The sequence below is a fragment of the Mustela erminea genome, chromosome 18 (assembly GCF_009829155.1).
Source record: "Mustela erminea isolate mMusErm1 chromosome 18, mMusErm1.Pri, whole genome shotgun sequence".
Taxonomy (NCBI): domain Eukaryota; kingdom Metazoa; phylum Chordata; class Mammalia; order Carnivora; family Mustelidae; genus Mustela; species Mustela erminea.
Genome location: NC_045631.1, coordinates 44,371,738 through 44,623,164, shown reverse-complemented (window position 1 = coordinate 44,623,164; position 251,427 = coordinate 44,371,738). Strand labels below are relative to the sequence as shown.

Below are 251,427 nucleotides of genomic sequence, written 5' to 3'. Positions count from 1 at the left end.
ACCAGGGTCCTCCAAGGGACCTGCCCGAGTGTGAAGGAAAGACCCCGCCCAGCAATGACGAAGCGGCTAGGACATCTTTCCACAGCATCTGGGAGGAACAGGCAGGGCCGGATGTGGGCCGCTGACCTTCTCCCTTCCTCCTGGAGAGGAAGCTCCTCCTGCACCACCTTTGTGCTGACCACTGGGCGGTTACAAATGCATTCCCTGCCTGTCGGATCTCTTCCTGAAAGTGAGGGGCAGCTCGCCCAGCCCAGCCCCCCACCCTGGAGAAAGCCAGCCCAGGAAAGGAGCAGCAAGGCCTGGATTCTGACCTGTGTTGCTGGTGGGGGGAGGACAGGGTGTAAAGACCCGAGGCCAAGCCAAGGCCTTCCCCAGGCCTCTTCTAGAGCTTGGCTCTCTCCCCTCTCCCATAAGAAAATAGACACAGGGTCAGAAAGGACTTCCCTGAACTAATAGGACAGAGCCTGCCAAAGGCCCCAACTGGGGCCAGCAGAGGGATGGGTGCATCTCTGGGCAGGGAAGGTGGTCCATAAATTTGATTTAACAAAACACTCCTGCGGCATGTAGTGTGTGTCCTTTATAATTACCACCTTCTGTAACTCCCTTCCCCACAACTGTATGAGGATGGGGCCATCATTCTGTTCATTTCACAGATGAGCAAGTTGAGGCACAGAGAGGTTAAGCAACGGGCCTCAGACGCCCCATCCAGTAAGCGGCAGAACCAGGTCTTGAACCTGGGCTGTAGAGTGGATGCTCTTAACTCGTAGGCGACCCTGGCTCCCAAAGGTGCACAAAGATGACCACTGCTGGAGCGCACACCTTGTGTGTGCCAGGTGCTATCACGGGGTCCCACTGGGAACCCCCTGCCTGAGAGACCAGAATTGAACTTGCCACAGCTACTCGACACTGAGGATGATTAGGGTGACCAGACCTCCACTGCGAAGGCACCAAGGGCAGCTCTATTATGAGGTGGGAGGGCAGGACACAAGAGTATGAATTTCATCCAATGGCGGCCCCTGCCACGTGCTGTGCCGGGTACTTTCAAATATGTGATTTCATCTGATCCTTCGTAAGGAAAATGAAAGTCAGAGGAGTCAAGTAACCTACCCAAGGATGCACAGCCAGCCACGGACCACACCCCAACCCTGGTCTCTCAGAGAGCAAGGCCAGATAACTTTCCTCTATGCCAGGTGTCTACTAGTAGCACTTGCTCATTGAGGAAATGGGGCTCAGAGAATTCAAGAAGCCTGCCAAGGTCAACAGGGGGTACGGGGCTGTGTCAGGATTCGAACGCAGGCCTTTCTGATGCCTTGATGAGCAACGATGAAGGTTTGAGGTTCTTTTGGCCCTGCTGTTCTCAGGACTAGGGGGCCCCAGTTGGGGTTCCCTTGGGAGGGAAAGAGAGAATGGATGACCATCCATACTCTTGTCCTTCCTGGCAGAGAGACCTAACCATGGCCTTGAGCACTCAGGGCACTGGAGGCTGGCTGGTCCCCAGTGTTTGAGGAGGGTGGGCGAGGTGCCCGTTGGCTTCAGTGGGAGGGATGACCACTGATCCTCTGCTCCTACCTAAGGGGTCCTTCCTGCTCTCCAGCCCTAGCTCCTGGCTTACACAAGGATTTGGAGACCCCTACTGCAACCCAGCTCTCCTGATTAAAAAAAAAAAAAAAAAAAAAAAAGATAGTAAATATTGCCTCCCAAATTGTGTGCTATTTTCTTAAAAGCAGTGGCAGACAAAGAGGCCCCAACAATTTCTGCCTTGCCCTGGGCCCTGTAACCACAGCTCCGGTTGTGGGGGGGAGGCGTAGGGGGGTTCAGTCCCAGCACTGTGGGTGAGCAGGTGGGGGCCGGCCCAGCCTGGGTTGCCAACCCCCTAATCCCTCTCCGGTGGAATGTGCTTGATTTCAGGAGGCTAAGGTTTTGGGGTGGGGAGCTACAGAAGTCCCCTTTAAAAAGCCAAGCGTTCAGGCAGGCCTGTGGCCCTGCTGTTTGACGGTTCTTGATGGATAAGCCCCAGACCCTCTTGTCGAGGCTCCTTGTCCCCCCTCCTCACACGCCCCCTCACTCTGTGAGGTCTGGCTTGTGCAAGGAAGCCTGTCAATGTTGGGACACGTTGGCCCCATGGCCTGCAGCGGGACGGAGGCCTCTGAGGGATGCCTGCTGTCTGGCCCTCTCCTCAGAGAGCTCCCGGAGCCCCAGGCCTCGGGGTCTTGGGCGCTTCCCTTTCAAAGCTGCAAAATTATCGCCATTAATGCAGCTTGTCTCCTGGAGGCCCTCAAAGCACAGCGAAGGGGCCTTTGCTGTGGTGGATTCAGGGCTAGATCGGGCTTATTTGGGGGTGGACTTGGTGGCTGTGGAGTGGGGTTTTTGCCCTGGGAGGGGGCTGTTAAGATCACTCTGGGACAGCTGTGAGTTCAGCTGTGGACCTCTGTGGAGCTGTGGCTCCTGCCTGGGTCCCTCTGAAGCAACTGTAGTGGAGGCCGACCGAGCCGGGAACAGGGAGGGCATGCGGCAGGTGAAGTTTCGAGTCCCATCCTGACTATGAGCGCCTCCTTAAATTTTGTGCCCCTGCACCTGGCTTGCCTTATCCTGGACCTGAACCTGAAGCCCCATTCATCTTGGATGGAAAGCTACCTCGATTGCTCTCAGATGCCATTCTGAGACTCTGGGGATTCAAGGGACCCCAGAGGAGCCTATATGGCCAGGCTCTGCATTCCGGAGAACTGAGAATCCAATTTGTGTGTCAGCGTGGGCCAGTCCTGGGCAGCCAGGTTGGGAGGGACAGCTCGAGGGAAGAAGTACTAGTGAAGTCACCTCTCCATTCTCAAGAGCCTACAGGCTCAGAGGGAGGCCGAGGGCAGATACTCCAGACCAGGACTGCCTACATAGAAACAGAGCAGAAGTGACAAATGTGAGCCTTGTATTCAATTAAGTTTCTGGAAGTCAAAGTAACAAAGGAAAAAGAAACAGGTGAAATTCATTTTAAGAATATTATCATTTCAGTGTGAATCAATGTCAAAAGGGCGCTTATATATTTTATGTATTTTTGTACTAAGCTGGGGAAAGCTAGTGTGTATTTTATCCTGAGAGCACACATCGATTTGCACTAATCTCAAGTGTTCAATTGCCACATGTGGCTAGCGGCTAGTAACAGGACACGGAGCTAGGATTGTGGGGACAGCACCTGCTTTTATTTATTTATTTATTTATTTATTTATTTATTTCGACTTTATTTACTTGAGAGAGAAAGAGAGACAGAGAGCACGAGTGGGGAGGAGAGGGAGAAGCAGGCTTCCCACGGAGCAGGGAACCCAATGTGGGACTCAATTCCAGGACCCTGGGATCGTGACCTAAGCTGAAGGCAGACACCCAACTGACTGAGCCCCGCAGGTGTCCCGACAGCACCTTCATTTCAAGGGGAGAAAATAAGCAGATAGGATGCACCAATGTATGGCGGGTTAGAGGTCTTAAAGAGGGGCCTAGAGAATCTTTCTTAAAGATTTTTCAGTCTGGATCAGTCTGCTTCACTTCTTGGCATGTTGAAGACAATCTGGCTTTAGGGATGTTTCCTGAGCTCTGGTTCCCTGCTCCTCTAGAAGCCCTGTCTACGGGGCCTTGTCATACATGTCTCACCCAGAGGTGGGGAGGTAAGCCCTGGACCGGAGGAATCAAGACATGCAGGTTCCAACCCCAGCTAGCTTTTGTGTGATATGGGTAGGTCACATCCCTTCTTAAGGACTTAACTCCTCTGATGGTAAATGAGCAGCTTGATTGGTTCTCCATACACTGGTTACCGAGGGCAAGGAAAGAAATTTCTCCACGCCTTCTGTGTCCCCCTCTACACCTAAAACCCAGAAGACTCACTGAAAGGCAGAGGGGATGACACAGGGGCTCCTACATGCTTGGGGCAGGTCCAGGGGCTGTAGAAAGGAGGACTTCTAGCTTGGCACCCTTGTCCATGTCCCACTAAGTTGCCACCTGCTAAACAGAGCCCCCTCCCGACACAAACACACTGGCCTTTCACAGCTAATTCATGGATGTGTGTTGAGCCCTCCAGTAAGCCAGATCCTTTAGGGGGCTCACGTGTTAGGGTAAGGCACTGTCCTCCAAAACACAGATGGAATGATTCTTGAGAGACATCCTCTTAAGCCCACTGCCTCTCTAGCTTAGATTAGTTGAGCAGACTCACTGAAAGACACCAGCAGGTCTTTGTCCTCAAGAAGCTTATGATCTAACACAAAGACTTACTATCCATGGAAAGCCAAAACTCCCAGGAGGTGAATGCTAAGGCACAGAGAAAGATGAAACAAGAGGGTAGGGGGCTGCTATCGGATGGATGGTTAGGAAGCCAACTGGAGGAGGGGTTGAGATCTGAGCCAGTTTGGAAGAAGGGATAGACCACTTTAAGGAGCCACAGGCCCACAGGTATGAGAAGTTGGGAACACACAGTGTGTTTGGACATGCCAAGTGGGATCTGTGACTTGAGCCCATGGTCAGGCAAGGAAGCAGAGGCTCTGGGTTTGGGAACTGGAGGTGGGCCAGACCAGGAAAGGTGAGTTCCAGGCCAAGGACATAGTAGCAGGGAGATATTGATGGTTCCTAAGCAGAAGACTTGCATAAGGTGGTATTTTAGGCAGGTGGATTGAAAGGGATGTGCCTGGAGAGGCAGGTAGATGGTGGAGAGAAAACCGGAGGCAAGAAATTTACTCAGGAGGTCTTGCAACAGTTACTGTGAAAATAATGAACCCTTGAATCTCGTGCAAAGCCCTTTGTTCGCCGTCTCATTAATTCTCCTTCAACTCAGTAAAATATCCAGAGTGGGTATTATCATCACCATCTAACTGAGAAGGAAGCTGAAGCTCAGAGGAATGAATTGATTTGTCCAAAGGATCAAGTCGGAAAAATCAAACTCAGGCTCTCTGTATCCATTCCAGAAGTCTTCCTACTACCCTACGCCTCCACAGTACAGAAAAATGGGAACCCAAAAGGAGGAGGCAGAGATGACCAAGGAAGGCTCTTGGGTTGGGTGAAGTATGTTCAGAGGAAGGCGGAACTCACTTGAGCCATGCATCCCTCCAAAGCTGCCACATTTCCCTCCTGACCCCGTGCACCTGCTCCCACTGCTGCTGCTACCCCTGGATGCTGGCTAGTGAGGCCTGAGCGCAGACCCCCCACCCCGTAACTTTGGCACTTGACCTCCCTGAGCTTCAGTTTTCTCACCTGTAATTTAATGTACCTGCACACAAGGAAAGAATGAGATAATTAGAGTCCTGAGAGCAATCTCTCAGTCAGTTCCTCAAGTCTAAATTAAGCCAATCTGTTGCTCCATGCGCTGTCCCCTCCTTGTCCCCCACAATGAACCAGGAGACCCCACCCGCCCCCGTTATGCTGCCTCTGCCTTCCTCAGACCTCCTCTCCTCCCTCGGATACTCATGCATACACCCTGCTCCATGTGACCCCGAAGAGCCGAGGACTCAGAGGCTTTTCTCTAGTCTGGCAGAGGGCCTCCTAAAAACTGTGCTGATCCCCACGAATGCCTAATGACCCTGGGAATCACTTAGCAAGAGGAAAAGCCAGACCTTTGCCCTGGCCCTGCTCACAGGTGATGGGGTTAATCGGGAATTCTCTTTCCCTTGCTCAGGGCTGTCGGTGGGGGTCTAGGTCCCCGATGACCTGGGGACACATTAGTCAGTGATAAGTGGGGCTTTCCAGCCCCTTTTATCCTGTTTACAATACATTGGCTCTCCTTGGACAAAACCCTGTTTCCCTCCATCTTGCTCCTGGCTGTTATGGCTACATGAGACAATTTGCTGATGGACTGTCCACGGAGGGCAGCTTGCTTGGGCGCCCCTCCCCACCTCCCACAGCACCCGGGGCAACATCCCCTCCACCTGGTGGGTCTTGGAAGGAGTCACAGATGCTTGTTTTTCTTGGCTCATTGCAACCTCTGAATTCAGAAATGTCATCCTTTCTGTGTGCTCAGCTCTAATAGAACGGGCTGGGGAGCAAACCCAGAGGCAGTGAGATTATGTTTCTCTGGCTTGGGAGAGTGACTAGAGTTTTGCTGCTGGCCAAAGCAGAAGCCATCAGAGGTGTCTTATCTTCTCTGTGGCAAGGCCGTCTTTGGGTTGAACAGCGGGCTGAACCAACAGCTCCCTGGATTGACTGGAGCCCGGTGAATGACTGGAGCCTGGACTTAGCTCCCCTCTCCCACTGGTAGCTTGGGCAAGCAAGTTAGTTTCTTGGAAGCTCGGCATGCTTGTCGAGAAAACCAGGGTGGGGATGCTGGTCCTGCCTCTGCCCCCAGCCAGGTAGTTACAGCACAGAATGAGAACTTGTTGAGAAAGTGCGTAAGGAGGAAGCATTTTGGGGAGCACTCTGCCCTGGCTTCAAGTGATGACCCTGTTGAGAAAGTGCGTAAGGATGAAGCATTTTGGGGAGCACTCTGCCCTGGCTTCAAGTGATGACTCTTTCAGCAAGAATGACTCCTCTGATGGAGGCAGTTTCTAATTGCCTGTAAGTCTACCCTCAAATAATTCCGGCCTTCCGAAATGGCAGGCGGGTAGAATACTTGGGAGAATAAGTTGATTAAAACCAAGTCCATGGCAAGGCAAAGGATAATCAGCAAGCACATACCTTATGCCAGCCACAGAGCTGGGGAGGCACAGCAGAGAAAGCCGAGTCTCCTGCCCTCAGGCTGGTGGACGCAGAACGGGGACACCCGTGCCAAGTGCCAAGTACGAGCACGAGGTGCATATGCAGCACGGGCAAGGAGTTGCTGCCCAGCCTGGATGTCAGGGGTGCTCCCCAAGGGAGGTGAAACCAGAGCCAAGACCTGAAGGAGTGTGAGTTAATTGGGCCTGAGGCAGAGGGAAGGGTGTCTGAAGCACAGGGAATAGTGGATACAAAGGCAAGAGGACACAAAAACCACCGTGAGAACAGCTGCCATCATTTTAGTGAGGCTGGGGGTTGGAGAATGGCCAGGGATGTGGGAAGGAAGGAAGGCTCTGTCTGCCAAGATAAGAAATTTTTACCAGATTCTATAGGCACCAGGGAGCTCTCCCAGCATACGAATGACCACAAATCTCTGTGTTAGAAGGATCGCTTGGGCATCATTCAAGAAGATGATTGAGGGCGCCTGGGTGGCTCAGTGGGTTAAGTCGCTGCCTTCGGCTGAGGTCATGATCTCAAGGTCCTGGGATCGAGGCCCGCATCGGGCTCTCTGCTCAGCAGGGAGCCTGCTTCCTCCTCTCTCTCTGCCTGCCTCTCTGCCTGCTTGTGATCTCTCTCTGTCAAATAAATAAATAAAATCTTTAAAAAAAAAAAAAAAAGAAGATGATTGAAAAGGTGAGGGAGTGGTTGAGGAATGATGGGGCCTCTTACCGGGGTCTCACGGTCCGGTAGGGAAAGTGAGGCTTATTCACAGCTGGCTTGGTGGTGTGTGGTGCAGGTGGGATGGACAGTAGGGGCACAGGGACTCAGAAGGAAACAGGAGATGCGCAGGGAGTGGGGGAAAGGGACCAGGGTTGGGGAGTGTCGGGAGCACTGACAGTTTACGAGGGGAACTGAATGAGGCAACCAGAGACACATGACGGATTAATTTGGTTGCAGAGACAAAAATTAAGTTCCATCAAATTCAAAAGGTCAAAAATACTCTTCAGAGGCTTCAAGTTTATCATACCACAAAGGGAACCACAAAGGGAACACACGGGCTGACCCTGGGTTGGTATGCCAAATCCCAGAATGGTGAGGCACCTCTTGAAGCCAGGTAAGAGGAGAGAGCATGAAGGCATCATATCAATTTTCCTGAAATAGTACTTAACTCCATTAGCCAAGGCTCAAAGCCCTGCAGATGTTCCCCAAGCATCTTTCCTGTCTGCATTCCAGCTTCTTCTTCCATTCTGCAGAGACCCTCTGCTTTGGCCCAGGGAAACGACACAGATTGCCTGGGACTGCCTCTACCCTGCCAAGTTTACATCCCAGCTTGCCAGGAATGCCTAGCGCCTGCCTCTCCATACATCTTCATCTTTCCTGTACTTCAAGGTCCAGCTGAAATCTCACCTCTTCTGGAAAGCCTTCTTTCACCATCCACATTCAAAGGGATCTCCTCCTTCCCTGCATTCTGACAGAACCTAATTGTCTTTATGACACTGTTACCTTTTCATAAGTCCTGTACCCTGTCTCTCCATCTAGATGATAAACTTTCGGAGGTCAGGTGTTAATTGATGTGTAACAAACTACCCCCCCCCCCCAATTCAATGGCTTAAAATGTCATCCAGTTTGCTGTTATCTCTTGATTTCCTGGGACAGGAATTCAGGCATAGCCTGAGCCTTCAGTTCCATTCTTCTTCCTGCAGAGGTCACTGGGTGGGATTCAGCTGGTGGACAGACCAGTATAGAGGGTGCAAGATGGCTTCTCCTACACGTCTGGGGCCTTGGCTGGGAGATCTGGCTCAGCTGGGTGTGTTGAGTGGGGCAGCTACACATACGAGCTTTCCAGAATGATGGTATCAGGGTACTTGGACTTCTTCCAAGGTGACTTGGGTTTACCAGTGTGAGTGCTCCCAAAATCTGGGTGGACACCACAAGGCTTCTTATGACCTGGCCTTTGAAAACCCAGGATTTCTCCTCTGCCACATTATATTGATTACACAAGTCATGAAGTCCAGCTCAGACTGAAAAGGAAATGGAATTAAACTCCCCCTTTTAATGGGAGCAAAGAATATGATTATTCTAAGAATAATAAGAATTCAAAGAATATGGTTATTCTACATTACTTGCTGTAATGAGCAGTGGGTGTTGGCTGCGGCTGATGAATCACTAAACTCTACCTCTGAAAATAATCAGACGCTATATGCTATTTAATTGATTTTAAATAAGAAATAAAGAACTTCTATGGCAAGCTCATGGATGTTTCACTCATCTTTGTGCCCCAATCCTTGCATTGTGCCTGATAAATAGTATGAGTTTAATGAATATATGTATGAAGACTCATGGAAAGTGACCACTGGACTAAGTCAGGCTTACTCTGGTGAGCTAGAAAACAGTTCTCTAAGAACAGTTCTCTGTTCTAGAACAGAGGAGAGGTTGGAAGGCAAGCCACCCACAGAGATGTTGGCAGTGTAAATCAGTTGTCCAGATGGCTTAGTCATAAAAGAAAAAGAAAGAAGATAGAAGTTAAAAGTGCAGCAAGATGGAGGGATGGAATTTTCCTCTCTTTAGAGAAAGCCCTATGCCCATATAAAGACCTAAGAGCCTGAGAAACAGAGAGGAGGTCCTCTGGACTTCAGTTTCCTTATCTGCCTTACCCACCTCACTGGGTCACTGCAAGGTCCATAAAAATTCTTTGAGAAAATTTAAAATTTCTATCCAGCCTCTAAAATCTCCTACCTATAGAATTTTTAAAAGTCTGTAAACAAAAATCTACACATGACATTTAAGATTCCCCATGACCTAGCCCCAACTTGCCTTCTAACACTATTATTACCCCAAGCTCCATAAATCCAGCCACCGTGGGGGACTGTCTATGCTCTTTCTCCCTTTTTTCCTTTTCTCAAGCAATATGCTCAGCTTCAAACGTCCTTCCCTTCATCTCCATTGGCCAACAAAATAAACATTTACAGGAGCACCTGGGTGGCTCAGTCGGATGAGTGACTGACTCTTGGTTTCTGCTGAGATCATCATCTCATGGGTGGTGGGATACAGCCCAGCCTTGGGCTCTGCTGGGTGGGGATTCGGATGAAATTCTCTTTTCCACTCCTTCTGCCCCTCCCCCCCGGGGGGGTCTCTCTAAAATCAATCAAGCAATCAAACAAACAATCTTTAGGAAAAAAAAAATTTACAGAGTGGTTAGCTTGTGCAAGACACTGTTAAAACTCTATTGATTCTTAAAAACAGAAACAAAAAACTATTGATTTTTGAAGGCTCCATTCATAGGCTATTTAGTCCATGAACCCTTCTTGATTTTCTCAGAAAAATGGTACTCTTGTCATTTGTAGCACTTACTCCACCCCATCATGTAGCTTGAGGGCATGATTAGCCTTCTGAACAGACTACGAAAGATGAGACATTTGAGGGCTATCTTACTTGTATTCTTCGCGCCAGGATCTGTGCCTGGTAATAGTAGGTGCTCATTAATAAATAAATATTAGAATAAACGGAAAAATGTTAGGGAAAGAACGTACATGGGTGGACAGTCTCTGGGGACACAAAGCTGGGTGGGCTCCAGGATACAGGAAAATAAAATCATCAACTTGTCAAAGGAAGAGGAACATCTCCTCCCTTGGGAGGAACTGCAGATAAGCCTGGGAGGGTGGACACGGGTTAGGTCTATGCGGAGAGACCGAAGCGTCCAAATCCTTCAAGTCTTGACTCAAATGCCTCTTACATTAAGTCTTTCCTGAATCTCCGACGGGGCTGACCCCAGCTCAGCTGTCTCTTTGGACTTTCTCCCTTGCAGATGTTTATTTGTACACTTATCTTACTTCCTTTCCTAGACCGCGACCTCTTTTGAGGGCTAGAGGAACCCGGTTTCTCCCACAGCACAAATGACACACGGTGACCAGTCATTCATTGAGTTTATTGAAAGGATACATGGGGAGGGGGGTGCTGTAAGCGGACAGATTTGACATAGGAGAAGCTTGGGTCACAAACGCCAACGAAGAACGAAATCCGTAGACGCACCGTTGCGCAGTTTACAGCGAAACCCACCGCCAGGGTAGGGTAGGTAACCGCCGGCTTTCCCACAGCCTGGCTCTGAGGACCTCACGTCCGTCCTCTCTGACTGCCCTTGTCAATGCCTGACTCGATGCTGGAGACCGCCCTCGGGCCAAACCTATGCTTCCTTGTCCCCGATCTGCGGCAGCCCCTCTGACTATACTTGGCCTTCTCGTCCGGGGCTCTCCTCCCGTTGTCCTCCTCTCTCTCGCCACCACCACCAGCAAGGCGCGCGTGGGGGCAGCCCTGGCCGGCAGGAGGGGCGGGTCCTGGGACCGGAAGCCGGAAGCCGGAAGCGGGGCTGTGAGGACGTGTTCCGAGGAAGCCAGGGCCGGACCCGGCGGGGCCGGCGACATGGAACCGCTTTACCAGCAAACGCACAAGTGAGGGCCGCGTTGGGGCACGGGCGGGGGCGCAGTCAGGCTGGGCGAGGCCGGCTCCCCTGGGTGGGGCCTCGGGGCGTCCGCCATTGTAGAGGCCGAGTCCTTCCGCCTGGGCGCTGCCAGGGGAAGCGCTGAGTCTCTGGCGGGATGCCCAGCTCAGCGGCGGATGGAGGGTCTCCCGCCTGATGCGTGGGGACAAGGGGCCGGACGGCTCCTGGGATCTCCGAGGCGGTGACTACCTGTCAGGTAGACTAGGAGAAGGGAGAGTCACACCTACAGGTTATACTACTTTGTCTACCACCTACCAACTCGGTGCTCTTGGTTGGTAGAGCTGGTGGGGAGTCAGAGCCCCTTCACATAGTTTACTAATTTATTTAGAACAGTTAAGAGACGTCCGAAGAAAGATCTAAGATGTGACAAGATGGGATGGAGGGTAAATGAGCAGGACAAATGGAATCTTCTTTAGCAATTTAGAAAGATCCATCATTGGACTAAGGTCGTCAGAAAAAGCTTCGTTGTAGCTCACAGCTTCTAAATGCTGTCGGCCCCTACTCTTCATTCACACTAATAGTGTTGCTGCTACACTTTTCTCCCTTTTATTCTGATATGGTTTATACTAGAGACCATAATGATGAAGTGTTGGATTGGTCGAGTGAAAATAGAGAAACTATTTGTAATGGTGTTAAAATGACAGAATTTGCTCTCACCCTGGAAGCACTAGTCTCATATAAAAATTATAGGAAGGGACTTTAAAATTTCCACCTGTGAGTCAGTTGGAAAAAGAATGACAGTTCTCATGATGCTAAGAAAGGTCTGTCTTTTACAGTCTGTCTTTTACAGACTGTCTCTTCTACAGTCTGTCTTTCCCCTTGAATGCTGAACCTGGGAGTTCTGATTCTAGACTTCTTCGCCTTGTTTTTCTGATCTATAAAATGTTAGTTTGGGGCCGGTTAAACTTCGAGGCTCCTTTCAGCTTCATTACTGGTGACTGAGTGTCTTAAAGAGGAAACACAATTCTGTGAGCATCAGCAATTAACTTTTGCAGTTGCAGAAATTAATGATTGTAGCGGAATTGACACAGCAGTAACTGAGCATATGAATTGTACTGGAACTTTGACCCCAGTTTGTGGTTATCTCTTGTGTGTCCCTGAAAGTACATTGAGTTTAATATTTTAAAGTTATGTATCTTGAAAACTCCTGAACCACCTGAGCACCAAGAGAAAAAAAAAAGATGAAAATCAGAATAAACACTTAAATAGTACTGCATTCGGATGAAATTTATAGAGGAATAAGTAGCCAGGCTTCTATTTTTGATATTCCAGTGATTGTAAAGGTGCGCCTACTTGTCCCCTATATCGTCCAGCCTCATACAATGCCCTGCATCTTATCATCCCTAGAGATTCTGATTCTTTAAGTCTGGAGCACAAGAAATTCTATTTTTAACAAGCTCTCTGAGTGATTTTGGTGAGCAGTATAAAAACTATTACTTTATCTCAAGACCAGTTCTTCCTTTTTTTGATTTTACCTTCTGGTGAGAGGCTAATTGTAGGAGAGGCAAGGCCAGGGAGATGAGAATGACCAGATGGTTCCCACTACTTTTAAGTAAAGGTTTATGTGATGCTATGTAGGTTACACAGCAGTTTCATACTTCATTTGGATCTCTGAGCCTTTAAATAATTGTGATTATTAGTACGCTGTTTTACCTAAAACTGAAGTGCCAAGGATTTAAGTAGCTTGTTTGTGGTCCCTCAGCCACTACCTAGTGGATCCAGAACTTGGAACCAGTATTTTGATTCTAGAACTGTTTCCTACTCACAGTGACCAGATGCAGTGTGGATACAAAGTGGGTGTATATGAAGGAGGATGACGGTAATTAATGGACTTTTAAAAAGCAATTACATTCTAAAATTCTTCTAAATTTTCTACAGACCTTTTTTTTTTTTTTAAAGCTTTTATTTATTTATTTGTTAGAGAGAGAGAGAGCGCGAGCTCGCGAACACAGGCAGACAGAGAGGCAGGCAGAGGCAGAGGGAGAAGCAGGCTCCCCACCGAGCAAGGAGCCCGATGTGGGACTCCATCCCAGGATGCTGGGATCATAACCTGAGCCGAAGGCAGCCGCTTAACCAACTGAGCCACCCAGGTGTCCCATGACTTTTTTTTTAAGTCGGCAACAGTGACTTGCTATCAGATCTCTCTGCTTGTTTATGTTATTACCCAAGCCCCCCACGGCCCCTGTGCTAGGACAGGGCTAGCACTTCCGGTTTCTAGTGTCCACACCCCCAAGTCATACCTGTGTATCACTTGTTCCTTACTGGCTTCAAGTATGTTGTCTGAGTTCCCAGTTCAGTTTAGAACACATTTCCCACCTGGCTTATAGCAATTCCCACCGTCCCATTCATACTTGCTTTGTTATTTTGCATTTATTTCATCTCAGGCTTGAAATGTAGGGATTGGAATCATTTTCTCGCCTCTTTCTCTTCTAGTTCATTCAAACCATATGCTAGAGTTTGATGGGAATGGTCAGTAATGTTTGCCTACAAATAAAGTTTATCCGTTTTAGCTTAGAAAATATTAACAGCCACCCAAAGGGTGTCTACAGGGTGGGTGTTGCCATCTTCTCTCCCTCTGTCTTCATAGAATTTAGGAACTGAAGGTGGGGGTGGTGGTGCCTGGGGGGCTCAGTTGGTTAGGCGTCCCACTCTTGATTGCAGCTCAGGTTGTGAGATTGAGCCTGCTGTTGGGCTCCACGCCCGCTTGGAGTTCCCTCTCCCTGTCTGCTGCACCCACCCCTCACTTGTGCACGTGCCCGCTTGCTCACTCACTCACTCTCCAGAAATTAAGAAAAATAAAAGGGACTGGCAGGATCTTCCATTGCAACACATTGGTCAGGAAGACCCTTTTTAAAACCCAAGGCAGTTCGTGTACCCTATGTTGAAAGTTGCAGGAGGTCTTGTCTTTTTTTTTTTTTTTTTTTTTTTACTTTTCTTGAAGAGAGAGAGTTCATAATTATTCTCGGGGTTTTTTTGTTGGCGGGAGGAGTGGGTAGGAGCACACCGAGCTGAAATCTGTCACCTTGAAATTTGGACCTTTTGGCTCGGGATCTTTCTTAAGGAGTAGCAGTGGTGGACAAACCCATTCCTCTTCGTGTATGTTAACTCTAGATATTTGAAGAGCACCAGCTGCCCCATTTAATTTAGGGTTTTTTCCCCGCCCTTTCTTTCTTCAGAGCCTTACTGTCACTAGTTCTTTTGACCATTCCTCTTCGTGACTTGACTTCTAGACTCTTTCCCAGTCATCTTGTTCATTCATCTTCCATTAGAAGAAACCTTTGATAGACAGGGTCCTTTAACAGAAGGTTCCCAGAATGAAGTGCCGTTTGATAGCATACATCAGATTTTTTTAAAAAGTCTCAAGTCAAAATACTTTTCATCCCTGACCAATTGACTATTTTGGCCGAAATGAGAAATGTTAATCTTGTTTTGTGGTACAGTTTCCTAACCCACTCATTATAGCACAGAGTCATGTGCAAATTTCATAAGCATAACTTGGTTTTTTAAATAATTTTTTATTTTTTTATTAACATATAATGTATTATTAGCCCCAGGGGTACAGGTCTGTGAATCGTCAGGCTTACACACTTCACAGCACTCACCATAGCACATACCCTCCCCAATGTCCAACCACCAATGTCCCTCCCCAATGTCCAACCACCCTATCCCTATCCCCCCCCCCCCCCCCCCGGCAACCCTCAGTTTGTTTTGTGAGATTAAGTCTCTTATGGTTTGTCTCCCTCCCGGCATAACTTGGTTCTTTAAAACAATATGAACAAAACATAGAGCCAGAGACAGTCCTGTGGTAGAGTGCTGGGAACCTTCCCTAGCATCCCTTGGGTACCATCACGTAGCCTGCCATGAAACCCTCATCCTTACAGTATAGAGTACTTGTCAATCCAGTGGGAGAAATGCAGTATCTCATTATTTTTAATTTGTGTTCTCCTGATGACTAGTCAAGTGGAGTATCTTTTTATATATCTAGTGACCATTTGGGTTTTCTTTTCTGTCAGTCGTCTGTCGTCCAATTTACACAAGTGCTTTGTTTGACTTTTCCTATTGACAGCATTTTTCTTACATGTTCTAGACATTAGTCCTTTCTCATCTAGTCAGTGTACTTTCCAGTCTCCACCTGTCTTTTTTTTTTTTTTTTTTTTTTAAATAGTGCTTTTGCTGTAGAGAAGTTTCTTAATGTAGTCAGATTTACTAGCCTTGTGGTTTGTGAGGTTTGGGGGATAGTTTTGTTGTTTGTCTTGTTTAAGAAATTCTTTAACCCAAATCATAATACATAACACATATTATGTATTATACATTATGTACATTTTGTACATAATACATAACCCGAATCATAATACATAATACACACATGTGTTTTCTTCAGAAAGTTTTTTTTTTAATTTAAATTCAATTAATTACCATCTAGTGTATTATCAGCTTCAGAGGCAGAATTCATCAGTTTCTTCAGAAAGTTTTTGAAGCCTCGCTTTTTCCATTTGGGCTTTGAACCATCTTGAGTTTATTTTTGTGTGTTATGTGAGATACCGTCTTCTACATGCATAACCAACCAAGCCTTTGGCATTGATCGTAGTCATTTTTTTTCCCACTCATTCATGTCACTGAGTCCCCAAACACGGAAGACTCTTTCTAGCCTTCGTTCTTTGCTCTTGGGTCAGCGTTGGGGTCAGGGTTTGTCTGTCTGTCTCTGCACTGTTACTGTATTGGTTTTATTATTACGACTTTTTATTGAGTGTAGCAGGTGGGACAGGTCATCTCTCTCATACTTACTTCAGAGTCGTCTTGGGTATTCTTTGCCCCCCCCTTTTATTATGTTAATTTTCAGATTTGCTCTGTGAAGGTACCCTTGAAAATCTACCTCACTGTCTGCACGCAGGCCTTCTGTGAAATCCAAATTCTCCTTTCCATCAGCATTGCCGTGCGGTCCTCGACTGCTGCTTGTGTGGGAACCCTGATCCAGATGTTGGTTAAGTCCAGTCAAATCCCTACATCTGCCTCCAGGTCTCCACGCACCCTCATTCTAAACTGTCACCCTTTCCTTACTGGAGTCGCCGTCTGGTCCCTCCATCTCTGGTCATGATTTCTAATTTCCTCTCTGAGCCATGGATCTCACCCAGCACACTCAGAGTCATTAGAGAGTTGGCCTTGCTTCTGGCACCATGGGTCATGTTTAGAGGCTGCAGGAAAGCCCTGGAAAAGACAAGAGGAAGTCGAAACCAAACTTGGGCTCCTTTGCTTGCATTGGTCAGTTTTGGTTCACTGTGGTGCCCATGGTGGAGGATGTCTGCTGACCCTTCACACAAGGGTTGACGATGATATGAGAGCGCAGCAGACTCCTTCACTGTGCCTCTAAGGTGGTGAGACCAGAAGCCCCAGCAGGTCGTTGTCGGAGACAGCATAAGCAGTATTCCAGGCCTGATCACAGAGGCCACTGGGAAGGGCTCTGAGGGTGACCTTGGCCAAGTCCAGGGGAGCCTCTGGAGAGCGCCCTAGGGCCAGAAGTCTGGGGCCATGCTAGAAAGCCAGAGCCTAGGGTTGCATTTCCAAACGAGATAGCAATCACCTGATACTGCCAGGGAAAGATGTTTACCAAACAGGAGATCCCTATCTTTCAGGACCTTCTCTGATCATTTTCTCCAGCTAATCGCCTCATCCCTTCTTCCCTGGCTCCCCTTAGCCCCCGACCTCAACTCTCAGGCCAGACCGCCTGCTTGTAATCTACATGACATGCCATTTTACGTATCGTTTTCTTCATTTCTTCTCTCACCAGATCATGTCTCCCATCTTCAGAATGATCTTTGGAACTTGCTTCACCACCGCCCCCTTCCAGTACCCCCAGATTGCTCTTGTATGTCCGTCGCCTTTGCTTGGCACCACTGTTCCTCAGCTTCCTTTTTGTTTATACTTTTGTGTATGAGTGCTCTCTCAAATCTTCTTGGGACTTTTCATGTCTCTCTGGCCTGTCATTCCTAATTACATCGTTTCTCAAGGACAAGGATTATATCTGTCCTGCCCTTTGACTCTCCCTAGTACAGGCCAGTGCTCAGTACATTGGGTCAAAGAACAGAGAGTGGGATTGGCTGGGTCCAGATTGAGGTTTATCACTCGCTGTGTGACCTTGAACAAGCTACATAACCTTTCTGGGCTTCAGTTGTCTTATTTACAAAATGAGGATGATAATGGTTCTTTCCTCGTGGGGTTATTGACTTTGCAGAATATCTTAGATGCGCCAAGTGCTGGATAAATGCTGCTGGTCGGTTTTATTATTTAATATTCATGTTAAAATATTAGAAACCCTGCCAAAACGTGTGGCCTAAAGTGCCACTTACAAATTTTACAGTTCAGCGATGCTGTCAATTTAAATCAGTTACATGTTGGCATCAGAAAATGTGTCTTTCCTGACCGAAGCGCTGTTGATTACTCCCGTCTCACTCATTTCCTCTCTTCCTTTGATAGGCAGGTCCACGAGATCCAGTCTCACATGGGACGCCTGGAGACGGCAGACAAGCAGTCTCTGCACTGTGAGTAATTAACTATGGAGACCAGAGTCCTTTCTCTGATGACACGGTGCTAATGGGCTGGGTTTCCTGACCGCTTTTCTGCCTCAGGAGCTTAATGATTCAACGCAGAATGAGTTCTGCTGTTAGGGTGGACAGAAAAACCCTCTGGCAAAGTCCCTGACTTCCCTGATTGCACCCTGCGGAATCCCACAAGTCTTATCCCCCATTACCCCTCCACTCAACCTGACATGCCCCTATGGGAATGGACGTTCTCTCCTCCATCTGTCTTAATCTAATTACCGAGCCCTTAGAGGAATGTACTCCATACCAATTCAGAGATGTTTAACTGGAATTGGTCATTTCTGCTAAGCTGAGGGCTGTGGCTTTTTTAGGAGGATTACTCAGAAACAAATAGCAATATTAATTAGTTCAGTTCCCACACCACGGTTTCTGCGGAGACAAGTGCTGTTTTTTGTTTTGTAGTTTCTTTGCTGTCAAAAGAAAAGGTTGTCTCTCGAAGCTGGTCGGACAGGCACCACTGGTTCCCACACGCCACAGAGGCCACCCCCTCACCTCCCTGCCTGGCTGTCAGCATGCCCGATTCTGTCCGCTCGTGCCTCTTTTCCACAGCTTCCAACGCATCTCTGGGTTCTATGCCCACCTTGTTCTCATCAAAACTGTGTATGTTAGCTGTAGGTTGGACAGTTCTGGGGCAGGAAGTGGTCTGGGTGCTCTCCTGTACCCAGACTAGTGTCCACGGGCTCTGTTTGCCTTCCCAGTATTTCCAGTCATACGATTAAAAATGGAAAAGCAGGCATTTTGACTGTTTATCAAAAGGAATAAGGAAAATGAGTGTATTTATCATATCTTTACCTCTGTAGAATCTTTCCTGGGCCTTTCCTAGTGGTATTTGGTCTATCTGGGGATGTCAGCATCAGGCTTCCTTGTCTTATGGAAAGCCTTCCGGGAGCGGGTGTCTGTCTTTCACACACTAATCTTCCCCTTTGCTTTTTTTTTTCTTTTAACCTCATTACTATAGGGAATTCAGTTGGCAGCCTTTTGACTAGATATTTATAACTCATATCTGAGAATAATCTCAAGGGAAAAGAGACCTCGTTCTGTTTCAGACGATATTGCATTTTGCTTAAAATATTTCATTTCTAAAGGCAAGAAATTTATTTCTGTAGTTTTATCTAGCTTTTTAAAAAATTGGCATTGTTACAGCTCTAACAGCTATGTGTGTGTGTGTGTGTCTGTGTGTTTAGAACAACATTTACAGAGTCACTTAGTATAACTTGAAGTTTTTCCAGTTATTCACTGGTATGTGCATTTTTCTCCCTTTCAGAGGTGTTTCTTTGAATTTATTGGATATGGAAAAAAGATGTGTTAAATGTATCCCTCTCATTTCAGTTCACTGTCTCTTTTCTGGCAATTATTCTTTTTTTCTCTTCGGTGCAGTAGTAGAGAATGAAATCCAAGCAAGCATAGACCAGATATTCAGCCATCTAGAACGTCTGGAGATTTTGTCCAGCAAGGAGCCCCCTAACAAAAGACAGAATGCCAAACTGTGAGTGCTCTCTTTGGTACCCTCAGCCCATCAGGGGAGGCTGGCGAATATTCTTGAAAATCCATTACAGATTGAAAAACTGAGACTCTGTAAAGATGCAGTTTCCCTAAAGGGCATGATTCCATTTCAGTGATGCTTCCTCAGAATTAAAAACCCTGTGAGGTTCGTGGCTCAGAAGCTTCGTGTCTCCTCACAGTGGGTCGTTTGGAAATTTTACATCTGGTGTTGTTTTTCTGACCAGACCCAGGCCTCTTGAAGCCTACTGCCATCAGAGAGGTTGGCTCTGGCCTTTGGTTCCCGCTGCCTTCTTGGGTTGAAATGAAATCTTGCCCTTAATCACTTAAATCAGTCTGTTTATAATGAAATGCCGGTCTCATGTTTGATACTCCCCCCATGAAATTGAATTGAAACCCCTGTCACCACCTCCACCCCAGCCCCTGCTCCCAGAAGTTTTATGAAACTTTGTTGATGCTTTACTCGAAAGATGCCCTTGGGCTGCTTCTTGGAAAGCGATACAGTCCATAGAAGGTCAGGGAGAGGTCCTTGAGCCTGCTTCCTGTCACCTGTTGCCTGTCAGGCATCCAGACACAGAGACCAGCAGATGCTTAAGGAAAGCTGCTGGAGTCTCGTGGGCTACACCCAACTGGAACCACAGGCTGCTGCTCTTATTCTCACCATCCTCCCTCAAAATCAGATGATTTTGGCGGGGGTAACATGCAGCAGGTGTAGGGAGAAGCAAGGGGACATCTTGAATACAACGCCTGGCCACAGCAAGTGTGCGGCCCCAGGCTCCTGCAATGTAATCTCTCTCTCCATCAATTCCAGTCGTGTTGACCAGTTAAAGTATGACGTACAGCACCTGCAGACCGCTCTCCGAAACTTCCAGCATCGGCGATACGCAAGGGAACAGCAGGAGAGACAGCGAGAGGAGCTTCTGTCTCGCACATTCACCACCAACGTAAGCCAGGCTCTGGGGTGGGGATCCGCGGGTCCGTGGCAGTTCCCTGGCACTGCGGCGGGGGCCTTGGAGCTTCATCCATTCCAGGGGGTGTCTGAAGCCCACCGAGGAGGAGGAGGAGGAGCCTAAACGGAAATGACAGCGGCTTTCATGCGTTGCCACTCACACGAGACCTAGACAGGGAATCTCCTTTGCTAATACAAAAGCCCGAAAAGGAAGCAGTTATGTCGAGGGAATGGGCAGAGGAGAAAATGACCGAGGTCAAAATGGTTCGACCGAGAGGTGGAAGTTCACACGGTGGAAGCGATTTTTTTTCTGGTCAGATAGAGCCAGTGATGAGAATGGAGATGGTCTGTCAGGAGGGCAACATTCCAAAGCTGCCTTCTGGAAGTGCTTGTCGCTATGCCGTGTCTGTGCGTGACTCCAGGGTCGGACACATGGAAATGTTTTTGCCCCAAGTCTCAGCAGCAATTTGGAGGAATTCGTTAACAGATACATACTTTGTTTTGGACGGATTGCTTAACTTTGAGCCTGTTCGAAAGTGGCCTGTTGGTGTGCATGTTTGATTTTGGGGACACCCTTGGCCCTGCCCTTGACTCTCTATAGGATCATTTCCTGCACATGGCTGTAGAGCACACTGGCCTTTTTCATGTCCTGTAGCCCATGTTTCCACCCGGCGAGGTGGGCTTGGTGGTCATTTTGTCTTCATTTTCTAATGAGGTCTTAGCTTTCTTTACCTGTCAGAGTTCAGATCAATCCATGTTTCACAGACATCTGTCTCTTTGCCGTGTCCCCACTGGCAGTAAAGTTTGCAGAGTGTTCCAGAATGTGCCTGCATAGTTTTTGCTCCTCTAGGGTAAGCAGTCACATATCGGTGATTAATAATGTGACAACGTAATGAGGACATGTTGGTGGTAAAGCTGTAAGCATAGTGACCTTTCCTTTTTTTTTTGTATTTTCACGTTTTCATAGCTGCCTTTCAGAAGTATAATGAACTATACAGCACACTGAAAGGTGTGTGGACCTTTGGTAGTCATGGCATTGGGTGTTCAGGCCTGTTTAAGGCCAGGGACAATGGCTCAGAATTACTCTTGTTTCCTACCAGCTTGGTGAGCTGCGGTGCACACAATGTCCTTAGTACAAACTGACTTGCCAGATGAACTACTTACTGGTCAATGCTCATTAGCTGTTAGAGGGTAAGAAAGATTTGCATATAAAAGGCATTCTGCTGATGCTTGTCAAATGAGAAAGGGACATTCATTGATTCATTCAAACCCTGGAGTCCTATGTCTTCCCCCCAGCCCCCGCTGAGCGTTGGCTGTGTGCAGAACGCTGCGGAAGATGCTGAGAGTAAAGCTCATAAAAAAAACCAGGGCCGGGGCTCCTCCGTGTGAGTGCTCCTGTGCGAGCTGCAGAGACAGAGTGCAGGTGCGTGAGAAATGGTTCCGAACCTGTGCAGCAGAGGAGAGGGGGTGTAGCCTCTTGGTGGTGATTGAAAGAGGTGAGAAGGGCACAGCTTGCCAGACCGAAGAGTGTGCTGTGGTCGGGAGGCAGGAAAGAACAGAAGCATGGCCAGTCCCGAATGACTTCTGTATACAGTCCCCTGTGCTGTAAACTTAGAGCCCCAGGACTGATCTCGGGGTTGGTCTCTACAGGATGGTTAAGAGGGAGCCAGGCTCCGCATTCAGTAGTGGACTGCAGGCCCCGCCGGACTTAGCAGCTCACCATGGCCTCAGGCAAGCTACTCCACTTCTTGGCTTCTGTTTCTTCACTTCTAAAATGGGGACACCGTAGTAACCATGTCGGGGTGTTAGAATGAGGATTAAGTGAATTTAGGGTAGTGCACATGCAGAGTGGAAAATGCTTGATCATTGTGTCCGTTTTCCCTCCCTCCCTTTCTTTGCAGCCCTTTCTTGCCTGCTTAGGAGAATTGTCCCATTCAGGCCACCGTTAGGCCATCGACGGGAAGCATGGGCTTCTCTATCCTAAGTCTCCATCTAGCAAACATTTAGCAAACATTTAGTGCTGAGTTCATTCAGAGAAAGCCAAGGAGAGGAAGTGGGGAACAAGCTAAATTCATAGAGAAGTAGTCAGAGAAAGCCTTTAGGAGAAGGCCAGCGAGGCCTTGAAGGACTGATGCTTTTCCCTAAGCAGTGGTCACGGTAGAGCCGGTGGAGAGGCGGGAATGGACGGACCTTGGGTACGACATTCTTCCGCAGAGTGCCAAGTCGGAGGAAAGCTGTTCTTCCTCGGGGCGAACAGAGGCCATCGCTGGTCTTGGGTTTTTCTTCTCTCTGAGGCACCTTGATTCTTGCACCAGTCCCTCTGGCTGTTCCTCCGAGTTGGCCTTGGCCGAAAGGCAGAGCGGCCAGGTGTTGCGGGAGCCCAGGAGCTGAGCAGCCTGCAGAGCTAACCCAATGCCTGCGTCTCTCCACAGGACTCTGACACCACCATCCCAATGGATGAGTCGCTGCAGTTCAACTCCTCCCTCCAGAAAATTCACCACGGCATGGATGACCTCATTGGAGGAGGGCACAGTATTCTGGAGGGACTGAGGGCCCAGAGACTGACCTTGAAGGTGGGGGCGCTTCTGGGGGACAGAGAAAAGGCCCCTGGTTTTGGCCTCATCCAACAGTTTGGTACCTGTGTTTACACTGTGATTCCATATCCTCACATTTTGAGATTTTGACAGAATCTGGGATCCTTCCTGTTGGAGCTGAATCATTTCGAGGCCACAGGTCACCACGCTCCCTTCGCCAGTAGCTATTTCTTGCGCTCGCAGCAAAACCTAATTTGGCCTCTGTTGGTAACTAAGTCCTTTTCCATTTTCCGAACCCATCATGAAAGTGCCTGCCACGAAAGGAACCAATAAGACCAAGAAATTCCGGTTTTAGAAATGACAGAATCCATGAGTCTTAAGACGGTAGATGTGGCTGTACATGGTGCCTCCCCCTTCTGCGGCTTCCCTGAGAGCCCCCGCTGTGGACCACCTTGGAACCGAGACCTTTTGTGCTCCTATAACTGATCCCCCGCTGGTGGGGTCTTAGGGCCGCCCTGGTTGACTGGCAGCAGGTCACCAGTTCTAGAGCACTGAGTGCTGACCCACAGCAATCTCCTTAGTCACAGGTGTTTCTAGAAGCCCTGCCTCATTGGCTGAGACTCAAACTGCCCCCCCCCAACCAGCGCCGCCCCCCGGGAGTGGTTTACAGAAACATTACACAGATTCTGATGTCAGTCCTGGTGTTTCTGCCTCAGCCCTTTTCCTGTATCAGCCCTGATGGATAATGGGGTGTGGGCCGTGCCTGTTATCAGGGTGTGGTCCCCTGTGAACACAGCGCTCCCAGCCACTGAGCTGTGAGAAACAGTCACTCGGAAGTGTGAGCTTTATCTTAGTTTTTGTTGGACCACGTTGAGCCTGTCAGCTCTGCAGGACTTTTGGAGGGAGCCGAACAGCCCCGGCCATCTTTACCGGGGACATCAGGCGGGCTGTTGAGGGACACTTGTCTTTTTGTCGGTGGCCGCCAGGCTTCTGATAGTCTGGAAGTGTGGTCTCCAATAGCGGTAATCACAACTGATACATGATGATTCATCAGCCCTTTCTTTAGAAAACTGCCCATATCCCAGAAAAATAGTAAAACCCTTTTGTCTATTTAAAGTTAAGAGAGTATGCGCGAGAGCAGGGGGTGGGGGCGGGGGGCTTGGAGACGGAGAGGGAGAATCTTCAGCAGGCCCCATGCCTCTCAGGGGCTCGATCTCACGACCCTGAGATCATGACATGAGCCAAAATCAAGAGTGGGACACTAACCGACTCAGCCCCCAGGCGCCCCTGGAAAACCCTATCAGGACAAGACTCACCAAGTCGTGCTAACATTGACCTGGTGGGGGTTAGTTGAGGCTTCTGGTTGAAGCCAGCATTTATTTCCCAGCGAAGTCCGTTGTCACAGGGGAATCCAAGCTGTCCCCAGAAAGAAGTGCTGGGAAGCCTGCAAGGAGGGTGGAGTTGGAATGTGAAGTTTCTAATTTGGTTTCCTCTGTGCACCTACTACTGCCTACCTGTCTCTTGTGTCTTGATTTCCACCACCCACCTCCAGCCCCGCTCCTATCAGGGGTTTTTCTGTCTAAACCATTGGGAAGGAACATAGTGGAGAGCATGAAGGAACTGAGCTGTGATCTGGAGAAATTTGTGGTTGGAAAGGAATACTTTTTTTTTTCTCTTTTAAATTTATTTTCATTTTCAGGTGATTTTAGCTTGATACTGGCACTTCATACAGTGATGAAATCACCTGCTCTCAGCTAAGCAGAGCCTAATGAGACCTAAATTTTACCATCACTGTCGTGGAAAAAACCCTCCTCTGCCAACAGTAAAGTTGGACTTGAGAGGTCTGACTTGAGAGATCCCTCTCTGTGAGGCTCGTTCATCATTGTCTGGGCTGAACCTGGGTGTTGAATTCCTGTCTGTGATGCCTCATGTTGTTTTCACTTCTGCCTCTTCTCTCCTCATTAATGCATTGTTCGTTTAAAAGACCCATGGAGGGCATCAGGGCAGATGCCATCGTAAGGTTACAGTGGGTGGGGTGCGTGGAAGGAGGTTAGGGTCTGCCCCAGGAGTCGTTTATACTCGTTACTTCATAAGAAAATTGAGTGTGCTTATGAACAAAACTTAGAAAGCAGAGAGGAGGGGCAGGCTGGGTGGTGTGGGCTATTGATTTAGGAGTAAAATACCCTTTTGGTTTTGGTGGCGTTTATGTAAGGGGTCGCTGTGTTGGTGTCTGTCATTCCATGTCACCCACGTCAGACCGTTTGGTAAACATGGATGTTGGCCCACATGTTACATGCCAAAGAATCCTAGAGGTTTCTATTCTACAAGGTGAACAGGCTGACAGCCAGGATTTTGGAGTTAGGGAGCAGAGGAAGAGTTTTTTGATGTTGCCCTTTAAAAAAAAAACACATGTAAAAAATGTAAAATGTAAAAAATTTTTCTTGAGGTATAATGTACCTGCACGTGTACAGATCTAATTTGTGCAGGTCGTTGCATTTTGGCAAACACACACCCTTTGTAACTCACACTTCTGTCCTGACAGAGACCATTTCCATCAGCCCTGGACAGTCCCTCCTGCTTTTCCCAGCCAGGCGACCCCTCCTTCCAGGCAGCCATCGTTCTGCTTTATCTCCCCATAAAGTAGTTTTGCTTATTACTGAACTTCATATAGATGTATTTGGAAGTGTGGCTTCTTCCTCTCGGGAGTGTTTTCCAGGCTCTTCCTCATTGTTCCATGTCAATCTTTAGGTACTCTTTATTGTCAGGTAGTATCCCCATTATGCTGATTCACTGAACATTGTCTACCCATTCTCTGGTTGATGTACTCCTGGATTGTTCCCAGTGTTTGGCTCTTCTGTTTTCTTTTAGAAGCTTTATGGTTAATTCTGTGATCCATCTCAAATTCATTTTTGTGCATAATTTGAGTTGAGACTCTTCTCACATAAGCCATGTATCAGATACATAGGGGATGTGGGTCTATGTGTCCGTGATACATATGTGTGCTAGAGTCCAGTGTCCCAGCACATTCGTGGAAAAGACTTTTCTTGCCTCCTTGCTTTGCTCTGGTACCTCCATCCAAAGTCATCAGAGCGTAAGCGTGGATCTGTTTCTGATTAATGCTGCTTTTCATATACTTCAGGCGTGACCAGGAGACTGCATATTGGTAAAGTCCCACTCCTTGGCAAAAACAAGTTGATCGTTTTTTTTTCTCTGTCTTTCTGCTCCAGGGGACTCAGAAGAAGATCCTCGACATTGCCAACATGCTGGGCTTGTCCAACACAGTGATGCGGCTCATTGAGAAGCGGGCTTTCCAGGACAAGTACTTCATGATCGGTGGGATGCTGCTCACGTGTGTGGTCATGTTCCTCGTGGTGCAGTACCTGACGTGAACCAGTTACACCCCGTGGCTGCGCATCGCTCCCACCGTGTGAGGGTCCGTGTGAGAGTGTGTGCGAGAGCGAGACGGGGGGCCCGGAGGCTGCCTTCCGCAATGTATGCCCTTCTTCACTGTGAAGACCACTTGCAAGTCATTGTGATCTGTAACCTCGTGGAGGTTTCAAACCTGCTCTGTTTTCTGTGATACCTCGGAGGGGGAAGTGAGTGCCACCAAGACGCACGGTCCTTAGGAAATGAAAGAAGTACCCATTCTCTCTCTCTCTTTCTTGCCCTCACTGGGGGGAGGAAGTGACATAAGGGGAAGGGGTGAAGAAGGAAGGAGGAGGGAAAGGATGGCTTTGTTGGTTTTGTCCGTGTAGCTGACGTGCACCCTGGGAAGGCTTTCGTCATGAGCCCTGCAGATAGGACTGTCTACTTTGGCTTCACCTGGCCGTTCTGGCTCTTAATGGGTAGGTTAGAGCAGAAGCAAAACAAAGGAGGGGAAAGAGGTCTTCTTTCCCTGCGTCATTATAGCACATGAATTTCCCTGCCCTTGCTACTAGCTCCCCTCACCCCTCGGCGACATGCAGATGACTAACTGCCAATATTTGTCACCCTTTCCTTGGAAGCAGCCACCTAGAGGAGACAGAGGCACTGATGTTATTGAAGACAGCAAGTAAGATTTTCCACATTACAGTGGTTCTGTGTCGGTCCTTTATAAAGTGAGGCCAGTGTTATTCCCTGAGAATGTTCGGTGTTGAGACCGAAGACCCTAATCACTGATTTTTTTTTTTTTTTCCCTCTTTCCCCAGAGGTTAATAGAATGGGTGGCTTTGTAGTTCCCAGGACTGTAGCCTGGCGTCCCGCCCAGGCTCTGAGGGGCGTCTGCCCCCAAGAAAGTCACTTTGCGCCAAGGTTAGTGTTGGGTCCATTAGGGCATCTTTTCTAGTTTTAACGTCTCTGATTCTCTGGCTCTCTTCCCTTCCCTGAAATCTAGCAGCTGCCAGCCAGGCCCCCATTCTTCCCAGCTGGTGTGGGCAGGAGCCACCGTGGAGACGTCCCTCGTGTCCTGTAGAGTCTCTTTTGTCAGGGACTGGGACCCTTTTCCTTCTCTGACCAAGCCCGGATCAGGGCTATACCAGTACCTGGTGCAGTGTGGAACTGTTGGTAAAGGCAGCCTCTGTGTCGTGGCCAGGTGCTGTAGGCGCTGGAAGGACCCGGTCAGCATGTGTTTTCACCTGTCACAGGCCCTACCCCACCCTGGGCTCAGTAGCCTTATGGCAGGACATCAAATAACACTCGGCATTTCCCAGAACTGGAACCTTGGTCAGTATTAACTGTGCCTGGGCTTGTCCTGCCCCACCTGCGTCCCGTGTTTGTTTTTTGTCACCGGGATGGTCATCTGTCTTGTCTTCCTTTTCTGTGTGTGTTCCAGTCCGCCTCTCTTCTTTACCTCCCCCTGTTTCTGCAGCAGTGTTGGTCCTCCAGGCATACCTTCTGGCGAGTGTGTCTTCGTTATCATAGATTTTTAACATGAGTTTTCCCTGATTTCACACTTGGGCTCTTTATTGCTCTTACCCCTCTTCGCTAAGCAGGGGCCCTGGATGTCGGAAGAAGGGGGAACCTGTGGGTTGCGAGCCCTGCCAGAGTGAGAGTGGTGGCCTGGAGGGTAGACAGAAGAGTCTGAGCGTCTTTAGACCTAGGTCTGACTTCGGGGAGGTGAAATTTCCAGCACGCCCAGCACCCCGGCCCACGCAGGGATCTTTAGCAATCCATAAAAAGGGTTCCATAAAGTGGATATTTAAACTGCACAGACCTGGTCGTCCTGTTCCCTGGGCATCTGAGGATCCTGCCAAAGAGCAGCCTTGAGAGGAGGGTGCATGAGGAACAACGAAGTCCCGCGGACCCGCACTCAGGACAGGGGTGGGGCGCGGAAACTCCCCCGGCACCCCACCCTGCAGTGCTGATGTGACCGATCTGTTTGTAGTGTGCACCAGCGGGTTTCCACACCTGCCTCTCCAGTGAGTATAGGTCTGGGTGAACCAGAAGTAAGGCTTTCTGTCCTGCTGTACTTTGAGAGCCGCTCTCCCTACTTTGTAATAAAAGTTAGGAAGGCAGTTCATGGGTCTTTACCGCCTGGGGCTAAGGAACAGCAATCACAGCGTTTCTGGAGACCCAGGGGCCCTGAGATGGCACAAGCTGGCTTTCAGAGTCCTGCGAGAAACACACCTTGGCCTAACTGGATGCTCCTGTCTCCGCAGCACCAAACCGCCCCCTCCCCCCCAAACCCAGGGAAGGGTTCCAGGCCAGGGAAGGAGCACCCTCTAGTGGAGCTGGGGTGAAGTCTGAAGTCAGGCAGGTGCGAGAATGTCCAGGGGACAGCGTCTTTGACCTTGTACAGGATTTGGATGTGCCCGTGGCACTTGAAGACAGGTGGGTTGTCAAAGAACTTGGGATTATCTTCATTCCGTGGAGCGACCACCTTAAGAAAAACCAAACTCAAAGACCCAAGTAAGTAGGAGAGTCTTGATTTTTAGATGAGACTTCCCTGCTGGGATTTCCCGAAAAGTCTTTTGCACTCATGGGATTTAGGTCGGTTTGATTTGCACATTTGGATTCACACCTGTTGTTTTTGAAACACGTCAGTTAAATAAAGTTGAGATTGTTAGTTTACTTAGAAAATTACCTTTTGTAACTAATGACCCTTTTTTAATAGTTTCCAGGCTAGAGATTCTCAAACACTGCTCCATGGCTGGGGCCTAGGCTGGCTGCCTTAGAAGCAGCTAGAAAACTTTTCTGAAATGATAGATTCCTGGGGCCTATCCCAAACCTTTTCAAGTAGAGTGTTTTTTAAGCCTCGAAGTTAGTTCTGATGTGTGTATTTTGGAACCACTGTCTTTTAGACACAAAGCATTTGTCTTAATCAAAGATGATCTCATTTGAAAATAAATGCTGAACTAGGTGGGCATATATGTGTAAAGAGCAAAACCTATCAAGTCCAAAATAAAGTCTCATTTGTTTATGTCCTGTCTTATTCCAGAAAAGATTTGAGGAGATTTGCAGGAACAAACCAGAACAATGCAATAGGAAGAAATGAGGACCGAGAGCAAATCAGAGTAGAGTGTCATTACTAAGGAGAAAAACCCAAATGTGGGTCACGAGCCCTTCCAGAACTTTTCTGGGTCTGTTCAGAGGCCCAGCAGCCAGAGCAAAAAGAGAAGCAGGATCTGTTACTGTCTTAGTGCAGGTGGGGTTGTCGTTTGCTCAGAGGAAAACCCAGACCCTTAATACTGCTAGCTTGTGTGCGGCCCTTACTGGAAGTCAGGTGTGGTTATTCTCCTGGATCGCTCCTCCGTTCTTCACAAACCCTCCAGATCACGTCCTGTATTATTCCCATTGTGCAAGAGGCTGAGATGTAGTGACTTTCTCCAGGCCACACATCTGTCTGGCTTCATAGCCCAAGTTCATAACCATGGCACCGAGGTGCTTCCCGTGTCCGAGATGGGGGGAAGGAGATGTAGGCAGTATGCCAGGATTGAGAATAGGCTGTAAATCACTTGTGCCTCACAAGGGCAGGTTTTTTGTCCTAAAGTATCTTCCTTAATGAAAGGGGGAGAGAGAATTTGTGGGGTAAGTTTCTCTAAGTGGTGAATGGACGCTGTACTCAGCCTTTGCCACAAGGGGGCAGCTTAACCCTATCTGTGGCTGGGCTGCCCAGTACCAGCCTCTGGCCCTGAGGCCTGGTGTATTTGGAAGGGGAGAAAACAGCCATACACTTGGTTTGGTTCCTTTTAGATACAAAATTCTCAGCCCGGTAGTAGCTCTGGGCTGTTCCTTGGGCTCTCAGGATACGGCCAAAAAAGACCTGAAATCCATTAGTTCTGATCTTCAGACTCCCCTTCCGCTCAGTCTTTCCCTCAGCACGTGGACATTATTGCAAACAAGCATGGAAAGCATTTCTCAAAATGTGTGTTGGTTCCTACCTCCCTTTTTATGTCCTTTCATTTCATGTGGCACATGGGACTGGAAGGAGATGGGACGGGGGAAGGGAACCTGGTAGGTCCTTGGTGCCCTCTAGTGCAGTTGGTGAGTTCCCTGCCGCAGGAAGCCCTCTGTGGCCACACTCTCCCCCTCTCCCCACCCCCGACTTCCCATGTCCTTCTGGCACAGGGTTTTCAAGCTTGGCTCTATGGGAATTCCTTCTGGAGCTTTTAAAAATGCCGCGTGGGTCCTACCCTGATCTGATGTAACTGCCCTGGGGTGCACCCTGGGCATGAGGAATTTTAAGGGTTGTCTAAGGTCATAACATGTAGACAAGAGTGAGAAGGACAGCTTTAGTTCTAGAGCATTCAACCCGAGGTGAGGCTGTCCCCACTGTCAACTTCCCCATGGCCACACCAAGGCACTACTGCCCTGACCAGTGGGGGTGGGCTTCGGGAGGGGAGAAGGGGCCAAATCCTTCCTGGCCAGTGGGCCCCCCTCATTGACTGATGCATCTGCGTCCGCTGAGTAAAGCACCTCAGTGTCACAGGCCAGCCTCTCGCTGTTCTCTCTGGAGCTCCTCTCACCCTCCCCCACCCTCCCTCTCCCCAGTTCTGCATCCTCCCGGGACCCCTTGGTCTTAGAATCTCCCATACTCTTGCACCTTTGCACGAGGTATTTGCTCTGGGGTGTGCCCAGATACCCCCATGATGCTGTGTCCCCTCCAAGAAGGCTGCCCCCTAACCCCAACATACCCCTGGCACTCCCCATCCAGGGAATGGCACGGGTTATCTGTGTCTTCACTGCAGGGATGTGTGTACATCCTGTGTATGGAGTAGGGGTTCAGTAGCAGTTGGGGTCACTGGCCTGCAGGAGGGCCTTGATGAGCCCAGCCCTCTCAGGTAACCAATTTCTGAAAAATGGGTACAATGGCTCAGCAAAGCTTTTGTGACCAGGCCAGGAGGAAGCCAGAAGGTTCACGGCCCCTGATGTCACTGGCCATGTGTTCTGGTTGAAGTAAAAGGGAGAGAGGTATGGGACTTGGTGAGCAAGATTTCGTGAAGGACTGTTAGGGGAGAGACAAGTTGGGGGACCAAGTCATTCTGGTCCTGACTCCTGGTAACCTTCCCAGACAGGAGTGAATCGGGATGGTTGGCCAGCTTGGCTACACTAGAGGCGGAGACCACCCTGACAGATGCAGAGCACCCAGGAGTTGGGGACTGTGACCTTGGAGGCTGACCTCTGACCTAGAGATTCCGCTAGTGGGGGCTCATCGGCCCCTCCTGGGCGCCTGTGGTGCCTCCTGACGAGCGGATGTAGCCTTGACCGGGCCCTGCAGCCAAGCCCGCCTGGCGCCCCAGTCCTTCAGGTCCCAGCCAGGCGTGCGCCAGGCACCCTGTTCACTGTTTCAGGGCCCACGTGGGTTGGAAGCAGCCCCGCCCTCTGCAGCTGCAGGGAGGAGACAGGAGGCTGCCATGAAGGCCCAGAACCCAGAGTGCAGGCAGCAGCCTCAGCTCTCCTCCTAGAATGGGGGTAACCTCTGACCCCCCCACCGTCCCTTCCCACAGCAGATGTGGGGCCCAGGTGACCTGGTGTTTGTAGAGACCAAGAGGGCTGGGGTCACAGCTGCTTGCTGGAGAGCTTATCAAGTCCAAATTCGGGATCTTGCCCCCAGAGCTGCAAACTGCTTGATCCTGGGGGCGGCCTGGGTCTCAGGGTATCTGAATTTCCAAGAGCATCTTCTGCCCCGAGGTTGAGACCTCTGCTCTACATGCCTTGCAGGTGTGGCTGGTGGTTATGCCCGTCTAACTGGGAGGACAGGAAGGGCTCACGTGAAGCAATCGGAGGACAGAGGGACCTGTAGATGTGCCCAGGGTGAGGGACAAGTGCCTAGAGTGGCTAACTGGGAGAAGCTTTCTGGGAGGGCGAGGTGGAGCCCATGCAGGGCCCAGTTACCGAGCTCCAACCAGCCTGAAGCTGCTGAAGGTGACAAGGAGCATTGCCGGGAGGCTCGATGCGCGGCATCCACTTGGCTCCCAGCTTCTTGGCAGAAGCGTTGCCGCTCAGAAGCCCGAGAAGCTCGCAACGGAGCCAGATTGCTGGTGGGCAGTAACTCCTCTGAGGCAAGCAAGTGTGCCCTGTGCAGACAGAAGGCCATGCCATCCTTTCCCTCCCCCGTTCAGCCAGGGCCATGGGCTCCCTGCTCCTGCCCCTGGGAAGCCATGGGCAGAGCCCACCCTCTGGGCTCTACTCACCTCTAGGCCCCTCTCAGCAGGGGCTGCTAAAAGTTTTTCGTGCCCAGGTTACGCGCAGGGACAGAGGCAAGGGATACGGAGTTAGACCTCTATAGGAGGGGGGCAGGCTCTCCGCTGCCCCTCTGACCTCTCCATGTCAGCATGAACATCAGCAGATAAAACCCTGAACTCTCCTGCGTGTTGTCCAAATTCTGGGTGCTATAGGCACAGGGCAGGTGTGAATTCAGGGTCCATGAATTTCTTCCAGGAACCTTCTTTCTCCCTCCGTTACTCCTTTGGCACAGGGCAGCCTCTCGCCATAGTCCAAGGGCCTCTTGGAAGAAGAGCAGAATTCCAGAATGGAAGTCGTGGCCGTCTCCTTCCGTGAGAAAACACTTTGGAATCAATTTTTGGAGGTCACCCCTTGGGAGGGAACAGCGCTTAATGAAAGATGTAGAGGCCTGAGATACTCGCTTCCGGCGGAGGGGAGAAGAAAGCTCAATCCTAGTGTTGTACCCTCTTGTGACAAAAAGTCAATTTAATAATAAGGCGGCGCTGGAGTGGCTCAGCCTGTTAAGGGTTGGCTCAGGTCCTGATCTCGGGGTTGTGAGAGCAAGCGCCTCATTGGGCTCCACACTCAGTGGGGACTCTGCATGTCCCTCTCCCTCCTCTGCCCCTCCCCCCGTTCATGCTCTCCTCTTCTCTAAAATAAATAAATAAATCTTTTTTTTTTTAAAGATTTTATTTATTTATTTGACAGACAGAGATCACAAGTAGGCAGAGAGGCAGGCAGAGAAAGAGACAGAGAGGGAAGCAGGCTCCCTGCTGAGCAGAGAGCCCGATGTGGGGCTCGATCCCAGGACCCTGAGATCATGACCTGAGCTGAAGGCAGCGGCTTAACCCACTGAGCCACCCAGGTGCCCCATAAATAAATAAATCTTAAAAAAAAAAAAAAAAAGGTTGTAACAGGAGATATCACAGGGTGGTGATAAGGGCCAGTCTAGTGGGTTGAACACCAGACACTATTTGTCCAGACGGGTAGGAGTGGTGATGGAGCACTTCCTTGAGGAGGGAGGACTCCGGCTGTATAGAGAATGGATTAGTGGCCAGACTGGTACTGACATATTCCTGGGGAATCAGGGAGGAAAGCTTAAGTCTCAGCTGGCTGGGTTTGGGGTGTCCTGTGGAAAGTGGGTAAGTATTGGGTAGGAAGCAGGAAGAGGGTGACAGAAGGTGCTGGTGTGGATGGTGGCATAGGGATCCCTAGCTGTCCTCTTTCCGGGAACCAGAATTATGGGAAGGAGCCCTGCTCATGCCCTGGACTCTGGACCCAGAAGCTCAGTAAAGAGGGATGCGTGCTCAGAAGGCAGCCTCCTCTGGCGCGTGGACAGGAGAGCGGGTGTGCTGGAGCTCTGGGTGGCCAGTCTCAGGAACACCCAGCAAGCAGGACTCCCCCAACCTGGTGAAGCCATAAATGGGCTCGGCTATGAGGGGCCTGGCCCAGCTGCCCAGCCTGGGAACCCCCAATGGCTCATTTTCTTGATGGTGACATGCGGATGAGACCTAGTGGAGAAGTCAGCCTGGTGCGGTGTGCGGACAGGCTCAGCTCCCCTGGGAGGACCTGATGCCCAAGGACCTTATTGCATTTTCTGAGATGTGACATACAGTACTGGGGGTGGTGCCGTGCTCTTTGGGGTGCAGGTGGGAAATGTGGCTTAGAATCCTGACTTTTCCGCCCTTGGCAGGGGACCCTTGGGCCTCATCACCCTAACCTGTTTCTCTGGGTGTATCATGGGAATAATAATGCTACTGAATGGTGGTTCCTATGGCCGCACTCCAGAACGTGCCAGGAAGTGGCAGTGATTTTGTAAGGTGGCGGGAGAGTTTACATGATGGGAATCAAGCAGGCGTGGGTGTGCAGTCCAGCCCCATCCCTTATCAGTGGTGTCACCTTGAGCAAGTCACATCCCCCAAGCCCCTGTTCTCTTCCCTTCTAGGGATGAATCGTGCCCATCTCCCAGGCCGGCAGAGGCCAGTGAGCACTGCATGGTAGGTAAGGTGCTTACTGCAGCGACCGGACAGCGAAGACCGGTGGCTGAGGCTGTGTTGTTGTTCATCTGCATTGCAGAAGACCTGAGTCTGGTCCCTTCCTCTTCAGCTTGCTGTGGTGGGTAGCCCAGGGTCTGCTGTCCCCACAGAAAGTACGACCGGTCTCCTCCAGTTGGACCGTGTTTGTGGATAGGTACCGTGTGGCTGTCATACCGAGCTTGGTGACAGAAGCCCTGCGTTCAGATCTCCACTTGATCACCCCCTGTCTCTTTCTCGACCGCAGTGCCCTCCTGTGTGAAACGGCGATGGTAGGAATGGCCTTCATCAGCAATGTAGTGAGGACAAAATGATCAGGCGTGTGGGGACCAGCGAGGAGGCTCCGGACTGCGAAAAGCAGCCCCCGCCCCCAACTTCAGATAGCTAAGCACTGAGAGCTGCGGCGCCGGGGCGGGCTGCAGGGCAGGGTGAATCAGGGCTCAGGGCTGCGCATGCCTCAAGGCCAGGCCAGGGACGGCCTCGGTGCCCCGAGGGTGGTGGAATTCTGGGGAAGGGAGGGAAGAGAGCTGAGAGTGATGCTTGAAAGGGCGGACGGACATTGTTGCCCGCTCACGTTCCTTAGTTTACTCGATAGCTAGTACGCAAGCACCCACCGCGTGCCAGTCATGGGGCTGGGCCTTGGAGTACCCACAAGGTCCCACCTGGGTGAGGGGTCTGCTGTTGTGTAACAAGTCACCACAAATACAGGGGCTTAAAACAACACTCCGTTGTTCGACCTCACAGTTTCCAAAGACCTGGGATGAGGACAGGCCCTGGCTCCCTCTGCTCCGCGGTGCTGGGGCCTCAGCTGGAAGATGCCGAGGCTGGGGAGGAGAATCCTCTGTAGGTTCGGTCACACGTCGCTGCTTGATGGCCACTGAGCCCTGCAGTGGGGGCTATGCCTGGACCGCCAGTGCGGGCTGCTCCTTGGGGGCCGCCTTCCTCCCAGCCTGGCGGCTCCCAGAGTGAGCAGCGCAGGGAGACAGCCAGGTGGGAGCTGTATGCCTTTATGACTGAGTCTCAGAAGCCGCGTGGCTTCAGTTCTGCCCTACTACGTGGGCTGTGCTAGTCTCAAGTCCCCCACTGCGTCTAGGGGGAAGAGTGGGGGTCCCAGTGTTAAGAAGAGCGGGTGGTCTGGGATAAACCCATGGGCCTGGCCATCTCTGGAAGGCAGTCTGCCACACTCCCTTGAATAATACGCATATCTAGGTCACAACAGAAAAATGGCACAAACTCTATTACCATCAGTACCACAGAGCATCCGGCCACCAGAGACACTGGGGGAGGCTTTGGGCTGAATCCCCAGACGAGTCAGATTTGACCTCGTGCAGCTTGGGAGGAAGGGCTCGGAGGAAAGGGTGTGAACAAAGAGGTGTGCCTGGGAGGGGCGGAGCTCAGGCTTGGGGCTGAAGGCCAGACACAGGGTTCCTGAAAGTTCCTTACCCTCTGTCCTCCTCCATTCCCCACCCCTCTGCATGCAGTAGGCACTTAATAAGTATTGTTTGAAGTCAGAGTGAACAGTGTGAATCCAAGTGGGCCTCCTGGAAGAGGTGGGGGATGATCACAGGCAAGAAGTCGGTTTTTCATTGTAGGAACCTGGGGTCCTTCTTCTTAGTTGCTGGCTTTTCCGTAATTTTTAGTGTCTCTGAAAGGGTTCATGGGAGCTGGTAGCAGCAGTACCCAAATCACTTCACTTTCCTGTCCCTCACCCCGGGCGGGATTCTTGGGTCCTCTTCCCCTGACTCCTGGACCCCAACCCACATTCTGCTGCCCCCGTTAGGGTGGGGAGGAGGCCACGGGCTGAGGAGCCTGGGATGGAGATGGCAGAGGGGGAGTGAAAGGGTCAAGAGGAAGGGGGGAGGGAGGGAGGCGAGAGAAGATTAAATGGGTGAGTGTGTACAGTACTAGAGCCCAAACCCCCCGTTACAGGTTGCTTTTTTCCTTGACACTTGTCCCAGAGAAAGGCCCAATTAAAATAGCGCTTATTGGAAATGGCAGAGTAATTGCAACAGGCAGCGGATTGAGTCCATCTCCCGGAGCGAGCAGGGCAAGTCATAAGCTTCAGGAATGTCCGTCTGTGTGCTCAGACACCGCTGAGCTCAAGGGCAGGAGGGCAGGGGGCAGCAAAGGCCGGCAGTATGGGAGCTGTCCCAGCATCGTGCCTGTCTTGGACTCCATGCAGCAGAAGAGAAGCAGAGTAGAGCCTGCATGTGTCTCTGGGGACCGAGCGGCAGTGGGGGTGGGGGTGCCACTCTGTGCCTTGGCAGCGTAGTTCCGTGGGCTGACATGTGGGGCTGAGATGAAAACTGTGGGGTTCCAAACCCCGGGGGAGAGGAAAAGTGGAGCTGGAAGGGGTCTCAGGGACCACCAGGGCTGAGGAGAGGGAGCACTGCCCACAAGGAGGACTTGGGGAGAGGAACTTGCCAGGGCTCATTCGGCCAGCTGGTACTGGTCGGTCTGGAATCGGAGGAGAGGTCACCCACTCCTGATCCAGGGCTCTTGCCATTTCATCCTGCTGCCCACGGACATTCTCACCATGCCCGGACCTGGCCCTAGTTGGTGGCCCTCAGCCCAGCTACAATCCCTGTGGCCTGGTGCTGTGCTCTATTCTTATCAGGCACAGCTAACTTGGGGTGGCAGCCCCAAAGACTTTTCTGATCTGGGGGCATCTCCCAAGGCTCCTCAGATATTGATATGAACTGGTGGACACATTGCCAGATCGTGATGACCCTGAGAGGACCCAGACAGAGGTGGACAGAGCCCGTGCCCACAGCCGGAATGGTGGGTTCCAGCACTGTCCGCTTGCCACCACTGGGGAGCCTGGTGGTAGATGGCATTCTCCCCATTATCCGTTAGACTAGATCGCATCCACCCAGAGTCCGTTTCCATGGTAACAGCAAACTCCTTACCCATCATTTTCATCCTTAAAGATTCCTACCCCAGCTGCCTGCGCCTGGGCTCCTTGCCCAGCCGCCATACCAGGCACAGCTCCAGACCCCAGGTTTAACGGTAAATTGTCAGGCTGCCAGTTAGGGCCTCCTGGGAGGGGGTTGGTAACTGGCATAGCCCTTGAAAATGACCATATAATCACTTCTTAATTGGGTTAGGAACTTGCTCCCAGTGGCCCCCTCTTGCTCCTGCATCAGGGCCACCTCCCTCCTCTCCGCTGGAGCTTAGCAGTGGAGATCTTCCCCACTCCCCTCTGCCCAACCTCCCAGACCAAGAGAATGCTAATCAAGGCTGCTCCGAAACCAGCTGCAGCTGCTAAGGCGGGTGGGAGGGGGGGTGGTGAGATGGGTGAGGGAAGCCTCAAGTCTGTGGGGCCCAGGAAGCAGCCTCCATGGCCACAGGGCAAGAGAACACTCAAGGGGGGTCTGTACACCCGGCCCTCCCTCGCTCTCCCAGCCAGCCCTGTTCGTGGCCTCTGTGTGGTGCCTCCTCCTCTAACCATCACCACCTTGACTCCCCAGCTCCAAGTTCACTCCCACCAGGAAGTTGTCCTTTCTGAACCATTTTTCTCTGCATCCTCTCCGCGTGGCTATATTTGGTTTCTGCACATAACTTTGTATATATTGCGTCAGGGAGAGGGGGAGATTCCTGGCTTTTTTTTTTTTTTCCTTTATGAAGCTATTTTTTGGTGTATTTTCTGTACTGCAAAATTCTTGTAGTGGGTGTCTGATGTTTATCTGCTCAGCATCCCATCTCGGGACTACAAGCCCACGTGCCCTTCTGCTGGCAGCATAATCTGTCTTTCCTGTGTAAGACTTGGACCATGGGATTGAGGTAGGGCTACCTCCTCCAGTAGGGGGGACGCATCTGAAACAGGCCCGGTCAATTCAGGACTCAATCAGGAGGCCATAGAGCTTGGTTCATGGATGACTACATGACCATGCAGAGGCAATCAGAATCTTTCCTGGTATTCCCATGGACACTGCTGGTTCCCTGACCAATGTCCATTCTCCCCTTGGTTCTCACTAACAAAAGTGTGGTTTTGTTAATCCAGCAGGAAGCCCGGTTGAATATATTCACCTCTCCAGGTTTTCTTTCCACTAGGAATAGTTATGTTGCTCGGTTCTGGTCAATAGGGTATGGGAGGAAATTACTGGGAGGAACTTCTGGGAAAAGATTTCCAAAGGAACCAGCTCTGCAGGCATGGCTCTTTATAGCAGTAATCCTAAGTGATCACTGCCTCTGTAGATGAAGACATCCTCACGTGGAGGCTTTTGCTCCTGCTGTGTGGAAGGGCTGCTGAGAATGAAAATGAGGTCCTCTAAGAGAGGGCGGGGGAGAGAAGGAGAAGACAGTATCAGTTAAGCCCCTGGACTGAGCTGTGCCTAAAGCCTCAGACTTTCCTAATTTGGGGAGCCAGAGCCAATAACCCCACTTGGATTTGGAGCCTCCCAAGAGTCAAATAAGAGCGTGAAAGAACTTGAGATCTGAGCTAGACTCATCGATACCAGGAACAGAATTTCCGATCTTTAATGGACGGCTCAGGCCAAATACACATTGGTAACAGTACACGGTATGGCATTCCTTATCTTCACCAAACCATTCCTTCAGCACTCACCTCCTCCAGGAAGCCTTCCAAGGTCTTAACTCCATCATCCTTCCTACCTTTGTGATTCCTTCCTTGCATTGGCACTTGGGTCCAGCTGTACTTGGTTACACGTATCATTGAAGCAGAACTTAGGTGTGTCATCCCTCTCACCCCAGCTCCTGCCAAAGGACTGAAGAGCTTTTTAGAACAGGGGCTGTGCCTCCACCATCAGACTAGGCACATTCTGGGGCCAGAGGCTCTAACTCCTCTCTTAGATGGGGGTTCCAGTGCTACTTCGCCTCACATCACAACAGGGTCTGCACAATAAAGAATCATCTTCATGCCTCCTGAAAGCTCATCAGCAGGACAAGAAGACATGGTCTGGACTACATTTCTGCAGAGATGGAGAGTGGATGGAGAAAGAGGAAGAGTAGTTAGCAGAAGGTCCATCTTAACCTTCAGGGAAAAACTGATGAAGAGCCCCTAAGATCAGTCCTGGATCAGATACGTTATTCAGCAGCTCATACGACATTCTAATTCAGGTCCTGTCTCCTCCTGTGCAGCCATGTAAACAGAAATCTTGTCCCCACGTAAGGCCAGAATTCTGCCTTACAAGCTTTCCTAGTTCCCTTGTTCCACTGCTGTTGTGTAATGATGAATCCTTTATTGGGAAGCTTGTCAAATCCGAGTAGACGCTGAGGGGGCGGGTGTGTGTATACTGTCTCATGGCTCCCGTGGGATGGGCAGGCCTGGAGTAACCTGCAGAGCTGAGAGTACCAGAGGGACGAGGTCCCACCGTCCTGTTCTATGCAACGTGTTGCAATGCCACTGCAACCCCTTGCCCTCATCCCAACACTGAAGCCTTTCAAACAGCAGCTGTGCAGTGAGCAGATACAGAGGAAGGATGCTGCCATAGGTAGGGTCTTGAAGGTGATGCATTCCCAAAAGTCATTCATTCGGGAAGGACAGATAACCCGAGTAAAGGCAGTGTGAGCGAGGTGGGTGAGGCTGCTCTTGGAGAGCTGTTGCAAGGAACTACTGAGAGCAGAGAGCAAAGGGGAGGAGGCGAAAGGCCGAGAGGACATTAAGGGCTGGTTGGTTTGGTGGGGGAGGAGGTATAAGACGGAAGCCCTTGAACGCAGGTTGAGTCTGTGTTTGGTAGAAAAAGCCATGGGGAGACAAGGGCAGATCTTGGATAGGAAAGAGACGTGCTAAAAATAGTGCTAATGATCCCATCATCTGCATGTGGGAGGATGAACACTCAGGGGAAACAGAGGAGAGGCGTGAAGCCAGGGTTCTGCACTGGGGATCGGTGGGCATGGTGACGGTTATGGAAACTGGTTGGGGTTGGGGTCTGTATGAGCAGCTCCTCGACTTGTAGACAGGCTTTGTCTCTTGGAGGAAGGTGCTGGGAGCTCTGACTCCAGTCCCCATCCAAGGACTGGTGGCCTCGGGAATCTGGGCTGCTGCTTTGGAGATCAGTTGCCACCAAATGTCACTGGATCTGGGCCACCCCATTCAACCCACAGAGTGCAGGTCTCCTTGTCCTCAGCTGTCAGGACTTTCTTTCCATTGGCAGCGACTGGCCAGGAAGCCATAGGGAAGACAGAAATGGGAAGCAGGCTGCCAAGAAGCTTTGGTCCAGGTGAACCAACTTGGAGGCGAGGGAGAGAGGTGGAGAGCCTTCAATCTCACCGCTTTGCAAGCATCCATATACACACCAAATAAGGAAGAAGATGGGACACATTTGCACAATAACTCAAGGCAGAGTCTCCATGGCAACAATTACCCAAAAATCCACTCCTGACAGTTGCAACAGCAGGAGCTAGCAAAGAAGATTCTGGGGGTGGGAGACATGCGTGGGGACACAGAGGATGGCTTCCTTTTATTCTTAAACTGAAGGAAGTGCTGACGGCAGGAACCAAGGCGTCTCAGAGCCTGACTAAGCTGAGAACCATTGGAAGGTGAAGCTGGAAGGAGCCTTAAAGATGAGCTAGTCTGAGGCTTTGTTGTGAAACTCTCCAGGAGAATGTGCTAGCTGGGGTGTGAGACAGGGCCCGCAGGGCATTATCCTTCCCCTCCCCCCATCTTCTTGTGGACAGGAGTTCTCCCTGCCTCCAGAGGTCTTGGGATGGGGACAACGGATGGACCCAACTTCCTGGGAAATCAGAGACTCTGGGGAGGTTGAGTTTGCCTGAAGACTGAGTCCAGTCCTTAAAAATCTCACACATGACCTGGATTGGGAGAACTGAGCTCTAGTCACTCTGCCCTCTGACTTGCTGAATGGTTCTTCAACTTCCCCCGCAGTGAAATGTGCAGCCTACATTGAAGAGCTATTACAGGGCTGAGTGAGTAGCATGAGATGGGAAATGCTTTACCAAAGTCAAGTCCAACCCAGCGATAAGGGACGTCTGTAGGGTCATGCAGGGCAATCTGACAGAATTAGCTGCACCCAAGACTCTCCTCCTCAGGCAGAAATGTGGTCCAGGACAAGTGAGTCAGTGTCAGGAATGCAAGGAGGAACCAAGAGTGCGACCAGAGAGGGGTACGAGGAAGATGGTGGGAACGTGGGGGTAGAGACGGCTTAGCAGAAGCATCATCTGCTTCCTACTGGCAGACAGACAGACAGATTGAGGGAACTCAGAGGCAGGTAGCAAAGCATGCAGCCTCCAGTTTTTCATTTTTCATTTTTTCCCAGTTTTTGATTTTTAAAGAAGTTTACCTCAGAGGAAAAAGTATAATGCTTTTTCTTCAGAAAAACCTAAATCCACCACCCCCATCCCCACCCCTATTCTACCTTTATTTCTCTTTGTCTGACGGTGCTCCCAGCCACTGATATTTCTCAGCCTCTGCGGTTCAGGCTGCATTAAGAACTCTAGAGAAAGAAGAGGTTTGTCGTCTTTCTTTTGGAAACTAAGAGAAGAGGCAATTTGACTATCTTCAGAGCAAGGAAAAAAGCTCCACTGGGTCTCACCCGCATTTGGAAGTGAAACTTTTTTACCAACTCCCATGGGTGGCAAACCCCTTCTGCTGAGTTTTGGTAAGAACGGATTCAGCTAGACCATTTCTTTCTTTTTTTTTTTAAGATTTTATTTATTCATTTGATAGAGATCACAAGTAGGCAGAGAGGCAGGCAGAGAGAGGAGGAGGAAGCAGGTTCCCCATGGAGCAGAGAGCCTGATGCGGGGCTCAATTCCAGGACCCTGAGATCATGACCTTAGCCTAAGGCAGAGGCTTTAAACCACTGAGCCACCCAGGTGCCCCTAGACCACTTCTTGAGCACTTTTCCTGTTCTGGGCTCTCTCCTGTGCCATGCTACTCTCCACCCCAAAAGTTGTCCCTTCATTTTTACTCTCCCTAATGATGGAAAGTCCTCCCATCCCTGAAGGTCCTCAGAAGCCATTCTCAGTTCTGAACTGAGCAGGGAAGAGAGAGATACAAGAGAGAAGCGCAGGTGGAGTGTTGGCTGTGTCCTCCGTCCTCCGGCTGCAGTCCTGCACTTCCCGGGCTGGATTTCAGAGCAATCACCGTGGTCCAGGCTTCAGGAGAGTCCAGAAGCTCAGCTACGTCAAGACACTCAGAAAGAGGCCAGCCTCTCCAGACTGACCAAACTCAATGATGAGCCACTAGAACACTGCTTCCTCAACTCAGAACGGGAGGGATGAAGGCTGCCTGTTCAGTCACTAGGCTACTCAAGCTTATTATTCTGGGACCACTTTTCTGGGAGTCAGGAGACCAAGGAAGGTAAGCTAGAGCTCAGAAGATCGCTTGAAGAACAGAAACCATAGCAAGGAGGCATTGTTCTGGGGAATGCCATATACAGTCACCTCCTCAGGGACCAGCTCAGCTCTCCCATTCATTCATTACTTCATTCATTTAATAGACATTTGTGGGCTACCTATTAAGCAGGCACTCTCTAGGTACTATAGACACAAGAGCAGGAGGGAAAAAGCCAGTGGATGGGGCAGGTGCAGAGTTCTTTGAGCGACACTGTTCAGAAAATGGAAAGACAAGCCACAGAAGGGAAGAAGATATTTGCCAACCACCTATCTGTTAAAGGACTGTACCTAAAATACATAATGAACTCTCAAAACTCCACAATGAGAAAGCAACCCCACTTAAAAAATGAACTAAAGACACATCTCCAAAGAAGATACACCGATGGCAAATAAACACCTGAGAAGAGGGTCAATGCCATCATTCATTAGAAAATACAAATTTAATCCACAATGGAATACCATTACACACACAGAAAGGAACACGTACAAACAAAGGAAACACACACACCCACAACTGACCAAACCAAGTGCTCACGAGGATGTGGAGCAGCTAGAACACTTGTACGTTGCTAATGGGAATGAAAACTGTAATAACCACTGTGTGAAACAGTTTGGCAGGTTTTTTTTTTTTTTTTTAATAGAGTTAAGCATATACTCTCTGCATGACTCAGCAGTGCTCCTCCTAGGTATTTTCCGAAGAGAATGAAAACTTTTGTTCACACCTACACACAAAAACTGTACATGAATATTTATGTTGGCTTTATTCATAATCACCAAAACATGATTCAGCCCAAATGTCCTTCAACTGAAGATGGATAAAAATAAAAATTTAACTTAAAAACAAACAAACAAACAAACCCGTGATCCATCCATATGATGGAATACTGCTCAGCAATAAAAAGGAATAGACTATTGACCCTTGGAGCAAGTGACTATGGGAGGGGAAGCGGAAGAAGCCACACTGGAAAGGCTACTTATCCTATGATTCCATTTATTGGATGTTCTGAAAAGAAAAACCATAGGGACAAAGAACAAACCAGAGCTCATCAGGGGCTAAGGGCAGGAAGGGGGGTGTGACTCCAAAGAGGCAGCATGAGGAAACTTGTTTGTCTAGTAGAAGTGTATCTTAATTATGTTGGCGATTATACAAGCATTTGTTGAGGTTCTTAGTATACACACACACACACAAAGTAAATTGTACTGAACGTAAATTTAAAAATAAAAATACATATTTATGATGACTACTTTGGAGAGAGTTTAAAGGCGGGAATAAAATACTAGACAAGAAAACTTGGTAGATAGGAGAGGTAATCAGAGTTTAAACATTGGAAGTCTTTGTTTTGTCTAGGATGAAGGCAGAGATACCGATTAATTTCAATTAATTTCTTTGGTCAAGAATGCTATTAAAAACTGAAGGTGACCACTAAGAACAGAAATGCTATTAAAAACTGAAGGTGACCACTAAGAACAGAAATAAAATGTGTTACTTCTGAATCAGTAGAAGACAAGAAAGAAGAGGGGAAAAGAAGCAATTAAGCAAGTGATAAGGGGCGCCTGGGTGGCTCAGTGGGTTAAGCATCTGCCTTCGGCTCAGGTCATGATCTCAGGGTCCTGGGATTGAGTCCTAAATCGGGCTCTCTGCTCAGTGGGGAGCCTGCTTCCCTCTCTCTCTCTGCCTGCCTCTCTGTCTACTTGTGATCTCTGTCTGTCAAATAAATAAATTAAATCTTTTTTTTAAAAAGTGATAAAAAACAAAACATCAAATAAGATGGTAGAAGTAGATGCAACTATATTAGTTATCACAAGAAATGGAAACAGATGAAATGCACCAGAAAAAAGATTATGTTTTTAAAATCCAGCTACATTTTATGTGCCTAACATATATTGACAGGGAAAATGTGCAAGGAAAAGGTTAAAGAAAAGATACATGAAGAAAATATTAACCAAAAAAAGCTGGTATAGAAATATTAATATCCAACAAAATTTTCAGCTTTTATTGAATACCTACTGTATGCAGAGCCCTGTCCTAGGCCTGTGGGGTGATATGGGAGAAAAAACATGACATCCATCCCAAGGGACTGCGGTTTGGGTGGCGTCCACATGACTCTAAATTACTCTATAGCATCAACAAATACTTTCCAGTGACTCTGTGCCAGCTCAGCAAGAAGTGATACTTCTGAAAAAACGGACAAGGGAGGGAAGCATACTTGGAATTCCAGTTATAAAACTCATGTATTGATCAATGTTGTGGTCAGTTTCCAAAGACACCTGCCAGTGAACTGTGCCTCCCAGTCTTCATGGCCTTATGTAGCTTCCCCTCCCACAATGCATCTGGACTGCCTCTGTGACTCACTTTAATATATAGGATGTGTCAGAGAAGAAAATATGCCAATTCTGAGCCTAAGCCTTATGAAGGCCTGGCAACTGTGCCTCCACACTTTGGGGACAAAAGCTGCCATGTAGTAAGTACAGCTGTCCTGCTGTAGAAGCCAGGTGGAGAAGGAGAGGCCTTGAGACTGAGGAAAGGAGAGGTCCAGGCATCCGGGCTGAACCCTGCCTTCCAGATGTTCCCGCCAAGGCTCCAGAAGACCCCCTGTGGTTGTGGTTCCCACTGACAGGAGGTCTGCCCAGCTGGCTCATAGTTGCCCAGTCAACCCACAGAACCAGGAGAGACAGGGTGCCTGGGTGGCTCAGTGGGTTAAAGCCTCTGCCTTCAGCTCAGGTCATGATCCCAGGGTCCTGGGATCAAACCCTGAATTGGGCTCTCTGCTCAATGGGGAGCCTGCTTCCTCCTGCCTCTCTCTCTCTCTCTGCCTGCCTCTCTGACTACTTGTGATCTCTGTCTGTCAAATAAATAAATAAAATCTTTTAAAAAAGAGCCAGAAGAGATAATAGAGTTATTTCAAACCATAAATAATTTTGAAGGTAGTTTGTTAAGCAACTACAGATAAACCAAACAATCACTTCTGAACTGTTCCAGACCCTGTGTTTGCTAAGCCTTTTCATAAATCACGTTATTTAATCCTTTCCATGAACACTTAGAGATATGTATCAATAACCCCCATTTTACAAATGAAGAAACTGAGGCTTGGAAAGAATGTCTTACCACTAAGAAGGAGCAGAAGCCAGGCTTGAATCAAGAGCCCTTCTTGGTAGGGACTTCACACTCCCAACCCTCACATTACTTGGCCAAGTGAGGAAGTCGAAGGCTGAAAAACACAAATCATTTTGGAGTGAATCACAATGTCTGTGACTCCTCTAGTGTGAGCTCCCTTTAAGCTTTCCTCTCATTGTCTTTTTTATCCTGGACTACCGAGGAGTGAAGGGGATTCTGGAAAGATGATCAATAAGCAGATGGTATAAATCAGAGATTTTATTATAGTTTTGACACATTTCATAAAAAGCACTAATCATCCTCAGTGTTCAGTTGTCATTTGATAAAATGCAAATGCTGCATCTGCTCACTGCCTGTCTTTTCTTCCAGACAAAAGAACACATGTTCCTGACCAAGGAATGTGCTTTGTTCCTCACCCTTTGTCACCACTAGAGAAGCCTGAGCTTTCGGACAGGTGGGGAATGGCTGCCTTTATAGGCTCTGCCCTCCCCTATAGCCCAGGAAGGCATCCAGGACCATTCTGAGCCTATACAGTGTTCGAGATCATCTTGGTCCCCATGTCAGGTTCATAGATGGGAAAACAAAGTTCCCCAGGGGAGGAACTTTTGCCTGCATCAAAATCGTATTGAGAGCTGTCAGAGTCTGGCTAGGACCACTTCTCGATATTCCTTCTCCAGTGCCCTCTGACCTCCAAGACCTCTGGAGTCTCCTCTCCAGCTGCAAGCAGGCCCTGGACTCCTGGTAGGGGAGTGTCTAGAAGTCTGTAAGGTGCTGCAAACAACCAGGTCTTTTGAGAACGGGACGTGGCCCAAGAGCGCCACAGCTGGATTTCAGCACCACGGACAGCTCAACTTGCCTACCCCTGGGGAACTGCTTTGCCCAGCAAGGGAAAGAGAAAAGTATTGGAATGATCTTAGAGCCAATCCATTCCACCCCCCTCACTTGGCACAGGAGGAAAGCCAGGAACAGATCAAATGACTGGTCCAAGGTCACACGGCAAGTCAGGACAGATCTAGAGAGGAGGGCCTGTAGCCCATCTCCTCACACCTCATTGGGGCCCACAGATACCTGCAACTTATTAGTGGCATAGCCAGTGCTCGAATCTAGGTCTCCAAAAATCTAGATCTCTTGCCTTTGGGGATGGCAAAGAAAGGCAAGGATTTAAAAGAGAGAGAGAGAAGTAAAAAGAGACTGAAAGAGCACCTGGCCCTGATGGGAAGGTCTGTGATTTGGCCTCTTACTTCAAGTCCTTGACTGGAGCTTTCTACCTCCCCAAGGTGGTGTGGCCTTTTAGAAACAATTTAGTTACCATGGCAACCTCATCCCAGGTTTCATCTCCATGGCAATTCATTGGGGTTTTTCACCCGCCTGGTAAGTGCACATGCGACTGCCCATATGTACATTGCAGAAAAATTAATACACGATCCCATTTTTAGAAGTGGCGCATCTCCTTATCCAAGTATGCTGTTGGGAATGTAACAAGGCAGGACTCAGGGTGGACAAGGGCTATGGCATCAAGGACCCAGAAACAGTCTTTGCGACCTCGGCCTTCTCATCATCATTGCAAACCTTTCCTAATCTTTACGGATCAGTGCATCTTAAGCTCACCATGGGCCTAAAGAATTTCTCCTCTCCCATTTTCTCCCTGGTGTCCTGCCCCTGACAAAACCTCAGAGCTACCCCTGATGGCAAGAAGGGCTGGGATAGGGAGGAAGCCAATCCTTCTGACTACAGCCTCTGCAGGACCCAGGAATTCCCCCTCTTCTTTCCTTTGTCCCTGCATCCCAGTCAGGGGCACCCCTGGCACCGTTCCCAATTTTTGTGGCAGATCTTGCATGCCTGACCTGTGGGCTGTGGGCACCCTCTTGAACATGACCTTATCTGCCATCTATTTTCTAGGAAATCTTCATCCCTTCTAGTCCACTGAGGACACCCTTTCTGTCTTCCACCAATGCCATGGATTTTCTTTACTGTCAGTCCTGTTGTTTAGAACGATGCAGAGTCGACTGAAGTAGTCTGTCCACCATTCTAACCTAACCCTTCTCTTTCTCTCTCTACTCTTATAAGAGCTTTCACCTTATAGTCTGTCCAGCGATGGCGCCTGTTGTTTCTCTCTCCCTGGCATCTTCATCATCGGTGCTAATACATTTCATGAAGGACGAGTCACCGTCACATCTGCAACAGAGAGAAGTGGGAAGGGCTCACAAAAATATTCTTCCCACATCACGAACAATGAAACAGAAAAATCAAGGCCTGGTTTCATTTCACGATTTCGATTGAAATTGTGAAATGTACCGGGTAATCATCTTCCAGATGAACTCAGACAGACTTGAATTTGAACTCTCATCCTATGCCAATGATTCGTTGCAGTCTTAGATGAGTGACTGAAGCAATTTGAGCCTTGTCTTCTTACGCAAAGATGACAACAATATCTGCCTTGCAGGGATGAGAGATAAGGGTTATAGAAAAATCAGAAAGGATTATGAGATAAAATAGGAAAACTGCTTCACACCATTCCTGGTATGTGAAAGATCTTCTCTAAAAATGGCAAGGATGCTTATTAGCACCTAAAAGGGGAATCATTCCCACAAAATTTTATTTGTATCTGATTGAAAGAGTGCCCACCCTCCTCCTCATGTTTGATTTGATTAGACATCTTTGGTCCCTGTGATGAGTGGAGCCCCTTGGAAACAGGGGTTGTGTCCTCAATTCCACAAAGGTTTGTGATATCTCTAAATTGAATAAAGCATGATTTTGGGTGCTGTAAAAATACACTCACAGGTAAGACAGTTCTCAGGGATAATGCAGTGAAGGAGACAGACATGAACATCAGGAACCATAATTCAAAGCAGAACAAGGCACATGCCACACAATTTGGCCGTGTGCCTGGTGGTTTGGAGTATGAGCTCAGAAACCAGTCTGCCTGGGTTTGGATCCCAGCTTCACTTACTTGCTGTACAACATCAGACTCGTCTCTTACTCTGGTTGGACCTCAGTTTCCTCAAATGTAAGTATGTTAGTAGAAGCACCTCTTAGGAGAGTTAATACACGAATGGAGCCGAACTTATAGAAGGGCTTGATATACATTAGCTGTTATGTTATGTAGATGTACAAAGATATGTGACAGAAGTGATCATAATTCTGTTTCATGGATGAGGTTGCACTTGAGCTTGACCTTAGAGGATGAGTAGTTATCAAGAGACAAAGGAGGGGAAGAAAACCATTTGAGGCTAGCAGAGCAGCAGGAGCCAAGGCATGGAGTGTGAAGTCTGCGGCATTTTTAGAGTGGCCCTTGGGGGCCAGACCATGGGAGCAGAGAGAGAAGTGTTGGGAAAGGGGCCGGCACAGAGGTTTAAGACAGATCCTCCAAGATCAACCAGCATCCTCATGGCACTCGCAACCAATTAACCAACACCTGCCGTGGCAGAGCCCTGTGCCAAGCTCAGCCATCATTATCCCATGGACTCTTCTCAACAAACACAGGAAGCGGGTTTTATGATCCCCATTTGACAGATGAGCAGAGTGTGACTCAGAGCACGTAATTAACTTGCGGCTGAACACACAGCTGGTTCTGCAAAGTCTGAACTCATTCCATCCCCTTCGCCTGCTCCCCGACACCAGCGCCCCTGCACAGATGGTCACAGGGGGCTTGAGGACACAGGTGGCAAGCAGGGACTACATACGCCTGAAATGCCAGGGGCATCTCTCTTGTGATCAGCACTACCTGACGGTCATGGAACAGAGAAGGGTCTTCTAGTTCCGAAGCCCAGTTCCACCCACAGAGATTCTGCTGTAATTCGTCTGGACTGCAGGACTTGTCAAGCTCAGTCAGGTCATTTTCATGAGCCACCAGGTTTGGAAATCATGGGTCCAAGGGGAGGCCTTGCACTGACAGCGTGGCTGCTGACGCCTGGTCCTTGCTGTGGCTACCCCAGACCTGTTCGAGGACCTCAGGCCTGGGGCCGCTCCTGCAGCAGGGAGCTGGGCCATCGCGGGGGGGGGGGGTGTGCTCCTCTGCTGGGGCCCCCTCCAGCCCTCCACTGCTCTGGGTCCCTTGTCCTGTCCCCAAGTCCTTCCTTTCCTCCTCCTCTCCCTGCCCAGGTCTCCAGAGCCTTCATTGGGCCCAAAGTTTCCCAGCCCCAGGAGGGGCCAATCTGGCTACATTCCTGGAAAGGACTCAAGACCCCAGATTGATTCCATTTGCCCCCTTGATGCCAGGCCAGAGCACCACTCTCATTTTCCCCACACAGAGCAAAGCAGGGAGACAGGCTGGTTTCAGCAGGAGGGGCTGAAAGCACCATGTTCCCTCCCTCTTCCTGCCAGAACTGAGGGTGAAGCTTTGGGAAGCAGAGAGAGGGGCAGAGCCCAGGGCCCGGCTTTAAGGGAAGGTCACCCTTCCCATGAGGCCTGGGCCTGGTACACTGGGCAGAGGGCAGAGTCTGCATGGGGAGTTGGGGGAAGCCCTCTGAAGGCAGGTAACTCTTTTTTCTTGGAAGCCCAGACATAATCCCCCTCAATGTTGCTACGGGAGCAGGACCCGGACCAGGAACCACACCCCAGCAAGAAGGTGAGTATTGCGTGGGAGGTCCCTAGAGCCCCAGCTGAACTTCACCTTTGGAGCACAGGTTTGTCAGCCTGGGCCAGCTCAGTGGGGAAGCAGCAGTTCGCCCAGCATGACCATTGGTGATGGAGGCTGGCCTCTGCCTGTCTGGCTGTGTCATCTTCAACGTTCAGGTCCCCTGTCCTGGGCTTTCTGCCCACACATCCCTCTGCCAAATGGGCCCCATGAGAAACGTAGGTTCACAGCCAGCCTGCAGGCTCCCACCAGAACCCCGCACCCTACTGGCTGGTTACCCACCCCCCTAATACTGGAGGCACAGAGGCTGGCCCCACTGAGCCCCACCTCCATGGATGGTTGTTCCATGGTCGTGTTACTAGTGTCCCGAGGGCAGAGCTGCCTTCAACTTAGCTTCCTTAGCGGCAGCCCCAGGAAAGCCATCTGGGACACACCCGGTCATCCTGGAACCAGTGGGCAGGCTCATAAGACCCGGGTCTGCATGTCACCCACACCCCCTGTGCTGCTGTGACCTTGAGCCCACTACCTAACCTCTTTAGGCCTCAGATTCATCATCAGTAAAAGATAAAGTGGGAAAAATGCTAATATCTACCTTAAAGAATTGTTATGAGAATGAATTTAGATAATGCCCTTCAAGTGAGTAGCAGAGTGACCATACAAAAGGGAAAAAAGATAGTTTGCCTCTTTTGTATTCTGGCTTGTGGAACAGAGCACAAGCAAGGGTGCAAAGAAAAACTCGCGGCCCCTGGTGTCCAAAGGGGTATCTTTGTCAGGAGGTGGCCACTGGCCTGCCTGCCTGGGTCAGCCCACGAGTGGGGAGGCTACCGGGAGCCACCAATGTGAGCTTTGGCTCATCCGAGATGACAGAACACACAGAAAGCCAGATGATAATCTTACAAGAGCTAGTTTTCTGACTGGTGCTTTATTTTTTTTCTCCCGAAAATTCTAGAGTGTTTTCTATGGATGAAACTCTTTCTATCTATGGACTAGAACTGCAGATTCCTGGGTCTAAAGGCGTAAGGCTTCAAGGGTAATTAAGTGCTGCCTCAGGACCCTCCCCCAGCCGCCATCTCAGAGGCTAGTGGCCCTGAGAAGGGATGTGAGTATCTCAGGCTTCGTGGGCTGCAGGCCGCTAGGTTACCGCCTTGCTCACCCTGGTGCCCGACACAGTACTGGTCCCCAGCAGATCCACAATAGACACTGGGCGAATGAATGAACTTGGGCAAGCCTGTTCAACTGAACTTTACTTGCCTCTCCTACGAACACACACAGGAGAATGTCTGCTCTTCCTAAGCTACTGTGGAGAGCAACAGGACCATGTAGAGTCGAGTCGGGGTCACACAGGCAGGGTGGAACCCTAGTTCGGCCTGTTTTTAGCTATGTGACGTCAGGCAACCTTTTTGAGCCTTAGTTTCTTCATCTGTAAAATGGGAGTGTAATGAAACCCTCCTCACAGCGGGGAGGGAGCTCCATGCTTGACCCATTGTCAAATACATTATTAACATGATACATTGTTTGTGTCCTGCTTACAAAGTAGGTTGGAAACTGCAAAATGCATTGCAAATAAGAATGACTATTTTTCTGTCCCGAGATCTCATTTCGGAGAACCAGATATATTTGACTAGGGAAAAGTTCATGCGTTAAACCAAAAGAACAATAATAATAATAATCGTAACCATGTTATTACTTATTACACGTAGGGCTGCTTTACACACATCACTTCCTGGGAGCTCTGGAGTCGATTACTTCCCATTTTATAGATGAGGAAACTGAGGCATAGAGAGGTTGAGTTAATTCCCCAGCATCACAGAGCTAGGAAGCATGGCAGCTAAGATTTCAAAGACCAGGGTCCCAGGTAATCTTTTGTGAACCTGGGACCTTTGGAGATTTGGACCCAGCATCCTGGGCAGGCCTTGTCAGAGGAGCTCTCCCTGTCCCATAGTGGCGGTAGGACTTTGGAGAAGCAGATCCTTCCTCCATCCTCCAAGCTCCAGACTCAGAATTCTGATCTGGCCCCATCTTTCCCCTGGAGCACTAGACCTCATATGCTCTTATGTAAGTCCCCGTTTCCACTCTCCCATCCCCATGCTTTATATGAGACAGCTCTGGGGGACAGCAGACACTGGGGGACCAGTTGTTTTCCTCCCTGAGGCTTGAGCCTGTCTTTGAATGTGTCTGCATGCATGAACATACCCTTATACACATGTGCCCATGTATGTGTATTTACACTCTCAAGTGCACTAGTCATGGGATGGGGGACACAGACGTGTCTTCATTGGCCTTTTTTTCTTTACGATAAGATAAAGGCTTTTCCTGCTAAGGCTTTCCCTTTTCAGCAAATTCAGGCACCTTAGCTATTGAAAGCCCTCCTCTTGCCGCGGTCACAGTTAGCAGCTAGCTGATCCATGTTATTAGAGGAAAGTTCTCGAAGTGTTGGCTCTAACTTGGTCAGCCTGGAAAGTGTCTAAGCCTCTGTTCCTCCTGAAACTCTCGCTTGTCAATTGCTTTGGGGCTTTAAGGGAACCCCTGCGGCTGGTGGAGTTGTGTCCTGCGGGCATTTTGATAGCCTGTGGGCATTGGGTCGGCCCAGGCTCCTGACCCCTGGGCTACAAAAAGGCCAGATACCTGGGCTGCCCAGATCATTAACGGCTGATCTCCCCAGAAGGTGCCAGGCCACCTGCCTGTCCAAGCCATCAGAAGAATGTTCTCCACATGATGGGTTTTGCCTCATGGACACTTCACAGGTAGTCTCTGGCCCCTTTACTGGCCTGATCTGTCAAACTGGAGGAACTCTCCCAGGTCTGAGATTGAGCTGGGCGGGGGGGGGGGGGCGGGGGGGGTAGGTAGGGGACATGTCTCAGTGATGAGGATTCTGATGGCCCAGGAGGGCTCAGGAGCCAGCAAGACTCTGGATTCTTCATGGTCAGAGACCATCGATGCTTTTGTTGAGCTACTGCTCCCTCTCCCCGGGGTGGAACACAGAGCTACAAAGAGGGGACAGTGCTCCCTTTGCTTCTCCTCTCAAAGCCAAGAAAGGCTTCAGCATCTTCCTTCCCATTCACCTTCACTTCGGCCAGTGGCAAAAAAGAGGTTAGGGAGAAATCCATTACAGCCCCCTCCCCCACCCCCTCAATCTTCCAAACACCAAGGTGCCTGCCTGGGTGGGGTTAGGACCACCACATCTATCCATAGGCTACAAAGCCCAGCTTTTTTCCTCCTCTGTGCCTCCCCTCCACCAACCTGTCTTAGCCCTCCCCCAACCAGACAGCAGAGCAGCCCACTCCCCCTTGGCCAGTGAGTGCTAAGGTTCTTAGCCATTAACACTGCTCTAAGTTAATTTGGCATCTGCAAGAGGGGGCAGGGTTCTGGGCGTCAGGGGGCATCTCATACTGTGAGATTCAAAATTCCCTCAACACAGCTGCATTTGGAGGCCATTTTCTGCATTTCAGACATACTGGGTTCTTTGCACCACAAAGCCCTCTCCCAAACTTGCTTTCCCCGCTCCCCATGCAGCAAGGACATATTTTCAGCGCGTACTACTACTCATCCACACTCTACTAGGGTGGGGTCCGAACCAGCCCTTAATAGAGGCTTTTGGCTCTGCAATCTAACTAGATCTAGCCAACCCCCTCCATTAAATTTTACTTGTTCACGGTTCTGATGTATTAATTTTGCTCTTCGTCCCTTTTGGACTTAAACTGACTTTTTTCTAATCTCGCGGAATAGATTGACATTTCCCAAAGATTTTAATACTCTCACCGGCGGTCTGGCCTCCCTGAAGGACCAACCCTTTCCCCTCCGGAGCTGCAGCCTTCCTGGCCTCCTCGGAGTGGGGTCTCAGGAGCCCTGGACCTGCCCCCCACGGCTCGGCTCCGCAGTCAGGCGGCCAGGCGGCCCAAGAAGCGCACACCGCCCTCCGCGCTCTGCCCCAGGCAACACACATCCCCGACACACAGGCACACACGCCCCGCGGAGGTGCGGGTGGGAAGCCGCGGGAAGCCCGACGGCTGCAGTTTTATTACAAGGTTTCTTTTCGAAAGCAGAATCAGGCCGACAAGCGCAGCGACTCGGATTCTCCCACAACTTCCCCCACCCCGCCCACCCACAAACACACAAAACTCCCACGCCGGTGACCTCGGCCCCGGGTGGCCTCGCATGACCCCTCCCGCCCCGCCACGCCGAGGTGCCCACAGGACCAGCCGGGTGTGGAAGTCCCTTCCCGCGCCGCCGCCTCGAGTCCCGCGGTGTCCCGGTCCCGGGGCGCTCCGGGGGCCCGTCACTGTCCCTCGCGCGGCCAGCCCGGCGGCGGCGGCGGCGGCGGCGGCAGAGCCCGAGCGGGGCACGAGGGTCGCGGTCTCTCTTCTCTTCTGCTGGCGGGCCGGGCTGGCTATCGCGGGCCGGGGCGGCCTCAGTACAGCCCCAGGATGGCGGCTCCCACGTCCTTGGAGGGCCGGCGCTCCTGCATCAGAAAGTTGATCATGCTCTCCGACTTGATGAGCAGGTTGCAGCCCAGGAAGAACACGCCGAAGACCACGGTGAGCGACAGCACGCAGAGCACAGCGATCTGCGCCACGCGCGACACCCACAGGCTGCGCTCGTCCGGCGCCAGCCCCGCGGGGACCCCGTCGCTGGCGGCCAGCGGCGCGCCTCCGGCGCAGCAGCCCAGCCACGTGCCCAGCCCGTGGCTGCGGTTCCCCAGGGCGGCCCCGCCGCCGCCGCCCAAGCCGCCCTCTGCCTCCAGGCCGCTGTGGTTCAGGAAGGTCGCGTTCATCGCCGCTCAGCGCCCGAGGTCTCCGCGCGCGGGCCGGGGCGCACGGGGAGGCCGGCCGGCGCCCGCCCTCCGGGAGACGCTGGGGTCTGGCTGCGAGCGGGGAGAGGGGAAGGCGGGAGGGCGCCCGCGCGCCGGCACCCCTCGGGCCGCCTGCCCGGGGCACCGGGCAGGAACCGGCGGCCCGGAGGAGCAAGCAACAGGCGGCGCGGGAGCTGGAGCCGGAGAACCGATCGCTCGTCTCGGTCGCCGGCTGAGCTGCGCGCCCGCCCCGCAGCCCCTCCCCTAGCAACGGCCCCGCCCCCGCCATCCCCCTCCCCTGCTGAGCCCCGGGGGCGGCAGGCGCAGCGCCCCCCGAGTCCCGAGGCTGGAAGGGACTGGAGATGCAGAAGCCCCGCCCCCGGGCCGGCGGAGGTCGAGCCCCCGGGGGCCGCGGCTGGCTGTTTCCGGGTGGAAGATCTCCCCGAGGCGCCCATTCCGGGATTCGGGGCTCCTGGCAGTTAAGTTCTTCCTGAAGTCTGCCCTAAATCTCTTCTCCGCTCTCCGGCTCCTAGTAATTCTTCCTGGACATCCGAGGAGTAGCTGTGACCACCCCTCCCCCCCGCCCCCCGACATCAGCTTCCCTCGCCTCTCTCTTCTCCACCGTGGCGGTGGCGCCGGGTGCCCAGCGGTCCCGCACGCCGCTCCCCGCTCCTCCCCGCTGTCCCCACGCTGCAGGCTGTGGCGGCGGGTAGTGCAGCCTCCTTCCCACCCTGCCCCCACCCTGCCTCACTTGATCCTTTTATTTTAATTTAAGAAGTTTATTGCGGGTTTTTTCCATTCCTTTTTACAAAAAAACTCGCATCGTTGTAAACTAGTTAGAAAGTACGGATTAGCATAATGAAAAAAATCTAAAATCTCATAATCCTACCACCCAGAGTGTCGACATTACCACCTTGGTACAAAGTCTTCTGGCCTCTTTCCTTTGTGGGTCCCAATACATACGTATATTCAGATAAAAATGCACTGTTCATGCCTGTGGTTTTGTATCTACGGTTTTGCAACCTTTTGTCATTTGTGTATCTTTTCCTAGTGATAAATATTCTACAGCAGGGGTTCTGAATATCCTGGAGGACTTGTTAAGACCCAGATAGCTGGGCCCAGACCAGAGTTTCTGAAGCGGTAGGCTGGGAATACATATTCCCAGGATATGTATTGCTAACAAATTCCCAGATGATGCTCCTTCCTCCTGGTTGTGCTTTGGGAACTACTGATCTGTAATACCAGCTGAAGGGAAGGGATGGTGTTTCAAGGTGGAGACTGCTACAATTTATTTAACCAAGCTGTTTGTTTTTGGATATTGTAGGTGTCCCCCTTTTTTGCGTGGGAAGCAATATTACCACAAAGAGCCTGTAAGAAGTCTGTGCAGACTTTTCCATGGTCTCATTTTTTCCTTTATTTTTATTTTGAAAAATGGATCTGCAGAATCAAAAGATTACCTCCTACCAAATGGCTCTGCAGAAATACACCAGTTTAGGGGGTATCTGGGGGGCTCAGTCGGTTAAGCATGAGACTCTCAATTTTGGCTCATGTCAGGATCTGCGGGGGGGGGGGGGGCGGTACATGGGGACAGGGGTGTCCTGGGACCCAACCCTGCACTGGGCTCCCTGCTCAGCTGGGGTTCCCCTTGAGGATTAATCTCCCTCTGCCTCCCCATCTCCCCCCAGGAGGGTACGTGTTCTCTCTCCTAAAATATATATAACTAAATCTTTTAAAAATTAATTAGAAATACACCAGTTTACACTCCAGCCCTGTGGCATTGCTCCCAATCCTGGTTATTGTCATTATTTTAAAAATCTGCCTGAGTTTATGGGACACGGGATGGTTTCTCACCCTGATGTAATTTGCATTGTTTGAGCTGTGGAGAAGGAGGGAAAGCAGTTAGGACTCTTTTCCATAGTCCAGGCAGAAGATGCTGCAGGAGGCTTGGACACTGCTGGTGGTGGGACCCGGGGATGGAGAGGGCTCGGCAAGTGGGAGTAAGGGGACTCAGGACACCCTCGACATGAAACATCTCAGAGCCACCACCCCACCATTAGAACTAATCCACGTGTGTGTGCCTCCTGGGAAGCTGTTACATGTCTCGTTTTAGAGAGGAAGAAACGCACACACACACAGAGAGAGAGAGAGGCAGGAGAGATTGGAAGAAGACCCAGCTCAGCCTCCCAGGTCCTGGGAGGGCCGCCTGGCACAAGGGTCTCCCTGCCCTGACCACGACTGAGAGCCTGGAAAGAACAGGGAGACAGCAGGTTTCCGGCCAGATATTTTGTCCTCTGCTTTTTTTTTTTTTTTTTTTAACGATTTTATTTATTTCTTTGACAGAGAGATAGCACAAGTAGGCAGAGCAGCAGACAGAGGGAGAGGGAGAAGCAGGCTCCCCACTGAGCAGGGAGCCCAATGTGGGGCTCGATCCCAGGACCTTGGGATCATGACCTGAGCCAAAGGCAGCCGCTTAACCAACTGAGCCACCCAGGCGCCCATTGTCCTCTGCTTTTGACCAGTGGACTTCTTTAGAGAAATGCTTGGTTCTGTCCTTTGTGCGTCGTCCTTTCCTGAGACCAGCCCCTGAGCTTTGATACGGCCTGGACATGGCTCTTGACTCCATGCAGCTGAGGTTAGACTGCGGGTGCACAGAAAGCGGTGGGGACCAGAGAAGCCTGCCTACACCAGCAAGAGGCTGTGAGGAGACTGATGGCTGGCCCTTCCTTTATTAAGCACTTACTGTATGCTCAGGACATTAAATATATTTGTCCCTCACTGAGTTCTTACACCAGCCCTTGGGTTTCACTGGATTGTCCTCTTGACATGAAATAGAGGCTCAGAGTGGCTAATTGTCTTACTCAAGATCACACAGCTAGCTAAGCATCAGAGGCAGAATCCGAGCCCAGATCTGTCTTGATTCAAAGCTACGTTCTTAATTATTCCTCCCCTCCCCCTTCCATCATCCTTGAGCTGGTTTCTGTGGCTACCCCGGGGGAAGAGGAAGATGTTGTCTTTGACCTTGGGTCGGGAAGGCAGAGAGAGAACATGGGCTTGTGGAAATAAACAAAGACCACCCAGTTGAGAAGATGCAAAGGCTGTTTTCGGAGCCTGCGACCCCAAGGGAGTCAGCCACCATCACTTGAGTTCATCAGAGAATTGAAGGCCCGGCAGAGGAATAGGAGAGCTTTATGGTGGGACAAAGGAAAGGCTTCTGGTTCTGATCAGAGGCCTCGGCGTGAGGAAGCTGTAGGGGTGCTAACTAGAAGGGGAGTGCCCTGTGAGATTGGTTAGGGAAGCATACTGGACTTCTCCAGTTTGTCCTACATTGGACATGGGGGCAAAATTAGGGCAGCTGCAGCTAGGGGCCCAGTCTTGGCTGTGTTTGGGTCGAGAGCTAGAGGGGTTGTTGAGTGGCTTTGAGACATGGGTTCACCTCCTTGGCTGTTGCTGCAGGGAGCGGGTCAGGGTCCTGTTTTTATAGATGGCGCAGCTGTTGTCTGTGGGTATAGTGGGTCTCTGAGACCGCTCGCCAGAGTTCTGGAGCAGGGCCCTTCCTGGCTCGGACCTGCACCGAGGCTTCCTATCTCATGCTTCTTCCCTCTACTTCTCCCTTCTGCCCTTTCTGGAGCCACTGTCCCAGTAAGTCTAGTGGCTATTTCATGTGCATCAACTCTTAAATATTTTTTTAAGATTTTATTTATTTATTTGAGACAGAGAGAAAGAGCACGAGTTGGGGGGAGGGGGAGAGGGAGAAGCAGACTCCCTGCTGAGCAGGGAGCCCAACGCAGGGCTCCATCTCCTGAGAGCTTTCCTGGGGGCAGAGGACTGGCTCCTGAGACGGGTCCCTGACACCACTCTTACTCAAGGCCTCAGTTCCCGTCCGTGTGGACCTTTCCACAGGGCTGACCTGGCAGCTGGCTTGCCTCAGAGCCACTCTCAAAGAAGAGCTACTGGTGGGAGGGAGAGGGGCAGAAGAGTGAGGCTGAAGCCTACAAGGTGTTGGCTCTCTTAATTAGTTAAGTTTCACAGCCACCTTAGAGAGAGAAGCAATTAGCCCCATTTGACAGATGGGAAAATAGAGGTTCAGGAAGGCGATTTTGCCGGAGGACACAGAGCTGGTGACTGACACAGCCAGGATGCAAGCCCTTTGCTACCTTAAAACTGGACCCCGGCTCTTTCCAGCACTTGGTGTGTGGACGGGTTGGGGGGGTTCTTCATTGTTAGAGAAAGACACCCCCCTCCCCAACCCCTGGAGCTTGGGGGAGGCCTCAAGAGCCTAAGAGACTGTCTGTCAATTGGGACTGCCTTCTCTGCTCTGGAGACAGGGAAGCCAGTGCCTCTGGGCCCAGCTGCCGCCCACACAGGACTATTTTTACCCTCTACCTCAGTGACAAGTCTGCATCTCCCAGCTCTGGAAAGGCCATCTGGGCAGTCTGGCTGTCCCAGGAAGAGCTTCTACCCTGAGGCCACCGTGTATGCCCTGCTGCCACCTGCAGCTGTTTCCAGATGAACCTTTAGCCTTCTGGCGGGTCGTGGCCACCCAGGGTCAGTAAGATGCCTTCCTTTCCTAGACTCGGGGATCAGTAAAACCTCCTTAACGAGTACCACTTACTGGACGGACCTTTCTGGACTAAAACGTTTAAGTCTGCAGATATTTTAAATTGCTCACATTTCAAACAACATTAAAAAGTGCTCTATGCCTGAGCCATTTTTTAAAAGACTTCATTTATTTGAGAGAGAGAGAGAGAGAGAGACTATGAGCTAGAGCAGGGTGAGGGGAGGAGAGGGAGAAGCAGACTCCCTGCTGAGCAGGAAGCCTGTCCTGGGGCTTATCTCAGGACCCCTGAGATCATGACCTGAGGGCGGATGCCCAACCGACTGAGCCACCCAGGCGCCCCCTGCATGAGTCATTTTAATGATGAGATAAGAATGATTTTATTTGCATCTTCAAACCACACACACGCAGGGACGAAAAATGTAAATAAATGACCCTTGTGTAATGTACTTCAGGGAAAGTCTAAGAACCTTCGGAGGTAATTCATTTTCTGAAGTGGTCTTGGACAACCCCCTAGGATTCTGTTTACACTATTCATTCATTTGGCAAACTCTCCCAGGAGCAGGCAAAGGTTGCCTTCTGCCAGTTTCCTGTCCAGATGATCTCGTGTTTCATGCTGGCAGAGGGCAAGTTCGTAATGTTTTACTGCATCTCTCACAGAATTAAAATAAACACAGTTGCCTGGTTCAGCCTTTGTGTCCCACACCAGGTGGGGAGCAGTGGAGGGCCCCCAGGCAGCTCAGGCCCTGGGAGATTTACCCAAAGCAGCTGGAGGGAGAGATGCTCAGAGGTGTCTGTGCAGAGGTAGAAGGGGACAGTGCACCTGTGTAGGTGGCTTGCAGCAGATAACCAAGACCGATATCACAGGGTTCGTGGAGCTTTCCATCCCGCCTCCCGCAGCTCACCTCCCACTGCCTATTGGATTTCTGTTCTGGAGAATACCTGGGTTTTGGAGATCTAGGATCTGTTTCTGCCTCTGCTGCTAATTGACTATAGGACCGTGAGCAAGTCAGCCATCCTCCCTGGGTCTTGACTGGCTCGCTCATCTATAAATCAAGGGACCTGGATCAGATAATCTTCAATAAAATGGCATTTGCTGAAACAGGTGGTGGACTAGATGGACCATAGTCTGCTTTGCTTTATGTTTCCTGTAGGATTCAGAGAGCATAGGGCCCAAGATCTGTGTCTTGTCTGCACCTAAAGGCCTGGCTGGCCCTCCATGACCCCATCCCCAAGAGGAGCACGCTAATACTTGCATTCTGCATTCTACAAACGGCTCAACAGAGGTGACACAGACTAATAAAGAGGTCTGATCAATACAGGATTTCTCAGGGCCTTTAATAATCTGTTGGTGTGCATTATGAATTTCCCAGGGAAGATGCAGGATTCAGGGTTTAACTAACTCAAAGTAATATATATATATATATATATATATTTGCACAGTGTACCACTCAGCATGGCTTGGGAAATGCCTGTGATTTCCCCGAAGTCTCATTTCCTTCCCTGTAAAACAGGGATGATGATAGCACCTGCCTCCTGAATTGTCGGGAAGGCTGAATGGGGTAATGCCTGGAAACGGGCCTGGCACAGAGTAAATGTTCAATAAATGCTGGTAGCTATTATTTATAATAAGGTTCTTCCTTTCCAGCTCTGACATTCTGGGCTTCCAACTGCAGCATGTAATTAAACTCTAAAGCATCTGGCTTCCCGAGTTGAAAGAGCAAGCCCAGAGAAAGGAAAAAAGGAAGAGAAAGATCCTTCTGGATTGTCCGTTTGTGCACCAGCCTCACTGCCAGTTGTCACAACAGGGGAACATGGAGAGATGCCAACCCCTAATGACAAGGCTGGGGAGAGTCTGGGACTCCCTGCTGAGTTCAGATGCCATGTGGGGCATATTTCAGAGGCAGTCCGGAGAGAGCTGGAATCAGTGCTGCTTTAGAGTCAAGCAGGAGAACGCAACAGCCTCTCCCCCATGGATCAGTTTCCCTGTCCCACTGTCCTGGGCACAGTGATCCCAGCCGCTTTCCGGTATGTGACATGCTGGGGGAGCGGTGACAGGGAGAGGTGAGTCGGAAGAAGTAAGTAGGAGAATTCAGGCAAGGAAAGGCAATCTACAGAGAAACAGCATCTGCTGTGGGTCAGGAGCCCGCAGGAGCGACTTGGGATGGGGCAGGGATTCAGAGGTGAGGTGGTGATACAGAGGGCAATCAGGAAAGGAGGCTAAAAAGGGGCGGGAGGGGGTGGGCACCAGGATCCCAGAGACTTTATGAAAAGCCATAATATGTGTCAATTACATTCTCCTGTATTACACACACCGACACTCACTGTTTTCTGTAGTTGTCAACATTTTGACCATGAACATGTGTACCTTTTATACAAAGCAGGTTCATGTATGTGAAGGAAAACAATGTTTTTGAAAAAAAAAAAAGATCACCCTACAACCACATGGAGGCCAGTTGGGAAGACTGCAGGTAAATGGCAACGATGAGCCACTCCACTCACAGGCGTCTCCCCCAAAGGACGGAAAACTGATGCAAATACATGTACGCTCATGTTCAGGCAGCACCATCTGCTAGAGCCACAAGGAGGAAACAGCCCAGAGATCCATCAACAGATGGATGGGGGAAAGCAAAATGTGGTCTTTCTGTACAGTAGGCTCTTCCCAATCAAAGGACTAGGTTCTGGTTCCTGCTGGGACATGGATGAAACTCAAAAATGTTATGCTAAGTGCAAGAAGCCAGACACAGAAGTCACACCTTATACGATTCCATTTGCATGAGATACCCGGAATAAGTAAGTCCACGGAGACAAAACGCAAGACAGATGGTTGCCAGGGGCTGGCAGAAGAGAAATGGGGAGTAACAGCTTGGCAGGTATGATTGAAAGTCCCAGTAGGTAGGACCCTGAGGTCTCCCACGGTTTGGTAATAGAAGCTATTAAATCCCTCATTATGAGTTAACCTCCCTCGAAGCTGACTTTTGGTTGCTTGCGCCAGGAATTTATCTTATTGCAGTGGTTTTCAGACTGTGTCCATTGTGGAACACCTGGGTTCCCCAGAGATGTTACGTTGGCTCTGTAAAACTTTGATTTGAACGCCACAGGTGCTGAGGCTGATTAGGAAAGAAAAAATTGTAACCATCATCTACAACCCCAAATTGACTTTCTAGATATGCAACTTACATTTCCATTTGTAAAATACATGTAGCTGATGAAATACTTCTCTGACCTATTGTGTGTATGAGTTCCAGTTAAAATTTTATTGAAAAAGGGTCCAACTTCTAAAACAGTACAGAATCACTGTCCCAAGAAAATAAACATTTCATTCTGGAAGGTTTAGCTTCAAGGAGATTCCCTGCAGCTCTGTTTGTAACAAGGGTCAGCCAACTACAGCCCGTGGGCTACATTTGGCCACCCCTGTTTTTGTAGTAAAGTTTTATTTAAACAAAGAAACAAACAAATAACTTCCTTTATGTATCCTGGCTGCTTTCGCACAACAATGGAAGAGTTCAACTGTTGTAACAGAGACCTCAGGCCCCACAAAAACTAGTACATGCATTATCTGCCCTTAAAAGGAAACGCTTGCTAACTCCTGGTTCTTAATGATGAAAAATTGGAACCAACCTAAATGTCTAAGAAGAGGGAATTGGTCAATTACTAGAGTACATCCCTTCAGCAAATAGAATGCCGGGACCCTATTGAAGAATGATGCTCTCAAAACTTGCCCCATAGTGGGACCCCCAGGGAGTCTCAAAGTCCCCTCCCTAGTACAGCCCCTTCCCTAAGGGGGGGAAAAATTCTGTGTCTGGGCACAGACATTAATATCTGTTCAGCTTTTCCAGGGGGTTCTAATGCAGAGCTGCTGTTAGAGGGGAATATTCACTAACATAGAAATATGACCAGTCTGTATTGTTGAGGGAAGAAAAGCACATAATCTAACAGTCTACCCTATGACCCCGTTATGGTCATTTCTGCACGCACTCACACCCACACTTACCTGTGGGAACAAGAGATGTCGAAACGTCAGCAGTGCTTGTCTCAGGACAGTGTGGCTATGTAACATCTTAATTTTTTGGTTATCTCTATTTGGTTATCTCTATTTTCTGTGTGTGTGTGTGTGTGTGTGTGTGTGTGTGTGTGTTTTAAAGATTTTATTTATTTAACAGGGAGAGACACAGTGAGAGAGGGAATATGAGCAGGAGAAGTGGGAGAGGGAGAAGCAGGCTTCCCACAGAGCAGAGAGCCTGATGCAGGGCTCCATCCCAGGACCCTGGGATCATGACCTGAGCCAAAGGCAGATGCTTAACTGACTGAGCCACCAGGCGCCCCTATTTTCTATGTGTTTTACAATGAACACAGTATCTTGTACCAAGTATGAAACAAGATAGCTTAAGAAGTATGCATCTTGTTTTGAAAACAAAAAACTACGGAGATGAGCCCCTCATCAGGCAAGGCGTTCCTGAGTCAAGTGTGTCTACAGCACACCCTTTGTGGGGGGTTGTGGGGGCTGCCACCGCAGGTCCCAGGCTCCTGGAGACCCCAGGGCTCTGTAAGTCGGGCAGCCCGAGTTAAGCCCCCTCAAGTGTGAAATGGGGCAAGGGTGCCCACCTCACGAGATCGAAGGCACGGGTGTGCAATTTCTGACACAAAGTCGGTGCTCAACCAAGTCTGCTTCTTTCTCCATAAGCAGCTCCCAGAGTCACAGCCTGCAGCCAGGCAACCTTCTCATTGCTGCTGAAGGAAAAGGATTGGCTTCGCCCAAACTGGGTCCATCCACGTTCATCCGCAGCTGCTGGTCCCTGGTGCTCTGGCTTGGAATCCTTGCTCCCCCTAGAATTTTCCCGAGCTCCCCCGAAAGACCCTGGTTCTCATCAACACTACCTGTTGACCCTCTTCTCCATATAACCTGCATCCCCTCTCCCCAGATCACGTCCCTTCTGTATAATGAAGGACTTTCAGTCTTCCTGGGGGTACTCAATTTTAATTAAAATTGACAGTAACGAGTGCCATGTGTTGGCCTGGGCTTACCTCCTCTACTCTCAGCCTCACCCCTGCAGGGCGTGTGATAGTATTCCCATTCCACAGGTGAGGCTCAGAGAGGCGAAGGAACCCATTCAAGGTCACCCGGTTGGTGAGGGGCAGCCCTGTCTGGCTTCCAAGTTTCTCTCCTGTACCACACCGCCTGCTTTGCTAGCTCTGTCCCGCGTTCTACTTCAAAAGGCAGATGTTCTAATGTGCAGCCAAGTTTGATAACCACTGGTTGTTTTTTTTTTTTAAGATTTTTAAATATTTTAAAGATATTTGAAGGGTCCCTGGATGGCTCAGTCAGTTAAGCATCTGCCTTCGGGCTCCCTACTCAGTGGGGAGCCTGTTTCTCCCTCTCCCTCTGTTCCTCCCCGCTGTTCATGCTCTCTCCCTTTCTCTCTCTCTCTCTTGCTCTCACTCTCACTCTCAAATACATAAATGCAATCTTAAAAAAAAAAAAAAGAGATTCTATTTATTTGGGAGAGAGAGGGACAGAGCACAACCAGGGGAGGGGCAGAGGGAGAAGGAGACTCCCCAAGTCTGTTGTTATATACTGTTATGGACGGTGGTTCTCAGCCCTGACTATGAAATCACCTGGAAAGATTTTCTAAATGCCAGCAGTGGGGTGGGGAGGGTGGGGAGGGTGGAGTAGGGAGCAGGAGGCCGCGGTGGGGGCAGGTCATGACTGGAAGGGGATACTCAGGGCCTTCCGGGGTGGGGGTAATGTTCAACTTTCTGATCTGGGTGCTGGAGACTTGAGTGTGTTTGCTTCTGCGAAAATGGCTGCGTTGTACATTTATGATTTGTGTCCTTTTCTATGTGTATGTTATTCTATAGTTTAAAAAAATTTGTGGCGCCTGGGTGGCTCGGTGGGTTAAAGCCTCTGCCTTCAGCTCAGGTCATGATCTCAGGGTCCTGGGATTGAGTCCCGCGTCGGGCTCTCTGCTCAGTGGGGAGCCTGCTTCCCCCTCTCTCTCTACTTGTGATCTCTGTCAAATAAATAAATAAAATCTTTTAAAAAACATTAAATAAAGGAAATTTTAAAAGGCAGTTGTCATCACCTCCTTCCCTGTCCCCTGGGAAAAGGCACAGTTTGTGGCTCTGGACTCCTTCTCTTGAGGATGCTTTTCATAGCTTCAAGCCACCATTGGCCTTTGAGTGTGCGCCGGTCCTTGGCAACAAGCTCACCTGCTTTCTTACTGCTGCTGCATCTCGCTGGGCTGATGCCAGGCTGAGTTCTGGAATGCCCACTGTTGGCTGCAGTGGCGGCCCTCATCAGTAGGCAGACCCCATGGATGGAGACTACAGCCCCACTCCCCACCACAGTTGGATTCATACAACCCCAGGAGGCCCAAGTCCCAGGACCTAGGGTAGCAGGGAGGTCAGCAGTGGTACCCCAGTGGCTCCTGGGCCCCAGCTATGAGTCCTCTGCTCACTTCTGCCTTGTAGCATAATCCAAGTCACTGGACACAGGTTCTCTGGTCTTCACTTACAGACTCCCCAGTTTTTAGCTGAGCCCATGGGTTTGTGAGATGAAAGTTGTTATTTCCCATTGTCCTTTGCAAAGAAGTGTCATCACGTGACTCTGTTCCGGCCAATAGGATATAGGTGAAGCAGTCTGCACAATTCTTGGAATTGCCCTAAGAAGAAAAGCACTCTTCTTTTCCCTCTAGTCTTTCCCGTTACTTGGAATGTGGCATGGAAAGGATGAGTTCCAGCAGCCATATTGTGCCATGGAGTAAAAGTCATGCTTGAGGTTAAGAGAGAAAAATGATGGGAGCCTGGGTCTTCTCTCTCTCTGTCCTCTTCTTCGCCCCATGGAGCATCCTGTTGGCTGTGAACGGACCACCTCGGGGCCTATAACATGAGGGAGAAAAGAGCTTCTAAGAGCTTCTTATAAGAATTAGTGGTAGTGGAGGTTCTCCATTCCTGTCAACCCAACTGAATCCTAACACTCAGGGTTTCAGACTTGATCTTTGGCCCGAGTTCCCACCCAGTGTGGCTTGCTGTTCCTACAGACTGGGGTTCCGCGGCCCACCCTGGCTCAGGGACTGAACCCTGCCACCGGCTGGTGCACCCCATCCATGTTGCTGGCAGGATTTTGTGTTGCTAGGCTTGCCTCTTGCTGGGATGGAGGAGAACCTACCCAGCTGCTTTCCCAGAATGAGCCTTGTTTCCCTCCCATCCCCCTGACCCTTGGCTCCTCCCCAGTGCCTGACGAGCTGGGCGCTCTCTGGGCATCTACCACAGGGCCTGTGCCTATAATACCTGTGGACAGGCCAAGGAGCAGCCATTTCCTAAGATATAAAGACAAAGCTACCCTCATGTATTCATTCAACAGATACTGGGGACACAATAGTAAGTAAGATGAGGGGGAGAGGCAGGCCTGGTGCACTGGGTACAGACACAGGCTATAGAAAGAGAATAACAGATGTAGCCATCGAAGACACTGGAACTCATCACAAGAATTTTCAATGGTTTCCTTTAAGAATATGCCCATGACCTTTGCTTCCTACGCAAGCCTGCATGGGTCCCTAAACCTCTTTGGTCCTCAGCTTCCCATCTAAACATGACAATGCTGAACTGAATGATGTTTAAGATTCTGTGCAGGTCAGGGGCACCTGGATGGCTCAGTCATTAAGCGTCTGTCTTCGGCTCAGGTCATGATCCCAGGGTCCTTGGATGGAGCCCTGCATCGGGCTCCCTGCTCTACGGGAAGCCTGCTTCTCCCTCTCCCACTCCCCCACTTGTGTTCCTCCTCTTGTTCTGTCTCTCTCTGTCAAATAAATAAATAAAATCTTAAAAAAAAAAAAGATTCTGTACAGGCTTATCCTCCTATAAAAGGAGCAAAGGGCCCCGGAGCTCTTCAGCCTGGCTTTGCTACTCATGGGCTGCTGCCCGAGTTGGGGCCATAAAGCGACTCCCGTTTACTTACTATGATTCCGAGAGTTGACTGGGGCTCAGCTGGACAGTTCCGGTGACAGTACCCTTACCCCTCTGACTTCAGTGTGCTCACATCAAAGTGGGGATAATCACAAGTACCCAGAATCCTCGAAGAACCCATGAGATAATCCCCTGGGTCACTGAGAATGAATGAGGGGAGTTTCTCTTTACAGAAATAATCAAGCTAATAAATGAAGAAGAGATGACAGAATGTCACCATGTTTAACCCCCAGGGAATTACTGGGGCTCGTCATTGAGCATCAAGGGCTGCAAAGTCATAGGAAGGAGCCAAGTAAACATTCTGTCCTGTCTGTGGGAGAACGCAAAGACGTACTAAGAAGAAAACAAAAAACAAACAAACAAACAAACAAAAAAACGAACCCCAAATCCTAATTTGATCAAATCTCTAGACTCAAATACGGGAAATATAGAAAACAGAACAAAACACTAAACGACATCATAGCTTTGTAATTGTCAAAACCGAGACTCGGGACAATCTACGGGATACACGATGCCTTCTTCAATGTCAAGTCACGAGGGAAGACAGAAAGAGGAAAGAGGAGCCTGTGGACTAAAAAATATTCAAGAGACATCAACCAGTTACCACTGGGTGCATCTTATTTCCATCTTGATTGAATCAGACTGTTGAAAATGCTTTTTGACATGACATCATTGGAAATTTGAACACTGAATGTGTTATGACATTAAAGGATTCTTGTTTTAAGAAAGACACAGGGAGATAATGTGTAAATAACAATTGACAAAGTACAGAGGAGCACCCAGCAGCAGGGACCTATTATGAAATACAGCTGGGGAGTGGGGAGAAGAGATTGCTGGGAGTCTTACCCCCAGCTCAGCCATTCGGCTCACTCGAGTCCTTTCATTTCCCCAGGCCTCAGTTTCCCCATCTAGGGGAAGAGGCTTTGGCCTCTTTTTGCTTTGGCCTCTTTTCGCTTCATCTACACATGTGCAGCCCCAGAGCCTTGACTTGGTACCCGGATCAACCCCATCATGTGGCCACAGGAGCATCAAAGTGGTGGGCTGGGCAGAAGCCCAGAGCCATTGGCCCCTGCAGAACCTAGAACAGAAGAGGCCACCTCCTTGATGCACCTTGCTGGGAGGTGGGATGTTTTTTCTAGGAGAGAAACCTCTGGAGGACTTCAATTACCCATGAACCATGGGCATGAGTTATCTGCTCACTGGGCTACTTTGAACTGGGCGTTCTGATGAGTTCTCTTGACCTGTAACCTGATCTGGTCATCTGCTAGGAACTCCAGCGAAGGTGGGATACTGCTGCCTCTGACACACTCTTGTGGGCACAGATGACATGGCCACTGCATGGCCACAGGTCACCCGCCCCTCGATTCCTTGGTGCTGGCCTCTGCCCACCTGCCCTTCAAGTACCATCACTATGAAAGCATCGGTCTTAACACAGAGCCTCACACTGTGTAAATGTTCGGCAAAGAAAGCGGGAAGACTTCCTTCCTGGACAATCAGCGATGCTCAAAATTCTCTTGAAACATCAGGAGCTTTATCTTCAGAAGGTTCAACTGAAATGCCCACCACCTGCTACCAACACCAACCAGCCTGACACATGAACCAAACAATGCCCCAGCCCCAAAGAGAAAGAAAGACAATGATGTTAAGATGAGCAATAGAGAGTGACAACGGAACCCACCATGTTGGTGTCAAATCTGGGTTCAAATCCTTGCTCTATCTCCCACTAGTTCTGTGACCTTGGGTGAGTTGCTTAACCTCTCGGCAGCTGATTTCACAAGAACAGTGTGAAGACAAAATGGCTCCCACGAGAACAGTATGAAGACAAAATGGCTCCCAGCAGGCAGTGTTGGCGTCATGCCTCACACACTGGGAGGGCTCAGCGTGTGTTAGTGACAGATCTTACTGGGAAGCCTCCATCGTAGCATGCGCTGGGTGCCCCACCATGACCTCCCCTCCCCCAATTGCACCTTCCCTACTTTCCCTTATGAAAATTATTCCAGTGCATTCTTTAGCTTGGTTGGCTAATGAAATCTTGTCTTGTTTTATAAGGGTGGGATTTCAGGAAAGGTGGAGAATCAATACAGAGGCTACTCCAGGCCTGAGAGGTCTTCCAAAGGTACCTTGAGAATCACAAGTCATTGGTGTCATCTGCAACTACTCCCCACCAGCCCTGTAGAAAACTGGCCTGAAGCCATGGCCAGCTGCCTCCCCGCACTGCCCCCCCAAGGAAATGGGGCCCCCTTTTACAAGAAATGGTAGCACAGGAAGTTGTCTTGGCTTGAGGGACCAACAAAGTGATATCAGGACCCAAAGTGACCACAGCCCAAATTCCAGCTCTATTTCTGTGTAAAGTGGGGATATTAATGCCCACCTCCCTGTCTAGGGAGCACAGAGGAGGAAATTAAAAATGTTGGTGCCTGGGGGCACCTGGGTGGCTCAGTGGGTTAAAGCCTCTGCCTTCAGCTCAGGTCATGATCCCAGGGTCCTGGGATCAAGCCCTGCATTGGGCTCTCTGCTCCTCCTCTCTCTCTCTGCCTGCCTCTCTGCCTACTTGTAATCTCTGTCTGTCAAATAAATAAATAAAATCTTAAAATAAAAATAAAAATGTTGGTGCCCAGCAATGCACACTTCCTGTGTATGGGCCACTGCTGGCCTCTAGTGGCCACAGGGTAGATTGCACAGTGAGTTGGCCTGGAGACAATGATGCAGTTTTCTGAATCAGATGGAGGCTGGGCTTCTCAACCACAGCGGACCTACAACCCCCTTTTTATAAAACTATATTGTGTGTAACTGTAATTTACCTGATTAAGGTATTGGCATATAATAAGCTACTTTATGGTGTATGATTTGATAATTTTTGTCATACGTATATACTCCTGAATCCACCATCATAATCAAGATAGTGAACATTTCCTCGCTCCTAAAAGTTTCCTTATAATTCCTCCTTCTTCCCCTTTCTGCTTCACCATCCCCAAGCAACTACTGATCTGCTCTCTATCATTCTAGATTAGCTTACATTTTTCTGGAGTTTCTTGTAAATGGAACCGTGCAGTCTATACGTCTTTCTTCTTGGTCTGGCTTCTTTTGGCATTTTTAAAAATTATTAACTAATTTATTTTTTAAAATAAACATATAATGTATTTTTATCCCCAGGGGTACAGGTCTGTGAATCGCCAGGTTTGCACATTTCACAGCACTCATCATAGCACATATCCTCCCCAGTGTCCATATCCCCACCACCCTCTCCCGTCCCCCCTCCCCCCAGAAACCCTCAGTCTGTTTTTTGAGATTGAGTCTTTTATGGTTTGTCTCCCTCCCAATCCCACCTTCTTTCATTTTTTTCTTTTTGTACCCCCCAGCCCCCCACATTGCATCTCCACTTCCTCATATCAGGGAGATCATATGATAGTTGTCTTTCTCTGATTGACTTATTTCGCTAAGCATAATACCCTCTAGTTCCATCCATGTCGTTGCAAATGGCAAGATTTCATTTCTTTTGATGGCTGCATAGTATTCCATTGTGTATATATACCACATCTTCTTTATCCATTCATCTGTTGATGGACATCTAGGTTCTTTCCATAGTTTGGCTATTGTGGACATTGCTGCTATAAACATTTGGGTGCATGTGCCCCTTGGGAGCACCACATTTGTATCTTTAGGATATATACCCAGCAGTGCTGGGTCATAGGGTAGCTCTATTTTCAGTTTTTTGAGGAACCTCCACACTGTTTTCCAAAGTGGTTGCACCAGCTTGCATTCCCACCAACAGTGTAGGAGGGTTCCCTTCTCTCCGCATCCTCACCAGCATCTGTCATTTCTTGACTTGTTAATTTTAGCCATTCTGACTGGTGTGAGGTGGTATCTCATTGTGGTTTTGATTTGTATTTCCCTGATGCCAAGTGATATGGAGCATTTTTTCATGTGTCTGTTGGCCATCTGGATGTCTTCTTTGCAGAAAGTTTGTTCATGTCCTCTGCCCATTTCTTGATTGGATTATTTGTTCTTTGGGTGTTGAGTTTGCTAAGCTCTTTATAGATTTTGGATACTAGCCCTTTATTTGATGTGTCATTTGCAAATATCTTCTCCCATTCTGTCAGTTGTCTTTTGGTTTTGTTAACTGTTTCCTTTGCTGTGCAAAAGCTTTTGATCTTGATGAAATCCCAATAGTTCATTTTTGTCCTTCCTTCTGTTGTCTTTGGCGATGTTCTTAGGAAGAAGTTGCTGCGGTTGAGGTCAAAGAGGTTGCTGCCTGTGTTCTCCTCAAGGATTTTGATGGATTCCTTTCTCACATTGAGGTCCTTCATCCATTTTGAGTCTATTTTCATGTGTGGTGTAAGGAAATAGTCCAATTTCATTTTTCTGCATGTGGCTGTCCAATTTTCCCAGCACCATTTGTTGAAGAGGCTGTCTTTTTTCCATTGGACATTCCTCCCTGCTTTGTTGAAGATTAGTTGACCATAGAGTTGAGGGTCTATTTCTGGGCTCTCTATTCTGTTCCATTGATCTATGTGTCTGTTTTTGTGCCAGTACCATACTGTCTTGATGATGACAGCTTTGTAATAGAGCTTGAAGTCTGGAATTGTGATGCCACCAGCTTTGGCTTTCTTTTTCAACATTCCTCTAGCTATTCGAGGTCTTTTCTGGTTCCATATAAATTTTAGGATTGTTTGTTCTATTTCTTTGAAAAAAATGGATGGGATTTTGATAGGGATTGCATTAAATGTGTAGATTGCTTTAGGTGGAATCGACATTTTCACAATATTTGTTCTTCCAATCCATGAGCATGGAACATTTTTCCATTTCTTTGTGTCTTCCTCAATTTCTTTCATGAGTACTTTATAGTTTTCTAAGTATAGATTCTTAGCCTCTTTGGTTAGGTTTATTCCTAGGTATCTTATGGTTTTGGGTGCAATTGTAAATGGGACTGACTCCTTAATTTCTCTTTCTTCTGTCTTGTTGTTAGTGTAAAGAAATGCAACTGGTTTCTGTGCATTGACTTTATATCCTGACACTTTACTGAATTCCTGTACAAGTACTAGCAGTTTTGGAGTGGAGTCTTTTGGGTTTTCCACATATAGTATCATATCATCTGCAAAGAGTGATAGTTTGACTTTTTTGCTGATTTGGATGCTTTAATTTCTTTTTGTTGTCTGATTGCTGAGGCTAGGACTTCTAGTACTATGTTGAACAGCAGCGGTGATAAAGGACATCCTTGCCATGTTCCTGACCTTAGCGGAAAAGCTTTCAGTTTTTCTCCATTGAGAATGATATTTGCAGTGGGTTTTTCATAGATGGCTTTGATAATGTTGAGGTATGTGCCCTTTATCCCTACACTTTGAAGAGTTTTAATCAAGAAGGGATGCTGCACTTTGTCAAATGCTTTTTCAGCATCTATTGAGGGTATCATATGGTTCTTATTCTTTCTTTTATTAATGTATTGTATCACATTGATTGATTTGCGGATGTTGAACCAAACTTGCAGCCCTGGAATAAATCCCACTTGATTGTGGTGAATAATCCTTCTAATGTACTGTTGGGTCCTATTGGCCAGTATTTTCGTGAGAATTTTCGCATCTGTGTTCATCAAGGATATTGGTCTGTAATTCTCTTTTTTGATGGGATCCTTGTCTGGTTTTGGGATCAAGGTGATGCTGGCCTCATAAAATGAGTTTGGAAGTTTTTCTTCCATTTCTATTTTTTGGAACAGTTTCAGGAGAATAGGAATTAATTCTTCTTTAAATGTTTGGTAGAATTCCCCTGGGAAGCTGTCTGGCCCTGGACTTTTGTTTGTTTGGAGATTTTTGATGACTGTTTCAATCTCCTTACTGGTTATGGGACTGATCAGGTTTTCTATTTCTTCCTTGTTCAGTTGTGGTAGTTTATATGTCTCTAGAAATGTATCCATTTCTTCCATATTGTTGAATTTGTTGGCATAGAGTTGCTCATAGTATGTTCTTATAATAGTTTGTATTTCTTTGGTGTTAGTTGTGATCTCTCCTCTTTCATTCATGATTTTATTTATTTGGGTCCTTTCTCTTTTCTTTTTGATCAGTCTGGCCAGGGGTTTATCAATTTTATTAATTCTTTCAAAGAATCAGCTCCTAGTTTCGTTGATTTGTTCTATTGTTTTTTTAGTTTCTATTTCATTGATTTCTGCTCTGATCTTTATTATTTCTCTTCTCCTGCTGGGTTTAGGCTTTCTTTGTTGTTCTTTCTCCAGCTCCTTTAGGTGTAGGGTTAGGTTGTGTATTTGAGACCTTTCTTGTTTCTTGAGAAAGGCCTGTACCGCTGTATATTTTCCTCTCAGGACTGCCTTTGTTGTGTCCCACAGATTTTGAACCATTGTGTTTTCATTATCATTTGTTTCCATGATTTTTTTCAATTCTTCTTTAATTTCCTGGTTGACCCATTCATTTTTTAGAAGGATGCTGTTTAGTCTCCATGTATTTGGGTTCTTTCCAAATTTCCTCTTGTGATTGAGTTCTAGCTTCAGAGAATTGTGGTCTGAAAATATGCAGGGAATGACCCCAATCTTTTGATACCAGTTGAGACCTGATTTATGACCCAGGATGTGGTCTATTCTGGAGAAAGTTCCATGTACACTAAAGAAGAATGTATATTCTGTTGCTTTGAGATGGAATGTTCTGAATATATCTGTCATGTCCATCTGGTCCAGTGTGTCATTTAAGGCCTTTATTTCCTTGTTGATCTTTTGCTTAGATGATCTGTCCATTTCAGTGAGGGGACTGTTAAAGTCCCCTACTATTATTGTATTATTGTCGATGTATTTCTTTGATTTTGTTTGATTTGGTTTATATAGTTGGCTGCTCCCAATATTTATTTAGATATTTAAAATTGTTAGGTCTTCTTTTTAAAATTGTTAGGTCATAGATATTTAAAATTGTTAGGTCTTCTTGTTGGACAGACCCTTTGAGTGTGATATAGTGTCCTTTCTCATCTCTTATTAGAGTCTTTGGCTTAAAATCTAATTGATCTGATATAAGGATTGCCACCCCAGCTTTCTTCTGATGTCCATTAACATGGTACATTGTTTTCCTCCCCGTCACTTTAAATCTGGAGGTGTCTTCGGTTCTAAAATGAGCTTCTTGTAGGCAGCATATTGATGGGTTTTGGTTTTTTATCCATTCTGATGCCCTGTGTCTTTTGATTGGGGCATTTAGCCCATTAACATTCAGGGTAACTATTGAGAGATATGAACTTAGTGCCATTATATTGCCTGTAAGGTGACTGTTACTGTATATTGTCTTCGTTCCTTTCTGATCTACTACTTTTAGTCTCTCTCTTTGTTTAGAGGACCCCTTTTAATATTTCCTGTACAGCTGGTTTGGTGTTTGCAAATTCTTTCAGTTTTTGTTTGTCCTGGAAGCTTTTTATCTCTCCTTCTATTTTCAATAATAGCCTATCTGGACATAGTATTCTTGGCTGCATGTTTTTCTCATTTAGTGCTCTGAATATATCATGCCAGTTCTTTCTGGCCTGCCAGGTCTCTGTGGATAGGTCCGCTGCCATTCTAATGTTTTTACCCTTGTATTTTACAGACTTCTTTTCCCAAGCTGCTTTCAGGATTTTCTCTTTGTCGCTAAGACCTGTAAATTTTACTATCAGGTGACGAGATGTGGACCTATTTTTATTGATTTTGAGGGGCGTTCTTAGCATCTCCTGGATTTTGATGTTTGTTCCCTTTGCCATATTAGGGAAATTCTTTACAATAATTCTCTCCAATATACCTTCTGCTCCCCTCTCTCTTTCTTCTTCTTCTGGAATCCCAATTATTCTAATGTTGTGTCGTCTTATGGTGTCATTTATCTCTCGAATTCTTTCCTCACGGTCCAGTATTTGTTCGCCTCTCTTTTGCTCAGCTTCTTTATTCTCTATCATTTGGTCTTCTATGTCACTAATTCTTTCTTCTGCCTCATTTATCCTAGCAGTAAGAGCTTCCATTTTTGATTGAACCTCATTAATAGCTTTTTAAAATTTCAACTTGATTAGATTTTAGTTCTTTTATTTCTCCAGAAAGGGCTTTTATCTCTCTGGAGAGGGTTTCTCTAATATCTTCTATGCCTTTTTCGAGCCAGGCTAGAACCTTGAGAATCATCATTCTGAACTCTAGATCTGTCATATTACCAATGTCGGTATTGATTAGGTCCCCAGCCTTTGGTACTGCCTCTTCTTCTTTTTTTTTTTTTGTAGTGAGTTTTTCCTCCTTGTCATTTTGTCCAAATAAGATTTGCTTTCTCCTCCTCTGGAATTCCACTGTTCTCCTTGGTGAGTGAAGTTGGTCTTGGCTGGGTTTCTTGTTCATCTTCTGGTGGAGGGGCCTGTTGTAGTGATTCTCAAGTGTCTTTGTCCCAGGCGGAATTGCACTGCCCTTACCAGGGGCCAGGCTGAGTAATCCACTCGGATTTGCTTTCAGGAGCTTTTGTTCCCTGAGCACTTTCCGTAGAGTTCCAGAGGACGGGAATGAAGATAGCGGCCTCCCAGTCTCCAGCCTGGAGGAGCCGAGAGCTTGGGGCCCCACTCCTCAGTGCACCCTCAGAGAAAAGTGCCCGGTCGCTTCTGTCTCTGTGGCCTCTGGCCACGCTCCAAGCTCACCCAGCCTGTGCCCAGTTCAAGGTAACCCCGAGCTGAGAGCTCACTCCTCAGCTTTGTCGCTGTAGCTGGCTTCCCCGCTCTAATACCTGCAAGCTCTGCGACACTCAGACACCCCCTGTCCTTCTGTGACCCCACAGGACCTGGGGTTACGCTGACCCCGCGTGGGCTTCCCCCCGGTTTAGCCTCTGGAGCCATGTCCCTCCGTGGAGCAGACTTTTAAAAGTCCTGATTTTGTGCTCCGTTGCTCTGCCGCTTGCCAGGAGCCGGCCCCCTTCCCCCGCGGTCTATCTTCCCGTCACTTTGGATTCACTTCTCCGCAGGTCCTACCTTTCAGAAAGTGATTGATTTTCTGTTTCTAGAATTGTTGCTCTTCTTCTCTTCGATTTCCCATTGGATTTGTAGGTGTTCACAATGGTTAGATAAGCTATCTAGCTGATCTCCTGCTGCCTAATGCTGTCTCAGCCTGCTACTTCTTCACCATCTTGACTCTCACTGGCATTATTTTATAAATTTATCCATGTTGTTGGGTGTACCGGTAGCTCATTCCTTTTCGTTATTGAGTAGTATTCCATTATCTGAGTGTACCAGAATGTGTTTACCCATTCAGCAAGGTGGTAATTTTAAACATCGATAATAATGTCCTAAATAGAAGACAAACTGCAGGAAAGCAATAAAATAATAGGTCAGTTTCGTGTAAATGCTCAGGCGTGATCACACTGGAACATATAAGATGTAGTCAGACACTTCACCTACTTGGACAGTTACAACAGGAACCCACTTTGCCAGAAGCTTTGGTTTGGTTCCAAAGCCCCGAGGTCAACCACTCTGAGGGTACAGGGTTGAGCTGATGCATGGGGGCTGAAAGTGGACAGAGCGGGTGGACACTGGCAGACTATAGCTCAGTGGAAAGATTTATTTCTCACAGGGTTGGCCATCAGGAAGCCATGTTGTCTTTTAATTTAATAGCACCGCCCCAGCTAGATCTAACCCTAAACACCCATGAGCTTGACTAACAATGCTCAGTGCCCAGGGAGATGCTTCCTGTCTTACTCTATATCGATGGGGGAGAAAGTGCATCTACATTGAAAGGTTTAATGAAAGCTAAACAGGACCCCTGCTGGGTAATATCTCAGCGTGCAGGGAGACTTTGAGCAGAGAAGTACTTAGGTAAGAGAAAAGACAAATGAATGAACTTGTCAGATCTTTCCTCTGAGCCTGAATGCAATAGATTTGAACACAAAGAATGTCATTTTTTAGTAGTACCAAGTGTACCATTTCTTTTTGTTTTATATGCCTCTTTGTGGTTCTGGGGGTACAGATGAATTTGTACAGTATTTGCATCTGTTGTAAATGGAAGCTGAGAAAATGTTTGCAATACTACATAAATCCCATCACATCACTCAAATGTGTATATTTATCTAGACTTTAAACATAACGATACTAATTCTTCACATTGGCAATGACACCGAATGCTGGAATTACAAATTTTAACAGTTTCGCTTAAAAGTTAGTTATTGTAGGGGGGGGGCTTGATCTCAGAGTCATGAGTTTGATCCCTACATCAGGGTTAGAGATTACAAATAAATACATAAATAAAAAGTTAATTTAAAAAAAAAGATTTATTTATTTATTTGAGAGACAGTGAAAGAAAGTGTGTGCATGAGCAGGGGAAGAGGCGGGGGAGAGGGAGAAAAAACCTCCAGCAGATTCCCCACTGAGCGGATCCTGAAACGGGGCTCAGTCCCAAGACCCTGAGATCACGACCTGAGCTGAAATCACGAGTCTGGCGCTCAACCCACTGAGCCACTCAGGAACCCAAAACTTACTTATTTTTAAATAAAAATTTAAATGAAATGTTTAGTTTAAAAACAATTTAAGTTAAATTGTAAAAATTAAGTTCTTTAATAACATTTAATTCAGCTTTTAAAGAGTAAAATCATATATTTGAATTTGTGTATATTCGATATAAAAATTTGATATTTATTAATTCTCATGTGTGCTTTGCCTTTTAAATTTTTACTACTGCTTTTTTAATTTTCCAGTATGTAAAAAAAAAACCTAACTTTGGAGGAAAACACTGGAAAAAACTAGTAAAATATTTTTATGCAAATTTCTATTTTTGATGAAAATATGTTTACGTTTTGTTCTTTGAATATAATTGTGTTTTTAGTCCTTAAATATATTTTAAAATCTTGATAATAATAATGTAATTAGTGATTTTGCTGAAAGGAAAAGAAGGAAAATAAATTTCACAAACTAATCATCATCATTGATGAATTAGGTATATGTTTTTTTTTTTTTAAAGATTTTATTTATTTTTCAGAGACAGAGGGAGAGAGCGCGAGCGAGGACAGGCAGACAGAGAGGCAGGCAGAGGCAGAGGGAGAAGCAGGCTCCCTGCCGAGCAAGGAGCCCGATGTGGGACTCGATCCCAGGACCCTGGGACCATGACCGAGCCGAAGGCAGCTGCTTAACCAACTGAGCCACTGTTTATTACTCCTTTGAACATTGTTTTTTGTTTTTATCTGAGAGAGACAGCACGTGCATGGGGGGGGGAGGGTGGGGCAGAGGGAGAGAGAGAGAAGCAGGGTCCCCGCTGAGCAGGGAGCCCCATGCTGAGCTGGATCCCAGGACACCAGGACCATGACTTGAGCCTGAGCCAAAGGGAAATGCTTAACCAGGTAGACGTTTAACCCACTGAGCCACCCAGGTGCCGTTCCTTCCAACACTGTTAGCCTACACCCCAATGTCTCTCGGCCCTCTGGAAAGAGAAGTGTGGAAGCAGAAGTACAGGACAGCACTGTCCACCTAGAAGCTCTTCCTACCTTTTTTTTTTTTTTAAGATTTTATTTATTTATTTGACAGATGGAGATTACAAGTAAGCAGAAAGGCAGGCAGAGAGAGAGGACAGGGGAGCAGACTCTCTGCTGAGCAGAGAGCACGATGGCGGGGCTCGATCCCAGGACCCTGAGATCATGACCTGAGCCGAAGGCAGAGGCTTAACCCACTGAGCCACCCAGGCGCCCCTCTTCCCATCTTCTCTCCCTCAGCCCCTGCCATCCTGTTTCAAGGTGTAGAGAGTCACAGAACTTTCCTTTGCCTCCTTTCTGCTACAGTTGGTGGGAGTATCTCTCAGACTTTGCCCGTAACTAATGACACTGAGATGCGCCCCCTACATGGGGAGGTGACAGGTTGTCTGGTCACCACTTCCCAGAGGGTTAACCCTATGCTCTCTACCAGGCAGGTCTCTCTTGACTGCAAGGGACAGAAACCCAAGCCAAACTCATTTCTGCAGGAAGGGACGTTTAACGAATCACAGAGCAAGAGTGTGTTTAGGTCTCAGAAAGGGTGGACTCTAAGATTGGAATCCTGTCTGGACCCTACTCCCTCTTCGGGGAGGTTTATCCTCTCAGATGGGCCGTATCCACATGATTCCACACTGTCAGTTTCTGGCCGCACACCTGAAGGCTTCCCGTGGGAAGCTGAGCTGCTCCACTCAGTTTCAATTCAAAATATAATGGTGGGGCCCTAGGCACACCCTGTCCCTGGAAGATGGGGCCCTGTGATTGGCAGTCTCCAATGCTCCATCGGAAGGAGCTCCCCACAAAGGCAATACTGTTCATGGAAGGGAAGGGAGGTGGACACTCAGAAAACCAGAATTCTCTGCCCTGCCCCACCAGTGGTCTTCATCAGTTATCACGGTCTTTCCAGACCCATCTGTACTTTCTGCTGGAAGCTTGAATGGGCTTCAGTTTGCATGGTTCAGACCAGAGTATTTCCAGGAGAATGATGACATCACAGAACAGGGGTTCCAGAAGGCAGGCTGGCCTAGCACTCTCACCTTCTTTAGAACATGGGGACCTGTGAACTAGGAGGGGTTAGGGTATAGCTCATGTGGAAGAGACTCTGTGCTACTGACTCCGGAGGAAAGCCCTGGCCTGTCTGGGACCTGGGGTCGGAGAAGACTAGGAGACAGGTAAGCTTTGGAAGGGGAGGTGGGAATGCACCTGCCAGAAGTACTTCATTCCCCTACAGAAACCCCAAGAGGGGGCTTCATGGGCAGAGATAGAGCTCCCTGCTTCCCAAGGCTCCGTGACTCCTGTCTCTGAAGGAACCTTCAGAGTCAGGGTAGAGAAGGGTTGCATGCGACATACTTATACCAAACAATTCTTTGTGGTTTTTCTGAAATTCTAATGTAACTGGACATCCTGTCATTTTATTTGCCAAATCTGGCAACTCTAGGGTGCGAGAGAGAAGCAAAAGAGTGTTCACAAGCTCAGACTAGTATGGAGGGGTTTCAGAAGACACCTGTGAGGTGACAAGGCCGTCAGAGTCGCCATGTTGTCCATGAAGAAGTTGCCTGACTCTGAAGCCCATGGATGGAGGGATGCAGGCCTTTGCCCTTTAGAACATATACTTAGTTTAAGGGGAAAGATACACACACACGCACACTTAGTGAGAGAAATAGCCCCATTCTTTGCTTTCACTGCATTGACAGTTTTGAAGACTAGAGGCCAGTTATTTTATAGATTTTCTGTCAGTTTGGCTTTATCCAATGTTTCCTTGGGATTAAATGCAACTTATGCATCCCTGGCCAGTATACTACCAAAGCCCCATATGTCATTCTTAGGGCATCACTTCTGGAAGCACATCATCTTTCTCTGTCTTTTATTGGTGCTATTAATTTTGATTGCAAGTTCCAAAAACTGTCTGGTTTCTTTGCTGCATAGTTGCTGTTTTTTTCCCATGCAACTAATAGAAGACCTGGGGGAAGACCCTCTAAGAGCTTGTGTATATCATTTCTTCATCAAGCTTCCCACCATGTCAGATTTCACATCTGTTGATGATTCCTGCTCAGACCAATCTCTGATGGTTGAAGAATGGTGATTTTCCAACTTCATGACTGCCTCCTCATTGATCATTCACCCTTTTATTGTCAGCTCTCCCCATCCCCATTATGTGTCTATTCATTACTATTAAGGACTCTTGGGTTCCTATCTCATTCAATAGATTATAATCTGTTACCGTCATTTATTTTGATGGTCAAATTGTCCCAGACTACCATAGAAACCATTGTGCATTATTCTGGACACACGACACCAAAAGCACAAGCAACAAAAGAAAAGAAATAGATAAATCAGTCTTCATTAAAATGTAACTCTTTTGTTTCAAAGAACCCCATCAAGAAAGTGAAAGGGAGCCCACAGAATGTGAGAAAATATTTGCAAATACATATCTGGCAAAGAATTTTTACAACTCAATAATAAAAGGCAAATAACTAAAAAATGGGCAAAGGGTCTGAATACTAGATATTTTCCCAAAGATCAACAAATAGCCAAAGATTGCATGAAAGATCATTAACCACCAGGGAAATGCAAATCAAAACCAGGATGTGATACCACTTCACACCAATTAGGTTATCTTTGGTGAGAAAATATTGGTGAGAATGTGGAAAAATTTGAACCTTCCTACACTGACACTGCTGAGGGCACAGCCAAAATTTCTGGCAGTTCCTCCAAAGTTTAAGATTTATTTATTTATTGGGGTAGGGGAGGGAGAGAGAGAATCTCAAGGAGATTCCTGACTGAGCCCCGAGCCCAACCCTGGACTCTATCCCATGACCCTGAGATCATGACCTGAGCCAAAATCAAGAGTCAGATGCTCAACTGACTGACCCACCCAGGCCCTCCAGTTCCTCCAAAGTTTAAACTTTAAGTTATTTGTATGACTCAGCTATTCTGCTCCTAAGTATATGCCTAAAGAAATGAAAACTTTTGTCCAGGGGCACCTGGGTGGCTCAGTGGGTTAAGCCTCCGTCTTTGGCACAGGTCATGGTCTCAGGGTCCTGGGATCGAGCCCTGCATCCAGCTCTCTGCTCAGCAGGGATCCTGCTTCCCCTCTCCCTCTGCCTACTTGTGATTTCTGTCTGTCAAATAAATAAATAAAATCTTAAAAAAAAAAGAGAGAAAACATTTGCCCACACAAAAACTTGTATGTCAATGTTCATAGCACCATCGTTCATAATAGCCCCAAACTAAAAACAACCCAAATGTTTATAAAATGATAAGTATAGAAATAGATTGTGGTCTATCCATACAATGGAATATTATTCAACCATAATGAGATCCTGATACCTGCTGCTTCGTGAATAAATCTTGAAAACATTGTTAAGTGAAAGAAGCCAGACACAAGGCCATATAGTGTATGACTCTACTTATGTGCAATGTCCTGAAGAGGCTAATCTAGAGAGATAGAAAGTAGATTTAAGGTAGCCAGAGGCAGGAGGGAAGTGGACGAGGAAGTGACTGCTAACAAGTATGGGATTTCTTCTTGGGTTGATGAAAATGTTTTAAAACTGGCTGAGTTGATAGTTATACAGCTCTGCAAACACTAGAGAACTACTGGACTGTACCCTTGAAATGAAGTGATGGTATGACACAGTGAATTATATATCATGAATTTTATCTCAATAAAGCTGTTACCAAAAATAATGTTCCAGATTTGGCCAGTGGGTGCCCCTTGGAGCTGACTCTCCTGTCCATTTGACATGCTCCAGTCCATATTTTGAGCACTTCCTTACTTTCTAGCACTAGAGAATCTGGACTTACCTCATACCCTTTCCTACTCCAGCCTAGGAAGCAACTCTTTCCCCAGAAGTCCTGCTTCCTGTTTGGGGGAAATGCAAAACCAAGATCATATTTCCTTTAATCATCGTGACAAGTCTATTGAGTAGGTATTAGTGTATCCTCATTTTACAAAGGAGGCCCAGAGAGGCCCAAGTAAATTGTTCAGGGTCACACAGCAGCCCTGTGTTTGAAAGCAGGCAATGCGAATCCAGAGCCCTTGCTCCTTACTCCTCCCCCAGCACACAGTGTGAAAGTGAAGGTTATTTCTGCAGCGAGGTCACTTTTACTTGCTTTATGATATGCACCTTTGAGTGGAAATGAAAGTGCAGAACCCATAAACAGCTTCCTAGGAATTGCACAAGGCAGGGTATGCCCTTGGGCAAAGTCATGTGTCGTGTATGTGGGGGTGTAGGGCTGGCGGGAGTTCAGCACCCACTGTCCTAGACCTTCCTCTGCAAACATGTTCTCAAATCCACACACACAGAATTAATCTCCTTTGCCACCCTCACTCCCCACTCCGTACCAAAATACTGCCCACAGCTGGGTTTCCATTATGAGTGAGAATAGCTAAAAGGGGTGAAGGTCTATAGATGAAAGGCGATCAGCCTTGGTTTTTCGATGTTGACACCAGGCAACGGGGATGTGAAGATTCATGATACTATTCTCTCTTATTTTGTAAATATTTAAAGGTTTCTATAGTAAACAAGTATACAATAATAAAGAAGAGGAAAGAGAAATAGCCAGGTGGGGAGCCGTGTGTGAGCGAGGACATATGGCTGCCCTCTGCAGATTCCTCAGCGGCTCAGAGAAGACCAGCAGCACATCGGTGAGATCCTCAGAACAGTGGGCCCTCAACTGTACCTTCTCCCCTCCGAAGATGACAGGGACACTACTCATGTCCTTGGTCAGCTGCCTCATTGCTATCAGTCAGGCCAGCCTCATCAATCGCTGTGACTTGGCTAGAGTGCTGCGCAAGGAGGACTTGGATGGGTTTGAGGGCTACTCCCTGAATGACTGTGAGTGCCCCCCCACCAACTTCCATTTCTCCTCTCCTGGTCACACCCTAGGTGGCCACCTTTCTCTCTGTCATTCATCTTTCAAAGCCAAGTTCCATCCCTGAGGAGCCCTTGCCAACATTCCATATTTGTTCCATAATTATTAACCGAGCACTTGTTATGTACCAGGAACTATATTGGGTGCTGGGGATGTCCCTCACTGGGCTTTGCCCAGTTCCTGGCACACAGTAGGTAATCAATAAGTGCAGGAAGCATGGGTGGACAGATAGGTGATGAGTGGTTATACTGAGGGGCAGGTGGGTCGGACGAAGGGTGAGGGGAGAAGCTAATGGGTATTTCTAGCCTACTTGCCCTATCCAGCCTCTTAGGCCTTGCTCCTTTCTTCTGCTTCCTGATCTCCCTCTCTCCTCTATCTCCCTCCTGCCTCAGCTCGGCACCCTCTAAGAACCCTCTTCTCCCTGTTCAAAGGGCTGTGTCTGGCTTTTGTGGAAAGCAACTTCAACATATCAAAGGTAAATGAAAACGCAGATGGCAGCTTTGACTATGGAATCTTCCAGATCAACAGCCATTACTGGTGCAACGATTACCGGAGTCATTCGGAAAACATTTGCCACGAGGACTGTCAAGGTCTGGCCAGGGCCCCAGGGTGGGAGAGGTGAGAGAGACGACCAGGCTCTACTCACAGGACTTCTCCTTCCATTCAAAGCCTGGCCATGTCCCCAGAGGGATGGTCCAAAGAGTCTAGTCCAGGAATGCCTTTGCTGAGCAGAGGATTTCACTAGTGGCTGTAGTGCTCACCCCGTTAGGGATTCCTCCATGTGCAGGATCCAGAGAAGCTCTGCATCACCAACATTTCTCTTGGGTGTGTTATATGCTCTGCACTTTACCTGCAGAGCCCATTTCACCCAGATTTTCATGCAATGGAAATTATCTTTTTTTTTAATTTTTTATTTTTTATTAACATATAATGTATTATTAGCTGCAGGAGTACAGGTCTGTGAATCGCCAGGTTTACACACTTCACAACACTCACCATAGCACATACCTTCTCCAATGTCCATAACCCAACCACCCTCTCTCTACCCACCTCCCCCCAGCAACCCTCAGTTTGTTTTGTGAGATTAAGAGTCTGTTATGGTTTGTCTCCCTCCTGCTCCCATCTTGTTTCATTTATTCCTTTCCTACACCCCAAACCCCACATGTTGCCTCTCAACTTCCTCATATCAGGGAGATCACACGATAATTTTCTTTCTGATTGACTTATTTCGCTCAACATAATACCCTCTAGTTCCATCCACATCGTCACAAATAGCAAGATTTCATTTCTTTTGATGGCTGCATAGTATTCCATTGTATATATACCACATCTTCTCTATCCATTCATCTGTTGATGGAAATCTAGGTTCTTTCCATAGTTTGGCTACTGTGGACATTGCTGCTATAAACATTCAGGTGCATGTGTCCCTTTGGATCACTACATTTGTATCTTTAGGGTAAATACTCAGTAGTGCAATTACTGGGTCATAGGGTAGCTCTATTTTCAACTTTTTGAGGAATCTCCATGCTGTTTCAGTGGAAATTATCTTGATGCCCACCTTACAGATGAGCCAACTGAGGCTCACAGAACCAGTGCTGAATGCCAGGTTACTGGCCCTGAAGGCTCAGCTCTAACCATCAAGTACTAACTTTGGCTAACGGTCTGATTAAAGACCAAGTACAAACTCCCCTCATCAGAGCCACTCCAGGAGGGGCCATACATGACTTGGACCTTCTCTCTCTCTTTCACAGTCTGATTAAGATTCCTAGACTCTCTACCTGAAGAGCCTCCCTCATCAGGCAAATTTACCTTGGTCTCTGTGCTGCCTGTTTTGACATTTCCTTTCCCCTGAAACCCTCAAACATGGGTGAACCGTCATCTACCTTGGTTGGGAAGTATGGTGGTAAACAGTCATCCTGCCCCTCCTGCCCCCACCTCTGACACCCCGACTGCTATTATAGGGATGTCTGAATGGGGCTCTCGGAGGGATGCCTTGCCTAATCTGGAAATACTCAGCTCCTGGGTGCCCCATGCCAGCACAAGGACAGCCCATGTCTGCCTCAGTCTTTGGGACTGTACTTTGTGTTCTCACGGGTAATCTCTCTCTCTCTCTCTCTCTTTCAGACCTACTGAGCCCCAATCTTCTCTCAACCATCAGCTGTGCGAAAAAGATTGTGTCTGGAGCAGGGGGGATGAAGAACTGGTGAGGAGGACACTGTGGGACTAAGTTAGTGGGCAGAGCCCCCAGGAAGGATGTGGTGACAGAGAAAGGCATAGTAGGCAAGGACTAGACCCTTTCATAGTCTAGAAAGATGTAGAAGAGCGGCAGGGCTTGCGACTCTGACTTACGAGACCTGGGATTTGGGTCTTTCTCAGATGTTATATTTAAACTGAGGGGGAGCCTGGGTGGCTCAGTTGGTTAAGCGTCTGACTCTTGATTTCGGCTCAGGTCATGATCTCAGTGTCATGGGATCGAGCCCTATGACAGGCTACCCACTCAGTGGGGAGTCTGCTTGGGATTCTCCTTCCCTATAATTCTGCCCCTCTCCCCACTTGTTCTTTCTCTCTCTCAAAAATAAATAAATCTTCTAAATAAAACAAAAATAATCCTCTTTTGGATGCAGTAACAAAGCAGCTTGAATTAGCTGAGAGAGAGGTATCCTGAGGGGACAAGTTGTGTCACTGAGCTTACACAGGTGCAACCTGTGGAGAGGACCTCAGGAAGAGAGTGGAAGCAGAGCTGGAAACTGTCAGCCAGCTTTTCCTGCAAGTTTCTACTTCCTGGTGCATTTGCCTCCCTTCTTTCTTTGTAGAGCCGCATTCTCTGCTTCACCTTCCACAAGACAGATCAAGGCTGCCCCAAGTTGATGGGCTAATGTCCTAAGCAGCCACAGAGACAGCGTAATAAGCTCAGTCCCAGTTCAAGGGCTCAAGATAAAGAATCTGATTGGTTCAGCTTGGACCAATGCCCCTGCTTAGTTCAATCAGCTGGAGGCCTGGGAGCAATTAAGTCATACCATCATTAGGGAGAAAGGCCCTTCTCCCTAACTGGCAGCAACATTTTCTTTTTAAAAAAAGATTTTATTTATTTATTTGAGAGAGAGAGAGCGCGCAAATGCACGGGGAGGGAGGGAGGGAGAAGCAGACTCCCGGCCAAGCAAGGTGTCCAATGTGGGACTCTGCAGGACTCGATCCCAGGACCCCAACATCATGACCTGAGCCAAAGGCAGATGCTGAACCAGTGGAGCCACTCAAGTGCCTGTGGCAGCAACATTTTCTGTAAAAGTTGTGTAGCTCCTCAGCTGAGCAGATACCCCCAAAACTGTCAGCTTACCAGTGGTGGACATTGGGATGGTTACTTCACTCGTCTGAGCTTCAAACTGGATATGTACAGGATAAAAATGGTTGCCTCTCCGGGCCTCTGTGAGGATGGAGGGAGTCCCATGCCTTGCCTACTCTAGAAATACCATGCAGAAAGGACACGGATGACTATTAAGGCTGACCCTTTCTGGAGGGAGAGTCAATGGTTGTGCCTGAGATTAATTGATTGATTGATTGATTATTTACCTGTTCATTTATTTAGTAACTTTCAGCCCCATAAAATGATGCTCTCCCACTTCAGAGGGAGGTAAGGATTTGAAAATTTGGAAGCATACTGAATGGGAGTAGAGGACAAACACCAGGGATAAGGGAAACTTAAAAGAAGAACCAGAGGGGCCACAGCGGGACAGACCAGAAAGCTAGGAATGAAGGGGGGTTGGGTTCTGAGCACTGCTCTGCCTGAGAGACTTACTAAAAGTTGGGCCATGTATGTGGAGAGGGAGCTTACTAAGTAGTAAGCAAGAACCAATCTTTCTTCTCTCCACAGGGTAGCATGGAGGTTGCACTGTGCAGGCCGTCCACTCTCCTACTGGATGACAGGATGTTTCTTGGGATGAGACGGGGGGCAAGGCTACTATGGAGTCATTCCAGAGCCCCTCTTCTCACTCGGGAATTCTTCACTTCTTCCTCTTGTCTCCACCTCACGTTGTTTTCTTTCATTCCCATTTACAAATAAAAATGACCAGAGCCCCAGGAATAAATAGTTTTTTTCCGGGTTCCTCCTTGTACCCATCTGGGCCCAGGCATCTTGTTCCTGACTGTCATTTGCAAACCCAGAGGACCACAATGAAGAAATTGTTATATTTTGGGGATTATTAAAGCATTCCTTGTGCAAAGAATGTGTTAATTTATTCATTTTTAATTCCAGATATTTTTGAGTACATAATCTAGTAGGAGAGGGGTAGGTACTAGGAGAAGGAAAATAAATCATAACTATTGTTCCTGAGGTGTTCATAATCTACCCACAGATGTACACAAATAATGGGTACAATGAGTGAGTGGATATATACAACGAATACAGTGGATAATAAAATGGGTAATAAAATCTACAATTTTTGGTTTTAAAGAGTATCAGGATCCCAGGTATTCCTCCAAAGCCAACTATTTTAAAAGTAAAAGAGAAAGTTCAGAAGTAGGTCATGGGTGGAGCTAAGGGTCTTATAGATTGAGGTGGAGAAAGTGGTGTGGGGCCTGAGAGATGGCGCCAGCAGTCAATGATTTGGGGGTGCTCTCAGAGAATGGGCTAAAATCTAGATTTTTTTTTTAAAAAAGGCATCTCTGTTTGGAATCTGAAGGTGCTGATGTGGAGTAAAACCTGGACAAGGGAGGACAATGCAAAGACAGAAAAGGGGCCGTTGGAGGAATGTCCTGCACACAGCTACCATCAGTACTGTTTGACTAAACTGTCCCACTTGGGCCACTGATGTCCCTACTTCTGAGTCTTAACTTTTGGATTTCCCAGACCAGTAAAACGTCAGAAAAGTTAAGACCATGTTACGATTCCCAACTTTTTATTTTAATGCCCAAGTAATTAAGCGTATTAATCAAAACAACTATTGTCTATCAGCATTTCCTCATAAAATAACTTTTAGCATGAAAAATGAAGGTCATGGGGCATCTGAGTGGCTGTTGGTTAAGTGTCTGCCTTTGGCTCAGGGGGCTCCGAGTCGGCTTCTCCCTCTCCTTCTACCCATCCCCCCTGCTCGTGCCCTCCCTCTCTTGCTCTCTCAAATGTATAGAATATTTTAAAAACTAAGAAAATGAAAAAGAAAGAAAAATGAAGTTCATATTTGTAGAATAATAAAATGGAATAGATTTTGTTTTATGAAAAAAAAAAATTAAACCCTGATTATCCTTTTCTTGTTTTGCCAAGGACCAGTGAAAACTTCTTCACAGACCAGAACCAGTCTGGAGACCATTGTTTAGAAACCTCAGGAGATGTTTTGTAAGGTCCGTTCCAGCTCGGGCATTCTAGGATTAAAATACGGATCTTTAGGGCCTAATTTCCCTTTCAGTGTGTTAGTCCTCAAAATAGCTGACTGGGGGCTTAGAAGAGCCTTTTTGCAAGAGCACTATGAACTCCAGTGTTGACGCCCTACTTGGACTCACTCTTTGATTTTTCCGAATTTATCTCTCCTTCTCACACTGCCTGCCAAACATTCCACATCCTCTCATCCCAACTAACACACTTACCCCAAAATTATGTAGGAAAATCAGGGAACACCTTTTAAGGATTTCGAAGCCGGCTGCTCTAAAGATATTCGCACCCTAAGATACTGTAAGCTCACCCTTTGCGCTCTCCCCTAAAAATACACTTGAGTAGAAGCACTACACCCCACCACTTTTAAGTGGCGGAGCTGCAGGAGGGAAAAGAGACTCAGAGACCCGTCCAGAGTGGGAGGGGCCAGAGAGAGGTCCGGGAACCGCCCTCGCTCCTTCTCCGCCGAGCTGGCCCCGCCCCTCGTACGAGTCCTTTTTTTTTTTTTAATTTAAAAAGCGCGGGCGCGCCTTGCGCAGGCGCAGTGCCGCTTGAACTTACCCGCGCATGCGCAGTGGTGGTAGGATGGCGGAGTTGGTGTTTTTTGCCGTTCCCACCGAAAGTGACAAAACCTTGCTGGTGTGGGAACTGAGTTCTGGACCCACGGCCGAGGACTTGCATGTGAGCCGAGCCAGGATGGAGGGAGGGATGGAGAAGGCTGTGTGTCTCCTCACCCCCTACCCCCCCACCCGGTGACTGGGAGCCCTGGAGTCTGGTCTTAGCACCTCACGCGCCTTGTAGTCTCTGCCGAGAGGAATCTTAGTTCTAAAGGGGACCTCGCAGTCTGTCAGCCCCAACAGATTTCTGAGAGGTAACTCTCAACAGACAGCATATGTTGCCTTCTAATGCTTCTCGAATCTTAGGATTTTAGAGGAAGACCTATTCATGAAGTGAAAAGTGCTTGGGATTGCCTGTGCCCAAGGGTTTAGGGATTGGGCAGTTTTTGTTTCTGGGCGTGAAATTTCATGCACTTACTTGCCGTGGGACCACCCCACAGCATTCTCTGTTCACAGTATTCTCCCAATTTGGCCTTCTGTATTCGGTCCGAGTCTTCCCAAATGCTGCAGTGGCCCGTCCTGGTTTCTATGCCATCATCAAGTTTTATTCAGCAAGGGATGCTCACAGAGCTCAAAAGGCATGCCACGGGAAGCATCTTTTCCAGAATTCTCCAGTGAAGGTGGGTCCAAATAAGGAATTCCTAACTCCACTAGTACAAAGTGCTGAATCCCGTTGTAATAGACTGGCATTTGTGCAACACTCCGATTTGCAAAATGCTTTCAGTTGCATTGCTACAGCGATCCCCCGGTTTCTCTGAGTTTTTGTTTTCTTTTTTTCGGCGAAGAAACTCGAACTCGGTATAGTTAAGTGACTTACTTAAGGTTCATGATAACCGGAAGTTGGAAATCAAACCCCAACTTACTGATATTAAATCCCGGGTCATTTTATGCTGCCCCTTAATTTAAGAAATCTTCACAAGTAGAGTCCTGCTTATATGTACTATTATGTGGATTTAAAATGACAGACTCTAGGGGCCCCTGGATGGTCCATTCGGTTAAGCTGTCTGCCCTCAGCTCAGGTCATGATCCTGGGTCTTGGGATCGAGCCCCACCTCCCGCTCTGTGCTCAACGGGGAATCTGCTTCTCCCTCCCCCTCTTTGCTCTCTCCCTCTCTCCCTCTCTCTCTCTCAAATAAATAAAATCTTTAAAAAATTTAAAAATAAAATGACAAACTCTGTCATCCGTTGTATTATAAAGGATGCTTCTTCGTCATCACTCTCAAACTGCCTGTTCGGGATTCCCTTCAGTTCCCAGAAAATGATTAAAACATTCTTTAATGCACTACAGGAACTTCATTCCATACTAACCATGAGGTCCTTTTTACTTTCCCAGAGCCCCAGAATTATATTTCAGTATGTGCCTCAATTCAGTCACCATTTCTTTATCAAGGACCATGTCATTTCCTCTGAATAAGTGAGTGAGACTTAGATTTCCAAACCTTTTCCTTTATAATTGTATGTCTTCATCAGCCTTCTCTGACTGGCTTCTTAATCTGGCTACCCCATACTGACTTGGCTGTCTATTCTTAGCATATGCCTTTCCTTATTGACTTAACCTCCATCCAATCTGAGAACTCTCCTCAAATGTGACTCTAGGTATACCACCTACTTGTTTAACGCCCTCTTCAATCCTGGCTTCACTCCCTGTGATTGAAAAGAAGACCTGTCAGACATTCTTCAGTTTGCAAACTGTGGCCCGGCCTGCTTCTAGCCTGTGAAAAGTTCACAGAGCCATTTAGGTATTACAGATTATGAAACAGCTATTTTGTATCAGTTGTGAGTAATGGGGTTTTTGTCTCTCATTGGACATTAAGATCATTTCATAAATTTTAGGTTTTGAGGTTTAACAGCATAAAGCCCATCACTGAGAGTGATGAAGGAAGTGTTCTACAAGTCAATATACAGTTGACAAGAGAGAACATTCGTATTAGATTTCGTTATTTAACACAGAACCTTGGGTTACCATCCCTGCTTTCCCAAATTGTTATCCAGTTTACTTAGGGACTCTTTTTGACTTTGGCAACTGCGCATAGTTCCTGGGTGGTTTTTTGTTGCTGTTGTTGATGTCATTTGCCTTTTATAAATACAGAAAAAAGAATAATGTCTTAAATAAATTAAATCAAGGAAAGACCTAAGGGCATCTGAGAGTTTTTTTCAGTAGCATGAAGGAAAATGGTTGCCAGCAAGAACTGGCAAGCTTATCCAAGGTAACAACAGTCTCTCTGACTCAGAGGCTTGGGGCCCTTCTGAAGCTTCCTTGTTATACAGAACAGCTCCACTGTACCTCACCATTAGCCGCCCATGCAGCACTCAACATTTAAAAGTTCGTCTTCATTTCTCCTTCCCAGCATGCAGCTTTATCTGGAGAAAGTAAATTCAATTTCTTATCACTTTTTCTTTTATTCATTCACTCAGTCAACAACAGAATGTGCTCGGTTTTAGGAATGAGAAAAGAATAAGATATGGTTCCTTTAAGCACTTAAGGAGCTTACAAACCAGTGATAGAGGAAGATGTATGAACAAATCAATAAAGACTTAACAGTGCTGTGACTTCATTGGCATCATTTGAGTCTTTATGAATATATTAACTATACTACGCCCTGCTTAAAGTTGAAATAGACATTTAAGACAGAATCAGTGGATGTAAGAAATTCACCATAGAGCGTTAAGTTATTCAGAATTAACACTGGAGGTGTTTGCATTCTCAAAGAAGCTTATTAATGCAAATGAACCTCTAATTGTTTAGTTGCTTATAAAGTTTATAGAGGTCTGTATATTCCTTGTTCTAACAGGTTAGTGACTTGGGGAGGAGGGTGCTGCAGATTAGGGTCCTACCTCTGTGTCAAGCCTACCTTGTCTGGTGTTTAGATCATATACTCCAGAATGGAACAACAAAACCAATGTCTTTCCTTTGCTCACCTACATAATTTGCTTCTGGAGGGCTTCCTTAGTCACTTTCATTGTCACTCGCACCACCAGAGGTCAGGAAAATCTTCCAATTCAATCAGGAGCCCTGGAAATGATGCAGAAAAGTACTGTAGCTTAAAAAGAGTAAATACCATTCATTTAGGGCTTCCTATGAGCTCACTGCTTACAGTTTTGTTCCCTTTTTAATCTTCACAGCCAGTCTCTGAAATAGGTGTTGGTCAATCTCAGGTGTATCCAAAATAAGCCTCTGTGGCAAGTTGTGATATTTTTCGGTCTCTCTCTTATGTCTTTAGGTTCGTCTTGGCACGAGACATAAAGCGGTTCAATATCAGGCCCTTGCCCTAAACAGCTCCCAGTGCCAAGAATTGGCAAATTATTATTTTGGTTTCAATGGATGGTCAAAAAGGATTATCAAGGTACACTTTATAGCTTTGCTTTGGCTAATCAGACTCATTTCAACATTGAAACCCTAGACTTCGGAGAGGAGAGGCCTGGGTGTGGGTAGGAGACATGAGGGGGGACTAAGTAGAAGGACCTGAGCATGGACCTGCCACCTAGAATTAATAATACTCTCAGTGACTTGGGTAGTGGCGTCCGCAATTTTCACCAGTATTTGTAGGGTATAGATTTCAAAAACAAAAACAAAAAGCAGTTGTCCGTATCTAATAATTCATTTGCAAGTCTTACTTGATTTTGAAGCTATAGGACCTCAACTGTTAGCTGGGTTTGCTGGAGTTTAGTTTTTATTTATATTAACAAAACATCTTGAAGTCTACGTTGAGATCCTAGGAAGGACCTTGAATGTAAAATCCTAACAGCTTCAGGATCTTTCTGACCTCGAAGAAAGAGAAAATGAAGATACTGCAGTACCACTTCAGAAGCAGAGCCTGAAATTCTTCTGTGCCTTAGAAGTGGTGTTGCCATTCTTTGAGTGCAGGAGTCCTGGAGTCGGCATGGCCGAGGAGCCTTTGGAGAAGTTGGAGGAAGGTCTGTTTATAGAGGGGGTGGAGGTGGAGGTGGATGGGGTGGAGGTAGAACCTCTCTTTCTTTCTAAAACTCATCTTTCTAGATATATCATCAAGCCCTCCTCTTGCTAAGCTACTAAAGCCCTGGGAAGAGCTTTTCTACCCTGCAATACAGGTTTTTATCATAGGCAATCCCTAAAAGAACCTTTAGCTTTAAAATTCTAAAGCTGATTTTCTGCTAGCTGACTTTCCTGTTTAGGAAGAGGGAAATAATGTTTTTTTTCCATTTTTGGTTAAGAGTCTGACTTGTGCTTAAAAAAAAAAAAAAAAAAAAAGAATTTGCCTTGTGCTAAAATAGTCCTACAAATACAGATCTCTTGTAGCTTTCAATGATCCCAGCAAAATCATCTAAAGATTTAAATAAATTCTTGCAAAAATGTTCAGTCCTTTGCCTCCTATAAAAGGGCTGGTGTGTAAAGAGTCAAATGTAGATTCCTAGAAAAGGTATTCCAGTTGGTACTGATTTTTCCCAGAGTCCATAGCGCTTAGGCTTAGGGTTTTAAGGCAGAGGCAGGGCTGTTAGCAAATGAAGTGGAACAGGTTTCCGTGGGTGATGCTCAGGAAGAGAGCAGGTCATGTGCACAACCACCAAATCTTTCTCTGTGATTCCTGCGCTTGATGCACAAGAGAGTAAGTAGGGCCTCTAGGAAGATAGCTTCAGCTTGTCCATTTGAAATCTGTGAGTAATGTGAGATTTGTGCTACCTTCTTTTTTGTTTGTTTGTTTGTAAAGATTTTATTTATTTATTTGTCAGAGAGAGAGCAAGCGAGCACAAGAGCGCAAGCAGGGGGAGCAGCAGGCAGAGGGGGAAGCCAGTTTCCTGCTGAGCAAGGAGCCCAATGTGGGATTCATCCCAGAACCCTGGGATCGTTATCTGAACCGAAGGCAGACGCTTAACTGACTGAGCCACCCAGGTGTCTCTTGTGCCACCTTCTTGGCTTGCATCTCCTTTCTGGTACTTCAGGAACTTCTGCGATAGATCAGGACAGTAAAAATGTGCCCAGCCAGGATATTCCTACAGCAGAGCCATTCCACCAAATGCCTGTGTTGTGTCTGCCTTTGTTGCTAAGATAATGATCTAAGAATCATGGATCCACTTTGATTTATTAAACCTATAACATAAAAATCAGTTATTCAGGGACGCATGGGTGGATCAGTTGGTTGAGCCACTGCCTTCAGCTCAGGTCATGATCCCAGGGTCCTGGGATAGAGTCCCACATCAGGCTCTTTGTCCAGCGGGGAGCCTGCTTCTCTCTGTGTCTCTGCCTGCCTCTCTGCCTGCTTGTGCTCTCTCTCTCTGACAAATAAATAAATAAAAATCTTTTTAAAAAATTAGTTATTCAGCCATATATATTAAATCCATTTGTTTTGGTTGGATTTAGGGCCATTATCATTTCTGATGAAAAGGAAAACCACCCAGAAGCTTGCTATTCAGAAGGCTGTGTCAGATGCATTCCAGAAACTGGTGATTGTGGTTTTAGGTAAGACTTTCTCGATTGTCCTCAAGGTACTTCAGTTTCCATACACAAATAAACTCATTTTGAAAAGCTAGTTGGGATGAAAACACTTTGTATTCTTTTATTCACCAAATGCTTTCAAAGCAGCAGTCTCAAATTTGTTCTTTGTAGTATTTGTGAGAAAAATGACATTGAGACAGAGAAATATTATTGTCTATAGTGTATAGATATACAGCGACTTGCCTGCACACAGAAAATGTTTGATCCAGTCTTCTTTTTTTACTGTTTGCCCGTAACACAAAGTAGTATAGTGATTATAAGCTTTGGACATCTGTTGTTGAGTCCTAACTCTGTCTCTTAAGATTTCTGATGCAGTTTTAGGTTTTATAGTCAAATTTAAATGTATTTAGTCTAATTATTAGTATTTAGTATAATATTTAGTCTAGTTTAGTTAATAATTCAGCTTACCTCATGGGGGACATTGTTAGAGTAAATGAGATGATGAATATAAAAAGCTCAGGACTATCCCGGTAATGTGGTAAGCAGACAAAATATGTTTAGTTCTTCTTCTTATTATTATTTTTTAAAGATTTTATTTATTTATTTATTTGTCAGAGAGAGAGAGAGAGAGAGAGAGCGCGCACACAAACAGGCAGAGTGGCAGACAGAGGCAGAGAGAGAAGCAGGCTCCCCTGCTGAGCAAGGAGCCGGATGCAGGACCCGATCCCAGGACCCTGGGATCATGACCTGAGCCGAAGGTAGCGGCTTAACTGACTGAGCCACCCAGGCCTCCCAACTTCTTACCATTATTGTTTTCCTGTTGGAGAATTTATTAGAATCAATTCTGGAATCAGTTCAGCTTTACTTTTTGATTCTGGCACTGACATTGGGTAAACATGATTCTTATGTAATGATCATCTACATTTTTGTGAACCTTGTAAGTGGTCATCCTATTGAACAGTGTTGATTGTATTCCCTACTAAGTTCTACAATAGTGTGAATGCTACAGGCTATGCTCAAAGGAAATTTTATTTTTAAAATATTACTGTATTTTATTTTATTTTAAATAAAATGAAAGAGGGCGGCAGAGGAGGCAGGGGAGGAGTCGAGGGAGAGAATCAACCCAGGCTGTGCTCAGAGGAAATTTATTTTATTTTACTTATTTTATTTTAAATAAAATAAAAGAGGGAGGCAGAGGAGGAATAGAGGGAGAGGTAGAGAGAGAGAATCTTAAGGAGGCTGCTTGCCTAGTATGGAACCTGGTGCAGGGCTTGATCTCACAACCCTGAGATCATGACCTGAGCTGAAATCAAAAGCGAAACACTCAACCAACTGAGCTACCCAGGTGCCTTTTTTTCTGGAAATTTTATAATTAGTGGAGAGTTCCCAACAGTTGCTCCCCTGCTTCAGAGCCTTGAGTCTTAAAGACTAAGAAATCCTAGCTAAGTTTCAGAGGCCTTATTTGCTTCTAAGAGTTGACCCTGGATTGGTTTTAAGTTTCCAGCCTGGGTAAGTCTTCCAGGGAAGGTTGATTTCCGTGGTCATTAGGTAGAATCGTTATTAGCTATCAATTCTGAGTGACAACATTTTAAGAACCAAACTGAGTGTTTGGGTTGTTGACCTCTCCCTAATATGCTTGGTATCCCTTCTACACATTCAAAATTCCTTAGACTAAAAAGTCTTGTAGCTGTAGTTTGCCTTAAGGGAAATTGTATTGTCTATAAGGTACAAGGGCCTGTTTCTGCCAATAAAGTGTTCCAGTGCATGCCCTGCCTCCTTCTCCAAAGCATTGCTCATTGTATCTGGTGGGATTTTGGTTCCCAGGGAGTAGACACTTGCCTTGTTTCTAATATGAGGTATTAGCCATAGTCTGGAGGTCTCTGTTCTGGGTTTGAGCTCACCTTGACCCCCACCTAAATAAAGTCTTATTGCTTAATCATATTATGATTGAATGTTTTTGTTCCTACAGTTTTAACTCCCTGTGTCATTATTCCTTAGTTCCTATCTCTGAGATCATTAAGTTTTTTTAACCACACAGTTGATAACTTTTTTTTTTTCCCGCAAATTGTTATGATAGGGGTGCCTGCGTGGCTTATTAGTAGGTTAAGCGTCTGCCTTCAGCTCGGGTCCTGATCCCAAAGTCTTAGGATTGAGCCCCATGTCAGACTCCCTTGCTCAGTGGAGAGTCTGCTGCTCCCTCCCCCGTTCCCCACCCCCATCTCCCAAATAAATAAAATCTGGAAAAAAAGTTATGATAAAAACTGAAGTGTGAGGTGAAAAAACTTCTAGGGAAATGCTTTTATTTTCTGCTTTTAGAAATTAAAAGAATGTCTACAGGGCACCTGAGTGGCTCAGCCCATTAAGGTCTGCCTCGATCTCCAGGTCCTGGGATTGAGCCCCACATCGGGCTCCCTGCTCAGCATGTTCCCTGCTTCTCCCTCACCCTCTGCTGTTCCCCTGCTTGTGCACTCTCTCTTAAATAAATATAATAAATAATATAAATAAAATAAAGTACTTTTAAAAAATCAAAAGACTATCTAATTTTTGGATGCTATCATATACAACAAGTTTTAGAACAAGAAAAATTTTGATCTGATCCTTGTTAACTTTATTTCAGAAAGTGGTAAAATAGCTGTGGAATATAGACCCTGTGAAGAGATTACAGATGCCAGAACCGAAGAGGAGCTACAGGATTTAATTCAAGTATGTGGAGTTTACAGCTTGGGGATTCCATAGCCAGGGTAGCCATAATTTAAAGCAACTGGCAGGAATTGGAAGACTTTGACAAGTACACTTAGCTTTTTCATCCTTTGGGAAATGTAAAACTCTGAAACTGCTTTTGAGTGCATGGGAATTTCTGAGGCTTTCCTTGAAGTCCTCACTCTTGGCTCTGACCCTTTCTTTGAAATTTGGCGAGCAAATTGCATCAGAATACTTCTGCCCTTGTAGACATGGGAGAGGACACAGCCTTTTAGAGTTCCCCTCAAACAGAATCCCAGGAATTTGAGAACAGGGTAACTCTGGCATTAAGTGAGATTATGCTACAGTGTTTGAAAACCATTAAGCCTTTCAAATAAGGTGTATTACCCAAATGTCAGCATCTTACACGTATCTTTATGAAATATTTTGCTGAAGAATTTTTCTGTCAATCACTTATATCATGCCCTGAATTAGGGATTAAGTTGCCAAGGTAATTTCTAAAAGAAGCTATAAATGTGCTGCATATAGAATGTCAAAAAAAAAAAAAAAAAAAAAGGAGCAAAGGATGGGTTTCATGTCATTGAAAACTTAATTGGGGGCCAGATTTCTGATTATTTAACTCACTCCAAAGTTGCAAAGTTTGTTTGTTTTGAAGGGAAGAGAGTGGAGAAAGAAAAGATGGTTACTTTCTGAAAAAAGTATTTGAAGGCTTTTTTTTTTTTTTTTTTTGGTGCAAAATAATTATTTTAATTCAGTTTAAATCAAGCTCATCAAGGAAACTTCAGACTTATCCAAGTTTACACTTTAAGAACTCTAGCTTCTTGTGAAATGTGAGAGAGATTCCGTATTGATACTGAAGATTTCAGAAATCTGATTGTAACAATAGATCCATTCCTAAATAAGGCCTTGGAATCAGTTCCACTTAAAAACCATTATTATGTGTTAGATGGTAGGAATAAGATAAAAAGCCTTCTCTCTTATAGTTTGCGTGCTAGGCTTGTGCCGGACGATAAACAAGGACTCAAATAAAACAGATTATAAAAAGGACTGTGAAGGATGTAAACTGGATGTTACACTATTTCAAGAAAATTGTTTGACCTGCTAACTTGAACATGTGCACATACAGGGTCAGACCTCTGAAAAGTGGTGGTGGTACTTTTTCTAGACTGACGGCTGTGTTGAGTCAAGTGGGATGAGGGAAGTTTTCCCTTGCCAGTGTAAATAGAGGGCTATTCTCTTGGTTTCAGACCCTCATTCCCAGAATAAAATCCTTACCTGCCCCCCTACCCCTGCCTTAAAACCCCTCCTATAGAAATTTTGGAGCCCTCACTGATTCAATGGTAGGTAGCCTCCTTCTAACAGTGGCGACTTAATACTCAGACATGCGTATTGAGAATTTAGAGGAAATGGCAACATTTTAGAACAACAACCTGTAAAATGTAACCCTTCCCTACTGCCCTAACTGGTGTTTATTCTGCAGATCAGCTACTTTTCTTGGAAGCAGGATGGCCAAGGGGAGGAAGAATGTCTCTCGGACTTAAGCTTTGAAGAGGATGAGTTCAAACCGCCAGAACTGGACTAGCATTTTTAATTTCCCAGGATGCCAGGTCCTGTGGCTTCCTTGGGAAACTGTCCACCCCTCCCCCCACTCCCCTGTCTCCCCTGCCTCCCGCCCAGAGCTGCTGGAGTCCGTGGCCATCCTGCCTCGCTGTGAGCATCAGGAGGTAGCTTTGCCCTTTGTAGAGGGAAGGGAGGCTTGAGCCCCGGTGATTCTGGAAAAGGGCCTCGCTCGGACCGGCGCGGTGCCCACCTGCGCCCAGCTAATAAAGGTGGCGTAAATAAAGGTGTCGTAAACAAAGGGTGGGACGTAGGCGGGGGAGGGGCGCGCAGTTGCTAACTGTGTGCTCATCACGGGGCTGCCATAACGGTTCGGCTCCGCTCCGGCGCGGCGCCTGCGCCCCACTGGCCTGGGTCGCTGCGTCCCAGAGCCTCCGCATGTCATGTCCCGGCTGCGCCTCTGGGCCCCACTGCTCCTCCTCACGTGGCAACCACTGTGGCTGCTGGTCCAGGCAGCTCAGCCTCCGGAGTGGGCCCTGGACCCTGCCCAGTTGACCTCCGACTTCCTAGGGCCAGCCGAGCCCTGGTCTTCGCACTCCTCTGAACTCCCGCCCGAATCGCCCCGGGCACTTACACCCCCCGCGGAGCCGGGGGGCTTTAAATACTTGGGGTCCTCTGCTCCAGTCCAGATGTTGGCCCCGCCTAAGGAATTGACTGAGACTTTGGTTCCGTTCCCGGACACGGATTCAGTTGGCGAGCTGCCCCCAGAGGCAGATCAGGATCTGAATGACAAGCTAACCCAGCATGAAAGGCTCCCGGAGGTGGCTCCAAGGCCAGGTTGGGATCAGAATCAGACCATAGCTCTGCCTCTTGGACTCAAAAGTAAGATTAAAGTTGTAGGTTTGGATCAGGCTGAAGATCACCAATCATTTGAAATACTTGTTCCACCTCTGGATGTTCAGAGTTCAAAGCCAACACAGTTTATTGTTTCACCCCCAAACCTGGAGGAAGATCTTGTTCAGCATCGAAGGCTTGCCAAAGTCATTGTTGGAACTCCCAACCAACTTGCAAATAAAGAGCTCTTAGAACAGCTGCAGGATGATTCAGATTCCAGTATGGATATCCTATATCCTGGGGAGAACCTACCAGTGGATTTCCCGGGGCGACCAGAACAACCTCCAAATCTCCCTGAGGAGGCTGAAATTCCCCCGCTCCTGCAGGAGACCCAAAATCATCTACAGTTCCCTGAGGAGGCTGAATCTATTTTGCCTCAGGTGGAGGCCCAGGCCCAGCATCCAGAGCCCCCTGAAGAGACAGAAACCTCTCCAGATCAGCGGCAGCCTCTATCTTCGCCTCCGGAGTTCCTTAAGGAAGGTGGAAGTTCTGTAAACCCACAGGAGGCCCCAGCTGAGCCTTCAAGCACAAATGAAGAGGTCGAACCTTCTTCAGTCCATCAGGAAGCCTCAGCTCAACCTACAGAGGCCCCTGAGGAAGTAGAACCTTTGACCCCTCAGGAGGCCCCAGGTCAACCTCTAGAGATATCTAAGGAGGTGGTACCGCAACCGATAGCACATGAGGTAGATGTGCCGTCTCTCAGTCAGGATGAAGCCCAGCGGCCAAACCTCCACAACGTGACTGTTAAGCCTGTGGATCTGGCACTTACCATAACTGTAACTCAGCCTCCAGAACACACGGAGGAGGCTGAGCCATCTCCAATCCAACCAGAGGCCCCTGCTCAGCCAGCAGAGCGCCCTGAAGAGGCTGAGCCCACCCCAGTCCAGCCAGAGATCCCTGCTCAGCCTGTAGAGCTTCCCGAGGAGGCTGTGCCCACCCCAGTCCAGCAGGAGGGCCCGGTTCAGCCAACAGAGAGCCCTGAGGAGGCTGTGCCCACCCCAGTTCAGCCTGCAGAGAGCCCTGAGGAGGCTGGGCCCACCGCAGCCCAGCCAGAAGCCGTGGCTCAGCCTGTAGAGCTCCCCGAGGAGGCTGTGCCCACCCCAGTCCAGCCAGAAGCCGTGGCTCAGCCTGTAGAGCTCCCCGAGGAGGCTGTGCCCACCCCAGTCCAGCCAGAAGCCGTGGCTCAGCCTGTAGAGCTCCCCGAGGAGGCTGTGCCCACCCCAGTCCAGCCAGAAGCCCTGGCTCAGCCTGTAGAGCGCCCTGAGGAGGCTGGACCCACCCCAGTCCAGCCTCAGAATCCTGCTCAGCCTATAGAGCTCCCCGAGGAGGCTGGGCCCACCCCAGTCCAGCCAGAGACCCCGGCTCATACTGTAGAGCTCCCTGAGGAGGCTGGGCCCACCCCAGTGCAGTCAGAGGACTTAGCTCAGCCAGCAGAGCTCCCTGAGGAGTCTGGGCCCACCCCAGCCCAGCTGGAGACCCCAGTTCAGCCCACGGAGCACCCTGAGGAGGCTGGGTCCACCCCAGTCCAGCCAGAGACCCCGGCTCAGCCTGTAGAGGCCCCCGAGGAGGCTGGGTCCACCCCAGTCCAGCCAGAGGCCTCAGCTCAGCCAGCAGAGCACCCTGAGGAGACTGGGCCCACCCCAGTCCAGCTGGAGATCCCAGTTCAGTCTGTAGAGCGCCTGAAGGAGGCTGGGCCCACCCCAGTGCAGCCAGAGGCCCCAACTCTAGTTCCAGAGTTTCCTATGGAGTACCTACCTCAAACTCCTGTAAATGATGAGATGCTACGTCAACCTATAAGCCACCATCCAAGCTATTTCAAGTTTGCCAGTGTTACATATAAACCTGTGGATCTGGCACTTACTATAACTCCAGAGCCGGCTAAGGAGGTTGATTCTTCTACAGCCCAGCAGGAGATCCCACCTCAGTCTCTTGAGCATACTGAGGAAGCAGAACCTCCTTCAATCCAGCAAGAGACCTCAGCTAAGCCTCCAGAGGAAGGTGAGCCTTCAGGTGAGCAGGAGCAACCAGCTCAGCCTTCTGAGTCTCCTGGGGGGACTGAACCTTTTCTAACTCAGCAGGAGACCCCAGCTCAGCCTTCAGAGCCTCCCGAGGAAGCTAAGCCTTCAAGTGTACAGGAACAACCAGCTCCCCTTTCTGAGCCTAGTGGGGAATTTGAACATTCTCTGACTCAGCAGGAGACTCCAGCTCATTCCTCAGAAAATCCTGAAGAGGCAGAACATTTCCCAGCTCAGCAGGAGATCCCAACTCATTCCTCAGAGAATCCTGAAGAGGCAGAACACTCCCCAGCTCAGCAGGAGATCCCAACTCATTCCTCAGAGAATCCTGAAGAGGCAGAACATTCCCCAGCTCAGCAGGAGATCCCAACTCATTCCTCAGAGAATCCTGAAGAGGCAGAACATTCCCCAGCTCAGCAGGAGATCCCAACTCATTCCTCAGAGAATCCTGAAGAGACTGAACACTCCCCAGCTCAGCAGGAGACCCCAACTCATTCCTCAGAGAATCCTGAAGAGGCAGAACATTCCCCAGCTCAGCAGGAGATCCCAACTCATTCCTCAGAGAATCCTGAAGAGGCAGAACACTTTCCAACTCATTCCTCAGAGAATCCTGAAGAGGCAGAACATTTCCCAGCTCAGCAGGAGATCCCAACTCATTCCTCAGAGAATCCTGAAGAGGCAGAGCATTCCCCAGCTCTGCAGGAGATCCCAACTCATTCCTCAGAGAATCCTGAAGAGGCAGAACACTTCCCAGCTCATCAGGAGATCCCAACTCATTCCTCAGAGAATCCTGAAGAGGCAGAACACTCCCCAGCTCAGCAGGAGATCCCAACTCATTCCTCAGAGAATCCTGAAGAGGCAGAACATTCCCCAGCTCAGCAGGAGACCCCAGCTCAGCCTACAGAGCATCCTGAGGAGGTAAAACCTGCAACTCAGCAGGAGCCCCCAGTTCCGCTTCCAGAGACTTTTGGAGAAGCTGAACCTTCTTCTTCTTCAGCCCAGGAGGAGGCCTCAGCTCAGCCTGCAGAACTTCCTGATAAGGCAGAATCTTCAATCCAGCAGGAGACCCCAGCTCAGTCTCCAGGAGAGATAGAACCTTCAGCAACCCTACAAGAACAACCAGCTCAGCCTCCAGAGCTGCCTTCTGGGGAGGTGGAACCTGCTCCAACCCAGCAGGAGCACCTAGCTCAACCTCTAGGGCATCAGTGGGTGACAGTTTCGCCTCTAGGTCACCATCATGTTCAACATTTAAACATTCCCAGTGTTAAACCTGCAGATGTGCAGGTCACCATAACACCAGAACCCACTCCAGAGGTGGAAACTCTGCCAGTTCAGCATGAGGCTGCAGCTCAGCCCTCTGTGCCCCTTGATGTGGAACCTTTTGCAACCCAGCATGAAGCCCCAACTCTGCCTCCACAGTCCCCTGAGGAAGCTGGACATTTGCCAGTTGAGCAGGAGACTCCAACTGATTCCCCAGAACCTACAATACAGGAGAAACTTCCAGCACAGCAGGAGACCCCAGTTCAGCATCTGGAGTATCCTGGAGAAGTTAAACCTCCCACAACCCAGCAGGAGGCCCCAGCTCAGCAATCACAGGCCCCTGAAGGAGGCAAACCATCTTCAACCCAGGAGGAGGTCCCAGCCCAACCTCCAGAGACTCAGGGAGAGAGAGAACCATCTTCATCCCAGGAGGAGGCTCCAGCTCAGTTTCCACAGACCCCTGAGAAGGGTGAATCTTCAGCCCAGGGGGAGAGCCAAGGTCAGCATCCACAGACCCCTGAGGAGGTTGCACCTTCTCCAACCCAGCAGGAGGCTGAAGCTCAGCACCCTCAGGTCCCAGAGGAGAGAGAGCCTTCTTCAACCCAACAAGAGACCCCAAATCAGTACCCAGAGTCTCTTGAAGGGATTCAATCTTCTCTGGCCCAGTCAGAGGCCACAGTTCAGCATCCAAATCCCCTTGGGGAGGTTAAACCTTATGCAACATATCAGGAGGTCCCAAGTCAGCATCTACAGACTTCGGAGGAGGTTTACCCTTCTGCCACCCAGCAGGAAGCTGCAGCTCAGCATCCAGAGCCTTCTGGTGAGGTTGAACCTTCCCCAACCCAGCAGGAGGTCCCAGCTCACTCTCCAGAGCATCATGTGGTAACAGTTTCTCCTCTAGGTCAGAGTCAAGCTCAGGTTCTGCTGTTGCCCCATGTCACTGTTAAACCTGTGGATCTGGCACTTACCATAACTCCAGAGTCCACCAATGAGGTTGAAACTTCTTTACCCCAACAAGAGGCCCCAGCTCAGTCTGCAGTGTTCCCTGGGCAGTTGGAACCTTCTTCAGTCCAGTCAGAGGCCCAAGATCAGCATCCAGCCCCTCCTGGAAATGTTGAACCTTCTCCAATCCAACAGGGAGCCCCAACTCAGCCTGAAGATCTTCCTGAGGAAAATGAACTATCCCCAATTCAGCAGGAAGCTGCAGCTCAGTATCCAGAGCCTTCTGGTGAGGTTGAACCTTCTCCGGTCCAGCAGCGAGGTCCAACCCAGCCTGAAGGTCTTCCTGAGGAAATTGGAGCTCCTCCAATCCAGCAGTGGAGCTCACCTCTGTCTCACATGCGTGTTGTGGGTGTAGAACCTTCTCCAGTCCAGCATGCTGTCCCAGGTCATCATCCAAACCCCAATGAGGGGATTGGGCCTTCTCCAGTTCAGCATGAGAACCTAGCTCCGCCTCCAGAGTCCTCTACAGATGTTGTATCTCAGCCTCCAGTACATCATGAGGTGACATTCTCACCTTTAGGTCCCGGTAAAGCTCAGTATCCACTGTTGACCAATATCACAGTTAAACCTACAGATCTGGAGATTTCCATAACTCCAGTGCCAACTAAGGCTGAGCATTCTCTAGTGCAGCAGGAGTTCCCTGCTCAGGCTCCAGTTCCCCCTGAGCAGGTTGAATTTTCTCCAACCCAGTCCAAGCCTCTTTTCCAGTCTCCGGTGATCCCCAAAGATGAATCTCCTCCAGGCCAACAAGAGGTCATAGCTCAGACTCCAGACCCTCCTAAGGAGGTGGAACCTGCTTCAAGCCAATGGGAGGTCCCAGCTGAGCCATCACAGACCCTTAAGGAGATTGAACCATCTGCAAATGAACATGCAGTCTCAGCTCATCCTCCAAAGCCCCCCAAGGAAGTCAAACCTGCAACCCAACTGGAGGCCCCAGCTCAGTCTCCTGTCCCCCAGCAGGCCCAAACTATACCCCCTGAGCCCCCTAATGAGGTAGAACCTCCTCCCACGCAACTGGAGGCCCCAGCTCAGCCTCCCGAACTCCCTGAGAAGGTAGAAACATCTCCAGCCCAGCAGGAAGTCTCAGCTCAGCCTTTGGAGCCCCCTAATGAAGCAGAATCTTCAACCCAGCAGGAGGCCCTAGCTCAGTCTCCAGTTCACCAACAGGCCCCAGCTATATCTCAGCCCCCTAAGGAGGTAGAATATTCTCCAACCCAGCAGGAGGCCCCAGCTCAGTCCCCTGTCCCCCTGCAGGCCCCAGCTATATCTCCTGAGCCCCCTAAGGAGATAGAAACTTCTCCCACACAGCTGGAGCCCCCAGTTCAGCCTTCAGAGCCCCCTAATGAGGCAGAATCTTCTCCAACCCAGCAGGGGGCTCCAGCTCAGGCCCCTGTCCCCCCGCAGGCCCCAGCTATATCTCCTGAGCCCCCTAAGGAGATAGAACCTTCTCCCACACAGCCGGAAGCCCCAGCTCAATCCCTTGTCCCCCCACAGGCCCCTGCTATATCTCCTGAACCCCCTAACGAGGTAGAACCTTCTCCCACACAGCCGGAGGCCGCAGCTCAGCCTTCAGAGCCCCCTAATGAGGCAGAATCTTCTCCAACTCAGCAGGAGGCCCCAGCTCAGTCCCCTGTCACCCCACAGGCCCCAGCTATAACTCCTGAGCCCCCTAAGGAAGTGGAACCTTCTCCCACACGGCCAGAGGCCCCAGCTCAGCCTCCAGAGCCCCCTGAGAAGGTAGAAGTATCTCCAGTCCAGCAGGAAACCCCAGCTCAGCCTTCAGAGACCCCTAATGAGGCAGAATCTTCTTCAACCCAGCAGGAGGCCCCAGCTCAGGCCCCTGTCCCCCTGCAAGCCCCAGCTATATCTCCTGAGCCCCCTAAGGAAGTGGAACCTTCTCCCACACGGCCGGAGGCCCTAGCTCAGCCTCCAGAGCCCCCTAATGAGGCAGAGTCTTCTTCAACCCAGCAGGAGGCCTCAGCTCAGGCCCCTGTCCCCCTGCAAGCCCCAGCTATATCTCCTGAGCCCCCTAAGGAAGTGGAACCTTCTCCCACACAGCCGGAGGCCCTAGCTCAGCCTTCAGAGCCCCCTAATGAGGCAGAGTCTTCTTCAACCCAGCAGGAGGCCTCAGCTCAGGCCCCTGTCCCCCTGCAAGCCCCAGCTATATCTCCTGAGCCCCCTAAGGAAGTGGAACCTTCTCCCACACGGCCAGAGGCCCCAGCTCAGCCTCCAGAGCCCCCTGAGAAGGTAGAACCATCTCCAGTCCAGCAGGAAACCCCAGCTCAGCCTTCAGAGCCCCCTAATGAGGCAGAGTCTTCTTCAACCCAGCAGGAGGCCTCAGCTGAGGCCCCTGTCCCCCTGCAAGTCCCAGCTATATCTCCTGAGCCCCCTAAGGAAGTGGAACCTTCTCCCACACGGCCAGAGGCCCCAGCTCAGCCTCCAGAGCCCCCTGAGAAGGTAGAACCATCTCCAGTCCAGCAGGAAACCCCAGCTCAGCCTTCAGAGCCCCCTAATGAGGCAGAGTCTTCTTCAACCCAGCAGGAGGCCCCAGCTGAGGCCCCTGTCCCCCTGCAAGTCCCAGCTATATCTCCTGAGCCCCCTAAGGAAGTGGAACCTTCTCCCACACGGCCAGAGGCCCCAGCTCAGCCTCCAGAGCCCCCTGAGAAGGTAGAACCATCTCCAGTCCAGCAGGAAACCCCAGCTCAGCCTTCAGAGCCCCCTAATGAGGCAGAATCTTCTTCAACCCAGCAGGAAGCCCCAGCTCAGGCCCCTGTCCCCCCGCCGGCTCCAGCTATATCTCCTAAACCCCCTAAGGAGGTGGAACATTCTCCCACACAGCCAGAGGCTCCAGCTCAGCCTCCGGAGCCTCCTGAGAACGTAGAACCATCTCCAGTCCAGCAGGAAGCCCCAGCTCAGCCTTTAGAACTTCCTGACAAAGTGGAACCTTTTCCAGTCTCTCAAGAGACCCATTCTCAGCTTCCACAGTCTCCTGAGAAGGTGGAATCCTCTCCAGTCCTGCAAGAAGCCCCATCTCTACCTCTAGAGCCCCTTAAGGAGATAGAACCTTCTCCAAACCAGCAGGAGGCTCCAGCTCAGCCTCCAGAACCACCTAAGGAGGTTGTAGCACAACCTCCAGTCCATAAGGAGGTGATAGTTCCACCTCCAGGACAAGATCAAGCTCAGTATTCACACTTGCCCAGTGCCACTGTTAAACCTGTGGACCTGGAGCTTACTATAACTCCAGAGCCTACTACGGAGGCTGAGCATTCTACGGCCCTGCAGCAGACTCTAACTCTTCCAGAGGACCCTGCGGTGACAATTCCACATCCAGAGCATGTTCAGGCTCAGCAACCAAATTTGACTGAAGTCACTGTTCAACCTTTAGACCTGGAGCTTACTGTAACTCCAGAACCCACTACAGAGGTTGAACCTCCAACCATGCAGGAGACCCCAGATCAGCCTTCAGAGCTGCCTAAGGAGGTTGTACGTCAGCCTCCAGCATATCAGGAGGTGACAGTTCCAACTCAAGGCCAAGATCAAACTCAACATCTATTATTACCCAACGTAACATTTCGACCTTTGGACCTGGAGCTTACCGTAACTGCAGAACCCACTACAAAGGTTGAGCATTCTCCAACCACGAAGAAAACTACAGCTCCCCCAAAGGACCTCGAAGTGACATTCGCACACCTAGAGCAGATTCAGGCTCAGCATCCAACTTTGACTGAAGTCACAGTTCAACCTTTGGACCTGGGGCTTACCATAACTCCAGAATTCACTAAGGAGACTGAACTTTCTGTACCTATGCAGGAGATCCCAGTTCAGCCTCCAGAGAAACCTAAGGAGGTTGTCGTAGCTCAATCTCCAGTATATCAGGAGGAGACTGTTCCAACACCAGGTCAGGATCAAGCTCAGCATCCATCATCACCCAATGTAACAGTTCAACCTTTGGACCTGGAACTTACTGTAAGTCCAGAACCCACTACAGAGGTTCAACATTCTACAACCTTGAAAAAAACTACAGCTCCTCCAAAAGACCTTGAGGTGACATTTGCACATTCAGAGCAGGTTCAGTCTCACCGTCCAACCTTAAATAAAGTCACAGTTAAACCTTTGGACCTGGAACTCACTGCAACTCCAGAATCTACTACAGAGGTTGAACTTTCTTCAGCCATTCGTGAGACCCCAGATCAGCCTCCAGAGCCACCTAAAGAACTTGTATCTCAACCTCCCATGTATCAAGAGGCAGTGGTTCCAACACCACGTCAGGATCAAGCTAAGCATCTGTGGTCATCAAATGTGACAGTTCAACCTTTGGACCTGGAGATTACCATAACTCCAGAATCTACTACAGAGGTTAAACAGTCTACAACAATGCAGCAGCAGCAAACTACAACTCCTCCAAAGGACCTTGAGGTGACATATCCACAGTCAGAGCAGGTTCAGGTTCAGCATCCAACCTTAAATAAAGTCACAGTTAAACCTTTGGACCTGGGTCTTACCATAACTACAGAACGTACAACAGAGACAGAAACTTCTCCGACCATGCAAGAGACCCCAACTCAGCCTCCAGAGCTGCCTAAGGAGATTGTAGTTCAGTATCCATTCCATCAGGAAGCAACAGCTCCAACTCCAAGTAAGGATCAAGCTCAGCATCCAGTTTCAGCCAGCATCACATTTCATCATGAGGACTTGGTGCTTACCATTACTCCAGAACCTATTACAGAGACTGAACATTCTACAAACATGAAGAAGACTACACCTTCTCCAAAGGACCTTGAGGTGACACTTGCACATCCAGAACAGGTTCAGAGTCAACATCCAAACCTGACTGAGGTCACAGTTCCACCAATGGACCTGGAAATTACTGTAACCGCAGGATCCAATATGGAGGTTGAACCTTCTCCAACCATGCAAGAGACCCCAACTCAGCCTCCAGAGCTACCTAAGGAGATTGTAATACAATATCCATTCCATGAGGAGGTGACAACTCCAACTCCAAGTAAGGATCAAGGTCAGCATCCAGTGTCACCCAGGGTTACATTTCATCGTGAGGACTTGGGGCCTACCATTACTCCAGAACCTACTACAGAGGCTGAATATTCTACAACCACAAAGAAGACTACAACACCTCCTCCAAAGGACCATGAGGTGACACTTGCACATCCAGAACATGTTCAGAGTCAACACCCAAACCTGACTGAAACCACGGTTCTACCTATGGACCTGGAAATTACTGTAAGTCCACAACCAGAGTCATCTGAGACAGTTTTTCCGCCAACGACCCAGCATTCACTGGTGCATTTTGTAAAATACATCCCAGAAAAGGCACGCACAGCTTTAACTGAGCCACCAGAAGAGAATGCTACCATGAACATCAACATATGTGAGCTCTGTACCTGCAAAGATGAGACGCTGTCATGTACTGGTTTCAGCCCAAAGCAGAGGCTCCGCAGAGTGCCTGTGCCAGAGCCCAACACCTACAATGGCACCTTCACCATCTTGTAAGAATTGCCTTTTCTCATTTGTTCTCTGCCTTATGCTTGATATGGCAGCCTTTTCTTCGAGGTCTTCCTGGGCCTTCCTCATCTTCCCTATTCATGCTGACTTTCTGTTTTTACCTTTTCTTTGTCAACTATCCCTTGTCTTCATTTTGCTGTTTGCTATCATTCCCCATTCTCCAATCTTTTACTTGCAGTTGTCCTTATTCTTTATTCTTATCCAGTTTTTTATCCCCATCATTTCATTCCTTAACCTCTACTCTCCCGTTTTGGCTCCATCCTCTTTACAGCAACATGCCCTTCTCTCCATCTCCTTGGTGGTGATACAACAAAATGGTTAAGAGTAAAATTCTGGAACTAGACTGCTTGAGGCGAGGTCTGTCATTTCAGAGCTTTTGACTCAGTTTCCTTTCCTGTAAAATGGGTATTATTAGCATTAACACCTTGTGGGCTTATTTTGAGATTTAGATGAATATATATATATATAAAACACTTATATTGGTGCCTAGCATATATATGAGTGTTAGCTATTATTATTTGACTCCTCAGTTATGTTCAAAACTCATCTTGTCCCTGGCCTTCTATATACAGAACTTATTTTGAGCCCAGCCCAGGACTCAGTACTGTGGGAGCCATTCAAGTATGACATTGTCTTTAGAACATGAAATGATAGGTGGGAAGAAAGGAAATGGGCATAGAAAGGAGGTGACCTATGATTAAGTACAGATCATAGGTGCTGTATTTCACCAGAATCTGTAATCAATGGAGTATGGAAGTGAGGGAAAGCTGCATGGATAAACTAAAACTTTAGCTGAGACTTAAAGAGTGGCTATGATTTGTTAAATAGAGCAAAAATAGGAAGTATAGTCTAGATAAAGTCATGGCTGCAAGAATGATCAGGAATTAAAAATTAGGAAGCAGTGAAAGATAGATTATGAAAACCCTTGACCATCAGTTACAGGGGTTTGAAAGTTACTCTGAGATATACAGAGCCAGGAAAATGTTCTAGTAAGAGATACATAATATAAAAAGAAGGTTGTTTTTGATTCCCTATGTAGAATGATCTAGAGAGGAAATCTTGATCTAGGGAGACCAGATAGAATGCTCTAGCAAAAGCCCAGAGGAAAGTGACAAGGAGCTGGATGAGAGTGGCTGTGATAGGAGTAGAAAGAAAACCCTGAGAGCACCGCAAAGGAAAAAGCGAGAAGACTGAGTAACTGATGAGAATAGCGGGTAGGGTGTGTCCAGGAAAGAGAAAAATGAACTATGACTCTCGAAGTTTCGGTCCTGGATGAGCAGACTGATGTCAGTAGAACAGGTGGAAACAGCAGTTGGGAAGGAGAGCCAGTTTGAGGGAGATAAGTTCAGCTTTAAACATTTTTATCAGGGAACATAAAGCAACCAGAAGGCTTCTAGTAGGCTGGAAATGGCCACCAGGCAGATGGGCAGATGGGTATCATCAAAACATTTGCCTTATTTCTGACTTCCCTGAAAAAAAAATGTGTATATAAACTGAATAGCTAAGTTGTTGCTGAGGAAAGAAGACAAAGCTAAAGGTAAAGATTCAAAGTCATACATAGAGTTAGTGGTTGAAACTGAGTCTCAGGCATTTCATAGCTTCTTTTTAACACATGCAATTCTTGGATACACTCTCACTGTTGTTTTTATTTTAGTTTTTAATGATACAAGCGGATAGGATAAAATGTGAAAATCCCACCCCAGCCTCCCTAGCACCCGTAAGATAACTCCTGTTATCTTATTTTGGTGTGTGTCCTTCCTCTCTATTCCGTTCCTTTGCAGTTTCCCCTAACAAGGTAATACTTTTTATTCCTTGCTCAGTGGTTTGTTGCCTTTCCCTATGCAGTATCTCTAAGAAACCTCTCTGTATTAGTTCCTCTAATTTCTAACTTCCCTTATCCTTCTAACAGCTGGAGAGGTTTCAACAGACTACACTGAGCCAAAGCTTTGGTGTTGCCTGACTTAGGATTTCTTTACCTCTGTTTGCTGATAATGATACACTTTTGCCATGTTTCTGTTGAATTATTATTTTCTCACTGATTTACAGAAGGAGCTATTTTAGACACATAAGTGATTTTGGGAAAAAATACTTATATTCAAAGTCATTAACTGGCATTATCCGTCCAAGAAATTGGACACATAGGAAGTTCAGGTTCTAGGGAAATGCCTTGTTTGTGCCAGCGGCCTCACATCATCTCTATTAATTGTGCGAAGTGGGATGCTGATAGCTGTGGAAATTACAAAGCTGGTGTTTTCTGCATGTGAATATTCCCCACAAGGTTGCCAGTGCTTCTTTTATTTATTCTGTTCATTCTTTTCCTACCTATTCAAGGATCTGAACTGTGTTTCTTCACAGAAATTTCCAAGGAAATTCTATTTCTTACATTGATGAAAATATATGGAAGGCATATCGATGGGCTGAGAAACTGTGAGTATATTCTCTCTAAATACAATACAAAAAAACTTAACTGCGTTCTAAGATCCTTCTTGGTCCAGAATTTTGAAATCAGTAGCTCTGAGGAAAGGTATTTCCCCCTCCTTATCCCAAATCAACCTCTCTTGATTCCAATTCTATATTTATCTTAAAAATTAAATTTGGCAGGCTCTCTTTAAAATTAGAGCCAATCTAAACTTATTTTTCATTATACAAGAAATACATGATTACATTCTCAATAGATAAAAATGAAAGAATAGATATAGTGAACATCCTCCTTGTGTTTTGATCTCCCACCGCCAAAATAGCCACTAGTCTGGATTTAGTATATATCCTTCCAGACATTTCCATGTATTTGTCTACATACATATTTATAGACAGCAAAACAGGTTTGTTGTGTGCCTTCTTTTCCTTTTCCTTTCCTTTTCCTTCCTTCCTTCCTTCTCTCTCTCCTTTCCTTCAACCCTCCCTTCCTTCCTCCAGTCACTCCTTCCTTCCTTCCTTTTACATAAACAGTAACATCCTATAACTCGATTCTTTTTCTTCATGGTAGGTCTTAGATTTCTTTTCTTCTAGTACATAGGGGGTTACCCCATTCGTGTGAATTCCTGCATAATATTCCATACTACGAATGTATTACAATTTAATAATTTCCCCTACTGATGGATGTTTAGACCGTGTCCAGTTTTCTTGTCACTTGCATTGCTGCCATGAACTGCCTCATCCATGCGTCTCTGTGTACAGAGCGGGGATTTCTGTAGAATACATATCTAGAAATGGAATCATTGGTATGAAGACAATGTAGATGTACAATTTTAATGGCCCTCAAAAAAATTGTGCCGACTTACACTCCAACCCATAGACCATGACAGGGTTCACATCCTCACGCTCCTCCACCACTGGATATTCTCCACTTCTTGGCTGATCTGATGAGTGAATAAAAGGGGTCTCAGCTCAATTTGAAGTTTTCTGATGACTTGTAAATTTACTATATCTCTTTGTTTACTGAACATTTGTATTTCGTGTCTGAATTTTCTGTCCTTTTCCAATTTCTTGTTATCTTTTTTTAATCGATTTGTAGAAAAAGTCAATGTGGATACAAATGATTTTGGAAAAAATATTACAAGCAAAGCAATTAACTGAAATTCTTCATTACAGCTTGTGTGTCGTATCAGTAGTTCAACTTGAGTAGATAAGTTAAAAATGACTACTGAATTAGTGATAAAAGACATAGTAGTCATAGTAATTTAAAAATAGGGATTATGATTCCCCTAAAGTAAATCCCCCACCCTTAGTCTGCTATCTTATTAGTAAGAGAGATGTGCTAGAACCAAGCAATTTTTTTTTATTTTATGAATTTCTTAAATACTATGTATAGTTTATGTTTTCCTATGATAGTGTCTGGCTTGGAGATTTTATTTCCCAAACTTGTAAGAAAACTGAAAATAATTCGGCACCATAAACAAATAACGTTAGTTTTCTGTAGGGAGTGGAGCAAGAGGATGGGTAGGCTAAGAGACAGGAATAGCAGAAAAACTTTGAATTGTGGACTATATACCTCTGGAATTTTGAGCCATGTGAAAAAAAAAAAAAATATATATATATATAATGTATTTTTTAAAAATAAGTAGAAATTTAAAAATTAATTTTTAAAAAGCATGTATTTGGTAATTAATTACTAGAACATGAATCTAGTAAGATTTGCAGATTTCTAATTCAGCTTGAGGGTTGTACCTTGTAAGGCGGAGGTTCCTAACTGTGGATCACTAATCTGTTAACACATTAAATAACAAGATATAGTGGTAGGTCTAATAACTATTATAACGTCAAGGTAGTGGTGAGAATAAATGACATTTTGAGATATTTATGACAAATATACGATATATCATTTTATCAACCATCCAAGTTTGGCCCTCCAAATTCAACCCATTCTCCTCACAGATCTGTACCCTAAAGGGATGATCCACAAATTGAAATCATGTGCACACCTTTGGACATATTCCAGAAAGTGCAGTTTTTTAGGGAAAAGGTTCATAGCTTTTAAGAAATTCTCAAAAGGTTCTTGTTTCGAAAGATTGAGATTGAGTCACAAATTAAGGAGTGGGGTTGGAGAAAGACATTTATTATGCTGTAAAGTTGTACTTATCCTCATAAGTGATAACAAATGGATAATTTGTTTTAAATAAAGGTATAGTATGTTTGCAGATTGATACCTGTCATTTTCTGAGTTCATTCAACAAATATTTATGAGCATCTACTATGTGCTAAGAACTGTTTTATATGCCTGGGATAGAGGCTTGAGAACAAAATCGACCAAATATCCCAGTTCTTGAGGTGTTTACAAATACATAATATAAAAACAAATATGTAAATATAATAAATAGATAAAATTTCAAGTGCTGATAAAAAATCATTAGCCATCCAGAAATCTCTGTTTTCTAATTTTATTATTCAACTGCTATTTCTGCTGCTCATAGACTGAGTTTTTTATTAATGATAACCCTTTTCATTCATATAATCTTGAGTTGGTTCTTTTTTAATAGATGTGCTGTTTACATCTGTCTGAGGATATTAATTATGCCATTCTAAAATTCTCCTGGGCTTTCCCTGTTAACTTGGATTCATTGGCTTTGAACTCTTGTTTGTTTTTATTTTCTGTCCTTAATGGATGGCTTTCTCACACTGTGTGGTCATTCCTGTGTGCCATTTATTTTGTAGTTGAGATTCTACCGCTTCTGTTTTCTGGCACTAGGGAAGAGCTGAAAACGAGCTGCGGGGGCTTGTTTTTCTGTGAAGGATTCCCCTAAGAATTAAGGAAGAGGAGGTGGGAGGTCATTCTAGTGGTGAGTCAGAGAGGGCATTCCCTTCCTCCAGGGTTCTGGGACCCTGACCTCTTCCTGACACCAATTGCTCCTAGCTGGAAGAAGATACCCTTTGTCGCCTGGTCCAGGGAGGAAGGATGAGGGGTTGATGTGCTGCCCCTGCTCTTCCCACCTGATCCCAACTAACCACCCTGTGGGTCGCTCCAGGGCATTTCTAGTAAGGGACTGTTTGTGGAACTATTCCTGTGTCCTTGAGCTAAGGTTGTGGATTTTTAAATTTATGCTTTCTGTCATTCTTAGGGACTTTGGTGGAGGTTGCAAGGGAAGAAATCTGGCATGTTTCAATCTGCCAACTTGAAATAGCACAACCTCTTAGGAAACCCCTGTTAAATCCTAGAGAAACTTATGCACAAGTACAAGAATGTTCAAAGCAGCATTGTTTGTAATAACGAAAAACTAGAAAAATCTAGTATCCACCAACAGTAGAATGAATATATAAAGTGTGGTATAGTCATAAAATAGAATACTATTCATTTGAAATATAATGTAAGCCACATAAGTCATCTCAGATTTTCTGGTGGCTGCTTAAAAATTAAAAGTAAAAAGACAGAGATGACATAAATGTTAATATATTTTGTTTAGCTCATATAGCCAAAGTATTATCATTTCAACATGTAATCTTTATATATGTTATTAATAAGATAGTCTACATTTAAGCTGCCTTCACAATATCCAAAGTATCATCATTCTTGCATGTAGTCAGTGTAAAAATTATTAATGAAGGGGTTTATGTTCTTTTCCCCATACTAGCTCTTTGGAATCTCAATTTGGTTGCAATTTTTTTTTTATCAGAAATACTTGATCTGTATTTATTTTTTTTTAAGATTTTATTTATTTATTTGACAGAGAGAGATCACAAGTAGACGGAGAGGCAGGCAGAGAGAGAGATAGAGGGAAGCAGGCTCTCTGCTGAGCAGAGAGCCCGATGCAGCACTCGATCCCAGGACCCTGAGATCATGACCTGAGCCGAAGGCAGCGGCTTAACCCACTGAGCCACCCAGGCACCCCTTGATCTGTATTTAGATTTCATAAAACTTACAGTTTAAAAAGTAACATCACATACCCACATTGTTGCAAACATATTTAAACATTTTCTAATAACTGTTGCGTATCAGGTCTTTTTTAATTTAAATTTTAAAATAATTGAAGTTAATTAAATTAAAAATTGAGCTCCTCAGTCACACTAGTCACTCCCAAGTATACAGTAGCCACATGTAGCAAGACATGAAATACTAGGCATTGAAATGAACCATCCTCAGCTACGTGCAACAATATAATGAATCTCACCCAATATTACAGACGCAACATAGAAAATAATACATATATGATTCCATTTACATAGAGTTCAAGAAGAAGCAAAATTAAGTTATGTTGTTCACAGCTGCATATGATAGGTAAACCTACATTGAAAAAGCAAGGAAATTAGGGGTTCCAGGGTGGCTCAGTTAGCTAAGCATTCCAACCCTTGACTTGGGCTCAGATCGTGATCTCAGGGTCATGGGACAGGGCTCCACGCTCAGTGGGGAGTCTGATGGAGATTCTCTCTCTCCCTATTCCTCTGCCCCTCCCTCTCTCTCTCTTTCAAATTAATAAATAAATCTTTAAAAATAAATAAATAAACACACCAAAAAGCCAGGAAATTCTTATTAGAATCAATGGTGATTTCTGGAGAATCCGAGAGAAGGTTGGCATTATCAGGGGCACACTGGGGTCTCCTGGGATGCTGGTAGCACTTTCTTGATAAGAATGGTGTTATGTGGGTATTTGTTGATAATTATTAAACTGAACATTTTTAATGCACATTTTTGTAGTTCTGAAAAACATTTTTTAGTTGGGGTAAAAAAATCAAATGGCTTTCCCTACCACACTGCTATAGCTGTGTATAGGGCTTCCGAACAGAATTTGGGAAAAGAGAAGAGGAAATGGCAGTTCTGCCAGTGTGTCGTTGAGACCCAGAGCTGGGTTCTAGCAGAAACTTTGTGATCCAGAGAGTAGGCATTAAATGTGCATTTTGGTACAAAGAGTGGATAGGGGTGTGTGTGTGGGGGGGGGGAAAGAGAGAGAGAGAGATGGAGAGAGATGGACACAAAGCAGTACATGAAAAGAAGGATTAGAATGGAAACAGAGCAGAGATCAGTACTCCTAAATTAAACAAGAATTAAGATATTTAGGGGGCACCATTTCCCAGGTTTCCCTCCCATATGGAAGTTAGTCCTAGGCAGTAAATAGTTGTAGTTATTTTGCATTTTGATGCAGAAATAACTTTTTCATTTTTCAGGATTCTCAGTGAAAATTCTTTGACCGAATTACATAAGGACTCTTTTGAAGGCCTGCTATCCCTCCAGTATTTGTAAGTTAATCATTTATTATGACTTTTTAATTATCTCAAAATAAATATGGGTTCAAATTAGATAATCGCAACCATTTCTTCTAACAATAAAATTCTACAGTTCTGTAAGTCTGTAGGGCCCCAGGCCATCTCTAGCATTAAATATCTTCTATGCGTTTTCCATTTTCTAATTTTATAGACAAGATATAGATAGAAAAAGACCCTACAGTTATAGAGCAAAAGGGGTAATGAGGTCTGAGCAATTATGGACACCCATATGAACCTTCTGTAAGTGTTCATAAACCATCTGCTTACATTTGTATTTAGTTTATGGCTCATGGATCAAATCCTGCCCATGGTCTGTCTTTATACAGCCTATGAGTTAAGAATGATTTTTACACTGTTAGAGGGCTATAAAAGAGAAAAGAAGAGAAAGAGAGGACTATGCAACAGAGACAGCATGTGGCCTGCAAACCCCAAAATATTTACTATCTGGCCTTTACAGAAAAGGTTTTAAAAGTTGGTTTAGTAAAATGAGAGGAATTAAAGTTAACCTCAAATTGTCACCCCCAATTCACTTCTCCCCTCCAACTCCCAATGTTCTCTGTGTTATTCCTTATACTCTACAAGTAGTGAAACCATATGATAATTGACCCTCTCTGCTTGACTTATTTCACTCAGCATAATCTCCTCCAGTCCTGTCCAAGTTGATACAAAAGTTGGGTATTCATCCTTTCTGATGGAGGCATAATACTCCATAGTGTGTATGGACCACATCTTCCTTATCCATTCATCTGTTGAAGGGCATCTTGGCTCTTTCCATGGTTTGGCAACTGTGGCCATTGCTGCTATGAACATTGGGGTACAGATGGCCCTTCTTTTCACTACATCTGTGTCTTTTAAAAATAGAGCTACCCTGAGACCCTGCAATTGCGCTCTTTTTAAAATTTTTTTTAAAATACATTATTTATTTACTTGACATTATTTATTTACTTGAGAGCATGAGCAGGGGGAAGGAGCAAGAGGAGAGGACTCCCTGCTGAGCAGGGAGCCTGATGCTAGATGAAATCCCAGGACCCTGGGATCATGACTTCAGCAAGCAGAAGGCAGACACTTAACTGACTGAGCCACCTGGTGCCCGGTTCAATTTTTATTCTTTGTCCATGGCATCCAGAGCTCTGTATGTCATTAATCCTTATTAATGATGCTCTTTAGCATATAGATTCTTCTTGTAAATGTAAAAGGTCTAAGGGTAGTGGGTAAAAAGAGCTTGATATGTCACTAAGAATAGTCCTTTAAGTGATCAAACCTTCCACGTCTTAGGAGACAACCGCCCTTGTGTTGGTCTTCTTGGATACCTCTGCTGTCTGGACTCCAAACCTTACAAACACAGTTTGGAGAAGGACAAATGAGAAGAACTGCTCAATGTATTAGGCCCTTCATTACTTCTACTAGGAAATATTTTGTAAACCAATTATTTTATGTTAGCTGAAGTATTCTCATTCATTTAAAAAACTGTCAATCAAAAGCTCATATGACAGGCACTGTGCCCAGTCTCATAGGCACACAGATGGTTAAGACAGGCTTCCTACCCTTGTAGGAACTCATGATCTCACAAGGAAAATAAACAGAAGTTCAAACCATAATGTGTGAAGCTCTAAGTGGACACAGCACTGGCGAGGAGCAGAAGAGAGAGCCATAAAGTCATAAAACTACATTTCTTTTTTTTTTTTAAGATTTTATTTATTTATTTGACAGCTAGAGATCACAAGTAGGCAGAGAGACGGGGGGGTGGGGGGAAGCAGGCTCCCCTGCTAAGCAGAGAGCCCCATGTGGGGCTCGATCCCAGGACCCCGGGATCATGTCCCAAGCCAAAGGCAGAGGCTTTAACCCACTGAGCCACCCAGGTGCCCCATAAAACTACATTTTCCCTCTGCTACTCACTACAGTCATTTTCCCTCTGCTACTCACTACCCAGATATTCATTTATTTTATAAATATTTTATAAAATGTTATTTTATGTCCCTGTGTCAGTTTTAAACATGGTAGGCAATGCAGATGAACACGAGTAGTCCACACTTTCAAGGAGTTTATGCTCAGAGGAAATGGGATGCAAAAATAACTATATTAAAAAGAAATTGGGGCGCCTGCTTGGCTGAGTTGGTAGAGCGTGTGACTCTCGATCTTGGTATCGTGAGTTCAAGCCCCAGGTGGGGCATGGAGTGTACTTAAAACTTTTTTTAGGAAGAAGGAGAAGGAGAAATGGATACGGGCAATGGGAACACAGATAAGGGGGAAAAAAAAGACTTCATTTGGATCAGGAAAGCCACCAGAGCAATGCTGTTTGAACAGGACCCTGAAGAGCTATTGGGTGTCATCAGACAGACATCTTGGGAAGAATAAGCTTGCAAAGGAGAATGGGAGGATGGCAAAATGCAGGGAAAATATCTTGGATACCTGTAGAGTAGGAGATTAAAGCCAGATCTTCTAGGATTTTGAAGGCCATGGACGACATGCCAAGCTACTGGGTAATCACAGCAGTGCTCCAGGACAGATTTTAGCCTTCAGCAGAGTCACCTGGACGGCTTGTCAGAACACAGTTACTGACTCAGTCAGTCCCAAGTAGGGCTGAGAATTTGCATCTTGAGTAATTTCTCAAGGGATGCTGGTCTTCGAGATCCACTCCGGGAGAATTAATCTGGTCACTATGTGCAGGATGGATTAGAAAGGGAGAGACTGGAGATAGCAATGTCTATTAGAAGATGAGGTGGAGGGACGCCTGGGTAGCTCAGATGGTTAAGCGACTGCCTTCGGCTCAGGTCATGATCCTAGTGTTCCGGGATCAAGTCCCACATTGGGCTCCCTGCTCGGCAGGGAGTCTGCTTCTCCCTCTGATCCTCGCACTTCTCATGCTCATCCTCTCTCTCACGCGCTCTCTCTCAAATAAATAAATAAAATATTTTTTAAAAAAGAAGAAGAAGACGACGAGGTGGAAAGTGAGGGACTAAGCTGGGATCAATGGAAGTAAGAGAGGCAACTAGAATCAAGAATGGGTGTTTTCAAATAAAAACCCAGTACCCTGTAGTTTTTTGTTGTTGTTGTTGTTGTCTCACCACCTGAGACAACAGTTAATAAATTCATGGAATATTAAGGCAGTGTACAACCAAAAATGAATTTCTGTTAACATGACAATGTAATTCTGAGTTAGTTGTGTACAAAGTGATGTACTGATTAGAGGAGTAACTTCCTTTCAAGTTAAATGAAAGGTTATCTTTATTTCTTCTGTTATTGAATTGGGCTAGAAAAATAGAACTCAACCAAGAAGGTGTGCTAATGTGAGAATATCCCTTTTAATATTAGAAATTATAATTATAGGGGCACCTGGGTGGTACAGTCAGTTGAGCATATGACTCTTGGTTTCAGCTCAGGTCATGATCTCAGGGTCCCGAAATGGAGCCCCACATTGGGCTCTGTGCTCAGTGCAGAGTCTGCTTTGGGATTCTCTCTCCCTCTCCCTCTGCCCTTCCTCCTTGTGCACTCTCTTTCTCCCTCTCTAAAATAAATAAATCTTTTTTTTAAAGATTTCTTATTTATTCATTGTCAGAGAGAGAGCACAAGCAGGCAGAGTCGCAGACAGAGGCAGAGAGAGAAGCAGTCTCCCTGCTGGACAAGGAGCCGGATGTGGGACTCGATCCCAGGACCCCGGGATCATGACCTGAGCCGAAGACAGCGGCTTAACCGACTGAGCCACCCAGGCGTCCCTAAATAAATCTTTTTAAAAAAAGAAATTATAATTATATATGGAGATAAAAACTTTGAGCTTGTAATCTAGAAGTTGATGAGGTCACAAAAGATCTTCTAATCAATTCTTCTGCTCTCAGGAAAGATTACTTCCAAGATCTATCAAGATCTATGTTGTAGATTTTATTTATGAAGATCATGAAGGTCAGACTCTTTTAAGAGAGGTGAGGACAGAGTTAAGGGCTCCAGAAGGTTTTCAAATAACAATTCCTGAGATTCAGAGTTTAGTCAAAAGCTGCTTATTCAATACTATCATCCTACTAATTAGATATCTAATAGCTAATTGAGGCAATATTTTCCTTTTACTTTTCCTAGAGATTTATCCTGCAATAAAATACAATCTATTGAAAGACGTACATTTGAACCACTACCCTTTTTGCAGTTTATGTAAGTTAAAAATATAATTTCATTATATTTGGAATTTTTAAAAAACTTAATTTTAAGCCTCTTTGTTATAATCACTCTGAAATATGACTGAGATTTTATTAGTAGAAAGCTACTAAAATTATGTAGCAAATCTTTTTTTGTCTGTAGCAAAGATTAATGTGAGAATTATTATACTGATCAGACCGAATCATTCTAGAGCAGTGGTTCTCAATCAGGGTGATTTTGCACCCAGGTGACATTTGGCAGTGTCTGGAGACATTTTGGGTTGTCAGACTGGAGATGAGCTACTGGCGTCTAGTGGGCGGAGGCCAGAGATGCTGCTAAATGCCCCACAGTGCATAGGGCTGCCTCTCTTAACAAAGATGATCCAACCACAGATGTCAGTAGCGCTGACACTGCGAAACATTTTTCTAGATAAAGATTACTTAACACAAGTATTTAATAAACATTTACTGATCTGTATCTAATGCACCACATGTATAAACATGAAAGTATAAATCTTTCATGCAATTTTTTTAAAAAAGTAAGTATCTTCCATAGTGAGTATTTTTGTGTGTACTGAGAGAGGATTGAGATTATGTTTTATCATATATAAATTGGAATCGCTAGCAAAGATTAAATGATCTGAAAGAATATCTTTTGTTTTCTTCTTTTGCTTTTGTCTTTTTTTTTTTTTTTTTAGAAATCTTGGTTGCAATTTACTCACGGAACTGAGCTTTGGAACATTTCAGGCTTGGCACGGAATGCAGTTTTTACACAAGTTGTAAGTGAAATAGAAAATGAATACATGTTAAAAAAAAAATACCATGTGTAAAAACATACAGTTATTGGTTCGGTGGGTGTAATAAGTCCAGTATGAACTCTGAAAAGTATGTCTTAAAATCTACTCATTCTTTCAAATGAGGAAACTCAGGTACAAAGAGGCCAAGAGACTTGTCTGTCTCAAAAATGGCAGTCTCCGCTTTCCCTAGGACTCAGCTTTGGTGTGGGCAGTAAAAGACCCCAAGCAAATAACAAATAACAAATCAGCATAGCATTATCCTGGGAATCCACAACAGCGATGCTTCTCCAACAGGAGCAGGGTCCTTGAAATGCTACTTTTGAATTTAACTTTGATTCCTGCTCATGTGCAAAGTTCCTAACTGCTTCAAGGCATGAAAAATAAAGTTTGAAAGAACAAAGTTTAGCACAGAGTTCTACAGGAAGCAAAAGTGTGGGTGCTTGCTTAGCCATCAATTTCTTTTAAATGCTAAAGTGGAAAGAACTCCTGAAAACACTCCTGGGCACTTCTCTCCCCATTCACCCAGAGCAGAAAATATATACCTCTGAAGTAAATTATCTGGGGGCAATAGGAACCTTTGAGGTATGGAAAAAGATGCCATTTATGTTAAGTTGTAGTGTGAAAAACGTTCATAAAGAAAATACATTGCTGTAGCCTAATTCCACATGCTTTCCTTCCTGACTCCTCTTCGATAAGAGGTGGGTGATTTCCTTTCAGCTGGAAAATTCTGTGGTTTCTCTGTGACATAAGCAGATCTTAGTGGGTGTGTTCAATGGCCTGACGGGGATTTTAGACACAAGGGGAAGATCCTCCTCTGAGGAAAAGATGGTCTTACCTGTCTTATCATTCAGAAATACACTTTGACACGGTTTATTTCAGATGAAGGTCTTGAGGTTGTGTCTGGAGCTGGAGGAACAGTTGCTGCAGGTGTCCATCTGTGGTGGCCTCCTCTCTCCTCATATTAATGTGCTGATGCCTGACTTGGGGAAGGAGTCCCGAGGGTCAGTTTTTTGTTTTGCCAGCAACCAGAGAACAGGCTCAGTGAGTTTTTCCACCAAGAAGAATCATGTCTTAAATTCGCCACCTTTACTAAGCACGCTATAACATACTGGGAGTCTCTTAAAAGAATCTGCATTTCATTGTAGTTAGCTAGGCAAACACGGGAAAAACTAGGATGAAATCAGTTGACAAAAATTAATGGATTCACCAAAAAACATTCACGGAGCGCCATACCCAGTATGTGTCAACACTGTACTAAGTCCTGGGGGGTACAAAGAAGAGTAAGACAGGGACCATCCCCAAGAAACTTACATATGGGAAGGAGGAAGATGGGTGTTGATGGGAAAGCACACGGGATCCATGACAGCACCTGTGTAGAGCGGGGCCTCAAGGTAGGGAGGTAACACAAAACAAACGGAGGGTGGCTGGGGGCAGGGGAGAGGGTGGTGGGTTATGGACATTGGGGAGGGTGTGTGCTATGGTGAGTGCTGTGAAGTGTGTAAACCTAGCGATTCAGAGACCTGTACCCCTGGGGATAAAAATACATTATATGTTTATAAAAATTTTTTTTAAATTTTTTTTAAAAAGGTAGGGAGTTGACAAAGTAGGGAACAGGTTGTGGGATAGAAAAGATTCATAACGGACAAGACGACAACTTGTTTGTTCTGAGTTTCTGCGTGTCTTTTAAATGACAGGAAAAGGTAATCAAAGAGCCAGAGCAAGCTGGGTTTGAAGATAAATTAATACACATGTCACGTGATTTGAATAGAGCTGTACTGCTGAAACTAATGCACGGTTCCTTCCGAAAGATTATCACAATATATGAAGTGTGTATTGGGAGCGAGTTTCCTTCTTTGTTTAGGGCCAAATTTTTCTAATAGACAAAGTAGTCAGCTTCAGGAAATGTTTGCCATCGTCAGATATAAACTTTATTGCATTCCTTCCAAAGGCAAGTTGCCAAGAGAAGATGCCACCTCTCGAATTACATCATGTTATTACCTATCTGATACATTACCAGGGTGTTTATAAAAGTTGAAACAATATTTTCTCTGGCATTAACTTAGTTTGTAAAGCTTAGAGACCCCAGCTGAGGTGGATTGATCTCAATTTATCTCAGATTCTTGGCTCCTCACTTATATAGGCCCCTTCCAAGGGGTCCTAGCAATATTTTGTATTCATAATTTTGTATGTTTTTATTAGACAGAATTTCCCAAAGTAGGTAAGGTTCAGGCCCCACAAGATCCTTGATTTAGCCCTGGGTTTCAGGTAATTATAACTCAATAAGTTTCTTGAATGGAACCTCTAAGTTATTGATAAGTACCGAGTAAACTAGTAAGCAGTGTGGTAAAGTCTATTTTGGAATCTGAAATCCACCTCAAAGACATGCCAAGAGCTTATTAATTAGGTACCATTTTGGGGGGTTTTATTTCATTTGGTTTTAATAAGGTACCACTTTTTGAATGGTAGTAATAATCCTATCTCTTTCAGATGAAATCAGGAATGAAATTTATTATGGAAAACCAGCAGTGGTTGATAATCCTAAATGTTAAGTACACCTTTTTTTTTTTTTTTCTGACTTTAAAGTGCTTCTCCTTCATTCACCTACACAGGTCCAGACTGATGGCTTATTTTTTTAAATTCTTTTAGTCACTTCATTGGTTCTAACAATACAAGCTCCATGATTTTAGAAACTGAAGGACTGTACAATGTAGAAGGGCTCTACCTAATCCACATAGAGCAAAAGCACACTCTGGCTTATCTGTGGTGCCTCAGTGTTGTGCCAAGAACATGAACACTGAGAGAGAAAGAGGGAAATCTCAGCCTTATCCCTACTGAATTATGTACCCCTCTGTTGAGAATACCGCTGAGGTAGTTGTGGCCACACTGTGAAGGCAACTCGAGCTGCGGTCCCAGAGACAGCCTAATGCTCCCCCGTCATCCAGCATCAGTTTCCTTTAGGTGGCTGTGTGCACACACAAGTTTATACACCTCAGGGTATTGTCATCACTTTTTGCTATGTACTGGAAATCCTGGCAGCTTCTTCTCGGATTCAGAAAGGCATAAACATTAAGGATGAAAATAACAACTCGGGTCTGTCCTCTGAGGGTACTTCAAGTGGCTGTTTCATTCTTTTCTATTTGTAATAGTTCGAAAGGTTTGAGATAGTCTGACCCAGCAACTACCATACTTTCCTTCCTCCAGCCACATCTTATCCTTCCCATGTATATAGCAACGTATCTTCTTTCTCTCGGGAGCATAGTAGCTCCTCTGCTATCCCCATAACATTTCTTTATTACCTACCTCTGGTAGGCACTCACCGGGTTCCTGGCACTCTGCTAGGGGCTTTTACGTATCGTACAAGCCAGACAGTTGTGCCCATCGCTCTCAGTGCCTGGCACATAGAAAATGCTCAACACAGGCATGTGCTCAACACATGTATCTCATTTTCAGTTTTCCAACAGCTCTTGCAATGTAGGTATTGTTATCCCCGCTTTGGGGAAGAGGAAATTGGAACTCAGAGATGTTGGGCAATTTGCCTAGGCTCACCGTGAAGAGGTGGCAGGACCACTTAGGAGCTCTGCGAGTCACGCAGCTCCACATTCCCTTGGACTAAGTGCTGAATGATGACTATTTGTCGTTTTGTGAGTTGTCGCTTGGAGTTGGTCTCTAGCTGGAATAGGACCTGTGGAGCAAAGAACTCCTTTTCCCTATGACAGTACCACATTTCTGGAGCTACTGGCCATGCCACCTCTGGGCAGCACCAGGCTTTCTGCTCACTGCCCAGGACAGACATCATTAGCACTAAGCACCGACTCTGTGCCCCGCCTTATGCGAGCTGCTTCGCACAGGCTCTTTTCATTTAATCCTTGGATGGCCTCATGAGGTAAATGATACTGAGACTCCGAGCTGTCACTCAAGTCACTTTACCAGGAAGTGACAGCCAGAATTCAAACCTAGCCTGATTCCAAGGGCCCTTGCTGCTTCCGCTCCTCCTCACTGTCAGGAACTCTTCTTCAAAGCTGTTCTCAGAACTTGGACTCGAATATAGGCCCACCATTTCAGATTCTTTAACCTTCGCCCTCCCCCGCCTCCGAGAAAGGATTGACGTCATGAAGTTAGATGTCTTGTATTGAGGACCTTCACATGGGGAGTTATGTCCTCGTGGCTCATGGACCTATGTAGATGAATAAAGGAAAGGGGTTACTCCATCCCCAAGTACTTCAAACATACTGGAACAGGGTCTAGGTCACTCTACTTAATTCTTTGACTGCCTTCCTCCAAGGAGCCAGTTTTCCCTGCCTGCCTTGGGATTCTAGCACAGACAGTTTAGAGTTTGTCCTATTTTAAATTTATTTTCACTGCCTGCTTTGGACATTTTTTCAGCTAAAGCTGTTAGGATTTCAGTACATTCAGGACAGTGATGACATGCTTCAGTCCTCAATTCTTCTCTGTCTCCTCAGTTAATAGAAACGATACGTAGCCCATCTGTCTGGACCTGTGTAGAAGAATTTGGAGAAAAAAAAATTACAGGTAAGAAATGTTCCCTTGTTTTGTGAGCTACCTTTCATCTGTCCCATTGTTCTGCAGCAAAAGGCTTTTGCAAGAATACTTGTTTTCCTCTTCAAATAAGATATATTTTTAGAAAATCATTTAGAACATTATTTCTTCAACTTTGATTATGAGACAGCCTTTGAAGCCTCATAACTGTTGCTATGTTTTACTCCCATAAGGATAAGCCCGTGAATACCAAAAACCTGGTGGACTGGAGTCAGCACACCTTTTATCTGTGAAATGAGGGAATTGAACTGGAAAGGAAGTGGTCTCTAGTGTGATGAACTTGGAGCATCTAAAATCATTTGTTTCGTGGTTTGTAGAAAAACAGTTACTGCGGAGAACCCCACATGTAAACTGTTGGGTCAGTTCTCATTCTGCCCTTCCCCCAGGCACAGCTTTCATGAAGAAAAGACAGCACTAAGACAGGAAGAGAAAATAGGATAATTTAGAGTGGCCCCGTATTTTGGTTTCACTAGGGATAAACACAGGATGTAAATCTCAGTAGGACCAGGGTGGTCTGGTTAGGAGGAAACACTGAGATGATAGATACAAGGCCATGGGTGAGCACCCAGGAAAGACTGGAGGGTTGGAGAACTGGGGTTACTTGGGGGGAAGGATAACAAACTCTTAAATTGTTTGGGTACATAATGCTTTATAGTCATGTTTTAAAAATGGTGGTGGGGAGGTTAGGCAGGGAAAGACACACAGGAGCTCACTTGCTTGTCTTTTTATTGAGTTGTAAGAGTTCTCTCTAAGTGAGCACACTGCTTACCAGTAAGCTTACAGATTTTAATGCCAATTTTTTTTTCAAAGCAAAGGACATTCAAAGCCTCAAAGTTGAGGAATTGTGTCTAACCAGACATGTAACCCTCCCAATTCTTCCTCTTCACAACGTGATCTTACTGAATATTAACTAGTGTTACAAATCCAACATTTTAATGGTACTAAGAAAAAAATCTAGGAGCATGGGCTAGAATAGGAAAAAATAGCCTTGCCTTTATTTTCAAGGCAAGAACAAAAATGCATGGTTCTCCCTCCTCCTCCCAAGAAAGCATGACTCCCAGCCTCACCATTGGCTCCCTCTGACCTCCATTGTGTAGAAGAGTCTGAATCTTTGCTCCTCTTTTCTCCACGTACCAACATATTTGGTCTTTTGACAACTGGTGCTCTATTTATTATAAGATGGTTCTTTTTTTTAATTGAGATTCAACCCACATAATATGCAACATTATAAAATATACAGTCCAATGGTATACTTTGATAGACAACAGTTAGCGCTAATTCCAGGACATTTTCATCACCTCCAAAAAGAAGTGTCATACCCACCAGCTGTGACTCCCCATTCTTCCCTACTCCCAGGCCGTGGCGACAACTAATTTAACTTCTGTCTCTACAGATTTGCCTATTCTGGACATTTCATAGAAATGTGAGTCTAGCCTCTTTCACACAGCATGTTAGCTTCAAGGTTCGTCCATGTTGTAGCATCTCTCAGTACTTCCTTCCTTTTTAAGGCTGAAAAACATTCCCTCGTATAGATACATCACATTTTGTTCATTCCTCAGTTATTAGACATTTGGCTTATTTCCGCTTTTTGACTATTATCAATAATGCTGCTATGAGTATTCACATACAAGTTTTTGTGTGGACATATGTTTTTTAATTCTCTTGGGTACACACCTATGGACTACAGACACAAACTGAGGGTTTTAGAAGGGAGGGGAGCTCTCCCTGTTCTTGTAGAAATTAATAAATTTTTATTTAACAAATGCTCTCTGAGTTGCTGCAAGTCCATTGGTAGAATTTTCCACAGTTCTAAAAAAAATCGATTCTGACCATTTTGCCAGGTTTTTTGTTGTTGTTGTCATTGCTGCTTTTATGGAGGGTGAATTTTCAGAAGTCCTCGCTTTCCCACTTTCACTGATAAAATGGCTTTATATCCCTAAGATAGAAAATGGCTTTAAATCCCTAAAGTCTCAATGACCATTCGTTAATTAAGTACTTAATCATGGGAGATGATTAGAGAAAAGGAATAAAAATAGAAAATGTAATTCTCAGAGAAGCTCTCCCAGATGGAGAGATGAAGTTCAACAAAGTATTTCTGTATTTAGTGCTCTCAAAGTTAAGTTTAAGATAACAGCTGTATTAAACCCCCTTTTCTTCATATGAGTTACACACAGGCTTTAGAGTCAAAACTGAGTTCAAATTCCAGCCCTGCTTCTGACTGGCTTGACAATCTAGGACAAAGTACATAACCTCTCGGTACCTCAGTTTCCTCGTTTGTAAAATGGGGTAATGATAATATCAATCACATAAGGTTATTGTGAGGATTAAATGTGAAATGTTGATCACAGATGCCTTACAGCCCAATAGCATTGGTTGTGATGCTTGTCTTTCTAATATCTGGCAAAAGTACAATAGTAATTCTTGAGTAGAGTCAACCTCAAGGCAGATTTTCTTTTCTTTCTTCCTATTTCTTTTACTTTTTTGTTTTAAAGAATTGAGAATAAAATCTACATTTTAGAATAAAAATTTGTGTCAAAGAATGACATGTTATTTATTTATTCAACAAACATTCATTAAGTAACTAGTAAATAATAAGCACTATGTCAGGCACAGAGCCAACAATGGCAATCAAGTACGGTCCCTGCCCTCAAGGAGCTGACAGTCCAGGAGGCTGACAAGGAAACAGGTGACTACATGTTATGACAAAGGCTGTGATACAAGGATACACGAAGTGTGTGGTGGGAGTGTAGTTTTCACCAGCTCCTCCTACATTTAAACCCTCTTGTTTCACTACAAAACCGAGGAATTGGTCCTTTTTTTGTCTTTAACTGGGTGGTTTAAGCTGTGGAAATTTTAAAATTTCTAGAGACCTTGAATCATGGAGGGCACTAGAAATAGCACATTTCCTACAGAGCCACGGCTTTCTACTAGTGTAGTCATTTTTGGGGTTTTCAACTTAGGAAAAGTTCTTTGACATAGTTTTCCTTTGCCATCCACCTAAAAAAAGATGTTTTTTCTCTTTCTCTTCCCCATGTTATCATCCAGAGACCTGGGTAGTTTCCAAAGGAAGAATGCTTTGCAGATTTATAGGCAAAGGCAGAAAATGATTACTTTTAACCTTTAAGTTCCATGCCAAAAAATGAACATAAAACTTCATGGTAGATAATTCTAATTCCATTGCATTTTTCAGAATTCTCAATCGTAATCCTCTGACAACTGTTGAAGATTCATATCTTTTTAAATTGCCGGCATTAAAATATTTGTAAGTATTACCACAATCTCATTGGTCATGAGATGATTTCTGCTCTTTTTAAAAGATTCAGCATTTTGCATTTTGATTAAAAGTCATAATTTAAATTTTAACTGGGTTATCAAAATAAGAATTATTGGCAAAGAAAGAATGTATATGGGCTAGACAACCTGCAGAGCAGCATTGAAGAGCTTATACAGATATGGAACATGCAGATGTAGGCAGAAATATCATTTATCACATATGTAGAAATATCATTTGTCTCCAAAAGAAAAGTGGAATAAGATGTACATTATTTTTAAAAATAAGAGAGGTGGATGCAATTGAGAATGAGAAGTAGGACAACAGCAAAAAGAGATTGTACTGTTGATCACCAAAGTGATTGATGATGCACATAAATTTAAATTTCTTCCGTAAGAGTTCTCTGAAATTACTGTCCATAGCAAGTTAAGTCTTGAGCTGGCTCGACAGAATTGAAGTAATCACATGTTAAGTATCTTTTTAGGTGCAGAATTTTTGTCTTTGGTATCATGCATGTTTGGGCTTTCTCTTTCAGAGACTTGGGAACGACACAGGTGACCCTTTCAACAATTGAGAGCATCCTCATGATGACCCTTGAATTGGAAAAACTGTAAGCTGATTTTTCTTGTGTTTACTTTCACTTTGTTCTTTATTTAGGTTTGTTTTATTCTTAAGTCAGATTTATTGAGGTGTAATTTTCATTAATAAAATTTACTCTTTAAGTATATAGTTTGATGACTTTGGGCAGACATATAGCTATGTATCCACCACCACATTCTAGATACAGAACATTTCTGTTCGTAGTCAATACCCTTTTCCCACCTTCAGCCCCTGGAAAGCCACCAGCCTCATTTTTGTCCCTCTAGCTTTGCCTTTTCCACCAGGTCTTTTTTTTTTTTTTTAAGATTTTATTTATTTATTTGACAGACAGAGATCACAAGTAGGCAGAGAGGCAGGCAGAGAGAGAGAGAGAGGAGGAAACAGGCTCCCTGCTGAGCAGAGAGCCCGATGCGGGACTCGATCCTAGGACCCTGAGATCATGACCTGAGCCAAAGGCAGCGGCTTAACCCACTGAGCCACCCAGGCGCCCCTCCACCAGGTCTTATAAACGAAATCAGACAGAGTGCGGTCTTTTGTGATTGGCTTCTCTCACTCAGCGTCACCCTCTTGAGATCCTTCCACGTGGCTGCAGCTCTCTGCTGTTCATTGCTTTTCATTGCTGAGTAGGGTTCCTGTTGTGTGGTCACACCGGTTTATCATTCATCAGCCAATGGATGTTTAAGTTCTTAGTTTTGGGGCTTATGAATAAAGCTGCAAAAAGCAGTCACATGCAGGTTTTTGTGTGAGCGTACGGCTTTCATTCTGGGGGAGGTAAATTTTAAGTTGGTTATCTGGTGAAATACCTAATGGTAGGATTGCTACATCATACGCTAAGGGTGTATTTAACTGTTTAAGAAACTGCTTACCTGGGGGCACCTGGGAGGTCGGTAAAGTGTCCAACTCTTGTTTTCGGCTCAGGTCAAGATCTCAGGGTCGTGAGATCAAGCCTCCAGTTGGGGCTCACGCTGAGTGTGGAGGCTGCTTCAGATCCTCTCTCCCTGTTCCTCTCCCCGCCCCTCCCCACCCCCATATGCCCACGTGTGCCATCTCAACAACAAACTACTTACCTGTTTTCTAAAGTGGATGCATCATCAGGGGCACCTGGGTGGCTCAGTGGGTTAAAGCCTCTCTGCCTTCATGATCCCAGGGTCCTGGGATCGAGCCCCACATTGGACTCTCTGCTCAGCGGAGAGGCTGCTTCCTCCTCTCTCTTTCTCTGCCTGCCTCTCTGCTTACTTGTGATCTCTGTCTGTCAAATAAATAAATAAAGTCTTTAAAAAAAAAATAAAGTAGATGCATCAGTTTGCATTCCAACCAGCAGCATATGAGATCTTCATCTTATATTTCAGTTAAAAATTTTTTTAGACTTTGTTGTAGGTATGTATGTAGCTGTATCTCATTGTGGCTTTAACTGCATTTCTCTTAACAGCTCATGATGTTGACTGTCTATTCATGTACAGACAGCTTTTAAAATGATGTGTCTGTTCAAAACCGTTTTTCTTTTCCTTTCCTTTTTTTAAAAGATTGATTTATTTATCTTAGAGAAAGAGAGAGAGTGAATGAGTGTGGTAGGGGAGAGGCAGACAGAGATGGAGAGAGAGAATCTCAAGCAGACCCCCACGGAACCTGAAGCCTGACTCAGGGCTCAACCCCAGAAGCCTGAGGCCATAACCTGAGCCAAAATCAAGAGTCAGACACTCAACCAACTGAACCATCCTGGCATGCCCAAATCCAATTTTTAATTCTGGAAAAAGTCCTTTCTTTCTCTCAGATAGATGTTTAGCAAATTTCTCCCAGGTGGTAGCTTGTCTCCGTTCTGTTTTATCTCTGAAGACCAGAAGTTTTTAATTTTTAAATTTTGATGAACTCACCTATTTTACCTGTCTTCCCACCCCCTGTCCTCTCTGGTAACCATCAGTTTGTTCCCTATAATTAAGAGTCTGTTCCTTGATTTGTCTCTTTCTCTCTCTTATTTCCCCTTTGCTCATTTTTTTGTTTGTTTGTTTCTTAAATTTCGCATAAGAGTGAGACCATATGGTATTTGACTTTCTCTGACTTCACTTACATTACACTCTCTCGCTCCATCCATGTTGTTGCAGATGGCAAAATTTCATTCTTTTTATGGTTGAATAATATTCTGTGTATATGTATGTATGTGTGTGTGTATGTGTGTGTGTATATATCCTATATAAATACATATATATATATATATCCCAGAATATATATCATATATAAATCCTAGGACATTCTGGGATTGTAGATAGGATCCTAGTATATTTTATACATATATATATATATATATATATATATATATATATATTTATCACATCTTCTTTATCCATTCATCTGTCAATGGGTTACTTCCATAATTTGGCTATTGTAAATAATGCTGCAATAAGCATAGAGGTATGTGTATTGCTTTGAATTAGTGTTTTTGTATTCTTTGGTTAAATACCCAGCAGTGCAATTACTGGATCATAGAGTAGTTCTATTGATTTTTATGAGGAACCTCCGTATTGTCCTCAGTGGCTGCATCAATTTGTATTCCCACCAACAGTGCACAAAGTTCCCATTGCTCCATATCCTTACTAAAATGTGTTGTTTGTGTTTTATTTTATTTTGTTTTTATTTTAGCCATTCTGACAGAGGTCTCATTGTGGTTTTGATTTGCATTTCCCTGATAATGAGTGATGAGCATCTTTTCATGTGTCTGTCGGCCATCTGTAGGTCTTTTTTCTAAGATTTTATTTATTTATTTATTTGACAGAGAGAGAGATCACAAGTAGGCAGAGAGGCAGGCAGGTGGGGGTGGGGGGAAGCAGGCTCCCTGCTGAGCAGAGAGCCCGATGCGGGGCTCGATCTGCGGACCCTGAGATCATGACCTGAGCCGAAGGCAGAGACTTAACCCACTGAGCCACCCAGGCGCTCCTAATTCAGGCATTCTTAATTTGGGATTTGTGAATGGTTTTCATGAATGTCCTAGGATTATATTCAGTATTAAACGTAATTGTATTTTTTTAAAGATTTTATTTATCTGTTTGACAGAGAAACAGATCACAAGTAGGTGGAGAAGCAGGCAGAGAGGGGGAGAAGCAGGCTTCCCGCCAAGCAGAGAGTCCGATGTGGGGCTTGATCCCCAGGACCCTGAGATCATGACCTGAGCCAAAGGCAGAGGCTTAACCCACTGAGCCACCCAGGCACTCCAGGTCTTCTTTTTTAAAGATTTTATTTATTTATTTATTTATTTATTTATTTATTTGAGATAGAGCACAAGCAGGGGGCGGGGCAAAGGGAGAGGGAGAAACAGACTCCCTGCTGATCAGGGAGCCCAACATGGGGCTCAATCCCAGGACCCTGGGATCATGCTCTGAGCTGACGGTGGACGACTAACCAACTGAAACACCCAGGCACCCTTGTGTGTCTTCTTAGGAGAAATGTCTCTTCATGTCTTCTGCCCATGTTAAACTGGATTATTTGGGGGGTTTTTTTGGTGTTGAGTTGTATAAGTTCTTTATACATTTGGAAACTAAACCTTTATTGAATATGTCACTTGCAAATATCTTCTCAGATTCAGTAGGTTGTCTTTTAGTTTTTTGGTTGTTTTCTTTACTATGAGGAAGCTTTTTATTTTGGTGTAGTCCCAATAGTTACTTTTGCTTTTGTTTCCCTTGCCTCAGGAGACATATTTAGAAAAATGTTGCTAAGGCCAATGTCAGAGAAATTACTGCTTGTGTTCTCTTCTAGGATTTTTATGGTTTCAGATCTCACATTTAGTTCCTTAATCCATTTTGAGTATATGGTGTAAGAAAGTGGTCCAGTTTCATTCTTTTGCATGTTGCTGTCCGGTTTTCCCAACAACATTTATCGAAGAAACTGTCTTTCCCATTGCATATTCTTGCCTCCTTTGTTAAAGATTAATTTACCATATAATTTTGAGTTTGCTTCTGGGCTTCTATTCTGTTCCATTGATCTATGTGTCTGTTTTTGTGCCAGTACCATACTGTTTTGATTACTAGAGCTATGTAATACAACTTGAAATGTGGAATTGTGATACCTTCAATTTGGTTTTTCTTTTTTGCTTTGGCTATTCCGGGGGTCTTTTGTGGTTCCACACAAATTTTATAATTGTTCTAGTTCTGTGAAAAATGCTGTTGGAATTTTGATAGGGATTAAATTAAATCTGTAGATTGCTTTGGGTAGTAACCATAGATAAATTTTCATAACCATAAATTTTCGTAACAAAAAATTAGTTATGAAAAATTAGTTTGCATTTTCTAGAATGTTATCTAAATGGAATAATGTGGCAAATACTCTTATCTAACTGGCTTCTTTCATTCACCATGATTATTTTGATTCATTCATGTTGTTATGTATATCAGTAATTCATTTTCATTGCTGAATAGTATTCCATTATATGGGCGTGCCACAATTTATCTGCTCACCATTGATGGACATTTGAGTTGTTCCAATTTTTGGCTATTAAAAATAAAGCTTCTATGATTATGCACATATAAGTCTTTGTATGGATACATACTTTTATTTCTCTTGGGGCAAATACCTGGAAGTAGAATGGCTGGTTCATATGGTAAGTGGATGTTTAGGTTTTTAAAAAAATATTTTCCACAGTGGTTGTACCATTTTACATTCCTACCAACAGTGTATAAGGGCTCCATTTTCTTCACATTTTTTGCTAATACTTGCTATAGTAAGTGTTTTTAATTTTAGACAGTTTAATAGGTATTTAGTGGCCTTTGTTTGTGTGTGGCTTTTATTTGCATTTCCTTTATGATTAATGATGTCAGATATCTTTTCATAAGCTTATTTGCCTTTCAGCTATATTATTGAATTTTGAGAGTTCTTTATATGGTCTGGAAACAAGTCCTTTATCAAATAAATTTACTATGTAATTTACTATGTATTTTCTCCCATTTTGTGGATTATTTTTTGTTCTCTTAATAGTGTGCTTTTCAAGGTAGAAATTCTTAATTTTTATGGGGGTCCAGTTTATCCATTTTTTTTCTTTTGTGGGCTATGCTTATGGTGTCATATCTAAGAAATCCTGCCCAAATGAAAGTCATAAAGATTTTTCTCCTGTATTTTCTTTTAGACATTTTATAGTTTTAGATTTTACATTTCAATCTTTGAACCAATTTGAGTTCATTTCTGTATGAAATGAACTGTGGTTACTACCCAAAGCAATCTACAGATTTAATTTAATGGTTTGGATTGATTTTTGCTTTTTTGCCTATGGATATCCAATTGTTCTAGCACCATTTGTTGGAAAGACTATCCTTTCTCCACTCAACTGCCTTGGAACCTGAAAATAAATTGTCTGTATCTCTCCTTCTGGACTTTCCATTCTGTGTCTTTGATCTGTTTGTCTAAATTTACACTAATATCACAAAGCCTTGAACGTGTATCTTCATAAGTCTTACAATCAGGTAACATTAGTCCTCCAACTTTGTTCTTCTTTTTCAAAGCTGTTTTGGCTGTTCTAAGAGCTTTACATTTCTATATGAATTTTAAGAATTAGCTTGCCAAATTTTACAGAAAATTCTGCTGGGATTTTGATCTGTAGACAAATTTGGGGAGAAGCGATATCTTAACAATACTGAATCTTCTGATTCATGAACCCTTTATAGCTCTTCATTTATTTAGGTCTTCTTTAATTTTTCCCAGGAATATTTTATAGTTTTCAGTGTGCAAGCCTTTTACATCTTCCACAATTTATTCTAAGTATTTTATACTTTTGGTGTTAATATAAGTAATATTTCTTAAAATGTCAACTTCTAATTGTTGATTGCTAGGTATTAGAGATAAGTTAATTTTTATATATTGATCTTTTATCCTGAAAACCTGATAAACTCACTTATTAGTTCTAGTAAACTATTTATAGATTCCATCAGGTTTTCCACATAGATAATCATTTTATCTGCAAATATAGTTTTGCTTCTTCCTTTCCATTTTAATTATATTTCTTTTTCTTGCTGTATTGCACTGACTGGAACCTTCAATGCAATGTCAAAGAGAAGTAATGAGAGAAGACATCCTTGCCTTTGTCGTGATCTTGAAGAGAAAGCACTTGTCTTTCGCCATTCAATATGATGATTTAGGTTGTTTTGTAGAAGTCTTTTATCAAGATGAAGAAGTTTCCTTCCATTCCTAGTTTGCCAAATGTATTTTTTTAAATGGGTAATCAGAAATGGGTATTAGATTTTTCAGATACTTTTTTCGACCCATTATAATGATTTTATGATATTTTTTAGTTTAAGTTGGGTAAATTACATTGATTTCCAAATATTAAACCAATCTTGCAATCCTGAGATAAACCCCACTTTGTCATGATATAACATCTTTTCATATATTGTTGGATTTGATATAATAAAATTTTGTTTAGAGTTTTGTTATCTGTGTTCATGAAAGATAATTCGTCTGTTTTTTTTTTTCTTGTAATGTCTTTGTCTAGTTTTGATAAGGCAAAAGTTGGCCTTAAAAATGAGTTGAGAAGTAGCCCCTTCTCTTCAGTTCTCTGATAGAGTTTGTGTAGAATTGGCATTATTTCTTCCTTAAATGTTTGGCAGAATTCACCAGTGAAGCCACGTGGGTTTGAAGCATTCTTTGTGAGAAGGTTGTAAACTACACACTCTATTTCTTTAAGTTACCATTTTACTTTAAGTAACTTAAAGTTATCTTTAAGTTGCTATTTAAGTTACATATTTATTTTTGAGTAGTTCATGTCTTTTAAGAAATCTGTCCATTTCATCTTGAACTTATTGACATAAATTATTTTATAATATTCCTTTATTCTTTTAACATATGTAAAATTCATACTGATGTCACCCCTGTCATTTTTTTCTAAGATTTTATTTATTTGACAGATGGAAATCACAAGTAGGCAGAAAGGCAGGCAGAGAGAGAGGAGGAAGCAGGCTCCCTGCTGAGCAGAGAGCCTGATGCGGGCTGATCCCAGGACCCTGGGATCACGACCCAAGCCGAAGGCAGAGGCTTTAACCCACTGAGCCACCCAGGCACCAGACCCCTGTCATTTCTGATATTGACAATTTGTGTCTTCTCTTATCTTTTCTAGGTCAATATGGCTAGAGGTTTATCAATTTTATTTACCTTCTCTAAAAACTGTCTTTTCATTTCACTGACTTCTCTATTTTCCTGTTTTCCATTTTCTGCATTTCTGCCTTGATTGTTATTATGCTATTCCTTCTCCTTACTCAGTGATTAATTTTCTTTTCTTTTTCTACTTTCTTAAAAGTGGATGCTAGGGAAGCTGAACACTGTGTTAACAACATCCCATATATTGATATGTTTTCAGTTTTAGTCAATACAAAATAGTTCTTAATCTCCCTTTTGATCTCTTTGATGCACAGGGTTACTTAGAAATTAATTAATTAATTAATTGGAAAAAAGTATCTGAAGAATCTAATACCCATTCCTGACTACCAATTACAAAAAAATACACTTGGCAAACTAGGAATGGAATGAAACTTCTTCATCTTGATAAAAGACTTCTACAAATTGTTTAGTTTCCAAATATTTGGAGATTTTTCAAATCTGTTAATTTCTAATTTAATTCCATTGTGGTCACAGAACATATGTTGAATGACTAAAATCTTAAATTTACTGAGGCTTGTTTTTTAGCCATGAATTCTGGTAATAGATGAGATATAGGTCTATTTTGGTAAATATTATGTGTCTACTTGAAAAAAAAACATATATTCTGATTTTGGGTGGAGTGTTCTATAAATGTCAATTAGGTCAAGTAGGTTGATAGTGTTGTTCAAGTCTGCTATATCTTTATTGATTTTTAAATATATTTTTTTCTGTCAATTGTTGACAGAGGGATATTGAACTCTCCAACTATAATTGTGTATTTATTTGTTTCTCTTTGCCATTCTCCTTGATATATTTTGAAGTTCTGTTATCAGATGGATAAATTTTTAGGTTATTTCTTTTTTTATTAGTTGACATTTCTATCATGATGGAATAATCTCCTTTATCCTTGGTAATATTCTTTGCTGAAATTGAGTTTGTTTTATGATAATATAGCCACTCAAGTTTTCTATTGATTCATGTTAGCATAGCATAATTTTTTCCATACTTATAACCCATTTATATCTTTCTATTGAAGATGATTCTTGAAGACAGCATATAGTTGGTTTGTGCTTTTTTATCTAGTGTGGCAATTTTTTAATTAGGGTGATTATACCATTATATTTAATGTAATTATTTTTATGATTACATTTAAAGCTACTGTCTAATATTTTCTCTGTGCCCCATCTGTTCTTTTTTTCATTTTTTTTCTTTTTCTTTCTGCTTTTGGATTGACTGAGTACATTTTATTATTTATTTCTTTGCTAATTTGTTACAACTCTGGTTTTATTTTATTGATTGCTTATTGGTTTGTAGTGTTTAACTTATCATAGTCTATCTTCAAATGATATTATATGAATTCATGATTTGTATAAGAACCTTCCAAAATATATGATACTTCCATTTCTCCCCTCCTGGGCCTTTGTGCTACTGCTTTCATACATTTTACTTTCCGTTATAAACAGCACACCATATTATTTTTTTGTTTAAACAATAAGTTAACTCTTTTATTCAAGTATAGTTAATATAATATTAGTTTAAGATGTACAACATAGTGATTCAACAATTATATATGTTATGAAATGCTCACAACATTAAGTGTATTACAGTATTATTGACTATATTCCCTACATTGTACTTTTCATCTGGTGACTTATTTATTTTATAATGGGAAGTTTTTATCTCTTAATCCTTTTCACCCATTTTGACTATATCCCCACCCTCTCTGCTTTAGCAACCATGTTTTTTCTCCATATTTATGAGTGTGTTTCTCTCTTTTTTATTGTCATTGTTTGTTCATTTGGTTTTTTTTTAAGATTCTACATATAAATGAAATCATATTGTATTTGGATATTTAAATAGTAAGAAAAATCTTACATATTTACCTATGTAGTTACCAGTTCTAATGTTCTTCATTCTTTTGTGTGGATCCACCTTTCCATCTGGTATCATTTTCCTTCCACTTAAAAATATTTTCTTTAGCATTTCTATAGTGTAAGTCTAATAGTGATGAATTCTTTCAGCTTTTGTATGTGTCAGGTGGTCTTTTTTTTGCTTTTGTTTTTGAAAGATCTGGATATAGAATATTAGCTTGATAGTCAATGGGTCCCCTCTCCTCTCTACTGCTTTAAAGATGTTGCTCTACTGAGTTCCATTATTTCCAACAAGAGATATGTTCTCATTACTATCTTTGTTTCTCTATATGTTGTTTGTGTTTTTTTTCCTTTGGCTGCTATAAAGATTTTCTCTTTATTGATGGTTTTGAGCAGTTTGATTATGATGTGTCTTCATGTAATTTTGTCTGTGTTTCTTGTGCTTAGAGTTTACTGACCTTTTTGGATTTGTGGTTTATTGGGTTTACCTGTTTGGAAAATTTTAGGGTATTATTTTTTCAAAATTTCTTATATTTCCTCTCCTTCAGGGACTCTAAGTACACATATATTAGGCCACTTGAAGGGGTTACACGACTCACTGAGTTAAGTAGAGGGATGGATTTTTTTTTTTTTTTTTGAGGCATGGATTTTTTAGTCTGGGTTTTTTTTAACATGTGAAATACAGTTATAGCTTTTTAAAAAGATTTATTTACTTATTTGAGAGAGAGAAAGCAAGAGTGAGTGGGACAGAGGGAGAGAGAGAGACTCTCAAGCAAACTCCATGCTGAGCTAGGAGCTCAATGCGGGGCTCGATCTCATGACCCTGAGATCATGACCTGAGCTGAAACCAAGAGTGGGACACTTAGCCAACAACACCACCCAGGCACCCCAGTTACAACTTTTTAAATGTCTTTGTCTGCTAATTGTAACATCTGTGTAGATTATTGGTTTGTTTTGATTGATTGCGTTCTATCCCCAATACAGAACATATTTCAGACCTTTCAGACTCTTCTTAGAAGTCTACCCTCTTCCTGTGTGCTATCAACCCAAAGCGAGACTTTTGGGTTGGAAGCAGATACTTCTGAACTAAACTACTGATCAGTGTCACCCAGTTCTCATCTCTATCTTACTCTAGGCATACCATACCCCCTTACCTTTCCATTGGGCACCTCTGTCCTGTCTATTTATTTACAATATTCTAGAGCAGCAGTTGGCCAACTGGTCCCTCCCCAATCATCCAGGCCATATGCCTCAAGAATTCCTTTTTACACAGCCCTGTGATGCCCTTGGCCTGCCTCTTCTACCTACTCAAGTAACTCCTTTACCACTAATTTAATTACCTATGTTTCCATTTATAGGATTTTACCTAGCCGTATGGCCTGCTGTCTCTGTCAATTCAAAAATAATATTGAGGTTGTCTGCAAGACAGTCAAGCTGCATTGTGACAGTGAATGTATGACAAATGCCACACATTGTGGTGAGTCTGAATTGTCTTATGATAAGCTTATAAATGTTTATTTAATTTTTTATTTTTAATCAACAATGATAAAATTTTTAAGTAATGATGTCACTGCATTATTTTTATTCATTCAGAGTCAAATCCCTAAATCTCTCTTTTTTTAAAAAAAAAGAGTTATTTATTTGAGAGAGAGAACATGCAAGTCGAGGAAGGGGCAGAGGGAGAGAATCTCAAGCAGACTCCCCGCTGAGTGCAGAGCCCAATGCGGGGCTCAATCCCATAACCCCGAGATCATGACCTGAGCCAAAACCATGAGTCATACACTTGAGACACCCAAGTACCCTCAAATCCCTACATTCCTGAGAACTATTCCTTTGTTAAAAGTTAGATTCTCAATTACCTTATTAAATAATTACCCCCAAATGCAAACTTGTTCATATAGTGCATCACAGTTTGTAAACTGATATTATATGCATTACATCTCAGGTGCCCTTTATTTTATAGGACAGAAAAAGATACATATTTTTTTATTTTTACAAGTTATATTATAAGAGTAAAAGTGATGCTGATTTATAAAAAAGTTGTATTCGGAGCCTGAGAGTTTCTGTTCCCTAACCAGAAGCTGCTACCTTCTAATGGAAAGAGAGGGCTCTTGTATTCTTGAACTGCCCAACTCTGAACTTGTTCTGAATCCTAAGCTTTTCTGTCCAAAACCACTCAGGTGTTAAGTATTTTTCTGTATACTATGTTTTATTGGCACTAACTTGATGACTTCCAAAATGTGCTTGTGCACCTGGATAGCTGCAATATGAGTCCCTATCAATGATCTATGGTACATCAGAAATAACACTGCTATTTCTGTAAATACAGTGTTGCTTATTTTTCAAAACAGTTTTTTTTTTTACAAATTCTATTACTCCCTTCTCCTTTAGAGTTGGGGAGAAGAGGCATGTTTAATCTCCTTTTACAGGTGAGGAAAACTGTGACCAGAGGTGTTAAATGCTGTAGCCTAGCACTCAAGTATCTTCTTATTTTGGGCTCTCAGCAAGCCTATTGCTACTTCTTTCTTGTGACCCTTATTACCTCCTCCTCTGACCCTCACCACCACCACTAAAAATACTTCTATTTCTTCTGGAAAAGAAACCCAGCTGCACAATGCTCTGCAGTGTACACAGTGGCACACTTGACCTTCAGGTAGTTGGAAGCTCTGGATGATTCCCTAAGTAAACCTAGAAATATTAGAAATGAAAGTGAAATAAGCATCTGACTAACGTTTCTTTATCCCTTCTGCATTTTAAGACCTCAAGTATCATTCCCTTAATTTATTAAACATTCCACATTGGCATAGCTCTCATACCTACATCCCAGATCCCTGCACATTTAAACAAAGAGCCAGAGTAGACATAGTGGGTTTTTTTCTGATTAGAGCTTATGTTATATGAACTGCAATATATGGGAGGGGGGACCAAGCAAGGAATTGGTGGGTAGCTAGAGAAGGCATATCCAGATGAGGACCTATAACAGGGGGTGCAGTCGTGGGCATCTGTGATGGCAGTAAGAACACGAGCACACTGAAGAAAGGAAGGAGGACACCTCATGCTCCCTCTGCATCTGAAGCAGGACAGGATGGGGTATGTGAATGCCAGGAGTCACTGTAGATCTGCGCACAGTTTAGCTGAGTGTCTTCCAGCCTTGACTTTTTCTTGAGTACTGGGCAATCGGGCCTTGGGGACCCCAGGAATTATCCCAAATATAGTTATTCACACTATGGAAGTTTCTGAGTAAATAGCCACCTTTTCAAAAAAACATCCTTTTCTCCTTTTGTTGTTGCCAGCCATAGATTAGAGTTTGAGTTTGTCTCCTCTCTAAATGGTACTCAAATATTTGCCGATTCTTAATTTATTTGACTGGGATATAGGGCTGTCGACTGACAAAAAGCTGTACTAGCAGTCTTTCATTATCAAAACTAGTCTCTTCTTTGTTGATAGATGAAGAAGTATCTATAAGGAATACAGAAGGCTCATTCATGAAGGTATTGAAAGCCCGGAAGAAGAGCACCAGTACTGAGCTGACTATTGAGCCAGAGAAGGCATCCTCAGACAAAAATAGCGTCAGTCTAGCCTTTATCAATGAGCAGCTAGACTTCAATGATGAAAGTGATGTTATTAGTGCACTGAATTACATATTGCCTTATTTCTCAGAGGGAAATCTAGAAGATGTAGAATCAACATTATTACCATTTATTAAACTTCTGTTTTCAAATGTACAAGATGGAGACAAGCCCACAGGTCCCTTGACAAACAACACAGGGAGCCTATCTCTTAAACCTGGACCCAACAATTCAACTTACAAAAATAAACTGAAGAAACTCTACTTTCTGGAAAATTTGTTAGATGCAGAAATTCAAGAAAAAATTGATGAGGTGAAAAAAAAAGAAAAAATTGCCATGCTTATACATTCCGGTCTTTTCGGTCCCAAATTTAAACGCCAGATCTTTCCAAAGAAATTGGAAACTGCCCAAGCTCAGGAAGAGAGCCTCGCCAAGGCTGAGCATGTAGGGAAAAAGATGCTGAGAGTGAAAAAGGTCATCAAGGGCCCCAAGGGCCTACGGAAAAGGTACTTCAAAGAATTGCGCCGTCAGAGAAACCAGAAGAAACAGAATGCCCAGCCATTTGTGGAGAACGTGGCCAAAGAAAGAAGGCTCAGGAGACCATCTACAAGGGAGCTGGAGCAGCTTCACATGGCACAGAGGCCCAAGAAATTAGTGGGGGACTCCTTCAATACAGAGCCTTCATTCATAAAGGAGCACAAGGCAGCAGTCTCTTCCTTCCTGAAACAATACTCGTTGGGCAGGCCTTCTGCCTCCACTGCTCCGAAATCCCTACCTGAGGTGAAAAACAAATCAAAAGACTTAACCTACACCATTTTTGTTTTAGAGGATGCAAATGCTAGAGTGAAGAATATGAAGGCTCCCAGACCAGTCTCACATTCCGGAAAGAAGTACATCTTTCATAAAACTCGCTCACGTGTGGTCCACAGAGAACCCAAGGCCAAACGGAATCGAAAATTCAAAAAGAAAAGTCCTCTCAGAAATAAACTGATGCTGGCAAAGAGGCCTCCGTTCTCTGCAGTCAGGAGCCTCATAAATTCCCCCTCACGGGAGGCTTTTTCATCTTCAGGAGAAATGAGTTCTCAGGAAAATCCTTTTCCGGAATTATTTACTCTTTCAGAACCTCTTAGGGAAAACACTACTGTGGAAAACACTACTACGCAGAATGTTTTTGAAGAGACGGTGCCAGAACAAACCCTCCCTGAATTCGGGAACCATGAGAATCTTCCCAGGGCACATTCTGCAGCCACCGGAGACAACTTTATGCCAACTGTTAAACAAACCAATGAAACACAATGGGAATACCACAACATGGGCACCGAATTGCCCCCGAAGTCCACAGAGTTCACTGTGTCGAAGCACTCAGCCACAGGGGATCTATTTGAAATTCAGCTAAACCAGCAGCTACGGTCCCTCATCCCCAACAATGATGTGAGAAGGCTCATTTCTCATGTTATCCGGACTTTGAAAATGGACTGCTCCGAGACCCACGTGCAACTGGCCTGTGCCAAGCTCATCTCCAGAACAGGCCTCCTGATGAAGCTTCTCAGTGAGCAGCAAGAAGTAAAGGTGTCCAAGGCTGAGTGGGATACGGACCAATGGAAGACTGAGAACTATATCAACGAGAGCACAGAAGTCCAGAGTGAACAGAAAGGGCAGGAGTCCAGTGAGGTGAGGAAAACTCCTGAAACATAGGATCTGGACTTTGAGTCAGTTTAGGAAATGCCATGAAATCGCCCAAGCCCAAAGACCAGGGGTGGCCTAGTCTGGGTCTTGTCTTGGCCAGGTAACGTTGGCTGAGACACATGACCTGCCACTTTGCTCATTTAGTGCCACTATCCCCAGGGTATATGAGGAGGGGACCTAACATACAAGATAAATAAATTTTTGAAGAAAATGCTGATGATAAGATTACATAACACCTTAGATTTAGTATGTTCCTTAAGAATCTGTAAGGCACTCATCTGAAAGAATGGGGTTTTAGAGTAGCTGAAGAATAGTTAGCTTTCCATCCTGTCTCTTTGTTTTCTAAAAAATAAAAACCTGTTCTTTCTTTATTTTTTTTTTTTAGCTCACAAAAGAAGTTCCAGGTTATGGCTATAACAACAAACTCATCTTGGCAATATCTGTGACTGTAGTAGTGATGATTTTGATTATAGTTTTCTGTCTCATTGAGGTAAGGACAACCATTAATTCAGATTTCCAGAATATCTTCTATCTTTATAATTGATTCAGAACCCACAAATTGAAAATCAAAGCCACTTTCCCACCTACTACTACTTGATATTCCTCTTCAGTTTGGAGGACTGAAATCTGCTTTGTTCCTTTACTGCCAAGTATATTCCGGGGAATTTTAAAAGAACCCCCCACTGCCGGGAGATCTGTGGATTGTAACCAAGGCAACAAGCCATTAGACTGAGACATTAAGTTTAAGAAGGCCAGAGTTGACATGATAGTAACATTTCTTCAACTCAAAATTATGTCGATTAGATGTACTCACCTGTGAGTCTCAGACTGCCACTGATTTCTTTCCTTGGCTGAAATGATGACAGAGGAAGTCTCTCTGCCCTCCTGGAACCATCAGCCATCCTGGAAGAAAGGACATAACTTACAGATAAAAGTGTCATCTTGTTGATTCATTAGATTTACTTAGCAGCTTTCTCCTCCACTGTGTAAGGTGTTGTGTGAATAGGTTCAGTTCAAATACTGCAGCCCAAATCCTGTAGCAGGCTACCTCAAAGTACGTCAGATTTATAGTCTGTTGCTGGAGCTTGCCTGTTTACTTTTCCTTCAATCCTTTAATGACTTCTTCCTTTTCCCAACAGGCAGGTGCTAACATTTTTTAAAGAATGATTGAACAAGTTGACAGTCTTGACTTATCCCACCAATCCAAACTCATTTACCTTGTTTACCTTTTCTACTGTCCTGGCAGGCCTCCGTTCCAGCCAAAGCCACTCCTCACCACACCCTAGTCACCCCATGCCCATTCCTGCTTTTGTCTGTGCCTTTGCCCATCTGAAATTCCCTCTTAATTCGCTCTGCCTGTGGAAGTACCATGAGTCTCTCAAAAGTCAACACAAGTTCATCATTCTCCAAAAAGCCTTCCCTGAACTCTCCAGCCCTCCTGGTCCTAGTCCTTCTGTGAGATTTGTCACCATTTCTTAGGGTCCATATTGATGCATTCCCCTCTCCTGAAAACAATAATAAGGTAAACAACTTTTTAAAAGGCAGCTCCCCAAGAGAGAAACACCAAACATCAAAACATGGAGCAGAGCAGAGCTATGTAAACATCAAGTGGCTTCCTGGTTTATCAGACTTAAGTAAAAATGGACTGGATATATGAACTGCTAAAGAGAAACATGTCTGCCTGCAGGAAGGTTGGTCAGTAGTAAAAACAAAGAAATGGTGAGGAAGAGCCCACCATGGGCCGTGCCCATCCTAGGCTTCCCCAAGAGTAGACATGGCCCCTCAAGCAACATATGAGCGTTAAGCCCACTAGTGTGGCTCTGCCTGTTGGGGAGATGGATGGATCTGGCTACTTCAGTCCTTTCTGTCAAACAGTGGATTCAGCTGTTACTTTCCTTCTAATTCTCTTCTCACCAAGTAGCCTTCTAATTGTGTTTCAGTGCGCCATGGAGGCCAGTGTCCCCGAGAGCTAGTTCCCAACCATGTAGACACAGATGCCCTATCTGCAGAACAGATATATTTCCCATTGTCAAGTGATAACCCAGCATTCTGATTTTGATCCATCCTGGGGCACTGATAAAGTGAGATTGCCTCTATAGGAAGAAGTGAGTTTGCTTTTGTTAAGGACAGAGTCTGACTGCTGAGCCCAGGAGTCTAGGAACTGGCATGGGGTCAGCTTACCAAGGTCTCTGGGAAGATATATCACTGGCCATTGTCCAGTATCTGTATCTTCAGGTGGCCTGTGGCTGAAAGCCAAAGCTTTCAGGGAAGTTCTGTAAATTCTTATTGCTGTTTTTAATTTCTATGTAGTTTAGCCTTTTGCTTGTATTTATGTGGTTGCATTATTTCCTCTCCTTATTTTGATGATGAGCTTTTTGAGGACGGAGACAATGCAGTGCTTTTCCTGTAGTAGACAATAATGGCGTTCAAAGGAAGAGAGATGAGGCATTATGTCGACTTCACAATGAGCAATAAGGCAGCCTAATATTTATTTGAAGTAGTATACAGAATCCAGCAATAGACAGACCCATGTGTTCCTAGGACTTTTGAAATGTTACCTTTTAGTATTCAAATCAGTGGAAGAAAAGAAGTAAATGGTAATAGAACAACTGCTTGATTATTTAGGAGGAAAATAATAGCAGAGCCTCATTTCTCACCTTAAACATATTTCAGTAAATGTTAAAAAAAAAAAAAGAAAAGAACCCATAAAACTGTTAGAGGAAAACAGAAGCAATATTTTTTATCATCTTGTGGTGGGAAAGAGCTTTATGATTTGACACCACGGGCAGAAACCTTTGATAGATTTGATCATCTTGTCTGTGACACCATTAGCAAACTTGGCACTGATCTATGCCAAGCATAGGAAGAATTTCCCACACCCGATTTAATCCCCACAACCCTGTGAGGATGATATTACCATCCTTCTTTGATACCTAAAAGGGAAATCAGCTTAAGGCCCCAGTGGCAAAACCCAAGGCAGAACCCCATTTCGCCTGACTGCAAAGCCTGTGCTCCGGTTCCACCATTTTGTCTCCTTAAAGATGAAAACACTGACAAATATTTAAAACATTGAAATTCAGTGAAAGCCACTAAAAGGATTAATATAGTTCTATAAATCAACAGGAAGACCAACAATCCAGGGGTGAAGGGGGCGAGGACTATGAAGAATGATGGGCAAGGACCATATCTGCCAGTCCTCATGCCTTCTGGGATGTGGGTCTTGTTAACGAGGCCTTTGCTGCCTCTATACTGTTTTCTTCTATACTCTTATAACATTTGTTTTTATTTACATTTTTGAATATGTGTGGAATCTGTTTTGGTTTGGGGGATGGTTGAGGTAAGGGATCTAACTTTTTTCACCCCCTGCATAAAGATCCAGTTAATTTAAAATCTTTTATTGAACGATTCTTTCTTTCTTCACTGATCTAAAATACTATTTTTTATCTAGACTCAATCAATCCAGTTTCTTTCCCTGTACCAGTATCACACTATGTACTTAATTCCAGTTGCCTTATAATAACATATTTTGATGTCTGGTAGGGTAAGCTCCTGCTCTTTGATCTTCTTTTTCTCTTATTTTGTAGCTAGGCTTGCATATTTTCTCCACCAAATGTCTCCTGACCAGTTTTTGTTTTAAAAAAAAAAAAAAAACTATCTTGGGATTTTGAATAGGATTACTTTGAATTTATAGGTTAATTTGAGGAGACCTGACATCTTTGCAATATTCTAGGAAGATGCTATCTCCCATCACGTATTCATTTCTTCTTAATGTCCTTCAGAAGAGTTTTAATATTTTTGTCTCATAGGTCTTACCCATTCTTTGCTGTAAGTTTACTCCTAGGTACCTGATGCCTTTTATTGATAGTGTAAATGGGATCATTCTTCCATTCACTGATTAGCTATTTATGGATCACTATTATGGTTTGCATGTTGAGCTCTCCATTTTGTATCTAGCCATCTTATTGACTTCTCATACTTAAGTAAAATTTTAGTCGATTCTCTTGGGTCACTTGGGTTGTTCATAATTTCATAGGTAAATATGTTTTGTTTCTTCCTAATACTTCATTTTTCCTACTGCATTGATTAGGACCTCCTCAACAATGATGAATAGTAGCCAGAATAATGGGCATCCCACTCTTGTCCTTGACTTTAAAACAATGCTGCTGCTTAGGTTTCTGGTAGATACTTTTTTTTTTGCTTCTTCTAAGAATTTGTATTAGGAATTATCTGTTGAATGTCATCTAAAACCACCAATAAAATGTATTGTCAGCTGCACACAAGATCCCAAGTTAGGTATTGTGGAAGAGCAGAGGACTATTAAGCAAACCGAATTCCTGTCCTCAAAAAAGTTATCCTCTCCTTGGCTAGATAAGACCTAAAATACAAAGAAATGAAAAAGATCTGGATGGTCATCGAGATGGGTAACTGTGATCATGTTTTCTTCCAAAACAGATTTATTCTCATAGAACAGCATCAGAGGAAGGTAAAGAAGGAAACTCAAGGTAAATAATAGTCTGGCAGTTGTTAAAGTAGAAATTTAGAACTAGATTTTAGAACTCCTCTCTATTTCATCCCCTTATTTTACTCCCAGGACACCACGAAAGGCAGAAAGAACATTTATTTGGCCTAATGCTTTTCCTGGATCCAGCAAAATTAGCTCCCCAGCCAAACCTGAGTTAGGAGGAGACTGGCACAGAGCATCTGCTGGTCACCAGTCTTTTTAAAAACGAGGGTGGTATGGGGAGGTGCTGGTTCCTGCTGGGAGTGTGCATCAGGCCTTCTCAGAGGCTTCGGGGAAAGGGTAGGGAGGGCCACGAAATCTTGGGCAAAGAGGGCTAGTCTTCAAGGCTGATGGAGGGCAGAATATATGACTCCTTCCTATAAAGTGGCAGAAAACTTCCCTCTTCCTCCTCCTCCTCCTCCTGGCTTTCAAGTCCCCACTCACCATTCCCTTTGTACAGGCCCCATAGAATTGTAACTGGGAGAGGCCTTAGATAATAGTTTGTCTCTTCCTTTTATAATAAGGAAATGGAGAAGAAGCAGGGGAAGGTAAATTGTCCCATGGTCATACTGCTAGTGGAGTGTCAGAAGATGACTCCTTTCCAGCTGGGCACTCCCTCTCTGACTACACTGCCCATGGGCTGCGAGCTACATTTTATGTCACAACTCAGTACACACATACCGTAGAGACATGAGCAGTTTCTAAGACAAACTTACCATACGCTCTCATTTTTTCTATACTGTTTGTATTCAAAAAGAATATTTTGTGTTTTAGTGCTGGTTGTGACCTTTAAGCTCATTTCACGACTCATTCATCAGTGACAGCCTACAGTGTGAAAGGCAGTGAGCTAGATAACTTTGCTGGTTGGATTCGGGCATTTTCTTGGTGCGATTCAACTTGCAGGATAAAGCAACTAGGAACATAGAAGCACCTCTCCTTCCCGCTCCCCAGCAAATGATGCCTATGAGACTGAGTGCATTGGGGCCCACTGTAAAATGCTTCTGGAGAGAGTAAGGTGCTTCCTCCGTGCAGTTGCCCAGTTTGTTCACTGCATGAGGGCACTTGGCCAAGGTCCCAGGTGAGCGGGATGAAAATCCTGCCTGCATTCCATGTCGAGCCACATGCAAAGATCTCCCCAGAGACATTGTGGGGCTGTTATGGATAGATGTGGGAAAATTCTGGAAGCCCAACATGCTTGGGATTATTTTCAAGATCCCAGATCTGTAGTGATTTTGCTTCCTGTGTTTCTGGATGGAGGTGTCCTAATAAGACCAGAGATACACGTTGTGAGAGTTATGGAATACGGCATGAGTCACTAATTGTGCATATATTTCCTCCAAGGGGCTTCTTTCGGTCTCTGCTGCGGAAGAGATGCTCATCCGAAAATGAGAATCAGGTAAATCTGAGCAGGATAAAGCCCCGTGGCTGCAGAGAGCACGGGAAATGCAGAATTCACATCATCCTTTCTGTTTTCTAGGAGGGCTTTTTCTGGAGAAGGCGGCCACTTTGGCTTCGGGACATGTACAGACCTCTCAATGCCACACGCAAGAAAAACATGGCACAGAAGTTACACGACAAGGATTCTTCTGATGAGGATGAGATTTTCAACAAGGAACCAGGGTACCTGATTTATGGCTCTTATATCAAATGAGGAAACTGTGGAAAGTCGAACTGTCCCTTTGCAGAGTAAAAGCCTTTGGCATTCTTCTCCTTTTTGCAGAGAGAAAAGTGAAGCCACAGCAGAGAAGACTCAGGCCACAGATTCGACTGCTGAAGAGCTGGGTGAGGAGAGTGAGACTGCCGCAGAGACCGTCACCGAGTGAGCCCAGCCTGCCTCAGGCCGCCTACAGAGTTTATTTTCTGATATTGGCTTCTCAGCATTGCCTGTAAAATACTTATTTTTCTCATATTAAAATGTATAAGTTCATAACCAATTCTAGCCACGTGGTAAGGAATAAAAATGGAACCAGTTAAACATGTATTATTGAGAGAACAGGGACCACGGGCACAAGGAGCAGGACTGAAGGTAGAATCCCTCGTGGGTGCCGGTGTCCTGGAGCAGCGCGGGCAAAGGAGGATGAGTAGTGGTGTCTCTCCCTCATTTCCCTGATCAAATCAGTCTCTGGAAACCGAAAAACATATCTTCAGGGGGTGTAGACTGGGTAATTAAATCAATGAGCAGTTTATTCTGGTGCTCTCTTCCCTGGCTCACCAAATATCAGTAACTCACAACACACTTGACCTCTTGCCCAGAGAAGATCATCTATTTCTGGCGCCTCCCGTAAGGGCTTTGGCATTGCCAGAATATTTGAATCACTGAGCCTAGCTCCACGGCAGGCCTAAACCCTAACTTCCTTCCCAAGTGCGCAATCTCGTGCACAAAATGTGTGCCCTGTCTTGGCAAGTTGAGGGTTCTTCACCCTTTGAAGGGAGTAGATAATTCACATTGGGGTTTTTTTGGTTTGTTTTCTTAAAAAAAAAAAAAAAAAAAATCCCAACCCTTGGGTAGCTGGCAGGGAAGGGCTGAGGGCTAGGGTAAAGAAGAACGTGTGAGAGCAGTAATTATCCAAGACTGCCCTCCTCAGGCGTTGATTGCAGAAAACATAGTGTTGGGGCCACTTACCCATTCGCATGTACAGCCCTCATACCGCCCTTGCGTCTCCTGACCCCACTGAGGGTCAGATGTGCGCTGCTTGGCTCTCTCCAGCACAGCCCAGCACCAGACCTACCACCACCTTCCTCACCAACACCGATCACAGCTGCATGATTCCAGGTGATAACGCAGTGCAATCTTTGGAAAAGGCAAGAATTCCTCCACTCCTGCGATGCCTGGGTGGTTCGGTCGGTTAAATGGTCAACTCTTGGTTTCAGCTCAGGTCATGATCGATGTCCATACACGTAACTGGTGCTAATCACTGTGGGGGCTGGCGCTGGTGAACATCGGGGCCTGGGGGACTGCATTGCTAGCTTTCCCGTGACTTTACCAGCTGGTTTCGATAAATTCAAAGCTGCTGCTGTCCCTAAAAAGATTGCTGAGGTCACAGCAGCGCCCCAAAGTCCCCAGCCAGGTGATTAGCGGGGAGCATGGAGTCCCGCGTGCAGCCTCCGCATCTGCGCCTGCAGATGAGGACAGAATGGCTTCCAGCTCCTCGTCACTTCCCAGATTTCACACAGGTACGCTGTTAACTGGCAGAACTCTGCTGTCAAGGGAATCTGTGAAACCTGGTTCGTGGGCTTCCAGCACTTTAAGGGAGGCTAGGGTTCTACTAAGGATGTGGCCCCGAGCTGCTCAAAACTATGTTTGTGTTTGTTCAAGTCTTCACAGGCCAAGCCAGGCTGAATGAAGACGAGGGCTCGGAGGAGGCTGGTTAGCATTTAGAGAAAGAGAGAATCCATCGCCCTCTTATGCTCACCAAACTACTGAAGTAGGGCAAAGAGAGCTGGGAGCTGGCAGAAGCCGAGGTTCTCTGGCTTCGTCAGGACTGCAGGTCAGCAGGGATTTGAGGGCGGGAGGGCAAGGAAGGGCAGGGCAGACTGAAGATGACCAGAAGGCTCCGCCAGGTTCTTAACCATTGGGAGTCCCAGAGGGTCACACTGGCTGGTGGCCGCCCCCATGGAAGACAGGGCCTCTCGGTCCTGGGGCACACCAGGCACGACCAGCTCTGGTCCTAGTGGGGGTGAGATGTTGCTGAGCCCTGGGGGATGGTGGTGGAGCACCCCTGGGGGTGGAGGTGGGGAGCACCCTCCTTCAAGAAGAGGAGAAGTCCTAGAGGCCTGAAGCGGAAGCGGAACCGTGTTTCAAGGTAAGGCTTTCTGCATTCCAGGGTAGCGCTGGAGAGGGGTCTGCCACCACACCATGGACGGTTCCAGCTTCCAGGGCCAAAGGAAGTTGAGACTTCAACCTGCGAACAGCATAAAGACTTCACGTGGATGTGGGCGACACCCCAGAATGATGGAGCCACCAAACAGAAGGACCCTGGCTCCCTGACACGTGATCCACCAAACCAGTCCAGACTGCCGTGTTTAACCAGATGATTACACGAGAGAGCAATAAGCTTCTTTTTATCTACCACATGGCTATGTTGGGTCTCTACTGCCTAATGTGAAGAAGCCTAATGAAGGAGTGAGTATGTGTACTGGGTATCCCTCGCTACCACAATGCTAACTGAGAAACCATCCCCAAACCCAGTGGACTGAAACACCAGTTCTTGCAGGATGGCCAGGACAGCTGTACCGGAATGTTCTGCCGGCTGGGCCAGCGCCGCCTCTCACTGTTGGTCTGCAGATCCGCAGGGCTAGCTCTTTGCCACCTGTGTTGGTTCTGGGGCCCAGGCTATAAAGACTACCAGAAGAAACCATAATAAAAGGCCATAATAAGAGACAGAAACTTCATCAGGCCTCTTCAAGCCCAGACACAGAACAATCACACTTTCATTTCTGCCTGTCTCATGGGCCAAAGAAAGTCACATGGCTCAGCCCCGAGGCAGGGCACAGGAAAGCACACACTGTCCACAGGGAGACACAGCAAGAGTGTGGATGCAGGGAGGGCCAATAATCCTATCTATCCCAGGATGGGACCGAGTCCTGGTTTAGAGGTTATGTACCGAGGCCCCGTTCCTCTAGGTGTTCTCCCTAAATGGAGCAGAGGGAAAGACAGCGCATCAGTGTGAAGGCCCCACCGCAGTTCTCTATTAGGGAAGGAACCCTGACAAGGCAAGAATCACATCTCCTTCCTCTCCCCAGGGCCTAGTACCAGACTCTGCTCGTAGTGATGACTCAGGGATCTTACTGGGTGAATGTTAGACCACTTCTTCATTCTCCACACGTGATTTCCTTATGAAATAAACTGACCTCCTACAGGTCAACATATAGTGCTGTGAGTTTGCCCCAGAAGCTGCAAAGAGACTATGCCACTGGGAGCTGGGATTTTTACATAAATTTGTCTACACTGAATCCCGTATCCACTGGCTCCCAAAGGAACCTCCAGAAGAAAGGGCTTCTACAAGTTAAACATCAAAACGGGGTAGTGAGGGGCGCCTGGGTAGCTCAGCTGGTTGAGCGACCAGCTCTTGGTTTCTGCTCCAGTCATGATCTAGAGGTCCTGGGATCAGCCTGCGTGGAGCTCCACACTCAGTGGAGAGTCTGCTTCAGGATTCTCTCTCCCTCTGCCCCTCCTCCACCCAAATAAATAAATCTTTAAAAAAAAAAAAGTAGTGAAATTTCTTTCTCTGGAATCCTTTTGAAACTAGAAAGATTCTCATTGCCTGAAACATCCTAAGAGGGAGGCATTTGCATGGACTTCGGACAGGGAATCTGCATGGACTTCAGATCATTTGAAGAACAACGAGATTCACCATCACAGCCCCCAGGGCTCCACGGGGCATCCGGCCCCTCTCATCATCTCTTTCGCCAGCTCTCAGGGCAAAAGCAGAACCGGCCCCAGATGCTCTCCCTTAATTGCTGCCTTTCCCCACAGACTTCACACTCCAAAGGAGAACCATTTGAAGAGAGCCAGGATGAACCCCAGAGAATCCCACCATCGCTACTGAATTCCAGGGACAGGGCATGTGGGTGGAAAGTATATTTTAGGGCAGTGACTCATGATAAATTGCTTCCTCCAGTCCCTAAATGGGACTATTCAATGTCAAGCTATCTCGGGCTCGGGCTGATAAAAGCAGACAGATAGGGAACCTAGTGTTGTTGTGAGCTGTTGGTCAGCATACATGAATATAAATACAGCTTGTGTAACTTAACCAAGTTCACAAAGACACATCACTTGCTGTTCTTTATGTTCCAAGTGAAAGCCAACTAATAGGCTTTAACCAAAAATGTCATACAATGTATCAGCTCATATACCCGGGAAGCCTAAGCGCTGGCTGCATCTAGGGCTCAAACAGCGTCATCTTCTCCCCATCTATCCCTCAGTTGTGCTTTCCTCTGGTTCCAGGATTTGAGGGACACTGATGTAGAGGAAAACCCATCCTTAAAGCTTGGACGCCGTATCTGGGAAGAGGAGACTCTGATTGGCCCACCATGGTCACGTGCACATGTGAGGTCAGGCCTTAAACCAGTACCTAAGTCCAGTTAAAGCACAGAGACTGAATTGAAAGTTGAGAGGGAGGTTGTCTTACTGGGAGATAAGGAGGTGAGGTAATAATGGAGAATCAGAGGCTGAAGCCAGATTTAAGGAACACCCACAGATGCGAATGTAAGTAAAACACAAATTCACTTAGGAGCAGGAGTCCATGATAATTTGGGGTCCTGAAGTATTTTTTACCAATTAGTAGGTCCTAAAGGTATAACTACTATCATTAGGAGGTCCAAAGACTCTTCTGTTTTTTAATATTCGATAGGGATTCTTAACTGCAGATGTGGTCCAGCAGAGAGAGAGTAAAGAAAGCAAAGAAGAGAAGGGAACCAGGAAAAGGCCAACCCAGGAAGCAGCGAGGGAAGATTCCAGGGTGAAAGCTGTGGGACAGATCGAGAAGAGAGCTGGAGCGCACAGGGGAGGACAGAACCCAGACAGAGGGCCACGCCAACAATATTTACATACTCACAGTTCTGTTAACACAGTGTTAACAGAGTGATGTAACCAAAAAGTGACGCAACCAAACCCCAAGAATGGTCTGGGTTGTTAAAGAACTACTTGTCTGTGTTACTAGGAGGAAGTCTGCTGACAGTAACTAAAATGGGTAAATCAAGAGCTAGAAGCACAGGACAGGTGGAGATAAGCACCAGAAGATTCAGCCAGAAATAACCAGCCCCAGTGAACTGGCTCAGAAGGGTGGGCAGGCGGGGGAGGCAAGAAACTTCTGTGGGTCATTATGTTCCCTCATCATTTCATTTCATACTATTTGAACTGTAAACTCTGTATAATGACATTTGGGGTTTTTAAAAAAATTATTATTTATCATTATTTATTTATTTATTTATCATTATTTTGTCAAAACTTTTATTTTTTGTCCAGCTTTATTGAAGAATAATTGACAAATCAATAATTAAAAACCCTTTAAATCCATTTTATAAAAGGGTGGGGAGAACCAGCTTCCTACAACAGAACCCAGGAGAACATCAGCAATTCCAGTTTTGAGAAAAATGATTGCATTAGTACTAGTTTGATGACTTCAGTCAGCTGCCAAGTAAGGATACATCTGGGGTTCAAACAAGAAGGGCTCTCAAAAAATAAGAAAAAAAGAAAGTCTCTCCAGTGCTCAGAGAGCAATTAAAAGCAGAGATCTGATTGGATTGGGAAGGTGAGAATTAGCTTGAACAATAATATAGCCAGTCATCTTTTTCTTTTCTTTTAAACATTTTATTCATCCAGGGACTCCTGGGTGGTGCATGCGGTTAAGTGTCTGCCCTTTGGCTCAGGTCATGATCTCAGGGTCCTAGGATTGAGCCCTGAATCTGCTCCCTGTTCAGCAGGGAGTCTGCTTCTCCCTCTCCCTTTCCCCCTCCCCCTGCTCATGCTCGCTCTCTCTCAAATAAATAAAATCTTTTAAATAAATAAATTTTTGTAAAAAGAAGCAAAAAGAGAATTTATTCATCCCTTTGAGAGAGGAGCAAGAGAGCATGAGCTGGGGGAGGGGCAGAGGGAGAAGGGCAAGCAGTCTCCCCGCTGAGCAGGGAGCCCATTGTGGGCTGGACCCCAGGACTGACCTGAACTGAAGGCAGACGTTTAACCAACCCAGGTGCCCTACAGCTGGTCATCTTCACATGCTTACTGCAGGCCAGAAACCATCCTAAGTATATTATCTTACTTAATCCACACATCAATTGATATTTCCCCCAATTTACAGATGAGAGAATGTAGGCTCAGATAGTCTGGGGGAATTTACCTTAAGGCACACACCCTGGCCCCTCTGCCTGAGGCTAAGGGGCCTCAGGGTGTTCTGACTTCTCTTTTCTCATCATCAGTTAAACTTAGAAGTTTCTATCTTCAGTACTACCTCAAGGGGCCTGTGAAAACCACTGACCGTGGCAGTGGTCTTAGCCCCACACTTGCTGGGTTGTCTCAGGCCCCGCATATCGTAGGGAAGGCCGAGGGAACAGTATGTGCTGGTGTTCAAACCGAAGCATTCCTGGCTCCAAACCCCACTTGCTCTGCCACTGATCTATGCCAGCCCTCCAACTAGAATTAGAGCTGGCTGACAGTCCTTCCTCTACCATTCATTAACTAGTTGTGTGGCCAAGTTACTCAGCTTCTCTTAAGTCTGTTTTTGGTGGTTGATGAGGACAAATCACAGTTCCCACCTGGCACACAACAGAAGCATTTGCACAAATGTTAATCCCTTATCCCTCAGCTCCTAAATTAAGACAGATTCTTTTTTTTTTTTTTTTAAAGATTTTATTTATTTTTCAGAGACAGAGGGAGAGAGCGCGAGCGAGCACAGGCAGACAGAGAGGCAGGCAGAGGCAGAGGGAGAAGCAGGCTCCCTGCCGAGCAAGGAGCCCGATGTGGGACTCGATCCCAGGACCCTGGGATCATGACCCGAGCCGAAGGCAGCTGCTTAACCAACTGAGCCACCCAGGCGTCCCAAGACAGATTCTTATATTTTCTTAAGCTTCGGATCCATACTGAGGGCAGGGCACAGGAGAGGTGGTCAAGCCGAAGTTCTTGGACCCCATCCCAGAGTGACTCCAGGGTAGGAGAGCGATTCAGAAATCTACACGTGGGACCTGTCCCCAGGGAATTCAGATGCCTCACAGTTCTCCTGCCTTTTTGCGTAACTCTGCATTGTGCTTGAAATCTAAGCAGACAGACCAGTGGTGTGTGAGCTGCGTTTTCAAATGTTTCAGCCCTTCCTACACTGGCCTCCAGGTGGGTCTGTGCCTCCTCCCTTTCCCCCTCACCCAATCTGTATCTCCCCACCCGTCCCAACCGCCTCCCCTTCCTCTGTTCTTACCTCCTAGCTTCCTCTCCACCTCCCTGCGGCACCGCACTGGCACTGTCCCTTGAGCTCAGCCCGCATTCCTACCCACCAGCCATTTCTCTGCCAGTCTCTTCACCTGCAATGCTCTTTCCTCTTATCCACCTGGTAAGCTCAGATACAAGTTGCCTCGTCCAGGATAACCTTCAAGCCCTCTTCCCTAGCACCACAGCAAGTTGCATGTACCTTTATTACTGCTCAAATGAAATGGTAATGTGAGATTTTTTTTTTCCCCCGGCTGGAGACTACCTGGTGGACTCACGGCCCATGAATGGTGGCAGTGTGCACCAGAGCAAGATGAAGAGAGGAAGACAAGCCCTTGACTTTACAGAGGAGCCAAGAGGCCTGGGAAGTAAAAGACCAGGAGATGGGGGTTCCTGAAAAGGCAGACAAGAGATTATATGTGGGGGTTCCCACAGCTTTTTCAGACAGCAGCTGTGCAAAAATTCACTGGAAGAACTGAGGAATGTTGCCGGCTATCTGGGGGAGGGCATGCTTGTGTCAAGACACTGATGCTCTTGCTGTGCTATTTTAACAAGAAACACTATTCTTTTGCCTAGGAAATGGGATTTCCCTAGTAAATTCCTTACTTTCCACCCTGTTTAACACCAAGAGAATACTTTGCCTCTATGTCCTTATCTCTAACTTCCTCCTTGATGATTAACCATACTGAATGCACTCAGATTCATCTAGTCTAAAACCAGGAAGAGGTGGTTCTCACTCCTGGAAAGAGAATTACTGAAGGGGCAGCCCCCACACACTCAAGTGCCATATCTCCAACAGCTGATTTTATAAATAGAAACAGGCACTGGGGACCCTGACCTTCCCAGGAAGACCCATGGAGCCCCTGACCCAGATCATTGGAGCTTGCTTCCAAGAACTGTGCTGTTGCTAGACCAGCCCTGTAGATACTCCTTAAGTTCCCCTGGACCTGCAGGTAGTACCTCTCCACCCAGGCACTCACCCCACACTCAGGCTCTAAGCTCCCATTTGACCAAAGCCTGCAGGTGTGAAGTATCAGAAGCAAAAGACACCCAACACACACACACACACACACACACACACACACACACACACACTTCTGAGTCCATCTGAAAAAGAAATGTCAACTCTATCAAGGAAAGCAAACGAAGAATACCTGGCTAGATGAGAATATCCGGACCCTTGAACTTCCCCCCTTAGGGCTGATAAGCAGGTTCCTTAGGGCTGATAAGCAGGTTACAGGAGAAAGCCCTGGGGACCTAAAGGCTCCCTCGGTAAAAGGTGTGATCAAAACATGTATGCTTTTCCCCAGAGCCTCCAGGCGGGAAGCACCACCCGCGCTGATGCCCTCAGGGAGGCAAAACTAGGGTAGGCTATTGGTCCGATTTTACAAGTGGGAGCCTTCCCACAGCAGGCCAAGAGACAATCGCAAAGTTGCACTGACGGTGCTGTGGCCAGGCGAGGTCAGGAACCCAGAAGCCAGGATCTAGATTGACACAGACGCTGCTGGAGGCGGACAGGAGGACACGTTCCGCCCGACGCTGGTGACCTCGCCTAGTGGCCCCACCTCTTCGCGCGCACCTGGGGTCCTAGAGTTGCGAGCCTCCCAGATCGCTCACCTGCTAGATGTTTGGCAATTTGGGCTTGCGGGAGCGCTGGCCCCGCCCCCACGGCTCCTTCAGCCCTACGATTGGCTCCGTGGGCTAGGGGCGGGACCGGGCGTCCAACCGACGTGATTGCGTCAGGCGCCGCGAGAGTCGTTTCCTGTTGTCAGTGGCGGAGAGGCCGCTGCGTCGGGTCGGAAGCTGAGAGGCTGCTGCGGCCAGGAGTGCTCCTCGCCACCTCCCCGCTCCCTCTGGTGAGTTAGCGGTCGGGGGCGAGGAGGGCGAGAACGGGCGCCGGGGCCGACACGCGAACGGGCGGTGGGCCCCCAGCTCTGTCCGTGGTCCCAAACCCCTTGTTGCCTTGAGACTGTCCTGCTTCAGAGCCCCTTCCCTTCCCGGTCTGAGCCCCGCACCCCACCGCACTCTGACCTGACCCTTCAGCCCGCACAGCCACTGCTGACCCGTCCCCTCCATCTTCTCCCGCCCGGGACCGAGCCCAGGCCTTACCCCCACCCCCTCATCCCTGGTGTTGCGTAAATGCGGCCACACTCTTGACCCCCACAGTAGCCCAGTTCCATCCCCCAGCGCAGCCACATCCCTCCGCTTCCCTCACCCCTCACCCCCTTTGACAGCCGCAGTGTTCCACGCTAACCTCCTCTGATCCCCACCATTCTGGTTTTCCCCTTTTCTGGCTCAGCTTTCTTATCCCAGTCTCCCTGCTCAGCCCCCCAAATTCTGCTCACCCCACCTCCACCCACCCTCATTTAATACCTACCACAAAAGCAGACGCTCTGTTGAGCTCACCCCCTCTTCTTAATAACTCTGACCTCAGCCCTGTACTAAGTTTTACATGTATTTTCGTGTCCTCACAGACTCAACCCCTAACTTCAGAGCCCACCACATCCTTTCTTATCACCTCCAGCCATCCTGAGGACCCCTCATCCCTAAGTCTTTGCTAAACTGCCCCCAGCTCTTGCCTCCCCAGTTACCACCCCTACCCAGTGTTACTAAAATTAGGTCTCCTTGTCCCCATTTCTTCACCCCAACTCTGCACCCATTCTTCCCTTGACGTGGTTCCCATTTGATCAGAGAACGTAGAGCAGTCCCCTGCCAACCCCGCCTGCTTCCCCTCAGCAGCCAAATCAGGGTGCTTTCTCAGAGCTGGGCAGTTGCCGAGCAGCTGCATGGGTGCAGGGCCTCCGAAGGTAAATAAGAAATAAGTGTGGAGGAGGGGAGATCACCTCCTGTGGTTCAGGGTTTTTTTCCTGGATGTCTGGTCCCCCGTACCTGTTGTCCTCAAGGGTTGTGTTTTTAGCATTCATATTACATTACTTGTGTTGGCTGCTGGAATGGTAGGTATCATCCGAATACGTGGAAGGTGAGGGCGGGCTACTCCATCAGACTGGGACAGTGGAGACTTACCACTTCCTTTTGGATGGTCATCTGTAGAAACTCAGAGGCTTCCACTGTGTGGGGTTGGCTCTGGTCACAGAACCATGTCCATAAGTGTTGTCCTGGCACTTAAAAGGGACCCTTACGTAGTGCTCCCCGCCAGCCAGAGCTGGTTGCAGATTAGTCCCAATACGGAACACAGGGAAACAGTACCAGAGGTGATGTTACATGTTGTGAAGAGTGTAGGTGAGTGGGTCCTGGGGAGGCTGAAGAATTAGGTGGATTCAGAGGCTGTTGAGTTGCTACCTCTTTTTGCCGGTACTGTCCTTGATTTTTGACCATTTTGATGACCCATGAACTTAAAGAGCCAAGTTATCTCAGTAACTAGACCTTCTTGAGACACCCAGGCCCCACTGTTAGTATTTATGATCTCCTGGGCTTTTTGGGTGCACATCCCCTCTTATTCTGGTGACCACACTCCAAAGGATTGGCCGTTTTGCAGCAATTGTAAGGGGCCCCAAAGAGGACCCATTGTCTTTGCTTGCCATTTATAGTCTCGCTTCTTTGAAAATTGAATTCCCTTCTACCTTTAGTAAGGTATGATATATCTACAGGGTTCACAGCCTGTTGGCAGCTTGGGATGATGGACGGAATTCCACAGGGGCCCTCCCACTGAAAAGTTGCATACCCCAACTTCTTACAGTCTGGAGTGGAGATACCTGCCCTGAGCCTTCTTATTTTACTCATCTGTTCATTCAGCAAGTGTATTTTGAGCACCACTGTGGGCTATGCACTGTTCTGGGCATTAGAAATGCAATGGTGAATGAGTTGGGGCAAAGTTTCTGCTTTCATTCATTCAGAATTTGGTCCCTGCTGGAATCCTAAGGGATGTGGGACAAGAATATGGGGGTGACGTGGGGTGCCTGAGTAGTTCAGTTGGCTGAGTGTCTGACTCTTGGTTTCAGCTCAGAACATGATTTCATGGGCCGTGAGATTGAGCCCCTCACTGGGCTCCATGCTGGCCAGGGAGCCTGCTTAAGATTCTGTCTGTCTCTCCCTCTGCCCCTCCTCCCACTCATGTGCGCTCTCTCGCTCTCTTGAAAATAAATAAATAAATCTTAAAAAAAAAAAAAAAAAAGAATATGGGGGAAATGTGTATTGTAGGGGAGGAGGGAGAGAGGAAAGAAAGATACCCAGTGTTCATACACTTCACATTTCTGGCCTCACCCACTAGCCTTTAGACTGAGAATCACGAGCTAGAAGTTTCTTGCCCTCCAGCTGGTATTCATTGCTTCAAAGGCCTAGTCGCCTTCACCCCCAGACACACACACCCATCCCACCCTTCACAGGACCCTCTGTCCAGAACTCCCAAGTTTCTTCAGGTAGAGGGAGGTGCTGTTCACTCACTCAGCACTCACATGTCTGGAGGATCAGCTGCCTTTCTGAATCAGAAGATAACTCTGTCACTCGTTTCCGACTGAAAACCCTGACTCATCACCTGGGGCAGCAGCTGGAGGGCTTAAACACCAGCCTGTTGTTCTGCATAGCCAGGTGCAGGATCGGATTCAGGCTGTAGAGACCGAGGCTGTCACGGATGGCGGGGAAGTCTCCAAGAAGAGGAGGTTGCTGTTTACTGGTGAATGGAGTATTTCGAAAGCGGTGAAGCCAGGTCATCCATTTCTTCTTTTAATGTAAGTCTCGTTTGAGCCCTTGTCTTCTTTTCATTCTTCCTTCGTCTCTGGAGGAAGTGAGATTGGAAGTATATAGAAGGGCATGTAACAAAGAAAATCAACCAGAATGTTTCCTTCCTGTGCATTGGAACATTTAGGAAAGGACAGTTCTGAAACCTAGCTACTATGGAAAGAATCTGTGCTGCAGAGGGACTTAGGGAGTATCTTCAGGGCTGGCCTGGGAGCAGGACAGTTCTTGGAATCAAGCTCCACTGATCTGGGCCAGGGGCTCCATTGGCCTTCCTCGGAAGGTTGGGGTCCCAGTACCTGTTTCCATTTGTAAAACCAGCTGTTGGGAGATGTGGCACCTGAGTGTGTGGGGCCTGTCCCTTTAGTATGCTACGGATCTGGTGGGCAAGGTTGTTTCTTGTTGGTTTTAGGCTTTCTTAGATAAAATGGAGCTTCTGAGTCCCTCAGAACAGTCTAATAAGTTTGCCTACAACTCTTTGAACCAAGAACTGAGAGGCATAGGACTTGAATGAGGAAACCAGAGAATTCTGTCCCTTACCTGAGGCCCATTTCCAGAGCCTCAGTTTTCTCTTCTGTAAAATGGGGCATAATCATCCTCCTCTTACAGGATTGTTTTAAGAATTAAATCAGATTAGAGAATGAGATCCTGTGCCAGGGTGAATCAATACTAAAGGGCAGAGGTAGACTTAGGATGGTTTAGAGGTTCCTAAAGGTAGACGCCACTCACCCTTTTCTGCTCAACTGTGCCTATAATGTTTGAGGCTCTCTATTTGTTCTCCTCAGCCTGTGTCTCCCGAAGAGACACCCCTCTTTGGTTTAGTTCTTTAGTGAAGACTGTTCTGAGGATAGGAAGTGAAGCCAGTCCCATAGGATGGTAGATTGGGGGTCTGGACCTGCCAGGAGCCTGCTGGAGTGGTGACCTAGCTGTCAGGAGACCCAAATCCCAGAGATCTCCTAGACTGTCATGCTCCTGCCTCTGAGCCGGTTTCCTGCCTCCCTGAGGCATTGGGGGACAGGCAGGCCCAGGTAGGGTGCTTTGGCTCCTTGCAAAGAAAAGCGTGCCCTTAACTTTGGCCTGACCCCAAAGTCTCATCCTATTTTGTGAATTGTCAAGTGGCTCTTCTCCTGGATTTCTCTGCACTATTGTCATTTTGTGGGTTTTCTGACACTTTGTTTTAGGCCACAGTTGTCTCCTGTCCGGCCCTGCTCTGACCTCTCAGTGTCCATTGACTTTTTTTTTTTTTAGCAGACCCTGACTTGGCCAGAGCACCCACTCACTGATAAGCCTTCCTCCCTCCGATGAATACTCTATTATTTTGGCTTAATTCATTAGTGAGGCCTTAATGGACCTACTATTCCAATTGTTGCCATCCAAGTTCTAAGGCTGGCCAGGGGAAGGGCAGTTTGGGAGCTTGAGGTTCTGTCTGGAACAACAGGTCTAAAGGGAGGCCTTAGGCCACTGGAATTGCTGAAAGGGATTGGATGCCAGGGTCTTGGGACCAGAGAACCTGGACTTGACCTTCAGGGCTGCATAGGATAGGCTTGAAGGAACCTCACTTCCAGGATCAGGCACAATTTCAGGAGGGACTGTGACTGCAGCCCATCCCCTGTTCCCATCCCCCTGTGGCCAGAGCATGGAGCTGGTCACAGAGGAGGGTTCTGAGAACCTCAGGCATTCGGAGCCGGGAACATGGCGACAGGAGAGGTGGTCAAACAGACTGTGGCCGGGGGCCAGCATTCTTTCTGGTGGTCTGTCGTGCTGTGACCAGAGCTGGTGCTGCGGGGGCCATCCCCCCACACACAGACCTCCCTCCCTCTGCATGCCTTTCCTTAGGAAGCTTGGCTCTGGGTCCTGTTTACCCTCAGCAGCTCCAGAGGCCAGGGCTTAAGTCAGAGCATTTAATGTCATTTAGGGCCACCCTGCTGTTCTCTGTAAACCTTTCCTGCTGGCCTGACCTTGATGTTCCCTTGCACCCGCTCACCTGGGCCCTCAGCTACAGAGCCCTCTCCTAAACCTTCCCCTGCTCCCTCCCCACCTATCCCTTAGCCCTAGCTCATACTGGCCTCTTCCAGAAGGGGTGAGAGAAGGCTAATCCTATTGGGAGGTGGTGGAGTCTGCCGCTTATCAGCCCTGGAATCTAAGGAAGTTCCTTGACCTGGGTCAGCTTCTATTTCTTATCTGTTAGATCAGGATAATAAAACAGCCCTCCCAGGGTGATGAGGAGGAATGCAGGAAGTAGTATATGGAAAGAGTACAAAATCCATTTAGCGGGCCTCGGCTTTATTAACTTCTTTGGACCAGGAGTTTTTGAGAACAAGGACAGCAATGATCTAGTTTTGGGTGTCCCTCATGCTCAGCTGTGTGGTCACTAGAGGTCTGTGTAGATGGGAAGGTGCCTACCCCATACTGGTTCATCCAAGTGGCTGGGGTGAGGTCAGGCCAGCCAGCAGCCCCCTTTAGGCTCAGGTGGAAGCCCTCCCACCTCAGCCCCCCTCAGGAGGAAGCCAGTGCCCTGAGGGATTTCCTTCAGCTACTCGCACTCACGCATTCACGCCCTGGCAGTCTCCTGGCAGTCTTCGCCAGTAGGTTTGGATGGCCACAAACACTAGGGTTGTAGATACTCTTTCTCCTTAGTACCTTCAGGCCCTGTGCTAGGCATTTTCCACATTCTGTTCTCCATCCGAGAGGTCTGCTACGGTGCCCCAGCATGCTTAGCTGATTAGCAGCAAATTGAGAGTCAGACCCGTCTCCCTTTAGACATGTCCCTGTGCTTCTCCAGTTTAGCCTGAGGAGAAGCAGATGTGTAGTGAGAGAGCCCTCCCTCTGGAAGCTGTTTCAGTTGTCACTGTCACTGCTGAGCTGGCAGACACCAGACTGGGACAGGAGTCACAGGGGGCAGTTGCAGGACCCAGGCCATCAGTGTGAATTGTGAGCGCCTGCTTCCTGGCCATGTGAGCCCTTGACACCTCCTTGCCCCCTTAGTTCTGTGTCTAAATCAGCCTTATATGTCCTGCTTTTTGTGCCAGTACTGGGTGTGGAATCCAGAGCCCTTTCTGGACACTGCTTGGGCCAGACCCATCCATGACATACAGGACTCCACATCTCCTGAGATCTGAGCCCACGGATTTGTTTTCCTTCCTCCTTTCCTTCCTTAAAATCTACTCTTAGCTTTTCCTTGTATATTCAAATGCCCTTCCATTGCAGTTTAAGGAAGACGGGCTAACCTCCTGCTGCCTGCTGGGGGCAGAGGGCGAGTTGGCTAGGGCTGGTGAGCTGGAACTTGCTCAGCTGGCCACCATCTGTCTCTGCAGGTGTCATGTGATTCTCCGAGGGAGCTGCTGTGTGAGTGGAAATGCTCTCAGTGGTGGAGAATGGACTGGATCCCCGGGCTGCCATCCCGGTAGGCTGCGGGGGGGTGGGGGGCGATGCTGAAGGGTGGGGAAGGGTGCACAGGACAGCCATTTCATTGATTTTTCTTGCTTTGAAATGAACAAGGACTGCCCAGAACGTGGGACCTTGGGTTGAGAAAAAGTGATAGCAGAAGCAGGCTCTGAGAAGATCCTGGCCTTTCTAGAATATCTTATTGGTGATAAAATGGGAATTTACAAAAAATGATGGTCATTTAATATAGGCTACCTAAAGACCAAGGATTTCTCCAAAGAAGGCATACATATGACCCACAAGTACATGAAGAGATGCCTAACATCATTAGACATTAGGCAAATGCATTCAAAATCACGAGAGACTTCTTTGCACCCTCTGGGATGGCTAGAATCAAAATGACATAAGACTAAGTGGTGGCCCAGTTCCACTGCTAGGTGTGTACCCAGGAGACCTGAAAACTTACGTCCACATAAACACTTGTGCATGAAGGTTCATAGCAGCATTATAGCCCTGAAGTGGGAACAACCCAGATGTCTATTAATCGGTGAATGGATAAATAAAATGTGGGGTGTCCACGCAGTGAAATATGATTTGGCAATAGAAAGGAATGAAGTCCCAATACACAGTGACAGTATAGACAGACCTTGGAAACATGCCAGGTAAAAGAAGCCAGACACAGAAGGCTGCTGCCTGTGTGACTTGATGTATACAGAATGTCCAGAATGGGTGAATCGTCAAGACAGAAAGTAGATGAGTGGGTGCTCGGGACTGGGGAAGCAGCGAATAGGGAGTGACTCCACAGTGTGTCTCTCTGAAGCAGTGAACATGTTCTAAAATGAGGTAGTGGCTGTAGTTTCACAACTCTGTGAATATACCCAAAACTACTGAACTGTGTACCTTCAATGAGTGAATTTTATGCTATGTAAATTAGGTCTCATTAAAGCTGTTGTTAAAAAAAAAAAAAAAAGAATATTCAGCTTTTCAGAGAACATTAAAATGAACTGTTTGGGCTAAAATAAAAATAAAAACAGTAAAATATTTATCTGTAATCCTATCAGCTAACGATTCAAACCAGTTTTTCTGCATTCCCTTCTAGTCCTTTTCCACATACTTAGGTAACTTTGACATGCTCATATTATGACCAGACTATCCTTACATTATAATTTACTTGCTGAACATTTAACTGAGTACCTACATGTGCCAGGCACTGTGCCAAGTGTCAAGGATCCAAGGATGAATAAAAGACCAGTCCTGCCCTCCGGGTAATCCCTGCAGTGCTGTAGATCAGGGAGTATGCTTTCTGTTTAACAGTGAGGACATTAAGCTCAGAGAGGTTAAGTGAAATGTCTGGGGTGACCCCGCTGGTGACCAACTGAGCTGACACTCACCTGAGCCTCTGCCCAGTTGGGATCTTTCTTGGGGTAGACTGTGATCCCTTTTTCTTGTTCAAAAGCAGCACTTGTTGCTTCTTGGTGGAATCGTAGTCAGGCGAGTAAGGAGACCGCTTCCCTGCTGCGCTGGGTGGGTTCCCCAAGCTCGCATAGCTGTAATGTGATGGAACCAGAATTTAAACACGAGATTTATATGGATATCAATTCACTGAAGTTCAGTTTCTTCTGTTGTTGTTTTCGTTTGAAGTTCAGTTTAAAAAACAAAACAAAAATATACAAATACCTTTGCATTTTGCAAAAAAAAAAAATCAGTACCGCGGTGCTCTGGCTTTGTTTTGTATAATTAGTTTGTGCGAACTTTGCTGTATAGACACACACATAGATGTGTGTGCCTGCGTGGGTGCTTGTGTGTGTGTGGCGAGAAGCAGTCCCATTGCAGGATCTCCTAAAGGCTGTGTTGTGTCTGCCACTGACCAGGTGATCAAGAAGAAGCTGGTGGGATCGGTGAAGGCGCTGCAGAAGCAGTATGTGTCCTCAGACACGGCAGTCACTAGCGAAGATGGAGATGCCAATGCCATGTGCAGCGCCCTGGAGGCCGTATTTATCCACGGCCTACACGCCAAGCACATCCGAGTTGAGGCCGGAGGGAAAAGGAAGAAAAGCGCCCACCAGAAGCCTCTTCCTCAGCCCGTGTTCTGGCCCCTCCTGAAAGCTGTCACTCACAAGTGAGATGAGCTGGGGAGGTTTTGCTGTGGGGAGGACGCGGGACTCTCCCTCGCCAGCTGTGTGGGAAATCACCAGAGCCAGTCTGTTCTAGAACAGAGATGGGCGAGATAGGGGTTATTGTTAGACCAAGCCTCAAGGGCCCCTCAGCCTTCAGCCATGGCTGGTCGCCTGTAGCAGGAGCCACCGTTACCACACGGTGGCAAACTGAGGTGGTTGTAACAGAGAGAGTGTGGCCTCCAAAGCCTATCATCTTTACTATGTGGCCTTTTACAAAAGAAGTTTGCTAACCCTGCCTCAAGGTGTTTGAACATCTATATTGCTAAACCTTATAACAAGGGATGGCCTTTTTTTAAAAAAAAAAAAAAGTGGAATCCAGACTGTCTGACTATTCACCCTGGGACGGCTGTCTCCATGGCACTGCTGAGGATGGCCTGGGCTGTGGAGCCGGGAGCTGACGCTGGGCCTCGAAGGGCTGTTTAGTGCCACCTTTGGCCCGAGGTGTCTTGTGGGTCTCTGTCTTCCTTTTCCTGATGACTGCCACTGCCCTGTCTCAGGGTCTTACCACACTCCTGGCTGACAGTGGCTTTCTGCTTGTCCTCATCTTATTCTGTCTTTAGCCCAGTCGGCTGGGCCGCACTTAATGAACTGAAACTAAGCAGAGTGCGTTTGCTGGTCCCACAGAGATGGGCTGCGCTCCCACAGGCGAGACGTGCAGGGCACTGTGGAAGTCAGGGGAGGGGTGTTTTCAGCAGATCGAGGATTCAGGAACTCAGTTTGCACATGTGGGATGTGATCTTATCCAGAACAGCCCACCAAGACATCTACATAACTGTGGTCAAGTCACTTCCCTGTGTAAAAACCCTCAGGCTCTCAAATCTGGAGTGTGATTCACTCAGTGGGGGCCCCAGAGTCTGTATCCTGACCAGGTTCCTGGGTGATTCTGATGCACAGCTACTGGCTGTGCCCCCACTTTGCCTCACCGGTTGGATACTTAAGATACTTAAGACCCTGCCTTACCTGACTTTGCAGCCCAATCGCCCGCTCCTCCTCTTGGAGCTGTAATCGGAGTGCTCGCCACTCCTGTTACAGAGCTGTTGCCTTCCTAGTGGTAGAGCATTTGACTGCAGAGCTGTTGCCTTCCTGCCCTTGGTGCCTTTTTTCTCTCGGTCCTCTGTGCCTAGAAGGTTCCCCTTCCATTTTCGCCTCTTGAAATCCCTTAATAGCCCAGCTCAGATACTGCCTTTTCTATGGCATTTCTCTTATTGAGACCTGGAAATGGTAGTGTACTCCCACTCCAGCTCTGCTGACAACAGGCCTCATGTGCCCCTGAAAGGTGGTCACCTGGATTGAGGACAGGGCCATGTCTTTACCCTGTGTCTCTAGGCTCTGAAGAGACCTTGCACTTAGGGGCTCATCAGATGTGTGCTAGATGAGCACATGATGTCAGGGGCCCCCGAGTAGCCGTAATGAAAATGGCAATTATCCTCCATGACAGCAACCTCAAAAAGTTGGGGGTAATAGCTTAATATTTCTAAATTCCCCATAGAGCACTGTTATCCAAGATTTTTTCAAGCCTCTGTATATGGGCAGTTGTTATGATGGGCTCTTGCTAACCAGTGGCTAAAACAAGACCGCAGTGATTGGAAATCCTTTCTTGAAACAAGCCTGTCGTCCCATCCCCAGACACATCATCTCGGAGCTGGAGCACCTGATCTTTGTGAGCACAGACGTGGGCCGCTGCCGGGCCTGGCTGCGACTGGCCCTCAATGACGGCCTGATGGAGTGCTACCTGAAGCTGCTCCTCCAGGAGCCGGCCCACCTGTGCGAGTACTACCAGCCCACAGCGCTGCTTCGAGACGCTGAGGAGGGGGAGTTCCTCCTCAGCTTCCTGCAGGGACTGACATCCTTGTCCTTCGAGCTCTCCTACAAGTCTGCCATCCTAAACGAGTGGACGCTTACCCCGCTGGCTCTCTCTGGGCTTTGTCCGCTCTCTGATCTTGACCCCCTCGCTACCTCTGGGACAGAACTACAGCGGAAAGAGTCTCTGGATTCAATTTCCCATTCCTCAGGCTCGGAGGACATCGAAGTCCAGCACTCAGGACACAAGATCCGACGGAACAGGAAGCTCACAGCCTCCTCTCTCAGCCTGGACACGGCCAGTTCATCCCAGCTGTCTTGCAGCCTAAACTCTGATAGCTGCCTACTCCAAGAGAACGGCTCCAAGAGTCCAGAACATACTGAGGAGCCTATGTCCTACGACTCAGACGTGGGGACAGCAAATGCTGAGGATTCAGACCTGTCTCTTCAAGAGTGAGTGCTCCTCCCCCAACCCCTTCCCCCTCTCTCTTCCTTCCTTCTCTTCCTCTTTCAAGTCTCCCTTCCTATAGCATGTGATTGCCTGTCACTGAGCACTAACCACTATAGGGACATACAGAAAGACAAAGGGGACATCATCTCTCTTCCTCAGGGACTGGAGTTGCTGGAACCTATAACTGGAGGCCACATGGGGCAGTGAGGAGAATGGCTCTAAGTAGGGCTCAGAGCTGGACCAGGCTGTACGCAGTGCTGCCCCAGGGTGAACTTCAGCAGGTGACCTCCTCTCTCTGAGGCGCAGTGTAAGATATCATTGCCTCTAGAGGGAAGGAGACTCACGGTTCAGGGTTACATGTACAACTTCCAAAAACTGCAGGGAAGCACAGTGGGTAAGGGTGCTCCTCTGTGACCTCCCAGAAGGCCTCACAAAGACGCAGACCCTGAACTGGAGGAGATGGTAGACAAAAGGGGCCAAGCAGATGTATGGAGGGAAGAGTCCATGGAACAATGAACTTGACTAGTGGAGGGAGCCTGGACAGAGCCTTCTCTTTTAAAAAATGTTTTTAATTTGAATGTAGTTGATAAACAATGTTATATTAGTCTCAGGTGTACAACATAGTGACTCACCATCTCTGTGTTAGGCCAGGCTCACAAGCAGAGCCTTCTTTATATAGGCTTTTTAACGGTAATATTTGAGCAGATAATCTATTATTATGGTTGGGAAAAGGCTAAAATGTATACAGCAAAAAGCCTTTCACGCCTCTGTCACCATAATTATTGATTCCTTACATTTTCTTCTGATGTTTCTAAATGCATCTAACCAATATGAATCTACAGATTTTTTTTAATGTTTTTTATTTCTTATCCCTGTTCCCTTACCCACAAAAGCTGTTATGAATATACCGTTTGACACTCTGTTTTGGAAGAGATCATATCAGTTTTCAGTTTGGAGCATTAGAACTTCTTTATTTCTTTTTGTTGTTGTTGTATATGTTTCCATTGCTGGTTAGTTTATTTAACCGGCCCTGTATTTAGTGGGTATTGGAATTCCCTATTTCTATAAATAACCTTGTATATGTGGTCTTTTAATTCTTTGCAAGTAACTCTGTTCAGTAAATTTCCAGAAACAGAATTGCTGAGCCAAAGGATACATTGATGTGTGATTTTCCCAGGTACTGCCTAGTCACCCTCCGTCAGGGCTGTACCTTAGTCCTTTCAGCCTTGTCAGCAGAAAGTATTATTCAACTTCCGGGTATTTGCTCATCTAATAGGTAGAAAATGGTAAATTTTATAAAGCGCTTCCTTCAGCCAGACCCATGCTCCCCCAGCCTGTGTTTAGGACCTTTGTCTACTCCTGGGTGCCCCCATCCTCTTGGTTCAGACCTTTACACAGTTCCCAGCTGGTGTAGGAATAACACCAGATTGGGTGCTGGTGCGGGCTGGCTTGTGGTGGGATCGAGTTTCCAGCTCAGTTCTGCCACTTGTAAGTTCAGTAACGGCTGTCAAACCGCTTACTCTTTGAGGTTGTTTCTGCATCTTTAAAATGGAGACTCCATGGGACACCTGGGTGGCTCAGTCGTTAAGCTTCTGCCTTTGGCTCAGGTCATGATCTCAGGGTCCTGGGATCAAGTCCCGCATTGGGCTCTTTGCTCAGTGGGGAGCCTGCTTCTCCCTCTGCCTGCTGCTCCCCCTGCTTGTGCGCTCGCTCTCTCTCTCTGACAAATAAATAGATAAATCTTAAAATGGAGACTCCCTCATTGGGCTGTCAGAGAATCAGATCAGATGCCTGGGAATGAATTGCATGCATAACAGCAACTGGTAGACCCCTGACGTGGCTTCTGAGCAGATTGGATAGAACTTTCAAATGTCAAATGGAAATATTTAGATAGAACATGCTGAAAAGGAGCAGTCCCCACCTATCTGCTAGACCAGTGGCGTGACTTGGGTTCGTTCACCTGTCTGAGCCCCTTCGTTCTCTCTCTCCTCCCGCAGGCCAGCCATGTGTCTTTGTCATGTGTCTTGCTTTTATCTTTCATGAGTCTTGTGATTGGAAAATTCCAGCTGAATCAGTGACTGTCCACCCTGTGTGGGAAGTGTCCTGGGCATTACGGTAGAACTCGGGGGGAGGGTCAGGACATACAGACCAGCACTGGGCAGTGGTGTGAGGAACCAGCACACACTGGAAGCACACACACAGAAGCACAAATACACAGCACCATCGCTTTGAGAGCTGGGCTTAAAGGGAGTCTTTGCGCATTCCTGGATACCAGCTCTTCTTAAAGTGTATGTCTTTTTTTTTTTTTTTTAAGATTTTATTTATTTATTTGACAGAGATCACAACTAGGCAGAGAGGCAGGCAGAGAGAAAGAGAGAGAGAGAGAGAGAGGAGAAAGCAGGCTCCCTGTTGAGCAGAGAGCCGGATGCGGGACTTGATCTCAGGACCCTGAGATCATGACCTGAGCCAAGGCAGAGGCTTATCCCACTAAGCCACCCATGCGCCCTAGAGGGTATGTCTTAAGAGTAAAGACTCTCACTGACATTTAATAGTTCACTTATTTTTATTATATTACTTAAATACTTGTAACTTAAAATTAGGCATAAATACCATGGGCTTATAATTCCTACAACAGTAAAATCAAAACATCGACAAATTAAACATAAGCTACAAAACACATAACATTCCAAATGAAATGTATTAATTTAATCTTTCCCAGAAACCAAATTGCAGTTTGCTTTGTGAATAGAGGATTGATGCCACGAATAGCTTCTTTTGTGTTGGTTGGCTCTGAATTACAGTGATCACTGAGAAGCACGACTACAGTCTAGTGGTTAGAAATACGGAGTCAGGCGCCAGACCGCTGGAGTCTTGCATTAACCAGCTTCACGACCTTTGGCAGTTTATTCCTGACCTTGATGTCCTCATCCGCAAAATGGGCGTAAGAATGCTCGGAAGAATTAATGAGTTAAGGTATGTAGAGTGCATAGAGCAGTGCCAGACATGGGGTGAGTGCTCAGTCGGTGATGTCATTGTCATTTTACTACTAGTGTCCCTGTGATGTTGGTTCTCCCATAACTTGTCTCAACTTTCACAGCTGCAAAACCATGGTTAGTGGTATTTATCAAATGTCATTGTCATAAAGCCTTCTCTTGGGGGAAATGATTCTTTGCATATAGAGCCCTCCTCCGGGCTTTTATTAGTGTCCCCTGACATCCAGATGGTGCCATGGACCACCACACACCAATCCACAGGAAAAGCACAGGCTCAATCTCTTGGCAGGGTTAGCTGTAGGAGGCGGTCATCCAGATCCTCTCGCCCATGCTTTTTATTTATTTTATACCGGCATCTCTATGAACACATGTATACATATGTATATAATACATCTTTTTTTTTCCAGTGTCTTCTAAATGAAAGCACAGATTCCTAGAATTTTTAAATAGACAGTTTTTTTAAAAAAGTGCCCTGAGCTGGACAGAATAAAAGTGAAAGGACTAGAGTGGTTTTAGTCCAATGTTGCATTTTTTTCAAAGGTTTTTGAAAATTTTTCTTTTGCCTTTCCTTTAAAATCTCATCTCTCAAAAAAAGAAAATCTCTAGCACATTTTTGCACTTGACATAAATGTCTCTCTTATTCTCTTTGGGTTCTGACAGCCAGCACTGATTCTGGTGAGGCTCTGTGAACTTGATTTCACCTTGACCTTGGCATTGGTTTAGCAAAAACTCTATTTTATCACACAAGTTCTTATTGTTGGATGGCATTTCTTTATTCCAACACCCAGTCTACTCTGTCATTAAAATTTGTCTTACAGATTAGGATTCATTGATAACTGATAACCATTTTGGTAACACTAATGAATATTGCCGTAATTCTGCTCCTTTCCTTACATTTTTATATTCGGGTCCATGGAGGCTAAGTAGTCTTACCAGTGATGATAAGAACAGCCACAGTAACAAATTGAGGTTAAAGTTTATTGTGTACTTGCTTTGTGCTACACACCCTACTAAGCATTTGACCTATGTTCTCTCACGTAGCCTTTAACACACTCATAAGAGGTGGGTGCTGTTACCACGCATGTTTTGCAGGGAAGGGAATGAAGTCCTTGAACTTTAGGAGCCTATTGGAGGCCACAGCAGTGTGCCAGCCAAAGCCAGGACGCTGGGAGCCTGCTCTTGGTCAGTCACCAACCCACCTCTCAGTTCTCCACAAAGAGCTGGCACCTCCCAGGGGCAATTTGCATCCCTAGCTCATCTCAGAAAGTGGCCCCATTCTGTCACAATAGTTTGGACACAGCAGTTGGTTAACAAATGTCCCTTCCTTCTCTGCCTGTGGAAACTACCCCTTTATGTCTAGAACCCGTGAGTGCCTCAGTGCCTGCTCACTGCCAGCTATTCCGTTGGATTTGGATTCTCATTGGTCTTTTTTCAGAGTGAGGCTGAGAGCAAGAACCAGCAGCCACCTGCCTCCCCTGTAACTATTCCACCAACACGGTTACACCTTCTTCTCATGGGGAGCCTCCTGGTTTGCTGCGATACGATTCACCTGCCATAAAAATCACCATGTTAAAGTGTCCAGTTTGGTGGGTTTTAGTATATTCACAAGGCTGTACAACATCACTATGATATAATTGAAGAACGCCTTCATCACCCTGGAAGGAAACCCTTTACCTATTGTGTGGATATACAGTTTGTTAATCTGTTTATCATTTAGTGGACATGTGTTTTATTCCTACTTTTTGGCTGTTATGAGTAATATTGCATGAATATTCATGTACAACTTTTCTGCAAACATTGTCTTTTAATTCTCAGATATATACCCATGAGTTGAACTGCTGAGTCATATGGTAACTCTGTGTTTTACTTTTTGAGGAACTACCAAACTGTTCTCCACAGAATCTACAGCATTTCACATTTCTACCAGCAGTGTGTAAGAGTTCCATTTCCTCTGCATCTTTGCCAACATTTGGTATTCTCTCTCCTTTTTTATTACAGGAATCCTGGTGGGCTTATAGTAGCATCTTATTATGGTTTTGATTTTTATTTCACTACTATTTAATAATATTCATCATCTTTTCAGGTACTTGCTCTAAAGGTACTTGTATGCCTTTACAGAACTGTCTCTGCAAATCCTTTGCCCATTTTTCTTTCTTTTTTTTTAATATTTTTTAATTGTTTATTTGAGAGAGAGAGAGAGCAGAGAACACGAGAGAGAGCAGAGAGCACAAGCAGGGAGGTGGGGGATGGAGAAGAGGGAAGGGTAGAAGAAGACCTCTCCCTGAGCAGGGATCCCGAAGCAGGGCTGGATCCCAGGACCCCAGAGCTGAGGGCAAACGCTTAACTGACTGAGCCACCCAAGTGCCCCTCCTTTGCCCATTTTTCAGTTGGACTATTTGTTCACGTACTATCAAATTAAGAGCTCTGTATGTTCTGGAGACTAGACCTTTATCAGGTATATGATAATACTTGCCTATAAGATATGCACATACTTTTTCCTATTCTGTGGGTTGTCCTTTTAGTGTCCTAACAGTATCCTTTTGAAGCACAGAAACTTTTAGTTTTGATGAAGTCCAACTTACCTGTTTTTTAATTGGGTGCTTATCCATTGAATGTCGTATTATAAGAAACCACTGCTTGATCCAAAGATTTATACCTATTTCCTTCTAAGAGTTTGGTAGTTTTAGCTCTTAACCTTAACCTAAAGGTTAAGAGCTTGATCCATTTTGAGTTCATTTTTTAAATCATATGAAAAAGGAGTCCAACTTCATTCTTTTGCATGGGAACTGTTGACTTATCCCAGCACCATTTGTTGAAAAGTCTTCTTCCCTCACTGAAATGTCCTGGTTGAAAATCAGTTGCCCGTAAATGCATGGGTTCGTCACCAATCCTGGACTAACTAGCATGTCTTAAAATATTGTTTAGGGTTTTGATGTTTTAAATAAGAGCAGAGCTCAGCCAAAAGACATCAGGTTGAAAATGTGAGTTCTAAAATCCTCATTTCCCTAAGCCAGCATTAAGGGGAGTTTGACATACCTTCTGACCCAGTCTAAGCCATTAGGGCAATCTCTTGGGCCCAGCTAGCTTTGTTGCCATATGAACCTGCATTTGCCCATGACGTACTCTACTGGGTTCATAAGCAGAGGAGGAGACAGCAAATAGGTTTACTTGAGAAACAGAACTTGGATTCTCAGAAGCCTCAGGAGAAGGGGGAGCAGCCGCTAGCCAGTGCTCATTTTAGAAGGCCCAGGATTATGTTTCCATGCGTGTGTGTGTGTGCATGCATGTGTACACAAAGGCAGTAGCACTGGCTCCCTGCATTCCCTGTACACCCCTGAGGGGCAGGAAGAGCCAGTCCCACTGGAGGAGTGGTGCACAGCCCGTGTCTGCTTGCGTACACACTCACGCACCTTGTGTACTCTGATCTCCGGTGGTAGGCCCTGGGCACAGGAGGCTTCTCGGACTTCACCTGCAGTCTGGCTCCAAGGTGGCTGGGCCCTCGCACCTCCCCCGCGACGCTGCTGTCCACTTACTGTCCCAGGAACAGAGTGGGTCCTCACTTCCCCTCAGTCCGGGTCCCAGGAGTGGGTTCTGAGTCTCAGCCGGGGAGAAGTTTCGTGAGGCCTGTCAGAGGAGGGCTGTGTGGGAGCAAGGGAACAATGGATGGTGACGAGAGTTTTGTTTGTTTTGTTTCTGAAATCACAAAACAGCAGTTTTCCATTCTTAACCACTGCCCCCTAGCCTTGGGCATTCTCACAGACAACCTGTCACACAGGTTTCTTTGTTTAAAAACTTCTAGGGTGCTGTCGGAATTCAGCAAAGCCCAGGTGAACTCTGTGCCAACCAACGGACTGGGCGGACTCGGTGGAGAAGCAGAGATTCCCACTGGGCGGGCCTCACTCTCCCTCCCTGGCCCGGAGGCCAGCATCCCGTCTGATGGGCCCGCAGAGCCCCTCCCGGCGCAGGCGTCCCCTGTGGCTTCCGATGGGCATCACAAGCAGCAGCCCCCTGCCTGCGCCTCTGGCGCCCTGGGCCTGCCGCTGTTGGGCACTGCCCAAGCTGTCCCTCTGGGAAGTGCTTTGGGCCAGCAGCCTGGCAGTCCCATGAGAGTGCCGGCCCAAGCGCTGGCCCAGGGGAGTGGCCAGCAGAAGCCCCCAGAGGATGACGGAGCTGCGTGGAGCCTTGGGGTGTCCTCACCCACCAGTCCGGTGAGTGGTGCAAGCTTTTCAGGGGGCGGCCCTGGGGAACTGTCTCAGAGCTGGTGCAGGGCATCTCGGGCTTGTGACCCCGAGGGGTCTCTGCCTTCTCTGCGTTAACCCCTCATGTCTCTTGGTGGATGTGAGCCAGGCACTGTGCCAGTCCCTTCCCACGGGTGTCTCTTGTCATCTCACATCAACCCCGTGGAGAAGATAATTCTCTTCTGACTGTAGACTCTGCTCCTGTTCTTAACCACTGGCACTTATCAGCCTAAGGCCTCAGGCCAGGCGTTTCACCTCACTGGGCCTTGGTTTCCTCCTTGGCACTTGTTATTTTTAAATTCATATCATCTAAAATACCAGGCTTTGAGAATACTGAGTCTTGCGACATGAACCACACTTAGAACTGCGCTGACCAGTGTGGCAGCCATGAGCCACACATGGCCGCTCAGTGAGCACTTAAAATGTGGCTAGTCCAAACTGAGACAAGCTGTGTAAAATAAACACCACATTTTGAAGACTTAGTATGAAAAAAAGAATGTGAAATATCTCAATAAAGTTTCACTGATTACATGTTAAAATAAAAGTATTTCTGATATGTTGGGTTAACTATATTATCCAAAATTAATTTCACCTGTTTCTTTTTACATTTTAAATATGTGGCTAGTAGAACATTTTAAAATGACACACAAGACTGGAATTCTATTTCTGTTAGGCAATGCTGTTCTAATATAAGCCAGTCTACTTTGTGGATAACCCAAGGGAAAGCCAGCCCTGGGAATCTTCTGGGCAGAGCCATGGGTCAGAGGCTTGAGAACTGTCATCAAAGCTGTGGACCCAAACTGTTTGGCCATTTCGCATTTGTCTTGTGTCATGAACAGCCTGGGTCAGAAGCTATATGCCCCTGTGCACATGGACACACAAAGCCCTGAGTTTATCCCAGCAGCTGTCTGGGGTTCGTGTTGGGAGATAGTCTTGCTTTTTCAGCTCCATCCATGCGCATCTCTTATCTGGCCTGTAACTTCCAGGTCCCAGAACTCAGGATGGGGCCAAGGCCGTGAAATAGACTAGGAGACACGTGCACACACACCCTTGTTTTTAACAGCTTTTTTGAGCTATTACTCATATTATATATAATTAACCTAATCAAAGTGTATAATTCAACTTTTTTCATATATTTGCAAGGCTGTGCAACTGTCACTATGATCTAACTTGAAAACATTTTCATCCTGCATCAGAGAAACCCCTTGCCCTTAGCAGTGACTCCCCATCCGATTCTCCTTCCCCCCACCCCCGCCCCAACCTCACTCCTCTCATCCCCTGGCAACAGCTAATCTCCTTTGTCTATAGATTTGTTCTTCTGGACATTTCTTGTAAATGAAATCATGTAATACGTAATCTTTTTGTGACTGGGTTCTTCCAATTAACATATTATTTTCAGGATTTTTCCCCTTTGTATCCTGAACTGTACTTCATTGTAGATTAGATTCCATTATATGAACACATTACATTTTATTTTGTCCTTCGTCAGTTGATAGACATTTGGTTTTTGCCCCATATTTTGACTATTACAAGTAAAACTGCAGTGAACATTCATGCACAAGTGTTTGTGTAGATAGTCTTGGGGGCATACCAAGCAGTGGTAACCCAGAATTTCTGGGTCACATGGTAATTCTACATTTAACCTTTTGAGGAGCTGCCAGATTGTTTTCCAAAGCAGCTCCCCATTTTATATTCCCACCAGCAGTGTTTTCTTCTACATCCTCACCAACAGATCTTATTGTCTCCATAAAAATTGTTATTATAGCTATCCTAGGGGGTAAGGAGTAGTATTTCATTATGGTTCTGATTTGCTTTTCTTTAATGACTAATGATGTGGAGTATCCCCTTTCTATGTGCCTTTTGGCCATTTATGTATCTGCTTTGGAGAAATGTCTATTCAAAACCTTGGCCCATTTTTAAGTAGGATTTTTTTTTGTCTTTTTATTATTGAGTCATAGTAGTTCTTTATATATTCTGGATTCTATACCCTTATTGGATACATAATTAACAACTATTTTCTCCTATCCTTTTCACTTTAGTTATCTTTTCACTTTCTTTGTGTATCACAGCATGTATGTTTTTAGTTTTGGTATCATCCAATTTATTTGGCTTTTTCTTCCATCATTTGTGCTTTTGGTGTCATATCTATACTCATTTCCTCATTCAAGGTCACAAAGATTTACTCTTATCTGTCCTTCTAAAAATGTTATGGTTGTAGCTCTTCTGTTTATACCTGTGATCCCTTTTGAGTTGATTTTTGTATATGGTATAAGGATGGGGTCCAGATCGATTCTTCTGCATAGGGATAGCCCATTGTACCAGCGCCATTTGTTAAAAAGACTCTAATTTCCCCCTTAGAAAATCCTTGGGTCCTGGGATTGAGCCCCGCATTGGGTTCTCTGCTCAGCGGGGAGCCTGCTTGTCTCTCTCCCTCTGCCTGCCACTCCCCTGCTTGTGCTCACTCTCTTTCTCTCTCTCTCTCAAATAAATAAAATCTTTTTAAAAATGTTTTTAATAAATAAATAAAATATAGACACTTTCCAGCCCACCAGAAGGCTCTCTCATGCCTTCTGCCATTGTTCCCTTCCAAAGGAAGCCTCCATTCTGACTTGGAGCCCCACAGATTCATTTTCCTCTTGTTGAACTTCATTCATATCAGTGAATTTGTACAATATGTACACTTGCTTCTTTCACTGAGCATTTGTCTGTGAGATTAACCTGCGCATTTAGCGCGAGGCTACAGTCTGTTCTTTTCCATTGTTCTATAGTAGTCCATTGTCAGACTATATCCCAATACATCTATCCATTCTCCTGCTAATAGCCATTTGGGTTGTTTCCAGGTTCTTCCTATTACAATGAAAGCTGCTATGAACATTCTTGCACTTGCCTTTCAGTGACTCTCTGTACTCATTTCTGTGGGTATAGCTAGGAGTGGAATTGCCAGGTCATTGGGTAGGCGCATGTTTACCTTTAGTATCTACTGCCAAGAATTTTCTAACAGTGCTTGTACAGACTTGCACTCACCCTAGCAATATGTGAGCATTTTTTTTTAAGATTTTATTTATTTATTTGACAGAGATCACAAGTAGGCAGAGAGGCAGGCAGAGAGAGGGTTGGGGAAAGCAGGCTCCCCACCAAGCAAAGAACTCAGTTTGGAGCTCAATCCCAGGATCCTGGGATCGTGACCTGAGCTGAAAGCAGAAGCTTTAACCCACTGAGCCACCCAGGCACCCCAATACATGAGCATTTTCATTGCTCTTTATCCTAGCCACTGGTGTCATCAGTCTTATTTTTAGACACTTTAAAAGGTATGTAGTGGTATCTCACTGTGATTTTTTTCAAGATTTTATTTATTTGAGAAAGAGCACATGCACATGTGGGAGGGGGTTGGAGGGGGCAGAGGGAGAGGGAGAGAGTCTTAAGCAGACTCCTCACTGAGCACAGAGCTAGATGCAGGGCTCGATACCAGGACCCTGGGATCACAACCTGAGCCAAAGGCAGAGGCTTTAACCCACTGAGCCACCCAGGTGCCCAAGTCATTGTTTCATTCTTGAATTGAGTTGTGTGTATTTACCTTATTTCTTTGGGACTCTTTATGTACTATGAATAGGTCATTTATTAGAGAAAAAAATATATAGCATAAATACATATAGTAGATGTTTTCTTTGAGTCTCTGGCTTGCCTTTTAAATCTCTTAATGGTATCTTTCATGGAACGGAAATTCTTGATTTTAATGATCTTTAAGTTATCAGTCTCTCTGTGGTTAATATGTTTTGGGTCTTTTTTTAAACTCTTTATCTACCCAAAGCAGTGAGACTGAAAAGCCCTATATTTTCATCTAGAAGCTTTACTGTTTTACCTTTTGCAGTTAGGTTTATGATCCCTCTGGGATTAATTTTTGTGTACGGTATGAGGTAGAAGTCAAAAGTCAAGTTTTTCCATAGGGATAGCTGATGGACTAGCTCCGCTTACTGACTATGACTATGTAAATCATGTCACTGTGTAAGTGAGGGTCACAGTCTCCATTTTTACTGTCCTGAGGATTGCCTCAGGGCCCAGAATGTCACAGGACCCTGAAGGTTATGAGCAGACAACTTTCATCACTCTGAAGGGTGAAGGAGAAAACCTCCTCCAACCCGTACCTTGAGCTGGCAGCAGAGGGCTCTCCCTAGGGTCTGTGGCTGTGTGCCCCCGCAGGGCTCCACAGGGTAGCATTGACCGAGTTGAGTTCACTCCAGTCTTACATCGACTCAGATATCCTGTCTTGCCAGGATCCTAGAGCTGATGGGACAGGGCAGATTGTCACCCATGCTCCTCTGCTCAAGGAGTGTTGACGCTCTGGTCTCCCTGCAGCTCCTGACAAAACAAGCTCCTTCCGGCCTCAGGCTTTTCCATTTGCCGCTGGGACTCTTTCCCAGCTCGCCCCTTTTCCTTGCCTTTATCTCCGCCTTTCCTGATGGTGCTCAAAAGCACCATCCCCAGGGACTCCCTTTCCCATTTGCCTGCTTTACTTTGTTTATAACACACATCACTGTGTGAAATCATATTGTCTCTTGATCTGTCTACTTGTTTATTTTCTGCCCTGGGATTCGCATATCAGCTCTATGATATAAAACAATGTGTCTGCTCCCCTCTGTAATGTCAGCCCTGAGCACTGTACCTGGGAGAGTATAGGCATAATTAATAGTTCTCAAACTCTCAGAGACTCTGGAGATGCTAACTTGTCAGTTTGCACTGAGAAGTACACCATCAAGTGCACCAGGTGGGCTAGTTGGTCTGACCAGGGCAGGCTCCGCCTCACTGCAGGCCTCAGGGGAGTCAGGTTGCTGAGGGCCACAGGACCCACTCATCCGTGCTCTCGGTAGACAGCCTCTGGGCTCACACTGGTCCAGTGCACCCCCAGCCCTCGGACAGGGTAGTGCCCTGCCCCGTGTGTCACCTCTGTTGTTCTCATCTTTCTGTGCGTCAGACACTTAGTCACTGCTATTATTTGACACTTGGGCAGTGTGGGGAGTAGAGGGTAGTCACTAACAAGTTGTATCACCATGAGAGCCACTCAGTCTTTCATTAAAGAAAGACCATTATTTTCTTTCCTTTTTTTTTTTTTTTTTTTTTAATTGACAGAGAGATCACAAGTAGGCAGAGAGGAGGAAGCAGGCTCCCTGCTGAGCAGACAGCCTGATGCGGGCTCCATCCCAGGACCCTGAGATCATGACCTAAGCCAAAGGCAGAGGCTTACTTAGCTCACTGAGCCACCCAGGTGCCCCAAGACCATTATTTTCAATTCACTCAAAATAAGGCCCTGCTCTGGGCCAAGCACCGTGCTTGTAACAGGATGGGCACAGTCCCTGCTCCCTGCAGACAGACACTGGGTTAGACAGGTCACTACCCACGTCATGACTATGCTGGTGACAAGAGCTGGGAAGGAAAGGAGCAGGGAGTGGAGGAGTTAAGAGAACTTTTGCTTGTGGAATCTGGGGGGTTGTGAATTGATTTCTCAGTTTCATTCCAGAGGACAGTCTGAATTCTAAAACTTCATCCTGATCACTACCCTCATGTGGTCCCCTCGTCACCGCCTGTGCCATGTGGTCCCCTCCCCAACACAGGAGTGCAGGCGAAATCTCTTCGCGTGACGTAACGAGGCTAAACTGGCTAAAAAGCACTTTTTCTGACGCCTAGTATCTCTCTCCTCAGCCAGAGTCTCCCCTCTGAGACTTAGCTGTTGTTTATGGCCTACTGTACCTTTAGTAGCTCAAGTGGCATTCCTCTGTCTTGGGTCCCTAGCGGCAGGTGCTGCTCTGGCTCAGACCCTTGCTTGATGGTGGTTTCCCCCACTGTTACAGGGACAGGGAGCTGGCCAGATGTGGGGACTTAAGTGAGCAGAAGGTAGGAAGGTGGTAGGAAAGGCGAGGGAGAAGGGCAACAGTGGAGTGCTCTGCCCTCCCCACTTCATGGTGTGGGGCGGGGGAGGGAGGCTGGGCTGGGGCACAGCTGCAAAGAGCTCCCTCCAGGCCTGTGCACAAAAGCTCCAAGGACCCAATGTTCCCACTGTTTTTTCTCTGTTGCCTAAGAAAACAAAAGATTTTCCCTGGAGTATCATTTCCTGGTGACTGACCTGTGGCCACTGGCCCATGTCTGAACATTTCCTAGTAGTCTCCCTCGCGTCTTCGGAGAGAGAAGCCCTCACCAATGATCATCACCTCACAATTCACCTTTGTCTCCTTCCTTTTCATCCCTTCACCCCACCCTTCTTATTTCATGCTAAAGACATTTGGATAGTCAAGATTTATTCCCTCATCGGTTAGAACTCTGTGCCAGGCATTAATAAAAATGAAAGACAGGGTACCTGGGTGGCTCAGTCATTAAGCGTCTGCCTTTGGCTCAGGTCATGATCCCAGGGTCCTGGAATTGAGCCCCACATCAGGCTCCCTGCTCAGCGGAGAGCCTGCTTCTTCCTCTCCCACTCACCTTGCTTGTGTTCCTTCTCTTGCTGTCCCTCTCTCTCTCTGACAAATAAATCAATAAAAATCTTAAGAAAAAAAAAAAAAGGAAAATGAAAGATTGCAAACAGCTTCGTAGGTACTAGGGCTAGGGGTAAGCAAAGAATGCCATGGGAGCCCAGAGGAGTCCCTGAGTCCGCTGGGATGTGGGAGGAGTGTAGACTGGGGAATAAAAAGGAAAGCATCCAGGAGGAGGTGATGGATGACCCCTGGGCTGAGACTTAAGGAATAGTGCTCTTTCCCACTGAAGCCATTAGCTGGGGATGGGAGGCCACAAGACTTCCCAGGTAGGTACCCCTGGCTCTGTGAGGCTCCTCCTGTCCATTTTCCTAAGGGAGCTCCCCTGGGTCTCTGTGGCCTAGTCAGGTTTTGCTCAGAATCCTGTGTTGCAGGTGGCCTCAAGTAGCCACCCGATTGACACATTGTCCTGGCACTGGCAGAAGGAAACACCTGCTAATTTGGAGGGTTTTTGGAGGAAGCCCTGGAAGCCCAGCATTGTGAGGCCCTCACACTCCTGACTCAGAGCTCTCCACTCTTGGCTTAAGGAGACATCTAGCATCAGAATGGATTAAACCAGCTAAACCGATTCTTCTAGGGCAGTCCCAGCCCTGCTCCCCTTCCTTGTCTCTGAGAGCAGGGAGGGCAGTCTTATTTAGGGGTTGGAAATAGCATCTTCAGGGTGAGGTTGGTGACACTTAACAAAACAGCTGGACTGGGCCCACCCCTTGTGTGAGTCATTTCCTCTGTATAGACAGCCACTTAGGGCAGTCCAACCAGCTTTCTTCTTGCCTCTGCTCGTCCATGCTTAGGCACAGAAAGGCAGGGAGTGCTTGAATAGTGAAGAAGAAAAAGCTAAAAATCCATTCCCAGAGTCCCCTGACCCCAGACCCACTCCACTTCTCCCAGCTAGCGAGCAACTTCAGACTCAGCAACAGAAGGGAAGGGGCAGGGCCTGGCTGCCTGGGGCTTCAGGGGCCTCCTCAGAAGTGAGGAGCCCCAGCAGAGGTGCCAGTGAGGCCCCTGGGTCCCGCTTACCCATGTCTCCCTCATCTTAAACCCTATAAGCAAGGTGGAAAAACTCTACAGCTCTTCAGCAATTGGTGCTGGGATAACAGGATATCCACATGCAAAAGAATAAAGGGGGACCCCTTCCTCACATTATACACAAAAATTAATTCAAAATAGATTATAGACCTAAATGTAAGAGCTTAACCATAAAGCTTTTAGCAGAAAACATAGGACCAAATCTTTGTAATCTTGACTTAGACAGTGGTGTCTTACATATAACACCAAAGAGACAAAAGAAAAAATAGATATATTGGACTTCAGCACAATTTTAAATTTTCGTGCCTCAAAAGACACCAGCAAGAAAGTGAAAAGACAGCCCCCAGAATTGGAAAAATTATTTGCAAGCCATGTATATGGTATGGGCTTAGTATCCCAAATATCCTAAGTATATAAAGAACCCTTACAATTTGTGTTTGTTTCCTAAGGCCTCTGTAATGAAGTACCGTAAATTGGATAGCTCAAAACAACAGAAATGCATTCTCTGATAGTTCTGGAGGCTTGCAGTCCAAAATCCAGATGGCAGGAACTGTCTGGAAGTCCTGAGAAAGAATCTGTTCTGCACCCTTCTCTCAGCTCGGGGTTGCCAGCAATCCCTGTTCCTTGGCTCAAAGACCCATCCCTCCCAGCTCTGCCTCTGTCATCACGAGACTTTCTCACTCTGTGTCTCTGTCTTCACTTGGAATTCTCTTCTGTGTGTGTGTGTGTGTGTGTGTGTGTGTCTTCTCTTATAAGAACACCAATCACAATGAATGAAGGGCTCACCTTCCCCTAGCATGACCTCCTCTTAACTAATTATATCTACAACAACCCTACTTCCAAAGAAGGTCATGTTCTAAGAGACTGGGGGCTAGGGTTTTAACATATCCTGGTTGGGAACACAATTCCCTCTATAACACAGAAACAAAAAGACAAACCAATTTAAGAATGGGCAAAGGAGGGGCGCCTGGGTGGCTCAGTGGGTTAAGGCCTCTGCCTTCGGCTCAGATCATGATCCCAGGGTCCTGGGATCGAGCCCCACATTGGGCTCTCTGCGCTGCAGGGAGCCTGCTTCCTCCTCTCTCTCTCTCTCTCTGACTGCCTCTCTGCCTACTTGTGATCTCTGTCTGTCAAATAAATAAATAAAATATTAAGAAAAAAAAAAGAATGGGCAAAGGATTTGAATAGACATTTCTCCAAAGAAGATATACCAATGTCCACGAGGCACAAGAAAGGTTGCTGTGTCATTAGATACTAGGGAGATTGCAAACCCAAACCGCAAGATGGTACTTCACACCCATCGGGATGGCCATAAGCAAACAGACAGAACAGCAAAAAATGGTGGCGAGGATGTGGAGAAATTGGAATCCTCTACATGGCCGGTGGGGATATAAAATGGTGCAGCCACTATGGAAAACAGTTTGGAAATTCCTCAGAAAGTTACACATAGTTACCATATGACCCATCCATTCCTCTCACGGGTACATGCCCAAGGAAATGGAAAACAAACATCCAAACAAAATCTTGGACATGAGTGTTCACAGCAGCATTATTCATAATTGCCAGAAGGGGAAAACAACCCTAATCCCATCAGCCTGTGAGCAAACAGTGTGGTACATCCGTACCTTGGGATACCATTTAGTCATAAAGAGAAATGAAGTCCTCACAGCTGCTGTAACGAGGACAGACCCTGAAAACACGGTGCTAAGGGGAAGAAGGCTGACACAAAGATCATGTGTTAGAAGATTCCATTTATACAAAATGTCCAGAATGGACAAATCTTTGGAAACAGAAAGTAGATTGTTGCTTGCCTAGAACCGGAGCAGTTGAGGGGAAATGAGGAGTGACCACTCATGGGCATGGGCTTGCTTTCTGGAAGAATGAAAACGTTCTAAATTTAGATTGTGGTGGTGGTTGCACAACTCTGTGAACGCACTGAAACCGTTAAACTGGACACTTGAAATGGGTTAATTTAATGATAGGTGAATTGTGTCTCAATAAAGATGTTCCTAAAAAGCTTCAAAAACAACCTCTGGAGTGCCTTGGTGGCTCAGTCGGTTAAGGGTCTGCTTCGGCATAGGTCATGATCCCAGGGTTCCGGGATCAAGTCCCCCATTGGGCTCCCTATTCAGCCGGGAGTCTGCCTCTGCCCTGCCCCACCTGCTTATGATCTCTCTCACTCTCACTCTCTCAAATAAATAAATAAAATCTTAAAAAAATAATCTTGGAAAAAGAAAGAAACAAACCTGTCTTCACTCCTTTCCCACTAGAAAAGCAAGAGCTGGATCTCCGAGGATGACTTCTACCGGCCTCCCCAGGAGCCGCCCCCAGAGAGCCCCTCAGAACGTTCTGTGGCTTCCTCTGGAGGGACGCCAGAGTCAAGGCCCAGTCTCCTCCGGCATTTTTCTCAAGGACCAAGAAAAAGCTTCTCCACGGGGGCCTTAGACAAAGCATGCGTGCCTTCCCCGGGCAGCAGGAAGAGCAGGACAGCCGTGGCACAGGAGCATAAGAACTTCCGGGTGGTGCACCGCCGGCAGATGGGTAGGTGGCCTCGGGCTCCCAGTGACCTGGCCGCACGGGGCAGCGCCTTCCAGAGAGTGGGGCTGCCGGCCTCTAGGGGGTCTTCTCACAGGCAGCACCTCTTCCCCAGATGTCATAAGGAGCAACCTTGCGGAGTAATTCAGGAAAGCATTTCAGGAAAAGTACTATATTTTCTCATAAAATCTCAACAAGGTAATGCTCAAAAACCTGTTTCATGTAGTGAAATATGGCAGCTTTTTCCTGGAAGTCCTATGATTTTGCGAAACCCTGGGTTCTGCCTGGAGCCGGGAGCAAACCCTGCCCCTTGAAGGCATTTCAATGTCTCTTCCCAAGGCCTTTATCTTAGGAGGTTGGTTTAACAGCTCCAGTAGGGTATATCAGCTCTGCTCTCTGGTTAGTGTCCTCTCTGTGCCATTGACAGTGAGGCCAGCTTGATTTCCATGCCCTGTGAGGTTCTAGACAGTGGTCAATAACTATAACCTAGTTTTTCCACAACCCCCATAAACAAAGAAAAAAGTGTGCCCTGGAGTCCGTCTCTTTCTCCCTTTGTCTGCAGTGAGCCAGCAGACAGTTCTGGCCAGGTTCCTAGCTTGGGGAGTATAGGTAGAGCTCCGGTCTCCATACTCGCTTCATTTAGGTTTTTCTTGAAGTCCACGTGGTAACTGTAGCTGTGCCAGAGCACGTGTGCTTTGTGCCCAGGCCATCAGGTTCCCCAAAGGGTAGGAAGACCCAGTACAGGTGTTTGAAATCTCCAAGGCTAGTCCAGGCTGGGCGAGAGAGAACTGCGTGTCCTGTGGACCCCAGTTGGCGGCAGACCCCTGTGAAACAGGGAGCACTGAGCAGGGTGTGCTGGTTGGGCACTCGCTCATTTAGCAGATGGTTTTCTGTGACGTGCCAGCCTGCTCTAGGTGCTGGGGACACAGCAGGAAGCAAAACAAATTCTCTGTCTTCACAGACTTATATCCTAGTACAAGAGGCAGGAACTAAGAGAATATACAAATAAATGCATGGTATGGGCCAGTGACAGTCATTGCTATGGAGAAGAGTAATTGGGGAGCACCAAGGTGGGGAGGATACAGCTTCATGCGGGATGGCCAGGGAAGCCCTCACACAGAAGATGACCTTTGAGGAGATGGGAAGGGAGGGAGGGAGGGAGACGTAGGACAACCTTTGTGTCTCGAGCAGGAGAACAAATGCAAAGCCCCTGCATTGGGCACATGCCTGGGAAGCTGAGGAGTTGGGGAGAGGGTGGTTAGAGATGAGGGCAGAGTGACGGAAGGCCTCACTGGCCCCAGGAGGGGCCTTAGCTTTCGTTCTGAGGGAGATGGCAGCCAGTGCGGGATTTGGGGCAGAGGGACATGATCTGACTCCCTTCATTTTTTTTTTAATTTATTTTCAGCATAACAGTATTCTTTGTTTTTGCACCACACCCAGTGCTCCATGCAATCCGTGCCCTCTCTAATACCTACCACCTGGTTCCCCCAGCCTCCCACCCCCCGCCCCCGCCACTTCAAACCCCTCAGATTGTTTTTCAGAGTCCATAGTCTCTCATGGTTCACCTCCCCTTCCAATTTCCCTCAACTCCCTTTTCCTCTCTAACTCCCCTTGTCCTCCATGCTATTTGTTATGCTCCACAATAAGTGAAACCATATGGGAGTCATCCTGGCTCATATGTTGAAGGACCTCAGGGAGGGAGACCAGCCAGGTGGCTGTCGCCATCCTCCGGGCCAGGGGTGACAGCCGACTGAGCCGTGTGGTAGCGGTGGAGGTGGTGAGCAGTGGGGTGTTCCAGATATGCCAGCAAGGTGTGCAGACAGACTGCGTGTGTGATGTGGAAGAAAGGAAATCAAGGACAACTCCAAGGTTTTTAGCCCAAACAGCTGGAAGGATAGTGTGCCATTTATGAGATGAGGAATGTTGGGAGAGAAGCCGGTCTGCAGTGGGAGGGTCAGGAATTCATTTTCAGGCATTCAGCCTTGAGGTGCTTATTAGATATTAGACATACACGGAGCAGGTGGAGACCTGAATCTGAGGTCCAAGGGCAAGGTTCAGGTTGGAGATAAAAACCGGGCCTAGGGACGCCTGGGTGGCTCAGTGAGTTAAAGCCTTTGCCTTCAGCTCAGGTCAGGATCTCAGGGTCCTGGGTTCAAGTCCTGCATCGGGCTCTCTGCTCAGCGGGGAGCCTGCTTCCTCCTCTCTCTCTGCCTGGCTCTCTGCCTACTTGTGATCTCTGTCTGTCAAACAAATAACTAAAATCTTTTAAAAAAAAAAAAAAAGGGCCTTGTTGGCATAAAGCCCTGCGAGTGGGCAAGAGGAGGTAGGAGGTGGGTGTTGATGGAGGAGAGGACCCAGGAGTGAGCTCTGGGGTGCTCCCGTGTTGAGATGTCAGGAAGAGAAGGAGGAATGAGCCCAGGGAACAGAAGAGTGGCCTGTTAGGGCTGAGAAAGATCAAGAAGCCAAGGGAAAGAAGGGGGGCTCAGCTCTCTCCAGTGATGCTAATGGGTCAGGCCAGATGGGGACCAATGATTAGCCTTTTAGTTGGTGACAGGGAGGGCATGGGGCTTTCCAAGTGTAATTTCAATGGAAGGAGGGGTCAGACGCCTGGCTGGAGCAGATTCAAGATGGAACAGGAGCAAGGGAACTAGAGACAGTTTTGATACCTCCTCAGGGGGTTTTCTGTAAAGGGGGACGGAGGAACAGGGTGGTAATTAGAGATGTGAGTGCCATCAAGAAAGCTATTTTTAAAGATGGCAGAAATAACAGCGTGTTTGTGTGCTGGAGGGAATGATCTGGGAGGGAAGAGAGAAAGCAGTGACACGGGAGAGGGAGGGAGGATTGTTGGAGAGACGTCCTTGTCCTTGAGTAGGCGGGGGAGGGGGGAGGAGTGTCCCCAGCACAAACAGAGGGGTTGGCCTCAGACTGAGCCCTCAGTTCGTCCTTTGTGACAAGGGGCAGGTCAGACTGTGGGTACCGATGCCAGAGTGAGGGGTCTGTGGAGGTAATCTTTTGAGTCCTTTTTTTGTCTCGGTAAAATTCAGGAACAAGGTCAGCAGTGGAGGGTGAGGACGGTGGGGCCGGGGGAGGGGGAATGGCCCGCAGTCTAAAGCGCCTCTTTCTACCCCCAGGACTGTCCAACCCGTTCCGGGGTCTCATGAAGCTGGGCACCGTGGAGCGGCGGGGGGCCATGGGCATTTGGAAGGAGCTCTTCTGCGAGCTCTCCCCTCTGGAGTTCCGCCTCTACCTGAACACCGAGGAGCGCGTCTGCGTGGAGACATGCTCGCTGCTGCGCTGCGAGTCTGTGGGGCCGGCGCACAGCGATGGCCGATTCGAGCTGGTCTTCTCCGGCAGGAAGCTGGCCCTGCGGGCATCCTCCCAGGATGAGGCCGAGGACTGGCTGGACCGTGTGCGGGAGGCCCTGCAGAAGTGCCGGCCACAGCAGGAGGATGAGTGGGTGAATATCCAGTACCCCGAGCCGCCTGAGGACCCCCCGGATGCCCCCCAGGGCGGCCTCCCCTCCCACCCAGACCTGCTCCCTGAGCCTGAAACCCTCCAGGCCACACAGTTCTGTTGGTCCTCTGCCCAAGATCCCGAGCCAGACGCTATCAAAGAATCCCTTCTATACCTGTACACGGACAGGACCTGGATGCCCTATATTTTTTCCCTCTCCTTGGAGTCTCTGAAATGCTTCCGAGTGAGAAACAACGAGAAGATGTTAAGTGACAGCCATGGAATTGAGACCATCCGAGACATCCTGCCAGACACGAGCCTTGGGGGCCCCTCCTTCTTCAAAATCATCACGGCCAAGGCCGTCCTGAAGCTGCAGGCCAGGAGCGCCGAGGAGGCCGCCCTGTGGAGGGATCTGGTGCGCAAGGTCCTGGCGTCCTACCTGGAGACGGCGGAGGAGGCCGTGACCCTGGGCGGGAGTCTGGACGAAAACTGTCAGGAGGTGCTGAAGTTCGCCACGCGGGAAAACGGCTTCCTCCTGCAGTACCTCGTGGCCATCCCCACGGAGAAAGGCCTGGACTCCCAGGGCTGCTTCTGTGCAGGTGCCCACTCACTGTTCCCCCGCATCCACCGCTACCATGCACCCGCCTCCCGCTGCCTTGGGTGGGGGATTCCTGACTCAGGTTCTCCAGGGATGCGGCAGTGTGTAGCCCCTGCTTCTCCCCAGTGCCCATGGAGGCTGGAGGCCGGCGCCGCTGGAGGCCGGCGCCGCTGCAGGGGGTGGGCACCTGTGGGCGGCAGCTCTGCACGGTGCTGCGGTGCTGCTCTCTGCTCAGGGAGTTCCACCAGGGGAGCTCTGTTCTCCACCCCTTTCGTTATCCCATTACCATATCATTCAGTCCTTTTGGAGTGGGGCATGGTGCCCTTCCAAAGATTCCTGCATGCTTTCACAAGTGCACACAGTCTTTTTCCGTTACAAAAGTGGGCTCATACATCCCAGGGCCGTGCAGTGGAACTTTCTCTGATGATGAAAATGTTCTAGATCTCTGCTGTCCAGCCACCTGTGGCTCCCAAGTACTCCACGTGCAGCTAATGTGGCTAAAGGAACTGAATTTTCAGTTTAACGTAAAGGTATTAAAATTGAAATGGGTACCTGTGGCTTGTGGCCGCTGTTTGAAACAGCACAGCTATCTATATTGTCCTACAACTTTTTTTTTTTTTTTTATGCTTAAGAATGTATCACGGGTATTATTCCAAGTCCGTACACCTGCTATATCATTACTGTCCTCAGATCTGATTCTCCTGCGGGGGGCACTGGGCCAGCTGCTTTATTTGGATTATTTCATTTATTCCTCACAGTACCTATCCCGAGGTGGAGTCAGATGAGGACCTCGACAGTCCTAGAACCTTGCTCCGCTCAAGTCCCCATAGGCCCTCTCCACTGCCTTGCTTTTCAAGGCGTGAGATAGTCCACGGCTCACGTTCCATTTTCAGCTCTTCTCCCCGATCCAGACACCCATTTCCATCCCCACGGGTGCTCCAGGCCAGCTGTGAAAGTTTCACCCTGCTGCGGAGCGCCACAGCAGGAGACCTGACTCCAAGTGGCTTGAGGGCCGTCCTGTCGGCTGGAGCCTGTGGGACTAGAAGGAAAAGTCTGCTTTGGGCATCTGGAAGGAAGTGGTCTGCGGTTTTTTCCTGCAGAAAACATGTTCAGGTCCCTGCTCGCCCCCTCCCTCCGCCAGCCCCCAACCCTCACACTTTGCACCTTCAGCCTGTGGATGTTGGGCTCAGGGAGGAGGCCAGGCCCCCAAAGCCCATGAGGTGGGTCCCCCGGTGGGAGTCAATGCTGGCAAGGGGCACCTCTCGCTGCGCCTATCACCTGCCAGCCCCGGGGGAGCTTGGGCTTCCTTCCTGCCGCAAGCACAGCTCTGTGGCCAGGCTCATACCCACTGCAGACGTTCGGCTGTGTTCATGGTATACAGGGTGCTTTCAGAATCTCCTCTCGCTTAAACTCTGTAATCACCCCACAGAAGAGCATGTAGCAGCTGAATTTTACAGAGACCACAATGGAACCTTGCAAAAATTCAGTGAAGGTTAGAATGAGGCAGCTAGGAAGCAGACGAGCCGACCCTTCTGGTCCCAAGTCCAATGCCAGTGGGAGGCAGCCATGCCAGTGGGAGGCAGCCATGTGTGCTCGGGATTAGAGCCAGGCTTTTGCTCTGCCCTGAGCATACCCCACGCAGCTTCTCGCTGCCCACCACTAAGGAGGGACCTCCAGCCAAGCGGCTAAAGCTGGGCCCTGCCCCACTGTCCCGAGGTATCTGGCGTCTCTGACTCCGAGCCTGCACCAGGCAGTGTCCAGACTGCCCCCACCTCCAGCTGGCTTCCCCACCCCCTCCCTGTGGCCAGCCTCAGGTCCCCAGCTCCTACCCCACTCACCGAGGCCCAGACTCGGTCGCTTCCATTTCTGGGCCCCAGTGGAGGGGGCAGACCTACAGGAGGTTGGCCTGCGTGAGCAAGCAGTGGGAACGCTGAACACAGGCGGCTAGGCAAAAGAGGATGTGGGTGCTAGCGGCAGCCCAACCCCAGTCCAGTGGCCAGCTGTGCCACGTCATCGTCCCGTGACGGGGCTGTTCTCACCTCTCTCTGCACTGATTTTTTGAGCTATAAAATGGCGACGACAATTGTTAACAGGGTTCTGTTGTAAACACTCAAGAACGGGGTTGTGTCTGAGCGGTATGCATATGAGTGAGGGTGCCTTTGTCTCTGTATCCTTTGTAATCTGTCCCTTCCTTAAAGAGCAGGTCCTTCGGCTTCGTAACCCCTGCCCTGATCGCAGACTCGCACCGCCCCACTGCTCACTCACCTGCCGTCTTTCTCCCCAGGCTGCTCCCGACAGATTGGCTTCTCATTCGTACGACCCAAGCTTTGTGCCTTCTCTGGCCTCTATTACTGTGACATCTGCCACCAAGACGATGCCTCGGTGATTCCGGCCAGGATCATCCACAACTGGGACCTCACCAAGCGCCCGGTAAGCCTGGAGCCCGGCCTGTCGTGGCCACACGGGCTGCTGAGTGACAGAGGAATGGTCGCTCTTCTCGCCGCTGCTCTTCATATGTGTGGAGGACTTCGGCTCCAGGGAAGCCCGGGTCACTGGTTCAGGCCCCATGATGGGGGTGGAGGGGACCAACCAAGGGATGAACATGGTGCTGGTCTCTAGCCCCTGGGCAGAGCTCTGTCAGTGCCACCTTGGTCCTCAGCTGCAGGTCTGAGGGTGGTTCTTTGCAGCGCCCGGTTGGCCACGGACTAAACTATGTAAGACACCAGCAACCAGACAGATAGATAGAGATAAGGAAGGATAATTAGGATAGACTAGGTATGTAGATGGACGGTTGTGGGTGGATGGGGGGTGGGTGGGTGCTCCGTGGGTGCTCCCCCCAAGCTCCCGAGTGTCAGCCTTCTCTGTGGATCTGTTTACATATGTTTGAAAGTTGGAATTATCCTGGACTTGTACTGCTTTATAACCTGCTTTGTTCACCAAGTATCACTTAGTCTTAGGTCCTTTTTTATGTTCACCAAATGCTTTTGAATTAGATGTATTCCAGGATCTTTCACATTCCCCTTCTCCACCTGAGCTTACCCGCTGACCTAGCTGTGCTACCATTAGCCAATTATTTGACTTCAGTTTCCTTGTCTATAAAGAGGGATTCATAAGTATGTGCCTCCGGGTTGTGTAAGGATTAACAGGGATGGCCCTGCCGTGTCTTGGGGCCCTGTGTTAGTGCCCTTCTTTTCTCCTGAGGCCTGTCACACCTTCAGCACCTAATTCACCTGGTCAGGCCCTGCCTCAAGGAGAACAAACTTGGCTTTACCCCAGAGGCACAGATTGCTGCGTAAGACAGACACAGAAGCACAAAGGAGAAGTTGCTTACTTCTCTCAGGACCCAGGCCTGCTGGCCCCGGATGTATTGTCAGAGCCCAGGGAACGTGTGTGACTCTCAGATTCTGTGTGACCCCAGCCTCCACTTTGCTAGGGACCGGAACCCCAGGACATTAGCTTCACTGTCCCCCACTCCTGCCCCCAGTGGTAAGTATTTCACTAACTACATGTAGAATATTAAACCTCAGAACCACCACAAATGCAAATAATTCCTTGGCCATTAAACACACTCCCTACTTACAACATCCGGACCCTTGTTAAGCCATCTTCTTAATCATTGCGGTGATTCTTGTGCCACTTCCTTTTCCCAGCTAGAAAATGACAGTACTTTTCTTGGCATATCTGACATCAGGAAATATCCGGCTCTCACTCTCAAAGATCCCTGGCCTGGGAAAAGACAGGAACATTTGAAATAGAAAGTGGCTGGCTCATGGGTTAGGGGCCTCCTTGTTCACTGTTGCCTCTGGCTGATCCACTTAGGGAAGGGCTAGCTGGCACTTGGCAGGATGTCATCCCGGGACTGGGGCTTCTTTCTTGAAGCCTTGTCTCCTGCGAGCACACAGGCCAGAAACAATCCCGGGGGAGCAGGAAACTCCTGCCAGTCGTTCTGCGGTGCTTGGCAGCTCTCAGCACACATTCCAGTGTGTGATTTCATCTGAGCCTCGCCCAAGGCCTGAAGCTGAGTGGTGGGAAGGGCTGGGCCAGGGATAGAGACGAGCTGTCAGAGGAGAATCCCCAGGTCTTTGCTACGTGGCTGCCCACCGGCCGGGAGGCTGGTACTTCAGGGCTCTGGGACATGGAAAAAGGAGCTGTCCATTGTGGGGGAGGCAAGAGATGGTGGTGGAGCTGGATGACGGGAGGCCAGAGGCTCCTAACCCTCCAGCGTGACCATCTCCTGAGGGCTCTGTTATGTCCCCCATGCTTCAGGGGACCACGGGGCCACACAGGCACTTGGAGTCAGAAGGCATCTCCCATTCCTAAGGAGATGCCTACATTTTTTATCTCAACTCAAACATTCCTGTGTTTTTTATCGTAGAAATGTTTACATAGAAATGTTTACATAGAAAACATTCCTACGTTTTTTATCTCAACTCAAAATAATCCCATAAGGGAGGTACTTTTGATTTCCTCATTTTACAGACAATGAAACTAAGTCACAGAGGTTTAATGTTGGAAGGTGACACTGCTAGGAAGTGGTAGAGCCAGGATTCAAATTCAGTTCTGACCTGAAAGCCTGACTCCTAACCACCGCACAGTAGCTGATCGGGGAGAACGTCTCAGCTCCTCCAGCCTTGTCACAGTGAGGAGGACCCTGAGGCGGGGAGGGTCTTCTTGTTAGTGAGGCTGCCAAGTGTGCAGAGACCACGCTCAGTTTAGGCCTGGGCTCCGCTTTCTGCAGGTAGATTAGATAAGCCACTTTGGCTCCTGGAAGCCTCAGTTTCTTTATCTATAAAATGGGGATGATGAAAATAAATAAAAAATATTTTTTAAAAATGGAGATGATGACACCTTCCCCATTAGCTTGTCATAAGCATGAGGAAAGGATGTGGCTGAGACCCACAGCCCACTGTCTGGCACATAGTAGGTGCTCAGTAAGTGGCTTTGGCGTGAGGGTCAGGGCTGAGGGAGGAGCTACACCATTCTGTGAGCTGGGAGAGGCCGGGACTGACGCCTCATCTCCACACAGGGCCTCAGGGGGACCCTGGTTGGCGCTGCTGGCAAGAGCTGGGGGGGCTCGGGAAACATCGTTAAGCTGTGTCTGATCTCTGGCTTCCTGTGGCTGGAGCCTGACTCAGTCACCTGGTTCCTGAGGCGGCCCTGGGGGAGTGCCTGTTTCCGTTAGGCAGGAAAATGGGGGCTGGGAAGACAGGAAAGAGTAGGAAGGGTCTGTGGGCCCAGGGGGAGAGGGGCTGGGTTTGGGCCTTAGGTTACTGGGTTCCCACATTGACTTTTATGAGTGGTGAACCTAGGCCAGGTCACTTCCCCCCTGGGCCTCAGTTCCCTCATCTGTAGAATGGAGACGGTGCCCTTGGAGTAGGGTGGGCGGTGAGTGGGTCGGTGAGACCGTGCCTGTCCCAGAGGCGCTCACCAGACGGCCGTGCTGTCCCGTCCCTGCTGTCCTCGGGCGGCGCTGCAGATCTGCCGGCAGGCCCTGCGGTTCCTGATGCAGATCCGGGCCCAGCCCCTCATCAACCTGCAGCTGGTGAACGCCTCGCTGTACGAGCACGTGGAGCAGATGCGCCTCGTCCGGAGCTGCCGGGAGCAGCTGAAGCTGCTGGGGGATTACCTGGGCCTATGCCGAAGCGGGGCCCTGAAGGAGCTAAGCAAGAGGTAAGCGGCCTGGACACGCACCGGCCCTCCGACACACACCGGCCCTCCGACACACACCGGCCCGCCAATACACACAACACACACTCAACCGCAGCCGGCGCCCGCGCCTCTCGGGAGGGAGGCCAGGGCTGGGCAGAAACCAGCTTCCCACTAGGTTGGGGAAACAACCACATGCTTTGAGAGCGGCTTTTATTTGTTCGTGTATTCGTTTCATTCAACAAATATTTACTGAGAACATTCTGAGAGCCCAGGTTTGCGGGCAGGTTAAGAGGATTGGAGGAGGGCAGAGCGGGGAAGACTTCCGGGAGGAATTGACAAACAAGGTGAGGCTGAATGATGAATGAGTAGGAGTTTAGCAAGGAGAAGAGACTCAGGAGAGAGTGATCCAGACGGCACGGGGACTGTGCACAGGCCATGAACGAAGTCCCCCTTGATAAAAAGAGCAGAGAGAACTTGGGTGGGAGGTGCCAGGAGGGAAGGGGGAAGTGTGAGGAGGCTGGGAGGCAAGGGCCATGTTGCCCTGGCCTCTCCCTCCCCAGTCCCTCCCGCCCCGCCCCCAGCCTGCTTTGCTGCTGTGCAGCACAGCATCCCTCCCAAAATCTTCAGAAGAGGGCAAGATTAGGGTGAGACCCTCAGGGTGCCCTTTGAGAAGCTTCTTAGCCCCTGGAGCCTGGGGGCCTCCTCAGGGTCGGAGGGGATGCTGTGCTGCAGCATGGACTTAGGGTCTGTCTGGGTCCCTCATAAACACCTCCTGGCACAGTCTGCAGCCTCGGGGCTGGGCTCTCCTCAGGCCCTCAGGAGGGCAGACCCCAGGTGGAGGAGCAGGTGCCTTCTGTCCAGTGGGGCTTCATGGCTGGGTGTTTGGGGACTTGGAGCAGCTCAGCAGCTCCTCCACATTCACCCCTGCCCCCAGTTGCTCCTCCACACAGGGCTGGCACAGAGGCCAGCCCTCTGCTCAGCTGCAGTTCTAGGCTCCTGGCTCGTGCTCCCCGGGCCGTGGCTGCGTGGGGCCTGGGCAGTGCCCAATACAGGCCCCCCAGGACCCTCAGGAGGGGGCTGCAGGGAGCTCTCTCAGACATGGGGGAGAGGCAGGCTCCCAGAGCAGCCAGCTGGTCCCTAGTTGGGCGGCCACCATGAGGGACCCTAGCAGGCTGCTTCCTGGGGAGGTCTTGCCTGCAATGGCCAATCACTAGGCCCCTGGGTCTCCCCTCACTGCCCTCCTTTCTGAGATTCTAGGACTCGGGGCTCCAGAGAGTCTCCCTCCAGCCCTCCTGACCAGGGTGGTGAGATCTCGTTGTCGTCACTCTCCAGTCAGAGGGATCGCCTGCGGACCTGAGCTGACTCGGTGCCTGCAGGGTGGGTCCTGGGTGCTGGCCTCACTTCCCTGGCCCTGGCCTGCTCCGATCAGTCGGTCTTTGACCTTGCTGACCTGTCCGGGCTGACCTTTGGGGCAACCCTGCCTCTTTCTCCCTGATCCTGCCATTCCCATCCTTGGGTAGCTGCACTGGAAACCTGCTATGCAGCCTACCAGCCTTTGAGAGAGCAAGGCGAGGCCAGGAGACATCGCATTTTGAAAGCATCATGGGGCAAGTGGAAAAGCTCGGGAGCAGCCTCTGCCCAGCCTCAGACTTGCTGTGTGACTCAGAGAGGTCGGTTCACTTGTCTGAGCCTCAGCTTTCTTGTCTACCAAATGGGCCAGTCATCTCTGTGCTCATGCAGCCTTCCAGAGTTGTGGTGAGGGCCCCATGAGGGGCTCAGAGTCTGGAGAAAGACACGATGGCCCTGGGTCAGCATGATTTGTGCATGAGGAAAAGCACCCAACCCAGCTTTGTCAGGGCCGGAGGGCCAAGAAAGCTCCTAGAGGAGATGGTGTCTGAGCAGAGGGTTTGCAGCATTTTCTTATCTTCTTTAGAAGGAAAAAAAAAAAAAAAAGTGTTTCTTTTTTATAGAGATAATCAGTATTCAGACAGCATAAAAGAATCAGGCAGAAAGTTCCGATCACCCCTCCCCGCCACTATCAGTACTGTTAGAACTTGCTTCTAAAATTCTGTCCTTACCCATGCACATAGTGAACTGGGATTTTGCAAAAGAACGAGGAGAAGGAAGAAGGGAGGGCCCAGCTTTCCTGGCTCAAGGGGACCCGTCCTGTGGAAGGGGACGGGAGTGTGGTTCACCAGGACCCTTGAGGGGTTCCATGCAGCTGGATCGTGAGGGTGGACGCCAGACCTCAAAGGTCCTAAGTGCCACACTAAAGGGGTTTATCCTGCCAGCAGCAGGGAGCGCTTTGCAAGGTTTTGAGCCCGGGACTCAACATTCTCCAGGGTTTAAAAAAGACTAATTTGGGGGTGCCCTCCTGGCTTAGTCAGTAGAGCTTTGCAACTCTTGAACTTGGTGTTGTGAGTTTGAGTCCCACATTGTGTATAGAGATTACTTAAACATAAGATACACAAAGAGAGAAGAAAGTAAGCACGAAAGTGAAAAGCCCAGTTGGGCAGGAGTGGGGCACCAGGGCTGGTTTAGTAATTAGGGACATGAGGAGGCCTGGCCTGAGTCGGCCAGAATAGAGGCTGAGGTACAGAATGGTTGAGGAGGGACAGGCCTTGAGTGTGAGCGGTGAAGTCAGGGAGGAGTTCGCCGTTGCTAGTGGCAGCCCTCTGCTGGGCCCTCTGAGGGAAAGGGGATCCTCAGACAAGCCTGGACATGTCTCCAGGGGCCAGAGAAGCCCCAGAGCACCCTCTCGATCCCTGGAAAGGAGCCATTCTAGAAACGCCCTGGACGGGTGGTCAGAGGAGGGACCTGAGTTCAAAGGAGTCACACAGCCTGGGTCTGGAACCCAGACGTAGCAGCCCTGCCTGCGCCGTTTCCCGCCCCACAACTGGCTGCAGGGGTGAAGGGGCAGCCTTGCCTCTGTCTTCCAATGTCTTCCAGAATGCCTTACACTCCTCGGCCCCTTCGTCTGGGCAGTCATCTTCACACAGAAGAGGACAGAGAGGGGTCTCAGGATTGTGGGGGAGAGAACAGAGTCCCGGAGCGGCCCTGGGATGTGGATTTCTCTCCTGATGGCAGGATGAGAAGCATCTCGCCCCAGAGCCCATGCTCTTGTCCCCTGCATCTTGGACTGAGTGTCATGAGGAAAGCACCTGCAAACCCTCACTGAGTGCGTGACGGGCCCAGGGGACAGTGGCTCGCAGGGAGGGTCTTGGGCCTGGCCGCTCCGCCCCCCATGACTGTGGGGGCAGAGGGCAGATGACAGAGATGGCTCTCCATCCAGATCAGCCCCACCCTTCCTGCCAGCTCAGGGAGAGCCTGTGTGCCCCCCGCCCCCTGTGTTTTCCTGGTGATAAATGGCGGCTTCCTGTTCCCAGAAACCTGGAAGTTTACTGGGGAAACCAGCATGGTGAGCTGATCAGCCACTCGTCAGTGTCCTCACCCATCGTGGCACCGTGGCCTGCCGGGCTACTTGGTGGGGCTGGTCTTCTCTGCCCCAGACGGGGTTTCCACAGACCACAACTGAGGCCGTGGGGTGGAGCGTGGCCGAGCCCCCGTTGGATGCCCCGGGGCCTCTTTAGGCTTGGAGACTTCTCCCCAGCCCCAGTACCCACACGAGCCGGCCCAGCCAGGTGTCGTCCCGGGGGGAATTTCTGCAGGTGTTTCCTCTCCATCCCTCAGGACAGAACCCTTTGAATGTCTGCCCTTGCTAAGGTGGAGCGGAGAGGCGCCCTCGGCCTTTGTCTCCCCGGTGCCCCACCCCTCAGTGAAATGGGATGTGCCAAACTTGGGCCATCTCTGTGCCTCTCGCATAGCACCGAAACCGGATGCGTGACTGTCCCCCAGCTAGCCCAGGGGCGACAGGAGAGCAGAGGCCACATGCTATGTATTTCTGTCCCCAAGCGCTGTCCTTGGTATGTGATGGTCGCAGTAATGACAACAGCTAACACCTCTGGGCATTCACTGGGTGGGTAAGGGTGCGGGCTCCAGAGCCAGACTCCTGCATTCAGACTTCCGCTCTGCCACTTACTAGGGGACTATAAGTGTACCGACCTTAAGGGGTGGCAGAATGAGTCAGTGGCTAAAGCTCTGAGCCCAGTTCCTGGTACAGATGTTAGCTTTGGTCATCGTCCTCCTCGTTGGTTAATTTTTTTGTAGATGCTTTATTTTTTATATCTTTAAATTTTTTTGCAATTTTTTTTCAGCTTTGTTGAGGTGTAACTGACCAAATTGCGAGGAACTTACAGTGGATAGCATGATGAGTTGATGCACGTTTGTACACCATGAAAGGGCTCCTCCCTCTGCTTCGTTCACACATCCCATCCAGCCCTCACTTCTTACATAGAGACTTTTGATGAGAGGGTTTGAGCTCTACCCTCTCAGCAAATTTCAAGTGCACAGTACAGTGTTGTCAGCTACAGGTGGTAATGATTCATTGTTTACTGTGTGCTGGGCGCTGTGCCAAATGCTTTAGATAAATTATTTAATCCTCAGAACAGCTCCATTTCTCAGGTGAGGAAGCTTGGGGTGCAGAGAGGCTGAGTCATTTGCCCCAGGTCACCTGGAAGAGCAGGTCCCCACCCCAGGCGGCGGCTCTTAGGGACCGCCCCACCAGGCGTTCATACCCGGGTAGCAGCTGAAGGAATGAAAGCAAACAGAGGTTGTCCCAGATCGTGGAAAACCTAAGGAGCCCCTTGTGTTTTGTTTGAAGGCTCAACCACAGGAATTACCTCTTGGAGTCGCCCCACAAGTACAGTGTCGCTGACCTCCAGCAGGTGAGAATGCCTCCTCAACCCCCACACTTCTGTGGAGGGACCTCATTCCTGGAGAAATCAGAAATGGGGACACAAGAGGGGGGCTGCAGCTTCTCAGCCCCTCAGACTGCGTGTCTCGCTGTCACGTGCTTCCCAGGCAGTGACCGAGTGCCAGCCCCTTCCCTGCTGCGGGGCTCATCCCCAGCGGGAGGGCAGGTCCCAGGGGTGAGAGCCGGGGACATTCCTTTCCTCGAGGGAGGGCACTGTGGATTTGGGTCTCGTCTGCCAACACGGTCATCCCCAGTGACCGCTGCATCGGGGAACTGGACAGCCTCGTTCGGCCTGATCCAGGGAGCCTTTCTTGCCCAAGCGGGGAGAGACTTCTTTGGGGGTAGGAGTCCTTCAGGTAGAGTGTCAGGAGGGTCCGCAGACCACGTTTTCCAGACAGCCTCGGCCTCACTCAGCATAGCTGCCTGAAAGGCCTGGCGGCCCTCACTTGCCCTCCACAGATCGCAGATGGGGTGTACACAGGCTTCCTCAACGCCCTCATCGGATTCGCCTCCCAGCACGTCTACCACTGCGACCTGTGCACCCAGCGCGGCTTCATCTGCCAGATCTGCCACCACCACGACATCATCTTTCCCTTCGAGTTTGACACCACGGTCAGGTATGCGGGACACACGGCCAGCTGCCCACCCCTGCCCACAGCCGGCCCCGGCATTCCAGCGGGGCAGGAACACAGAACACGGAGCCGCGGGCTGGGGAGGTCGTCTAGAGCAGCTGATGCCCAGGCCAGTCACGGCCAGCTTTGGGTCAGCTTGGGGGACAAGAGAGCCCTCCAAGGACCCCTCCCTAGACCAAGGAAACTATCTGTCTCCCTCGAGAAGAGGTAGCTTGCTGAGTCTTTGAGTAGGGGCCTCAGTTTTGTCATCTACAAATGGGTTGAGAAGGGACTGAATGAGCCACTGCCCCAGAGGGTGGGCACAGGCCACACAAAGTGGGCACCCAGTAGGGGCCCCCACCTGGTTCCCTCCTGCAGTGATGGTGGTTCTTACCCGGTTAGCACTCATTATCAGGAGCCCCTAAATGGAAAAATTCAGCCGCCAAACCTCCATTCCAGCCCAGGTGGGAGTGGAAAACTGAGCAGGCGGGAGCATTCATTCGTTTTCAGTAGGTGTCTCATGGCCTAGATTCAGCCCCTGGGCTCCGCTTTTCAAACGGCAGGGTGATGTTCTCAGCACAGGCAAGGATCATGTCACGAGTCCCCAGCAGCATCGGTAGGAAGTGCGGCAGAAGGGAGCGTGCCTGTGGCGTGGCGCAGGGTCAACGCCCCAAGGTTTTGTTCAGAGGTGGGGAGGCAGCACAGGGGCCTTGGGTTGTGGGTGGCACTGCCCCTCCCCCCTGGCTCCGGTCAGAACACTGGCTACTGTCCCCCAGGTGCAGTGAGTGCAAGACCGTCTTCCATCAGAGCTGCGAGGCCGTGGTGAGGAAGGGCTGCCCGCGCTGTGCCCGCAGGCGCAAGTACCAGGAGCAGAACGCACTTACCTAAGCCAGCGTGCTGTCTCCACCCAGGACCACCAGGCGGGGACACCCCGCTCAGCTTGGCCCTCCCAGCTGGGTTTGGCATCTGCCTGGATCCCCTCAAGGTGTCACGGCTGTCTCCCCTGTCAGGAAGACTCAGATGTGACCAGAGCACGAGCCTACCCGATGAGGCCCTCGATGATGTCCCCCAGTCCCTCTCCCGCCCGTCTGCTCCAAGAGGTGGGGACACCATCAGGTGCCCCCTCGTCCCAGGGGAAGCGGGAAAGGGAGCTTTGCACTAATCAGGCCTCCAGCTCGCCTCACAGACGCAACACCTCCCGGAGGGCTGTTCAAACACTGTGGACATGAGACTTGGGCACATTCTCGATTCCACATTCCTGATTAAAAGGTCTAGTTTTTTAAGACAGGTTTTTTTTTTTCCCTTCATATTTCAACAGAAAATATTTTTTTATTCTTGACCCTACACAAGTCACCCAAGAAATCCAGGCATTCTCATGTGGAGCAAACATGTGGGACCATTTGGCCCACGGGGAGGCCACCAGGGGGCCTGAGCCTGTCAGCTAGACCGGGCCCTTGCTGCCCACAGCTCAAGTACGTGCCAAACTGCCCGGGAGCTAGCGGGATTGGTCCTGGTGACCGCCTTCTTCCTCTGCCTCGCCTCTCGTCACCCTGCCCTGTCCTCCTCCCCTGAAAACCCCATCACCTTTTTCCGGGTCAGAGCCCCCTGGCTCCCCTATAGCCTGGGATCTCGGTCCCGGTGGGAGAAGGGAGTGACTCGGAACCAGCACTGTCAGCACTTTGCGCCTTCCTTGGTCCAGGCCAGGGTCATCTTCCCTCCTCCTCAGCCCCTTGCCCTCCTTGCCTACCACAGACATCCAGCCCGATGGCTGCTGGAGACATGCTGTCAGGGGGATCCCCCTCCCCCAGAGAGGGCAGTGACCCCGGGCCAGGGCCGGCCTCGGGCATCATGACTGCCAGGCTCCGCACTGTGCAGTGGTGACCCCCCACCCTGTCCTTCCACGAAGAGTGCCAGACCTGCTGCAGAGATGGACGGGGACACATGGGAGCGGCCGCCTTGCGGAAGGAGGCCCAGCCTCAGTTTACAAAGCCATGGCTTCCCAAAGCCTCGCTGGACTGGCCCAGGAGGGGCGCTGCCAGTACTGGAAAAGGTCTCTGGAGGGTGATTGCCTTTTCAAGGGGTCTTGGGGTAGAGTGGGAGCCTTGAATTGTTTTCAAAATGACACTGAAACCCTGTGGTTCGGGGCGATCTCTCTGCTGCCTTCTCCCATCTCCTCTGGACCCACAGCCCCCCACCTCCCACCGGGGTGCTCTGGCCATCCTGTCTGCTCACAGCAGGAGGTTGCCCGTCACTTTTAAGAGATGAATCTACTCCCACCTCTCCCTTGGGGTGATTCGGCTGCTGAGTCACCTGCCCAGCCCTGTGGAGCAGGGTAACTTGTGCAATAGAACAGAGGAGGTGGTGGGCAGCAGGGGAGGGGAGGGCTGCCACACAGCTTCTCTATCCCCGTCACGGAAGATGGTGTACGCCGATGCCCAGCGCACCAAAGCCTTCTAAATGGGAAAGGGGGTCCTTATCTCTGTCCCGCACCCCCACAGCCAGCATTAATGCTCCCCTGCAAACCCAGCCCGAGAAGAGCCGCAGGTGCCCCAGTCCCCAGGTGGACAGAGGCTGGCCAGCGACGGACGGTGCGGCTGGGGGCCACCCTGGAGGGCTCACTGGGGTTGGGTGGACAGGCTGTCTCCTGTCCACAGCCACCTCCCGGGGACTAGTAGCATTAGGACGGCCCCCCTGCCCAGGAAAAGCTGCTGATGCTTCCAGATAAGTTGGCTTTTACCCTCTCACCCTCCATGGAAAGCTGACGTGAACCTCATTGGTGCCCACACTATTTTTAAAATGCCATTTTATGCAATAAACTGTTTCTAGTGAGGGGTGCTGGCCCTGAACAGTGCTTTGCAATGTGTGGAAGGAGCTGCTGCAGTGTGATTTTTGAATGATTTTGCAGTAAACCTGATTTTTCTCACCTCTGGTCTCGCTTCTGAATCCTGACGCTGCCACTGGTTGGGGGAGGCCACCGGCCATCCTGTCATCCTCAGATGGGGCCCCCTCTGCGCCTTTTAGCATGGAAGAACTGGAGAGGCGTGGTTGGGGTAGACATCTGCAAGCAGGGGGTTTGCGCATGAGGCATGGGCATGCCAGGGAGGAGAGGCGACAGTGTTCGGTCTGTCCCTTCCCGACTAGGAGTCAGATATAGAGGCTTTGGAGGGATAGCATTGCAGGCCCCTGGTGCGGAGGTTTCCTCACACACACTCTTATGTAACAACTGAAGCTGATCCCTGAGATCCCACCACAGGGACTTCCTCCCTGTGCCTGTCAAAGCACAGACCCCTGGCCTCAGAACATGAGACCTGTCCGGACTGCTCCCCCCGCTGGGAAATCAAGTGAGGGGGCTCAGGGAGGAAAGGCTCTTTGAGCAGGGCCAGAATCTGGGTGCATGGTTTCAGGGCTCCATGTGGCCTTTAGTTGGCTGCTCCCTTGCCCTGAAGTTCCAGGAGGAGAAGGCCACCACTGCCCATGGCAAGGACAGAGGAGGGAAACAGACTCATTCCCTGAAGCAGCTCACAGGAAAGTGGGATTGAAACATTAGGCTTTGCAGTTCCTTGTCCTTGAAGAGAACTTTCAGCCCCTGGGAGGGGGAGGGGGCCCTTCTGCGCATCCCCTGAGCACCAGCTTCCCTCAGGGGCCTCAAGTCCCTCTACGGTCAGTAGGGGGTGGGCTCTGAGAAGACCGAAGTACCTGTGTTTGAGGTCTGGGGACAGGGCCCTGTGACCTGGATGCTCCCTGCCTTTTTTCTCCATCCTCAGCAAGATGCCTCTGTGGACATTCCTTTTTTTCCTTCCCCGCTTCTACCTAAAGGAAAATGTGGAGTTTGGAGACTTCAACCCAACACTGAAGGGGAGGGCACTCATAATAAAAATGTTAATAATGAATGTGTGTTCTTAAAATAATAATGTGATAATACTACACCGTGTTTCGTGCAACTCATTCTCATCCAGTCTTACCAACCATCCTGCGAAGGAGGCGCCCCTGTCCCTTCTACAGGAGAGAAAATGGCAATGCTAAGGGCAGGCTGCGCTGGGCTTACCCTGCGGACAGCCTGCAGGGTGGCCCTCTTCCAGAGGACGATCCGGGCAGCTGGGGGATGGAATCGCACAGTGGGAGGGAAATCTGGCCAGAAGTAGTCGAGGAGACTCCCCCTTCACCCCACATGCCATCATCCCGGCCCTACTGCTTCCACCTCCCAGGAGACAGCCAGGTGTGGCCCATGATCCCAGGAGGTGCAGAGGGAGGGCGGCGTCTGACTCTCAGGGCGCTGGCCCGGCCCAGAGGGGACAGGAAGCCAGGACACCGGGGATTGTCTCCAGCAGCCGCAGCCCTGCCTCAGCCCGGGAGGAAGTTCTGCCGGGCGCTCTCCGCTGGTGCCTCCCTCGCTGTATTGTTGAACAGGAAACCCGGCTGCGCGGGAGCTGGGCGGTGGAGGAGGGAGCGGCGGACGCCGAAACCACGCGCGCCTGCCGGGACAAGTGGAGGCGAAGCCAGTGAGCGGACACCCCGAGGTGCCGAGGCCGGGCCGGGCCGGGAGTTGGGGGTGGGTGGGGGCCGGGGCGGGGGTGCGGTGCCGCAGGTGGCGGGTCCTCTCCCCCGGGAGCGCCGCGCGCCTGCTCCCGTTCACCCGGCGCTGGGGTGGGAGCTGCGCGCACCCGGGAGCAGGGCCGCGCGGGTCGGATCCCCAGCGAGCAGCAGAGATGCGAAAGGCTGCGGTCCGTCCGGGGACGGGAGGGGCCCAGGTGCAGGCCCCCGGCTCCGACCCAGGCGTTGACGGCGCTATGGTTCGCGTCGCCCGGGCAGTGGATCCAAAGCACCTCCTTGCGACCGGTCGGCCCCCGAGTTCCAGGGATCTTCCCGCTCCCCTTATCCCTCCGCTTCTCTACGCTCCCCCCGAGTTGGGGAAGAAGCCGTGACCCGGGTCCCCTTCCCACCCATCCCGAGACTCTGCGCTCGGGTAGGCATCCCTGCGGTGGGAACTCCGCTCCGAGTTTTTCCAGGCCCCGCCAAGCTGCTCCCGGAAAGGGCCTGGGGAGGGCGGAGGTGGGTCCGAAGCGAGTAGCGCCGGCAGTCGGGCTGGAGAGGGCTGGTGGTGGGTGATTCAGGGTGCAAATGGCTTCGCTAGGTATGGGAACCAGGGAGAGACAACGACCGGGGTCCGGCAGTCCCAGAGCAGCGCGCCCGCGGGACGCAGAGGCTCGAGGACAGCAAACTCCGTGGCGGGGGTGGGGAGGAGGCGGGAGGGGCGGCAGGGGTGGGACCCTACCCACTTGGGCTCCGCTCGCCACCCGGCAGCACCCCTTCAGTCGCAGCCCTTCCAGCTGCCGCCTCTCCCTTCTGCCTTCACTTGCTCTGGGCCCTGCTTCCACCCAACCGGCCGAGACACACTCGTTCAGGCTCCCACTCGCCTCTCGCAGATACAGCCGCGTTGGGGATGGGGGGGGGCAGCCCTCCTAAGCATCCCTCTCCCTCTTTGCTCCCCTTGCCAGCTCCTGCTCCCCGAGGTCTCCCCCGGCCTAGCCCTTGGAAGCCCCGCCCAAGGAGATGGCAGGGGCCTAACCTGCATCCATCCGCTGGCTCCGCCCGTCCAGCCCATGGGCCCACAGAGACCTGACCCGCCGACGTGAGTGAGCCGCGGGGGGGCCCAGGGTAAGGTGACCAAGGGGTATCCTCTCAGGGGTCTGTTGACCTAGCTCCGGGCAGCTCACGCACCACACCTCCAGTGCCCTGTGTGCACCCCTTTCCCCCTCCAGGAAAGCTTATTCCTAAGTAGTGAAGGAGAGCAGTGAGCCTCCCGCTAGACCCCATTCCTTGGGTTCCTCAGCCTCAGCAAGCAACCGACTCCCAGCTGCTCCGGGGACACCCCTATTGGGCAGAAGATGGGTTCAGTGCAAGGGCTTGGAGCGACCAGCCCCTTAGGGAAGGAGCCTCTGATTCATCTCTTTGATGGGGAGATACAGGCAGGTTTACAGTTAGGCTCTGACCCCCAAGCCCGGGGCACTAAAAGCCAGGCGAAGCTGGCACGCAGTGGGTCGGGGTGCCACGATTCACTCCAGGAGAGCTCGGGGGAGGACACCGCGTGGGTAGTCATTGTCACAAAGTGCATTCTCTAGGGGCCACTCTCCTGGGCCAATGCGGAGATCACAGGGCAGGTGGGAAGGCCGCGGGGGCAGAGCCTCCCTCTCTCGAGAGGTGGAGGTGGGAGCTGGAGAACACCGGGTGCGGGCTGGTCTGGGCGGGCCAGGCTCCGGGTTCATGTCCACGGCAAAGCCGCTGGGTAAGGAAGGAGAAACCGAGAGAACCGGTTCCCCGGCCTTGGCAGTCCCGGTCCCTTATGCCAAGGCCCTTGGACTAGGGGAAGCAGAGACACTCCCCGGGTAGAGCGGCGCCGGGAAGGCTCCCAGAGCCCTGCGCCTCAACTCTTGACCCCGCCGGCCCCAGGGCGCAGAAGCCTGGAGGGAAGAGGCTCTGGAGACCCGGATTTCCTGAAGGCTTGTGGTGTCTGGGAGGGGCGGGCAGGGGGCAGAGGGAATGGGCTGTTTCCCGCACCTCACAGACTGAGAAACTGAGGCCCAGTCAACTTTGTAAGCAAATGTGGCCTATGGCCAGCAATCACCCCATCTCTTTGAGTCAAGGCTTCCTTGGCTGTCAAGTTGGACTAGTATTATGCACAATCTCCCCACCAAGGGATTGAATCGAGGCTCAAATCATAACCAATAACGCAGAATGAAAGTGTTGTCATAATTCCATCCGCGTGTGTAAGAATGGGAACGTTTTAACGTGTTTGGGGTTTTGTGGGGTTTTTTTGAGATTTTTTCCCAAAGATTTTATTTATTTATTAAAGAGATGGAGAGAGAACACAAGTAGGCAGAGCAGCAGGCAGAGAGAGAGGGAGAAGCAGGCTCTCTGTGGAGCAGGGAGCCCGATGCGGGGCTCGGTCCCAGGACCCTGGGATCGTGACCTGAGCCATAGGCAGCCGCTTAACCAACTGAGCCACCCAGGCGCCCTTTAGACATTATTTTACCCAAGTCCCCCGCTTTTGAGATAGGAATACTGAGACCCTAACGCACACAAGGAAGGCAGCCTAGGAACTCGAACCCAAGCCTTTGTCCCCGCCCCCGCCACCCCCCGCCCCCAACCTAGAGCGGCGCTCCTCCTGGCTCGGTGGCCCTGACCTCCGAGCCCTTCTTCCTTGTCGCCCACAGGGAAACGGCACGGCCGCGATGGCGGCGGACGTCGAGGGGGACGTGTACGTGCTGGTGGAGCATCCCTTCGAGTACACGGGCAAGGATGGGCGCCGCGTGGCCATCCAGCCCAACGAGCGCTACCGGCTGCTGCGCCGCAGCACGGAGCACTGGTGGCACGTCCGGCGCGAGCCCGGTGGCCGCCCCTTCTACCTGCCCGCACAGTACGTGCGCGAGCTGCCGGCGCTCGGGGAATCCGCCACCGCCTCGCCTCCGCCCGCGCTCCACCCGGGCCCCGCAGTCCCCGAACCGCTGGCCTACGACTACCGCTTCGTGAGCACGCCGGCGCCCGCGGGCCCCGACGGCACGACCACCAAGCCCCGGGGCCGCGTGAGCTCCCTGTGCGGCCCGGCGCGGCGCGGCGCGGGGACCCCCCGCAGCAGCCCGGCGCCGGGCCTGCCCACCTGCCTGTACACGCGGCCCGCGGCCCCAGTGCGGCCCGCGCAGTCCCTGGACGACCTGGCGCGCGCCGCCGTCGCGCCCCCTGCGGGTCTCCTCGGGAGCGCGGGCAGCTTCAAGGCCTGTAGTGTGGCGGGCTCCTGGGTGTGCCCGCGGCCCCTGGCACGCAGCGACTCGGAGAATGTCTACGAGGCCATCCAGGACGTGCGTGGCCCGCCGCGGGAGGAGCGCCCGCCGCAGGTACGCGGATCCGGGGAGCGGGGAGGCGGGCGGAGGGCTGAAGACCCTCTCGGCTTAGCGTCCGGCTCAACGCTGAGCAGCAGTGTCCGCTGGCCCTGGACGTGCTCCTTCACCCCGAGCCTCAATTTCCTCAACCTACAGGGGTGCATGCTCCCCATCACTTATCTGCAATTCCAGAATGGCAAAGCCCCCCAGAGCCCAGATGTTTTCCCTAACTCGGTGGCAGAATTTGACTTGAGCCATGTGAAGCCACCCGTGGCACTTATTGATTACCGGTGGTTTTCCTGCAGAAATGCAGATGAAATTGATTACGGTGTGCTGGCCCGAGCTTCCTGGCAGGTGCGTGCGCCACATGACCTAACGGCAGCACCATTCCGAAACTCTTCAGGGGTGTGGAGCGGTGGACCTGCAGGCAGCCCTAGGAGCCTTTCTCATAGAAGCTCGGGGGTCACATGAGATAATGGATGTGAAAGTCAGGGGTCTGCTTCCCTTTTTGGCTTCTCCCAACATTTCAGTTCCCCTTAAAAATAAAAAACAATTTTGATTTGTTTGTTTCCGGAAGAGGTTCAGTTATACTGAGGATTTTGTTGTGTCAGAATCCAGTTGTGTTAATTTGGGAAATTGAAAATAGCGCACTTTTTAAAAAAAAAGATTTTGTTTATTTATTTGACAGACAGAGATCACAAGTAGACAGAGAGGCCGGCTGAGGGGGTTGGGGGGACGCAGGCTCCCCATTGAGCAGAGAGCCTGATGTGGGGCTCAATGTGGGGCTCGATCCCAGGACCCTGAGATCATGACCTGAGTCGAAGGCAGAGGCTTAACCCACTGAGCCACCCAGGCACCCCAGTAGAGCACGTTTTAAAAAACACTTGTACATCCTCAGGATCCTTCTTGTGGCCCTGACATCCGACATCTTGAACTTTAGGAACTTGGTGCAGGGGAGGGGGGTGAGGGGGAGCGGTGGAGGGAGGATATACAGACTCCCTTATGACAACTGCCACCAGCTGGGTGATTATGGGCAATTCACTTCCTCTCTCAGGGTCCCAATTTGTCCTTTGGCCCAAAGAGGGGTGGAAAGGTGGATGGATGACCCCTAAACCTTGCGAGTCTCTGATTTCTTTCTTTGTACTTGATGTAATGTACTTGATGTAAACATTGATGCCTGGCACATGCCAGGACTGAGTCTGGGATGCCCAGCGGAAGGAGGCACCATCCCACTGTGTGACCTCCTGGGTCTTCCCACCGCGTGTACTGGTTGCAGTGCAAAGAGCTCAGGATTCGAAGCTAGAGAGACTCGAATTTGGCGGGGCTGGGTCACCTGCCAGCCGCTGAGGGGTCACTTAATTCCCCCAGCCAGGTGTCCTCCTGTGTAAAGGGTTAGTGTTCTGAGCCTTCAACGAGGTGAGGCATGGAAGTACTTGGCACGTAGTAGGCGCTCTACCAAGGCTGGCTGGGTCGCATTGGGTACCCCTGTCTGCCCCACCTTCGCTCTGGTTTCTGTAAGGAGGAGCCCGCCCTCTTGTGGCTATGACGGGGAACAGCACTCAGCCGGTGAGGACCGCGACCCGGACTCCGCCCAGAGGGAACGCGGGCGGGGCAGTGGGGGCTCTTGTGCCCGGCGTCCCTGCAGGCCAGTTGGCCGGCTTCTCTGGGACAAATGGCTGGATGCCAGCGCTCCTCACCCCGGCGTCCCTCCGTTTCCTGGGCAGGCTCTCGGGCCGCATTCCGGGGCCTCCCCACATTCTCCGTCCTGCTTGCCCTTCCGTCTTTCGGAGCAGTTACAGCGGTGTGATGGGGTGGGGGACACAAGTGATGGCGGGGGTAGTACTCGCGCGGGGAGGAACTGGGGTGTCTGAAGGAGACCTGGGTATCGTTAGAGACGCTCAGCCTGGTCCGGCTTCTGGCCCTAATTCACTGTGGGACGCTAATGAAAGGCTTAAGAAAACTTAATGTTTCCTCCCTGTGTGATGAGTATAATCTCATACTCCCTGTGATCCCGCCTTATTCCAGCGTCAGCTGTGGGTCTCCCTGACACCCCTTCCCCTACACACGCCAGGGGTGGGAAGTCGGTTCTCTCCTGGGAAGGAAACCTTGTTCTGCTCTTAGTTGTTCAAGGCAGCATTTAGAGAAGGAATTTCCTGAAAGGTGAGCCTTCCTGGTTTCTTCTTGGAGGAGGCAGGAGAGGCCGCTCCCTCCCCTTCATTCACTCATTAACTAAGCAGGAACTGGCCTCCCACCGGCCAAGCTCCTGGTGAGGCACAGCCCCCCAGGCCCAGAGAGCTACCATCTGGGTGAGGGGCCTGGCAAGAGAGGGCAGATGCCTCAGGCCGGCCTGGCACAGGCCATCTGGGGCAGAACGACACACACTGTGTCGTCATGGGTGTGGGTGTGGGACGTGCACCCCTGGAGCCCTGCAGCCCCGCCCCTGCCCTACCCTGCTTGGGGGGATGCAGGCGTGGGGGAGTAGGTGTTCCCTGACCCAGCAGAGCCTCATGGGCTCTCACCAGGGATGTGGATTTCATTCTGCAGCTGCTGGAAGATTCCTAGCACAGAAGGGAATGGGGCACAGAAAAGACCCCCGGGGCTGGGACTTTGAGAAGAACAGAGGACCTTCATGGTGACCCGGGCACTCAGGGATGACGGGACATTTGGGAAGCTGATGCCAAGGGATCTGGAGGCCAATGGGCTGAGGAAGGAGGGAGAGACGGCGGGTTGTGTCCCTGTCTCCCATTGCGTGCCTCGCAGACAGTGGTCTGTTTATCCGGTGGTGACACGGCCGGGGAGCAACCGGATAGCTAGGCCTGCTGCCCAGGAGACGGCCCTCAGCCTGTGGTGCTGGAGATGGGGCTTCGGAGGGCCTGTGAAGAGGAAGAAATAGGGAGCAAGGCGGAAAGCAGGAGAGTGCTGGCCCAGACACCGAGAAGTGTCCAGAAGGAAGGAGAAGTCAGATAAAGACCATTAAACATTTATCAGAAATGGTGACCGCAAGGTCAACCAGCCACCTTATCAGGAGCAGGTCAAGGGGTTACTGAAGGCAGAAGGCAGACGTCAGAGGGATGAAGGTGAGGACACAGGCCACGTGCAGACAGTTCGAAAGCTTGGCAGGGAAGGGAGAGTCGCTGTGTGGCCAGAGGCAGGTGAGGCCAGAGGCAAGGCTCCCCAAATCGAAGTGGGTGGTCAGGGCCCAGAAGAGCGGGAGGCTGAGGACGGTGAGGAGGGGGTTAGTGAGACAGAATTGGGGGAGAGAGGCCAAGGGGGTGCCCGGGGCAGAGGGGGAGCGACCCGCTGACTCTGAGGCAAGGGGCAAGGATGTGAAGATGGAGCATCAGGGTCGTCTGGAGGAGGGTACACCAATGGCCAAGGGGAGAGGGTGGCATGGGGGTGGGGCCGTCGGCAGAGGAGAGAAGAGAGAAGCCTCCACATTGGGTGGCATTTTCCGGTCTTGTCATTCACCCTCCAATCAACTAGCCCGTAATGAACACCTGGTGTATCCTGGTCAGAGGGCTGGACCCTGTGGACACAAAGTGTGTCACACATGACAAGACATGACCCTGTCCCAAAGGGGCTAATGGTCCCGTGGGCTCTCACCCAAAGGCTCATCCCCCCCAACAGCTCAGAAGGCAGGCATGGGTGCCCCCCTTTGCCACAATGCAGAGTTCAGAGAGGGGTTAGTGGCTGGCTGAAGGTCCCCCAGGCAGGAGGTGGCCGAGAGCAAGTCACTTCCATGCTTCCTGACCCCCAGCCCCGAGCGGGCCGCCAGGTTCAGTCTCAGCCCGGTGGCCTGTGGGCTTGGCCATTCTCCTCCCCGCGGCGGGGACAGTACAAGCCAGAGGCAAACACGGGTTCCCTAAGAGGCCTGTATGTGCCCAGTCCTGGGCACGGGCTACAGGGAGGGACGCAGGAATTCCAACCCTTCATCTCCCACGCGGCCCCCAGGAGGAGACCCAGCTGTCCCGGGAGAGGGCAGAGGCGCACCTCCGGAGGAGGGAGAGAAGGAGGAGGGCTTCACCAGCGGGAGCTCTCTGCCCCCACCCCCTCAAAGGAGGGGCTTTGGGAGCCTGAAGCCTGGGGGGAGGGGCCCCTGAGACTCCTCCCCTGGGGCCGCGGGCGGGGTGGGGAGGAGTGGGGACCTGCTGACTCCGGGATTTCAGGGTGTGGTCACCATGACCGCCCCAGGGCCTCGGAGGTGGAGAGGCCCAGGCCGGCTGTGGGGCCTGGAGCCCACCCCTGCTGCCCAGGCACTGGCCACAAGCAGGAGAGCCCCGGGCCTCCGCAGCTTCCCGGGCAGCCGGCCCAGGAGGCGCCTCACCTGAGTAGGCGGCCGGCACTGGAAGGAGCCCCAGGGCGGCCCCGGTTCCCCGTCCTCTGCTGAGAACTGTGAGTGACCCCTCAACTCCGAATGGGGCACGGGGCGTGGCGTGGCGGACTGCCCACTCTCTCCCCTCCTTCCCTCACCTCCGCCTGCTCTTTTCCCGGACCGGGCTGAAACCCACCTGCCCGGTGCCTCACCCTCCTCCGGGATCGCAGGCCTGGCACCCACTCCTTGGGACGCACTCCAAGAGCCGCCCCAGGCAGCTCTGATTGGGACAAAGGAAATGGACTTGGACAGACCCACCTGGATCTCCCTTTGGGACAAGTCGGGGGCCCTCTGGAAAGGGAGTCTAGTAAGAGCCTGTGAGCTGAGGCCAGAGGGAGGGTCCAGTGAGTCCCCCTCATCTGGTCTTTCTCCTCAGCCCCTCCCCCACCCAGGGAGGTCAGCTACCCTGGGGTGGCCCAGCCGGTTTCTTCACCCCTGGCCTGACTCACCTGCAGCCCCAGGCTGACCCTGGAGCCCTGCTGCCCAGCCCATGGCCTGACCCATGAAGGAGCAGGCTCTTGGGTGGCACCCCCATCCTCAGCCCACATTCGGGGCCACCAGTGGTCTTCCCCACCCACTGCTCCCTGGGAAGAATGGAACAAACCTCAGGGGCTTGGCAGCCCCCATGGCTCGATGGGGTCCCCTGGGTGATCTCCCCTGAGCCTGGGCCTTATTATTTACCTCTCAGTCTCTGGTTCCCCTAAACCCCCCCACCCTGGGCCTCCTGAGACAGGTCCACCTGCCTCCCCACTTCCTTCCTGAGCCCCAGCAGCCGACTTCTCTCTCCGTCTAATTACTCTGCCTTTCCTGGGGCTGTCTGTGTCCAGCATTGGGAAGGGCCAGGCATGCGACACTGAAAGGCAACCCCGATGACCCGTCAGTGCCCGGCCCTCAGCATGGGAAAGCCCATCAGCAGGACTGCGGTCAGCTGATCAGAAAGGGGTCAGGGTTCCAGACCCTGTCAGGGGACAGTTCATGTTGGTTGGCATTGAGGGAAAGGGGGCTGCCGGGGACTGGGTCCGAGGGACACAGGGGTTCTTGCTAAAGTTCAGGAGGATCTCTTGCCAAACTGAGGAAGGACTGTGGTGTTGAGGGGACTTCCAGAGCAGCTGCGAAAGCGTAGTGAGACCTGCAGGACCCAGGCTCTGGGCTCCTACGGGTGCTGCCCCGAGGCCTCTCCTTCCCCTGGGTGGAGGTCCATCCTGAGGCATCAGGGGAACAGAGCAGGGGTCCCTGTCAAAGCTTCCATGTCTGTCGCAGGGCCTGGGTCAGCTTGGCCAGAGAGAGGAAGCCAGAGGAACCAAGGAAGGTGCCAGAAGGGGCCCGCCCCCAGCTCCCCGGAGCCATCTCCCCCCACTCCCCGCCCCGTCTATGCAACTGGAGGGTTCCTGGCATCATCTGAATTTACCAGTTACTCTTCCCCCCTTAAAAACAGTTTCATGCCGCTGCGAATATTTGGCTAATGGGGGGACATCTCCATCTAATGACTACTAGCATTTTGATTTCTCTCCATCCATCCTGCTTGACTCTCGGTGGGAGAGCTTTGCAGACCTCGGGCATCCGGGAGCACTGACAAAGGCACTGTGATTTTTCACTTACTGTGTCATTGATTCAGGACGGAGCAGGGGTGGACTGGGCACTGGGAGGCAGTGAGACACAAGGCGTGGTCCCTGCCCTCAGGCAGCTGACTGGGGTAGAGAGCTGGGCAGGCAAACCCAGGGTTCCCATCTGCTGTAGTGGGAGAACCTGCAGGTGCCGCGGCCAGAGAGAAACCTAGGGTCTCCTTCCGGCCAAGGGAGGGGGACAGCAGGTGCATCCCAAAGGTTTCTACCATTCAGCCTCCTCCGTGAACCCCTCTGGGCCTGGTGCTTTGTCAGGGGCAGACTTTCTCTTCAATGGTAATTGGATCTTTCCAAGTTATGATTCATTCTTGTTTAATTTGGCCATTTTGGTTTTTGACTAGGAAAGCATTCATTATTTCCTCGATTGGCAAAATTTACTTCTAAATTTACATATGGATTCCTTTGTGACCGAGGAAAGGATTTTTTTCTAAGTTTTTCATAGCCGTGGAAAAATTGTATATTTTCCATTTAAAGGACATCAGGTCCCCCCCAGAGATCAAGCCAAGCTGATGGACGCTATTATTTTTTTTTAAAGATTTTATTATTTATTTGACAGACAGAGATTACAAGTAGGCAGAGAGGCAGGCAGAGAGAGAGAGGAGGAATAAGGCTCCCCGCCAAGCAGAGAGCATGACCCAAGCCGAAGGCAGAGGAGGCTTCAACCCACTGAGCCACCCAGGCGCCCCATGATGGACGCTATTATTGAAATGTGGGTTTCCTTTGTAGATCTCTTTTTGGTTTTGTCTTTTACTCCAGGTCCGATAGAGGTTTATTACATCTCCCACTCAGATTTTCTCAAGCAAGTTCTTCTTGTACTTTTAGTAGGTTTCGCTTTTGACGTTGAGCTAGAGGGCTGCTGGGAACGCCCCGATCTGGACTGCCCTGTCTTCACAGAGCTTGAATTTGTATCACAACTTGGTGTCCCTCTTTATCCCGTGGGGTCCTTGTGACCCTAAACTCCACCTTTCCTCTCAAGAACCTGGCCACTCTTTGTATTTTGTTCGATTTTATTTTTTGCACTCGCCAGTACCTCTCCGTATCCTTTAAGTTTCAACGTTATCACATTCTTAAGTGTCTTTCTTAAGAGTGTGTGTGTGTGTGTGTGTGTGTGTGTGTGATACCAGTGAATTTTGAAATCCAAGCTGACTGTCTTCTGATGGGATAATGCACTCTTTTGCGATTTTGTTTAATAACGGACCCAGCCTACTGGATTTTGTTCCTAATGAATTAATTACATGTATTGGTTTTCCTGTGGTTTGCTTTCCCCCTTCTATCAGGCGGCTACTGATTCTTTTCTTCTCCGCCTGTCACTCCCGTTGTCCTGTGACACTTGGCATTTCATTCATGGCTTCTGCTTGTCCCTGGGGTTCCTAGTCAAACATGCCCTTGGATGTGCAGAGATGGGGATTCTTTTTCTCAGCACCCCCCCCCCGAAACTCACAGAACCCCATCAGTGTCAGCCTTGGGTCTTTTTTTTTTTTTTCTAGCTTAGAGAAATCTGTTTGTTGCATGATTGTTGTGTCTTTGACTTTTTCTTTCATTTCATGTGCACGTTGGCCCTCTTGACGGGCTTCTCCAGTTTTGTAGTTTTGCCCCCTTTCTTTCTTATCTCTGTGTGTGTTTGTTCTGAGAGATTCCTCCTGCTTTATCTTCCAGGCCACAGATTGGAGTCTGGAGTATGGCTGTCTATCCTCACCTTCAATGAGTAGCGCAATGATATATTCTAGGTTCTAAAACAGTCTTTTTTTCCTCTCTCTCTTTTGTGCTTTACTTGAATCTCCTTAAGAATTCTTTTTTGGTGTTGTTTGGGTTGTCTCTGTGTTTTCTAGCTCATCTATCTTGCTAATAGCAAGATTTCCTTAATTAGATAAGGTGGGACACCTGGGTGGCTCAGTGGGTTAAGCCTCTGCCTTTGGCTCGGGTCATGATCTCAGGGTCCTGGGGTCGAGCCCTGCATCAGGCTCCCTTCACGGCGGGAAGCCTGCTTCTCCCTTTCCCACTCCCCCTGCTTGTGTTCCCTCTCTCGTTCTGTCTCTCTATCAAATAAATAAAGTCTTTTTTTTTTTTAATGTATAGTAGAAACTCCCATACGTACCCCTGCTTCTGTACCTGTTCTCCATCAGCTCTAAGTTGCCACTTTCATTAATTCTTTCCCTACTCTTCCGGAGTTTCTTTATACAGATACGAACTTCTATGAAACCACATTTGATTCCCTGATTTTTCGGTCTCCCTTACATACAGGTAGGAAGCAGGACACACAACCCTATATCTTGCTTGTTTTTTGCCTATTTGATTCAGCAACGTACCTTGGAGATCGCGCACGGAGAGTATCAGTCCCCTTCCTAGTAGCTATGTGGGTTTTCCTTGTAGGAATGTATCATAAGTTCTTCAGCCGCTCCATGGTTGATGGGCCCTTGGACTGTCTCCCAGCTCTTGCCATTATGCACAAAGCTATAATAAAGAATCTTTCATGGATGTGCAGGTGGTAAATCAAGGATGAATCCCAGAAGTAGGATTGCTGGGCAGAAAGGTAACGATGGATATTTGTTCAGTTTTGCCAAATTGCTCTCCCTGTCTGTGGGGCTGATACCAGGTTACATTCCCACCAGCACAGGTGTGAGCGTCTGACTCCCCACAGCCTTGCTAACCACGTGTCGACAAGATGTTGGTTTCTGCCGATCCAGTAGTAAAATATACGCTCCAAAGGCAGCTGGGATTTGCATTTCTCTTTTCAGCGAGAGTGAGCATCTTTTCATAGATGTCGGGTCTGTTTGTTTTCCTTTTTCCGTGACCGGTCTATTCATAGCCTGTGTTCCCTTTTCTGTCGAGTTATTGGCTTTACTTATCAGTTATTAGGAGGCTTTGCCGTTTGAGGGAGACCAGCCTTGGATCTCCAGCATGAGTTGGAGTCTCCTCATGTTTGTCTTCTGACTTTGCTCATGTCATGTTTTGGCCACATAAATCACTTAATGTAGAAATCACTAATCTTATGGCTTTTGGATTTTGAGTCCCTGTCACCAAGATCTTTTTTTTTTTTTTTAAGATTTTATTTATTTATTTGAGAGAGAGAGACGGAGAGCCTGAGGTGGGGAGGGTCAGAGGGAGCAGCAGATTCCCTGCCAAGCAGGGAGCCTGATGTGGGACTCCATCCTGGGACTCCAGGTTCATAACCTGAGCCAAAGGCAGACACCCAACCAACTGAGCCACCCAGGCGCCCCAAGGTCTTTTTTTTTTTTATATAGAATTTTGCTCATGATTTCCTCTTTGAGTCTTTTTTTTGGGTTTCACATTTTATGTCAGACTCTTTGATCCTTTGGGGGGTGTATCTGAGCGGACAGAGTGAGATGTAGACCCAGTGTTAATGATTTTTTTTTTTTCTGGTTGGCTGTCCAGCTGTCCCGTCACCTTTACTGACCAGCTCCTCTTCTCAGCGGGGTTTGTGAGTGGTCCGCAGCAGGTCCGGACCTTGCTGAATTAAGGTCTGCCAACTCCGGCCAGTTTGGGGGGGTCTTTCTGCTCCAACTCTTTCCAGCTACAGGCTTGCCAGAGGAGTGGGATGGATGTGTCTTTGCTCACTGGGGCTGGGATTGAGCTGTTGGAGTACCCCCACTTGATGGGGCCCGAGAGCAGAGAAATGGTGGTCTCCGCCAGGGGGCCCGTGGGGCTAGCTGGCCAGGTCCCCTGCAAAGACACCATCAGAAATTCTCCCTGCTCCCTGCCCCTCGGCATTCCCAGCTTTCCAGCAGAGAGTGCTGAGCCCACCTGTTTGGCTCCCCGCGGGCTCCTCAGGTCACCCTGCCTTGCCCTTAGGGTCTTATGGTGGGCCAGGTCTGCCCCGGGGCCCCCGGAGTTCCAGCTTCTGTCTCGGGCACTCCGCCTATGCCAGCCAGCCCTGCCCACCGGCTGGCACAGCCCCTTCATAGAGGGTCGCAGCAGGGGGAGGAGAGAAGCAGGACATGTTGAAGCTGCCATATTTCCAAAGTTCCTAGCACCAGTGCCGCATCAGAAAGGGAGAGAAATTACTACTGGGGGGAGTGCAGGGGAGAGAGCTGGAAAGGCCAGTCTTTCTGGATAAGAAACAATGAACACTTCACAGAGTTGTAACATGGAGATTGCAGAAGAATAAGAAAGTCTAAGGGAGGGCTTTTCCCCTTTCTGTTATGAAGATTGTCAAACATACAAAGAAACCAGAAGAATAGTAAAAGGCGTATAATTTATACCTATTACTCAGATTTAACAATTACTGCTTGCCAAGTTTGTTCTTTTTTTTTTTTTGCCAAGAAACAATAAATTCCAGACTTTATCATATCTCATCCCGCCAAAATTCAGCAAGTGTTTTTCTCCATAAAAGTGTTTTTCTCCATAATCACAATACTATAACCATTATTATATCTTTAAAAAATTCACATTAGTTCCTTAATAGCATCTCAGACCCAGGGCATAGTCGAAAGTCCCTCATTGTCCCAAAACAGATCTCTCCCAGCAAGTTTGTTTGAACCAAGGTCAACTCGAGAACCATGCATTCCACTGGACTGTCCCTTCAGTCTCTCTTGATGGTTCCCTCCCTCTCCTCCTGCCCTGACAGAGGCCAGACCTGTTGCTCCTTAGAACATCTATTCTGGATTTGACTGTCTGCTTCCTCGTGGTGGTGTTGCCGAGTTCCCCCGATGCTGGTGATACATGCGGACTGACTGGTCTGAAAGGCTTAGGCAGCTCTGGTCACCGGGCTCGGTGACCCTAGGTCTCAGCTTGAACAACCGACATGATGCCCAGATGGGAAGCAGGAGAAGGAGGGTGACTGCGGTTTGGGACGTGCAGCTCTGGAGGTGTATCAGGGACACCCAGGGCAGCAGTCGGGGCCCGCTCCTGGAGCTGCGCTGACAGGTCATTACCCGAACAGAGCTGGCTGGGCTTCCCCAGGACAGCAGAGAAGCAAAGGTGGGACCAAGCATCAAGGATGTAGACAGAGGAAGAGGCGCACGGGCCCAGAGCCCAGAGCCCAGAGCCCAGCAGGCACCAGAGGAGGAGGGAGAAGGCTGTAAGAACTAAGTGCTGGAGGGGGTCACACCCGACAAGGACCACATTTGTCACGAAGGAAGTCACAGGACACTCTAGCTGTGGGCTGACATCAGGGTGAGGGGCCAGCAGAATGGTGGGGACGCGCCCACCAGGGGCCTCCTTTTGCTTTTTGATGGAGAGACCTCAGGGCGCCTGGGTGACTCGGTTGGGTAAACATCTGCCTTCAGTTCAAGTCATGGTCCCAGGCTCCCGGGTTCAAGCCCCCCTTCCCCAGTCGGGCTCCCTGCTCAGTGGGGAGTCTGTGTCTCCTTCTTCCTCCCCACCCCCCACTGGTGCCCGCGCTCGAGCTCGTGCTCGCTCGCTCTCTCTCTCTCTCGCTATCTCTTTCTCTCTCTGTCGAAGAAATAAATAAAATCTTAAGAAAGAAATTAAAATAAGGTGGAGAGACCTCAAGTTTGTTGAAATGCCAAAGGGTCAAAGGCAGTCAAATGGGAGGGGTTAGAGATTTGAGGAACAGCTGCTTCTGGGCGAGCAAGAGAGGCGGTGGGATCCTGGGATCCCCCTGGGCCTGCTCGGGGAGGTCACTTCGGACAGGGGCACCTGGTCCCTCCACTGGGGAAGTGAGAAGGAAGGGTGAGTGCATGTGCCGCTACATTAGAAGCCCTGGCCACATTCTCCTCCCTAGGCTGGCTCCTGAGTACAGCCTCCTCAGGCCCACAGTTCCCTTGACAGACGGTTTCTCATTCCTCCTGGCCCAACCTTGGGAGACATCCTGGGTGTCTGCCAGCCTAATCCAGAGCACAGGGCGTGGGAGTGGTGAAGGGGCTCCGCCCCAGGCCCCACCTGCCCTGGAGGAGCAAGCCAAGCACACAGTCCCATGAGGCCACTGAAAGGCTGGGGGCAGAGTCCAGAGCCAAGGGCATTCCATAGAAACCGAGAAGCAGAAAAGCAGAAGCACAACCGTGCCTTCTTCCCCACGGTCCCCGGTGCAGGGGGTGGAACTCGGGGGCCTGCTTGACGCTTTCATGGAAGCCAGTCTTGCGAGCAGGGAGAGAATGACAGACAGCCCATTCTATGGATAAAGAAACAGAGGCCCAGAGATGCAAGGAACTGCCCAGAGAGAAGCTAGGGCACAATCCACGTGAGAAGCCATGTCCCTGAATCCTGCTTCATTCTTTTTTTCCTTTTAACCCAATGACGATGCTTCTGCTCCAGACCCCAGGGAAGAATCTCACCTTGGGCTACTGTGTTGGGACCCGCAAGCCTCAGGGCAAAGCAGTAAGATTATACCGAGCCTCATCTTAACACAACATGTCTGAGCCGCTGCCCAAATCACTTATACCAGACTCTCCGGGTTCGGGGTTGGGCGGGCGGTGCTTGGCAGCTCCAGGCATGGTTCCCCACCATTCTGAGGCTTGAAGACCCTGGAGGGTGACCCACTGCACACTGGTGGACTTGTCTGTCAGGGCTAGGGGCGGATCCGGTGAGGCCTGGACTCTGTCCTGGAGAGGGCGTGCTCAGGAGCGGGAAGGATGCCAGTTCTGGGCACTGCGCTAAGCTCCCTGAGGCAAAGATCACAGTTTATTCTCCACTCTTCCTCCACCCAGCCTGGCTGGCCTGGAGTCAGCAAGAGAGGTCCCATCCCCTCCGTGACCCCCTGAGCCTGTCTCTGGGCTCTAGTCACTGGTTTGCAGGCATTTCTTTTGCCTCTGGCCACAGAGAGCTGATAGGATTTTCTGGTTGCACCTGCTTGTGAGGTTTTTGGGGAGAAAGGGTGAGGACAGAGGGCTGGAGAGGCGTCAGTGTGCAGCAGGCTTGTTCTGTCCCCTCCTCCACCGTGTGCCTAGAGGCAAAGAGAGGTGTGAGGGTGTGGTTAGCGGGGGTAGGACCCCAGGAGGGGGGGGAGCTGCTGTGGTCACACCTCCTCTCCCCGGGGAGGGGAGGCCTGGACGGGAGGCCGGAGGAGCCAGCCTCCAAGAGCAGCCTAGAGCTGTGTGGGTTTGGCTCTGTCCCCAGGGTGTGGGGCCAGAGCCCTCTGGGAGCCCCCCCCCTCAGCATGGGGCCAGACTTATTCCTGGGAAGAAGCAGCATTTTCTGTGGTCCTGGTCACCTGTACTGTCTCTCTTGTTTCCTGCCGTGAGGAGACCCCCTCCTTCCTAATTCTAGAGCAGGCCAGCGCTAAGGGCCCGGGTTCCCGCACCTGCCTCCTCTCTCTCCTTCCCCTCCCCGGCTCCTCCCTGCTGCCGGCTGCCCTGGCATTTACAGAGGCTCTGCCGGTCTCCTGGGCCTGGCTCCGTCTCCCTTGGTGACCTAGCATGTGTGTGGCCCGTGTCCCTCAGGGTGGGGGCAGCAGGATGCGTCATGTGTGTGACAAGTAGGAGGACTCCAAGCCTCTCTGCCCCCAGTGTTCCGGGCTTCCGTGCCCCACAAGGGATGGTAGTGTACTAGAGCTTTGAGGGCGTAGTAGGGCTGAAGTCCCTGGCTTGCGCTGGCTGTGGTCTGCGCCAGTGTCCCACGCTCCCAATCTACACGATGCCGGGCGCTACTTGGGTGTCCCTGTCCGGGGGCCATAGCGGGTGCAGGGAAGGGGTGGCCTTCCTGGGGGGACATGGGCAAGGGGGAAAGTCGGGCCAGGGCTGGGAACAGGAGGCTTACTGAAATGGGAAAACAGCCCACAAGGGGTCTGGGATCCTGGGTGGAAGGTGGGGTTCCGAGCCCGAAGCAAGAACTGGGCAGCCTTTGTGGGAGAGCCGTGGGCAGCGGGTGGGTGGGCGGCAGGGTGCTGCCTGGCCTCTGGAGCTGGGGAGGAGGCACCTATGAGGGTGTTCGTAAGACAAGGTGGTCCCCAAGGGCTGGGGTGGAGCGCAGCGTCTCACTCAGGACACCCTGTGCCCGTTGTGCATGGCTGGGTTTTGAACACCCACTTGATGAGAGAGTGAAGAGAGGGGAGGCCAGGGGAAGCTGTTGGTTGTAGGGCTGTGGAGGAGCTAGTCCCTGTCCCCTTCTCTGGGTCCTAGGAGTGTGGGGGCATGTGACTGGACACACAGGCAGGGGCATGTGCTAGCATCTTGGTGACCAAGGCCGGAGGAGGCAGGCTCAGACAGTCAGGCGAGTGGATTGTGATGTGGTCAAAATCCCTCCTGTCCTCTGTGTGCCTGGAAGACTCCAGACGCTGGCCGCCTCTGATACGATGGCCGCCCAGGCCCCTTCCTCTTTGAGACGCTCCCCGCACTGCAGTACACACACCAGCTTCCTCTTCCCCATCACATCCTCCCCGTGCTTTGGGGGAATTGAAGGCCACTCCGTGTCTTGTCCAGGCCAGCCCAGGTGTCCGGCACCCAGCAGCCCCCCTCCGCCTGCTCCCAGCCATGCAGCAGCCACCCCCTCCCCCACCCATGGTTCCAGTGGCCTCCTGCTCCACGGGGGGGGGGGGGGGGGGGGGGGGGCCGGGCCCGGGATTCAGAACCCGCAGGTGATCAGAGCATTGAGTAGGAAGGCTCACCGGGACACATAAAAATACCCCGACCTGAGACACCCCCACTCCACCCCACCCCACCCTATCTCAGGCAGCCTCTGTCTCCGGCAGCACTTCCGTAGCCCCGACAGGAAATGGGCTGGAGGCTCAGCTTCCCTCCATCTCAGAGCAACTTCTTGTTTCACCATTGCCCTGTGCCAGCCCTGGGGTTGTGCCCCCTTGGCTCCACCCCTGAAACCTTCCCAGGGCTCTGTCCCAGCAGCTGCGAGGGCACAGGATGGTGGACGTGATTGCCAAGCTGACCAAGAGGCGGAGTCGGGCCCTGCGGGTACAGGTAGAGGACCCTGGCATTTTGGGGCAAGCTCAGCCTCTGATGGGGATGGCTGAGGGCCTCTGCATCAAGGGGCCCGGGGGCGCCTCCGTCCTCTGGCCTTCCCAGGAGGTGGGTGAGCCGGGGTGAGCTCCCCAGACTTGGGGAGCTCCTCCCTTCTTTCCTCTTTCCTTTTCCAAGGCCTTGCCTATCCGTGAGGGGCTGCAGAGGGACCCTGAGAGACGGTGGTCAGCTTGGGGGAAGAGAAGCAGGCCAGCCACCTGCTTGTGGGCCAGGGGTGGGAACTGGAGACAAAGGGAGTGCTGGTGGGGGGGGGGGGGGGTCAGGCAGCTGGGTGTGGTGAGAACCAGAGCCCCTCTTGGCTCTGTCCTCTGGCCTGAGGTGGGGGACCACTTCCCCTTTCCTACTAGAGGACCCCTTGTCGCTGTCGTGTTTGTGGGTCTGGGCCTTAGGAGCTGCCAGTGCCCTCGTCGGGGCCCTGTTGCCAGGTTATGATGGGGTGTAGTCTGGGCCTCCATGAGTTGGGAGCCCGAGGTGGTAGGCCCTGCTCTAACCTTCAGGCTTCCTTTTGAAGGCCAGAGGGCCCAGAGGGACTGGCCCCACCTGGCCTCCAGTCTGATTCTGGCTCTGCCAGGAAAGCGCCTCTGTCTTAGCACTGTGGCAGCCCTACAGAGGGTTCTAGAGTTTGAAGGGCCCTCAGGGCTGCTGCGGTCCAGCTCCCTCCACAGGGCAGCAGCCTCGCTAACAGGGGCTGGACTCTGCCAGCTCATCTCCAGTGGAGGCCCCTGACTGCCTCCTGAAGCAGCCTGTGTCTCTGGGGCAGCCCCAATCCTTAGAATGTGCCTGCTTCCAGGGGGCCCTGCCTGCCCCCTTTTGGCCTCTGATCTGCAGTCTGGATCCCCACGGTATGATCCTGTGTCTCCCCTTCCTTGTGACAATCCTCCCATGCTGGGGGCCTAACCCTCCACCTCCTAGGTTTGCCCTGACCCCTCCTAGGTCTGCCCTGCCCCTGCTCGGGATGTTCTTGGTGCAAGATCCCCTCAACCTGACCGGCCTGGGACTCCCCTTGCACTCCTAGCCAGGACCAGCAGGCTGCAGGCGGAAATCCCCGCTCCAAATAGCCCGGGTCCTTCCTTAGCTCATCTCCTCTCGTGCCTCCATATGACCTTCCAGCTCCTGTCGCAGGGACAGGAAGGCTGCTGCCTCAGTGGGTCCAGCGGGAGTGGGCAGGAGACATGTCTGGACCACCCACCTTCTGCCCACCGCCTCCATGCCATCCTCTTAAGGAGTCTCCTGGCTTCCTCGCTGAACCCTTATTCCCGGGAAGCTCGTGTTCAAAGCGAATCCAGTCTCTCCTGAAGTGTCAGGGGTTTTGTGTGTGTGTGTGTGTGTGTGTGTGTGTGTGTGTGTGTATTGGTTGTTGTTGCACTGTGTCCTGGCGTTGGCCTGCAAACTCAGTCAGTAAGTCCCTTTAGTGGACGGTCTGCATGCCTCAGGGCATTGGGCTACCTGCTAGAGGGCAGCTAGGGTCAATTATGTCACCCTGGGTCTTGCTCTCAAAAAACCCCTGCCTTTGGGGTCAGAGGAGGTAGGCAGAGGGGCAGACGATGAATGGGCCAGCAGGGCAGAGCACTGCCAGCCCCTCGCAGGGGCATGAAGACAATGACAGCGGGTTAGGCATCTCCTGAGGGAGAAGTCCTCTCCTGCCAGGAGGCTTGGAGCGGAGCCACAGCGAGGGCAGGTCATGAGAGTGGGGGTTCCAGAACCCCTCTGGAGCAAAGGTCCAGAGCTAAGAAGACGACTTTTGTGTTTGGGGGAGGGTCTGCAGGCTGGAATCTGGGATGCAAGGGAGGGCTGCGACAGGCCGAGCGGAAGGAAACGTGGCAGGGAGGGTCCAGTCTCAGCCACACAAGACCTTGTGCGGGGAGGGAGAAGAGTGAGAAACTGGGGTGCCTGGCTCTTCCCGCTCCCTCCATGCCTGGGACCTGTCCCTGGTGGTCTAGAATCCACTGCTTGTCTGAGAGTTGGTCTCCTTGCCAGCAGTCATTATCATGGACATGCATGCATTTTGCTTGTCACCCTGCTGGGCTCCCTGCCCCCTCCCCAACCATTCACACAGGCTGCCCAGTAGGGCACTGGGGTCCCTTTGTTCACTGCTGCATTCCCAGTGCCTAGAATGGTGCCTGCACCAGGAGTGAATCAGTGTGTCTTGGGGCGCTTCTCTAAAGACTTGATTCCCCTCTTGAGGAGCTTACAGCTTAGTGAAGGCATCATTAAGCAACAGAGAAACTTCTGTGATTAAAAACGGTGGCAGGGGGGCGCCTGGGTGGCTCAGTGGGTTGGGGCCTCTGCCTTCGGCTTGGGTCATGATCCCAGAGTCCTGGGATCGAGCCCCGCATCGGGCTCTCTGCTCGGCGGAGAGCCTGCTTCCTCCTCTCTCTCTGCCTGCTCTCTGCCTACTTGTGATCTCTGTCTGTCAAATAAATAAACGAAATCTTTAAAAAAAAAAAAAAAACGGTGGCAGGGGGCGGTTTTTATACACAGTTTTGAAGAAAAATTTAAAGAAAAATAATCTCTGTAATTACACCACCCAGAGATAACCTCTGTTAGCATTTTGGAAGGTTTCTAAAAACGCGTAATTGGAACTATAGCTGTTCACTGTGTTGAAATCTGCTTTTCCCTTATACCGTTATATATTCTTAGAAACAGTATTGGGGTGCCTGGGTGGCTCTGTCAGTTAAGCCTCTGCCTTTGGCTCAGGTCATGGTCTCAGGGTCCTGCCTGGGATGGAACCCTACCGACACTGCTCAGCAGGGAGCCTGCCTCTCCCTCCTCTCCTGCATGCCACGCCCCCTGCTTGTGCTCTCTCTCTGTCAAATAAATAAATAAATCTTAAAAAGGAAAAAAAAAAAAGAAACAGTATTAATCTGGGGTGCCTGGGTGGCTCAGTCAGTTAAGCATCTGCCTTCTGCTCAGGTCATGATCCTGGGGTCCCAGTATCAACCCCCCGCCAGCCCCCCACCGCATTGCATTGGGCTCCCTGCTCAGCAGGGAGTCTGTTTCTCCCTCTGCCGTTCACCCCACTGCTGCTCTCTCTCACTCGCTTGCTCTCTCAAATAAATAAAATCTTTAAAAAAAAAAAAAGAGAGAGAGAGAGAGACAGTATTAATCTTCTGCTGCGATGCTGCTGCCTGGGGTTTGATAGTTTGGCTATCGATCCCTCTGGCAGCCCGAGGGTGCTGGGCTGCAGTGGGCGCACCAGCGGAATCTTGGGAAAGGTCTTGAACCTGACACCTGAGCTGAGTCCTAAAGAAGGACTTGGAGTTGGCCAGGTGAGAAAGGGGTGGGGTGAGCCTAGGTGGACTGTGTATGGGCTCAGCCCAGAGGGTGGGGCCTCCAGCAACTCCCTGCTACCACAGCTTAAAGTTCAAGGCAAGGGGCCAGGAATGGCAGGAAATAAGGTGGACAGGCAAGTGACAGATGCCTCAGGTGCCCTGTGAAGGCGCAGACTTTGCCCCGTGGCGGCAAGGAGCAGTGGCGTGTTGAGCATGATCAGACCCATGTTCTGTGTGACTAAACCCTCCAGCTCACCTTGCTTTCCTTTGGCGGGCAAGAGGGGCTCATCTCTCCTTGCCCCTCCCTCCTTCCTCCCATCCGACTCTCCTCCCCCTTTCCCTTCTCTGCCGTTGATTCTGAGCCCTGCAAAACCCACATTCGGAACATTTCAGTCCCAGATCCACAGGTAGTACTGATTCCAGTCCCAGAGCTTTCAGGGCCAGGAAGGAAGGAGGTGGAGGGGGGGAATGGAGAGTGTGGTGGGGGGGCTGCCCCCATGTGACCTGAGTGGAGGAGGAAAAGGAAGGGGGCCCAGGCTGTTTCTCTATTCCTGTCCAGCCTCTGATTCACCCCCCCTGGAGGCAGAATAAGTACACAGCTGGGAGAACTCAGTTATCCATAACTGATTATTGTTGTTGTTGTTGTTTTTAAGATTTTATTCATTTATTTGACAGATCACAAGTAGGCAGAGAGGCAGGCAGAGAGGGAGATGCAGGCTCCCTGCTGAGCAGAGAGCCTGATGTGGGGCTCAGTCCCAGAACACTGAGATTATGACCTGAGTCAAAGGCAGAGGCTTAACCCACTGAGCCACCCAGGCGCCCTAATATCTGATTATTGTCAATAAACACTTAATGTAACTGCCCTACGCATGTGGGACATTTCATACTTTGCAATGCACTGTCAAGAATATTTCCTCATTCTCTCTTCACTACAGTTTCCGGAGTGGGCAGGGCAGACATTGTGCAGCTGATGGAACTGAAACAGGGGGTACTCTAACTTGCCAAAGGTCACCCAGATGGCAAGCGGCCGAGTCAGGACTGTGTGACCCCGGAGCTGCCTGCCCGGAAGGTCACGTTTCCTTTCTCCTCCCACAGGTGGATGACCCCCCGGAGCCTGTGTACGAGAACGTAGAGAGGCAGCCTTCGGTCTCTTCGCCAGGCGCCACCGCGGGCCCCCGCCCCCCGGCGTGGGAGACGCACACGGACGCGGGCAGCGGGCGCCCCTACTACTACAACCCAGACACGGGCGTGACCACCTGGGAGTCGCCCTTCGAGGCTGGCGAGGGCATCGCCAGCCCGGCCACCTCCCCCGCCTCGGTGGGCAGCCGCGAGAGCCTCGAGACCGACTGGGGTCAGTACTGGGATGAGGAGAGCCGCAGGGTGTTCTTCTACAACCCGCTGACGGGCGAGACCGTCTGGGAGGACGAGACCGAGGACGAGCCAGAGGACGAGCTGGAAATGCAGCCGGGCCTGAGCCCGCTCAGCCCCAGGGACCAGAGGGTGAGGGGGCGGGGCCTGGCCCGGGTAGGCGGGGTGGCTCTGAGGCCTCAGACCCCGCCTCCTGCTCTCCCACAGCCCGCCTCCCAACTGCTCGTGAGGGGCGTGGTCTGGTCTAAAAGGGCGGGGCCAAGGGTGCGTACTGGCTCTGAGACCCTCCAACTCGGTCTTTGCTCCCTGCAGCCCCCTACCCCTGAGACGGATTACCCCGAGTCGCTGACCAGTTACCCGGAGGAGGACTATTCCCCCGTGGGCTCTTTCAGTGAGCCCCGGTCCACCTCTCCTTTGGCCACGCCCCCCGGATGGTCTCTCCAAGTGAACTCAGACGGGCAGACGCTCTATACCAACCACTTCACCCAGGAGCAGGTACGGGCAGCGGGCAGATATGGCCAGACAGACCCCCGGTCATTCCTCCAGCTCTTCTAGTAGCTCACCTTAACACCGTCAACTGCAGCTCCTGGGCGGGCTCCAAGACACCCCATCGCCCGCACCTGACCCTCCCAACTCCTTGGGGCTATATCATGGGGTTCTGGTGCAAGAGGAACTTTGCCTGCCCTCCCCCGAGGTGGGCTGGGAGGTCTGACCACCTGTCTCCCCGCAGTGGGTGAGGTTGGAGGACCAATACGGGAAGCCCTACTTCTACAACCCACATGACGCCTCTGTTCAGTGGGAGCTGCCCCAGGTAACCAACTGGGAGTGGGAGAGTCTTGGGGAGAGGGGAAGGGACTGTGTATGATGGTGTCTTTCTCCTCAGGTTCCAGTCCCTGCCCCTCGAAGCATCCACAAATCCAGCCAGGACAGCGAGACCCCAGCCCAGGCCAGCCCCCCTGAGGAGAAGGTGAGGGAAGAAGCATGTAGGCCCTGGCAGGACCCCCAGAGAAGAAATAGGAGCTTCCTGAAGGTTGTTGGGGGCTGGGCTGGGGCCAGGTATGTCTCCCCCACAGGCCCCAGCAAGATGCTGGGCTGAATGAATGTGGGTCTGGGTCATCCCTGGCCCACGGCTGGGTGAGGTTGGGAGCTGAGAGCTGAGAGATCTCTCCTGCTGGGGTGAAAGCAGGCACCCCGCCAGCACCAGCAGCAAAGAGGGTTCAGCCATGACTCAGGCCCAGCCTGTAAGGAGTTGCTGGCTGTGGAGACTAGCCTCTGCCCCTCTGTGGCCACCCCGTGAACTGCCTCTTCTTTCCCCTTGTCTTTCTCAGACCAAGACTCTGGACAAGGCCGGGGTGCTCCATCGCACCAAGACGGTGGACAAGGGAAAGCGGCTCCGGTGAGCGCCTGGCGGCACCCAGACCAGAGCGGGGTGGGCCTTAAGGATGATGTTCACTGCGCATGTCCTGTGTGCCACACTCTTGTTAATCCTCAGAGCAGCTTTCTAAAAGGTCCCGTGAAGACCCTGAGGCCTCTAGAAATAGGGACTTGTCCAGGGTCCCTTGGCTACCAAGTGTGAGAACTGGGAGTCCAGTCCTCACCATCGGATGCCCCAAGCTGAGCTGTGTTTTCAGCTCTGTGCCCTGCACCTGGGGGCGTATGGGGGCCTCAGCCCAGTCACCCCCCACTTCCCCACTCCCACCTAGGAAGAAGCACTGGAGTGCGTCCTGGACGGTGCTGGAGGGCGGCGTCCTGACATTCTTCAAGGACTCGAAGGCCTCAGCTGCAGGCGGCCTGGTGAGGCTCAGGGTCCCATGACAGGGACCCCCACCCCCAGCAATCTGCTCCTGACTTCTGTGGCTCTTTACCTGATCTGGCTTGTCAATGGCTAGGTCTGCAGCAGTGGAACATGAGTGCCAGGGGAGCTGGGCCTTGGCAGGGGGTGACAACAGCAGATTCAGACTGTGACAAGCACTTCCAGGTAGCCTGGACATGGGGAGCAGTCCTTGAGGGTAGCCACTCCAGTCTGATGGGCATGCAGATAGGGTCGGGGCCACGCCTGCTCTCGGAGATGAGGGCTGTGCCCCTTTCTCGTTCCCTGTCCTGGGTGGGCAGGCAGCAGGCCCAGGACCCCTGGGCCCCCCTTCCCCATCCTGTCCCTGGAGCCAAGGGAGCCTGGTGGATTGGAGCCCGGAGCCATGGCAGGCCTGTCTGGGCTGAGGGCTCCCTGTAACTGTGCTCCCCCCGACCCTTTTCCCCTCTCCCACAGAGGCAGCCTCCCAAGCTCTCCACCCCTGAGTACACAGTGGATCTCAGGGGGGCCTCCCTCTCCTGGGCCCCCAAGGACAAATCTAGCAGAAAGAACGTGTTGGAGGTGAGTGGTGGGGGTTGGGAGAAAACAAGGGGGCTTACGGATGGCTTGAGACCCTCAGTAGGCAAGCCCCAAGAAGGGGGACCTGGGGAGAGTGGGACTGGAAATCTCAGGGCTCAAAGCCAAAGTTGTGTCCACCTTGGCGATCTGTCCACAGTGTTTCTGACACTGCGGATTCTGCAGTTCCCTCTCCAGGAACTGAGTTTATAGTCTTGGAAGGTGGTGAGGAGTAGGGGGCCTCTGGAGAATGAAATCCATGCCTGGAAGAACAGCCCTCTTCCCAGAGAGGAGACTCCCTTTCCCCAGCTACTCACTTTGACGGGTTGGAAACCAGCTCCTGCTGGTCAGAGACAAGCTTCCAACTGGGTCCTCAGTGAATTAACTGGGCCCCAAGTTTCCCAGGCTCCCCTAGCAGGTGAACTGGGCCCCGGTGGGACCCAGGCAAGGACCCTCACAGTGCCACACCCTCCACTGTCCACGTGTTGTCTTGCTTTTCAACTACCTTTGTCGTCACCTCTGTCCCCAGAAGTTCTGAGGAAGGTCACAACAAGAATAGCAACAAACAAACAAACAAAAACAAGCAAATAAACAAATAAAACCACATGGGGAGCTGATCAAATCCACTGAAAAGCCAGGAGCAGGCACAAGTTAGAGCAAGGGGCATCAGGGGGCCAATGATGTACAGGGGAGAGGTTACTGCTGAAAAAAATGAGCTCAGGTTTCCTGGTAGCCAAAGTGAACAGAGGAGGAAAATCAGTGACACGGTTCCTCTTTTGGCAGGGGGAGCTTTCCCAAATTTTGAGTGAGATCAAAGCTTTTTCCCAACCCTTAGCTCTTGAAGCTATTTTTAGTGTATGGCTCCAGGGTGGGTTAGTAAGAGACCCTCGGGGCTGCTTCAGGTAATGTGATAAAAGCAAAAAGCACAACATCACAAATCAGCTCAGAAAAAGCAATTCTGCCGGGAGCTTGAGAGTGTGTAGCTTTCTGAAGATTCCCCAAGCTTCCTCTAGCACATCCACAGAGCAGGGCTGGAAAACCAGTTTGATCTCCTCAGCTGCTCTGGTTGGTGGGTCTGGAGCCTTCCTCCAGGCTCAGCAGGGCCGAGGGGGGCGATCGGTTAGCGATGTCTGTCATGGGTGTCCGACTAAAGAAGGCCATCACTTTCGCTAGGCAGGTTCTGTCCCTGACCTAGAGGGACATCCTTCAGCCCGTGCTCTGTGTCATCTATCTTGCCTTTGGAGAACACTGCTGAGTAAATGCTTCCGAGTTGTCTTTTCTGGCAAGAACTAGAAGACAGATGGGACTCTTGGAAGCTACTCAAGCTGTCGGAAAGGCTGACAGTCTTGAATGGAAATGGAGGAGCCCTCTGCTTCCTGGCTGGCAGGTGGCCATCCTCCCTCCGCTCAGGGGGTGGCCTGCAGGCACCTCTAGGATTTTTCTCGAGAGATGGCCCCACATTCTAGATCGTGGCCAGGTTAGTGGGGCCTGGAAGATTTTCACAGCGGGTCTCCCTTGTCACTCCAGAACCACAGAAAACTTCAGTGTTAGACTTTCCAAAACAGCTGGTCTGGGGCAGCTCAGCTCACCTGGGCATCCAGCAGGATGAATGTTTTGGGAGATGTATTGCTGGGTAACTGTATAGCTTTTCCTTCTGTATGAACCTTTCAGAGAAGAACTGGTTATGTTTTGAGAGGGCCTTGGTTAGCCCATCAGTAACGGATAGGCTGTCACTGCTTTTAACAAGACGGAATGCCTGGGCCTGGGGTAAAGCCCTTGTTCTATGGTGCTCTCAGTTCCTGGGGCCAAGGCCAGATCGTCTCCACCATTTCTGTATCTCCCTTCCCTGGACTGCCTACCCCTGAGGCCTGGCCCCAGGGCTGACCCAGGGAGCCAGAGATGACTGAGAATTCGTGTGTCTCTCCAGCTGCGGAGCCGAGATGGCTCAGAGTACCTGATCCAGCATGACTCCGAGGCCATCATTAGCACCTGGCACAAGGCCATTGGCGAGGGCATCCAGGAGCTGGTGAGCAGAGCCTGGGGCCTCCAGGGCTGGTGGGGATGGGATGGATGGCCAGCCACGAGGAGGAGATCTCTCCAAGCCCGGGCAGGGGGGAGGGGGGGCACAATGTTCCATTTCAAGGGAGGCAAGAGGTAAAGGAAATATCAGAGAAAGAGCCTCAGGCTGGAATGACAGGCTAAAATCAGAAGGGAAAACTTCAGAGGATTAAATTGAAGAGTCTACAGTTTTCTAGATTCAAACTATTCCCTGCATAAATGCAGATAGGACACGCCCCCTCTGACAGCTGTTCTCCAGGAAACAACCTGGGGCTTTTTGACCCTCAATTCCTTAGGAGCCAACACTGAGTACAGAGTTTGGCTGTATTTCTAGAGGTAGGAATCCAAGGGCCGTGATGCAGTTGTTGGCAGTGCTGAGTCCTCAGCGGGAACTTTAAGTCCGGAACTAGGAGCCCCATACTGAGAAATGCTGACCTCGTGGACTGTGTGCAGAGGAACTAGGAAAATGGGCAAGGGGGGCCAGGATAAGAAAGAGTGGGGCAGGGCAGGGTGGCTGTCTCCAACACCCAAAGGGCTCCAGGCAGTCAAGGGAGGTGAACGTTCTGAGGTTCCCTGGTGGACGGCAGGGGAGTGAACTGGAGAAGGGAAGTGTGAACTCTGGCCGGGCTGGGAGGGCACTCCGGGCTCCTCACCCCGTCCCAGAAGGCCCTCCGGCTAGCCCCAGGCCCTGCCTCTCTGAGGCCGCGTGATTGCAGTCTGCAGATCTGCCCCCGGAGGAGGAAAGCGAGAGCAGCAGCGCGGACTTCGGGTCCAGCGAGCGCCTGGGAAGCTGGAGGGGGGAGGAGGAGGCGCGGCCCGGTGCAGGTGCGAGGCGGGTGAGGGGTGGGGTGGGGAAGGTGGGGGTGGTAGGGAAGGTGGGTGGGGGGAGGGCGTCTCCAGCCCTTCGCCTGGGTGGGGGTTACGCCCTGGGGCTGGGGCCAGCCTGGCCAATCCCGGCGCCACCGAGTGACTCGGCCCGCATTCCCGGGTCCAGGCGCAGTCATCCCGGAGAGCGACCTCAGCAGGGTCCGGCAGAGGCTCCGCAAGTTCCTGCTAAAGCGGCCCACGCTGCAGTCGCTGCGGGAGAAGGGCTACATCAAAGGTACCTGGGGAAACCGGAGCGCGCGGCGCGGGGGACCCCGGGGCCGGGCGGCGCTCACGAGCCTTTCCCCCAGACCAGGTGTTCGGTTGCGCGCTGGCCGCGCTGTGCGAGCGCGAAAGGAGCTCCGTGCCGCGCTTCGTGCAACAGTGCATCCGCACCGTCGAGGCCCGGGGTACGCGGCGCCTGAAGGCCTCCCTCCCGGACCCCATGACGGAGACCCCTGGGGAGGGTGGGGTGGGGGAATGGGGGGGGGGGAAGCCCCTGAGTGGGAATCCGATCGGGAGCTTCAGCCCCATCCCCTCCAAGCCCGAGGTCAGCGCCTCCCTCTGCCCCAGGGCTGGACATCGACGGCCTGTACCGCATCAGTGGAAACCTGGCCACCATCCAGAAGCTTCGCTACAAGGTGGACCATGGTGAGGCCCCGCCCCTCACCCTGGGGCCTGAAGACAACAAGAGGTGCTGAGGGCCTCTTCCTACTCCTAACCCCCCCCCCCCCACTTGCCGCAGATGAGCGCCTGGACCTGGATGACGGGCGCTGGGAGGACGTCCACGTGATCACTGGAGCCCTGAAACTCTTCTTTCGAGAGCTGCCGGAGCCCCTCTTCCCCTTCTCGCACTTCCCCAAGTTCATCGCTGCCATCAGTGAGCTCCGGGGGGGGGGGGGGGGGGGGAGGCGGGGCGGACCGGGCAGGGTGCGGGCCGGACTCCCCACCCCGCGCCGGGACTCAGTCCCTCCGTCCCCCTCGCCGAGCCGACCCACCCCTCCCTTCCCCAGAGCTGCAGGACCAGGCCCAGCGCAGCCGCTGTGTGCGGGACTTGGTGCGCTCGCTGCCCGCCCCCAACCACGACACGCTGCGGCTGCTCTTCCAGCACCTGTGCCGGTGAGCGGGCGAGCTGCGAGGGGATGGGAAGGCGGGTGCCGGCGGACCCCCTACGCCCCCTCCAGCTCTGAGCCCTAATTCCCGCCGCCCCCCCCCCCCCCCCCCCCCCCCGCTGCAGGGTGATTGAGCACGGCGATCAGAACCGTATGTCGGTGCAGAGCGTGGCCATAGTGTTCGGGCCCACGCTGCTGCGGCCGGAGACCGAGGAAACGAGCATGCCCATGACCATGGTGTTCCAGAACCAGGTGGTGGAGCTCATCCTGCAGCGATGCTCAGACATCTTCCAGCCGCACTGACCTCGGGCCGCTATCCCCAGCCCCGCAGCTGGTGCTGCGGCACGGGACTGGGCACCCCGACGCTGGTTCTGCCTTGGAAGCTGGACTGTTGGAGGCAGCTGGGCTGGACTCCTCTGTGAGACCCTCCGCCTCCCACCGGTGCATAGGCTGGAGTGAAATCTGCATCCCTTGGTGCAGTATGGTGACCCCTGGTGGGCAGTTTGCAAAATGTGATTCCCCCACCCCCACCCCCGCCTGTCCTGTTTGGGGCTTACTTGGGTTCTGTTCTTTATTACAGTGACACCTATTGTGTGTGTGAGAGAGAATGTGCTGGGATGAGACTGTTTTCCCCAATGGTTGGTGCTGGAGGAAGGAGTTTGGATGAGGGGCTTCTGGGCCTCATCAGGCCTGCAAGTGGGGGGCCCCCCGGGGCAGGGGGTGTCAGTCCCAGAGCAGCCGCCTCCAGCGCCCCTGCTGCCTGGCTTGCCTCTGGCCTAACTCGTGCCTGACACTGTCCACAACCAACATGGGCCATTTCCATCTGCTCCCCTGTTTCGGGCCATGGCCTTCGCAGACCTACAGGTGTTGTGTGCACAGGTTCTTCACACTCAGTGTGTACCCTGCACCGGCCGCCTGACCCACACCATCTCCACACACAGTCTCATTGGACAAACAAAGAGAGGGAGGCGGTGGTGGCAGCAAAGTGACCTGCTCAGTGTCCCGTGGGCGGTCTGACTGCCCAGCTAGGGCTCCTCTCACACCACCGTCTCCTGGGAGGGCGCCGTCAGACCTTTCAGCACCCCCTCCCCTCCACACCCCCTGCACACCCCTCTGCCGGTTCTGCTTGGGCCTGGGGACATCCTGAAGGCAAATAGGACACCTGCCGTGGCTGTTCTTAGCCCAGAGGGGAAATAGTGCTGGTGGGAGCTGCCTAGCCCTTCTCAGCACCCTGGCTGTCCAGCTGCCTGCCAGGGGCCCACCTTGCCCTAAGGAGCTGGGAGAGGCCTGCAGGGCTGGGAGAAGGCGGGTACAACCTCTGGAAAGGAAGCGTGAACCCTGAGGCCAGCGATGCCCTTTCCCACCTCACACACAAAGCACCTCAGCTTCTGGGTCTCATCCCCCTGCCCCACCTACCGCTCGTCTGTTCAACAGTAATAGCTACTATTTATTGACATTTCACCCTGCCAAGCATTTCACTTGAATCATCTCGTTCGTCTCTCACAGCCAGTATTTATTCTTTGCTCTTCTGTGCCAGGTGCGGTGCTCGGGGGCAGGGGTACGGCGCGGGCCGCCTCTTGGGTGGGGCGTGTGCTCGGTGGCTGACCCGCGTCCCCCCAAATGCCAACAGGGCCGGGACAAGAATACAGATGGTCGCCTCACACCATCCATGGACATACTGTAAACCTACAAATCAAGTTCTAACTGTTAAATAAAATGTGTTCTATTCTCCTACTTCGACAAATACACGTTCATAATGACCTCAAAGACGTGGTTCCAACTGAAACTTCTTTGGCGCTTCTGGATTCTGTGCCCAGGGATGTTGGTGTGAGAAGAGCCAGCTGTGTTGTCAGCCCGCCCCCTGTACCTGCCCTTAGAGCCATCCTGCCCCCAAGGAGAGATCCACACACACACACGTGGACAATCCCATCTGCTGGCACACACCGCCATGCCCCCTGCCACCCCATGGCCACCCCACATGGCCTACCCTTCAGGGAATGGGTCACCTGGGCAGGGACTTCTGGGGTCTTGGCTATCAGGAGCATGGTCCAGAGGGAAGCACCTGGGCTCCAAGGTGCCCCACAGGTTCCTCATCCGTGGGGGGAGGGCCTTCTGAAGTGGGGCACCAGCAGCAGGGCGAGGGTTCCTCCCTCCCAGGTCTAAGGACAGAACGGGACAGATGTTAAACAACTAATTACTTGGTTACATTCCTTTGTACAAAAGTCAGAGAAAGCCCAGGGTGCTCTGAAGGCATGTCATTCGGGTGTCACTGTCCCTCAGGAACCTGAGGTGCTTCTGCAGAAGCCCCATCTGGGCCCAGTAATAAAGAATGAAGAGGAGTCAGCAAGGTGAGGAGTTAAGGGAAAGGTGTCTAGTCAGAGGGAACAGCATGTGCAAAGGCTCTGCGGTAGGGTATGAAGTGAAGCTGGAGAGGTTGACAGGGGACAGAGTGTGCAGGGCCTTGCGAGCCACAATGAACAGGGGCAGGACAGCAATCAGGAAGGTCCTTGGATAGGGAGGTCTTGGGAAGTGTCTGCTCCCCGGTCTGATCCTCACCCCACCCCAGGCTTCTGATGCTGCCCAGGCCTTGGTGAGCCAACAATGTGGCAGCAGGCAAATAGGAATCACCATGTTCTGTCACCAGGAAGAGCTGCAGAAATCACCCACTGCCCATGAGGAAACTCGTGTTGCCCATGAGCGACAATGTCATATCTCAGTGGAGGTCACACGGCGGACGGGTGGCAGAGTCCACCCGCAGCTTCGTCTGCAGCCTGAGCTCCATCAGACGTGTGGGCTCAGCCACGAATCCGCAACCCCGAGCACGGTGCTCAGGGAGCACTATAGGTGCTCATTGACTATGTCAGGAATGAACTGGATTTTGTGTGGAGACACAAAGATACATAAAAATAGTATCTGTCCTCTTGAAGCACCAGCCGGACCAAAAAGTAAGTGCCACAGGGGATGGGGCAGTCACAGAGGGCCCTCTCCCCAAGCCTGCCCACTCTCAACAGATGCTCTGACCCTCCTACAGCCTGCCATCTGCCCCTGAAGCTGCCCCAGAAAAGGTCAGAAAGTGCCCACCTGGTTGCCCGGTCTGGCAGGCATGCAAGGGGACACATGAACGGCCTGTTGTCCCCCTACAAAGCACGCTGTCCCTTTGCCTTCAGCACCATGGGTCTTTTCAAAGCCAGTAAATAGTGATGCCCGCTGGGTTGTGGTCAGCCCATGGCTTCTCCCCTCCATCCTCCCTAAAAGCCCTCATCCCTTCCATCCAGGGGACTCCATCACCAGGCCTGCACAGGGGTCACCCAAATCTCTCGCCAGCCACGGCCACTCTCTCCTGGGTTCCAAGTGCAAATGGCCACCTGCTTACAGGACCCCCCGCATGCGACCTGCCCACAACAAAACTCGGAGACCAGCCCTTCTCTCTGTAGCGAGACACAGCCCCTCCACTGACCAGAATCGCCACCCACCACTGCCCGAGCCAGTCCGCGCCGCCCCCTCAACCCAACCTGTCCTTATCTTCCACCTCTTAACTCGTCCCCTGGTCTGCCTCTTGTCCCCCTCAGTCTCTCAGCTCAGGGGCCCAGTGGCCTCTGACTGGACTCTTCTCCCGGTTTCATCCCTCACCCAGCAGCCGTCTGACCGTGTCACTTCAGCATGTGGCCTCCAAGGCCATTCGCATTCCCACTTCTTTACACATGAGCTGTGCCCCTGCCTTAGCTCCCAGCCAGGCTGTCCCAGCCTCACTGCCAAGTGCTGCCAGTCGCCCTGCTTGCCTCCCCTTCACCTGCCTGACTCCTCCTCTTCCCCTTCCTCCTCCCCTCCCCCTCCTCCCCCTCCTCCTCCTCCTCCCACCAGCACCACCCACCTCCCCCAGCCCTCAGCTGGCCTCTCAGCACGGTACCTTTGCTTCCATTCCCCCGGACCCCACCAGGCTGTGGGCCAGCCTGTCCTCACCACTCCCTGCTCTCTCTGTGGCCAAGTAAATCCCACTGTATAGAGACGCCGCATTTCACTCCTCATTCATTCACTGATGAACATTTGGGTTGTTTCTACTTTTTCCGCTCTCATGAATAAGGCTGTTGGGACTAGTTCACGTGCAAGGTTTTATGTGGACACGCTGTCTCAGCTCGGGCTGCTGTCACCAGATGCCACGGACTGGGTGACCGAAACAACAGAAAGGCTTTCTCGCAGTCCTGGGGCTGGAAGGGTCAGAGCAGGCCGCCAGCGTGGTGGGCTTCTGGTGAAGAATGTCTTCCTGGCTTGCAGACGGCTGCTTTCTTGCTTTGTGCTTGCCTGGCAGAGAAAGAGAGAGCTCATCTCTGTCTCTTCTTCTTCTTTTATTATTTTTTTTAAGATTTATTTATTTTAGGGGTGCCTGGGTGGCTCAGTCGTTGGGCGTCTGCCTTCAGCTCAGGTCATGATCCCAGGGTCCTGGGATTGAGCCCCACATCAGGCTCCCTGCTCAGCGGGAAGCCTGCTTCTCCCTCTCCCACTTACGCTGCTTGTGTTCCCTCTCTCGATGTGTCTCTTTCTGTCAAATAAATAAATAAAATCTTTAAAAAAAAGATTTATTTATTTTAGAGAGAATGGGAGAGAGAACACCACGAGTAGCAGGGAGAGGCAGAGGGAGAAGCAGACCCCCCACTGAGCAGGGAGCCCCTCCAGGGCCTCGATCCCACGACCCTGCGATCATGTCATGCCCTGAGCCAAAACCCACTGTGCCGCCTAGGCGCACCTCGTCCTCTTCATACAAAGACTCGAATCCCAGCATGAGGGCCCCATCCTCATGGGTCCTACCTCCCAGGACCCCCATATTGGGTGTTAGGGCTTCAACAACATATGAACCTGGGGGAACACGAACATTCAGTCCATCCATACATGTTTTGTTCCCCTTGGGCACATTCCTAGGAGTGGGCCGGATGGTCACTCTGTCAAACTTGGCGAGGAACTGTCAAACGAGAGTTTTCCGCGGTGGCCACACCATTCTACATTCTCACAGGCAGCGCGGGAGGGTTTCCTTTCTCTCTCCCCTTCTGCAACAAGTGTTTCAGGCATTCATTCTCCTCAAGCCTCTGGCCCTCCCTGACTCCTGCTCTTCCTCCCCCTCCTCCTTTCCCTCTCCTGCCCCCTCTCCGCTCTCTCTCCAGAGGCCCTCACTTCTACCTCACAGAAATAAGGGAACCGCTTCACATCCCCCCCACCCCCACCCCCGGCAGAGCTCCCAGCTCCCTCACCACATCTGCCCTGCCTCCCTGGCCCTGGTACCTCAGAGCAGACATCTCTCCTCCAGGACGCAGCTCACCCCCTCCCTTTTCCAGAAAGTGTCCATCACCATGGCCACCCTGCTCCCCTCCTCACTGACCGGCTGTCTCAGGTGGAAGTCCCCAGGAAGTAGAGGGGAGCCCGTAGGCAGTTCACTGGGGAGCCCTCTCAGGGCCACAGCTGGGGTGGGGGGAAGGGATGCAGGCCCATCCCAGGCTCCGCCACACCCCATGGAAGCCACAGGAAGCTCTGGAACTGGAAGAGCCCAGCGCCTCAGCGTTGTCCCACACTGTGGCTAAGGGGGGCCAGACCTTTAAGCCGCCTTATCATCCAGTCACTGGAGGAGGCCTGTCTTGGCAGGAATGGAGGAGGACCCCTGAATTTGGGCAAAGAGACTCTCTTCAGCCCAAGGCGTGTCCTAGAGAGAGGCTCAGATGGGACCCGTCAGCTGCCAGCCGCACCCCCCAAGCTATGGAAACAAGTGTGCCCCCTACAACATCCACCGAGCTCCTCTTGATGAGGGAGCAGAAGGCTGGCTGAGGACAAAGCAAAAGGCTGGCACCTTGCAATCTCCGCCTCAGCCCAAGCAGAAGGCTCACCCCCACCATTCCTGGGTGGGACAAATGTGACATTCCTCAGGAATCTCCCAACTATCTTGATGTTAGTGGCTTGCTAAAAGGGAAAGACAACCTTGATCAACGCGACAAGACCTCTGGTGTCTCACCTTGTAGGCTCTCTTTAGCATATGAAAGCTCTGTTGAAACCTCCCTTTCCCCTACCTTCCCCCAACCGCATGGTATACATAACCTGCCATCCCTCACAACCCCAGGCAGCAGCTCTTCCTGCCCACGGGTCCTGTCCCCTGTCCCCGTGCTTTAATAAGCCACCATTTTGTACCAAAGATGTCTCAAGAATTCTTTCTTGGTCATCGGCCCCGGACCTCACCCCACCGAACCTCACGTATATTCTAGAACTTCATCATTATCTCCATTCCTTCACCCCCGCACACCATCAGACTCCTGAATTTCCCCCTAAACTCACCAACGACCCCACATGGATACCTGCTGGACATATCGGTTGTCCCCCTCGGGAGGATCCTGTCTCTGCTGACCGCCCCCTCCTGTCCCTCATGCCTTGCACGCTGCCACATTCTCCTGGTGGTCCTCCCACTCCAGCCACAGCTTCTCATTCTCTTCTGCCCAGACAGGAAGGTCAGTGTGCTTAGGCCCAGCCCCTCCTCTCCCTCGTACTCCCTCCCTGAGTGATCCTACCCCTACCCAGGGCATCGGTGACTCTCATCGTTAGTGCCAGGCCTGACTGCTTCTAGAAGCTTCAGACCCCTGTGTCTCCCTGACAGCCTCAGACTGGTTCATGATCCTCCCCAAACCTAGCCCTCCCCCGGGCTTTTACCTGTCCCAGGAAATGACTGCCTTACCCTCCAAACTGGGCAAGTCAGAAACCTAGGACTACGGCCATTCCCTCTTTCTTGCTCTCTCTCCATCCTCCACACCTGATCTATGACCACGTCACGTCACTTCTGCCCCTCAAACCCACCCACTCCTGTGGTGGCCCACCTCGTCTCAGAGGCTCATGTCTCCTGCCTGGACCACTGCAGTACCTTCCAGCCCCTTCTCTCCCCACATCCTCTTTCCCCTCATTTAAAAATACGAACCTAGGGGAGCCTGGTTCTCCCTTCAGCTCAGGTCAAGATTTCAGGGTCCTGGGATCGAGTCCTACATTGATCAGGCCCCCTGCTCATTGGGGAGCCTGCTTCTCCCTCTCTCTCTGCCTCTCCCCCTGCTTGTGCTCTATCTCTCTCAAATAAATGAATAAAATCTTTTTAAAAAAAAAAATGAACCTGGGGCACCTGGGTTGCTCAGTTCATTAAGCATCTGCCTTCGGCTCAGGTCATGAGCTCAGGGTCCTGGGATCAAGCCCCACATCAGGCCACCTGCTCAGTGGGGAGCCTGCTTCTCCCTCCTCTCTCCCTCCCCCTGTTTGTGCTCTCTCTGTCTCTCTGCCAAATAGATAAATAAATAAAATCTTGAAAAAGATTAAAAGATAAAAACCTAATTAATTAATCCCCCAAAACTAAAAATACAGACCTGATCATATCACTGCCCCGCTCAAAAAGCATTCTGCTCATTTTAGGAAAAGACCACAAGCTTTAACATGGCCTCTAGGGTTCTGTCTGTTTGTCCCCTGCGTACTCCTCAGCTTCCCTTCACGGAGCAGTATAGCTTAGTGGTTCAGAGCAAGGACTCAGGAGCCAGACTGTCTGGATGCAAACCTAAGCTCCACAACATACCAGCTGGAAACTTCTGGGTAATTGACTCCTTCCTGTGTCCCCATCTCCTCGTCTGGAAAATGGGGATGCTGATAGCAGTAGTGTAACCTCATAGTGTAATTGTAAAGATTATGGAAGATACCACTTTTAAGGTTCTGAGAACAGAGTCTCCCAGAATAAACACTCAGTGAACACTTGCCAGGCCTGTGCCTTACTTGTTTTCCTGGTTTCTGCACTGCAACTACACTAATCTCCCATTGGTTACTGAAATGTCTCATGATCCCTCCGGCCCCAGGACCTTTGCATGTGCTGTACCCTCTCTGCAGTTCTCTCCTCCCCTTTGCTTTAGTCATCTTTTTGAATTCTGCTCAGGTAATCTTTCCTCAGACATCTCCTCTGAATACCCAGCCAGGTCAGCTTTCTTTGTTATACATTGAGACCCACATGTTTCTCTTATCTTTTTTTTTTTTTTAAAGATTTTATTTATTTGTTTGAGAGAGAGACAGTGAGAGACAACATGAGTGAGGAGAAGGTCAGAGGGAGACGCAGACTCCCCATGGAGCTGGGAGCCTGATGCGGGACTCGATCCTCAGACTCCAGAATCATGACCTGAGCTGAAGGCAGTCGCTTAACCAACTGAGCCACCCAGGTGCCCCTGTTTCTCTTATCTTAACTTACTGTTTTAGAAGCACATATCCTGATTATTTATTGCCGTCTTCCCACTACGATACTATGAACCTCAGTTTCATCTTTGTAGGCTCACCTTTGTAAGCCTAGCACTTAGCAGAGTGCCTTGGACCTGACGAGTGTCCAGTAAATACTTGTTGATGAGGCGCTACCTGAACAGGCAAACCCCAGAATTCAAACCCCAGCTCTGCCATTTTCTATGAAGTGATCTTGAGTAGGCTGTTCACCTTCGTGTGCTTATCTATAAACTTAGGATGTTCGTGCTTACCTCAGAGACTCCTTCCCATTATAAAATGAAATGTGTGCAAAATGCCTGGCCCGGAACCCGGTACAGGAACATCAGCGAAGCCTTGCTAGTCTTCATCCCTCAGGCTTGAGGCCAGTCCTGGGTCCTAGGCTAAGAAAGCCTCTGCGGTGGGGCCAGTGGGAACCAGAAGCCGACGTGTCCTGAGGTGTCTCCAGGTGAAGCCAGGTTATCTGGGGGACAGGACAGCACATGGGACTGGGACCATTTGGTGTCCCAGAGCTCCAGAGCAGTTTCTTCATGACTTCGGCCTGAGTCCCAGCAGGGCCAAGGGAAGGGTACTTCGTCCATTTTAAAGCCACAGTATCAGAAGAAGAAGAGCGCCCCCCTCTGGCCAATACAAGAGGGCACCCATCGGAATTAAGCGCAGGCGGCCAGGTGGCGTCCCGGCTATGAGGTCTGCCCCTGTGCCTTGTCAGAGGGGATGTTCTTTCCGAGGCCGCCAGCCTCAGAGGAGGGCTTGGTTCATTAAAAGAGTTGACAGATTTCCTTTCTTGGACTTCCCCCTCCCGGGTACCTCTGAGTAAACGAGCAGGTGGATGATAAGTCCACGTATGCTTTTTCTTCTCCTTATACACTTTTTATTTTGAAAGAATTCTTGACGGACAAGAAGTTGCAAAAATAATGTAGAAAGGTCCCATGTGTCCAACCCCTAACTCCCCTCCTCCCCTCCCTCCCGTTCCCCACCCTCCCCCCGCCACGCCCCGGGGCCTTGGCAACATGCATAACTGTGGTCACCATGGAGACCAGGAAAGTGATCAGCACCCTGCAATTAACTAGACTTACTCGATTTCACCATTTCTTACCTGCACTCCCTTTTTAAATTTTTTGTACGTCTTTGTGTATAATCCCGTGACATTTTATCACATGTATAGATTCATACAACCACCACCACAATCAAGACAATTGTTCCATCACCTTTAAAAATAGCTCCCATGCTGCCCCTTCACAGGCTCACCCTCCTTCCCCTTCCCTAATGCCTGGCAACCTTGCCTGCTCTCCATCTCTATAATTATGCCATTTCCAGAACGTTATATAGATGGAATCATAAATCATGCACTCTTTCGAGATTGGCTTTTTGGTCTCGGTGTAATGCCTTTGAGATCCATGCGAGTCCTCCTGCGGAGGCTTGTTATTGCTAAGTAGTATTCCACAGATAGAATTTTAAAGAGGGTCTCCCAGCTGCGGGTGGAAGATGGAGGGAGGAAGACCAATTAGGAAGCTTCTGGGGTCCAGGTAAATATCACAAGTCAGATTTCCCTCTCTGAGGGGCTCCCTGCCTCTGGAACCAGCCTTAGGTGTGTCCGAGTGGGATGCCAGCAGGGACGAGGGATTGGGGTCGTTGGAGCGCCGCTGACAATAGGGGGCGCCAGAGGTCTTCTGTCCAGGGGGTGATTCTCCACGGTGACCGCCAGGGAGGGTTCCAGGTCACTTTGGGCGGCTGTGCGCGCCCACCCAGAGAATTCTGAGGTCCTGTCCCCCTCCAAACCCCCGCCCCGAGTTTCAGGGCAGCCTTGAGCTCCAAGACTCGGGGATGAGGCTGATGAGGTGTAGTGGAGGCCTCGACCCGAGGAAGTGGGCAGGTCTGTTGGGAGGGAGAGGCTCTGACCCTCCACCAGCCCAGTGCTCCCAGTCACAGGGCGGCTCTGAACTCAGGCCGCTGGGCTGGGCCTTGGCAGCTCAACTCACTTTTCACAATTTCAACCCGGTCCCCGGGCTCCTCGTCTCCTCGTCGTCTGGCGTGCTCCACCCCGCGCGTGCCTGCGGCTGCCTGGGTGCCAAAACGCCCCACAGCCTCCCCCCTGCACGCCCCTCGCTCAAGGCCTTCCCTCTCCATCAACAGCCCTGTGCGCATGCTCCAGCTCCCTGTCTGCTCCTCCAGGCGGTTTTCCCGGTGCCTAATACCCAGTAGGTTCCAAAAGTATGAATTGCCAGCCTCTGTGCGCCCACAGCCTATGTCGCGGGTACTTCCACGGCAGGACCTTCCACCCGCAGCCTGGCCCAATAAATCGATAAATCGTCATTTGCACATCTGTGTCCCCCCCAGACACTTCTCGGTCATCTCTGAGTCCTGTGAGCCTGACACTCGGAAGGAGCCAAGTCTGACTGAATAAATGAGTGAATGCATCAGTGGACAGATCTTTGAAACCCTCTTCTTGTGACTTGCTTCCAACCTCTTCCCCCTCTGATTACTCCTGGGAGGGAGTTTTGGGGAGTGCCCTCTCCCCGCTGCCTCTAACTGCTGGCATTCTGCCCTCCCCTCTGCCACTCTGGTCCCCTCCCTAGCAAGGCCCCAAGTTCACTCTTTGGCCCAAAGGCCCCAGCCTCTCTCAAACCGTCCTTGTCCTCATCTGTCTTCCCCACTATCTTTCCGGTGAACGGTGAGCTCCGTCAGACCGGGAATCTTGCGGACGGATGGCTCCAACCTCTGACAACTGCGCATGCTCAGTAAATACTTGAGGCACGAGTGAATGAATGGGAGACTTTCTCCGTGGGGTGTTGGAACCCTTCAAATTCAACATATCTCAGATTGGTTTCATCATCTCCTCCCTCCCCACAATTTCCTTCTCCAGTCTTTGCTACCTCTCTTCTCCCAACCCTCCAACTTAGAAATCTGATACCCACAGACATCTTTTCCTCTCTTAACACGTCTATCAGCCAGTGCAATGCCCAGATTCTACCTCCTGTCTCTCCAGTCCTCACACCCACCCCAGGCCCTGGTACTTACACCTGGACCTCCTCCCTTGCTCCTAACCTGGGTGCCTCACCTCTGCTTTTACTGTTGTCTGCATTGCCACCTGCACAATTCTTCTAAAACATCCATCTCATGATGCCAACCCTCACTTAAGACCCTCATTATAGGGGCACCTGGGTAGCTCAGTGGGTTAAAGCCTCTGCCTTCGGCTCAGGTCATGATCTCAGGGTCCTGGGATCGAGCCCCGCATGGGCTCTCTGCTCAGCAGGGAGCCTGCTTCCTCCTTTCTCTCTCTGCCTGCCTCTCTGCCTACCTGTGATCTCTGTCAAATAAATAAATAAAATCTTTAAAAAACAACAACAAAAAGACCCTCATTGTATTCCTATCCCCTACAGTTGTGTTTCCCAAAGCATAGACCTACCTCATGCAGTGGGTGGCAGATGACATAATTACTGGAGGTTCAAGGACAAAGGGTACTCAAGGGTGATAATTAATATGGAGTTGCAAAATGAGAAAGTTATTTCTTTACTAATTATTTCTGGCCTTGGTGTCTTTAACACTTCTTTTTGACTTGTTAATCACTTACCAGGGATCAGGACCTAGCCACACTGCCAGCAGATATTAATGACATTGTCTTATTTTTAGTTTATGTATTTTATAGTCACCTAGTGTCTGTGGCAGGTGGAACTGGTTTTTTAGTTATGCTAATAATGATCCATAAAGTAATTTATTTGGGAAAAGATATTGTGAACCATATGTCTATCAAGGACTAACATCCACACGGACCTGTAGCCCTGGGGATAAAAATATATGTTTATAAAAAATTAAAAATTTAAAAAAAAAGGACTAACATCCAGAATATATAAAGAACTCTTACTTATCAAAACAAAAAATTGGGGCACCTGGGTAGCTCAGTTGGTTAAGCATCTGATTGTTGATTTTGGCTCAGGTCAAGATCTCAGGGTTGTGAGATCAAGTCCCAGGTTGGCTTCCTCAGCACTGGGTGGGGAGCCTGCTTGACATTCTCTCTTCCTCTCCCTCAGCTCTCCCCACTCCATCTCTAAAAGAAAAAAAAAAAAAGAAAGGAAAAAAAAGAAAAAGAAAAATCAATAGAAATTGAAAATCAAATAGAAAAATGAGCCAAAACTTAACTACTTCATAAAAAGAAGATATATAGGGGCACCTGGGTGGCTCAGTGGGTTAAAGCCTCTGCCTTAGGCTCAGGTCCTGATCCCAGGGTCCTGGGATCGAGCCCCGCATGGGCTTTCTGCTCAGCAGGGAGCCTGCTTCCTTCTCTCTCTCTGCCTGCCTCTCTGCCTACTTGTAATCTCTGTCTGTCAAATAAAATAAATAAAATTTTTTTTTTTAAAAGAAGATATATAAGTGGCCAATAAACAGAAGAAAGGGCTCAACCACATCAGTCATGAGGGAAATGTGAATTAAAACTACAATCTGATATCCCCGTGTACCCACTAGGACTCAGATGAAGAAGATGCCCAGTATCAAATGTTGGCAAGGATGTGGAATGATTGGAACTCTGATTTGCTGCTGGTAGGCTGTAAACTACCTACTCTGGGACACTGGCCAGATCGACCAAAGCAGAGCATAGGCATACTCCTCTCTGACCCAGGAGCTCAAGCCTCCAGGGTATAATTCCAGCAGAAATGAGTGCCTGCATTCCCCGGGAGTCATGTCCAAGAATGTTCACAGCAGCTCTATTCGTAACAGCCCCCAAATCGAAAACAGTCTATATGTCAGTAGTAGAAGGGATTCACACATTCGGATACACACACATCATGGAATACTGTACGGGAGTGAGAATGCATAAATTAAACTCTACAAATGTTGAGCCAAACACACAAAAAGGAACAGTCTTCATGGTTCCATTTATGTGAAGTTCAAAAGCAAACTAAACTAATCTCTGCTGTTAAACCTGTAAGAGTGGTTGCCCGTGGGGTTGTGCCTGGGAGGAGGCACAAGGCTGGCCGCTGAGGGCTTGGAATATTCTGGTTTTGACCGGGGTGAACAAATTACTGTTTTTCACGTGAACGAAAATTAATTGATCTGTGTACTCCTTCGTATGTATGTTGCGCCTCCAGAAAAATTACTTAACTTTTTAGAAAGTAAAACATCTAAAGGCAAGCATTAAGGAAATGAAAGTCTGAGGCATGACCGGTTCTCTGGAAGGTGGAGTGAAAATGGCAGCCGTTCCGGAGACTCTGCCTTCTAGAATCAAGGCCAAATGGCCGCCCCTGGCTTCTCAGGTCCCACATCATGTTATGGGGCAATTTGGTATGGTGGCTAGGAGCACAGATCTGGGGATCTGATGAATCTCAGTTTGAACCTGAGCTCTTCCACTGGATATGGGACTGGAGACAAGTTACATAACTTCTGTAAGCACCAGGTCCTTCCTCTA

At 48.8% G+C, this 251,427-nt stretch overlaps 7 protein-coding genes and 1 long non-coding RNA gene across 29 annotated transcripts; 6 read left to right on the top strand and 2 right to left on the bottom strand.

Moving 5' to 3' along the window:
* The first annotated feature begins 11,030 nt into the window (after window positions 1-11,030).
* On the top strand, window positions 11,031-29,125 carry GOSR2 (golgi SNAP receptor complex member 2). 4 transcript variants are annotated; one of them, XM_032320867.1, is made up of 6 exons: window positions 11,031-11,099; window positions 17,621-17,685; window positions 19,123-19,231; window positions 20,057-20,189; window positions 22,627-22,767; window positions 25,956-29,125. In XM_032320867.1, the coding sequence occupies exons 1-6, from the start codon at window positions 11,071-11,073 to the stop codon at window positions 26,115-26,117; spliced, it is 639 nt and encodes a 212-aa protein (XP_032176758.1). In that variant the 5' UTR covers window positions 11,031-11,070; the 3' UTR covers window positions 26,118-29,125. The 4 variants fall into 4 exon arrangements, with proteins under 4 accessions (XP_032176758.1, XP_032176760.1, XP_032176759.1 ...); XM_032320868.1 differs by having other exon boundaries at window positions 11,055-11,099; window positions 19,126-19,231; XM_032320869.1 differs by lacking the exon at window positions 22,627-22,767.
* Window positions 29,126-54,506: 25,381 nt separating this feature from the next.
* Window positions 54,507-55,801, bottom strand: RPRML (reprimo like). Its single transcript, XM_032321571.1, has one exon. The coding sequence runs from the start codon at window positions 55,179-55,181 to the stop codon at window positions 54,819-54,821; it is 363 nt and encodes a 120-aa protein (XP_032177462.1). The 5' UTR covers window positions 55,182-55,801; the 3' UTR covers window positions 54,507-54,818.
* Window positions 55,802-80,169: 24,368 nt separating this feature from the next.
* On the top strand, window positions 80,170-88,225 carry LYZL6 (lysozyme like 6). 2 transcript variants are annotated; one of them, XM_032322021.1, is made up of 5 exons: window positions 80,170-80,311; window positions 83,751-83,977; window positions 84,446-84,604; window positions 86,139-86,217; window positions 87,883-88,225. In XM_032322021.1, the coding sequence occupies exons 2-5, from the start codon at window positions 83,839-83,841 to the stop codon at window positions 87,950-87,952; spliced, it is 447 nt and encodes a 148-aa protein (XP_032177912.1). In that variant the 5' UTR covers window positions 80,170-80,311; window positions 83,751-83,838; the 3' UTR covers window positions 87,953-88,225. The 2 variants fall into 2 exon arrangements, with proteins under 2 accessions (XP_032177912.1, XP_032177910.1); XM_032322019.1 differs by having other exon boundaries at window positions 83,651-83,977.
* Window positions 88,226-89,919: 1,694 nt separating this feature from the next.
* Window positions 89,920-99,943, top strand: RDM1 (RAD52 motif containing 1). The gene is made up of 7 exons (XM_032320842.1): window positions 89,920-90,054; window positions 90,431-90,610; window positions 93,212-93,334; window positions 93,737-93,905; window positions 95,326-95,424; window positions 98,018-98,103; window positions 99,581-99,943. Exons 1-7 carry the CDS (start codon window positions 89,941-89,943, stop codon window positions 99,680-99,682), a joined length of 873 nt encoding a protein of 290 aa, XP_032176733.1. The 5' UTR covers window positions 89,920-89,940; the 3' UTR covers window positions 99,683-99,943.
* Window positions 99,944-100,014: 71 nt separating this feature from the next.
* Window positions 100,015-152,585, top strand: LOC116577513 (leucine-rich repeat-containing protein 37A-like). 10 transcript variants are annotated; one of them, XM_032320816.1, is made up of 16 exons: window positions 100,016-103,142; window positions 103,305-107,345; window positions 107,556-110,332; window positions 112,704-112,775; window positions 117,942-118,013; window positions 122,109-122,180; window positions 122,863-122,943; window positions 130,709-130,780; window positions 131,325-131,399; window positions 141,726-141,844; window positions 143,815-145,607; window positions 146,008-146,112; window positions 150,075-150,124; window positions 151,465-151,519; window positions 151,601-151,743; window positions 151,844-152,585. In XM_032320816.1, the coding sequence occupies exons 1-16, from the start codon at window positions 100,101-100,103 to the stop codon at window positions 151,944-151,946; spliced, it is 12,672 nt and encodes a 4,223-aa protein (XP_032176707.1). In that variant the 5' UTR covers window positions 100,016-100,100; the 3' UTR covers window positions 151,947-152,585. The 10 variants fall into 10 exon arrangements, 9 of the variants coding, with proteins under 9 accessions (XP_032176707.1, XP_032176703.1, XP_032176709.1 ...); XM_032320812.1 differs by having other exon boundaries at window positions 100,016-101,504; window positions 101,547-103,142; window positions 103,305-110,332; window positions 151,844-152,584; XM_032320818.1 differs by having other exon boundaries at window positions 100,016-101,537; window positions 101,880-103,142; window positions 103,305-110,332; window positions 151,844-152,584.
* Window positions 126,409-160,653, bottom strand: LOC116577522. 2 transcript variants are annotated; one of them, XR_004280528.1, is made up of 4 exons: window positions 160,192-160,653; window positions 147,804-148,026; window positions 146,437-146,525; window positions 126,409-127,456 (listed from the first exon to the last, which is right to left on the bottom strand). It is a non-coding gene; the product is annotated as an uncharacterized LOC116577522 (long non-coding RNA). The 2 variants fall into 2 exon arrangements; XR_004280529.1 differs by lacking the exon at window positions 147,804-148,026.
* Window positions 160,654-160,783: 130 nt separating this feature from the next.
* On the top strand, window positions 160,784-206,896 carry PLEKHM1 (pleckstrin homology and RUN domain containing M1). Of its 5 annotated transcripts, XM_032320832.1 has the most exons (13): window positions 160,784-160,893; window positions 163,579-163,722; window positions 167,044-167,132; window positions 168,985-169,232; window positions 170,917-171,543; window positions 178,334-178,742; window positions 188,587-188,857; window positions 191,983-192,903; window positions 195,187-195,332; window positions 198,379-198,572; window positions 203,272-203,335; window positions 203,824-203,981; window positions 204,752-206,896. In XM_032320832.1, exons 3-13 carry the CDS (start codon window positions 167,085-167,087, stop codon window positions 204,861-204,863), a joined length of 3,198 nt encoding a protein of 1,065 aa, XP_032176723.1. In that variant the 5' UTR covers window positions 160,784-160,893; window positions 163,579-163,722; window positions 167,044-167,084; the 3' UTR covers window positions 204,864-206,896. The 5 variants fall into 5 exon arrangements, with proteins under 5 accessions (XP_032176723.1, XP_032176721.1, XP_032176720.1 ...); XM_032320830.1 differs by having other exon boundaries at window positions 163,583-163,722; window positions 203,824-204,841; XM_032320829.1 differs by having other exon boundaries at window positions 203,824-204,841.
* A 1,506-nt stretch (window positions 206,897-208,402) lies between these two features.
* On the top strand, window positions 208,403-239,504 carry ARHGAP27 (Rho GTPase activating protein 27). Of its 4 annotated transcripts, XM_032320835.1 has the most exons (18): window positions 208,403-208,492; window positions 209,471-209,604; window positions 211,187-211,864; window positions 231,099-231,503; window positions 231,684-231,866; window positions 232,102-232,182; window positions 232,255-232,338; window positions 232,700-232,767; window positions 233,075-233,165; window positions 233,638-233,742; window positions 235,664-235,762; window positions 236,511-236,619; window positions 236,789-236,896; window positions 236,970-237,068; window positions 237,232-237,309; window positions 237,404-237,538; window positions 237,672-237,777; window positions 237,896-239,504. In XM_032320835.1, the coding sequence occupies exons 3-18, from the start codon at window positions 211,205-211,207 to the stop codon at window positions 238,071-238,073; spliced, it is 2,589 nt and encodes an 862-aa protein (XP_032176726.1). In that variant the 5' UTR covers window positions 208,403-208,492; window positions 209,471-209,604; window positions 211,187-211,204; the 3' UTR covers window positions 238,074-239,504. The 4 variants fall into 4 exon arrangements, with proteins under 4 accessions (XP_032176726.1, XP_032176727.1, XP_032176729.1 ...); XM_032320836.1 differs by lacking the exon at window positions 209,471-209,604 and having other exon boundaries at window positions 208,411-208,492; XM_032320838.1 differs by lacking the exons at window positions 208,403-208,492; window positions 209,471-209,604; window positions 211,187-211,864 and adding an exon at window positions 223,285-226,779.
* Window positions 239,505-251,427: the final 11,923 nt, after the last annotated feature.

Excerpts from the sequence above, each read along its gene's own strand:
- GOSR2 (XM_032320867.1), top strand. The coding sequence starts at position 11,071 with ATGGAACCGCTTTACCAGCAAACGCACAA. Across the intron at positions 11,100-17,620 it reads CTTTACCAGCAAACGCACAA|GCAGGTCCACGAGATCCAGT; the intron begins GTGAGGGCCGCG and ends TTCCTTTGATAG. Across the intron at positions 17,686-19,122 it reads AGACAAGCAGTCTCTGCACT|TAGTAGAGAATGAAATCCAA; the intron begins GTGAGTAATTAA and ends TCTTCGGTGCAG.
- RPRML (XM_032321571.1), bottom strand. The coding sequence starts at position 55,181 with ATGAACGCGACCTTCCTGAACCACAGCGGCCTGGAGGCAGAGGGCGGC.
- LYZL6 (XM_032322019.1), top strand. The coding sequence starts at position 83,734 with ATGGCTGCCCTCTGCAGATTCCTCAGCGGCTCAGAGAAGACCAGCAGC. Across the intron at positions 84,605-86,138 it reads TTGCCACGAGGACTGTCAAG|ACCTACTGAGCCCCAATCTT; the intron begins GTCTGGCCAGGG and ends TCTCTCTTTCAG. Across the intron at positions 86,218-87,882 it reads GCAGGGGGGATGAAGAACTG|GGTAGCATGGAGGTTGCACT; the intron begins GTGAGGAGGACA and ends TTCTCTCCACAG.
- RDM1 (XM_032320842.1), top strand. The coding sequence starts at position 89,941 with ATGCGCAGTGGTGGTAGGATGGCGGAGTTGGTGTTTTTTGCCGTTCCC. Across the intron at positions 93,335-93,736 it reads GGTCAAAAAGGATTATCAAG|CTTCAGGATCTTTCTGACCT; the intron begins GTACACTTTATA and ends AAATCCTAACAG. Across the intron at positions 95,425-98,017 it reads ACTGGTGATTGTGGTTTTAG|AAAGTGGTAAAATAGCTGTG; the intron begins GTAAGACTTTCT and ends ACTTTATTTCAG.
- LOC116577513 (XM_032320811.1), top strand. The coding sequence starts at position 100,101 with ATGTCCCGGCTGCGCCTCTGGGCCCCACTGCTCCTCCTCACGTGGCAA. Across the intron at positions 122,181-122,862 it reads CTACCCTTTTTGCAGTTTAT|AAATCTTGGTTGCAATTTAC; the intron begins GTAAGTTAAAAA and ends TTTTTTTTTTAG. Across the intron at positions 150,125-151,464 it reads GGTAAAGAAGGAAACTCAAG|GGGCTTCTTTCGGTCTCTGC; the intron begins GTAAATAATAGT and ends ATTTCCTCCAAG.
- PLEKHM1 (XM_032320831.1), top strand. The coding sequence starts at position 167,085 with ATGCTCTCAGTGGTGGAGAATGGACTGGATCCCCGGGCTGCCATCCCG. Across the intron at positions 169,233-170,916 it reads CTGAAAGCTGTCACTCACAA|ACACATCATCTCGGAGCTGG; the intron begins GTGAGATGAGCT and ends TCCCATCCCCAG. Across the intron at positions 178,743-188,586 it reads TGTCCTCACCCACCAGTCCG|AAAAGCAAGAGCTGGATCTC; the intron begins GTGAGTGGTGCA and ends CTTTCCCACTAG.
- ARHGAP27 (XM_032320835.1), top strand. The coding sequence starts at position 211,205 with ATGGCGGCGGACGTCGAGGGGGACGTGTACGTGCTGGTGGAGCATCCC. Across the intron at positions 231,504-231,683 it reads TCAGCCCCAGGGACCAGAGG|CCCCCTACCCCTGAGACGGA; the intron begins GTGAGGGGGCGG and ends TGCTCCCTGCAG. Across the intron at positions 237,069-237,231 it reads CCGCACCGTCGAGGCCCGGG|GGCTGGACATCGACGGCCTG; the intron begins GTACGCGGCGCC and ends CCTCTGCCCCAG.